We start from the raw sequence: 268,561 nt of genomic DNA, 5'->3' as shown, positions 1-268,561 counted from the left end.
GTACAGGTATTTAAAATAAAAACAGCACCAGCCCTTTCCTTATACATTGTGAAGTAGGCCCAACTGTATTCATCGGATTTCACACATTCTCATTGCCATAGACTCATTTATACTTTTCAACTTACTATAAGTATCCAGCTTGTTAATCAAAAGCCTGCCTGGTGCAGCTGATTGGAGCAAGTGTACATTGTCATGCACACTGATGTTCCAATAGGATTAATTTTTTTCCAAGATTTGTACCCAAGTGATTCTCAAAGTGGCTTACCAAAAAAGCAAACACATATATACAATTCAGCCCAGCAATGCTTTAATCCACTGGCTGATGTGTGCCCCGCTTCAGCTCTGCAGGTCAAAAATAATATTTTTAAAACATGGGCAACCCACACACAAAACAACCAGGAGCTACAGGGAAAAAATTGGAAAAGAAAATGTGGAAATCAATAGGGGGTGAGGGTGAATTGGGCTGTGTGAGCCCCTAACACCCATAGTATTCCAAAGGTTGCCTTGCAGGCTGGAACCCTGAACAGAATGTGGCTGTTAGGGGCTGAGGACATATTGCAGCAATTTGATGCATGTCCTGCTTTTAATGTATATTATTCAGTACAACAATCTTGGAAAAGAAGGTTGTTTTTTCCATTTTACAGATTTTAACTAGTTTTAACTAGGAAACCATGTGTTTTAAATGTACAGGCGTATGGAGGTAACAAATTGTCATGAATGCACAATATAAAGGACGTCTGGAGGGGCCCTTAGCAAAAGCCACGTTGTGCACCCAGGGCTAAGTTGGGATTTGGATGCAGATCTCCCATTTGGGACCATATTCATTAAAGACCACATCAGCTATTGCAAACAGAGATTTGGGGAAGAAAAGAAAAGAAACTTTCAGTGTGGCTGATACGGATTGAGGCCAAGCCAGTGCTCTGTTGCAAGGAACACATTAAGAACCTCTGAAACCTGATGCAGCTTGAAGGCAGTTTGGGTTGGATGACATGGAGCACAGCTGTGGGCTTGTCAGCCAAGGTCAACACAACTCTGTTGGCCCAGTGGGTGGGGGAACACAAAGGAGTGCCCATTCTCACACCTGGCTGGAGTCCACATGGTTTGTTTCTTGGTTAACCATACTTTCTCAGTCCCCACAAGGCATTTCTGCCTCTCCATAGCCTAGTCAGAAGTATCCTGTATCCCTGAGCGAGGACCCTTCAGGAAAAACACAAGAGCTTTTGTATTCCACTTTCTTGCATGTCTACCCAGAAGAAAAAATACATGGGCCTTTGGTTACCAAATTGAAATGAGGTCTCTCTCCCACCCCCTTCACCCAATTTCTGGAGGCTGTGCTTGGTATATCTTGCCAAAACCAAGAAACCCAACATTTGTATCTATGTGGAACATGCAGTAAATCTCTCCCATTCCCTCTGCTTGCATCTGCTTGAAACTTGGAGGGGGCCCTCCTCTTCATCTGTCCATAGGTGGCTGGAACAGGGTCAGAAAGACCAGACATTAAGCTTCCCCCCCTCTCGCCCCGCTACTGCAGGACCTGCCAATTGTCTAAGTGACCCAGCAACTTCAAAGACCAGTCATGCAACACCAGCCTAGTATGGTATCCCCATTTCCAGAGGACAGATTTACTACTCCTTCAGCCGACGCCCCTTCCTCAAGAGCCAGCACAAGCCTCATTAAGTCTGCAGAGCCCATTTCAGATTTGGAGGCTCCTTCATTTGCCTGCATGATTTATGAGCTTTCAGGAGTTTTTAAGGAATTGAGCGTCTTTAACTTGGGATTTGAATTTCATTGGAAAATATGAAAGTGATTAAAGGATAGCTCCTTGGAATGTGGCTTGTGTTCCAGCGCATGGAGAAAGCAGATGAGACAGATCAATTCCAAAACCAATGACATGCCTAAATTTCCTCATGAAACTCAAGAGAGACATGAACTGGGCACAACTGAAGCCACATGGGCAGATCTGTGTGCTGCCACAGTGTTAAAGGGCTATGGCAGCTTCCTGAGTTCAAAACCCAGCAGATATGATCGCCACCCTGCCTGTGGCATCTCAGAATAAGCCACAAAGGCCCATCTGCACTATATATTTAAAGAAGTATCATACCACTTTAAATAAGCTTGGCTTCCCCCAAATAATCCTTGGAACTATAGTCAGTTAAGGGCGCTGAGAATTGTTTGGAGACCCCTATTCCACCTTATGGAACTATAGTTCTCAAAATGGTTTGACAATCCCTCTCTTTTAGCCCTGTGAGTGGACAGGCCATTTGTAATATAGACAGCGTAGTTTTGGCTACATAATGAATCCAGCCGTCCTTTTTGTTATGCATTTGTGATGATTTGTGCTCACGATGCTGTCAGGGTGGATCTTTCAATGCTGTTTGGGCCTGCAAATGTTTCAAGGTGGCCATGCTGCTTTGCTTCCAATCTATGCTTATTCAATTGCTTTCTGATGAAATCCTGTAACTTTCCAGACCACAAATGTTCTGGAGGGGGGAGGATTGTCTTGCTTTTGCCCCTCCAGACTGCAATAATGTTGTAACACTGGGGCATCACAGAACAACTAATAAAGTTGAATGGTGTGTGGATGGTCCAGTATAAATCCACCACTAATGTGCTTTTATTGTGTCAATGACATATTGCAGAAGTGCACCCACAAAAAGGCCCTGTCCTGAGGGGCCTCTGACACTCAGAGAATGAGCTTGCTGCCTCACCATAGAAGGGTAGTTTTGTTGGGGAATTTTTGTTTTTATATAAGTGATTGTTTTGTTCTTTTGTTTTCTTCTTTTTTAATTAAATTGTTTTGTTTTGCTTCATATAGCAATACAGATGTCTGAGAGATACAGAAACTAACAATGGCTTGCCTGTTTTGACATCGTACAGTCCACAACTTAAGAAAGAAAATCATACAGAGTGAAGAAATTGTTATTTCAGAGGGATGAAAACAATGCTATGAATAATAAGAGCATGATTCCATGGAAGCACAGCAGAGTGGTCAATAATTAGTCCTGGAATACAATCAAAACTAGATAACACCATACTTTGCAGGAACTAGTTTTTTTAAAAAGACTGAAGGTTCTTTTTAAAAAACGAAACAAAACTTTGGATGGCCAGTTTGGGGCACAGGAAGAGCGAGCGGCCCAATTTTTCCCCCAACAGCACTTGTTATAAATCCTTGAAAACATTTGAGAGGCACTTAACAGCATGTATCTGTCCTTTAGTTTCAAATCAATTGGATCAATGTGCCGAGCATCATGAGGCCATATGGATTTGTGACACACACCCATAACCCTTGCAAACCAGGAATCAATTAATGACCATCTTCTGTCCATAAAGTTTCCTTCTTTTGAGACAGATAACATGTTGTGGATGTTCTCCAGATTCATAGAATCATAGAATTGTAGATATTTGCTTTCTGTCAGCAGAGCACAACATTCAAAATAGAGATAATGAAATAAATTATGGTAAATTGTCTATATTTCAGGTGGGTATCCTGCGACCCAGGAAACACATATTCCTCCCATCATCATCATCCTTGGTTCCTCCAAGCAGTCCAAAGTGGTCACATGGTTCCCCCAATCTCAATTTTTACCCTCACACCACCTCCTCAAGGTGGGCTTGATTGAGAGGCAGCAACTGACCCAAGGTCACCATTGACTGAATGAGGATTTGAACCCTAGGGCTGTATCCAATATTGGTCCTACTCAGAGTAGGCTTATTGAAATTAGTGGGCATGACTATCTCAATTCATGTATTGTTTCAGGAAGTGTGATTTAGGTAGGTTCACCTTTAAATCAGAACTGAATCAAATTTCTTCTCTAATAGAGGACACTCTCAACTCCTGCTGTATACTAAAAAAAAAGAGTAGTCATATGATGGATATGCTGCCTCCTGACTTCAGCCACAAATCCACAGACACACCTTGGTGGATCACCTGAATAAAACTAATGAATCAGATTCCTGTAAATATGCTAATATTACATTGATAGCAAAGCAAGATCAAGATCCAACTCAGGTTGGACTATAGACCCATTTCCTTGATCAACTGTGACTACAAACTGTAGTAATATTAGCTAGGAGACAAATTAGTTTTAAAGGATTAGATAAAGGTAAAGGTACCCCTGACCGTTAGGTCCAGTTGCGGACGACTCTGGGGTTGCGGCGCTCATCTCGCTCTATAGGCTGAGGGAGCCAGTGTTTGTCCGCAGACAGCTTCCGGGTCATGTGGCCAGCAGGACTAAACCGCTTCTGGCGAACCAGAGCAGCCCACAGAAACACCATTTCTGTGCTTTCAAACTGCTAGGTTGGTAGGAGCAGGGACTGAGCAACAGGAGCTCACCCCGTTGCGCGGATTTGAACTGCCGACCTACTGATTGGCAAGCCCTAGACTCTGTGGTTTAGACCACAGCGCCACCCGCGTCCCTTAAAGGATTAGATACATGAAGATAAAGCTGGATTTCTCCCAACAAGACCAATAAAGGACAATGTTATAACTATATTAGATACTGTAGAATATTTTGAAAAGAGAAGTGATAAGCAATTAGATGCAGAGAAGGTGTTCAATAATGTTTGGTGGTTGTTGTTTTTGGAGTTTTATGGGGAAAATATTGGATAGAATGGGCTGGGGGGATAAAATTGTAAGAGGGATAAAGGTAATATATAGAGAACAAATTGCAAGTACTGTATAATAGTAAATGGAGTGTTAACAGAAAAGTACACTATTGCAAAGGGCACAAGACAAGGTTGCCCACTATTACCATTATTGCTTATCTTGATACTAGAAGTGTTGTGCAGGGAGTTAAGGGGAAATAGTGAAATGCGAGGTATACAAGACTGTTGGATCTAGAAGGATATGGGAACAATTTTGGGTGGCATGCTTACCTGTGGTACGACAAAGTAAAAGGAAATAGAGATTTTTAGAATCATTGTATAAGGAGAAGCTTATATTGAGTTTGGACTAGATACAGAGATTTATTTGAAAGGAAAACTCCTTTATGGTTATCACCAATAGTAGCTGGTACATCAAAGAAATTAAATATGATGGAGAAGTGGGGTAAATATAGAGACATAGTGCGGAAATCTCTGTAAATTGAAAAAAGAATATGAAGACACAAGAGACTGAATATCAAATTGGTTACAATATCATCAAATTAATGAATATTTTTAAAAGATTTAGTAAAAGGTTTTACGGACCAAATATCTGATTTTTAAAAGACTCTGCTTGAAGAAAGAGAGAAACTGATTTCAAAAATGTATAAACTATTATTAGAATTGGAGACGAAAGTTGAAATGGTGAAATAGGTAATGATAAAATGGGCCAAAGATTTAGGACATAATATAGAAATAAACACGTGGGGAAAGTTGTGGACAGTAGATATGAACTTCACTGCTTGCTAAAAGAGAATTATATGAAAATGATGTATAGATGGTATTTAACACCAGATAAATTATCTAAAACGTATAAGAAGGTCTCCAATAACTGCTGGAAGTGTAAGCAAGCAGATGCTCCTTTTTCATATATGGTGGACTTGCAAAAAAGAGTATTTTGGAATAAGATATACAATGAGATAAAAAAGATGTTTAAAGTGAGTTTACAAAAAACAAACAAACCCTGAAGCTTTCCTGCTAGGGATTATAAGGACAGAAATTCCAAAAAAAGGATGGTTAATTTGTTTATGTATGTAACTATAGCAGCTAGGATTCATTATGCTCAGAAACGGAAAGATGAAGAAGTAGCTGCTAAAGAAGAATGGATACGCAAAGTAATAGACTGTGCTGAATCAGCAAAGCTAACAGCTATGATTACCTTTTTGAAGAATGGAATCCCTTTTCAGATTATTTGAAGAAATATTACTGCATAAAGAATCCACAACCAGGTTCTGAGCTATGAGCAACAGGAAAAAATAGAGACTACTGTATTGTGTTATGACTATGATTGAAAGAGAATGAAGACAGCAAAACAAGGACAAGGAAAACATCACAGAAAACGGGTTGGGAAGTGAGAAAAGAAATCTCTCTTTAAAACGTATTGGAATTTTATGTGTAAAAATTTCAGAAATTTAATAAAATATTTTTAAAAATGAAACTCATGAATCACTGGTGGTCCCCAGACCACAGTTTGGAACACCCTGCCCTAAAGACTGTAATAAATGCAAAGAGGTAAAACCAATATAACTCTCTAAAAACAACACCATTTGTTTCTCCAACTTGAAGGTGCAATCTTCACAACATTTACTTGATCCTGATCCTGAAATCTGTTGTAATTACTTTAGAGTAAGCAGGCATAGAATCAGGCTGCATGTGAATCTGTTTGTTGAATAAGGAGGCTTTGAATCCCCTTCATACCCTTTTTCTTCATTAATTACCATGTGTTTTACTTATTAAAGGAGTGGCACGCACCCCTTTTTAATCAGCTTCTAGGGTGATGAGGCAGAAGGAATTTTTAGTGGGGTTATCAAGCTGTTAATGAAGAATAGAACAGGTTGGGATTTTTGCCTTCCTTAAATAACAAAATAAGGCTAAATCTTATATGGGAAAGCCTGCCAAGAAAATTAGCTCCTTTGAGCCAATTATGGATCTGTGACTTAGGAGGAGAACAAAGCTGTTTACAGTTTAATGCAGTAAAAAGAAGTAAATACAGGTTGTGATTAAAAGGGGGGGGGAGTCTGAGAAACATAAAAAAATCATGTGAGGTAAATATATTGTAAATTTGTCCACCAGCTATGAAAAGCCCAGCATATGGTTGCAAGGTACTGTATATTGAACCTTTTCAGACCCAGGATCCGCTTTTAACCCAAGCATGCATTTGGGGACCCATTTCTTAATATTTTGTCATAAATTTGCATGGTGGTAGTGCTCCTGTTGTGACCAACCTTGGTCACTTGTTAAAGACCAGCAGTGATGTCATTCATGGTCCAGAGGGCTAGCAAAACTTGTGTCACCTTAAAGACTGAGACTGAGTACACATTGCCAGCTTAAAACACAGAGGTCATTCTGTTTTTCAATTCGGATCAAAGCTGGTTTGGGGGGGTAACATATCAAAATGCAGTATTCAAGACATGGTGATTTAGATACAGGACAGATACACATTTTTTTGTAAACTGCTTTTAGTTTTTTATTATTTCTTTCTTTAATAAAATAAATAGAAATGGCTAACATCTCCCGCGTCCACCGCTTCTCAAACCAGCAGTGGGAATACCCCAAAATGCAGAATAAATGGGAGAATGCACACAGCCTAACAGATTTACTATGCTTACTTACAAGTAAGCCCATTGAGTTCAATGGGATTTACTATGGGAATGGTGCATCCAAAATACTATGCAAAGGGCTGATGCTATTGAATAGAAGAATCCTGTGATGCTATACCACAGCAGGCAGTTTTTTTCTGTTATCAGCTGAAGAGAGGGAGTTTTAACGGTGGGAGCTGCAGGTGTTGTCTTTTGTGCCTCAGAAGCAGGATGTAAATATTAGTCAGTCTCAGATACAAATTCATATAAATATGTTTCAGTATACCAAGTAAAAGTCATGTGTTATTTTTAAACGGTGTATCGTACATAGTCTTTTCTATGAGAGAAAGAGAAATGACCCAGGGCAACTTCCACATAACTCTGTAAAGTATAATTACCACATGATGGCCATAAGCTGTTGAGCAAGAATCCACTTTAACAGATGCCTCTGAGGAATCTGTTGTATTTAAGGGGGTTGGACTAGATGACTTTTGGGAACCCTTCCAACTCTACAATACTAAGTTGCTAAAAGACTCTTGTTTTAATTCATAGCAACTCCATCCATTTCTCATTCCTGTTTGTGTATATCAGTGGAGTGTGATATCCCAGCTCTATAATTGGCATCTAGTACCAGACTAGGACCCAGCAGACCAGGGTTCAAATCTCCACTGGGTGACCTTGGGCAAGTTGCAGTCTCTCAGCCTAGCCTACCTCACAAGGTTGTGGGGAGGATAAAACAGAGAAGGGAACCGTGAACACCACCTTCAGCTTCTTGCAAGAAAGGTGAGATAATGCTGATGATAATGTTATAAAAGGTTAACGATGGGGTTCTGATGTCCTCTAAAAGCCAACAGGAAATAGTTCTTTTATGCAGGTAAAAATTATAGCCCATCCTCTTTGCACAAGCAACAAATATTGTTTTATAACATTTAAAAGTGTGTTACAATTTTACAAAATGAAGCATCTAGGTGCAAGGCAAGGGAATTCAATAATAACTATATATGTTAAAGAGTAGATTTAACAAAGTTGTTGTTATTCCTCCTACTACTATTATTTTCAATTTTTGCCTGGCCTTTCTCATAAGATTCCAGGTTCCAACAATTTATAGGAGTATCTGTTACTGGTTTGTTTTGTTCTTGTTTTTATTATGCATTTTGTGCTCTGAACTGCCCTGAGATAAATAATAAGCTTGGCCCTAAATTTTAGATTTCGGTGTAAAAGGATACAATAGATTTCCTGTATTAGATTTTATGCTTTGAATTTTGACAACCATGGCAGCACTTTGGATATGAATAATCTATATTAAATCTGGCTTGATGCAGATTAGATCCTGACATACAAAGGGAGTCTTTTATCACTTATGGCTAGTGTTTTAGGAGCTTATAACTGCAGTAAGGTAGAGATTATATCAGCATGATCCATAGTATCTGAACCATGACAAAATCTTTTTTGGTTGTTTAATGACCTCCAGTGCAAACTACTTGTGAGCCTGTGGCTTTGTCGCTTAAGCACCCTTTGTGAAGTACAGCATGGTATTGTAATGAACTTATAGTAAAAAGGAGTAATTAATTAGGGGAAGCACATTCTTATCCAGGATTATATCACTAAGATGTTGCAACAGTTTCTTCATTTAAAGCACATACCCCATTGGGAACTGCTCTGGGAACTGTAGTTTGCGATAACAGCACCCTTAACGCACTGCAGTTTCCAGGATTTGCAGGGGAGGTACTTGCTTTAAATGTATGGTGCATTACATTATCTCACTACAGGCAGGATGGAAGTGCCGTGATTTGATCAATTTGGAAGAAATGCCCATGTTTTAAAGAATACAGATGTTTATAAGGGCACAATGAACCAGTACTGGTGGCGGGTGGGTGTGTAACATTGAGATAGTAAAATCCAGTCTTGCACAGCTGTAGGGAGCCCCAGGAATACAGCCGCATACACAGAAAGTTATTTGCTTGTGACCAGGAACTGTTTTGTTAATGCTAATGAACGCCTGAAGAGGGAAGGCATAGGACAAAAGCAATAAGGCAAGGGTCTTAGGCGCTGCGTGCAGAGTGCTCCAGCTTTTGTATTGCTTGCAGGCTTCCTCAAACTCAGCCCTCCAGGTGTTTTGAGACTACAATTCCCATCACCCCTGACCACTGGTCCTGCCAGCTAGGTATCATGGGAGTTGTTAAAAATGCCAGCAGTACCATAAATTGTCTATCCATGCCAACTTCTTTCTGCAACCTTCCCACCTTTATCAGCACATTTTTATTGCAGAGCCCTACAGTGAATTGAAAGGATTCACCTGCTTAATCTTCCCAAAGCCAATAATGATTAAAGAATCCCAACCTGCTTTACCACACCACTGGATAATTTAAAAATGTACAGGCATCCTTTATTGTTACTTTGCAAATGATTATTTGGTGGCGAGGTGTGGGAAAAGATCTTATTTACTGGAGACTATTCCTATACTGCTTAACATATGCCAGGGAATTGGCAGCATTTGGACAGTAATCGTGAAATCCTTTTCAAGGATGGATAGAAAATATCAGGAAGCAGCTTTGATCACAACTGTCCCATGAGAATGGTTCAGTCTGGTTATACTTAGGCCAGTGGTAAGGGAAGCTCAGACCTTTGGCACTCTCCCGGCACTACACGCAACTCTGCCAGGACCACATCTCACCAAGCCTCCTTAAATGTTTTGAAGGGAATGGAATGTGTCCTTGAACTCAAGTAATGCCTCTTGGTTGCCCAGATGGAGAAGGGGGTGTGATCTCATTTTTTTTGACAGAATTACAAGCCTGGTAGATGAAGGGAATGCTGTGGATGTAGCCTATCTTGATTTCAGCAAGGCCTTTGACAAGGTGCCCCATGATATTCTTGTAAAGAAGCTGGTAAAATGCGGGCTAGACAATGCTACCATTCAGTGGATTTGTAACTGGCTGACTGACCGAACCCAAAGGGTGCTCATGAATGGCTCCTCTTCATCCTGGAGAGAAGTGACTAGTGGGGTGCCACAGGGTTCTGTCTTGGGCCCAGTCTTATTCAACATCTTCATCAATGACTTGGATGATGGGCTTGAGGGCATCCTGATCAAGTTTGCAGATGACACCAAATTGGGAGGGGTGGCTAATACCCCAGAGGACAGGATCACACTTCAAAATGACCTTAACAGATTAGAGAACTGGGTCAAAGCAAACAAGATGAATTTTAACAGGGAGAAATGTAAAGTACTACACTTGGGCAAAAAAATTGAAAGGCACAAATACTGGATGAGTGACACCTGGCTTGAGAGCAGTACATGTGAAAAGGATCTAGAAGTCTTGGTAGACCATAAACGTGACATGAGTCAACAGCAGCTAAAAAAGCCAATGCAATTCTGGGCTGCATCAATAGGAGTATAGCATCTAGATCAAGGGAAGTAATAGTACCACTATATTCTGCTCTGGTCAGACCTCACCTGGAATACTGTGTCCAGTTCTGGGCACCACAGTTCAAGAAGGATACTGACAAGCTGGAACGTGTCCAGAGGAGGGCAACCAAAATGGTCAAAGGCCTGGAAACAATGCCTTATGGGGAACGGCTTAGGGAGCTGGGTATGTTTAGCCTGGAGAAGAGAAGGTTAAGGGGTGATATGATAGTCATGTTCAAATATATCAAAGGATGTCTTATAGAGGAGGGAGAAAGGTTGTTTTCTGCTGCTCCAGAGAAGCGGACACGGGGCAATGGATTCAAACTTCAAGAAAGAAGATTCCACCTAAACATTAGGAAGAACTTCCTGACAGTAAGAGCTGTTCGACAGTGGAATTTGCTGCTAAGAAGTGTGGTGGAGTCTCCTTCTTTGGAGGTCTTTAAGCAGAGGCTTGACAGCCATCTGTCAGGAATGCTTTGATGGTGTTTCCTGCTTGGCAGGGGGCTGGACTGGATGGCCTTTGTGGTCTCTTCCAATTCTATGATTCTATGTGTGAGTGTATGTGAGTGTGTGTGAGAGGTGTGAGTGTATGTAGAAACACGCCTGCAGATGAAAGGTGAAACTCACATTTGTTGCTCCACCCATTTTGCCTCTAGCCCTGCCCAACACTCACATGTGGAAGGTTGTGCAAAACAAAATGTGATCCTCACTGCCGTAGTCCCATTGCCAAGCAACAGTGTGCAGAGCTTGTGGAGTGCGAGGCCAAACAAAAAGAAGGGTCTCTGAGATGCACTTTGCAGAGCCAGCATACAAAGTCATGTCCGTTCTGCAGCAAGGTAGGGTTGGAACCACAGGTGTCCTTTGCAGCATCTGACTGCTGCTGAGAGCTCTATGAAGGCTGAAGCCAGCTGGTTCTCATCAGTGCCTTCTCCGCCATGTCCTTGAGGGCTAATCAGCTGCAGATGGAGTCACTCCCTCTTCTCCCCCTTCAGGCTACTGTTCAGCAGGTGAAGCTGACCCCTGGCCCATGACACCTAGACTATAAAACATTCCCCATCACTCACCTGGCCCACAGTGCTCAAATATATGAGCCTGCTTTGGAAATGTACACCACAATTGCACTCTGTGCTTCTGGTAGACTGCTGATAGAAAGCATTTTCTGGCTTGCTACTAGTTAAATCTCTCACCCACCTCTTGAAGCACAGAGAGAAATTTTGCACTCTGAAACTGATGCAAGCCTCCATAGCAGCTTTTCCCAGCCTGGAGGCCTCCAGATGTTTTGGACTACAACTCCCATCTACCTCTGACAGTATGGGCAATGGCCAGGGATGCTGGGAGTTGTAGTCCAAAACAGTTGGAGGGCACCAGATTGTGGAAGACTGAGCCATGGCACAGCTAATTACTAGGCTCCTGATACTTGGAACTCAGCCTGCTTCCCTTTCCTTCTGGTGTAGGAGAAGGAAACAATACTCTTCCATGCCTGTGAGCAGGGGTGTCAACTTGAATAAAATATTGGGGGTGGCAGGTAAACCCCACACTGATTAATCGATCACATTATGTGGTGCGCACACACCATCTGAATGGCGATGTCCATCAACCTGGGGGAGCAGCCCCCTCAAATATTTTTGGAGGGGGAACAAAGGGACCTCAGCCCCTAGAAGTTGGCTCCTATTCCTGTGAGACGGCTCCCTTGCAGCCACAGCCCACCAAAGGCTCCTTCCTTGTCTGTGAAGAAATGCACATTTACCATGTCCTGTCCACAAGTGAGAACCCATAGAGCAAGAGGAGTAGCAGGTGGGTGGATCCAAACATACTATGTTTTCCAGCCACCAAGGAACCTTAACACCCTTTTCTTAAATCCCTGACCACACAGGAGTTGCCTAGGGCTGTCCCATTTAAGATGGCCAAAATCACAGAAATACAATAGTGACCCAGTGCTGAAATCACTATGCACTACCTGCATAGCCTGCAAAAGAGCATGGATGAGATGATTGGGATTTGCCTCCCGCATAAGACTGACCATATACTATATCAGATGTGGACTTCCCCCTGCAAAGCTGCCATTCTCATGCCCCCACCTTCAAGTAGTGACCAGGACATGGATGTACCCCAAAGTCCTGGGGAGTTCTGGGCCCTGGTGGTGCAGGTGATGAAGGTACCAGTCCTGGACCTCCGATCTCAGTGCGTCTCCTCCCAAGACAGAGGCCCTCAAGCCAGAACATTCAGAGGAGCCATTGCACTTGTCCCCAAGGATCTCCAACCCATACCTGGCACTAATGCCACTACACCATGCTTGAAGAAAGTGAACAGCAATGATACTTAAGGCTCCTGGTCTGTGCCTTTAAACCTCTCAACCCATCTCGGGGAGGGGGGAGGGTTGTGATAGGTAGCTGGGTCAGAAAAAGATGTAAGGCAGGGATGAGGAAAGTGTGGCCCTACAGATGTTGTTGGACTCCATCTCCATCTCCATCTCCATCTCCAGCCACAGCCACAGCCAGCAAGACCAATGATCAGGGGCTAGGAATTGCACTTCAGCAACATCTGGAGGCCCATTGGTTTCCCATTCCTGAAATAATTATCTGCTGGGTTCCTTCCATACCTTATTGGAGCAAGAGCAATTTGTCTTGGAGCTGTCCAAGGTGCTGCCACCCAAGATTGACCTTAGTTGGTAACTTGACTGTCTGTCTTGATCTGACTGCCACAGAACTTGGAAGTCGGCCTTTCTAGAAAAGATAGATCAAAAGCACACACTCTAAATTTATTGGGCCTCTCCCCTGCCTGTGGAAGGTGGCATCCTTAAGCAATTGATTGGGCTAGGGGAAATAGTTTTTGCAGTGCGAATTTACACAGAGAGAGTGGGTGAATTACTGAAGAATAATCATGTTGGGTTGCAGTTGTTCTTGTCAGTATCTGAAGCAGGACCAATTGTTATGCTGCCTTCTGTGGGAGTCTATCAGCTTCCAATAGGGCCTGCTTGTATATTCAAGTTATAAGTGGGGAGAGTGTCATTTTTGAAAGCTCTCCCGTGTAGAAAATGTCTTGGAAGTGAAAGTCTAGTCCATCAGGACTAAAGACTGCAAGCCCAGTCTCTCCCTGGTGTACTAGGTTTGTATACTTGCAGGGAGCTTTTTACACAAGAGAGCATTTACAAAGGTGACCTCCCACCTTTAGTGTGAAGTGGTACCACACTTGCAAAATGTTTATTTGGGGTCTGCTCATAGATTGCAAAGGGCCCAATCAACTGGTAAGTTACCTGGCACAAGTCCCTTTGAAATGAATAGGAGCCACACAAGAGCACAGTTTATTCATTCAAACTTTCTTTTGGATTGTCCCCAATGACAAACCGGCAACTGATTAAGTCCATTATAAAATTAAAATAAATGGAATGTAATTTATTATATACATTGTGAACTATCTGCAGGAAGATAGATCCTTGTGCAATAATAGTTCTGCTACTGTTGAAAAAATGTTATTAACTATTGTTTCCTCATTCAACTGTACTTATTGGGATTTTTTGTGTGGGAGGAGACTTTATTTCTCTCTGAAGGAGATTGTAATATTTCACTTGGCAAGAATGGCATCTCTTAAGACTCTGTGGCAGCAAAAAGAGTGTAGGTGTAAAGATACAAAAACAACAATTTTCATATGTTGTGGGACTGTGCACAGATACTGAAAATAGATAATTAATGAGATAATTGGATGCTGCCTCTTACCTCCTGTCCAATGGGATTATCTGATGGCTAATTATGGACAGATTGTGATTAATGTGATTATGGATGGGATATTAATCTGATTCTGGATTGATCTAGTTATGTTTTAGTCTGCTCCAAATGGTTAATTGGATCTTAGATAATAGAAACGCAGCTTGAAACAGGTTTTGCCACATCACTTGATGGAGGGGGGTTAACTGGTTGGGCTTGGGAGCGATACATTATTTACAAACATCAAGGAAGCTGTTCATTGAGAGAATATCATTGTTCATTTGCTTTCCAAGGTCCTCTGAAATGAAAATCAATAACTATTTTCAATGAAAGCAGTGCATATAGCACACAAACAAAAGGGAAGGGGTTAAAGAGTTGCCTGCCCACTGCCTGTGTTGCCTGACTGCGACAAAGTTCTCCAGCCAAGCAATGTATACCTTCAAAAGGCATATACTAGGACAAAGTGTGCATAAAATGCATTTATTGAAAATAACACACACTAGTGTATTGTATATTAAAGAAACTATTTTGCAAATATATCTATAATTTCCTATATTAGGAAAGGAAAAACTGCTGACAAAAACATGTATATTAGGGTGGGAATGCACCAAAATGCTGCTGAATTTTCATGACAACTTCTTTTTTAAAAATCACAAACTGATGTGGAAATGTAGAGAACTAAAGATTGGAGGGGACTCAGGTGGCGCTGTGGGTTAAACCACAGAGTCTAGGGCTTGCTGATCAGAAGGTCAGCGGTTTGAATCCCTGCCACTGGGTGAGCTTCCATTGCTCGGTCCCAGCTCCTGCCCACCTAGCAGTTCGAAATCACGTCAGAGTGCAAGTAGATAAGCGGGAAGGTAAACAGCGTTTCTGTGTGCTGCTCTGGTTCGCCAGAAGTGGCTTTGTCATGCTGGCCACATGACCCAGAAGCTGTCTGCAGACAAACGTCGGCTCCCTCGGCCTATAGAGCAAGATGAGCGCCGCAACCCCAGAGTCGGACACGACTGGACCTGATGGCCAGGGGTCCCTTTACCTTTTTAAAGACTGGAGAAACCAAAAACTGCCCGAAACCAAAATTAAAATATTCTCCCATCCATAGTTCCAGGCATGCAAAATTCAGAGGTCTTCTCACAAACTTCTCTCTATCCTCCTTCCTGGAAAGAGAGATTCATTATCACAGTTCAAGAAGGCACATTCCAGCAAGGCAAAAATATTTTTAAAAGGTGTGCCCTGTGGGAGGGTGTGTGCACTGGGGACACTCTTGAGGGCCAAATAGAGAGGCCTGGAGGGCCACATTTGATCTCTGGGCTCAAGAATCCCCATTCCTGATCTAGTCCAACTCCTTGCTCAATGCAGAAAATCTCCACCAGATTATTGCCCAGCTGCTGCTTGAGGAGACAGAGGGAGAGCCCAGCAATGCTCTCAGCAATGGTAGTTGGTTGATTGGCAACCTGCTAAAAGAATAAAGACATTTCTTGTAATGTTCAACCAAAATCTCCTCTCCTGTAACTTAAGTGCATGAGATCTTGGCCTGTGTCATCTGGGGCAGCAACAGAGAACAAGACATTGCCCTTTTCATGTGATAGCAGTGTATAAACTTATGCATGACACTTTTTTTCTTTTTTTTTCGGTATTACTATTTTACTGAAAAGGTTCCAGTTATAAAGAAATAAAGTGATACAAAAAAACAGAAAATAAAAATATTTACACCTTAATTTGTTTTGCAAATTTTTACACCTTAATTTGTTTTGCAAAAGTTAATCAAAACAAGTCCAGGGATTAATTTGAGGGTGCTGCTTTTTAAGATACAGTGGTATCTTGGTATAAGAACAGCTTAGTTTATGAACAACTTGGATTAAGAATGCAGCAAACCCGGAAGTAGGTGTTTTGGTTTGTGAACTTTGCCTTGGAATAAGAACATGTTTTGCTTCTTGTTGAGTGTGTTCCATTTGTAAATTGAGTCCCCCGCTGCTATGAGAAAGCATGCCTTGGTTTAAGAACGGACTTCCGGAACGGATTAAGTTCGTAAACCAAGGTACCACTGTAATCTCTATATTTTCCCCATTCCTTCTGAATTTTTTGTTTAGACTGACCACTAATTATATCTCTCATTCTAGCCAACTCAAGGTAATGAAATAATTTTTCTTGCCATTCTTTTTTGTTGGTGCTGACTCATTTTTCCAGTTTTTGGCAATTAGGATTCTCGCCGTCGATGTTGCATACAGGAATATTTTTGTGTTTTCCCTAGCGATATCGGAATCTAATATTCCCAATAGAAAAGCTTCTGGTTTTGTTTTGTTTTTTTACAAAAGTTTGTTTAAATATTTTCTTCAACTCTTTATATACCAAATCCCAGAAGCTCTTAATTTTATCACAGGTCCACCACATACGTAGTAGCGCCCCCTCTGCTTGATTGCACCTCCAACACAATTTAGATTTTGTTTTATAAATTTTTAATATTTTGCTTGGTGTTAAATACCATCTATAAAACTTATTTAACAAATTTTCCTTTATCGCCTCACAAGTGGAGCCCATCTCTTTGGTACAGGCCATGTCTGCCCCAGAATGGTTCTGACTGCCCTTAACAAATCCAAAGCCCTCCTCCCAATACCATAATCTCATCCATGCATTGCATTTTGGAAATGTCATTGATGGACTGGTCTCTTAATTTTATCACAGGTCCACCACATACGTAGTAGCGCCCCCTCTGCTTGATTGCTGTCTGTCTTGCCCTGAGTGTGAAACAAGCAGCATCTCAGAGAAAGCTACCTTTGAGATCCTGGTTTCCAGCACGCTAAATTTGGCTTCCAGGATCTTACAGCTACATTTCCCCATATAATTTGTGCACCAAAAGTACAATTGTCTCCTCCCCAGCACCAGGCTATGAGCAGAACCCACAATTAACCTAGTGGTCTTATGCCATTGCACAGAAACAAACAGCTATTTTCCTAACAATTGAATTTCCCGCTACCACCATCCTCCCACCCATAGAAGAGGTATCTTTGGCATGAGAAGATACATGGTCATCCGCCAATAAATGGGTCCCTTCCAAGGGAATGCCTCCCTTTATCTCAAGATGATCTCGTCCTTCCTCAATACCTTCCTTCTCCCTGACAGCAGGGGAGCTGTCATTGAGGGTGCGGGACCACATCCCTAAAGGCCTTCTCCACCACTCTCTTTGCCTTTCTTAAACTTTCCAGTTCCACCACCTTGGCCTCAGAGGGGGGAAAACCAAACATGTTCCCAGAGATCCAATAGCTCATTGCCTTTCATACATACCCACAACTTCTGCCCCATTAGGAGATGATCATACATATAGTAGGGGTGGGGGTAAACACTGGAAAGTCCCCGTGTCCCTGCTGGCTTTCTGCTTGCATGATTGTTCTTTGCTTGTCTTTGTTACCCAGTTAAGAATAACGGATTCTGTTGAGCAGAGTGGGATGTCCTGGCCTTCTTAGTTTGCTGCCAAACTCATGCATCTGCTGAATTTGCCTTGATGCTTTGGCAGCCAAGGCTCCGCCTCTAGCTTGTGGAGGGGGCTCCCTCACTAGCTGGTTCCAAAGTTATATTTTGCTGGCTAGCTCCTCCCAGCTGTTGTAGTAACCAACTGTTTATGGCAGATGCTCATGCATACAGGTGAAACTAAAAAAATTAGAATATCGTGGAAAGGTTCATTTATTTCAGAAATTCAACTTAAAAGTTTAATATATGAGATAGACTCATGACATGCAAAGCGAGATATGTCAAGCCTTTATTTGTTATAATTGTGATGATTATGGCGTACAGCTGATGAGAACCCCAAATTAACAATTTCAACTTTGGGGTTTTCATCAGCTGTACGCCATAATCATCACAATTATAACAAACAAAAGCTTGACATATCTCGCTTTGCATGTCATGAGTCTATCTCATATATTAAACTCCAGTAGCTAATGTAAACAATTGCTTACATAAATGGACTTTTCCATGATATTCTAATTTTTCGAGTTTCACCTGTAGATTAATTCAAAGAACAGTGGTTTTGTTTTTTAAAAAACTTTGTTCTCTGTTCAGCCTTTGAAAAATTGTGTTTGTAGACAATGGCAAATACAGACTATTAATTGTACTGAGTCCTGCCATCAGCTTGGTTAGTCTATTGCGTGACTATCAAAATGTTATAAAAACCCTGCATGAAAAACTGGTTTTGTGGTTGAAATGGATACCTCTTTTGGGGAAGGAAGGATTAGTTCTCAGTCCTGTTTCTGCCTCAGATTCTTAGGAAGAAACTTTCCCGTTGTCCTTGGGTAGGTTTCCACAGTACAGTGGTACTTCTGGTTATGTACTTAATTCGTTCCGGAGGTCTGTTTTTAACCTGAAACTGTTCTTAACCTGAAGCACCACTTTAGCTAATGGGACCTCCCGCTGCCGCCGCTGCCCGATTTCTGTTCTCATCCTGAAGCAAGGTACTATTTCTGGGTTAGCGGAGTCTGTAACCTGAAGCGTCTGTAACTTGAAGCGTCTGTAACCCGAGGTACCACTGTAACACTGTATGTCAAACATAGCAAGGCCCAGAGACCAGTCCATCAATGACATTTCCAAAATGCATGTAGTTGTAGACCTTTATTTTATGTGGGCAGCCAAAAAGGAACCTTTCCAGCACAGCCCACATGGAAAACATTTCAGCATTGCCAGCATTTCAAACTGTATCCAATATCAATCTACTGATTTTATATATGTATATACGTGGAAATTTATGTAGTGGTGTCTGTGTGTGTGTGTGTGTGTGTGTGTGTGTCTGTGGTTTGGAGGGGAAGAGGCTTGGCTTGGTAAAGACCTGGAATCTCAGAGCTAAGGGGATCTTGTGGAAGAAGAAATGGAAACACTGGATATTATATCAGGAAGTCTATCTTTTAGTGCCTATTAGCATACTGCAATCCATGTGCATGCCACAAAGAACTTCTTATTCCAGAGAGTCAGTATAGAGCGTAAGACATAAAGCAGGCTTCACGGAAACCATTATCTTTTGGGCTCAGTTACATTTCTGTATTAGGGGGATAACTAGGGAGATCTGCAGCAAAATATTGCATCACAGAGTCTCCTGTTCAGCGTTCTAGCCAGTCAGCATTCTGTGCTCCCTCAGAATGCTCCATTCTCGTTGTGCTGTTTTTGGCCCCACCTCTCGGCTTCCACCATCCCCCCTAAATAATTTTTGGTACTACAAATCTTGGGGTTCCCCAAACCTGCTGATTCCTCCCTCTGTAGCATGGAAGGTGACAGCTTGGCTGCATAAGCTTCTGTGGGTTGATGGTGATAATGATAATAATAATAATAATTAATAATAATTTATTTATACCCCGCCCATCTGGCTGGGTTTCCCGAGCCACTCTGGGCGGCTTCCAACAAAATATTAAAAATACAATAAAGCATCAAACATTAAAAACTTCCCTTAAACAAGGTTCTATGGAGAGTGTTTTGCTGAGTGTTGCAGCAATCTCTTTGAGATGGTGGGGGGGACTGAGGAACACACAGAACTCTTTTCACTCACAACATCTTCCCCATTCACTTCACTAGACCAGTTAATCAGGGACCACACTTTAATTTGGAAAGGAAGCTACAGTCGATTAACCATACTGATCCTGTAAAACTTAGAGCCATAATTAATCCAATGTTAACATTGCTAATATATCTTTCTAGGTGGATTCCTGGTTTGTTTGTTTGTTTGTTTGTTTGTTTGTTTGTTTGTTATAAGCACACACCCACTCCCTGCTCTATGGCCATGAAGCCATAACCTTTCCTGCAGGCTTAACACCTAAAAGATATGGCATAAAATAAAAAATGTACAGAGATGGAGGAGGAAAACAAGCAAATTTAGACATGATCATCTTACAATGACTGCCTAGAATGGAAACAGCCAAAATGAGCTGATCTCTTCACTAAGCCAGTCGAATAGATTCTGCATCCCATCTCTTGCTCTCTGCTGAAGCCAGATGAGACAAGAAGGACTAACCTGAAAAGTATTCCTTATTTAACAAATCTCAATGTGAAACCCTAACCAATTGAGTATACTGCATGTCCAAAATTATTTGGGATTCCAGCACAGTGCTGGAGAAATTCCATTAGGAATTTTGCATGCAGATGGTCCCAGGTTCAATGGCAGACACCTGCAAGTAGGAGTGGGAATACCCCTCCCCCATTTGAAACCCTGGAGAACCTCTGCCACTCAGTGTGCTCCGTTTGCTGAGCTAAATAAATCAATAATCTGACTGTGAAAAGGCAGATTCTTTTGCTCCTAGACAGAGTCTATCCAGAGCTCTTAATCATCACAGCTAGGAACAGAGCCTCCATCTGCAGAGGCAGTCTGTCTCTGAATACCAGTTGCTTGGGGCTGGGGAAAGAAATAAGGGGGGGGGGGTGTTGTTGCTCTGTTTGTGGCCTTCCTGAAAGCATCTAGCACACGTGTGGGCAGACTTTGGGCTTGTTGGATCTGCTTTGTTTCCTTGTTTTACTAGAACCTTAAGTGCTACCAACCAGAGTGGGATACAAAAGACACATTCAGTACTGAATAACAGGGTGCTTCTGAGTGCATTCTGAGCCCCTTCATTTGTTTTGCAGAATGGGAACTGAACTGAGTTCAACACAGCTGCTTTTGCACCAATGTCCACTTCATTTCCATCTCACTGAGGTGGGGACAAGTCATTTTGCTGTTATTCAACAGCTGGGAGCCACAGACCCAGTTTACTGTAGTGTTAAAAGTGTTGGACTACTAGGACAAGGGAGGCTACAGGTTCAAATCCCAGCTCTGCGCTGAAGCTAATTGGGCAGCCTTGATTGAGCCAGTCACTACCTCCCAGCTAAATCTACCTCACAGGGTTGTTGTGAGGAGAGGGATGAGAACGATTTATAAAAGTAATAACAATTATTGTTTTCATTTATATCCCAACTTTTTCTCCAAGGAGTTTGATTTGGTGTACATGGAACGCCCCCTCCCCAGTTAATCCCCACCACAACCCTGTGAGGTAGGGTGGCAGAACTGGAGGAACAGTCAATAGTCAAACAGTAAATAAGGGAAAGAAACACTAGATATATGGGAGATTAATGAGAAGGGGCAAAATACTCAAGAAATAATAAGAGATACAATGAAAGCGGTGATGAGGGAATTGGTATTAGGCAAGCCAGTAAATTGTAAAAACAACAAGAAGAGATGAAAATCAGTGATAATGATAAAATAAGTTATGCACAATTACAGGCAAAAAGGAATGAGAAAATAAAGATATGGAAAAAGTGCAGAGAGATTTGATATTCTTGAAAAGAGAATTTTTTGAACATAGTAATAAAAATTCTAAATTGCTGGCTAGAACTGTACAGTAAAAAAGTAAAGAATTCAATTAGCCTAATAAAAGATAAATTGGGTAATATTCACAATCTGATGAAAGATAAGTTGAGAGTATTTCAGGAGTTTTAGCAATTCAGCAGTTAACAATACTATGGGGAAGCTGAAAGAATATATCAAGAGACACTGGAAGATAAAGCTAGAAAGTAGGGATAGAGAGGTTATGGAACAACCAATTTCAGAAAAAGAAATAGAGGAAGTTATAGGGAAACTAAAAGGGGGTAAAGTCCCAGGAACAGATGGATTGGGAACAGAATATTATAAGGTATTAAAAATATATTGGTTCCTAAATTGAGGGAGTATATAATTCAGTAATCTCACCATTGTGGGAACAATCAATAATTAGCTTAATTCCAAAACCAGGGAAAAATTTGAAGGACCCAGGATTGTATAGGCCAATCTCTCTAATAAATCAAGATGCTAAAATATTGACCTAATAATGGCAAAAAGTATGAATAATTTCATGTATAAATATATAAATAAAAACCAATGTGGCTTTGTAGCAGGAAGACAGATGTCTAGTTTAATAGGAAGAATGTTGAATAAAACAGATATAAAAAGAAGAAATAAATTGAAAGCTGGTATAGTAGCACTGGATATCTAAGGCTTTTGACTGTATAGAATGGCTGGTATTAAAAATGATTATAGAAAGTTTAGGATTTGCAGAACTATTTAAAGGATTAATAAATCAATTATACTTGAGGAACAAGGCATATCTCATAGAATGATGGTATAACAGAACAAACAACACTAACACGAGACAAGGATGTCCCCTTTCCCCAATTTTATTTGTGTTGGTCATTGAGACTCTGGCCAATGTAATTAAAGAAGATGGAAATATAAAAGGAATAAGCAATAAAGAAAATGAGAAAATAAGCTTATTTTCAGATGACACCTTGCTAACAAAAAAAAAATCCATTGGAAAATATGCAGGTAATAGAAGCACATTTGGAATTTTTTAATATAAATAACAGCATTGTGAATTAATTGATTCAAATCAGAGATGATTATATTTAATTATGACGAAGATGAAAAATGAAAAATTTTGAAGGAAAAAAAGATATAAAACTAAGAAATGTAATAAAGTATTTGGGAATAAATACAAGAAACTTAGAAAATTTAGAACAAGAGAATTTTAACAAATTAAAGAGTGAAATTAAGGAAAAGCTGGAGGAATATAAGAAAATTAAGCTTTCATGGTTTGGAAGAATAGCAATAACTTAAATGAAAATTTTGTCTGGAACAATTTTTTTATTTAGAATGTTATAAATTAAGATACCTGACATAGAGCTAAAGGGTTGGCAAAATATGATGAATAGATTTTGTAACTGGGGTAATAAACCCAGAATTAATAAACCCCAGAAAATAGGTGGACTGGGTCTCCCCAACATAAAGTTATTTTATATAGCAAATCACTTAAGATATACAGAATTATAGATGGGATGACATAACAAGGAGAGTGAGAGTGGTACACAGGAAATGAAGGAGAAGTTAGTGAATATATTTTTTTATCAAACCAAATAGGCAATGGTGGCAGAATATTGAAAATCCCTTATTAAGAAACATTATTGAAATGTGGGTGAAATATAAAGGAAATGTGATACCAGTAAATTCCCCACTATGGTGGTGATGATAGAAGATTTCCCAGTAAATTTAAAAGAGGAAATTGAAAAAGTGAAAACGAAGAAATACTTAAAATAAAGGATTGGGTGGAGGAAATGTGCAGCAAAGAACAAATAAGATAAAGCACAGAAAGTAAAAGGAAGTATTGGTTTAACTATATACAACTGGAGCAATGGACAAAGAAGTAGTTAAGGGAAAACAAGAAATGCAAAGAATATACAAAATTCAAAAAAATGATTATAAAAAAGGGGAGATAAAGAAGAAAATATAGTTATAAAAGGGGAAACCAGTGAATTTTATAAAATATTAGTAGAAATGGAGGATCAACAAGATCAATTAAAAGAGGTGTGGGAAAAGGAGACAACAGGGAAGATGAACAGTCAAATCTGGGGGGAAATATGGCAGAAAGACACACTGAAGAAGTGTGCATGCACACGAAAGCTCATACCAAGAACAAACTTAGTTGGTCTCTAAGGTGCTACTGGAAGGATTTCTTTATTTCTTTATTTTGTTTTGACTATGGCAGACCAACACGGCTACCTACCTGTATCTGAAAATCTTGTCTAATGTACAAAAGAAAATTACCGGTACTACAAGTTAGTATGGAGATGGTACTTCACACCAGTAAATCAAATAAACAATGAATATTTGGTGTTATGTTGGAGGGGATGCCAGGAAACCGGGACTTACATTCACATGTGGTGGGGGTGTAAATACATACGAACATTTTGGCAAAGGGTAGTTAAGGAGATTTCTTAAGGAAATCAGCCCTGAGTACTCATTGGAAGTACAGATCCTGAAGCTGAGGCTCCAATACTTTGGCCACATCATGAGAAGAGAAGACTCCCTGGAAAAGACCCTGGTGTTGGGAAAGATGGAGGGCACAAGGAGAAGGGGACGACAGAGGATGAGATGGTTGGACAGTGTTCTCGAAGCTACCAACATGAGTCTGACCAAACTGCTGAAGGCAGTGGAAGACAGGAGTGCCTGGTGTGCTCTGGTCCATGGGGTCACGAAGAGTCGGACACGACTGAACGACTGAACAACAACAACAACAACATTTAAGGAGATAACAGAAATCACAGGGTTAAAGCTGACCGAAAGTCATCAGTTTACAATGTGGTGGAAGGTTCGCAGGCTATGAAGGACATGCTCACAAATGTATTGACAGCTGCATGAGTTATAGCTAGGAAGTGGAAGAAACAAGGTGAATATAAAATGGAAGAATGGTGTAAAGAGGTGTGGGATATAGCTATTAATGATAAATTAACATGTGCTATTAAGGTAAGATGGAGAAATGATTTTGAGGAGATATGGAAGGTGTTTGTTAGATAGTTATAATGGAATGGTCTCAGGGGTGGGGTGCACATTTTTATTTCTGTTTATTTTTTATTATTACTTTGTTTAATTATTATTATTATTATTATTATTATTAATTAATTAACAATAGAAGTAAAATTGTGAAAGCCTGTGTCTCTATTATTTATTGTAACCAATAAAGGTCATGGCCACTTTCAACCCTCCACCCCCCAAAAAACACCCTGTGAGGTAGGCTGGTAGAACTGGAAGAGGACAGACAGCTCATGGGCAGGAAATGTGAAGATGAGGGATCAAGAGTATTGTTAAACTGGTGGAAGGGATGAGGTACATAAATCACAGGTGATCTCCTATCCTTGCTTTTCTTGGGTAGGCTGAGAGGCAGCAACTAAAAATACTTGCCTTGAGCTCCTTGGAGGAAAGACGTGATATAAAGATGGGAAACAAAAAAGAAATGTCACTTGTAGGTCCTGATCCAGCTTTTGCCGACCCCTGGCCTGATTGGCTATTGTGGGAAACCGACAGGCCTCTCTTATGGGGCGCCAGTTTGGTGTAGTGGTTAGTGACGGACTAGGACCTGGGAAAGACCAGGGTTCAAATCTCCCCTCATACATCAAGCCCACGAGGTGACTTGGGCCACTCCACTCCCTGCCTCTCAGCCTGACCAGGATTGTTGCAGGGATTCAAATGAGGAGGGGAGGAAGAGAACCAGATATAAGCAAAAACCTTTTGCCGATACTGCAAATCAGCGAGAGAGCTACCTGTAGATCGCTGATTGAGCCCGATGTCCGAACATTCAATTCATTAATATCCGCCTTTTATCCTAAGGTTGCAGCAACTTAAGAATGCAAAGTGATGCAGCACCAGGTTAATCTCTGCTTAGTTTTGGGTTGTTTTGTTCCTCTCCTTCTCACTGCGCCCTCTGGGGCCAGGCCTGGCTTGCTCTTCCAGCCCGGCGCTCGGAGCTGCTCCTCCCGGCTCTGAATTATTCATCCTCGCCTTGTCGCGCCGGCGCGCGCGCCTCTTGCTTGGCAGATCCGCGGCTGCTTCACGCTTGGGGCGCGCGGACTCGGAGTCTGCCGCATCCGAGAAGCGAAGGGCAGGAGGGCAGAGGCTGCAGACAGGGAGGCAGCAGCCCCAAAAACGAACTGGGAGCTGGAAACTCGCCCAGGTTCCGACCGGGGGCGTCCACACGACCGGCACGAACCGGTCCCCTTGGCAGGGGAGAGGGCTAAACGATTGCCCTTGGCATCCTCTGAACTCGTGTGTGGTGGGGAGGGAGAGTAGGCGCCCGCAAAAAAAACCAAAAACAAACCCATAGTATATATATGTCGTGTGGCCTGAATATGCACACTGACTATTCCTAACTTTATGGATAATAGTAATATTAATTTATAATTTAAGATGTTTTGAAATCAGTAAATTATATGTGGGAGTTATGCCCTATTAAAATATAGGGTTGTCGATACCATTATGTGAAGAGGAGGGAGAAACAAACATTGTTTTTTTAAAAAAAAAACGTATTTCAAATCTTGATGCCTTCATATACCTGGGAGTAAGCTGCACTGATTTCAGATAAGCACACATAGGCATGCATAATACCAAACAAGTGTAATTCTATCCTAATATAACAATATAATGCTGTTCTATAAAACTAAAATTACTAAATATATACTAAATAATGTGGCTAGACCTTAAGGGATCCCCCTCCTTGAAGGGAAAGTCCACCAAGCAGTTCTGGGCAACAGTTTCGTTAATAGGGATCGAGCTGGTGTAGATTTTATTGAAACAATTGGTTTAAATGTTCAAACGTTTCACTAAATTTCTGGTTTGCCTAACGAAGATTTCTGTGTAATAATAAAACCTGCACGCGCTACCAACTAAAGACGATTTCTGCCACCAAATTTACTTTGTGTATATGACCATCGAAACAGCTTCTGAACTCGTGTGTGTATGCTAGAAAGTCCCTTTCCCACACGACACATCCCCATCATTTAAAAAAAAATGTGGGGAGAGAAAAAGATTTAAATATATGGAAAGGAGGTCATGGAATTACCTCTGTTAGGAGCCTTGTTTCTATTAATTTCTGGCGCCTCGCAAACCAGGAGATCCGAAAGGCTTCTGGTTCAAGGGAAGTGAACTAAAATCAGAAACCTTTCTTTTGAATAAAATTAGGGGTGAGTTGCATCCGGTTTAATTGTTAAAAAATAACATGCAAAACATTCCCAAGGTTTTCATTCCTGCAACTTTTAATTAACGGATTTAAAAAAAGAAACACAGAGGGTTTTTTTTTTAAAAAAAAAATCCAAACGAATGAACCTTCTCTTCGGAAACGTGTTTCCAAATTCAAGAAACGCTTGTTATTCACAAGTGGAGTTGCGGGTAGTTCTGTTTCTTATAAGGCTGGTCGGCTTACCGTGGGAGAAAGAAACAATAAACACATTTTCTAGGCGAATTGTTGCGGGTTTTCAGATTCCCGAGGCTGCAACATGACAGGAGTTCCATGGGTCAAGTAAGCAGCGGGGAGAAAGTTGTGATTTTAAAAACACAGTAAATGAACTGGGATAAAACACCAAGAAATATAGAAAATATGCCAGTATTTGTCTCGGGAAGGAAATGGGGAAGAGAAAATACGAAAGGAAAATCATGGACTTTTTCACGCTTTATAGTGCCATCCTTTGCATGCATATTCAAAAGCAGTCCCCACAATCTGAAACGTGTTCGCTAGAAAGTAGTCAGGGTTGCACAGCCTGCTTCATAGGGCTGGGACGGGTAAACGAGTGAGGGAATAAGTCAATCTGGACTTGATGGGACGTTTGCTTCTGGGTAAGGATGCTATGGGATTGCGCTGTTGTGCAGATTACGCCTGCAGTCCTGCCCGCTGTTACCGAAGAGTAAACGCCATCGGATAATGGGACACTTAAATTGGCGCCTGGGTCAGATCGTTGATCACTCTAGCTCAGTACTGCCTGCTCTGCCTGTCAGCAGGATTCCTCCAAGATTTCAGGCTAGGGACACCCGCAGCGCTGCCTGGAGATGCCCCTGGCTGGGGATGGACCATAGGAGCTCCTGTTCGCGGCCCCACGGCTGTCAGGACGAGAGCAGCACTCTTGCTAAGGAGTGAGGCCCCTTCCGTCCGGTGTAGTAGGAGGTGCCGTAGTAGGTGAAGCAGGGGTCAATTAAGCAGCCCCCTGGGTTTGGGGCTAAAGGCGGCGAGGGAATCTAGAAATAGCCTCAAGAAATCAGCGCCGATAAATTCGACGGGATTGTCAACAAGAAGCATCTTTTTGTTGATGGGTTCCTTGCTGCCCATTCTAGTTGCATTTTTTTAATTGCAGGAGAGAGAGAGAGAGAGAGAGAGAGAGAGAGAGAGAGAGAGAGAGAGAGAGAGAGAGAGAGGAATACCTTCCAGAAGGAAGGCGGAGGGCGAAACACTTTTTTATTCATACCCCCTTTCCAATGAATGAGATTTCAAGCAGAGCAGTTGTTCCCACGGGATCTTCTCACTGGTGGGGAACTGGGACTCCGAGGGGCCACCGCCATAGTCCGGCCGGGTCTGACCGGTCCCTGACCAGCAGGAAGGTGCGCGCGGGAGAGACTTTGCGCGAAAGCGCGCCGTGAGACCCCATCTGCGCGCCCTTCTCCTGCCGGTCGGCCACCACGTTCTGCGTCCCATTGTTCACTCGGGGCCAATCCGCGCTCGCCGTCTTCTTCTCGGCCAATCGCCTCCGGGGGCTGCTGGAGCAGCTTGGTGAGGTCACCGCTCTGCCTCCTCCTCCCCCTCCTCCAGGGCTGGTGGGTGGTCTATGGCGTGCTGACGTCATGCTGCGTATGGGACAGAGCAAGCTGCCCTCCCTGGTGCTCCAGGGTTGGAATAGTTAGTTAGGAACCAGCAGGCTCTGGGGCTAGGAAGCCTTTTTTTAACCCCCCGCCCACTTTCTGAATCATAGCACTTTCCCACATCTCCTTCTGCATGGTGGATATTATTTTTCCTTATTCTTTCCTGGGTGCTATGGGGGATCATTCCAAAAGTAAGTGGATCTTGTTCTTTCTCTCTCTCTTTGGTCGGGATGTTGTGCGTAAAGATTTGGGTGCATTGGAATGTGATTTCTTGCAAGGGGCTTTGCTTTTGCAAAACCCCTTTCAAGGAGGGCGGGGAGATGGCCAAAAATAACAAATATTGTAAAAGTGTTCTATCTATATATCTACGGCTATATATAGATATGCATTTATAAGCATAAATCCCCCCCCCCTCTCCTTTACGCCACCGCTTGCCTTTTCGTTGTTGGATTCTTATCAAAACCTGGCAGTTGCAGAATTTGCTGCTGGTTTATTTTTAAACGAGCATGTTTTATTCGGGGGTTTGTCGCCCAACACTTGAACGATGCTCCAGAAAATTGTAGGGAGAATTAGCAACAACTATAAAGATACCAATTATGATAATACAACGAAGTCATGGAAAGATTCCCAGATTCTCTTTCTCTTTTCATCATTTCTTCTGGGCGTATTAAATACGTGGCCGTTTGCTTTTATTTTCTGCGGTGCAATCGGAAAACAAACAAAGTTATACGGGAAAGTGCAAAGATGCAAAATTCCCCGGGTTCTTCCGTTCTTATTTGTATCCCCCTGCTTTGCTGGGGCGGGGGCGCTGATTTATAGAAGAGGTGCCGCCGCAGCACCCAAACCCCTTGTAGTCACCGGTGCCTGATTTAGGGTAAAATTCTACGGATTGGTTTGGTTTGGTTTTGGACTGATTGTTTTTTAAAAAAAGAAAACTTGTTTCCCGCCCCCCTTTCCAGAAAGTCCTGATGAGAGATTCTGTCCGTTCTTAGTGTCCTTTGCTCCTTTCCACCGGCAGAGAAACCCGGGATTGCCATGTGCGTGGGCTGCGGGAGCGAAATCCACGACCAGTACATCCTGAAGGTCTCCCCGGACCTGGAGTGGCACGCGGCGTGCCTGAAATGCGCGGATTGTAGCCAGTATTTGGACGAGACCTGCACTTGTTTTGTGAGAGATGGCAAAACGTACTGTAAAAGGGATTATATCAGGTGATGATGACCTCCTCTCCCCCTCTCGGAGCGGGACGCCCACCAAGCGGAAGGAAAAACACGCGTAGCAAACCCAGTGGCACCCACACTTCCCTTTCGTTTTCTTTCCTCCTCTTCGGAGCCTGTTTTGTTACACAACCCCCTTTTATTTATTCGATTAATTGTTTGCAAATGTTTGCTTTATTTTGGCAAATTTCTTCTCCCCCTACCCTCTCTTCTCTATGTTGTTGAAATCTTGCTTGCGGTTGGGGGGGGGGATTTCAGGCCACAGAGGATGGAGGGATGTCTTTTTGGTCTTTGAACTCCGGACGGCCGGAAGTTCAGAGAAAGACTCGCCTGTGGAAGCGTCAGTTTTCACAATCCTCTCTTGGTGGTTTCCCACCCGACAGATGCGATAAGAGCGAGACATTTCACATAGAGTTCGGAAGGAGGGAAAGCGGGGGATTTCATAGAATCATAGATTTGCAGAGTTGGAAAGGGGCCCAAGGGTCATCTAGTCCGCCCCCCATGGAGGAATCGACGACTATCCTAAGCGGTGCCGCTTATTTGGTTTTTTCCCCATTTCCGATCTACGCTGTGCCAAGCTTTGCCTGGGTCAGACATGCAGGCCAGACAAATTCCTGGGACCCTAAAGCAAACCCCAAAGCCAGCTTGGCAAGAAGGACGGCTAATAACCAGTGTGCCAATGGGAAGGCAGTACTGACTCTCCGTAACTGAGTCCGCGAGAGGCCGATTTTTATTATTTTATTAATCTTAATTTGGCACCACTCGTGTGCAATTTAGGTCTCTGTCTGAAGAGACTTGAAATCTAAATTGTTATCCATCATAGTGTACCATAAGAGCTGCGGAGCTGAAGTTGTCAGTTATTAAGTGCGCGCCTTTGGCAGCCTAGGTCCCCGCCTCGAGGAGCTTACAAATCTTCAAACGATGCATACCTTTACGGATAGCGTTAGAGTATCCCTAATAGCAGCCTTCCAAGAGGCCGCAGAAGAGGCCGCCAGGGCTGGTCCTTTCCTTATTATTGCTGCTTATGGTTAAATGAGCGGAGGGAAAAGCCAGGTTCCTGCCCGGAGGAGGTTGCGGTGGGAACTGCGATCCAGCCTCCATTGGCCGCCATGGGATTGTAGAATGGTGGGGCTGGGAGGGTCCCCAAGGGCCATCTAGTCCCTGCAAGGCAGGGATCACAGTCGTCCGCGGGGTGTGGGTGTTTGCGTGGGGGTGGCGGAGCCAGCGGTGCCCCTTTCCGTCCCGGGCCTGCCTCCCCCGCTGACGGCTGCCCCCTCTCCCTCCCTCCCGCCCCTGCAGGCTCTTCGGCATCAAGTGCGCCAAGTGCGCGGCCGGTTTCAGCAGCAGCGACTTAGTGATGCGCGCCCGGGACAACGTCTACCACCTGGAGTGCTTCCGTTGCTCGGTGTGCAGCCGGCAGCTCCTTCCGGGAGACGAGTTCTCGCTGCGGGACCACGAGTTGCTCTGCCGCGCCGACCACAGCCTTCTCATCGACCGGGCCGGGTCGGCTGAGAGCCCCCCGCGCAGCCCCGGACACCTCCAAGGCTCCAGGCTCGCAGGTAGGCGGGCACCCCCAGCAGACCCCGAAAGCGGCTGGCCGACCCCTTCATAGAACCGTAGAATTGTAGAGCTGGAAGGGACCCCGAGGGTCATCTAGTGTCCAACCCCCTGCAATGTAGAAACCTCAGCTAACGCTTTTCTTTCTTTCTTTCTTTCTTTCTTTCTTTCTTTCTTTCTTTCTTTCTTTCTTTCTTCTTTCTTTCCCCCCTCCCTTCTATCTTCCGTCCTGACTCCTTTCTCACTTTCCCCCTCCGTTCCCTCGTTTCTGATTCTCTCTTTTCTCTATATCCACATCTCCACCCGCACTCTGCATCTTCTAGCCTCCCCGCCCTCTCTTTTCCCAACCACCACAACAGCCGATGGAACGCTTTCTGTCCTAGGAGTCTTTCCAGACAGCAGACCTTTCCTGGACCACCCATGCACTCTACACACACGTGTATTGAGGCTCCTTCCAGACGAACAGATGGATTTAGCTTTAGGAGACCGAATGCAATCACTTCCGCTGTCATTAACAGGCCAGGAGAGGCGCAAAAGTACCCCAGAAGGCGAACCAAAGAGTGAAGATTCTTTGCCCCCATGCGCTTGCAAAATGGTGCAGGACAGAGAAAATAAAAGGAGGAAGCAAGGACCCCCCCCCTGCCGTTCCCCCAGTCTCTTGCCCTTTTCTGCTTGGTAGAGACCGTGCCAGCCAGGGAGGGGACTCCAAAACACCCCTGGGGGAATCGGGGAGAATCTTGCCACCTATCCAGAGTTAGGAAGGAGTGTATGTGTAGGGGTCCCAAACCTTTGATACTCTGCAGCTCTGGTCTGATGGGAGCCCCCCCCCCCCACACGCACTTGATCTCGCTTTGTTCAGCTTCTTTTAAACCTACAGAGAAGACATGCGGAGGTGATGGTGAACCCACTGACCCCCCCACCCCAAATCAAGACTTTGAAGAAAGTAGATTCTGCTCACTTCTAGGGAAAGTACTGTGAGTGCACGCGACACGTTTAAAGCACTCTTCTTAAAGAATCCAGGGAACTGTAGTTCAGTGCATCCAAGCACTGCAGTTCCCAGATCATTTGCGGGCTGTGTGTGTGTGCGCGCGCGCTTTAAATGGTGTGCACACAGACTTAGGAGTGCTGGGTGAATGGATTCTTTCTGAATCCCGTTTCTCCAGTCTCTCCCAGTGGCAAACTTGGTCCTAGCCCCCCCCCCCCTCAATTACACACATGAAGAACAATGTAGGCAGGGGAGGTCGAAAATACAGGCGGAGAACTTCCAGATTTTGCTGAAGGCGCTGGTTCTCGTACTGTGTTTAGACCTGCTTGGACAGCCCCATCTCCACAGCTGGGGGCTTTTTAGGAAAACCAGAGTGGGACCAGATCAATATCCCACTCCAGGCTTGGGCAGGGGGCTTCCCCTCTGAGTGACGTCTCTGCCAGCCTCGGAGTGGAGGCTTGGCGCTTGAGATTATTCTGAGGAGCCTTGTGAAGCTTTTTTGTGAATGCCTCTGGGCATGTGCAAAGTAACCCTCTCTGTTTCTCTCGCACACCCACTGAGGGAACGCATCCCTCGGCCACTCCATGAAGAAAAGGGTGTTGCGGAGGAGAGTGAACCTGCAGCCTGCAGCCAAGTTTCAAAGACCAAGCAGAGTTGATTCGAGTTGCCAGGCAGGCAAGTCCCACTGAATGGGACGGGGGACTTGCTTCTTCAGGAAACAGGATCGCGGTATAAACACAGAAAGTTGTGTCTTGCACTCAGTTAATTTATTAAATTTCAGATAACTCTATTGCTCCACGCGGGGCGGGGGAAATCCCACCTCAACAACACGAGAATTCCTTCCTTTGTGACTGTTGAATTAGTCATAATAAAGGCACTGATACCCCCACGGTTAATTTTCGGAATTAATGTATACCATACATCCGTACGCACACATATACCTCTCTTTTAGAATATTGGGATTTTAATTGCTTTTCACACGGGCTGCTTAAATTTATTGCTTCAATGTAATTTTTGCAAATTGTCCTAGGATCTTAAGTGATTAAGGGGAGGAGGCGGGGTTAGAAATAGACGAAAATATGTTTTTTTTTTTACTCTTCTCACCCTCAAAACATTGATGCTGTTCATTTACTCTCGATTTAATCAGAACCCATGTATCAGGCTTGAAACATAAATTCGCGTACAGCGCCAAACCAGATTTCTGTTCTGTTCATCTTTAAAACAACAAAAAACAATAACAAAAAAAGTTTTCAAAAGTTAGACATGGGAACTCCTTTTACTATTCTTACAGCCCAAACCTCCCCGGATTTACTTAGAACTAAAGCCCTCCCTTGACAGCGAGGCTGGCTTTGCAGCTGAACTGAGCAACACTCTGATGTGTACGCAGAAGGAAATTTCACTCTGCTCCATCTAGTAAGTGAATTGAACATTTCAGCCTCGAGTTCTCTGACGTTGGGTTCACTTACAAGGGAGCAAGCCAAATTCAATACAGTGAGGCTTACTCCCAGGTAGACGTATACATGCATAATACGTTTGTGCTGGCAATTCCTTAACACTGGGACAGTTCCTTCCTCCCCTCCTTCTCCTTATTTCCTTCCTTCCTTCTTCTCCAAACCACAGAAACTATATTAAGTTGTTGTAGTTTTTTATTATTATTTTATTATCATAATCATCTGTATGTGATGCATTGTACCTGTACGTTCCAAAGATGCGGGTTTAGAATAGTATAGCAATATAATAAACAGATAAATAGATAAATGATTTAGTTTTAAAAGCGTTGCGGTGGGATGATGATGATGACGACGACGACGACTCATTTTTAAATACGTACATCTCTTAACATTTGGCCGCAAAGCGTCTGTCTTTTGGAGCTGGTTCTTCGCCCGGAGGTCGCGGCTACCAGGGACGGAATGTGCAGGCAATTCCGTTTGTCTCGGCTTTCCTCTCCCGCCGCCCGGTCGGCCCCCCCCCCCCAGCCCCGACATCTGTTTTGTGTGACATCTGATGCGTCTCCTTTTAACGCCGGGCTGTCATCTGATTCCTTGTGGAGCTAAATCCCCCCCGCCCGACCCCCTCACACGAGCCCCCTTTTAAAAGGACATAAATATTAGAGGCCAACATTAGTTCGGGATTTGTTTAATAAAAAAATAGAATAATAGTAATAATTGCAACGATTGGATTTATTGGTCTAAACTCTCTCTTTGGCTACCTTGATTTTTGCGCAGTCTGATCGATATGTGTGTGTGTGTGTGTGTACAGAGACATACCTTGCGAAATTCAAGCCCAGCTTCTCCTGAGACTGCCCAGTCCCTCTCCAACCCTCGGCTTGTACGTTTGAAATGACATCTTTAACATTATTTGGAGAACCTGTGGAGTGGGGCGGGGGGGGGGGGGAAACAAGGCCGAAAATATTATTATTAATAATGTTACTACCACTACTACTACTATATTTTAATTTAAACATGTTTCTTTCAAGTTGGTCCTTTTCTGAGGAGATTCGTTGTTATTTGTTAGACTCGGAAATAATAATAATAATAATAATAATAATAATAATAATAATAATAATAATAATAATAATAATAATAATAGTGCAGGAATAGCAACTCCCTGTACAACCTGTTCTTTAATTATTATTTTGATCTTCAATGGGAAAGCTTTGCCAGATGTGCCAAGGAGGAGACGGGGCTCCCGGGCGGTGCTGGGGATCGGGTTCGCTGGCTCTTGGTGCTCGGCGGAGAGGCACCCTCTCCGTTTCCTGCCAGGAGTGGAGCTCAACCGGGCCGGAGCTGCGGGAACCGAGTGGCGGCTGGGAGACCGTGCAAACGCTGCCCGCCCCGGTGGTCTCCCTACACCTTGTTGTTCGTTTTCCTTTTTTAGGGGGGGGGCAATCCCTCCCAAAGACTTAGTTATGGGGTGTGCAAAACAAAATTAAAAATCAAAAAAATTCCTTCCAGTAGCACCTTAGAGACCAACTAAGTTTGTTCTTGGTTTAGAAGCTGCGTGTGTTGATATTGTTTTGTTTCACGCCGCGTTTGCCTTTCCGGCCACGAGTTGAGAGCCTCTTCCTAGACTGCGCCCGCCCTTTGGGGAACAGGGGGGGGGGGCGGCGCAGTAAAATTCCCCTGCTGTCTCTCAAGGGGGAGCTGCCAGTCCTGAGGTGCCAGCAGTGTCACTCCTCCCCTCCCCCCCCCGTCCGAGAAAGGGCTCAGTTTTGCATTGTTGTTGTTGTTGCTGCTGCTGCTGTTAATTTTTGGTACCAATGTGACCTTCTCAAAGTATAAGGCGGCAGGTTCACTAACTAATGATCTGCGAAGAACTAGGAAAAAATTGCTTTATTAATTATTTAGTTATTTATAAAAATATTTGTATATCGCTGTATCATATTATGAAACAGAAGTATACAAATATTTTAAGGTTCACAGGAATAAGAATATAAAACCATACAATAAGACCATTAAAATAAGTTATAAACATTAGCCAGAAATAGTTTTGAACGTCTTAAAGAGCTCTCTGAGGCAATAAAATTGTAAATAAAACACATCTAAAAACCACAAAGGGTAACCCTAGAGGGCTTCTCGTCTCCCTACTGCCAGACTTCTCAATCTGGGACATGGGGGTGGCTTGAGCCCCGGAATGCGCGCCGTTGAACTATCTGGGAGGGCGTCCCAAACTTTCCCCCTGGGGGGGGCGCATTCTTCACTCCCCCCCTCCTGATCGGTCTCTCTCTCTCTCACCCCCCGCCCGTGTGTGGCCCGCCATCTTCCCTCCCGCTCTCTTCCCCGCAGATTCCGTGCCCGGGCGCCAACCCTCCTTGCGTCCACACGTGCACAAGCAGGCGGAGAAGACGACGCGCGTGAGGACGGTGCTGAACGAGAAGCAGCTGCACACGCTGCGCACCTGCTACGCGGCCAACCCGCGACCAGACGCGCTCATGAAGGAGCAGCTGGTGGAGATGACCGGCCTGAGCCCGCGGGTGATCCGCGTCTGGTTCCAGAACAAGCGCTGCAAAGACAAGAAGAAATCCATCCTCATGAAGCAGCTCCAGCAGCAGCAGCACAGCGACAAAGCAGTAAGTGCGGGGGCGCAGAACAGGGCCCCCTTCCTTTACTCTGCATTTCTGAATAGCCGTCGCCCTCCTTGGGGCATAAACTCCGGTTCCGCATCTTTGGCGCATTGAAATAAATGGCTGGGTCTTTTCTAGGGGGTCGGGAGAGCCCCCCTCCATCTCGAGAGACCCAAGTCCCCAAGTTAAGGGGGAGGATTTCCTAGAGATTTCGGGGAGAGGATTTAAAGTGGCTTCTTGACAGGCCTGATCCACCAGCACGAACCCACGCTTTGCACCCACAGACGGTTTGAAATTGGCACAGTCTGCAATGAACATCTATGGATTAAGTGGCGAAGGGCTTCCCTCCCTCTCTCCAATCTCTCAGCTCGCTGGCACCTGAAGATGTAGGAGGATAAATGTTGTGTACGCGACCGTTGTAGAATCCATTGCTACATCCTTATATAATCTGGTCTAATCGGAGCGAAACTCAAACGTGTATGAAAAGTGGGGGACCACTGACTGTTTTAAAAGGCAAACTGTTTTTTTTTTCTTTTTGCATTTCACATCGCTAGGACCCATCTCCCCTCCTGCTTAACACACCTAGACGCGCACGCGCGCGCGCACGTGTGTTTGACAATGTTTTGGATTATGTTTCATGTAGATACCAGCGCGTTGGTCTTTAAGGTGCCACTAGACTCTTTCTCGGTTTTTGGTACAACAAACTAAATAAGGCCACCTTTCTGGAAGCTGGACTAGGAGGAGGTTTCAAGACACCAGATCTCTTAATATATCCCCAATACAATGTGTCTCTAGAGCGTCCCTGAAAATGTATTCGGGTGATTAATAATAATAATAATAATAATAATAATAATAATAAACGAAAGTTCTTCAAAAACGAAGTGTTTTCTGAGCAAAATCTATTACTAAATTAGTTTAGTTCCGATTAAATAAATTTGGCGCCCCATCGTAAAAATAGAACAACAATAATGTTTTTAATATATAATCTATTTTTCAAGGGGGCTTGAAACCCACAAAGGGGCACATTAACAGATCCGGTGTCACGAACAGTGTAATCCTAGCCGTGTGCACTGAGAAGAAAGTCCTGTTTAGTTCCGTGGGACTTATTCCCGAGTCCCTGGGAGTAAGCGCCGCTGAATTCGACTACACTTACATTTGAGTAGACATGGTTGAAATTGTGTTGTTACTGGCTAAAGCAATACCTCTATGAACACTTAATTGGGGTTTACTTCTGAGTAGCCGGGGATAGGATTGTGCTACTTCGATATGCGAGCTGGAAAAGTCTTTCTGCCCGCACCTCCGCGGCAAACCACTGTAATCTTACTTGAAATATAGGGAACAATATTACTGCCTCTATTTTACAGGGCTTTTGTAGAACAGAAATATTGTGACGGCTGTTGTTCAATGCCCAGCTATGTGGGAGCGTGTCCCATTGAAACGTCCGAGTAAACGTGCACAGACTGGTGCTGCACAGGACTCTATAACTACGAAGGTTACATAGTCCAAGAGTACTCTACAATTATATGATTCTCAGAAAGGTTCTCTGTGCATAAACTACATTTAAATGAATGGGAAAGATGCAATAACGCTCAATGTGTGGAATAATTACCCGGTGGATTTTATCACTCCATCGATACTGTTATGTGAAGCCGTCTAAATGCATTCATTTATTGTTAAAATGAAGTATAAAAAACACAGCCACCATTTCCCCGCTTTCCCCTTCTAGAACAACTGTCACTTTTCGGCTGTAGTGAAACTGGCGAGGAGAGGGATAAGGGAGAAAATATATGGCTGCACAGAAGGCAAGGTCCGTTGACTTCAATGGGCTTTGCCACGTACCTGTCTGGGAGTAAGGCCCCGCCCCCGTTGAACTCAAGGGCGCTTGCATCTTAACAGACGTGCAAACGGGGCTCCGTGAAACGGACGAGCTCGAGGTCACTCGCTGGAGAGGAGAGAGAGGCTGGCTCCGGGTCAGGGGGAAAGATTTCGGAACCTCGTGCACTTCGCTTTCGTTTTCGCGGGAGACGGTTGTCGGCATAGCAGGGAACACTTTGCTCCTGGAATGTTATCAATCATATTGTTTTTATTATTGATTAATTAATAATTACCCCGGTGGCATTAAATATTGCATTTTCCCTTGGTGGTTTACCCCCAGCCCCCAAATATTTTTAATTGGCTTCAAAACCAGGCTCATGGGCGTTGTAGAGAATGACAGCAGGAAGCTCCAGCCCTGAGGATAGACACTTCCTTAGGGATCTTGTCCGGCGGAGGGAACCCTCTTTTGATTGGGTTTCATGCCAAACTTCCAGGCAAGCTCAAGCAAATTAAAAAGAACGAGAAGATAATGCTAATTTAAACTGCTTCTTGGCTCCCCCCCCTCCAGAGCAATTGTTAGTGTCATCACCCATATAATTCCAATTAAGGGTCTGCATAGAAATACCAGCAGATAACGTCATCATAAATAAATTCTATTACTTTTAATAGATTAAATTAACATAATAAGATTATGTTTGAAAAATGAACCCAAATTTAGCCCCTTTTGTTTGCCTTTTAAACTCTGTTGAAAACTACTATACAGTATGATTGAGCCAGTGTGGCGTAGTGGTTACGCCTGGGAGATACTGGGGTTCAAATCCCCTGCTTGGTCATGAATCTCACTGGGTGGACTTGGGGGTCAACTGCTGCTTCTCAGCCCAACCTACCTTGCAGGGTTGGTTTGGGACATTAATAAGGAGGGGCAGAACCATGTGACCACCTTTAGCTCTTTGCAGCAACAAGTGGGATAGAAATGCCAATGAATAAACAAACTTTTTGCTCTTCCCTATAAATAACTGTGTGATCATATTTGATCTGGGTAAGGGGTTTGAGGTGGGGCAGGTGAAAGCTTTGAGAGGAGTGGGGTCAGGAAGGCGGGCAGGAGATGTATCTTGACCATCAGAGGTGGAAGTGTTGCTTAATTTCTCTAGAAACCAAATCATTTAATGTTCATTCCACTACTGCCACAGATCAAATTGAGAGAGGGTAGATCACTTCCTCTCCTCGTGGCAGGTGGAAAAACCAACTGCTGCCCTTCTGGAAAAATATGTTATTGATGGTGAAGCCAGTTTCGTTATTAGAAAGGATTTGGATTGGGGCAGGAGGAGAATACAGGGAAACTTTCTTTCACTCTCCTCTCTCCTTACTGCCAGATATTGTAGGCTAATCCAGCTTTAATTAATGATTAATTGCTGATTAGCCCCTCCCCCATTTGGATTCTTCCACTTCTGTTGGCCATTCTTCCTTGATTTGGAGCACTTTGGAAGAGAATTCTCCTTCCCCTAACCTCACACATCCCTTTTGCCGTCATGTTGTTGTTCAGTTGTTCAGTCGTGTCCGACTCTTCGTGACCCCATGGACCAGAGCACGCCAGGCACGCCTATCCTTCACTGCCTCTCGCAGTTTGGCCAAACTCATGTTAGTAGCTTCACTGTCCAACCATCTGGTCCTCTGTCGTCCCCTTCTCCTTGTGCCCTCCATCTTTCCCAACATCAGGGTCTTTTCTAGGGAGTCTTCTCTTCTCATGAGGTGGCCAAAGTACTGGGAAGTGACCCCCATAGATTGCTTTATCACTACATATGAGTCTTAGAAATTGTTTTGCTTCATTGTAAAGTATTGTGACGATATAATTTTAAAAAAGAACCAGGGGTGATTTGCTATTATTGATCTGTAGCGCATGGTTGGATGTGACATTGGGACATGATGATGCATCCAAGTCTTTTTTATCTATCCCTGCTGCCAGTTTCTTCCTCTGGGAACAGGTGGGTTTGGCTGAGTCTTTGCTGACTGTTCCTTTCTTTTCACTCCTCCACAAGAGCCTTCAGGGCCTGACTGGGACCCCACTGGTGGCCGGCAGCCCAATCCGCCATGACAGCGCTGTGCAGGGCAATGCAGTGGAGGTGCAAACCTATCAGCCCCCCTGGAAAGCACTCAGTGACTTCGCCTTGCAGAGCGACTTGGACCAGCCAGCCTTCCAGCAACTGGTAAGGGACCGGGAGAGGTGGGATCACACAGCCAGGAGGACCAGGTCTTCCTTTTTTGAACCAGCTTGGGAGCAGAGTGGGGGAAGGCCCACCTTCGTGGCTCAAGCCTAAGAAAAACATCACCACCCACTCCCAGGCTGTATGTGAACAGTTGATTCCTCCTTAAACGCTGTGCCCTCTACCACACGTGGGGACAGTCAGGTTGCTTTGGGGGCACAGGGAAGGCCATGTGGGGCACACAGCTCTGTACTGCAGCTTCCTGCACGCTGGCCCAGCATCTTCCACCTGAGCCAGCTTCCTCACTGTGCCTCGTGGCTCCGCTGGCCCTTCTCATTCCCTCGACACCCAGCTCACCTCCCTGACTGGGACACATCTTCTAAGCAAGCCTGCTTCAACCCAAATTCTCCTTGGTGTTGACTTAAACTTTTGGGGATCATAAGGAGGTTGGGAGGACGGTGTTTGACAGCTACAACACAAGAACCACCCGTGCTTTGTACTGCAGATTAAGCACTCTCGGACAATCACTACACTCTGTGTAAGATGAGGATCACTGTGAACATAAGTGGGAAGATGGAGAGGGCAAGAATTTAGACCCCTTTAGCACTTTCGCCTACTTTTGTGTGACGGGGAAAGAGCTCTTCAAATTGTGCTTCGTGGTAATCATTGTGTGTTAAGTGATCTTGAGTGCAATCTCACATGTGCTGAGATGTTTGAAGTATGTACTGCAGAATAGAAATTCAAACTGGCCCTCTGGGTGTATGTACGTATGTGAACAGGTACCTAAGTTTGGGTTCCCATTGCAACATCAGAGGATCCTTTAATGATTTGTTGGAGTACATGCAACATTAGTTAAAAAGGGGTTAGGATGGAGTTGTATCAAGAACCGCCCCAATGCAGCATCACCAAATGTGATCCTATGTAGGCATAATGAGCAGATGCTTAGGATTGTGGTGTAAGATGCACTTACCTGTACATTTGGTGCAGAGTCTTCAGACAAAACAGGGAAGGGGCACAGCCCAGCAGTAGGGCATGCAGAAGGTCCCAGGTTTAATCCCCAGCATCTCCAGGTAGAGCTGGGGGGAGACACCCTACCTGCAACCCTGGGCTGCTGCTGCCAGTCAGTGTAAACAGTACTGAACTAGGTGGACCAGTGGTATGAAAAAGGCAGCTTACTGTGCTCACAGAACTGTGTGATTAAGAAGTTGCTGGGATGTATTTGAAAGAAAAGCCTCATCCTCTACCTGAATACACCAGAATAAGGCCATGTTAATGCTTGAGGAAGAGGGATAATTTTGGAGGGAGAGAGTCCTAAATACAAAATGTCAACTCTGTGTTGGACTGAGGCTGCAGTTTTGTCAAATCCTTAGCACAGGCACACTGAAAACATAAAGGTTATTTCACTTCAACTTGCCTGTTGAGCAGGCATAAGCAAACTCAGCCCTCCAGATGTTTTGAGACTACAATTCCCATCATCCCTGACCACTAGTCCTGTTAGCAAGAGATGATGGGAGTTGTAGTCCCAAAACATCTGGAGGGCCGAGTTTGCCTGTGCCTGCTGTTGAGCATGCAGCTGCTTAACACCTTGCTAAACTATGCCTATTACTGGTGAGCTCAGGGTCCCAGGTTCAATCCTGGCATTTCCAGGTAGGGGTGGGAAGGATCTTTGCCTGAAGAGCCTCTGCCGTCAGTGTAGACGGTACTGTGCTGGATGGACCAGTGTTCTGATTTGGTATATATCAGCTTGCTATGAGTGAATTGGCCTCAGTTCATCAGCTGTGATGTTTTGCTGCAATGCCAAAACTGCGCCACGGGATTCCAGTTTCCGTTGTTAGGTGTGCCAGACTAATGGAAATGAACAGGCTTAAAATAGAGTTGTCCTCCTGCTAAATCATAGCTCAGAACTGCTGATGGGAAGCCCATGAAACTGTAACGTTAATCACAGAGGAATCCTGAGGAATGTGTGCACATCGAAGGGTTCTCCCCCTCCTAATGCATTCTTTCCTGTATCATGATTATGCTTTAGAGGATAATCAAAAATGAATCTGGTGCAATATTTAGTTAAGATAATGGAGAATTGAGACGGGTGAGCTGCCTGCATAATTAAATGGTCATTTGCTAGAAACGGAAGTGCCACTAAATGAAATATGGGTCCTATACATCAGTTTATGAAATATGGAGCCCGGCTCTGCATAGCTGCCAGTGGAGCATTGCCTAGCCCTAGACAGAGAGGAGTGTGCAGGAAGTCTGTCAAATTCCTTACAGAACAGTTTCCTCTTTGCAGGAGAAAGGCTCAAGGGGGCTCTGCAACTGGAGACCGTGAGTGAAAGCGTTATGACGCCACTTTAACAACCATGGCTTCTTCCCCAGAAACTGGGGACTGCAGTTTCTTAAGGGTGCAGAGAGTTGATAGAAGCCTCCCCTGTTCCCAAGAGCTACAATTTCCAGAGTTCAGTGGGAAGAGGGCTCAGCTGTTAAACTACTCTGAGAATTGTAGCTCTGTGGGGGAATAGGGATGATGTTGGGACAAAGGTGAAAGCCTCCCATTCTACCCTCACCTCACCTTCTGGTTTCCCAAGAGCCTTATGGAGGGAGAACTTCCTTACTCTAAAGTAAGTAAAGAAAGTGTTTTGTGCAGCCCAAGGGCCACATTCTCTTCTGGGGGCCACAAGCCAGTGCAATGCAATGCAAGAGGGAAAGGTGGCTGGGAAAAGGAGTATAAAATTTACCTTTGCAGAGGGTCCAGTTGCTATACATTCACACCCACCTCTCTATCCCCCCCCCCAAGTGGCAGGATCATGCTACAGTCAGGCAAGAGTAGAGCTGGGGTGCAAGGAACGTGGCCTGGAAATGGTCTTGAGGACCAAATAGAGATGTTTGGGGGGCTACATTGGGCCCCAGGCCAGAGGTTCCCTCCCCTTGTGATACAGTATGGCAAGTTATCTGAATGGGTTGGAGAGCACCCCAGATATCTAAATCAGTGGTACGTCTGCTTGATAAATCTAACCTGTTGAAATGGACTGAATCTATGTTGTTGGAAAAGAGAAGGGTGGGAGAGAAAGGCATTGCAGATAGATATCCTCAGTTGCTCTGCAAGCCTTCCACAAAACCACCTGTCCTGAACAAAGACTACCAGCAACCCACAGAACAAAGTTTGTGAACTTCTGACCCTACGTAATAGGTGTGTTTAAGGAACAGTGCTTGAATTAATCAGTTCAAATAATTTCAAGCAGTGCCCTTTAACTGCACCCATTATTTAGGTCCATTATTCATGGGTTTGGTGAGTGAGTGTGACCTGGCCACAACTGGTGAAGCTCAGATGGTGAGCCTCACGGATTTTGTTAACGGCCCCCTACTTTCCCCCCATAATTTGAGTCCTTTTAGGAAATATATAGTGGCACACCTCGCATTTCAATAATGAAGAGTTTGGGATCTTGGCAGTTTGGGAGAAGGTTCTGTCACTCACAATATTCCTTTGGGAGTCCTCCTGCACATGTTGCGTTGTGACCGGCACATAAGGACTCGCTCATGTTCAGTTCCTTTTCATTCCACTGGATTGTGCTCTAAAGCAGGCGCTCCTGCTTTTCATACCAAGTGCATGTAGGGATGTGAATAGACGTGTATAGATTTATTAGAGATTTTCCTTCCTTCCTTCCTTCCTCACATTTGTGAGTTCAGCAGAGCGCATCCCTTTGTAGCTTAAAAGCGAAGCTTAGATAGGTTAGCTTTAGCCTTTTAGTTTAAGTAATCCAGGATGCCTTAAGGCAGACTATGCCCCTGTCTGCATCTAATGCTCGTCAGAGGAGGGGAGGGCCAGGAGGTGCTCTCTGTTTTTTCCTCTCCCTTTACTAATTGCATTTCTATGGGCCTCTCAGCAATGCAGCTCCGTGATATTAGCGCCTTCTCATGCTAACTAGCAAGAAATGCATTTGTTAGGTTTGGTGGCTCATCCCCCATAGTCTGTTCTATAGCTCAGGTCACCCACCTTTGCACCTGCCAGCTCCCCTTCCCCAGTGGCATGTATCCCCCAGAAGGTTGCCTAGAAGGCAGCACGGCCCCCAGGCTGAAAAACGGTTCCCTGCTCACTCCTGCTGCAAGATTGGCATCACTTGACTAATCCCCAACCTTGTCCCCCTCTTTCTCCGCCCCCGCAGGTCTCCTTCTCAGAATCTGGCTCCTTGGGCAACTCATCTGGCAGCGACGTGACCTCCTTGTCCTCTCAACTCCCCGATACCCCCAACAGCATGGTCCCCAGCCCGGTGGAAACGTGAGAAGAGCCTCCTTTTACCACCCCACCTCCCCATGGACTTTCGCATGCTCCTGATCCCTGCATGAGATCTCCTGAGCTCCGAGCAAACTCAACTCTTTAAATTATTATCTTTTATTTAAAACCCAGCTCCCCGATCTTTCCAAAACCGTCATGGCTGTAAGCAGCACCCGCCTCTGGACTGCACCACCCTCTCCAGCACAGCGGCGGCGGCGGGTGGGGCAGAGCAAGACTCCTGAGGGATTCCGTGCCCCCACCTGCCGTGAATACCTCTGGATTGTACTAGAATGACTTTCCTGACTCATGTAATGGTAGCTTTGGAGTACGTTGTCTTTTTTTAAAAAACAAACAAACAAACAAACAAACAAACAAACAAACAAACAAACAAAACACACTTCATTTGGAAGAAGCAAACCTGATCGTCTTGGAATTGTGGTGCCATTTGCCACGCTATGCCAGGAGCCTGGACAAATCTTGAACTCCCTTATATATGTTTGCTGGCCCTGGAAAGGGGGGGATGTCTCTTTCTTTCTTTCTTTCTTTCTTTCTTTCTTTCTTTCTTTCTTTCTTTCTTTCTTTCTCTGTCTCTTTCTCCCTCCCCCCTCCAAGCCTGCATGATTGCTGGAAAACGATCTGCAAGACTTAAAGTATTCCCCCCACTTCTCTTGCCAATGTTAAATTATCTTCTGGATGGAGGTGAGGTTTGTTAGGCCATTGCAGACCAAAGTAAGTTATTGTTATTTATTGTTACGGCAGAAGGTAAAATGGTTGGGATTGATATTTTGACCTTAATAATAAAAACGAACAAATACCTGATGAGAAAGTGCTGCAAGTCTGTGTGAATCATTGCCACACAGGATCAGAAGGCTGGGATTAAGGATCATCACTGCCATCAGATATGGAGGCCACACGAACATTCCCTGTTTGTGTAATGAAGACATCTTGACACGGAAGGGTTTCCCCAGGTCAGACAGATTGGAACTATATGAAACCTGCTTATCCTTCAGCCGCACATCAGATTGGAAAATTATATAGGAGCTGGAGGCTCCACCGCCTTCCTGGCCCTGATCAGGCCCTGATCTGGGCAGGTGGGTCCATGTGTCTTCCCTGTCCTCCTCACCTCCCAGCGGAAGGTGAGGAGGCTCCAAGATCCAGCCAGGATCTCACGCAGGTGGTGTCAGAGGCTCCTGTGACAAGAGAGGAGCAAAGTGAGGGTGCTGGCTGAATTAGTGCAGCAACATGGACCCTCAGGCTCAGGAGCCAGATGTGGCCCACCTCGGCTCTCTATGTAGCCCTCAGGACTTTCCTGCTCCCCAGCCACACTCCCTTCTGAACCTCCTTTGCCCTTCATTGAACGTTTTTGTCTGGCTTGACTGTGCCCTTGATCATGCCTCTTGTTTGGATGAAATAGGTAATGGAGAGGGATGTGTGCAGGGATCAACCCACTGTGCAAAGGTAACTTTTAAATTCCTTGCTCCATGCATGTTTGCCTCTGGCCCCTTGTGCTGCTGACATGTGGTCCCTGGAAGCTTGCCAGAAGGGAATGTGGTGCTTGGGTTGAAAAAGGGTCCCCAGCCTTGAACTACTTACAAATTGGTTCATGCTTTGAAGTGCCTCTGAGAAAGCCTAGTGCCCATTTTTAGCAATGTGATGTGCTCAGAACCTGTCTTTTCCAGGGCTGGCTTCTACACAAGCTGATGTCTACCCACTCAGGATTTCAGTGGCACTTTCTGAATAGACGTATATGCACTTACTGGTTGGCTTTTGTGTCCATTTCCAGCTGCTCACTGCAGCAAGACATAGCCAGCTGCATGGGAAGCTGCTCTTTGGATGTTTCCTCTGTCTCTGAGCAGTGAAAGATTCTGGGGTTCTAGGCACTTACCCAGGGTTTGGTTTCCTTGGAATGAAGGTCAGTGGAGGCTATGGTCTTTATTTACACATACAGTGGTACCTCAGGTTACATACGCTTCAGGTTACGGACTCCGCTAACCCAGAAATAATGCTTCAGGTTAAGAACAGAAATTTTGCTCTGGTGGCGCAGCGACAGCGGGAGGTCACATTAGCTAAAGTGGTGCTTCAGGTTAATAACAGTTTCAGGTTAAGAACGGACCTCCGGAACAAATTAAGTACGTAACCACCACTGTATATGGAACCTCAGTGTGGGATGGAGGGACTCACTGCAGCCTGCATCACCGCTCCAAAAGATCTTGCTTCTCCATGAGTTACACCTTTGGCTCCAGCACAGAGCATGCAGGTCTCTGTGTCTCCAGTTTCCAGCCTGCTTCCAGCTTAGCTCCTACCTGGCAGCTAGGTGAGGGGGGTGGAGGAAGGCACCATCACTTAGTTGCAGCTATTGCAACTTGGTGGCTCCTTTTGGGATGCTGATGAGGACACTTAAGTGTTCAGCTAAGGTCATTGGCCTACAAATAAATTATCCGACTAGTTCCACTTCTATTAGATTCCAACCCTCACTGGGTGCAGGACCCCAAGAACTGGAAGGGGCTCAAGGCATCATCTCTGTCACAGCGCCAGTGCAAAGAAGCCTAAAGTCACCCCTGAAGCACTTAAAGCAGATTACTTGACACATCTGCAGTTCTGTGAGGAAGACTAAAGGTAAAGGTAAAGGTACCCCTGACTGTTAGGTCCAGTCGCGGACGACTCTGGGGTTGTGGTGCTCATCTCGCTTTACTGGCCGAGGGAGCCGGCATTTGTCTGCAGAAAGCTTCCGGGTCATGAGCTGCTTCTGGCGAACCAGAGCGGCGCACGGAAACGCCGTTTACCTTCCCGACGGAGCGGTACCTATTTATCTACTTGCACTTTGGGCGTGCTTTCGAACTGCTAGGTTGGCAGGAGCTGGGACCGAGCAATGGGAGCTCACCCCGTCGCGGGGATTCGAACCACCGACCTTCTGATCAGCAAGCCCTAGGCTCTGTGGTTTAGACCACAGCGTGACCCGCGTCCCTGTGAGGAAGACTAAGGCTTCCTTATTAACAACCTCACAAAGGCCAGCAATCACAATAGTTCTTTGGAGGAAGTCATGACAGACCAAGCAGCTTAAAATTGTATTCTGTATAGCAAATGGAGAGTTTTTAATTTTAGTTTACAAAAATTTATAGGCCGTTTGGTTGTAACAAAATGGGGTTTTAATGGTCTTGTAGGAAGACCAGAAGCTGCCAGATATGGAGTCCAACCTTTGGCCTATCTCTCTCCTGTCTACGCTCTGGCTCTCCAAAGCTTCAGCAAGGAGCTTTTCCCAGCCCTATTGGAAGGGTATCAGTAGAGGCTGTAAGTCTATGGGGTGGATTTATTACATTACAAATATTCCACCTTTTCCTGCCACTTGGAGAAGGACAGAAAGAGCACCAAGAAAGTTAGTGAAGCAAAGGCAGAGTAGAGAGAGAGTGTCTGTTCAATGACCATTATTTGACATGCAATTATTTCTTTTCTTGCTATGTAGTCTTTATTGTCTGTGGAGTTTTCTTGGCAGGGATACTGGAGTGGATTGCCGGTTCCTCCTCCAGGTGGATCACGTTTAGTCAAAACTCTCCACTATGACCTGTCCATCTTAGGTGGCCCTGCACGGCATAGCTTCCCCGAGTTATTCAAGCCCCTTCGCCACGACAAGGCAGTGATCCATGAAGGAGAGGAATTAAGATGGAATTAAGATTGCTGGAAGAAATATCAACAACCTCAGATATGCTGATGGCACAACCTTGATGGCAGAAAGCGAGGAGGAATTAAAGAACCTTTTAATGAGGGTGAAAGAGGAGAGCGCAAAATATGGTCTGAAGCTCAACATAAAAAAAACTAAGATCATGGCCACTGGTCCCATCACCTCCTGGCAAATAGAAGGGGAAGAAATGGAGGCAGTGAGAGATTTCACTTTCTTGGGTTCCATGATCACTGCAGATGGTGACAGCAGTCAGGAAATTAAAAGACGCCTGCTTCTTGGGAGGAAAGCAATGACAAACCTAGACAGCATCTTCAAAAGCAGAGACATCACCTTGCCGACAAAGGTCCGTATAATTAAAGCTATGGTTTTTCCAGTAGTGATGTATGGAAGTGAGAGCTGGACCATAAAGAAGGCTGATCGCCGAAGAATGGATGCTTTTGAATTACCGGTATGGTGCTGGAGGAGACTCTTGAGAGTCCCATGGCCTGCAAGAAGATCAAACCTATCCATTCTGAAGGAAATCAGCCCTGAGTGCTCACTGGAAGGACTGATCCTGAAGCTGAGGCTCCAATACTTTGGCCACCTCATGAGAAGAGAAGACTCCCTGGAAAAGACCCTGATGTTGGGAAAGATGGAGGGCACACGGAGAAGGGGACGACAGAGGAAGAGATGGTGGGACAGTGTTCTCGAGGCTACCAACATGAGTCTGACCAAACTGCAGGAGGCAGTAGAAGACAGGAGTGCCTGGCGTGCTCTGGTCCATGGAGTCACCAAGAGTTGGACACGCCTAAACAACTAAACAACAACAACAAATTATTTATTTTCTAGCAGAATTGTTTGATTTTGGGGGATGGGATACAGAACTGAGGACAGCTGACATGCTGTTTCATTCGAAATGTACCTGTTTAAATAAAATAAAGTTTTTATTTGTTCTCTTTTTAAAATATAATATCCATTCTCCCCCTCCCTATTTCCCAGGCCAGCCTTATTCAACCTGGCACCCTTTAGACATTTTAGACTACAATACCCATAGAGCCATTGTGGGGTAGCATTTAGTGTGTTGGACTAGGACCTGTGTGAGACCAGGGTTTGAATTCCCTGCTTGGCAATAAATCTCACCTTGGGGGCCACTCCCTGCCTCTCAGGGTTGTTATGGGGATTAAATGGGGAAGAGAACTATGTACTGCACATTGAGCTCCTTGGTGGAAAGGTGGGATATGAATGCATGAATGCATGAATGCAATAAAATAAAATAAAATAAAATAAAATAAAATAAAATAAAATAAAACAGGCCATATACAGTACAGCCAATAGCTGTTGCTTGACTTCTCATCCATGGGTTCCAGAAGGGACGTCTGTTACAGCACAATCCTGAACATGTTTACTCAGAAATTAGTCTCACTAAGCTCAATGGAATTTACTCCCTAGCAAGTATGTTTGGGGTTGTGCTGTTCACTTGTGGCAACATGTGTGACTGAGAGCCTTCTGACCACTCCTTAAAGTGTGTGCATGGGATGTGCATGAGGGCAGGGCCTTGTTTCTAGAAAGAAAGCTGCTGGTACTCACCAGGTTCATGGCAATTGGCCTTTTGCCTTCGCTGCCACCCATTTCACAGGGGGCGCAGTGCGGGACCCCCCAAAATGTCTGCTGCTCAATAAGCCAGCTGCCCCTCTGTCCTGCCCCCTTACAGTGGCCGGACTGCACTGCGCCTGCACCCCCACAAGAGGGTCAAGACTGGGGAAGAAAAAAGGTACCGCTGCTGAGTACCATTGAGGGGGGAACACTGCATGGGGGGGGAATGTGTGGCAGCATCTGGACAGCCACTCCTGATCCATATACGCTTAAATATTCTCCATAAGGAGTTGACAGAGAGGGGTGCATAGCAAGGCTGACAATCTTGCGCCCCATCCCAAAGTTGATGGACTATAAGACCCATCAGCTCCAGCCATCATGGTCACTAGTCGGGGGTGATGGGAGTCGTAGCTCAGCAGCACTGGCTGGGCCACACGTCCCCCAGCTTCCCTTAAAGACTGACGTGTGATATCGACTGCAACTTAAGTGCTTGTGGGGCAGGGTCCACTCCATCAGACACACTAAAATGTTCGCTCTCAGTTGGCAGATGTGCGCATATAGCAAAAAATAAAAATCGTACACATTGAGGCCAAAAGCCCATGAAATGCAAGAGGCCCTGCCTGTGACCTTTTCCAGGCAGAGCTCAAATGTATTCCAGATAAGCAGAGCCATCGGCCCACCAAGCCAGTGGACATTTCTACACCCCGGGGGTAATGAATTTCATAAGCTAATAAGCTTAATTGTGCTTAACAGAATTTGCTGAGCAAATTGCTCTAAATTGGTAGCTTAGTTAAACCCAGCCAACCACTCCAGGCCCCCCTCCTTCCCACCCTAATAAGGTGGAGGAAGAAACACTTTCTGAGTCAAGAATGGCCAAAGGCAAAGGGGTGGGTAGGCAGAGGGTTATGCACCAAACTCTGCCAAGGGATCCCCCTTTGGTGAGAACTGCAATAACAGGGCTATATTCCTCCCCTGCCGGCCCCCCAACTAGGAGCAGCATTGCCCCTTTACATGACAGCAGGCCTGGCATCGTCACCAGGCACACTGCAAGGCAATGCTAGGGCCACCAGAGCTGACATCTGCTCCAGACATCTGCTCCTGAAACAAGGAGCAACAAGGTCTGCAAATCTCTGTTTTAATTCTCCCAGAACAGTGGAGTGACAATATTGGGCGATGTTGCAATGCAAGTGGCAAAGAAAGGCTGATTGGAAGACCCAGACAGTGTTATGGGAGAGAAGAGTTCTGGTGTTGCTTCAGCAGCCGCAGCAGCACTGCGCCCTTTGCCAGTGTCTGGGCTGTGGCGCCAAGGGTGAACAAAACTCACTGCGTCAGTCCAGCTCCCCCCCCCCCCGGTGGGACCAGGGGCATGGAGGGTTCACAGGGCTGCTCTGTGCTGCCTGCCTGTACACACAGTGGGAAGCCCGGCCAGCCAATGTGGGCCTTGGTGACCATTCAGTGAGGGGGCTGGGAGCGCAACGACAAGGCTAGGCTAGGCTCTGGGTCCCAGAGATCCTGGCAGCAGATAGGGCAGGAAAGGGAGCCCTGCATAGCAGCACCAGGTTTAAGCCCCTCAAAATCATGCGCCCAGGGCTATCCCACCCCCCATGCTATGTCCCTGAGCAGCAGCCAGCCTTGGATGGAGCCCTTCGGAGAAGCAGCAGTTCTTTACTGCTACTGCTACTATTTTATCATTATTAATAAAATAAACCAAAGATAAAGGGCATAAAGAAATACTGTCAAAGTAGGTTGAAAGCAGCATAAGGTTGGATGTCATCATTGAACTTGTTGTTCCAAAGCTTTACAAAAAGAAAAAAAAAACCCATTTCCACATAAACTTCTTAAAAAGGTAAAGGGACCCCTGACCATTAGATCCAGTCGCAAACGACTCTGGGGTTGCGTTGCTCATCTCGTGTTACTGGCCGAGGTAGGGAGCCGGCGTACAGCTTCCGGGTCATGTGGCCAGCATGACTAAACCACTTCTGGCGAACCAGAGCAGCGCACAGAAATGCCGTTTACCTTCCCGCCGGAGTGGTACCTATTTATCTACTTGCACTTTGATGTGCTTTCGAACTGCTAGGTGGGCAGGAGCTGGGACCGAGTAATGGGAGCTTACCCCATCGTGGGGATATTTTGAACCGCTGACCTTCTGATCAGCAAGCCCTAGGCTCAGTGGTTTAACCCACAGTGCCACCCACATAAATAAAGGCTGGCTTTATTCTTTTGTAATAATAATAAAGTTAGCTTAATCATAGTTACTATGGGCCAAATTTTCTCTGTCCACTCAAATATAACAAAATAAAATAAAAAATTCTTTCCAGTAGCACCTTAGAGACCAACTAAGTTTGTTCTTGGTATGAGCTTTTGTGTGCATGCACATTTCTTCAGATACACTGTGCATGCACACGAAAGCTCATACCAAGAACAAACTTAGTTGGTCTCTAAGGTGCTACTGGAAAGAATTTTTTATTTTATTTTGTTTTGACTATGGCAGACCAACACGGCTACCCACCTGTCACTCAAATATAGTAAGATATATGCTCCCTCACCCAATATTTAGCTATTATTAGCAGCAGTTATAAGATTAAACACTATTTCCCAATCTTTTCTGGAATAACAACTTTTAGATAGCCATGCAGTTCTGCCTCGTGAGCTCCAGCAGCCTATGACTCCGACGTGCTTCTGCGATCTAGTCCTCTGTTTCCGAGGAGGCCAGCAGTGTGACATCCTCAGGCAGGAGCGCCCACTGGCCCCCAGACTCACCCTGCATCTGGCTGTGGTCAAGAATGATAGTCCAACGGCGTCTGGCAGACTACAGGTCCCCTTGCTATAAAATATACTGTTGTGTGTGTTGTATTTAATACACCTAATCCTTTTTTTAAAAAATGTTGGCTGCACAATAGTGATTAAGAAGAAAAGAAAAAGGGGCTGCTAAGAGGACAACAGGACTGTGGCCTTAGCTCTGAGTCAACTTGTATATGACCAGGCTGTGCATCCCATGAGTTTCACCTGCAAATGCCTGGCCAGGAGAAATCCTCTCCCCACCCCATCTGTCTAGCCAATTTCACAACTCAGTTAGTAGAAAACGTGTCTGCTGGATTTTCTCTGCTCTTTAGGAAAAGAAAAGTCTCGATAGCCCCCATCCAACCAATTTAAATCACGCAGCAGCAGCAGCAGCAGCAGCAGCAGCAGCAGCAGCAGCAGCAGCAGCAGCAGCAGCAAACAATTGCCTTTAATTGTTAAAGACAAATCTGCAGAATTTTTTTAGAAGAAGAAGAAGAAGAGTTTGGATTTGATATCCCGCTTTATCACTACCCAAAGGAGTCTCAAAGCGGCTCACATTCTCCTTTCCCTTCCTCCCCCACAACAAACACTCTGTGAGGTGAGTGGGGCTGAGAGACTTCAAAGAAGTGTGACTAGCCCAAGGTCACCCAGAAGCTGCATGTGGAGGAGCAGAGACACGAACCCGGTTCCCCAGATTACGAATCTACCGCTCTTAACCACTACACCATACTGGCTGACCATACTGACTCAGAGCTAAGGCCATTTTTACTTTTTCATTGCTTATTCCTAAGAAACAAAACAAATAGCTGCCCAGGGATTGAGTACAAATTGTTCCAGGAGAGGAAGTAATTAATTAAGGAATTTAAGTCTGCAATGTTGCCAAGCAGGGAGCAAAGATTAAAACGTCCCTCCTGGTGTCTGATTCCCTGGAGTTTACATTTTCCAGTGTTTCATTGCTCTCAAACATGGAATCTATATTATTCCTCTCCCCTCTTCAATTTTCTTTGTCCAGCAACCTGCAAGGATAACTCTGTGTTCAGGTTTAACCCCCTCTGTTCCAAAACTCACACAGACAACATAACTATTTATTCAAATTCAATTCCTGGAAGAGAGTTTTCAAATACGTAAGACCAGTGCAGACACACTATTGGACAGTGAAGTATGACACCACGTGAAGAACAAGACTCCCTTCCTACAGATGTTAAATGTCAAAAATTGGCTGGGGGAGGAAGTTGGGGAGAAAGATACTCAACTTGTTCTGCAAGATGAAGGATACTCCTGCCAATAACAGCAATAATATCACACTGCTGGCTCACTTGGCATGGCCAGCCAAAGTAAAATGCAATAACTCAAAGAAGTTGGCATAAAACTAGTCTGATAAATCCCAGAGAAAGGGTCAGAAATAAGGGTACCAGCACATCACCAGGGATGCATCATTAGAAGGCAAGAAGCAACAATACTGGTTAAAAAAACCTAAAAGGAGCTGGCCTAGGTTGACATTTTCATTGACTCTAAGATTTTTTGGGGGGTTTCCCCCAACAGCTTAGCCCCCAGAAGGCATAGATGTGAATGGGCATCACTCTGCAATTGCTTATGTTGTATTGCATTTCCTATTATAATGCCCATTCAGCCAGTTTGGAGATATCCCAGGGGAGTTCCCTGCAATCCCTTCTTGTTCTTACCTTGAAAAATGTGGTGTCCTTGGGACACTTGGCCACCTCATTGCTCACCCCTGACTTAAAAAGCATAGTTCCCATTCTTGATCCTTGGAGGAACCCACTTCTCAGATCTGTGCATTTATTTCTCCTCTCCCCTAAAGGTGGGGGATGTTTCAAAGCCTAAGCACAGAATGTGGGCTGGATCTTACCTAGAAACATGCTTATTGACACACTCAAAGAACTCTAGTGGTTGGGGATGTTTTATCCCATGCTGATGGCCTGGTTGCCTGCTGGAATGTGGAGTTAACCAGGACTATTGACTGTCTGGCTCTGAAGCGCCCTCTCCAATTGCATGGAGTCCAGACAGCCCTGTGGTTTTCCCTGGAGCTGAGGGTGATGAAACAGTCGCTGAGATGGCTAGAGCGCTGGTGGCGGAAAACTCATTCTGAATCAGACCAGACACGGGCTAGAGCTCAACTTCGAGCCTTCCAAGTGGCAATGGCGACGGCGAAGAGGACCTTCTTCACTGTTTCTATTGCATCTGCAGAAAACAGCAGCAGGAGACTCTTCCAGGTGGTTCGCAATCTATCAGAACCACCTTCGTCATTGGGGCCTGGTAGGAATCCCAATATCTCCTGCAATGCTTTTGCAAAGTTTTTTTGCAGATAAAGTAGCTCAGATTTGGAAGGAGGTAGACTCCACCGTGGGGCGGGAGAGTGCTAGAGCCCTGTCTAGCCATGTTTCATGGGATCAATTCCAATCCATTACCCCTGAGGATGTGGACAGGCTGCTTGGACGCGTGAAACCAACCACCTGTCTCCTTGATCCTTGCCCATCCTGCCCTAATAAAAGCAAGCTGGGAAGGGCTGGGCGATGGGCTCCACGGGGTGGTGAATGCTTCCCTCTGTGAGGGAGCCTTCCCAGACCCACTGAAAGAGGCGGTCATTAAACCGCTTCTTAAAAAAAATATCTTTAGACCCGACCATTATGGCCAACTATCGCTCAGTCTCAAATCTTCCATTCTTGGGCAAGGTGATTGAGTGGGTGATTGCTGAACAACTCCAAGCATGATTGGAGAATGTGGACCATTTGGATCCCTTCTAATCGGGACTGAAACTGCCTTGGTCGCGCTGGTTGATGATCTCTGGTGGGCTAGGGACAAAGGTGAGAGCTGTTTCCTAGTTCTGCTGGATCTCTCAGCGGCCTTTGATACAATCGACCACAACATCCTTCTGGACCGTCTAGAGGAGCTGGGAGCTGGAGGCACTGTTATACAGTGGTTCCGCTCCTTCCTCTTGGGCTGTGTCCAGAATGTGGTGTTGGGGGATGAGTGTTCAGACCCCTGGGCTCTCACTTGTGGGGTGCCTCAGGGTTCTGTCCTCTCCCCCATGCTTTTTAACATCTATATGAAGCCGCTGGGAGAGACCATCAGGGGGGTTGGGCTGGGTGTCCATCAATATGTGGACGATACCCAGCTCTACCTCTCTTTTAAATCGGAAACAGTGAAGGCAGTGAAGGTCCTGTGTGAGTGCTTGAGGTGGTTGGAGGATGGATGGCGGTTAATGGATTGAGGTTGAATCCTGACAAGACAGAAGTACTGTTCTTGGGGGACAGGGGGCGGGCTGGTGTGGAGGACTCCCTGGTCCTGAATGGAGTAACTGTGCCCCTGAAGGACCAGGTGCGCAGCCTGGGAGTCATTTTCTACTCACAGCTGTCCATGGAGGTGCAGGTCAATTCTGTATCCAGGGCAGCTGTCTACCAGCTCCATCTGGTACGCAGGCTAAGACCCTACCTGCCCACGGACTGTCCCGCCAGTGTGGTGCATGCTCTAGTTATCTCCCACTTGGACTACTGCAATGAGCTCTACGTGGGACTACCTATGAAGGTGACCCAGAAACTACAACTAATCCAGAATGTGGCAGCTAGACTGGTGACTGGGGGCGGCCACTGAGACCATATAGCACTGGTCCTGAAAGACCTTCATTGGCTCCCAGTACATTTCTGAGCACAATTCAAAGTGTTGGTGTTGACTTTAAAAGCCCTAAATGGCCTCGGTCCAGTATACCTGAAGGAGCGTCTCCACCCTCATCATTCAGCCCGGACACTGAGATCCAGCGCCGAGGGCCTTCTGGCGGTTCCCTCACTGTGAGAAGCAAAGCTACAGGGAACCAGGCAGAGGGCCTTCTCGGTAGTGGTACCCGCCCTGTGGAACGCCCTCCCATCTCATGTCAAAGAGATAAACTACTACCTTACTTACTGTTCAGGGAAGTTTTTAATGTGTGATATTTTCATGTATTTTAATCTCTGTTGGAAGCCACCCAGAGTGGCTGGGGAAACCCAGCCAGATGGGCGGGGTACAAATAATACATTATTATTATTATTATTATTATTATTATTATTATTATTATTATTGGACTCATTCTTATGGAAGCCAGGTTGGTCCTTCTCCAGCAATACTTCTTCTTCTTTGTGCTTGGTAAATCTGTCTCTAATCATGCTTTCCACTGGTATTCCTAGAACAGACATTAAGCTATCTAGCCTGTAATTTCCTGGAACCTTCCTGGACCCTTTTTAAAATTGATGTCACACTGGTCACTTTCCAGTTCTTGGGTATGGAGGCTGTTCTTAGGGGCAATATAGATATATCTGTTAGATGACCATCTGTTTAAGAACTTTCAGATGGATGCCATCTACACCTGGTGATCTGCTTGCTTTCTAGGCCTTGTCACTAAAGGCCTAGAACTTTGTCTCTTGTCATGACTACTTGTCTCAGAACCTCAGACCATGGGCTTAGCCGGGGGGGAGGGTCAGGGGGGGCATCTGCCCCCCTAGATCAAGTAAAAAAAAGGAAAGAAATACTTAACTAATTGACCAATCACATTGGTTCTGCCCCCCCCCAACAAAAGTCCTGCCCCCCCCCAAAAAAAATCCTGGCTATGCCCATGCCTCAGACTCCCTTCTTGAGAAATAGCATCTATGGAAGAGCTATTCTGCATGCATTGGTCATCTGATGGCAGTGAAAAGTTGTCACTCATGCTTCAGTCCCTGGCACCTTGAGGGTTGTCTGGGAAAGACTTCTGCTAGACTCCTTGGAGAGCCACTGCCAGTGAGATAGCTGGACTTGGCCCTGACTTGGCATGATGCAGGATGCCTCTGAACACCTGTTGCTGAGAATCACAAGCAGGGAGAATGAGGTTACACTCCGGTCCTTCTTGCAGGCTTCCCATGGGGGGGGGCACCTGACTGGCCACTGTGAGAACAAGATGCTGGACTAGTTGGGTTGTTGGCCTTGATCCAGCACCCAGGCTCTTCTTAGGTTTCTGCTTAATACAGAACCCTTTATTCAGAAGCACGAGGACTGGAATCTTAATTGGTTTTTTGAAGTCCAGTAGTGTAGTGGCTTTGGGAATTGACTTCCCCAGTTCCATACCTGGGATTGCATGGCAGGTCTATGAAAGAGCCCTCTCTGAAGCCACAGAGAGAACTGCTGCTGTCCATCAGTGTCTATAGAGCTGGCTGAACCAGTTGACTGACTTGTCATAAGTCGCATGATATCTCTAAAACACACACATAGGAAGCATCCTGAGGCTGTGAGGGCCCAGTTCAAGGGAAGAACATCTGCTTTGCATGCAGAATGTCCCAGGTTCAATCCCTGGCCTCTCTGGGCAAGATTCCCATCAGAAACCTGGAGAAGAAGAGTTTGGATTTGATATCCCGCTTTTCACTACCCGAAGGAGTCTCAAAGCGGCTAACATTCTCCTTTCCCTTCCTCCCCCACAACAAACACTCTGTGAGGTGAGTGGGGCTGAGAGACTTCAGAGAAGTGTGACTAGCCCAAGGTCACCCAGCAGCTGCATGTGGAGGAGTGGAGACGCGAACCCGGTTCCCCAGATAACGAGTCTGCCGCTCTTAACCACTACACCACACTGGCTCTCAACTGTTGCCAGCCAGTGTATGCCACACAGAGCTAGATTGACCTCTAACACAGCAGCAATCAGCCTTTTATTTCTATGTTATTTATAAAAAAAATAGTTCTATACCCAGGCCCAAACAGGGGGGGGGGGTCATATGGGCCACTTGGCCCGGGCCTCCGATTCCAAAGGGGGCCTCGGTCAGCATATTCACAATCGCTCACCATTATTTAAATGTAAATACTTAAAATAATCCTTTTCCCTATGTATTTTTAAAAAGCACTATTGTATATATATATTTTCCATTTTGTCTTTATATGCAGATATGGTTCAAGTTTGAAATAAAATTATTTGTCAGCATAACTTTTGTGAAAATTATTTATATACTTATTTATAAGATTTCGGAGATCCCCAGGGTAAAAAAAGGGGGGGGGGCACATTATGTACCTGGCCCAGGCCTCTGCCTGGCTCTGCAAGTGCCTGTCTATACCACCATATCATACAGATTTATCACAATTGCAACAACATGAACCCATGAAACCAAAAGAAGTTAAGAATAAGTTAAAAGCGAAAGAGTCTGAAAGCAAACACCAGGAGACGGGGCGTGCGCTCTTGGTTGTTGCTGGCATCTTTGGAGATGCTTTTGGGCATTTGCAGGCAGAGCCAGCCAAGAGCCGCTGCCGGCCAGTGCCTGGCGCGAAGCCGTTTCTGCGGGGCAGGAGCAAGAGGCCCCAGGTGGGCGCGCCTCGGGGCTCGTGCCCGCCTCCGCAGCGGCCGGCTTGCAGCAGCGCCACGTCGGGGAGGCGGCTGCCGGAGCGAGGCGCGGCGCGCTTGGGCTGCGCGTCCCCGGGGCGTATGGAGGCCGCGATCAATCTGGCGGCGCTTATTAAGGCTCCTGTCTAGACGGCGGAGGGGCCGGCGGCTCCTTATCTGCGCCTGGCATCACCTGCAAAGCGATCCTGCGGCCGGAGGGGGGGCGGCGGGGGGGAGCGAGGCCGGGAGGCCCCTGTGACTCGGCTGCTGCGTCTCCCGGGAAGAAGCGCCCCGTGGCTTCTCCGTGTCTCGCTGTGGTCGCGCATTGTTTGTAAACCGCTTGGGGATTCCTTGGAAGGAGCAGCGCCATAGCATAGAAATACAATTCGTCAGTCAATCTCCTGGCGGCATTTCAAAGTGTTCAGCCAGGACAGGATCCCTTCCCTGCGCGGAGAACATTTATAAAACATTGATTTGGGCTGGGAAAGGGAACGTCAGGCAGGCCCAGGGGTCAAAAGGAGTTCCTCTCCCTCGGCCACATCTCTGTGAGCGCTTTTGTCCTTGAGCTCTGGAATGGCGCACGACGCTTATGATATACAACATACATACCAAGATAGAATGCAATTTCAGAGACCCCATCCCATCCCACTAGGCTTCTCCCTGAGGACACCACCCTCGCATTGGCATTCTAACCTTGCAGGTCTCCTGGCACACACTGAACTGCCTCCAAGTTTGTCCATACTCATCAGTTTTGAGGGAAGCCTCTTGCGACCAGCACCAGCCTTGGAGAACACTTGGAGGGTAGGCAAAACAGGAGAGGTCTCTCCCCGCCCCCATTCCCCCCCCCCCACTTCGGGACCCAGGCACCAGAGCTCTGAATTTGGCATCCTGGTCGCTGGCCCAGTTTAACATTTCTTATTTTTAATTATTTTTAATTTTTATCTCTTTTAACCACCTTAACCAAACAACTTAACACTTTTGCAGTGGTGTAGGCCTATAGGTGAACTTTGCAAAACCAGAGTCTATGTGCTTCAACACCCCCCTAATTAAATTAAAAAAATTACTGACATCACAAAGATAAAACTTTGCTGAACCAAATTAAGATACATAGGGGTACAAATTACTGTACCAGAAACCTCAAGCTATACCTTCAAAACTATTCCCCTTTCTGGTGGGAAATCAACAAATACCTGAGAAGATGGAGTAGAACCAATGTCACTATCTCAAACTAGCCGTGATCAAAATAACCCTCCCAAAATTAACCTACATATTCCGAACCCCCCCACTTTGGAGCCCCTCAACCCAACTCCATAAGTGGCAGAAAAAACTACACTCATTTATCTTCTCATACAAAAAGCCACTTTCCCTCCTCAAAAGAAAAAGATAGGGAATTCCCATTATAGAACTAGACTGCAACGCCAACCAAGTGCACCAAATAATCTCATGCATCTTAGAAAACAAAATGAAACAATGGAGATAGGTAAATTGGAAACACCTCCCCACCTCACTGTACCAATTTCTCCAAAAACAAAGAAAATCCCCATGACACATAACAGGTTCACACAGACCATGCTTAAAGCATGGAAAGAAAAAGTAGGAACATTGTCCTCAGCCCTAGCCCTGCTAATCCCCCCCCCCCCCCGGTTTACCACCCTCGGTTCCACATAGCTTTCAAAGAAGGATATGGCAAGCCAAAGGCTTACACCACCTAACAGACTTCTACAAAAATGGCAACCCCATACAAAAACACAGAATGAACTAGGAGACACCCAAATATCCTGGCTGACCCACCACCAACTACATGCCTTCTTAAACCACCCAGAAACAAAGGCAGCAGATAACTAGTGACACTGAATGTGCTTTTGTTACTTATGGGAAATCTTTTAATAAACACACACACACAAACACATACAACAATTTCAGAAGCTGCTTTGACCAAACTCCTTTTGTCTAATGGTAGGAACTCCATGGACCTGTGTGGAAAGATTCTGACTTCAGGCTCTATTGCACACAAAGATGGGAGTCCCCTTGAGCCCCAGAGGGATGGACTGAGTAAACGTGCTTAAGATTGTTCTGTAAACTACTAATCCTGAATCCACTTACTAAGGTGTTTACACCATTACACCACTGGGCTCAGCGGGGCTTAATTCCAGATAAACACACCTATGAATGGGTTATTGACGTGCCAGCATTTCCCAGCCTGGTGCTTTCCAGATTCTTCAATCTAGCAACTCCCATCATGTCAGCATGCCTGTGATGGGGGTTATAGTCCCAAACATCTGGAAGGGCAGATGTACCCTCCTCTTCCAAGGGGGGCAGGGAGGGGCAGCTGCTCTCCCAAGTCAATAAAAATCAATAAAAATACATAGCAAACTGAGGTTCTCTCCCCCCCCCCCCCGTGTCCCCCTCATGTTTCCATCAAGCAATGAGACTTGAGGAAAAGTTGCAATCCTGGCATGGTTTCTTGGGAGGCTAATCACAGCCATCTTATGGCTTTTTAGCAAACCTATCCTGATCAGAAGTATTTCCAGAGTTTGTCTCAGACCACATCTTGCAGGAAAATGCCACCAGCAGAGAATTCTTGCTGTTATCTGGGTGATCCCCCTTTAAACAAGCCCAACGGTGGAAGGAAACTTCTTTGCACAGCTTTGCCTTTTTTTCAAAACCAAGCCCAACCTCATGGTGCTGTGAGCAATTAGATGGGCTTAATGAGCTATCTTTTCCTGGTACAGGATTAAGAACACCTGCGAGCATCTGTCAAGGAGCCGAAAGGAATTGTCTAAATCCCACTTGTCAGTACTAACACAGATGCCTCCAGTCCCTTCCTTTTTGGTCTATTCTTGCAGGAAACCATATCCTGGATTCTTCATTCTACCAGGACACTTAACTCCATTTCGTTGCTCATTGTGGCTTTCTGAAGTCATTTCCTGATAGCCAGAGCCCAAGCTGAAATTTATAGGCATTAAATCAGACATTTTGGGATGGAAGGGCAACAGTATTAAAAGCAAAGCAGAGACTTGAGAGGAGGAATGATGACAATTTGCTAGAGCACATGGGTAACTGACAGACCTTCCTTGCTCTGGCAACTGAACGAGGCTTTCATGTTTATGATAGATTAGCATAGAAAGAGAATGGAAATAATAAAGCAAAGGCTCAATAATACTTTCCTTTTCTTTGAGGAGTTTTTTAAATTTCAGACCAGCACAGAGCCAGTAAACTTCTGGTCTATGAGCCCAACTAGGTCTTGCGCAGTTCCCAGTTTGGCCTACAAAGTTTTCCTCAAACCATACCCACAGCCTTACAACTGACAAAAGTTACATCAGGTGTGGAGCAAGTAAGACCCGGCTGCAAAGGAAAAACCAGGAGCCTGAAAGTGCACTCCGTCCGGATGGTTTCTTGGCAAGCAAAGGGGGGGAGGGGGGGAGAGCAAGCCCCGTTGTTACTGGCTGAGCACTGCAGAGTTTGCTGTAATAACTTGTTTGCAGCAAGTCTTGCTGGGATGGCACTGACTCTAAGTCCCAAAGAGTCATGCCCACAAATATTTTTCTAATGTTGATTCACCTGGCATTGTGATGTCAGGTGACTGACAGGTGGGTGGGGGCAGGCTTGTCAGAAATGTCCACAGGGCACGGTGTTCAGGAGTTTAAAACTTCTTTCCAGGGTAGTTTGTATTTCTAATTAAAAACCAAAAGTTGCATTTCAGAGGGTCCAACTTTTTAAAAAGTTGACTGCATTTTACAATTTGAACCTACACAGTTAGACGTGCCACCAAAATCAATGGAGCGTCTCCCCAGGAAACTCTAGCACAGGATCACTCTCTTAATCAATGCACTGCTTCTCTTTGATATCTGTGCGCCTGCAGATATGCAATGCATCAACGTGGCTGCATGGGGGGGGGGCGCACTCTCTATGGCTGCTAGCTCCTTCACTTCAGAATTTACCTCTGTGATACTGCTGCTTCCTGCAGTGCTATTTTGGAAAGATGCCCCCTGGTTCTTGCCCCCTACATCTGTTCTGACACAGCTGTGATTTCCTATGAGAACATTTTTGCCTTTAAAAAAGAGTGCGAGATGGACCCTTTCCCCAACCAGTGTGAAACATATGTGAAAATGGAAGGAAGTGCTAGTGGGTTGCATAACTGAGATATTTTAATCCTTGGAAATACTTATCAATTCATTCAACAAATACAATGGAAGGGAGGATGGTGATTGTGGAAGTGGGAGAGAGGGTCAGAAATAAGGACTCTCTGGTCAGCTGCTGTTTTGTGTTTGCTGACGTGGTTGTTTCTTTTCCAACCACCCTTCTTCAAGGAACTCAGGAGGTGCACAATTTCCTCCCTGCTCCCATTTTATCCTCACAATAACCCTGTGGGGGAGATTAGGCCAAGTTGTGGTGATGGGTTCAAGGTCATCCAGTGAGCTTCATGGCTGAACAGGCTATACAGTAGAAGTTAACATTTTTTCAGGGGCCAGGCATGTTTGAACTAAAGGAAAGAGCATCTGCTTTGCACACAGAAGGTTCCAGGTTCAACCCCTGACGTCTCCAGGTAGGGTTGGGAGTGACTCCTGTCTGAAAATCTGTAGAGCTGCTGCCAGTCTGTGTAGATAATATGGAGCTAGATGGACCAGAGGACCAGAGGTCAGGCTCAGTATAAGGCAGCTCTCTATGGTCCTACGACGGTCATATTTCGAATGCTGAGTTTCCTGCAAGGTAGATAACGATAACAACAACAACAACCTCAACAGTTGTGATATTGCTTTTAATAAGTTTAGTGAAAACTCTTGCCACATACAGACAATTCAGAACAATTGCTGTGACTGTACACATTCTTCTGCAACGTTCCCACAAAATGTAAAGTAAACTGGAAACAAAGCCCAGGAGTCTTAAATGGCTTTGCCAAGCATTTGGGTTAAATTTCCATAGCTTATTTATCTAAATTTAGGATTTTGTGCTTTCTAAATAACTGAATACACCAGGAGCATTGTATAAAAAGTTATACAAAACAGACAGTGAAACAGAATAAATTATTTTATTACAAGTTATACAGAACGCAACCATGGGTATATTCCACTGGGAAATTCTCCTGGCACAAAAGCCCACAGAAATGAACGGGAGCAAGCGAGTGTTAGAACTCTCTAGCACAGTCCCCATTCAGTGCAATGGGACTCCTTGATCCATTGTGCCCATTGCCAATATTTAGACACAAATATCAGCAGCTTTACAGACATGCTACACCACAGAGTACATGGTACAAGGATCCTTGATGTGGCACATATTAAGGGGGGGGGGAATCACCTTATTTTCAAAAAGGCCATAAACAGAATTTTAAAGTATGTACAGTTCTTCTGACTGAAATAGTGCAAATTATATTTTTCTATATAACTATCTACAGTATACGCATTTTTAGTATAAAAGGATCTTTAAAAAAACCTTTTTAAAGAGAACAACAAATTACTTAATAACGGGAAAAGGTAAGATGCTTTCAAAGTTTAAACACACACACACCACTTATTTTTTCTCTTTCTTCAAGAAGAACTGTCGTGCCTCTTCCCAAGTCTGGCGAGGGAACCGGTTAGAGAGCTCAAGGTAATCTTGAGAACTGAAGATCTTTTCTATCAAACAATGAACAAAGAACGTCATCATAACTATTCTGTTGTAAAATGAAAAAACAGGAGGGTAAAAACGCTTGCGTATATTTTGTTTCTGGATAGTAAAATGGCTGGGCATGACTGTTTTTCTGTCAGGAAATTAAATTTTCATCCCCATTATATGTTGGAGAACAGGTCAACATTTCAGAAGAAGAAACTGAAGAGAACAGAGGTGCACCTAGGTGTGGGTAACATTCAAGTAAGTCCACAGTCCTGTAGTCAGTTACCAGATTTTATTAAGGAAACCGATTGCATTCTTTTGGCCTGCATGCATAGATTTTGCACATAGGAGAGACATAATATCTAAAATTTTGAAAAACAGATGCACCATCCCTGTGGGTGGTACAAAAATCAATAGGAAGGAAGGAAGCTTCTAATAAATAAATTATGGATTGCATCCAATGAAGTTGTCCCATTGAATCACAGAACTGTAGAGTTGGAAGGTACCCCAAGGGTCATCTAGTCCAACCCCTTGCAAAGCAAGAATAAATTGGTGCAAGGACTTCTGCTTGTTGCAAGACTACAACACCTATCATCCATTACCTCAGCCATGCTGGCTGGGGCTGATGACAGCTGGAGTCCATTGCCATCTGCAGGGCCACAGGTTTCCCCACAGCTGCTTTGAAAATTACAGCATGAGCACCATAGGCTGGCTCAGGGGTAGGTAGCCAACATTGTGCCCTCTAGATGTTGTGGACTGCCCTAAGACCCAGACAACACAGCCAATGATCAGCGATGTTACGAGTTGGGAATCTGCAACATCTTGACTATCACTGGGCCGAGACTACTCCATAAGAAATTCTGTTAAGTCCATGAAAGATTATGCCAGTAACAAATCTGTTAGTCTTCAAGGCACCCCACAACTCTTTATTCCTTCTGCTGTGGGCCAGTCCTTTTCCACACAATGCCATCAACATTCAAATACCACCTGGTAACTCTCTGGCTACACAGTGTTGCTATGTTTTATTTGGCTGACCACCCCTTTACGATGAGTTCTCCCAGGTTCTTTCCGAAGGCAATGACTTTCCCTCAAGGACAGAGGCTACATGATCCATGATGAGCAGGATGCAATCAACACTTTGGTCTGTTTGCCTCCTAAAAGCTACAAGGCACAATTGCTATGCAACTCCTAATGGGCCATAGTATACTTACCCCTTTGCTGGGAAGACTGGTTATCTGTCTGGCTTGAACTTTGCGTGAAATCCTACAGAAACAAAACCCAACAATGTTCAGTACCACAGATGGAAGATCAAACAATTACGCAATTTAAAAAATGAGTGATGTCCTCACAGGGGCCAAGCAAATGCCCAAGGGAAGCCTGCAAGCAAGACCTGAGTGCAACAGCGCTCTTGTAATTCCCAGCAGCTGATGATCAGAGGAGTGCAGCCTCCAGCACTGAAGGCAGGATGGAAAGTCATCATGCTGGAGGACATCCAACTAAGTCCACTGATTTCAGCGGGTATGACAAACATTGGCTATTACCAAGGTACACCGTACAAAAGTGATTCTCCTGGCTGGTGTACAATGCAGTGGGCGTGAATCACAAAGAGAAGTTCTACTGTAAGACTTCTCAGGCAATGCAATGCAACTCTGTTGCTGAACACAATTTACCAAAACAACTGGAACCGTCTCCCTCGGGAGGTGGAGGTTGTTAAGCAGAGCTTGGATTGCCATCTGCCAGGGATGCTTCCACTGAGATTCATGCATTGCAGGGGTTGGACTAGAGGACCTTATGAGTCAATGTATTTGTGGAGTGACTGAAAAGGTCTCAGTGGTGCTGCAGGAAACAAGAGCTTGGAAAGAGATAATCAACAAACAGCTTTGAAATGTTTGCAGTGGTAGCTGAGGTGGTTTTTTTGACCCAGGCATACGTTGCTGCTGTATACACAGTCAGACCACTGGTCCACCTAGTGCAGGGTTGGCAACACTGACTGGCAGCCATTCACCAGAGTTTCTGATCAATTAATATCAGTAACAGCAGCAGCAGCAGCAGCAACTGATAGCAGGTCACTTTCCTGGCTCATAACCATTCTCCTCGTATGGGGCACTGCTGGTAATACCACATGCCCCAGTGGTCGGGTCTGGCATGTACTAGAGACCAGGTGCCTAAGTGTTGCAGCTCTAGTCATCTGGAATTAGTTACCAACTTAAATTAGATGAGCTCCTACTGTCTTGATATTTCAGTGGATATTGAAGACTTTTAAAAAGGCTTTACCTGTAGTGTGACCCAGTCATATTAGGAAATATTAATTGTACAACTGGAGAAATGCTAATATTGCTTTTAGTTTAATGTGTCTGTAATATTTTGTATTTTTTTGTGCACTACTTTGTTAGCTTTTGGTTGTGAATTCATTTATAAACCTCCAAACAAATAAACAGCAACAAAAATGATTAAGAGAATCGCAAAGTGTCTTATACAACTGAGAACAAATGGCAGTGCTTACTGTCCTGAGGGGTTTAAAGATTGAACTGCTGTGTTAAGGCTATTATGGACTGAAAAATGAATCATTTCTCTACATGACACAAATCTTTGAATATATTAATGTGTTTCCACTGTTTGCACAAGTGGATTTTTAAAAAATGGTTGATGTTCTTACTGTGAAATCGCTTTGAGATATTTTATGGGAATTCTTAAATGGAACCCGACCCAACAAATTAGCTCAGTGCAGGAAATCCTGGCACAAAGAGTGCTTCCTTGAGATGGGGTGGTATAACTATGGCACACTGTGCTTTTGCCCTATTTCTGTCCCCATGTTCACAGGAGTCAACAGGAGAAGCACAATTCTGGGCTTTTAATGCTTAGATTATGTACCCTATGAAGTGTAACTAAGAGAGAATGATTCCCTAGGCAGCAGGTGAAAGCTGAATTCAAACATTCTTGCTAAAGGAATACCATCTTCTATTTTAATATAAGTAGTTTTAGAAACAATAAGGAAAAAAGGCTGTTGTCATAGACAATGAGAGGAAAGACGCCATACAGCAGCAAGGTTGTAAGGGTGATGTTTTACTAATAATAAGACATTTATACATTTTCTGTATTTTACTGCATGTTTATACAGCCCCAGATGCATGCAACCAGACCATTTTTTCCTCCCCTATTTCTTCCATATGGAAAACATTTATTTTCCAATCCTGGGGTCAGCTATCTCACATTCCCCCACAGAGGGAGGACTCTCCCTGCTGAAATAAATAGGATATTTGCCTCAGGAAGGCGCACAGATTGTGTCTCCCCATGATAGCAAGTTGAAATTTAAGAACAAATGCATGCCTGTTTTTCATTCACAGTATCTGGGGTGGGGGAGGGTTTTTTTTGCATTTTCTACAGCCTGTTTGTTTGTTTGTTTAATATTACTATATTAGAGTTTTGTTTCTGATGGCCCCAAAGCCTGGGAGAAACAAACATATCTTCAGGCTGTTGAGCTGGATATGTTCATGCAGACCAGAAATCAAAATGCTGAAGTACCTAAATAAATGCTCAGTAAAATTAAGCTTGATTTTATTTATGATATACCTTCCAAATCAAACAGTTGACTGTCAGCTGCTTATTTGGGAAAGCAAAGAACTCCTTATCCACATAAGGACCAGCACTCCTAGGTGAGGTTTTCTTCTTGCAGCATCAGCTTCTGAACAGTACTATCAGAAGCATTTAAAAAAACAACAACACCATTTTGCAAGCTGTTGCTGTTTTGTGCATTAAAAAACGTTTCAGGAGCTAAAAGGTTTCAGTTATGTATGCCTATGTTACAACAATTTTCTACATTCCTAATATCTTGAGCAGTAAAACTATGAAGCTACCTAAAAGCTGACGAAGCATTTATCCTTCAGGCATTTAGCCAGTTTGGATCAATTAACAAACAAGCTTAATTTTCTTCATTTGGCTGCAGTTGTCCAGGCACAACCCCTAAAGTTCAGCTTCCTTGCAAGCACCGCTGAGGTGGAGAGAAGCGGCATGAGCAGAGAGCTTGGTGGATGGCATAGATAGATATGCCAGCAGCTATTAATTCCAACAATTCTAAAACATGGCACATTCAGAAATTAGAAAAAAGAGTAATTCTATAATATAAGTGTGTAGCACCTGATTTTTAAATAAAATTATAGGATGCAGAATGATATTGCAAACATGCACAGTACAAGTAAGCAGAAATGGCTGCTTTCATAAATTTGAGTTTTAAAACTTTGAATATTTTGCATAGTTGGTATACATTGTTGCCAACCCTATCAATACTCAAAGTCTGTGATAAAAAGCATTGTTTCTCTATGTATATAGGTACTTCCATTTATCTTTACATTTGAGTCTTATTATATAAAAATGTACACTTATAGGATTTCAGGCTTTAAGAACTTGCCCATCTGTTATTAAATATAAGTTCCTCAACATTTCACTAGTCCTGCTAATTTTAAATAAAAATGGAACATAATATTAACATGAATCCAAATTACTCTGCATATGTTTGCTCCTTAAGGGGAAAAACTCTTGGACACATGTTAGATCTTTCATTTTGGAGAGAGAAGAAAAGACACCCTGGTTTTATTGTAAGTTAATGCATAGTTATTTCACAGGCACAGAAATGGCAAAGCAAAGATACACAACCCAATCATGTACCTGGATGAATGTGGCGAGTAACACGCAACTCATCTCCTGCTCCAGGATCATCTTGTTCTGGGGGTTGTTGTAACAAGCGGCTATTAGTGTCGGAAAGAGCACTTTGATCAGGCGAGGGTCGCTGAAGTACTGGAAAGGCAGCTGGCAGAGCTTTTGGAGAACGGTGGGATGGCGGCCCGACTGCACAATCACCTGGAAGATGGAGACAGCAGCACAACGTTAGAGGGACAGGGGCAGATTTCCTAGATCAGCTGGAAGGAGGAAGCTATAGCAAAATAAGGCACAAGGGTGATAGAAAAATGTTAACAGAGAGAAAACCAAGCTGAACATTTTGATTAAAAACAAAACAAAAACCTTTCAGCTCAAAATGTTGTCCTCACAATTTCCTTTCATATACAGTAACTGCACAGGAGAAACTCATTTTATCTTTCCCCCGATTATATTTTATTAAATTTTCATAAAGTTCACATATACACTTCAATACATAATTTTTTTTATTTTGTTTTGTCAACTTTCCACCGTTTTTTTTTTATTTCTCCCTCTTGCTGCACCCTATCTTCTCTCCCTTATACCATAATAACACAACAATAATCCTGAAACTAATTTTAGATAATACATGACATGCTAAAGCAACGATGAAAACCTTACACTTTTCACTCAAGGTGTCATAAACGAGACAGAAATATTGCAAAGAGGTGATGAATACCTGCAGGCTGGCAAAGCAAGCTGTTGGAGGGCAGGAGCAGGATTCAAAGATGGTCAGAGAATGGGAGCTGCTACTATAAAATGCCTCTCCAGATGTGTGTGGTGGTGGGGGGATGAGAGAAGCCCGTGAGTGACACAGAACCAAAAAGGGAAGGAGACTGTATGCTGTACTGCAGTGGGACTCAGTACGCACAGAGTCAGAAAGATCCTCCCATTTGCTCTTTTATCTGAGTTTCTATCAGTGCCATAGGGAAATTGTTTAGATAAATGGAACTGTTGTCATGTGAGTAGGTTTTATAACAGTACACATCTTGAGCCACAGAGTGATGCCGCTAATGGCATCTTCCAGAGAAACTCTTAAGTTACTAGCTTCTTCCATAATGTCTTAGCGAGAATCATCAACATCAGAGCTAGACAAGGGAAACTTGATAAGCTGATGATGAGGATAATAATAATAATAATAATAATAATAATAATAATAATAATAATAATAATAATAAATATTTTATTATATATTATATAATAATATAAAAGAGCTGCTTGACCCAAATTTGGCTTTTTGGTATCAGAGGAATCTATTATAATTTTAGGCCTGCTGTAAAACCCTATGGTTGCAACCATAAATTGTACTTTGAAAAACCAGCATTTTACAGGTATGCACACTTGGACAGAACAGTACTCAAATTAAAAACAGAAGGGAAAAAAGAAGAGGTGGAGACCAGAGGAACATAAATTTCAGGGATTTACAAGTTTTCAAAGAACTTTTAACAATTCACTAAGAACACATTCTCAGTTCGTAATGCAGTTCAGGTCAAGAACAAGATCAACAAAGTAATAGTTCACATTTTTTAGTTCAATAGGCAGAATGAAATTGAAAACCCTTCAATGAACACAGATAGGAACCCCTTAATTCTCCTAAATCCAAATGGAATTTTAAAGACAGCCAAAAATGTGAGCATGATGTACACTGCATTTAAGGCATCGCTCTTCTGACATCCTTAAGGGACCCCATTGAAGCAGAAGTCTTATTAAAATACTAAGAGTGTTATCTTGAAACAATATTTTGACCAATGTTGCACATTTCATTTTGTATTTTAAATCGTTGTTTTGGATTTGATTTTTCATTTCCTTATAAATGTGTAGTTTTAGGGGAGAAAATAACTATTCCCATGGTTAAAAAATGCATCTTGATTTACAACACTGCAGCAACTGTAAGTGATGAGCACAAAAAGTCCCTCCCAATGCCCAAAATTTCTCCTTTTGTGAATCCTGAACTCCATTACATGACCTACATGCCTGATTTGTAACATTTCCCTAAAACAAGCTCACAGACAACCTGAAAACATGTTTTTATCTTCCCCTCTGTCTCATATTTAAGCCTGGGTTAATGTGACAGTATTGTTACTTGGAGTTAATGTTCAAGAAGGCGTTGATTTTTGTTGGTCTGGTGTTTTATTGCACCAACTGGTGTTCATATTATTCAGCATGGCTACTAAAACTGTTACAACTCAAAGCATTCAATGGGACAATAACCTTCTTAACAAAGAAATGGAAACAGCGACTCCTCCTCATTCCATGCCAGAGTGGGGGGAAAGTAGCATTTGGTCCAAACCACCTTGCCTCTGACGCAAGAGTACCTTGAGTTACAGTTCACATTATGGCCCAAATTCTCACTTTCTACTGTAGGGATTCAGATGAAACTAGAAGGACCAAGCAATGTATACCTTTCAAGATGAAAATAAGGATATGTGTGTGTTAACACCTCTGTTTTCAGAAGAAGAACCACACTAATATACACCACTGGAGGCTTTTTTCTGGCTTCTGCAAGCTTTTTAAATGCACCTCTCTTTCGGGTGTGTGTTTGTTTTCAGATGAGCACTCTCATCCACTTCAAGCGTGTCTCAATGGGTTGTGTGGGCACGTGATCCCAGCCCTTGCTGCCAACGCACCCGCCAGACAGCCCTTCCCCTGGCCGCATGTTTGGGAACCGTGAAAGAGGATGTCCACATGCTGCTCTCTTCTGCATGAAGATTCACAATTTCCTCCTGGCATGGGGCTGTTGAACCTGTCACCAGTGGATGGGGTGTGGCTGGCCCTCAGAGCCCCAAACTCTCTAATGTGTAGCTCTAACAGATGAGGGGGTTCGGCCAAATCTGCCTTCAGAGTTTTGAGTCTGAAAGACCCTGGAGAGGGAAGCCTGAAGAACAGCAGCAACAGCAACTCACTTCAATATTAAAACATTAAAAAGGCAGCTCCACACAGTTAAAAAAAACCCCACAATAGCAAGGGAAGGATGGTGATTTACCAGGGAACAGATGATGGTATGATAGATTAGATAGACAGATAAAATCAAGATTGTTTCTGGAAAAGAGGGAGCATACGAGAGAAGAGAATCTGAGATACATCCCCCTTTCCCTTGAATGCACTTATTATTTCACCAGCCATTAAGCATTATTTATCTGTATTTTTTTGCAAAAATTCTTGGCAAAGAGCAATGTGGTGTCAGGAAGCAAAAGACTGATACTGTGATAGGAAGTCAAGTGACAGGGAATTTGTTTATTATATTTATATCCCACTCTTCTTCCCAAAGGGCAGCAAACAAGCGATGAAACAATCACTCTATCGTAAAAAAACAATTCCAATAAAGACATGGAATGAGAAAGATATCAACTTAAAAGGCTGGTTGGAAGAGGAAGGTATGCAGTAGTTGCCAAAAAGAAAACAGAGATGGTGCCTGTCTAATACTCAGAGGAAGGGGATTCCGAAGGGCAGGTGGCATGGTGCTAAAGGTCCAATTCTTACATTGTGTGAATGGACCTCTCCTGCAGAACACCGTCTGTCAGGCATCCTGGTCCCCAGCTGCATAGGGCTTTACACTCCAAACCCAGCATCTTGAACTTAGCCCAGTAGCCACTTGGCAGCCAGTTCATTGGGGATCTGGAATCCTTTGCATGATTTGAAATACCTCCACTTACTGTGAAGTATTAATGTTTGCCTTTTCTCACTAGAAGTTAAACCTACTGGTTTCAGTGGTGAGATTTAAAGCATGTGTACAACTCTCATGAGCTGGCTGAGTTACACCCAATGAGAAAAAAGCAAAGTTCAATCACTTCCTCGTGGTAGGGGCAAATGCCTATGTTGCAACGGGTGCTTTAGGGAGAGCCACAGGGTCCCAAGAAAGCTGAATTACTCTGACTGATTCCTCTCGCTTTTCAAGAATTGTGGATGCTTAATGAATTTGCATATTATTATTGAACAAGGACCATGCTAGTTTCTGCTTCATCCCATTGTGAACATTTGTGTTAGCAATTCAAGCACTTTACACCAGAAACTACTTAAAGTTGAAAACGAAGATTAAACTTTTAAAATATTTTGCCTTTGTGGGGGTGGGGTGGGGACCTGTAAATATAAATACAAAGTGAGAACTGGTGTAACATGCGCAACCTGAATCCAGAAACTGACTCAGCAGTTAGTATCACAGTTTCAAACTTTGTTCTTACAAGCCCATGGGATCTAAGGGCATGCCTACAAATTATCATTTCCTAAGAAAGGGTTGAGTAGTGTCCTGTGTCAGGGAGTGTCTTTAAAATTATAAATCAACGCTGCACCCATGACCTAGAGCTCTCACTGGTGCATCTTGGATACTGATGGTACCAGAGGGATGGCATCATTCAGAGGCCTGCATCACAGTAGAGGGAGCAGCCAAACTGGAGAGTCAGATATACCCTACAACATCAGTGTCAATGGGTCATGATGGATGTTTCTGCATAACTGCAAGTTATATTCTTTTCATGTCACTTGTTAAAGTATATTTACACAGTCCTTTGGGAATGACAGGGTTAAAAGAATAGCCTGTATAACATCAATTTATCAACGATACACTTTGCAGTAGTTGCACCAGGGTTAGCAATCCCTCCTCTTCTTTGTTTTCCGGGATCACTTACGACCCTGTTCTTAAACAATTATTGTACATGTATCCACCCACACTCCACTAGATTACACGGCCCCATATGGCTTGCAGTTCCATTACCTAAAATCTAGAATCAACATCCTCCTCCCTTCATGTATTCTATGGTTTTCTTTGTTCCTCTGCCACCAATTTCTGTTCAAAGCACTGCATCTCTGTTTCCATTTTCCACCTCTGCCATTTCTCTTTGGCTGCTCTCCCTTGACATCCAATGGGCTCCCGCAATGGTATTTAAGCCTTATCTTGCTTCCCAGACCTTTCCGGAATTATCTTTGCCCTTCATCCGTGTCCCTTCCCTTCCCCATTCCTTTTGCTTCTTGTCCTTAGACTGGAAGCATGTAAGAAGGGATGGAAGAGAAATTCTTAGAATTAACCAGAGGCGGATTTAGGGCAGCACAACACTGTGGCATGCAGCAGAGGAGGGTGCCTTCTTAAAGTGCTTACCAGGGTTTGGAAAGGAGGTGGGAGGGCTCTAGGACCCTGCCAGAGTCTCGCACCTCCTTCCCCAAACCCAGGTTAATTGGCACAGCAAGGGCTGGGGGAAGGGTGTCAAAAGTTGGCCTCACACAGGGTTGCATATTACCAAGGTCCGCCCCTGAATGAACCAACTTAATTCACCAGTCCCAGACTTCCATGTGAAGCCAGAATGCAGATGTCAATTGGATTACATATTTCTTTGAATTTTGAAATGCCATTTTGGTTCAAAATATGCTGACAAAAACGCACATTTTACAGGAAAATAAAATGAAAAGCATACACAATGCATTGTCTAGAGAAAGAATGCATATAAAAATTCATAATGTATGTATAATTTAAATGCTTTCCCCCCCTTTCTGTGCCAAAATTGGGATGAAATGGGCCCTTGGTTGAGTGCATTTGAAACTGATATGAAATATAAATCGGTTCATTTGCCCATCCTTATTCATAAACAAGAGTCCATGTACAATGTGTTTTTGGATAGCACTGAGCTGGTTTGCAGGTGTTAAACTGATCAATACTAAGCTGGACAAAGCTGCATAGTAACTTTTGAATGTTTTAAATGAAAAAAAAACATAAATGCATAAACAGTTACATATTAGCCATAGTCACACACGCCTTGGTAAAGGTAAAGGTAAAGGGACCCCTGACCATCAGGTCCAGTCGTGTCCGACTCTGGGGTTGCGGCGCTCATCTCGCTCTATAGGCCGAGGGAGCCGGCGTTTGTCCGCAGACAGCTTCCGGGTCATGTGGCCAGCATGACAAAGCCGCTTCTGGTGAACCAGAGCAGCGCACGGAAACGCCGTTTACCTTCCCGCCGGAGCGGTCCCTATTTATCTACTTGCACTTTGACGTGCTTTTGAACTGCTAGGTGGGCAGGAGCTGGGACCGAGCAACGGGAGCTCACCCCGTGGCAGGGATTCGAACCGCCGACCTTCTGATCAGCTAGCCCTAGACTCTGTGGTTTAACCCACAGCGCCACCTGGGTCCACAATTCATTTAGAAACCCAGCCAGATGGGCAGGCTAGAAATAGTAAAATAATAATAATAAAATTTGAACACATGCAAAACACTCCTCTTTCAGGCACTCCCTCTCCATTAATGTTTGAGCATTTTGTTCTGTTCTACTGGACCTACAGCTTGCAGAGCCTCTTACAAATGTCTTCCCTTCTTGGTTTTGCTATTGGCACATCATTATTACTTTGGGTTTATTATTATTCATAATGGTAAAAATAATTCAATTCTTGCAGCTAATGCTGTTTGGTGAAATTTGTTATAATCTCTGAGGCTTTCCTTTAATTTGTTTACTAATTTATAACTTACTGTTTTATGCATGTTTCATAGCCAATAATGCAGAATGCACAAAAAAAACTATTCCTCCCTCAAAAAAACAAAAATAATTACTATTACTCCTCTGTGTGGCTCACTTTTATTTTGGTTGACTAAAATTAAAACACCCCACCAAATATGGCTTGTTAGCCACCCTGGTGGGACTGGGAAGCTGAGAATGCTTAATTCAATCTCTCTCTCTCTTTCCTCCATTTAGCCCTGAGTGTTTCATCTCAATCCTGGAGAGATACCCAATAACCCTCCCTCGCTTCAGCCTTTAGTAGATAGCTATGATACAACAACCAGCTGGTTCTATCAGAGTATCTTGTACTCGGCCCATCTGAGAAAGACTAAAGTGCAGAAGGGATAGGTAGCATGAGAAGGTTCTCTCACTCACCAGATCTGAGCAGGATGAAAAAGTGAGTGAGAATAATCTCTAGCTGTGTTCTTTCTAGAAAATCTACTTGCAAATTAAGGCCAGTGAAGTGACAATCTTCTTTGGGTGCAGTGATTAGTTACAGGGCAAAGGTCCTACTTGGTGGGAGCACTCCGATGGTGGAATACTCCTTCCAGGTCACCTGGATGTCATTTTGGCGCTAGGCAAAGGCCATTTTATTTTCCCAGGTTTTTTTTAGTCCTCTGTATTTTGTCTTTATGGTGTTTTGAGTTCTACATGTTTTATGTTTTTATTCTACTGTAATTTTAAACATTTTGTAAGATGCCATGGGATAAGGTCTAAAGCACAAATAAACAAATCAAGCGCCTGTTTATCCTATCTCTGCCTCCTTTCTCTTTTCCTGTTGCCTTTCCTGTATTGAAATTCTAAGTCTAAGCTGCTTGGGGCAGGAATCTGTCTTCTTGTACTTTGTGAAGTGCCTCACACATTAATGGCACATATAAATCAACTATCAGGTAAGGTGCAATTGAGAGCCAGTGTGGTGTAGTGGTTAAGAGTGGTAGACTTGTAATCTGGTGAACCGGGTTCGCGTCTCTGCTCCTCCACATGCAGCTGCTGGGTGACCTTGGGCTAGTCACACTTCTCTGAAGTCTCTCAGCCCCACTCACCTCACAGAGTGTTTGTTGTGGGGGAGGAAGGGAAAGGAGATTGTTAGCCGCTTTGAGACTCCTTCGGGTAGTGATAAAGCGGGATATCAAATCCAAACTCCTCCTCCTCCTCCTCCTCCTCTTCTATATACACTTTCTCAATTCATAGAATTATAGAATCAAGGAATTGTAGAGTTGGAAGGGACCCCGGCGATCATCCAGTCCAACCCCCTGCAAGGCAGGAATATGCAGCTGTCTCATATGGGGTTTCTCGAAGCTACAAACATGAGTCTGGCCAAACTGCGGGAGGCAGTGGAAGACAGGAGTGCCTGGCATGCTCTGGTCCATGGGGTCACAAAGAGTCGGACACGACTGAACGACTAAACAACAACATATGGCGATTGAACCTGCAACCTTGGCATTATCAGCACCACACTCTAACCAACTGACCTGTCCAGACTGATTTAGGTAAAGGTAAAAGGTGAAGGACCCCTGGACGGTTAAGTCCAGTTGAAGGCAACTATGGGAAACGGCACTCATTTCACTTTTCAGTCCGAGGGAGCTGGCGTTTGTCCACAGACAGCTTTTCTGGGTCATGTGGCCAGCAGGACTAAACCATTTCTGGCACAACGGGACACCATGATGGAAGCCAGAGCGCACGGAAACGCATTTACCTTCCCGCCGCAGCACTACCTATTCATCTACCTGTACTTGCACTGGTGTGCTTTCAAACTGCTAGGTTGGCAGGAGCTGGGACAGAGCAACGGGAGATCACCTTCTGATCGGCAAGCCCAAGGTTTAGACCACAACACCACCCGCGCGTCTCCACTGAGCTTAAAGACACTTACTTCTGAGTAGGCATACTAAGGATTATGCTAGTGAGCTGTACTTTATAAGAAGAAAGCAAGTAATTATGCTTAGGGATTGTAGCATGAATTTTTTTAATGCCCTATCCTTCTGGAAAAAGTGGTGAAGACCACAAGATTATTTATCTTTATAACTCTTCTGCTAGCATTTTTGCACACATGCATCAATGAGATATGAATGATGTGATGAAGGCGAAGAGCTGCAGACAAGGGCACACTTTTTTCAGTCACCTTTCTCTGAGGCTGGAGATTTTTAAGAGAGTCAAAAGTGGCCTTATTTTTTAAGAAAATTGACCTAATTCACATCTCCCTGATTGATTGATTGATTGATTGATTGATTAATTAATACATAGAAAATATGGATTTTGTATTCAAATTTTGGAAGACATTTCTCAGTTTAAAAAACTAATCAAAGTGTATAAAAATAGGGTATTTTAGGATAAAATGCAGTTCGAAAAGTGCATATATAGACAAAAATATGGATTTACATGCTACTTTGAGATAAATTTCCTAATTATGAATTTAGATACACATTTAAATGTGAACTTCCACACAGTTTTACCACACCCACACCCACATAAATGCTGAAATGGGATGGAATAGGCTTATGAATGAACACATGCAGAACTGTTATGGAGAATCCATAACATGCAGAATCCATTCCGAGTATATCTGCTGTCTTCTGATTCCTGAAAAAGCACCTGCAGAGTTGCAATGTGTATATTAATTGAAATGTAATAATTAGCCGTCAAAAGCCAGATGATCTATGAAAAAAAGTATTTCAACAGTTGGCAGCAGCAACAGTCTGGTGTCAGAAGAGGAAGCACAAAAAACATTAATTTAATCTAATGTCAATACAGGGCACAGCATGAAACTTCAAGTATGAAATCACCAATAGCAATTCTATTGCCTCTGGTGGATCCAGACAAAAAAACCCCCACCACACATACATTGGAAGATCTGTTGTGGTTGAGTCCAGTAATCTGTAATACGGACAGGGCTGAGAGTTAAGGTACAGGTAATTGTTGGAGCTGTACATCCTCAAATGCAGATGGCAGAGCATATAGGTTGGTTCTGTCTGTGACTGTCATTTCTCTTTTGTTACTTGGATTTTTATCCATGTTCAAAAATGATGGCACTGGGAGCTGTACAACAATGTAAGCTTGTATTTGTTGGGAGGAGGTTATCACTACAGATACAATGGACTGACTTCCGTTAGGTTCAGGTTTGTATAAGATGTGGATTATAAATCTGATTCTCACTGCTGGGATGGAGATCTCTAGTAAAAAGAAATACAGACAGTGGACTAAAGATGAGCGTTGGACACTCTTTCTAACTAAACATACATTCTGTACTTGGTAAGGTTCAAAGGGCATTTTGAGAATGAGAATTTGTTTTCTCTTCAAACAGACGATAGAAAAATGTTCCCACTGTTATTTCAATATTCTCAAAATCTTTTGTAGTTATCAATTAAATAGCTACAGCAGAGTAATTCACAGAGGACACCACATGATGTTAAAAGCGTGAGTGAATTGGGTGGACTTCGCTGGGTGCCTAAAAGTTATAAATGGTGGTGCTGGTCGAATTTGCTGAAGGAAATAATTCCACAATGGGGTGCCTTCACAGAAAAGGCATCTCTCTGGTATTCATCCACCTAACTCTTGAAGGAGGGGCACCTGGAGGAGGTCATTTGAAGAATTTAATGGATGGGCAGCTTTGTGGTCTTTCAGTAGATGAAACTGGTTCCGTCTGCTGTATGTTTTTCTAATTTTTATATTCAAAAAGGAAAGTCCCTGCTGGAGACATCGAACATTTCTATACCAGCAGTTTCAGCTTATTTCATGTGCTATAGCTGTTGATTCTTGGGGGGATTGAACTAAATGCTGCAGAAACATATTCTTTGCACCGGAGTTGAATTCTATGTTGAGTAAAGTGCCAGAACACGCTCTCTTCTACTCGACTGTGCTCTTTTGTAGCTATTTATTCCCTATCCAGATGCTAGTCTCTTAGGGATGCTCAGGCTAAAAAGCTAATGGATCTAAAAGGCCACTGGCTGCCACTCTCAAATCCTGCCATAGAAATGGGAACACGACCATTAGGAACAGTTCAGCTCAGCTGCTGAACTCCCAGTGAGGAGTTTGGGGATTCTGACTATTTCCTTTTCCACATACTGGCTGAATAAAGGAGTGTATATATATATATATAGAGAGAGAGAGAGAGAGAGAGAATGAATTTGCAGCAATTGCCAGCCACTGCAATTTGTGCAGAGCACAGACACATAAACACAATTATAAAACTGCAAAACTATTTTTTAATAAAAAAAAGAAAACTCATAATCATGGCCATTATTTTTATGGTAGTCACTATAAATTCTGTGGTCTTTGCTGTCACCAGCTTATCTTGACCATAAGGGGAAAGTCACATCATAATCAGCTGAACACCCTGGATGAGATAACAATAATGGGTAGATTAACTCCTTAGCCCAGGCTTCCTCAACCTCGGCCCTCCAGATGTTTTGAGACTACAATTCCCATCATCCCTGACCACTGGTCCTGCTAGCTAGGGATCATGGGAGTTGTAGGCCAAAAACATCTATCTGGAGGGCCCAGGTTGAGGAATGCTGCCTTAGCCTGTGCCAAAAGCAATGTTTTAGCATGACCATCATGCCAACATATACCATTCTGAAGCACTACTGAAGAAAGTTCTTCTATATTTTAGAATCCTTAGATCCTGTAGACAATATGCCATTGTATCAGGAGGACTATTTCAAAGACAGTCATACTAGGGAGTGTAAGAGTTTCAAAGCAACGGGATCTGAACTTCAGCAGTATATGGTTTCTAATGGCACAAAATTCCATTTAACAATTAAAATGCTAGAGTCTACGGGAGACTATTTATAACTATAAAAGAAGTTGTTTCTTGAGTATGTCCCTCTCAAGTCAGATCTGCCTTATTTCTTTGCTACTCTATAAACAAATCCCAGACTGTAAATGTTTAATCAGAAGGGCATGTCACTGCTTAGGTCAATCTCTGTACCTTCCCATTTCTCTAGCTCCACCATTCGGAAAGCTCTGATTTTCCGGGCAGGGGGCATTCTTAGTTTTCATCTACTATTTATCTTGTCCCCCCCTCCCCCCATGGTGAGTTTCACAGAACTGGCAATTGTACTATTTCAGGAGTTTAAAAGATCATTTAAAAAACTGAATGCTGGTTTACCCCCCCCCCCTCATTCAGTATTTTGAAAAAGGCAAGACTTCAAATTGAATGCCGCTGAGACAGCATGCAGTTGAAAAGTTAAGCTTATCTTCAAACTTAAATCCACCTTCCAAAATAAATTATATTACCATATTGGCTCAAATATAAGCCACACTTTCCCCCCAAATTCCGACGCTGAAAAGTTAAAGTGCAGCTTATATTCGTGACCTTAGAGTATGCAGCCAGGAGTGCAGGGTAAACAGCACCAGGAGTGCAGCAAAGTGGTGCCCGCCCCGTGCGCAGTCCCCCGGGAAGGGGGAGAGTGAGGAAGGGGAAAGGCTGCCGGCAACGCAGCACGCCCCCCCCCCCCCGTATGCAGCCAGGAGCAGCGAGGAAGGGAGCAGCTTATATTCGGGTATTTTTTCTTTTCCCCTTCCAATTTTAAAGGTGTGTCTTATATTCGGGTGCGGCTTATATTCGGGCCAATACGGTAAGTCACAAAAAAGAAATAGCTATCTATATATACACTGAAATGCACATAAAAATCTTTTTGCTCATCTAACCTGCAGGCTCTGTGCACTGAAAGCAGTATCCTAAGCACGCCTACAAGAAAAAACAAACTAATATCAGTAATATTTTTTATAATAATTGGACTAGCCCATAGCACCAGGAGGAAGAGGATGAATCCTTATTCCTGTATCACTATTCCCATTAAATTTGTGTACATTACCCCCAGTCACTGTTTGGCCCCTAAGAGGAAGGTTGGCAGGTACATGGGCACCCATACACCCCTCTTCAGGGCTAAATACAAGCGTTGTGCGTATGTGTGCAATTTTAACTAGGAAAGCAGCATGAGGGAAAAGGAATAAGCCTCCCTTCCTTTGTGCTGCAATCCTGATCCAATTCATCCCCACTCCATGACTGGTATTGTACTTTTTCCATTTAAAAATGAGGACTATCATAATAACAGATCTCTCCTGCTGCCACAGTGAGTAATATTGATTTATTTACCACTTCCACATTTAAAAAAAACCATTGTAAAAACAAACAAAGAAAGAAAGCCAGTATTGAAAGGACCAAATGAATTTCTGTAGAACTTGGCATTCCAAGTGAATGTGTTTGGGACTCCAGTTAAAGGTCACAATCCTGCATGCAACAATATGTGCAGGTTGTTTGTGTACAAGTAGGTGTTCCTAAATTTCACTGACTTCAAAGGGCTTTAACAGGAGTGGGATTGCAACCTAAGCCTGTAAAACAAAGAAAACTGTGACACCTTTTAAACATTGTTTAGATAGCCATCTTAATAAAATTAAAAGGATAAACAGCCCTGCATTTAAAACAGATAAACTAGTTCTAAGAAAAATGGTATATAGATAAGTAACAGATGTAAGAAAATACACAGCCAAAGGGGGAAGGGAGGGAAGGAAGGAGAAAAAAGCTTGGAAATGGACATACACACAGAGAGAAATATCCCCCCCGCCCAGGTTCTCTGGTTATAAATGTGGGCAAGTGTCTGTGCCTTCACAGGCTGCTCTGCAGACGTCCTGCTATCCTAGTTCTTGTGTGAATGCCATGGGAAAAAGCAGAAGGACTACAGAGACAATTAGGATGAATTATTTTCTGGCATTAGCCTATCTGTAATTGTACCATGTGGTCACACAGCATATTCCTTCTGTGAGCTGCTTAAACATGAGTGAGCCGAGTTTTCAGTGCCCTAGTGATTTCACTAGTGAAATAGATTCCAGTTTTCTTTTTTGTTGGAATTGTCTGCATTTGGGCCTTCAATATTTTGAAAGTCCCATCCACCTTGGACTCCCTTCTCTTTGAGTATTTCTGAACATGGGATCTCACCCAGTAGCTCCTTAAGCTTTTTAAAGTCAGACAGCAGTTGTAATAAAAATATACAATTTAAAAATACATGTCATGCAAACAAAGAGACTATTTTTAAAAAACAGAACAGAGTGTGGATAGGAAAATGAGCAATTCCAAGAACCGTTCTTTCACAGGGTCACAAAAGGATCGGGTGGAATGGACACCACAGGTTTGGGAGGGGAGGGTCAAAATGGCAACTGGCCCCAACCAGGTCAATTGAGAAGGCCTCAGTGTCTCACTTCTGCTTCTGATTTAGCCATGAAGAATGGCATGAATGGAGACAACTCTGGAAAGGGAGGAGCCAAATGGTTCTAGCTAGGTTGAAGACCACCTCACTTAGCCTCTAACCACATAGGAATTAATGAGAGCTAGATAAATATCCAGTGAATGTGGACGGACATCACCATCAGAAAAAAATCCCCAAATGGTGGATACGTCCATCCATTGTCCCTGAAAATTCATAATATAGCTTTCTGCAATGCTATATTTCTAGAATAAATAACCACGAACGCCTCCCTTGTTCTCTTAGAATGGCAATGGCGCCCATCTGAGAGGTGCTGGAACTGAGTTCCAGTGAGCTCTGGCTGGAAAAAATCCCTGGCTTTCTGAGATCTGTTGGATCAGAATATCCTAAACACAGAGCAAGTCACTGTTTTTCTGCCTTGCTGAATCCACTATACTCAGAGAGAAAGCTGAAGATTTACAGCCTATAAAGCTGTCGCATGGGTCAGAACAGACGGCGGCTCTCATCATCATGTCAGGGCTGACTTTTTAAAAAATTATGGGAAAGGAATGACAGGCTTGGTTACAGGCCTAGCAAGTAAAGGCAGGATTATGGACTCCAAACCTTTGAAAATTCTGATATCTCTATGGTAGTTTTTGTTATGTGAATGGTGCCACTGTCCCCTGGGTGGGCTGTGCAGATTCCCTGGGGTCCACAGACCACCAAATGGGAACCACTGCCTTAATCTATTTAGTTGTAAAAACTCTAGTGTTTAAGGCTTATCATATTTCCTCACAAGAAATGACATATTCAATGGAATTACAGTGGTACCTCAGTTTAAGAACAGTCCGCTTTTAGAATGATTTGGTTTACAAATTCCGCAAAACCAGAAGTAGTGTCCCAGATTGAGAACTTTACCTCAGTCTAAGAACGGATCCGAATGGTGGAAGGGCCCTGGTGACGGAGGCCTCATTAGGGAAAGCGCGCCTTGCTTTAAGAACGGTTTCAGTTTAAGAATGGACTTCTAGAATGGATTAAGTTCGTAAACCGAGGTACCACTGTATGCCTAAAAAAGACTGGTTTTTGATACTGCCTAACTGTCGCTATTGGCAATCACCACTTTCTTCTGAAAGGCTACTAGGAGGCCAGAGTGATTATTACCGGTAGTTATATCCTGCAGAATAAGACTACAGCTAATGGAAGAAAATATGATCCAATGAAGGTATGAGTTTACACCACCACCTCCACCATTAAAGTTATTTATGCACCAGCTGATTTTAATGTTTGTTTGTTTGTCTGTTTAAAGAAACAAGAGTATGCCCATTTCACATAAAATTCAATTTTCAGTTACTTAGTACCTTGTAAAAGTCTAAAATGCAACCAAAATGCATCCTGTTCTGTGAGCATCTTTTACAACAGTAGTGTAAACACAGGAGGTTGGATCCCAAGAAAGTAACTTTAGGATCCCACCCAGTTTTGGGTATAAATGAGATATGAAGAAGAGGTCTCTCTTAACGAAATGCTTCCATCAGACGTGGTGGTGATGCCCAAAGTGCTCCATTGCAGTTCTGCACTGAACTGCTCATTAAATCTAACAGCAAATGATTCTGAATATTTATTCACATTCTTCTCAAAATATTATTGTATTTCAATCAACATTTTAAATTTAGAGGAATCTAGTTAAAAACCTTTTCCCAAGCCACTACCATAATTCTAAGTCAGCCTGTATCAAATCCACAATTCAGAACAATAACATTTCTGCAATGCATTTCCAGAGTCTTGGAGCTGTAAGGCTGACAAAAAAGAGTAAAACACAAGCCTGATGTTTTATGTTGAAGGACTATGTTGTCAGATTTATGATTTGGGGCATTGTGGGACAAATGAACCGTGCCAACCACATTTGCATCCTGTCATGCAAGTTCATGTGTCCAAGTACTTCAATCTGCAAAGATTTGCCCAATTACAAAATATTTGTAATGGATATGCAAAGGTTTATTTCTTTTAAAATTCCCAGTACAGTAATGTGGGGGAAGCCTGCTCATCTGTCATTCATGTTAATTTAATTATCAGACCACATTCAATACAAAATGCAAATGAGTTCAACAGTTGATAACACATACTAATTGTGTTCATTAATTATATCAGATAGCAAGGAGAAAACCAAAAGTGCCACAAGTTGCAAGGGGGTTGTTAATTAAAGACAACATTTTGAATTAGAAACTGTAATCCCACAGTAAGCCCCTGATTGGCTTACCCAAAGGCAGGAGCATTACTCTTATTACTCCGGTTTCACTTGTACACCCATCCATGGTATCGTGGGACCTGTTAAGCCAACAGAATTAATGGTGGCGAATAAAGTGTGGGGATTCTGCCAGATTTGCAGGTGGCAGTGTGAAGAATGTGGAGGAAATCCTGACCACCAAACAGCTGACTTGGGGGCAAACAGAGGCTGAACCTCCCCTTTCTCTCTGAAACAACTATGTGTGCATCAGTGAGTGTGTGCGCGCGTGCACAAACGTGCATAGTTCTGGGGCTCAGAATCTGCTATGAGCTGCCCTCCATAGTTAGAGCAGGACGGGGGGATAGAACATGTTTCGCATGCAGAAGGTCCCAGGATAGTCTCTGGCATCTCCAGGCAGGACCGAGAAAGGCCTCTGTCTGAAACTTTGGAGAGCTGTGGGCCATCAGGGGAGCTAATCCTGAGCCAGCTGGCCCAGTGGCATGGCTTGCTATAAGGCAGCTTCCTATGTTCCACTTTGGAGGGGGAGGACTTGGTCTTCTGACCCCTTTACGGTGATGAGTGGGGAAGAAGGGGAGGGGGATGTTCAGAGTCCTTTTCAGAGCCTTGGCCAAAAAAAGGAGAAAGGATTGGCACTCTAAAAATGAAAGCGCTGCTAAAATCCCCCCTCCCAAGTCTGCCTTCCCGCTCTGAAATGTACTCAAGGCTACTGAGGAAACAATCAAATCCAGACCTCTATTAATAAATATATATGGAACTACACATCTACCTGGAAAATGTGATCCTCTGATTAAGAGCTGTACATAAATAAATAAAAATAATTAAAATAAAACAACAAAAATCTCTGCAAAGGGGGCATAGTTTTCCAAAACATGACAACATATGTCCATGCAGCTCTTATAACCAACCATAGATGGAGCCACCAAGTGATTGTTTTAGATCTGCATCTTGCCCTTATTGCCCCAATGCTGCTGGGACATCAGAAAAGAGGAGGTTCCCATCCAGACACTAGCAAGGCCCAGATCTGTTTAGCTTCTTAAATGGAGCTATGAAGCACCTAAGGATCTATTTTATTTAACCACAACTTTCCTTCAAGGTGCTCAAGGTGGCGTCTGTGGTCCTCCCCCTCCTCATTCAATCCCCCCATCGACCCTGTGAGGTAAGTTACGCAGAGACTGCAAGTGGCCCAAGGTCACCCCGTGACCTTCATGGCTAAGTGTGGTCTCCCAGGCCTTTACATCACACTGGCTCATGGTCTCAGCCCCTCGTGCTATACAGACTGCAAAGCCTTGCAGCTATACAGCCTCTAGCACTCTGAGACGAAACACAGCCTCAGACTCTGCCTCTTGGCTGCACTCACAAAGGCCATCTGCCATGGTGGCACAATGCCTACTCACAAGGTGGTCAGACCTTTGCCTGGGGCACAAGTGTCAGCAGTGATGGGCACAGAATGGACTTGTCTTGGGAATCTCTGTTGTCTGCTGTTCCTGGCACGCTCACACGGCCCAGCCCTTTCTAATGAGCCACATCTGTCGCTAAATTTCTGCCAAAAATAAAATAAAAAAGTTAACCTGTAAGAGGAATTTTGGCACTTCTGTATGCCAACCAGGCCACTTTTATTTTGCAATGGGAATTCAAAGAGTGCAGTCCTGCCTCTTGGGAATTCAGCACGAATGCATAACTAAAATACAGTCAGAAGGGCGTGTGGAAGGAGCGGCAGAGGCCTGTTTCTGGACCCCTGCTTCCCTGGAGTTAAATGATGCTCCACATTCCAAAATGCTGCTTTTAGCCCTGGAGTCAGCATTCTGAAGGACTGGTGCCAGAGAAGGCAAAGAGTCTCAACTTCTAGTTATTGTCATGCTAATAGGATGGGCTATAGACCTTGAGCTGGGTGAAAGATGTGTTTGGCAAGCAGGAGTCCCCAGGTACATTCCTCCACATTCCCAGGTATTATTTATTTATTTGTTGAATTTATATACTGCCCTTCATCTGAAGGTCACAGGGTGGTTTACAATATAAAAGCGCAAAATGCATATAATAACAGTAATAATAATGCCACCTCCCGATATACATTTAAAATGCCATTGATTATTTAACAGCCCACGACTTGGTTGAAAAGGAATATTTTCCCCTGGTGCCTAAAGATATGTGGTGCCCAGAGAGCCTCCCTGGGGAGATCATTCCACCAATAGGGAACCACTGCGGAAAAGGCGCCTTCTTGTGTTGCCACCTTCTGGACCTCTTGTGGAAGGGGCACACGAAGGAGGGCCTAACATTATGATCACAGAATCTGGGTGGGTTCCTTTTTTTTTTTTTAACAAGAATTTATTAGTTTTAGAACAAATACAGCCAAATAACAACACATAATAACAATAACCACAACAACCAAAAACAAACACTACAAACAACATCAACAAAAAATAAAAAGAAAACAAATACATACCTTACACACCTAAACACTGGATCTATCAAATCAAATCTTGTTCAAATCCTAATTAAGGAGGGACTTCCCCCAATCTCTCTCTTGCTTTCAGTTCGAAATTTAACTTTAGTAACTTATCTAGTTATGTTAAACAATTCATTCACCATCATTCTTTTTCTTTTTCTTAAATTCAGACATCATTTAAATTCTACATAAAAATAAAATATCATTTCATATTACAAATCTTAATTTCTTTTTTTTTAAAAATATAAACTTTATTCTTTTAAAAAACACTCAGACGTATAACAAATATCACAACATTAAGAACTAAATACAACAAAACATAACATAAAAGAAGAAGAAAAAAAAGAAAAGAGAGAAAGAAGGATATAAATGAAGAAAGAAGAAAGAAAAGGAAAATTAATAGAAAGGAAAAATGAAATTATTTACATTATTACCAGAAAGAATAATCCAATACAAACATCAAAAACGAAAATTGTAACATAATTTCCACAAATTAAAACATTTCGATGTTAAATAAAAAGACTTCCAATTAAACTCGCTGTTTCTGCTATTCATTGTCTATGTTTATCGCACAGTTATAGGTTTTTCTTTTTGTTCCTCTTTATCTCCTTATTAACTCTTACTTGATTTATCATCTGGTTCAGTCTATTTCTGCTATAAAGGAGCTTCTAATACCATTATTCTCCAGGTATTCCTTAAATAACTTCCATTCAATGTGGACTTTTTGTTTGGTCTGCTCTCTTAACCTTCCAGTGTATATCGCTAGCTGAAGATACTCTAACATCAAATTTTGCCAATCAGTCATATTTGGTAAAGTCCTGTTCTTCCAATTTCTGGCTACTAATATTCTGGCCGCTGTTATTCCATACAATACTAATGTTCTTTTTGGTTTTTTTAACTCATCTGGCACTATACTTAGTAAAAATAATTCCGGTTTTTTCTTAAATGTACATTTCAGTAATTTTTTCAGTTCTTCATAAACATCATTCCAGAATATACTAACCTCTTGGCAATTCCACCACATGTGCATATAAGACCCACATTCTTTACCGCATCTCCAACATAAAGGTGATCTATTTTTATACATTTTGGCTAGTTTTTCTTATAATCTTTACCTTTCTTATTTCCATAAAACTGCTGCTTTATTACTTCTAGTTCAAACCTTATAAACCAATGTTAAACCTCAAAGCCTATGTATTACTTCTCTAATCTAAAACCATTTTCGCTCTCTGACGTCAGGGTACCGTGATGAGCCTTCCTAGCAATCATATACATTTTTTCACCCTACCCCTCTTCTCGCCATCTTCTCTCCTTCCACAACCATCTCCCACCGGGCTTCCCCACAACCTTTTCCAAAACTATTGATCAGAATGTCCCCTTTTCCATAATGCCAGGGATCCAGAGAATTGTCCCAAAATGTCTTTGCAGGTCTCTTCAAAGGATGCATCTCCAATTCACTCTTCAAATCAAATTGTGTTTGTAGTTTCCAAAACTGTTGTTTCTGTAATTCTGGGCTCCCACCCCAGAACACAGTTCTAATGTCCCAAAGTCCTTTCCTGGACCTCTCACGTCGACAGAAAGGTTCTTGTTCTTTTTGGAGTTGCGTCTTCTCTTCTTCAGGAAATCTTGCAATACTTCTCTCTCTAAATACTTCTTTTAATTCTCTGATTTCCTTGGCCAAATCCTTAAAATCCGATCCAATCTCAGTGACATTCTGTTGCAAAAGTTCTAGTTTCAAAAGTATTTCCCTTTGTCCTGAAGTCATTGTTAAGTCCGGAGACATGGTAAAAGCGAAACCAGAAGGGCAGGCAAAGAATAACAAAGACCAGTACTTTTCCACCTTCCAGTGTCAGATTACAGCCACCATTTTCCCCTACTCGGAGAGCAAAAATTCTTCGATTTATAACCCACAGTCAGAAGGAATACCTCAAAGTTCTTAAATCGCCCCTTAACGGGGTTTCTTTGCAAATCCACCAGATCAAAGACTTTTGTATCAGTTAAAAATAGCAACAGCCAGAATCAATGTTACAGTTCTTTGTCGGACAGGAGAGAAACGGACTCCCTTTTTCAAGCTTCTCCCCGAAAGCCGAATTAGCTACTTTAAAGTCCAATTATACCCCGTACTTACAGCTTACGGGTTTCTTCATGTTTTCAAGCCAATTAAGGAAGAACGTGAGCGCTCAAAAGCCAGTGACGGCCGCCGCTGTGTTTTCCCGGTTGGGGACAGCCTCCACAGCCCCGCGCTATTACCCATTCACTCGAACCCCTCTTTTGCAAGAGGGGCTCGAGAATGGGGTGACGCAAAGGGGCCCGCTGGAGAGCCCAAACCGCGGGACGCCCCTCCCGCGGCTCACCGGAGCCCGCAGCGCGGTTGCGGGTCTCCCAGCCCCCGGGAAAACCGGAGCTGTCTCGGAACGAAGACAGCTCCCAGCCACCGGCTATGGCACCCTCGCCGGAAGTGAATCTGGGTGGGTTCCTATGGGGAGGAGCGGCGATCCTTGAAGTATTGCAGTCCTGAGCCATTTAAAGCTTTATAAATTAAAAAACAGCACTTTGAATTGGGCCCAGAAACTAACTGGCATCCAGTGCAGTCAGAGTGCAGGTAGGGCTGGCAGAAACTATGTAGAGCTGCTGCCAGTCAGCGTAGCTGAGCTAAATGGGTCTTGACTCAGTCTATTGCAGTTTTCTATGTTCCTACACAAACTGCACCCGTTGCTCCACAATGGGCTAAAGGTATTGCAGCACCAAAGCAGTTCTCAGGAATTCTGTAGTAAGGTTCACAAGTGGAAAAATTCACTTGTTTCAATGTTTCAAAGGCAAACCATGCATTTAGTATAAAAGCATTCAGGTGCTGAGGAACTAATGTAAATGAATGGGAGAGGAGAGGAGCACAGAAAAATATTGGCTAACTAAATGCCCAAATACTTCAAAACCAAAACCAAAAACCATATTCTGCTCTGAGTTAATACAGTAATAAATTTCTTTTTTAACATGGGAACTATCTATCATATTCTTTGTCCCAGCAGCTCAAGTGAAGGTGCAACCAGAGATCTGCACAGCAGCTTGTAGAGTCTGATCCAATTAACAGTGCAGCACTACATGTGTCTACGAAGTCTGAAATCTCTTCTTACCCTTCATTTTAACATTAAGTGCCAACAATGTGGTTTCAACATCAAGTCAACTTTTCCTCACTTACCCTCCCTATCTTGCTTACCTTTCTGTAGACTCAAATTTCATTGACACTTTGGTTTACATTATTTATTTACTTGAAAATTATACACCACGTTTCAGTCCTCATAAAGATATTGCCCAATTTCAGGTCCCCTGACCACTCGGGAACCAAGATATTGGTAGGTTTACAAAGTAGAACAGAATCTTTGGACTAATTCCAAAAATACATTAAATCTTGCAGTTTCCTTCCAATAATGCAAAAAGCATGGAATCCAGTATAAGCCGCAGTTACAAGAAAGTGAAAGTGAATTCCTAGTCTGTCACACAAAGCGTTTAATTCAAGTGATATTTAGGTGCAGGTTTGGGGGCGGCCTGCAGAAGAAGGAATCCCTCTAAGTGCCATTCTTTGATGTAAGAAAAATAACACGGCATCGTTAGCAATGATATTGACAAAAACTGGGATCAAATTTATGACTGAGAGCCACCACTAAATTAAATCCCAAATGCCCAGTCCTATTGAATGCAATTTGCACCAATACCTGTACTGTTGGTACTAGCATCTTCTACCCTTTGGGAAACAGTTTAACAACTACGGTAAATTCTAACCAGGTCTACTTCTAATACATTCTGTTGATTTTTCTGGGGCTTACCAAGTAAGTAAGGGTGTTCTCACTAGCACCCTAAAGAAAAGGTGATGCTATGCTGTGGCCTCTCTGGGACAAGCCTTCTCTGCGCTATTTTGCTCTGAAAAAGGCAAAAGGGCCTCCTCTGAGTGGCAACCTCAGTTGAGCTGTAATCTGCAAATGGATGGCCTTACCTGATTATCTGGGTGATTTACAGTGAAGTAGCCAACGCACACAATGACTTCGTGCAAGAGGGCTTCACAGGTGTGCTGGGAACAGTGCCACAGCAAAGAACTTATAATGTGTCGGAATGCAAGGGACAGTCCTTCAGCGCCCACGATAGACTGAAAAACAAACAAAGAAAAATTATACCTTTTTGCAGGTCCCCAATAAAACCAAAGAGATGTGTTGCTACAAATCACATGACTTTGCAACCTGGCCATTGGCTTGTGCCTATTGACTTCCGGAAGAACCTTGCATCCCAAACCCTGCAGTGTAGGAGGTTGGACTAGATCAGGGGTTGGCCATGGGCCGGATCAATCCCACAGAGGTCGTCCGTGGGCTGGACTGGCGCAGCGCAATGTCAGAAATTGCGTCTGCACATGTCCGAGGCGCCAGAAATCGCTTCTGCGCATGCCCAGCCGCCAAAAATTGCACCTGTGCAGAAGTGATTTTCGGCGTCTGGACATGCGCAGACGCGGTTTCTGGTATCTGCGCGTGCACTGATGCCATTTCCGGCACCACTCGGCGAGTCCCCGTGCCGTGTGCGGGGGACTTGCCGAGTGGGCAGCTTGGTTTGCGGGCGGCTCGTGGGCCGGTAAAACAGTCTTCATGGGCCACATCCGGCCCATGGGCTGGAGGTTGCCAACCTCTGGACTAGATGACCCTTGGGGTTCCTTCCAACTCAACATTCTATGAAAAAGCACATTTTGTTACCTCAGAATTTGTAATATGCTCAGGATGTAAAAATTTGATAAATCAGTCATACAGTGCTTTAGTGTTTTTTGGTTAAACGAACCAAAGAGTATTCTCTCAATTTATGTCTCACTCCTCCCCCCTGCATGATATTCCTAATATGCACTACTGTAAATAGTGAATTTTAATTTTAAAAGGGCAGAGATGACTTTGCTGGCACTCTCTTAGCATTAAAAACCCAATTTAATCAGGCCAATTTAACAATGTATCTTTCAAGAAAGCATAATTCTAATAAAAAAATTCAGTAAAAAAGTAAAAGAAGAATTTTTTTATTTTACTAATGCTGTAAAATATATGCTTAATTACTAATTTGTGAGTGTGCTGAACAGCCACCCTCATATCACATATAAACATTATTACTATTTGTTAAATAGCTATACTGCCCTTCATCCGAAGGTCAGAGTGGTTTACAACATAAAAACACAAAAATACATGAAACAATAACTCCCCAAATTCAGCGGAAATTGCAGCTTATACTGGCTTCTCCTGAATTGGCTAGGGGTTTGCTGTGTGTCAAAGTTGGCTGCATGTTAAAAATATGGCTTAGTCAAGAGAATGGTCCAAGAAGGTAAGAGGAGATCATCACTCCTCACAAACAAGAAGCAGGAAACCAAAGGATAGTGAAGGCACTGAATGTTCCAAGAGACACCATTGGAAGCAAAAAGATAGTACTTTTAAATAATTGTTTGGTAAGGTATAATCAAAAGAATAAGATCCTTGTTAGCTTGGTTGTGTGTGTGTGTGTGTGTGTGTGTGAAATGATGGTTGGCTGAGGGAGAAGAAAAGGGGCTCTCTGCTTATTCTGGGGAGGACTCTGGAGAAGCCCACTTTATCTGCACAGCCCCCAGCCTCTATTTAATAAACATGTCAGCCAGAAAAAGCGACACAAGGTCAAAGGGGGAACATGATGTATGAGGAAAGAACATCAAAGTCTACTAGCTTGAATGGAACAAACCTATAGGCCTGTGGGAAAATATCTGCCATCTACAGTTCTTAGCTCCCTGTCTTGGAGTTTGCATAAAATAGATGAGTTTAACTTACATGGCAGAGTGGACACATGCCAGCCCAAAATTCAGCACAAAGCTGGGGTCTTCTCCCTTCCCTCCTTCCCTCCCCCAACAGCCATATTTGCTTCAACAAGGAAGACACACCTTCCATCACCCAAATTACAGCAATATGCCATGACAGAACATTTCCTAGTGCAATTTCACAAGAACTTAAGCTCTGCTGGATCAGACAACAGTCTCACCTAATTCAATATTCAGCTAGATGTCCCCAACAAGCTCAAAAACTGGGCATGAAGTTCAACAGCCTGCCTCCCTTGTTGGCCCACAGCAACTGGCATTCAGAGAAACATTTCCTCAGAAACTGGCGGTCCCAATCAGGGCCATCCTTACCATTAGGCAAAATGAGGAACCCTGTACTGGGTATTATGAAAGAACAGCAAATGGCTAATTATTTAATGCGGTATTACTGTTGTATTTTTGGTAGCAAAACAGCTTGAGTGGCCCTGAGTGGGATGAGGCTTGACTTTGAAGTAAGGCCCATTGAGTTCAACAGGTATAGCCATCAAAATGATTTGGAGAAACAAAGTTGCATGTTTGACAATTTTATTAAGCCCTTCCCCTCAAATGACTGGGTCATTTCACTAAATCTCTTCCAAGTCCTAATACAAGACAGTTGGCAACCTTGCTTGCTTGACCACCACTGGACCCTGAGAGGGCTACCGTACATGTACTTTCAAAAAGTGGCAGGTGTAGCTCTGAATTCCAGAGCCATGTCTTATAGCATGATTTCCACGACAAGGTTCCAGGCTGCAGGTATCCTTGCGCAGCAGCTTGACCACTGACTTTCTGGATTTGGCTTCAGGCAGAGGCATCTTGAGGTCTCTCCTGCCGGTTGTTTCTGGCTGTGCTCATCAACCCCTTAAACATCATGGCACTTGAGAGAATGGTCAGACATAAAAGTTGACCACCCGGCAGCCTAAACAAGTTTGAGGGCCAACCCCCCTGTGACCCAGCACCAGGACGCCATTGGTCACCAGTCTAAGAAGCACGTGAAAGATGGAAGAGAGAGGCCTTGTGTTCTGCTTCTGCCCATCCTTCTGTAAGGGTAGGGCATGGCCGCTGAGTCCACGTCTAGCTAGACTGCAGCAAGAAAAGCTTTTCTGGCATTCATTTAACTGGTCCTTGCATTGATGTCCCCGTAAGATTGCCTCAGAGTAATTTACTACAGCGTATTACGTGCTGACATCTTCTTGGGTTTAGTCTGTTTTCACCAACACAGGTTCCCGTATGTTCTAGTGGTCCATGTTTAACCTTCTCTGATAACAACAGACCAGAGGGCACCAGAGTTTGTATATAAATGTTAAAAGTCATTTTTCAAGGAAACAATGTATTTCCTCTTTAACCAGTTTTAATAGCAGTTGAGAATCCTGCACTGCTTCTCCCTGACGCCTTCCAATTGTTTAGACTCTGAAGATAAATGGAAAATGTACCTATGAACTTGGGGATTATTTGTGCTTATCTGAATCTTCGTGCTGCCCATAGTCCTGCACTTGGGCTCATCACCTTTTGAGAAAAAAGAGCTGCTTTCCCAAATTTCTTAGCCAGCACTACCTTAAAAAAAGAAGGGGAACCACAGTACACATGACTCTGCCCCCCCCCCAACTTCCAGGAGCTTTTCAAGGATGCACATGTCTGGCAGCAAAGGGGAGTTGGGTGTCAGGAAGTCCTGCTTCCAGTTCTATGGATTTTGTATAAACACATACACATAACAAGGGGAAGTCTAATATTCCTCAAGCATTTGGGTGGGGGGTGGGGGTTCAGGCTGAATGCCAAGTGAAGGGTGGGCTGCATTATGTCAATGAGCAGTCCGGAGCCTTGGGCTCCTGTGCTCCCCCCCTGCCATCCAACCCGTTTCCAATCCTGGATGGCAAGGCAGGTGGAAACCATAATTTACCATCTTAGGTAGGATTGAAGGTACATAGTGTGCTTACTTAAGGTTCCTTGCTACTCATCCATTTCATGCCATGCCATGGGTGGGTGGTGGTGTCTGAACCACCTCAGTGTGTGCATACATTGAGGAGTGGTGGAGAATATTACCTGGAAAGCTGTTAGATCAAGAACTGCAAAACTGTTGAAGAAACGCAAACTCTTGAGAGCCACTTGAACAGTGTTCTCCGCATAGCTCTCTTTCGGGCTAGTCGTGCTCAGGTCTGCAATTGTGCCGTGAAAAAGAATGCAGTATAACATGTGCAGCACCCCAACCAGGTCTGTAGTCTCAAGAGCAGTTGTTAGCCCTGTGGGATCCTGATGAGCACCATCAAATATGCTCGAAGACCTGCTGAAGAAAGCAACAAAGGGTCTTCTTGTAAATCAGCAATGTGAGCTAGCATTATTTATATCAGGCTTTTCTATAAAAAATTTTTTGCAGTGCCTTCATAAGCTAGGCTTTAAGAACACAAAAATATATAAATAGAAATATGACATATTTTACAGCATAAAAGATTCCTTCCAGTATCACCTTAGAGACCAACTAAGTTTGTTCTTGGTATGAGCTTTCGTGTGCATGCACACTTCTTCAGAAACACTGAAACAGAAGTCACCAGGGTGGGGAGGGGTATTTTACAGCGTTTGACAGGCAAAACCAAGGATATACTAGCAAGCCCTCCCATCATTTTTATTGTAAGAATGGCTTTGATAACCCCCCCACCCCTTCCCATCATGCATTGCTAAAAGCTCAACCATTTGAATTACAACGTCCACTTGGTGGATGTGCTTTCTTCTCAGGTGCTGATCTCTCTCTGCAAACCTAAAGAAATAAAAGACAAAGTGGGAAGGAACGACATTCTTCCCACCTCCTCTCTCAAATCTCTCTAGCATTCCAGGCAAGAGATCATCCCTGCCTCACTTTCAAAGGTGAGAGAGGTGGAAGAGTGTTGAGGGAATGAGGTCTTCATGGGTGCCATGTTGGGGATACCGCCTGTTGGGGGTGAGATACCAAATTCAGTGCAGCCAGTTTGGCAATCCATGGACCACACAGAAATCTTTGCCAGAAGAAGCTGTGGATTAGCATAGTTGATAGAAGTAAGAGGAAAGTGACAGCACTTGACATGCTTAAATCCCATGGATTCCAGTCCCGTCTAGTCAAGTTGCATGGGATTAATTCCAATCTGTTGTCTCTGAGGATGTGCACAGGCTGCTTGGAAGAGTGAAATCAACCACCTGTCTCCTTGATCCTTGCCCATCCTGGCTCATAGAAGTGAGCTGGGCTGGGCGATGGGCTCTGTGGGGTGGTGAATGCTTCCTTTTGTGAGGGAGCCTTCCCAGACCCACTTAAAGAAGTGGTTATTAAACTGCTTCTTAAAAAACCATCTTTGGACCCAGCCAATATGGCTAACTATCATCCAGTGTCAAATCTTGCATTCTTAGGCAAGGTGATGGAGTGGGTGGTTGCTGAACAACTCCAGGCATGCCTGGAGGATGCAGACCATTTGGATCCCTTCGAATCGGGATTCAGGCCTCATCATGGGACTGAAACTGCCTTGGTCGCGCTGGCTGATGATCTCTGGCGGGCTAGGGACAAAGGTGAAATCTGTTTCCTAGTTCTGCTGGATCTCTCAGCGGCCTTTGATTGGACTGTCTAGAGAGGCTGGGAGCTGGGGGCACTGTTATGCAGTGGTTCCGCTGCTTCCTCCTGGGCTGTGTTCAGAAAGTGGTGTTGGGGGATGAGTGTTCAGACCTCTGGGCCCTCACTTGTGGGGTGCCGCAGGGTTCCTTCCTCTCCCCCATGCTTTTTAACATCTATAATAATAAAGCTTCTCTCTGCATTGTGCCCAATACTAAAAGTAGTGAAACTGTGCACTCCACTTATCTTCCTAATACAAATAACTAATATCAGAAAGATCATTGAGTATGTCCAAAATGCCTTTGGCCACTTTTCATGAACCGGGGGTATTTCTGACACAATGCTAAACTCGGATGGTGTGGCTTACATAAATATGATGCTCCTCTGGAGCAAAGGAGCACATCCAAAAGGAAGCAAGAGTTCATGGGCATAATAATAATAATAATAATAATAATAATAATAATAATAATAATAATAATAATAATTTATTTGTACCCCACCCATCTGGCCAGGTCCCCCCAGCTACTCTGGGCGGCTTCCAACAAATATTAAAATACATTAAAATATCACAGATTAAAAACTTCCCTAAACAGGGCTGCCTTCAGGTATTTTCTGAATGTCAAGTAGTTGCTTATGTCTTTGACCTCTGATGGGAGGGCATTCCACAGGGCAGGCGCCACTGCCGAGAAGGCCCTCTGCCTGGTTCCCTGTAGTTTTGCTTCTCGCAGAGAGGGAACCGCCAGAAGGCCCTCGGTGCTGGATCTCAGTGTCCGGGCTGAATGATGGGGGTGGAGACGCTCCTTCAGGTGTACTGGGCCGAGGCCATTTAGGGCTTTAAAGGTCAGCACCAACACTTTGAATTGTGGTCGGAAACGTACTGGGAGCCAATGTAGATCTCTCAGGACCAGTGTTATGTGGTCCCGGCAGCCACTCCCAGTCACCAGTCTAGCTGCCGCATTCTGGATTAATTGCAGTTTCCGGGTCACCTTCAAAGGTAGCCCCACGTAGAGCGCATTGCAGTAGTCCAAGCGGGAGATAACCAGAGCATGTACCACTCTGGCGAGACAGTCTGCGGGCAGGTAGGGTCTCAGCCTGCGTACCAGATGAAGCTGGTAGACAGCCGCGCAGCTGGTCCTTCAGGGGCACAGTTACCCCATTCAGTTGCCTATTTCCCTTCTAAATAAGCTCGATTAATTCTTGCCTGTAGTCCTTAGCATTTGGTGAATATGCTGTTTGCCGGCAACGAAAGGCAGAACAACTAGTTATCAAGAAAAACTGCATATATTTTATTTGTCACCCAGCAGCCAAAACAGACATTATCTTAATTACTGAAATAAAACACAAGACAAAGGCAGCCCGTATCCCTTTGATCTTTTTGACCTGAACTTTGATTATTATTATTTTAAAAAACAACACAAAAAATTATTAGCACATTCTGGGGACACAGAGCCTCTAGGTTAATGAGCTGCTAGCAAGGATTCCATGTGCTGCCCGTTCATTACAAAATGCAGCACAGTAAGAACAAAAGAAGAATAACTGTGCTCACTCTTAAAGGGCAGGTGGATGTGCAGATATACTATTTGGAGATGTTTTGTATGCATGTGATTAGTTGGGAGTTTTTATTCTGCACCAACAAGCTCTTCCAGTGAAATGCCTCTGAAATGTCCCTGTTTTATAGACATTGGCACACCGATCTTAGGAGGCTTCATGAGAAGCTTGCTAATGCCTCTGGAACAATCCCCACTAACTTCAGTGAACTTTGGAGTGGGCCCAAACAATGCTACAGCCTTTAACACTTGTGTCTGTTACAGAATTAAACATCTTCATCCAGGGCCACTAACTTTTTACTTAAGAGGTTCTCACAAGTTTAAGAAAAAGAAAAGAAAAGAAAAGAAAAGAAAAGAAAAGAAAAGAAAAGAAAAGAAAAGAAAAGAAAAGAAAAAGGTCTGCATTCTCAAAAGTGGTATGGCAAGCAGCCCCCATGCCTTCAAAATATATGGGTGAGAAGCCACCAGGGAACTAGACAAGGAAGATTAATTGCTCCCTACGCCTTTCCAAAAAGAGGAAGCAAACTCTCTGCTTCCTCTCACACCTAGAAATTTGGAGTAATAAAGAGGTTAAGGACGTATGAGAAGATGCGGAAATGATCTTTCTGAAGGTGGATTCTCATACTACAGTGCATACATGCTGCTCCACACTTGTGTATTATTTATCTATTAGAGCATTATTCCAGCCTTCTTTGACCTGGGGTCCCCAAGTGCTGTTGGAGTACAACTCCCGCCACCCTGACCACTGGCTAAACTGGCTGGGGATGATGGGAGTTGTAGTCCAGCAACATCTAGAGACCCAGCATTGAAAAACTCTCCCTTCCTCCAAGGAGATCAGGGCAGCACATGATTCCTTCCCCCCATTTTTCCCTCACAACAACCCTGTGAAGTAACTTAGGGTATATGTGACTGGGCCAAGGTAGGGATGGACGATTCTGCCAATGACACTTACTTTCAGTTTTTCCATTAAAATCCATGTAGCCCCAGTTCTGTATCAGTTGGCAATTTAATTTTTTTGCACAAAACGTCATGCACATTTTCATGTCCATTCCTCCTAATATAAATATACATTTTTTCTTAATCTAGGCATTTTTCAAGCAATTTCCCTTGCTATTACACATTTTTGTCTGCACTGTCCCCCAGTGCATGCATCTTTTTGGTTGGACAACTTCACTGCAAAATTAAGAGATGCATGGATTTCAAAGAATAGTTGCATTTTGGTTTGTGTTACTGTGACCCGAGAGAGTGGGGACTGGAAGCCTCGCCTTCTTGGTCCAAGTCCAAAACTCTACCCATTACACCATCCTCACTCTTGGGACAGAACATAGGCTACTAGCATACCAAACAACGAAAACCGAAGCATTAATATACCAACGAACAAATGGAGGCACAGTCCTCTTCAGAAGCATAAAAGGTTTATCAGCAAGTTAGAGCTTAGGAGGAGGATCAGTTTTTAAAAAAACAGTACAGGATGCCAACTTGAATGATTAGACTCTTTTGAACTGTTCATTTTTAGTATTTGAAGTCTGCAGTAGACCAGGCCGATATTTTCCACCTTTAGTGGAATTGTTATTAGCTGCTAGAATATTGGCTAGAATTCTTGGGAATAACAGATCAAATAGCCACAATTTGATTTGGACTCTTTTGTTGTAACGTTTTGAATGACAGAATTCAATCCTCTTTAAAACTGCTAGGAAACCTTCTGAACACTGCAAAAGTTGTATTTGCTAGATACTAGAAAACTCTGGCAATCCCAACAGTTGAGAAATGGCAAATTGAGGTTCTTGAAATTGCCAAAGTGGATCAGCAAGAAATGGGCTTGCCGTGTCCCTCTCAGTCAGCAGTGGCATTTTTGGGTGAGGTGGATCTGCCCTCTCAACTGTGCTGGGGCCCCTTCACCCCACGCCTGCTCCTGTAGGAAGCAGCACCACTCCAGCCTCTGCTACTGATCTCAGCACTGCATTACAACATACTGGAATATACCTTGTCATTTTCTTTTCATTGATCAGACCTTCATTTTTGTAAATAAGTTGGGTGTATATAACAAAACAATGAATAGATAAAAATCAACTCCATTTCATTTCATAGCAGACTCCATTTTTGTTTGTTTGAAAAATGCCAGGCAGTGGCAACCTGGCAGTCAGCACCACAAGCTGGAGATTTCCCCCAGAAAATCTCATGCTAACACAGAACAGATTTGATAAATCAACTTTTCTTTTTTTACAAATAACATACCCTTAAGACTTTAATTGTCTTTTTAAAAAATCCTCACATTTATTATTAGTTACTACAAAAACCACCTTGAAAGGCAGTATCAATTCCATTGTTAATCAATTTTAAGACTCTGCCAATAAAAGGGGGAAAAGTAGCTATATTTCATTATAAATACATAAGTATTGTCCAGTTGTGAATCACTTCATTTCAAGAGCAAAACTTTTATAGTCTTAGAAGACTATGAATTTATACGGATAGATCAGGTTGGATGTCCTTTTCTGTATCTAATGATACAATCATCATTTTTAAAAGTTGCCATGGGAGTTCAATCATAGACTTTAGTTTGAATGTACTGAATCTAAAGTGGTACTGGGCACCCCGAGTTAACACCTACTGTGAGCCATATAATGCAATTGTTACATTACACTTCTGCTTCACTCTAGAATTTGCTAAAAGTGCCTGCTCATAAGGAAGTCCTATTGGAACCTTCTCTCAGGTAAGTGTGAAAATAACTGCAGTCTAAATTCCATGAAAATTATATTAAATCAATTCTAGTTTCTGAGTTGTGTTAGCTTAGACAGCACTCAGATAAGTAAACTCCAATTTGTGAAAAGAACCTTTTTTGTAATGGTGTGGTTAGAGTCTTGTTATGTACAAGTCTCACCTTATCTGGATTTGGCCTTGGATAAATAACTCTCGGTCTCAGGACAGAAATCAGTTGCATGTACCTACAGCTACTGTTAAGAACGTAAGAAGAGCTGGAGGATCCTGTCCTCATGCCTGAAAGCAGGACTGGAGCACAAGAGCAACTCTCTTCCTCTCCAGGGGTTTCCAGCAACTGGTATTCAGAAGCATTGCTGCTTCCAATACCATGGAGACAGAGCACAGCCAGTTGTTCTTCAAGATAGTCTCTGAGCACGCACAGATCACAACTGTGGGACTACACAGAGGCCACAAGGTAAACTGAAGGTTACAAAAGGTATGGGGCTGAAGTCAAAAAAGGGCACCCTAGTGCCTAGTTTCTTCCTCATTCCCCCATGCCATATAGCGAAAATCACTGTGTTCTTGTGTCATACAGTAAGCCTTCTCAGACTTGTGTAGGTGGAAGAACACATACTCTAGTGGGATCACATCAGACAATGAGGCTGCAGATTAGCAGGCCTGTGTCCCTATGACAAATGAGTTGATTTGATGTTACAGGGGATCCAGGAAGAATTAGATGCAAGGGTGCCATTTTGTGTGGTGGCCCATGTAGCTCCACCCTTATTATCTCTGAATGGAACATTAACATTAGCCATGGCCTCTCTCCATTTTTGAGGATGACACAGACGAAGGATTGAAAAGAAAAGAAGAAATGGAAAGAAACTACTGGATTCTAGGGAAGTAATTATTATCAGACCTGTTAATTGGACTCAACAGGGATGCATTTTGCTAGACTTTAAAGTGCTGTATTTAAGTGTTAGTTCTAATATTGCTTCGCATGCTTAATTTCACTGATATGATGTTTGTGGTCGCAAAACATATTTTACTCCATCCCACCACCCTGCACAAAAGTTTCAATTGGGTAGGACAGAGGTTTTCAACCTTTCTGAGTCACGGCTCCCTTGACCAACTACATTCTTTCTGCGGCTCCACTTTGGCCTCTGAGGCAGAAGGGGGGTTGGGGTTGGGAGTTCCTGCCAGGTGCGCTTTGCAGGTGATGCAGCCCTAGCTTTCACCATGCGCGGCCACTTCTATTAATATAATCTGCCCAATCTATCTATTAAAAGGAGGGACAGAGGCTGGTGCTGTCCGTGACTGCCCCACCATCATTCAAGGCGTGCCATGGCACATTGGTTGAGGAAACCATTGTACTATGGGGATGGGAAAAGAAATGGATCCAAATTCAAATATTTCACCACATTAAGTCTCCTAGATATAAATGGTGTTCCTTCCAACACAAATGATTTGAGAATTAGACTGAAATGACTGAAAACTACCAGGCACACAAACAAACAAACAAACAGCAGCCACTTACCTGCCATTGACAGCAAAACACAGTTGGCACATCCCATGCAGTACTGCTGTAGTATTCTGCAAGAAAGTGGCTATTTTGGGGTTTTCATCAATTGGGCCTTGGACGGAGAGGAAACAGCAGCACAGCTTTTCAATTAATCCCATATTTACCACATAGCTAGCAAAGGAAAGAGAAGGGGGGGTGCATTAAAGCAGGTCATGGTGCCCCAATTGTGATATTCCCAAGGAGTATGGCAATTTCCCCCCAGTGTGGAAGCACTATGCAACGCAGTGCCTTCCCAGTGGCAGCAGCATATCTAGGGAACTCCCTCTTAGTATATATCTGACTGTCCTTCATGCAGTATTTATTCAAGCATGATCTTAAGACCAACTTATTTTTGTTGGCCTTCAGAGTATAGTGAGGGAGGCCCTAGTTGTCTAATTTGTCTAAATTCAACACATTTATTTCGTCTTGAATACCACTGATTGTCATAGGTTACTGTAACTGGATTTTATTGTAAACTGTGGTTTTTATTTTGTTTTTATGCTGATTTTTAAATTAATGTTAATAGCTGTCCTGAGCTTTGTATGAGGGTGGGATAATAATAATTCTGTGTCGATCACATATATTTGGCCATTATCAAGCTTCAAGATTAATGGACGTCTTTGTTTTTATATCTGAATAAGTGATTCACAATTGCTTTTATATTTAAGCAATAGTTTAGAATGAGAAAAATCAACTAAACACACAAGACACAATATGATCACAACACAGTCTTCCCCAAGTCTAGTTTCTACATTCTCTATCTTTTTAGCTGACAACAAATGATGAACTTCTTTGTTGTTCAAAGAAATATCCTTTCCCCACAGATAAAAGTAGACATTTCAATCACCCCTAAGGCATGGTCTCATCAGTTGGAACATAACCTTTACTAAAAACTGACTCCTGAACCTTTTCCTGCTAACTTTTTGCTGCTGTTGGGCAGTATTGTCCCTCTTCCTGACAATTCAAATTTGGGAGCATCCAGACTGTCGCTATTTATGGGTTGGCTTCAATCACATGCTGGTAAATTCAGGTTGCAGAAGTAAAGTTGATGGGGAAAACCTGTGCAACAAACCTGCTTCCTAAAAGACTGGAAAGTTTGTGATATGGAAAGTGACAGGAAAAGGCACTGGAAAGTATAGGATAACCCACACTTAACACAACACAGTCTAACTGTCCCACAAACAAAAAACCTCCCTGCAAACAAATCAGAGTGAATGCTTAACAAACAGCTTGTCTGGAAGCAGCCACCATCTCCCTAAATGGTTCTGATCACTAGAAGACAGAACCAATGTGGGGTCTGAGAGGTGGAGTCTTTTTGCAGGAAAGGACTGTGGAGAAATCAGGTAGATGCAAATTACCTTGCAATAAAGATGTAAGAGGATCGAAAGTCAAGAGTAAACCGGGAGGAAGTGCCAGCTTAGAATCAATTTGCCCTTCAGAAACATGTGGAAACAGCTGGCAACATCAAAGGCCCCCAATGTGCTTTAGTGACCAAGTCACACTACTCAAGAGATTATCTCAGGCTGTGGCAACAGGATTTCAGAAAGGCAGATTTAGATACACCTTAAAATCCTGATGCTCCAAATATTTCACCAGGTTAAGTCTCCTATATATAAATGGTGCTCCTACCAATACAAATGATTTGAGAATTAGACTGCCTGATGCTGAGGGGAATTTATCTGCACTGGACTGCAAGAATTAACCTAATGAGAAAATATCGCATAAAATGCATTTTTTAAAATCTGCCTTGCCCCTCCTGTGCTCTCTAGACAACTCATTAAAATACAGTAACAAGGAAAAAAACTGAACAGAAAAGAACAAACAGATTAAAAATAGTGCAAAGACTATTCAGTGGCTCAACTGTCTACAACCCTTCTGGAATGCCAGCAAAGGCACACCGAGGGGGTTTAGTTTGAGGTGCTAAGCCACAATCCTGGGAGTAGCCACCAAGAGAGCCCTGCTTCTAGCTGACATCATTACTTACCCCCTTCATTGGTTGAGCATGAAGCAGGGCATTTAACAAAGGGTTTGATGTGGGAGGGAGGCACCTATGGGGAAAATGATGGCACTGAGAAGGCTCCATTAGCTTCCCACAAACTTTTTAGTCATCTCTTGAAGTGATGTGCTACAGTCATTTTGATAATGCTCTTCATAGGGGTGCAGTAGCGCAGGAAAATAGTAGCTACAATTTCTCTAAAGAGTAAAGGAGTTGTTGCAGTGTGATGGTTACAGTGTTGGACTAGGACCAGAAAGACCAGGCCCACTTCCTCACTTAGGCCAATCGCCACCTCTCAGACTAATCCTCCACGTAGGATTGTTGTGAGGAGAAAAGGGTGGTGGGAGAACCACATAGGCTGCTGGCCTGTGGAGGAAGGCTGGGAGGCAAATAATGGCAGAAATCATGTGTGTGAATGGGTCCCCATTCTCATATTCCCCATTTATATATTTACTTTTATTTATTTACTAGGATCTTTATGAGGAAAGAGAGACTAGAAAAATCTGTAAGAAGTGATTAATAAACACATTCATGCCCTATTTCCCTGCTGATACACTTGTCAGGCTTTCTCCTCTTTATGAGTCCTGCTTATGTGGTGTGTGCAAATTCTCCATGGAGGAGCAATGAACACACGGTGATGTGTGATGTGTAAGAGGAGAATAGCTGCTGTTCATAATACCATCCTGCCTGTTTGAGATTCCTTCCCGTTGTCCTGTTGCCTTTCATTCCCCTGTTAGAATCAGATCCCTCTTAAAATATCTTTGGTGAAAGACTTGGCTTGCTTCTCAGGCATCACCTGAGCTTGTGGGGAGCTGGTGGCACATGCAAGCACTCAGCCTAGTCAGTGCCAGGTGTCAGCAGGGTAAAAGTATCCATAAGCAGACCTCCTAGTTGGAGACTGCAAGAGCCTGAAATGTCACACTCTTTGAAAAACCCATTTGGAAAGGGAGCATTGATACATATACACAGGTAGCAGAAAGGAACTAGGGTCCACAGCAGCCACTGGCTTTGCCTTCCTCCTGCAGCTTTCCTCTTCAGCTCAAATCAGCCTTCTTTTATGGCTAATCTCAACGTTATTTAAATGCACTAATTTTAAACTGGATGACAAACGTGCTTTAATAACAATTGTTCTAAAATGCACCATCCTTTTCTGATCTGCACTGATATGAAAATCACCCATTGCTTCAGCAACAGCAGAATCTCTGTGCCCTAGGAACTGTGTGTACTGAGCATTTCCTGCCGAGTTTAAGGAGCAGCCCTTGCTTGTGAATCCTGGCATATTCCATCAGTGGACCTCAGTCATCAACCACATGAACACAGGCCCTTTGGGGGTCTTGTGTTAAAACACTAGCCTGGCAGGCACTGGCAACTAGGAATTCCATGCAATCAAGTGAATGAAATCCCATGCAGGTGAGTAAGGGAGCTGTAGGAGAGGGGATGGATCACCTGCACTGCTAACGGGGCTGCAGAAGAAGGGGCTTCCACTCCTGCACGGCCAGCATAGAAATGCAAGCTACTAGCCTCTTTGAGGGCTAGTAAAAATAAAACAAAACTGCTAGCTAATAATGTCTGTGGACTTAATTACAAGGCTAGGCAATCCAATAAAGATCTGTGATTGAATGGCCCGTCGCTTTATATTTTTGTAAAAAAGCAGCCACTCTCTCTCCCTCATCGTATCAGCATTGCAGTGCTTGTGGGTTTAACCTCCCTGCAATGCCATTAACCCAATGAACCCCAGGCCCAAACTATTTGCCCAATTGGAAAAAATGCAAGTGTACCTATTCATTCCCCTGAGTAAAGAGCAGCTTCAGAAGGATGGTATTCATTGAGGAAGTGATGTGGGAGAGTCATTAATTCCCTCCCCAAGACCTGCAGCCCCAGCCCCAGCTGGGGTGAGAACATAAGATGGCCCACCTAGTCCAGCATCCTGTTCCACAGTCAACCACATGTCTGTGGAAAACCAGAGCAAGAGCACTCCCCGCTCCTGTGGTTTCCAGCAACTGGGCAGAGCAGAGCCGTCATGGCTGCTGGCCCCTGGTAGCCTTATTCTCCACGTATCTGTCTAATCCTCTTTTAAAGCCATCCAATCGTGGCCTTCACGGCCTCCTAAAAGAGCGGGTTCTATAGTCCCCAGCAGCTGCTTTTGACAAAAATGTAACAATTGCCTCAAGAATCCCCACTTTGGCCCTCAGTTGCCTCCCCTCGCTATGCAATTACCCCGTCAGTGGTGGCTAAACTGTGGCCTCCCAGATGCTGATGGACTACAACTGCCATTAACTCTGCTCATGGTGGCTGGGGTGATGGGAGTTCAAGTCCGGCAACATCTGGGCAGCCAGAGGTTGGGCACCCTTGGGCTGGACATTCACCAGAGTCCAACCTGAGAACCTTTCAAAAGCACTGTAAAATCTGTTGGTTGGAACAGGATTTCAGGGTTAAGTCTATAACAGCAAGATGATGAACTTAATGATAGATAGATAATTTATTACGGCCGGAGACCAGCATAAACTTAATGATATTTTAATGTGATGTTCTGTTTTGCCTGTTTTTGTTTGTTTCAGTTATCTCCTTGGGAGCCTAAAGGATAGGGTGGGCCCAAGAGCTATATAAACAGCCAACAACAACATTTCTAGGATGTCCAAGAGCTGTTGTTGTTGTTGTTCAGTCGTTCAGTCGTGTCCGACTCTTCGTGACCCCATGGACCAGAGCACACCAGGCACGCCTATCCTTCACTGTCCAAGAGCAGGGGTCAGCAAATTTTGTCAGCAGGGGGCCGGTCCACTGTCCCTCAGTCCTAGTGGGGGGCCCGGACTATATTTTTTTGGGGGGGAAATGATGCAAGAGCACCACGAGCCCCGGTGGCTGCTTACCTGTCTTGCGAGTGACGGGCTGGCAGTGGCGGCAGCAGGACGATGAGCGACACGCGAAAGGGCTCCGGAGAGGGGCTGCTTAAAATGGCGGCCACTAGAGCGCTGCTGCTGCTGGCACCAACAAAGCTCAGCCCCCTTCCTCCTCTAGGCAGGGCGGGGAGAAGCCAGGAGGAGGGAGGGAGGGAGGGAGGGAGGGAGGGAGGGAGGAGGCGCCACCACCGCCGTGTGAGGGAGAGGGAAAGAACGTGCACGCTGGCGATCCATGCGGTGATTCCCGGACCGTCCGCAGGCCGGATCCAGAAGGCAATTGGGCCTGATCCAGCCCGTGGACCTTAGTTTGCCGACCCATGTCCAAGAGACTCAAGGTGCTGTGCACAAATCAACCTGGTTCTAGTGCTGGGTGCCAATTTTATGAAGGACAAATCCAGTACACTTGGTTCAGGAGGCTGTTAAGTGAGCAAGTTCTCTGCATATGTTTCTTGTGACAAGTCTTGCTAGGTGTGGATGTATCATGGAATCTAATTTAATAAATCTGTAAAAGATAACCACTTTCTAAAATGGAAATCTTCACGTTGTCAGTGACATATAAAAGCTGAATGCCTTTCAGTGCCCTAATCCTAAATGAGGAAAGTCACCCTCATAATTTTAATGGGGTAATTTAAAATTCAATATAACATTTTAGTGTTTTCTATTTAAGAGATGGTTAGAAACCTTGAGAAAGGGAAGAGTTAGAAATGTAACAAATAATGTGGAACAATGGGTAACACAGTACCGGTACTTTAAAGTGTGGTTTTAAAATGTATAAAATATTAATTAATTAATTATACATGATCTAGCTGTGTATCATAAGGGCTATGATTCCTGGTTTCTTTGCCTAATTGTTCATTTTATTTCTCTACTCAGTTCAGACATTTCTCCAAGTCATGTTTTGCATTAACCACCATTTAGAATTGAAATCATGTTTTGAACTATGGTTTACAGCTGCTTGCTTCTTTTGGCTTTTCAACTGCTTGGCACTCCCATCTCAAGAGCTCCAGCGTCTTCTGGCACCACGGTAAAGGCCATAACCATGGACTGTCACTTCAGACATCATGCTAAATCATGGTTAGCACAAACCATGGTTTGCAAACCCACTTCAAACTACAATGTCTGAATCCCTGATTTACTGGCCAATCCCATGAAAAATGGCTTATCATCAGACATCACATTGAACTACAGCTAATGGTTTTATAATAATTAAAGTGAGCTCCCAATTGCTTCTTGGCTAGCGGGGCTTGCTGACAGGGCTCATCAACTAACTGGCACTGATAGCAAGCCCTGCTAGGATCAGCTGCACTAGGGAGCTGGCGACCAGGAACTCTCTAGTGCAGCTGAGATGGCTTGCTATCAGGGCAACCTGTTGATCTGCACTGTCAGCGAACCCCTTTGAAGGCATGCTTCCATTGACAGTGCACCTTCACAGGGGTCTGCCGTGAGTCTATTTGCTGGCACAGTTTGAATCCAAACCACACCTGCAAACAAACTTCAAAAGGACTCACTGTAATAACCGAACAGGTAACTTGGTCATTTAAAGATTTGTGCAAATGCGGGTGGGAGAAATAAAGATTCAGGTTTAATATGATGTATGAATTATAATCTTCTCAAAGACTTCACAGATATTTTAATAGCGGGTGTGAAGGGGAAATTTCATAAGCAACAGCGACTACCGCTTAAGGAAATCTGCATTAGAAAGGCACTCCACATGCACCAAGAGGTGGCAAAAATGCCAATTTAAATAAAAATGGTATAGCACATAAGAAAGGGTGTAGATAAAATACAGAAAGATAAAGAGCTGTGCATTCAAGTGCAGTTCCTGCCATCTAGAAATTAATGTATTGAGAAAGGAATTTCAAGTGCATCTAGTGCAAGAGGTCAGAGCAAAAGGAAGGCCAGGGTCAGTGCAAGGGGCACAGTGGGGTTGAAGACATGGCAAAAGGTAATTTATTAAGAGAAGAGGGAGATCTCCTTGAAAAATTAAATGTATCCTTTATCACATCTTCCAGAGAAGGTGGAAGACAGATGACAAAGACAAAAGAAAGACAAATATTCGGGTGGGGTTGGGAGCCCTCCCCCAGAATCCTATTCAGAGAGGAAACAGACAAAAGATGATGTGCAGGATGCTCCCATCATCCAACCCATGCACCAGACAACTTATCTCCCTTCCCTTTTAGTCTCATGCCTACCTAATATGTCATGTCTTCAGGGGCTGCCAACCTCTCTGGGCCTATTTGGAATTTTGAGAAAAGGTCTGTGTAAAATTTGGATCCAGCAGAATTGGAATGGATCCTCCTGAATCTGCATAATTTCACATGGGTTCACAAAAAATTACCATCAAATAAAAGCTTACATGCTGCACAACAAAAATCAGCACAATAAAAACCAGCACCACAAGAATACTGGCACGGATCCTCATGGATCTTCAGGTTTCTGGAATGATCTCCTTTGAGATGCACCTGGCACCACCATTATTAACTTTAGTCAGTGGCCAAGTATGCACATCCTTACTCAGGCCTTTGAAGATGGATGACATTATTGGCCCATAATGCTATACTGATTTTGTTTAACATGTATTTTGCTAACATGTATTTTGTTTATATTGTATTTTTAATGTTGGGTTTTAATAGATGATATTTTATTTTGTTATGTATCTTTGGGATCTAGGCAGGGGCGGAGCAAGGGAGCGGGGGGGGGCCGCCCCGGGTACCGCCCTGGGGAGGGTGACACTCTGGGGGCAGGCCCCACCCCCGCGATTGATGGCGCGGCAACTTTTAAAAGGCTGCAACGCACGAACAGCAGCACAGCATCTGTGCTGCTGTTCACGCTCTGCAGCCTTAAAGGTTGCCGCATCGCACGGAAAGGGTGCCGGCTGATCGCGCCCGCCATCTTGGGTGGACTGCGCATGTCCACACATGCGCAGTCCACCCAGGAGGCTGCGCACGCGTCGTGACATCACGACGCACGCGCGGGGAGGGGTGCCTTGATGTTTGCCACCCCGGGCGGCAGATTGGCTCGCTCCGCCCTTGGATCTAGGGACATACAGTGGTACCTCAGTTTACAGATGCTTCAGGTTACAGACTCCGCTAACCCAGAAATAACGCTTCAGGTTAAGAACTTTGCTTCAGGATAAAAACAGAAATCGTGCTCTGGCGGCACAGTGCTTCAGGTTAAGAACAGTTTCAGGTTAAGAACGGACCTCCAGAACAAATTAAGTTCTTAACCTGAGGTACCACTGTATAGGGAAGGAAGGATATACATTTGATAAACAAAGAGATGGCTTCAATATTTATTTATTTACTATATCAGCCAATGCACTCAAGATGGTTCACCATTAACATGATACAAAAGAGGAAAGAGGAAGGGAAGGAACAGGACAACAAACCTGCTCAGGCACCAAGTCCACTGCAGGAGGTAGTTCTGGGAGGGGAGGTGTCAAAGGACTCCTAGTCACAGCTCAGCCAAGAGAGGGGCCCTGCTGCCGTCACCTCTCCCTTGGATGCAGGATGGAGGGGAAACTGTGGGTGGAGACTAATATGGAAGAGGAGGAGCCAAATGGCAGTTCACTCCAGGTTGATGGAGAGGACTTGATCTTTCATTTTCCCCTATGAAGAGTTTAAAGACATCCAGTTGTTTTCTTACCTAATGAGATCTTGCATCCTGCTGTTAAAGGCTTCAGCTTGTGTGGCCTTGTTCTTTGGTTCTTGAATTAATTTTGGCACACAGATCTGTTTGTTCCCATACGGTATACTGGAGATCAGGCACCCGAACACCACAGCTATGATTCTCAGAACTCCGGTGGTTACACCTTCAAACACTTGCTTGTTGGCAGTTCTTCCTAAGGTAGCATTATGGTCATCTGGAATGTAAACCTGCACACATATATCAAAGCAAAATAAATTATTAAAAAGCAGAACCCCGCTCCATTTTCTGAATTATTTGTTTCAATTCTTTCAACAGTTCCTCACAGGACTTCATTCCCAGAGCCCTCACCATCCTGGTCGCCTGCCTCTGGATGCACTCCAGTTGGTGAGGTGATGCACTTCACCGAGTCACCCCAAGGTCTTTAAGGAGTGCATTAGTAATAATAAGGATGAAGATAAACAGAAGGAGATGTGTCTTAAGTGGCAGACTTTCAACACTGTCCAGAGCTGGGTATCATTCTAGGAAGAAAAAGGTTGCCTCCAGGGAACTTTGGAATGAATACCAAAACAAATGAGGCTGCTTTCTAAACTCAGAAATTAATGATAACTCCAAATTGATTTCACTTTAAAAAAAAAGGTATTTACACTTTATTGTACAATAGTGGAATCATAAAGTGCAGTTGCCCCATAGCTGAGTGCTGTATCTCTCTCCGTGGGAATATGGTAACACATGGCAATAAAGAACATGCACATTTTTTTATTATTCATCAGCTCTGTGCCTTGAGTTGGTACTTAAAATCCGTTGTAATAGTCTGTTCCTGGTAACGAGCCAAGCTAGGAAGTGAGAAGACTTCAGCTACTTATTCAAGTTCAGTTGAAGAAAGAATATTGTGTTGCATCAGTAATTTACACAGCCTGGAGTAATTCACGCCTGGTGATTTTGATCCTCTACCTAAGTAGATGGATTGTATTTAAAACATGTGTGCCTATTTAATTAGCAAGTAAGATGCTACAATTTGGAAGTCATTAGCACAGCAAGCATTCTCTGTACAGTGGTACCTTGGTTCTCAAACGCCTTGGTACTCAAACGTGCTGATTCCCAAACGCCAAAAACCTGGAAGTAAGTGTTCCGGTTTGCAAACGTTTTTCAGAAGCTGAACGTCCGATGAAGCTGTTGGCTATTGTTTCCAGGGTGCCTGCACCAATCAGAAGCTGCATATTGGTTGTCAAACTGACTTCTGGAACGGATTAAGTATGGTGCTTTTGTTTTTGCTATTTATTTTGTGTTTTTGTTTTTGAGGCTTTTTTGGTTATTTTGTTTTTGTGACTGTGTGGAGCCCAGTTCAGCTACTGATTGATTTATTGATTGTGTGACTGCAGAAATGGTTAAAAGCCCCCCATCCAAACAATGACTACCATCAATGTAGGTAAGAATTTTTTTTTAATTTTTATCATCTACAATACTGTCTTATTTATTTTATAGTACAGTACTTTGATTATTGCTTTCATTTTATGGATCCATGGTCTTGTTAGATTGTATAATGTCAAATGGCGGTTTTAGGGGTTGTTTTTAAAAGTCTGGAACAGATGAATTCATTTTGCATGACTTTCTATGGGAAAGTGTGCCTTGGTTTAGGAACGCTTTGGTTTAGGAACGGACTTCCGGAATGGATTAAGTTTGAGAACCAAGGTACCACTGTACAACTTAAGGTATTCCATTCTGTTCCCCTTAAACATGCCTGGCTCAAACTACACACAACACTGGATGATCTGTGATCAATTTGGAGCCTTTTAAAAATGGAAATGCAGCCAGGCAGCGTTGTGTGTGTGTGAGGGGGGAAAGGGCTGCGAAGGACACAGCCGAGTACCTGCATTTACAGGTAGGAAACCAAAGAGTCACAGTGATTACAAAAAGCTGCCAATAGGGAAAAGGTAAATTGTGCTGCTCTTCTAGCACATGAGCACTCACTTCTGTGCCTTTCAGGTCCTTCCACATCTATCTGCATGATTAAAACACCACAGATGTGTGGCAGGCAGATATAAGAGATCAGGGCCCTTTCAATCCAGACACCCAAAATCTGAAATGGCTGGCCAAAAGAGGCCTGCCTGGTCCCACTGCAAGGATGGTTTTATTTCAGCCGGTGTTTTGGGATAATGCTTTGAAATGAGATCTGAATGCTGCTGATTCTGACTTTTTTGTTTTTGTATTGTTGCTTTTGGACTATTCTAGCCTTTTAAAATATAGCATTATATGTATATATTAAAGTGTTTATTTGGTTTTGCCAGGTGCTTCTGTTATTTGTTATAGGAAGGTAGGGCACAAATACTGGGAATAATAAAGCAAAACAAATGTTTTAAAATAAATCAATGAACAAACCTCTGTGTGGGTTGCACTCCCAAACTAGCGTTAGTAGGACTAGGACACGGGGCTTTGAACAGAGGTGGATAATTTATACACCGTGATCATTACTTCTATCAGCAGCTGCATGCACAAGGCCAGTTATGGTGGCAAGTCCAGCGGGGGCAAGGGCTACCAGAAACAGCAATCTTTCCTGCTCCCCACCCTCCTTACCAAGTAGGCTGCAGCCCTTAGGGAAAGAGCACCCGCTATGCATGCAACAGGTCCGAGGTTTCATCCCCAGTATCTCCAGGCAGGACTGAGAGAAACTCCCTGCCTGAAACCCTAGTGAGCTGCTGCCACTCAGTGCAGATCATACTGAGCTAAACAGACTGGTGGTCTCACTAAGAAAGTTTCCTATCTTCCTAGTGCTGCTTAATATAAGGTTACCAGATATTTTTCAATGAATCCTTTTCAACTTCCTACTAATAGTCCGGGCAAACTACAGAAAAAAAAGCTGGAACCTGGGTAAAATTGCAACATAAACGTTATTAATGGCATTTTTATGAGAATTGGGTGTAGAATAACATATTAAAAATTTGACAAAATTAAATGACAGGAACACTGTGAAATCGTGATTTCAAAATGGCCGACCTGCTGTATCAATTGTATTGTATTTCGATTAGTTTTCTAAACTTAATTGTGTGTATCCTATGTTTTTTAATTGTTGATATATTAGAAAATGTTGAAAACAGTCACGTTCTTCTAGCTGCTGACAATATTGATCACAATATTGGTGAGAACACATTCCATGGTATGGGGATGATAGCAGCAATAACCCCAGCAAAAACCTTTTCTCGTTGTATTCCAAGAAAGAATATATTGAGCTGTGACTTAAAAGCTGCTGCATCTATCAACATTCATGAATATCGATTTGCATCCAGTACTCTCAGAGGCATTAAGTTTAAAATATTGCCTGATATCTATCCCACAAATGTCAAAGTAGATCTGCTGTGGAAACTGTCAAGGAACTTTGAACAACCAATGCCTGGCTGGTCTGGAATGATGCACTTAATACATAATAACCAAAACAACCAGAAAGTTGAGAAATCATCAGTACTTTTCCTACCTATCATTGATATGAAGCCCACTGAAATGACTTGCATCCTGTCTACCTTAACATACCTACGAGATTTAGCTCTTAAGCACAATATACCAACTATCATAACATTTGATCAGCCACTCTTTTGGAAAGCATCACAAATAGTTCATTCATCATGTGATGGTAGTGCTCTCAAGGACATCATTCTATTGCTTGGTTCCTTTCATACTCTCATGAATCATCTTGGGGCCATTGGTACACTCATGGCAGGATCAGGCCTTAAAGAAATCCTCGAATAGATTTATGGGGAAAATACAGTAGTGCATATGTTAAATGGGAAATCAGTATCAAGAGCTTTTCGTGGACATTTGATTCTCGATTCATGCTTAAGTGCTGAAATAATGTTGCAGATAATTGAAGATCATTCAGAATTCCCCCAGGTCTTAAAAGAAGCTTTGCACTGTATGATTCACTAGTGTCCTGTAACAAAACTATAGAAGAAGTGGATTCTTCACAGACTATGATACACATAAGCTGTGCATTGGATGCAAAGAAGAGCAAACTGAAAGCAAACTCAGCAACAAGTAAACTATGGCTTAAGTATCAAAATATGGTTGATCTTGCTAGAAAACTCATCACAACAGATAGAACTGGTTCATGGAAAATGCATATTGATGCCATACATCAGTGTCTACCCATTTTCGCAGCTGCGGGTCACCATAATTACTTGAAATCAGCATACCTATATTTGCAGAATATAATTCTGTTGCCAACAACAAATGCCACTGTTTCTGCAACGTTTGAAAAAGGATTTCATGTGATATGCAGAAGTGAATGGTATTGGGCAGGATTGGGTTCTGACTTAGTAATCGAACAATGTCTGATGCGCTCTCTTAAAACTACAGGGGGGTTGACCAGAGGAAGTGGATTGACTGGCGTTCAGAGAGCAGTTTGGTCTTTATCATTGCCTGTATCGTCAGGGTATAATCTAGCTATGCAGGAGTTTACCAGTGTGTCATATTCATCAAGTGAACAACACAAGGAACTATCTAGTGCAAGGCTGATTAGAGACAAAAGTGATTCACAACTGGTATTGAGCAAGTTGCAAGCATTCTCGCCATTTACACCCGAGTCAAGTCTGCATAATATTGTAACAGGTGTAACTGCAGATTTGGCAAATGTTAATATGCATGAATTGCAAGAAGTTGGTAAGGTCATTGTAGCTAAACTTATTGACCAAGAAGTTTTTGCATATAAATGTAAGCGTTCTGACAAAGTTAAAACATTAGCGTTCTCTGCTGCACTGAAAATTCCTGGAGATGATGAAAGTGTTGTAATTCCCATTCCACCTTAATAACAGACTGAGGATGGGAGCTTGTCACATGTCTGTATAGTGTTCCAGTGTGCTGCTGGGAACTTCCGTTCCTCAGTCTGTACTTTCTCTTTCGTTTTTCCGAACATGGAGGTGACTGCACGTGTGCTTTCTTTTGTCCTCATGTTCGCCTAATAAATGCTTAACTATAATGCTCATGCCAGCCTCTGTGGTGCATCTTCTGCTGCTAAATGGACAGAAAGAGTGCCTGGCTTTCTGAAGCAAGGTCTCTGGTTTCTGCTGCTGTTCCAGGGCTTTGAAGTTCAACCGGCAGTTCGGCCGGAGGTTTTGGGCCAGCAGGGAGCATGCCCGTTGTTCCTGTTTCCCTGGACAAATTACAACACAAAGAACGATTGACCCAGCATTGCTGTTTCAAAGGCTATTGGACATTGTTAACACAGGTGAACTAAATTTTGAAGAAGTGCTGCAGTATGAATTGTGCTCATACCCACCTTGATTGTTCAAATCATGCTCTATACCCAGGAAGGCTGACAAGCCACAGATAGTACATGTTATCAAAAAATATGTGATGCAGAAACAGAATAGTTGTAGTACCGAATACGTTCCAAGAAGTGATCAATTCGTGTTAGATGGTGGTCCGCTCTGCATTGCCTTAAATGGAAGAAGCATGAAACGTAGGATGACATTTGTTGTTGTTCAGTCGTTCAGTCGTGTCCGACTCTTCGTGACCCCATGGACCAGAGCACGCCAGGCACCCCTTTCCTCCACTGCCTCCCGCAGTTTGGTCAGACTCATGTTGGTAGCTGTGAGAACACTGTCCAACCATCTCATCCTCTGTCGTCCCCTTCTCCTTGTGCCCTCCATCTTTCCCAACATCAGGGTCTTTTCCAGGGAGTCTTCTCTTCTCATGAGGTGGCCAAAGTACTGGAGCCTCAGCTTCAGGATCTGTCCTTCCAGTGGAACATTATGACATCGCATACTAGTGGACAAAGTAACATCAGCAAACTCTTTCGTTGCACCAGAACGTCTACCACCAACTACATCTGCAACAAAATTCCATAGTTTTCGATCATATTACCAGATAATGGAATGGTCATGCCACAAAGAGGGTTTACGACCTAATGACTGGGGTTGGATGATAAAGGAGGACAACCAGCTTCACCCTGTGGTGTCAGACATGGCCCCTGCACCTGAAAGTCTTTTGAAAGTTATCCACTGTAACTGCACCACTGGTTGTTGTACATTCCGTTGCACGTGCAAAAAAAAAAAAATAGTTTTCCATGTTCAATAGCTTGTGGTCAGTGCCAGACCATTGGTTGTGAAAATGTGTTGTTGATTGAACATTGTTCTGATATAGAAGATGATATGGATGACTGATGTCTGCTTTCGTTATTTGTAATATATAATAAAAGTTCTGGTTTAAGTGCCTTATTGTGACCTTGTTTCAATGTACCATTGCTTTCACTTTGTTGTTTTTAGCAAACATTTAAATACAGAAATTATGTAGCCTAATAACTAGATCAATGACAACTTTGTATTATTTTCCCTGACGTTTGGTAACAACAGTTAAAAAACATAGGATACACACAATTAAGTTTAGAAAACTAATCGAAATACAATACAATTGATACAGCAGGTCGGCCATTTTGAAATCACGATTTCACAGTGTTCCTGTCATTTAATTTTGTCAAATTTTTAATATGTTATTCTACACCCAATTCTCATAAAAATGCCATTAATAGCGTTTATGTTGCAATTTTGCCCAGGTCATTTTGTATATTGACCGGACTATAAATACAGTGGTACTTCGGGTTACACACACTTCAGGTTACAGACTCCGCTAACCCAGAAATAACGCTTCAGGTTAAGAACTTTGCTTCAAGATAAGAACAGAAATTGTGCTCTGGCGCGCAGAGGCAGCGAGAGGTCCCATTAGCTAAAGTGGTGCTTCAGGTTAAGAACAGTTTCAGGTTAAGAATGGACCTCCGGAACGAATTAAGTTCTTAACCCGAGGTACCACTGTAGATGGATTTTGTCAGGGGACTGATTTGTAAATCCGGGGACTGTCCCCGGGAAACGGGGATGTCTTGTAATTTTAGCACAGACCTGCCCTTTTCTTTACTCCACCTCCTCTGCCCCAACGCATGATGTGCAATAAAACTAACACATATCCTGTAAACAAAGCAGAAGCCAGGCATGGGAAAGAAAAGATATACACCGGCTAACTGAACTGATGGCTCTTCCCATTTGTTTTCAGCATGCTCTTATTGACTGACCCACAGGGCTAGGAGCTTTGCTCCATTCTAATGCACAGTCCTAAAGACATCCAAGAAGGTCCTGCAGGTAAGCGCTAAAAAGGTGGGAGGCCTCATCCTCTTTGATGGGCTTAGTGCTTCCTGTGTAAATTTTGCGGAACATTCTTAGCATGTTCTATCCACAGCTGAGAATCACGGACAGCAGCAACCATCAAGGCAGGATGACTCTGGGCAACAACTGTGCTCTTTGCACAAACAATTCTTCTCAGCAGTGGCAGGAACAGTTTTGCCTATAATATTTTATTGTTTCTCTCATAGGTTTGACATTTTTCATTGCTGAATTTTGAAGTCGTAATACAGTACCTGCTTACAAATAATAATAATAATAATAATAATAATAATAATAATAATAATGAGAAACTGCAGCAGAACAGAAGAGATAACCTGTTCTCTTGGTTTTTGTGTACCTGGCTGGTGGCAACTAGCCCCTGAGCATAAAGTTTGCTTGAGCAGGTGCTGAGGAGAAACAGTTTTGCAGTGCTTGAAGGGAGCCTGCAATAAAGACAGCCACACAACTGCTATTGTAGGCTGGAAGGAGCAGCTTTGGGGAGAGCAGCTGTTTGCGCTTGGGGGAACCAATCCTGTTTTAAAGGATAGTATTCTTTAAAATGCTACTGATTCCCACACAGGTAGTAGTACTAAAACAAAAGAGCACACCAATACTCTTCACCACTGTCCCATTAGATGCTGTTCTTTGAACGTCATCCTACGTGGGAAGTGGACAGTACAAAACAATCTAAAGTGAAACCCAAGGGAATATAAAGTTGAGATACACATTGTTTTGGAATTAGCATGAGTCAACTTTGTGAGGAAGCACTTTGCAAAACAAAAACAAAAAACCACCATTTTAATTTTTCTGTTTGAATTGTTGATGTCCCTGTTGCTGTTTTTTGATCAAGATGCAGCTTCAATGTTCATAGTTTTCCCTATGAATCTGCAATCCTACTGCAAAGCAAGGACAGGGAATTTTGTTCAGTCTGCATTTTTAATCAACCTGACCCAATTCACACCTCCTGAACGAATATGTGAATCAGAATTTAATTATCCTTATGTTAATGTATTTCCTTCTTTATTTATTAATAAAATTAAAGAAAAAATCTGAATCCTCTGATACAGTTCTTGGCCCAAAAAGCAAGCTAAAATGTTCACAAACACCCTGACACAGTCATCAAAGTATCAAAATGGAAACCCCCCCCCCGACTCTGTTTACATCTTAAAGCAGTAAGGGGGGGGATGAGAGCGGTTCTAAGATGAAGCATCTGACCTTACTTTTATTATTAGCTTAAATCTAAGCATGTTATCAATGAATAATTTAGAGAATGTATAAGCTGCCTTTTGAGCATAAGCTCTCAGGGAAGCATACAGTTTAAAGAACAGAACAATACAATAAAGTTCTATAGTCAGAATGAAAACACACAAAAAACGGAGTGTTCATTTATTAAACCATCAAACACTCAGTGTGCTAGAATGCCCAGGGGCACAAAAATAACTCTTCACCTGACATTAAAAACGCAGTAGAGTGGGAACCAGGTCAACAGAGGACATTTTAAATATGAGGAGCCATCACCGAGTAGGCTCTCTAATCTAAGATGATGGTGGGACTTGGAGGAAGAGACTCCAATTTGTTTGTAGTTAAATAAACAAAATTAAGGAAAAAATTTTGGAGTGGGAGACTCAGGCCCAAGTCACAGTTCACACTTGCCTTCTAGCTTTTGCTAGCAAAACCTCTACAACTGACAAAACGCATTCCAGAAGCTCAGTACAAATTAAAAGCTTTTGCCAACGATTTGGTTTTGACTCTACAAGAACCAGAGACCATTGCTGTTAAAGCACTGGACCTCATTCAAGAATTTGGGCAGTTGGCTGGTTTTAAGCTAAATAAGAGCAAAACTAAAGTTGTAGGTAAAAACATTAAAAATGAAGAGTTAACCAGATTGGAAGCAGCCACTGGCTTGAGTTTTGTGAAAAAGGTGAAATACCTGGTTGTAAACCTGAATGCTAAAAATTTGAATTTATATAAAGATAATTATGAAAAGTTGTGGAATGAAATTAAGAAGGATTTAGATATATGGTCAAACCTGAAATTATCTCTGATGGGCCGGATCTCAACAGTTAAGATGAATGTGCTACCAAGAATGCTATTTTTATTCCAAGTGATCCCTATAACAGACAAGATGAAATGTTTCAGCGAATGGAAGAAGTTACTATCTAGGTTTATCTGGCAGGGGAAGAAGCCAAGAATTAAATATTAATTGTTAACGGATATAAAAGAGAGAGGTAGGTTCTCCCTGCCAGATCTAAAAATTTATTATGAAGCTGCAGCATTTTGCAGGTTGAAAGACGGGTTTGCTTTGGAAGATTCAGATCTCTTGGAGTTAGAAGGTTTTGATAATGTGTTTGGTTGGCATGCTTATCTTTGGTATGATAAGATAAAGGCCCACAGAGGTTTTAAAAATCATATAATTAGAAAATGGTTGTTCAATGTTTGGATTAGATACAAAGATTTGTTAGAAAGAAAAACACCTTTGTGGATTTCACCGTTGGAGGCTAAGGCCCATAGAAGGTTGAGTACGGAGGCCAAATGACTAAAATATAGAGACGTCCTGATAGAACTAGAAGATAAATATATATTAAAGCCATATGTACAGCTTAAAGACAAGTTAAATGATTGGCTACAATATCATCAGATTAATGAAGTATTTAAAATGGACATGAAAAATGTTGGTTTTTCATTTGAAAAGTCACGTTTGGAAACAGAGTTGCTTGATACAAAATCAAAAATTTATCTAAAATGTATAATTTGTTGCTGGAGTGGCACACGAAAGATGAGCAAGTGAAGTCAGTGATGATTGATTGGGCAAAATATGTTGGGCATAATATTATGTTGAATGATTGGGAGAGACTGTGGAAAAAAGGTATGAAATTTACTGCTTGTAATCTATTGAAAGAGAATATGCTGAAAATGATGAATAGATGGTATTTAACACCGGTGAAATTGGCAAAAATGCATCATGTATAATAAGTGTTGGAAATGTAAGGAAAAAGAAGGTACCTTATACCACATGTGGTAGACTTGCCCCAAGATAAAAGACTTCTGGGGGAAAAAATTATAATGAACTGAAAAAGGTGTTTAAAAATACCTTTATTAAAAACCAGAAGCCTTTTTGCTTGGAATTGTAGGAGATGAGATCCCAAAGAAAGATTATACATTCTTTTTGTATGCCACAACAGCAGCTAGGCTATTAATAGCCAAACACTGGAAAATGCAAGAGATGCCTACAATAAATGACTGGCAGATAAAGATGTTTGAATACATGGAACTTGCCAAGATGACTGGAAGGATCTGCAATCAGAAAGAGAAGGTGAAAGAAGACTGGAAGAAATTTAGAGAGTATCTGAAGAAGTATTGTAATATATAATGTACCAGTATCCTTATGGAAGTGCAGATAGGTTTTCGGTAATATATATGATTTAATTTTTGGACAGAATTGACTGGTTTTCTTTTTATTAAAATTTAAGATCTGAGAAGAGGAACCTGCTACAGGAGATAATTGGACAATGCAGCTCAGAGAGGGGGACTGAGGGAGGTCCCCAGACAGTGGAAAATAGCAATGTGATGGATTGTGAAATTTTTGTGTTTTGTTTGTATGTTGTGTTTTGTTTGTTGTTGTTGTTTTAAAATGCAATAATTTTTTTTTTAAAAAAATGCATGCCAGAAGAACTCCCCTCCCCAAAGCAACACACAAACTCCCAATTTACTGCTTACATAAATCCCTTCTCTATACTCTCCCAAGTTACAGCCTTCAGCTTCAAACAGCAAGTGAAGAAGCTACATCTAAAACTTAAAAAGATGAAACAAATATGGGACAAGTAGGCAACCTATACTGAAACATTCAAATCATCTATCTATCAATCTCACCCACTATTAAGCCTTACACCTACAATCTACTGCAGACCCATGGAAAGAGCAAAAATGTTGCTGTTGGTTTTAATTTCCCCCAAACATTCCCCAGGTTGACCGTAAGGATCTCTTGACTGACGCCACAGGATAATATTTTGTGGCTGCCCTTCCTCTCCAAAGCAGAATCTGTCTTTCCGTGGCTGCCCTCGGGGGACATGTACCAAGGGGTGTTGTACACCTTGTCCTGCTATCTCTGATCGCGGCATTCCTGGTGTGTCTGAACCCCGTTCTCAACATCAGCAGTGGTGCTGAGGTTTCTGCAGACTTTAAAACACCTCTGGGCTTGCCTGAACAGAAGCGTTTGGAGGAAAGAGGCACTTCTGGAAAGTATTTGCAGTAAATACTACTGACGTTCTCTCTCTTGTCCCTTACAAAACCGAACAATTAAGCTATGGAGCGACTGGCGCTGCTTCCTAAGGTGGGTGGTCTGCGAGGTCAGAGTGGAGGCCAATTGCAGGGCGGTGGAAGGGAAGATAAAGCTGACTGGTGTTACCTGGCTGGGGACTAAACAAAGCTTTTAGCTCCTGACAGCTCCAGTCCTTCAGCCTCCAGACAGACAACAAGAAGAAATAACCCAGAGGAGGACAAAAGCCTAGTAAGCCTCAATATTAAAGCAAGTCCCTCTGTTGCAGAGTCAAACATGCAAGTGCCATTACTTGGCTGATAAAAGCTCCTTCCTTGTAAGAGTGTACATTTTGCTCCATAATTTATTCAAATCTGAAATATGACATAAGCATCTCCATTCAAGTAATTTCAGCTACAAAATGCAGTGGCAATAAGAGAATCCACCTTCCTTTAGCTATAAGGCCACTCAAAAAAGCAAAAGCAAAAGCAAAAATAATAATAATATCAGATGCTCCTTAGAGTTTATAGAGAGATACTTAAAACAAGAAACAACTACTAGCAATCAACTCATTTTATTTACTATTGTTAATATTTTATTCATATCTGACACTTTGAACTATAAAGGATCACCAAGATAGCTCTCAAATTTGAAATTCAAATTATCCCAGACTGTGACTGGGTATAGTTGAAGAAAGTTGTGTCCCAAGAGAAAGCTTGTGTGGTATCATGGCTAAGGATGTCACGTTAGGACTGGGAAGGTCCACTGACCTTGGGCTTGCCACTTTCAGGCTGACCTCCTTTGTAGGGTTATTGTGAGGATAAAATGAAAGGAGGGGACAAAGAGGAGTGAAAACGGTGGATGCTGTCCTGAGCGTCTTTGAGGAATGGGAGGATACATTGGCACCCTGGGCTCCTTTGGGAGGAAGGGCCAGATATAAAGTGAATCAAATCCATCAATAAATAATGGAATGCATTATTTCATAGTGAATAAAAAGAAGGAAAGTCCAATCTTGCAGGAACTGTTCTAAATAATTAAGATTCCTAGATTAATGCAATCCAAGGTAAAATGTATGCTAGTCACGCATGGTTTTGTCAATAATTTGGATATCAGGAATAGGTACTGTACATAAGAGGCAGTGGAAGCAAGAATCTGGTGCTTAGTAAATGTGGTGGGAACATTTAACCCACGGTGGGCAGTGACACTTCTGAAAGGAAAGCAACTAACTGAATGAACAAAAGCACCTAAGACCAGGTTCAAGGTAAGCTCAGATTGCTTGCTAACTTGCTCAGCTTGTTATTTCCAAAGACATTTGGAAATGCTCATTAGATCTATCTGAGAGCACTTGATTAATAAATTAATCCGACCTGCCCCACAGAGGCTATTTTTTAAAACACAAAAGCATTTGTATTGAAATACATCACCACCACCTCTCCCCAACTTAAGACACTGCTAAAAATATTCAGTTTTTAGGTTTCATCATGCAATGCACACGTGTCTTTCTAGGGAAAATGTCAAAAAGTAACTATAAATTTTATAGGATGCAACTGCTTGTTGTAAATTAACAATTCAAGTTTACTGCTCAAACAGAACAAGTGAGCCTCTCTTACAACAGTATTTGATTCTTTCACTAGAGAAAAAAACGCGCCTTGACACCACTCTCCCAATGCTGGTTTTCTTTGCAATAATCTGTATTAAAAAATGTGGGACACTCAGTGGCTCAATTCATGCAAACAATGGGACTTTCACTAATTTGTTTCACTAAACTTTCCCTTCAGTAACCAGGCATAAGTTCGCAAAAACCCTACAGCCATTCATTCCGGCGGACACTTTTGTCTCAGTGGATAAAGGTGCAATCCAATATACATTTACTGGGGCATAAGACCTACTGAACACAGAAAGGCTTGCTTCTGAGTAAATGTGTTTGGGACTGCATTGCAAGTCTCTGATATAGCAATTGTCAGCATTCAAGTGATTAGACGAAAAGAGGACTGTTGAGTCAAGGATAACAATGAGCCAGCAGATAACTGGATGCTGCTCCAAGTATCAGAAGTCTATTGTCTATTTTGGAGATGGTCCACAGGATCTGCTGCTCTGATGTAAGCAAAACTGTGGAAGCTCCCTGGTCTAGGCCCATCTGGGGAAAAGGTTATGGCCATTGAGGCTGATTCTTGATGAAGGAACTGGCATGAGTTCGTTTTTGAGTGGAAGACTTTTGCCTCTTCATCTAAACAAAGGGTCTGAACACCTATTCCAAGAAAGGACAGACTTCAGGCTTATGGGAACTATGTGCCTTTTACTGGGACCCCAGATCCACCAACCCAAGCCAGATGCAAAAGAGAAACAATTACAATGAATGAAATCTGAGCCCAGAAATAAGCCTTTGACATCAAACCATATTAACTGCTGGTGGATTTCTTTTATACTTCAGTCGTTCAAACTAGTATATTGTGCATTCAGCAGAGGACGTACAACCATACAGTGGCTTCCTACGTACAACACAGAGAGCTAAGTGGAAGCAACCTCAAACTGTATACTTCAGTTCTTCAAGGAAAGAGCTGGAGGAAGGCAAATGTGCATGTGACGCATGAAAAACAGAATTTACAAGTTGTGTTCAGTTTCCTTTTGTCAACAATGAGGGCTTCCTCTTAAGTGTTTGTCAACTGTCCTATGGTGTGTTGGTTCTAACTGTGCAATGTAAATTATTCAAGGCACATACATAACTTTTCAATTAACAAACTGCTTGGCTCATGAAAACATATACACACCATTTATAAGTAGCAGTCCTAGACTAAATATCTCATGATGAGGAGGTTACTATGAATTAAAAATGAGTTTCTAATAAAATATTTAATGACATCTGAAATTAAGTGAAAGTTAAAAGTTTCCCCATTAAAATGTATCTGTCTTTCTCTTCCACCCCCCCCCTTTGATTTGCAAAACCTGTTAAGATGCAGAATAAGTGAGACATTTTCATGTATTAAAAACAGAATGCAGAATAGCCCATGTGAATTCCAAGACTTGAACTACGTGAGAGGGCAACAAACCTAAGTCTACTCCCAACATGTACAAAGCGGACGTCAGCTTTCTTTCAGGCAAATGCGCCCCTGCCCCTAAACATTTGTCTCCTTACAGAGTGTCTCCTTTTGCCACTTATCCCCAAACTCAGCCCTTCAGCTGTTTTAGGACTACAATTCCCATCATCCCTGACCACTGGTCCTGTTGGCTAGGGATGATGGGAGTTGTAGTCCAACAACAGCTGGAGGGCTGGGTTTGGGGATGCCTGCCCTAGCTGGAACAAGTGGAAGCAGTTAGAGGGAAGTTATGCGGAAGCAAGCAGTGAACGTGATTTGGCTTCACCCCCTGACCACAGTGGTGGCCCCTGTCAGTGGAATGCTCTCCCCAGGGAAACATGCCTAGTGCCATCCTTGACAGCCTTTAGGCACCAGGCTAGGACTTTTATTGTATACCCAGACTAATTTATGTTGTTTCCTATGGTGGTGCTCATCTATTGTGGGGTGGGTACGAATTATTCCTATTAATATGTTGTTGGGTGAGCATTTTACACATCTTGTATTGTTCATTGGTATAAACTGCTTTATATGATGTATTTTACCTTGTCATGTTGCTTTGAGAACTTTTACTGTATAAACCAACTGATAAATGTAATTACAGTGTTATTATTAATAAGAATAATAGTAAGTCCCTTCACTCAAATGTCCTTTTTTTCCAAAATGTTGACTCCTACTTTACAGATGATGGGGTTGTGGTTTGAGCCCCTCCTTCCCTTTGCTGCCCTCCTCAAACTTGCAAGCTCCTGATCCTGCTTCTTTTTACGTGTCAGAGGAAGATACAAATGTCGGCACATCACATCATAGCTGTCAACCTTCCCCTTTTTTGCGGGAAATTCCCCTGTCAGTACTATACTATAGATTATAGTACTGATAGGGGAATTTCCCGCAAAAAAGGGAAGGTTGGCAGCTAAGCATCACATTGGTAAAATCAAGTAAACACAACATCCATGATGTAAGTGGTCCAGTTATACTGTATCAGGTATTTCTAGTCACCACTATGACACTAACAGTTAATTCAAAGTTAAAGCATTACATACCATTAACTGGTGCATCAAGAGGTCCATTAAAAATGTAATCTTGTTGCTGAACAAAACATAGGTGCAGTTTTCCACACAGTTACTGCAGGCCAGGTGATAAGCGTTTATTGTACTGCAGAGTGACCTAAGAGATAAAGTGAAATTTTAATCATCTTAAGGGAAAATTGCCAATCAATGTGCTATGAATCAATGGCTCTGTGGGACATCTTTTGAGCTTGACTTTTATGCCAACAGCAGACCACAGCCAAAGGACAAAGCAAATTCTGAATATGGAACACAACAGGAGGAAAGAAAGAACCCATAAAATAAAAAAATGAATTTCCAGATAAAAAGACCAAGTGAAATGTGGTCCTCAAAGGTCTAGCAAATTACTTAAAATACTTTGGTAAGATTCAGTTACAGGTAGGTAGCCGTGTTGGTCTGCCATAGTCATCATGCGGCTCAATGTGGTGCCTTCCATAGTTCCAGTTTCATTGGTAAGATTCTTAGGTAAATCTCCAAAGGGAGAGAGTTCCATGATTATTGGGCTGCTTCTCCACAGGTCCAGCCTGATGATGATGTGAATAATAAGAGCACTGTCCCCACAGCCAGGAGTCGCTGCTCAGCAGCCGAAGGTCTTCTGCAAGGGGTGGAGGCAAGCTGTACTTGCGGCTCTTGCTTTCTCACCTGTCCCTCAGATGCAGCCTATTTAAATGGGGTAATTGTTTGCAATGCACACAACATCCTAAAATTTGAGAGTGCAAACCTTTATTCTTTAAGACGATCACATGAAGCGTGATCCCTATGTTCATAGAGCAATGTGGGCTCATTTTAGAACAGTGTGGTTCTTTCTATGAAAAGTTACCACTCAGAGGACATCATTATTTGGGCAGTATACACATAAATAAATATTCTGCCTGTCCATGGCAGTCTCAGCAGCTGCCCCGTGGCCAAAATTTAAGCATAAAACTAAAACTCTGAAAGCTAAGATTCATTAAAGGTTCAGCCTCTTTGTACAGGTCACAACAAGGTAAAGGGTGAAACACATGTGGCTCCATATGTATACAAAAGCCCTTAAAGTCATACATGTTTTACAAATCCTTAATAAAAGAGCATCTGCAAATGATCACGGCAGACATTTCTAGCATTTTGCCATTGTCATGTAACCATTTTTTACAATAAATGTAGCATTAGGGAAGAGTCAATCAATGGTCAATTTTGTTGAAAAATCATCAGTGACAAGGGTACATGAGCACCATCTTCCTGTCTAACTGACAGTGCTCAGTTGGGACCAGTTCATAGAGGCATCACCTGGGAAGTGGTGCAATGTGACAAAAGAGGAAACAGGGAAACAAAACAAAAACCAGAACCTCGCCAATGCACCTGAATGACTTTTGAGAATGCAAAAGGTCATAACCAATCACCTTACAGACAACTGGGACTTATTCCACAGTTTAGGGAGCCATTTACACCTCTTAAGAGTGTGGAAGGAACACAAAGGCAGCTATTTTGTACTAAGCTGCATACAGTTATAAATGACTACACTAGATGTCAGACAGCAGTGAAGCAGAATAAACTGCTATATTGTCAACCATTTAGGCCTTCTGAAAACTTTTTTTCTTTTTTTGTGGCAACATGCTCTTTCTGGCACTTTGGGCACAGCTAATGCAGTAATTTGCAAAGGTCGCAGCGGTTCCTTCAGTTAGTTAAAAGGCAAACGTGATGTACATGAAGGCAGAGGTTGGCAAATTGACTTTGGGGAGTTTGTGCCCCTGACTTTTGTGGCTCTGACCCCACCTGCCTCCTCCAAGTTGTTGACAAAGCTGGGCAGGAAGAGGAGAGACCAAGGAGAGGATAGACCTTCTTATTGTCACCCTCCAGTTTTATCTTTTCTCTCCTGTGAACAGGAACCCAAATCTTTCTATCATGTTTCTGCCGTGCTATGTAGTGCCAGGAGGTCAGGTTGGGAGGCAATTGCCACCCCTGAACCTGAGCATATTCTAGCAATTCTTTATGAAAGAGCAGATAAAAGAGCAGACATATCCCTGTCAAACAGGAGTATCAGGAATCATTTGTTGACAGAAGAAGAAGAAGAAGAAGAAGAAGAAGAAGAAGAAGAAGAAGAAGAAGAAGAATTAAAATCCATGGCCAAGTTTCTGTTTGTGCTATGGCTTCTTGTAGCCAAAAGGAAAGCAGTGTCGGAATTGTTTTACTTTAACCTTCCATAGTTCCAGTTACAGGTAGGTAGCTGTGTTGGTCTGACATAGTCAAAACAAAATAAAATAAATTCCTTCCAGTAGCACCTTAGAGACCAACTAAATTTGTTCTTGGTATGAGCTTTTGTGTGCATGCACACTTCTTCAGATACATGAAAGCTCATACCAAAAACAAACTTAATAAAAAATTTAAAAAATCCCTCCAGTAGCACCTTAGAGACCAACTAAGTTTGTTCTTGGTGTGAGCTTTCGTGTGCATGCACACTTCTTCAGATACGCATGCACACGAAAGCTCATACCAAGAACAAACTTAGTTGGTCTCTAAGATGCTACTGGAAGGAATTTTTTATTTTGTTTTGTTTTTACTTTAACCTTGTTAGGATTAGTAAACCTTTGCTTTGTTCATAGGTTTTCAAGATGTTGCAACCCATCCAGAGCCTTCAAGTTAGGGAAGGGTACATGGGTGAAGCCAGAATTTATGTCGGGGGGGGGGGCAGAACCTCAGTTCTGGGATTGTACTGATTTACTTGATGGGGGGCAGCTGTCCCTCCTTGTCTACACCCATGGAAGGCTAGTTAAAGCAAATCTTACATCTACAGTGACCACTAGACATTTGAGCAAGTGCGAGGTATATACTTGCTTGTCAGTAGGGTCTGTAATTGGATTATTTGTCAAGATTCCTATAGGAAAGGTTATGTCCTTGCTTTGCCCAGTTGCCTTTCTTCTGCCAGACCTGCCCAATTCCTGACAACTTCAGAGTGGGTCTCATTCTGTGTGCCCTGGTTGTCAACCAGAGATAACGTCTTGCAACTCAATCCTCTGATTTACCAGGTGACTATGCCATTTGGAAAAACAGCTGCCCTGAAAGTGCCCACAGATGCCACCTGACCTTGGCCTCCCTTAACCCCCCCCCCCCGCAAAATCCGGGGACTACAAGCAGTGCCAAAAATCTGGATCTAGCCACTCTTTTCATTTCCCATAATGGAGTCAATACTGTTCTGGAGCATTATGGGAAATAAAAAGGGTGTCCAGGGACAGCCACTCAGCACTGCCTAGAGTGCTGCTGACACAGCAAGGTAAGTCCATCATGCCCAGACTGGGCCTGCGCAAACCTGGAGCCAGCTTTCACATTTGGATATTAGGTTAAACGAAAATTCCACAGATGTTTAAGGATATTTAATTATTCCCACTTCTGTGTGGATTACTGCCTACCATTATTAAAGTAGCCAGCTTCCATTTTTAACAACATACTATTAAGTTAGCATTTTATTTCTGCACAACCTTAGAAATCTCATGCTCAAAAGGCAGGAGAGAAATATTTCATAGAAAGTAAATTTGTGAAACAAAAAACAAGGCATTGTTCCAATAGTAACTCAGCAGTGTGGTTATCCAACAGTTTATTTGAATCTGGGTGAGTCAGCTGCACATCAACATATCCTGCCTATAAAGGATAATAGGTAGTTTGTTCTTAAAAATCATTCAAGGCCATCAATCAAGATTTGTCATTTATTAATAACCTCTTCTATGTTTTTGCTTAACACAAAAAATAAATTTAAAACACATACAGTTGGAAAAATAAATGTATTTGAAAATGTTTTTAATTGTTTATCTTGAATTAAAGTCCACACATTGGCTGTTTTACTGCAACATTTCTAAAGCCAACTCACACACGCATCCATTTCCCAACTGGTAAAACTTCAGGAACTTCAAAATCACTCTTATCATGTTGCGGTTGTTAGACCAACAACCCCCATTCATGGTTTCCCACAGAAATCCTTCTGTGAAGGGTGGGGTGGGGGAACTAAAGTGCCAAAGAGAAAAAACAAAGTTCATTTGAACCAAGGCGGCAAAGGCAAATCCTGTCATTTATTCTATGCTACAACATGGAGGCAGAAAACAAGCAGTATAAGCTTGTTAACCTCAGACAGCAATAATTAGAATATATTCAGAAATGTCGTCAGCTCAGGTTCAGAGATACAATTTTTAAATTCAGAATGCAAAGTGTTGGCAGCAGAGCAGGTCCCAGGTGGTTTACAGGGTTAAATGGCAGATTAAAGTCGGCAAACTAATTTCTTAATTTTAATCTTATTAAGGAAACGACAGCTGTCTAGTGTTACCATTTCTGTACAAGGTCCCTGAGATGAACATGAAATGGTTTATGAATTCAAACAAGACACACACCCCCGCACTTAAACACAAAGGTTTGCAAAATCCCACTTTCCGTGTATGTTGTTCATAGAATTATAAAAATGTAGAGTTGGAAGGGACCCCAAGGATCATCTAGTCCAATGCCCTGCAATGCAGGGATCTCAACATGCAGTTCCCCATCTAATTTGAAGCCATACCGGACCCTGCAGAGGTTTGCAAATATGCTAGCAGTTTTACCGCTGCACCAATGGGGTTATGATTTATTCAATTGATATACCACCCTTTATTAAAAGATCCCAGGGTGCAGTACAACATTAAAAACACATTACAGAACATCAATGATAAAACCATAGTAAAAAGCATACAGACAGCCTAATAATAAAATAGTCCTCATAATAATAGCCCCCCCCCTTTCACAGGCCATAGAATATTTAATAGCCATAGGCCTGGGTAAAGAAGAATGTTTTTGCCTGGTGCCTAAAGACATGTAACGATGGTGCAAGGCGAGTCTCTCTGGGGAGAGCATTCCACAATCAAGGCACCACAGAAAAGGCCTGTTCTCTTGCTGCCACCCTCTGAAACTCTCAGGGAGAAGGCACACAAAGGAAGGCCACAGATGACAAGCGCAGGGTCTTGACTGGTTTGTATGGGGAGAGGCAGTCCTTAAGGTATTGAGGTCCTGATCTCTGTAAGGTCAACACCAGCACTCTGAATTGGGGCCAGAAGCTAATCAGCAGCCAGTGCAATTGTGCCAGGATTGGTGTTATATGCTCAAACCAGCTTGTTCTGGTGAGCGATCTGGCCACTGCATTTTGTAATGGCAGCCCCACGCATAATGCATTGCAGCAATACAACTTTGAGGTTGCCAGAGTGTAGGCCCTGTCCAGAGAGGGATGCAGCTGCGCCACCAGCTGAAGCTGACAGAAGGCCACCTGAGCCTCAAACAGCAGCAGTGGATACAGCAGCACTCCCAAGCTACATACCTGCTCCTTAAGAGGGAGGGAAACCCTTATCAAGAGCAGGCAATCTTCCACCTATCTGGTCTAGGGAACCATCTGCTAACATTGCCTCCGTCTTATCTGGACTGAGTTTCAGTTTATTGGATTTAGTGAATTGGGGCATTTCTTATTTTCCCCTCCCAGAATCACACACCTCAAAGCAAATCCAGCATACAAAGAACTTATTATAATAGTTGAATGTAATATGATTGGTGGCTGCTTTGTCTTAGGTTCCCTAAATCAGCTTGAACCCTACAATCTGTCTACCTCTGATGCATGGTTGTGCTTTTCTAGTAAATCCCTCCTATTTTTCATAAGATTTGGCTGCAAGAAACTATTTACAACTTGATTCACAGCATGTTTACATGTGGTAGGAACTGGGCGCATTGTACACTGGGCTGCACCCGAGCTCCATGGCAGAGCACATGCTTTTCAGGCAGAGGGTTCCCTGGCTGATCCCGGGCACCTTCCCCCATAAGGACCAGGCTGCAGGCCATGGGGAAGGATTTCTGTCTGAGACTATGGGAAGGACAACCCTGGGAAGGACAGATGAACAGTCTGACCTGGCTTATGACAGTTTCCTATGATATTTTAAAAGAAAGATTTATAATGAAATTATAACTTGATGTCTGGCAGAACAAGATGTTCTTCTCTACTTGCCAAGCACAGAGTAGCACTGCTGAAGCTACATCAGTGCAAACTCCTTTACATGCCACAGGTGATGGCCCAGACACATGGATAGGCTACTGTTTTCCACGTGCTTCGGATCAGCAACTTGTGTGAAGCCCAACACATTTATCATCTGCTTATTTTCTCAGGTCAAAGGAAAAGGGGGAAGGAAAAAAAATTTAGAATTGGAAACCTCATAGAATTTACTATGGTTGTGCAAATTTTAAGTCTGGCTATGGCCCTGTTTGCACATCATGGCAAACCATAGTTAATGGTTTACTGTGAACATGGAGGTTTGCACTTTCCCTAGCATGAGCAACAAATCATGATCCTTAGCTTAGTGTTAGGCCAAAACCATGGATCATTGTTCGTTTTGCTCCAACTACAACTGCTAAGTCAAGAACAAGACTTCGAAACACACCATGATTTGCAGTGAATCAAGCAACTATCCTCAGTTTGGAGATAATGCTAGGCAGTGATTATGGTTTGTCACTCCTGCTCATGCCAGGGGAGGAGGGAAGTGGATGCAACATGTGTTCATGGTAAACCATCAACTATGGCTTACTGTAACATGTGAATGCACCCAATAGCTCCAAAACGCAAAATCATGAAAATGTTTTAGGGATTTGTAGCCAATCTCCCTACAAAATCTTAAATTAGGTAATAAATGCAAGTATTCCATTCCTTAAAAGTGAATTTCCAAGCCATGCAGCTACAGAGAAAAGCTTTGAATCTTTAGTACTGTACCTTGAAAACAATAAAAAACAATAGAGTGCTTCTGTTTGCCCATACTTGCATGCATGTGCACACTCATACACACTCTCTCAAACCTCAGATTTAATTGGCTAACATTATATATAATAGAAATCTGTATGATTTATATGAAGGTTGATTATATTTCCCAACTTCCAATGAAAATGAAATATTTGGAGGTAATGAAGTGATTAAGCACTCTAGCAAGTTGAAATATTTCCATAGCTTAACTACCCTAATCTGTCATTTTATTAGTTATATAGACATAGGCCAGGATCCAAATAATTACTAGTTTGTGTGTCCAATTAGGATGTGGACCTGCATTGTTTCATACAGTTGTAGCCACACATGGCAACCTCTTACTTGGGTTTTCAAAAGCAGTTGGGGATGCAGCACATTGGCTTAATGTTCAAAGGGGGAAAGAAGCCCTTTGGGGCATCTAAAGAAGCTGGCTCTCTGGGTGACAGCCATTTTTCCTACAGCAAACACTATCGATTATAAATCTGTGTATGAGTTGTCTGAACCACCTGACTTTTGTGTTTTTAGCAGGAAACGCCACAAGTCTTTCTTGCAGCTGTTTCTCTCTCTCTCTCTCTCTCTGAGAGAGAGAGAGAGAGAGAGAGAGAGAGAGAGAGAGAGAGAAATATATATGTTGCCTGGAACTAAATGGCAGAAAGGTAGCCTATAAATGCAGTAAGTAAATAAACTGCATCCACTTCTCTTTGCTCTGTTGTTTCCCCTGTGTTGAATTTTAGATTGTAAACTCCTTGAGGCAAAGACCTGTCTTTCTGCTTACATTAAATTGCTATAAGCCACCCTGAGTAATGCATAGGCACTAGAAGCGCAGGATAAAATGTCTATCTAAATATATTACTCCTAGCCAAATCACAATTCTGCACCAGATATCTCAACGTTTATCGTTTATCACACAAACACGCGTCAAGCACACTCGGCAGCAGCTATGTGAATCCTCTTCTTACATTCATTTGTAGGTTTTGATATGCAGCTCTTGTTGACTTTCTGCACATGCCTCAAATAAAACTGTTCATCTCTATGGCTCATAATAGCATAGTATTAAACGTATCCTCTATTTTATAAGGCTGAATGTTTTATCAGAGGGCAGTAAGGGAACCAACCCTCATCTTTCATGAACAAATGCAACCTTTTTCATAGCACTGTCTATCCTGCTGATCTAATAATACCAGCAAATCCAAAACAAAAGGCATATCGTTAAACCTTTGCTAAAATAAAGCTTTATCTTGTAGACATTGGATTAAGGTTCTGAGCTGCCCCATGCTGCCAGGATTTTGGGGAAAGAGATGAGGATAACAGTGCATATAATCTCCTCACATCCACTCCTAAGGGAGACATAAACAGGTATACAGTCGTACCTCGTGTTGCGTTTGCTGCGGGTTGCGAACGGCACGGGTTACGAACGCGCCGAACCCGGAAGTACCGGAACAGGTTACTTCCAGGTTCGGCGGGTGGCGCATGCATGTCAAATGATGTCATGCGCATGTGCAGATGCGCCGAATCGCAACCCACGGGTGTGCAGAAGTGGCGCTGCAGGTTGCGGACTGCTCAGGATGCGAACGGGGCTCCGAAACGGATCCCGTTCGCATCTACAGGTACCACTGTATTATTAAAATACCACTGGAGCCTTTTATTTTCTCTTTTTTAAAGGATAATGTGTAACAACAACAACAACAACAAAACCCAATTGAAACAAAAAGAAACAACTAATATCAGGAAAGATTGTATGGGATACATCAAAGGGAACAGACACTGCTGGGAAATGCAGAATTGAGTTGGCCCTGCATGCCGATTCTCCAGCAGAGGTGTTGCTCAGGCAAAAAGTTTGCTTCACTTTCCTCCCTCCAGAGCAGATTTCTCTTGAGAAATCCCTCTGCCTTCTTTTCTCCTTCTTGGCCCTCCAGCCACCCGCCTCCAGAGGCCTGGCAGGACTAGCAGTATGAAGACCCCTTCAGATGTAAGAGTTGCTTAGAAGCAGTAATTTCACAAGGAGCGGCACCAGGCTGAGGTGGGAGGAATACCTTTTAGTGGGATAGATTTGGGAAGCGAGGGACCTCTGCCATACAATCCCACACTACGCCAAGTTCCATTGCCTGTTATCCCTCTCCTACCAACACCTGACAGCCTCCCTGGCTCCCAAGCCATGCCTGCAAGTTGCCTGGAGCTCTCATTCTGTCTTGGTCCTTTCCTTTCTTCAGCTCCACGCAAGGGGCGCTGGGGGTTCACGTGTCACCACCAGCAGCACGAGAACCCCCTTCCCTGAGGCTCCCCATATGCTAAGGGAACAATTTGTGGCAGGCTTCCATTACCTCGGAAGGGTTCCTCAGCACCCAAACGCTGCCCTCATATAACCTGACAGTTCTTTCTCCATGGCACGTCACAGTATCTCTAAACTGGTGTTTTTAAATCATTGCGTAAACTGCATAAGCATATCATCTCTATCATATTTTCTTGGAACGTCAATGTAATTTATGACTGAAAAGTTTCTCTGAAGGGCCTCATCTAGGGTTTTTATTCTAAGTCGTTTGCTTTAAAAGGGTTTATAAATCTGCCAGTTCTGTGTTATACTTGGCAGACAAGAGCTTACCCTCACTTATATAACAACGTGGACAAGATGTTTGGCATGTGCCTATTGCTCTTGGTATCCATATTGGAAATACCTCTGATGATTTTTAGAAAGTTGTGTAATGGAAACTCCTCTGTACAACAATCTACAAAGCTACAGCAGACAATGTGGAAAAGACTAACCTTAACTAATACTGGCCTAGTTCACCTGCAGTGCTAAGACAAACCATGGCAGAGAGAGAGAGAGAGAGAGAGAGCGCTTGTGGGTATGCTGATTCCCTCCTACTCCAGCCCCAGCTCCACTGCATTATCTGGAGCTATGTCATGGTTTGGTTTAGTGTTATGTGTCAACTTGGGCTCATGTTTTGTCTCCCCGAAGCAAATTGCAAGCAGAAGATGAACAACCAACCTCAGTTACAGCTTGCAAGACAAACGAACAAGGCTGGGTTTGTAAATACTGTAAGTCTAAGCCAAACCATGGCTTAGCTCCAGGCAGCACAGCTGGAGGAGAGAGCAGGGAGTGTAGCAACCACAATTTTTGCTCTGGGTACCCCCACACTAACATATGCTCATTGAGCCATAGTTTTGCTTCAGTTTGTGTGCAAACTGAGCACTAGTCACAAAGGAGTTTTTCCATTCACACTACCATTTGTTCCTCCTAAAGTATTAGGCTGTTTTCTCTTCCTGACATGAGCACAACACACACCCAGAGCACTTCTCTGTTGCAATGGAAGGGAAAAGATAGGTAGGAAATTGCTGCCCCGTACCTTTACAAACTATTTGAATTTTCAGGTACGTCTGAAATAACCTCTGGTGCCTCATGACCGCTGAAATCTAGAGGATCATCGTATATAATCATGGTGACCCTGAAAATCAGTAACTGCAATGACTGTGAGATATATAGCGTTCTGCCCATGTAGGCTTCTACTGGAATTACATAGGATCCTTCCTTTTAAGATTAGTTCTTTTGAAGCCCTGAAATTAGTCTTTGCCAAGGTTTATCCATGATTAACTGTATGCTTGCCCTGAACCTGCACTTGGAATCACTGCCAAAGGCACCATAGAAATCCAGCCTCCCTCACAAAAGGCTCTATTCACACAACTTGGAAAGAAGTTCAGCATTCATTAGGAACTTCCTTCTTTTAAGTTCCACATTTCTCTCAGGTGCCTCCCCTCCCCCTTTTGCTGCTCATTTTCTACATACCCTCAGCCTAGATGCCAGTTTTCCCCATCAGTAGAAATGGGAGGAAAACTTGCCTCCACAGTTTGCATGTGTCCTCCCTCTTTTCTTCCTACTTCAATGGAAGGGAGAGGAGGATGAGGTAGCACTAGAAGGGGGTACGGCTGGGGAATGCAGTGGGGTGAAATGAGACTTGCATATACACAACAATCTGGTAGACTGGAGGGAACCAAAAATAATTTGCAAAGGTATTCAAAACCTGTAGGGTTTCAAAACCATTGCCCAACACAAAATTATTTCAATGAGTCCTCTAGTTTCAACAAGAATCGTTTCAAAATTACAGATCACAAGTACACAAAGCTTCTGCAACAGATCCCACCAACATAAATAATAAAAGTCAAAAGGAAAGCCTGCCCATGGTGGCTTCTCAGTTCCAGGGGAGGGGGACACACATGATGGCAGAACAGTTTTTCGGCCGGTGCTGAGGAAGGCTGGGGCAAAAGGAAGTCGCTTCAGCTGCCAAGTGGTTCCATGTGGGCACAAAATGGAACCTATGGCAAGCTGACACCTACCATAGATTTGGGGCAGCATCTTCCTATGCTCTTGACTGACAAGATAACTTTCTTTGTACAAATACGCAACAACTGCAAGTCCAAGCGTGTGAAAATATACTCAAAGCCATCTAAAATAATTTTAATATTTTAGTAATTTTAGAAGGGTTGCCTGTGTCTAGTCTCATCTAGTATTTTATCTATCAGCAGTTTCATTGTATTTCTGTGTTTTCATTGTAAGCCGCATTGAAAGAGTCTCAAAAGGTGACATATAGACATTTTAAATAAATGCATAGCTTGAAATAAATACATAGCTTAAAAACTTGCCCTGCCTTGCACACAAGATTTCAAAAGCAGGACACAGCCGTATAAAACCCTCTGCAAACCAACTATAATTTACAGATCAATAAACAGGAAGGCCAGATAGAACAAGAGCCAGAAAAATAATTCTAGCCACCAATGATGCTGTTAATTTATTGACCACGAAAAAAGGCAAGTGAAAAAACATCCTACTCACTTCAGAGGGATTCGTGAAACTGTGTTCACATTGGCCGAAGTTGTCACAACTTGAAGGACTTGTTCCAGGGCTGTAAATCCCCCTGCCACATGAAATGCAACCTGATCTGCTGTATTCTGCATTGAAAACATAAAAAGTAAGAGTAATGAGTCCAAGTATTTTACTGAATTATCAGGCAATGTTTTGTCTGCACAAGTTTACTGTTCAGTGCTATATAGAACTCTTGTACATATTTGAATGCAGCAACCCCTTGAGAAACTAGACATGAACTCCCCTCAAGGATGTAAGAAGAGCTAGCTGCTGGATCAGGCCAAAAGAGGCCTATCCAGTCCAGCATCCTGCTCCCACTGTGGCCACCCAGATGCCCCTGTGGAAGCAGGACCAGAGCACAAGAGCCCTCTCCCCTCCTGTGCTTTCCAGCATCCCTCTCCTCCTCCGTGAATCTGTTTAATTCTCTTTCTTGGTTGGTGGCCATCATTGCCTTCCGTGAGATCATGTTTCTTCAATGCCTGGTCATGATGCATGTGTGCCTGATTAAAATGTTGACTACAAATTGTTCGGCCAAGCACCAAGCTTTCCACTGAGCTAGTGGGGTTCTTTGACTTCCAGGTATTGGATCCTCCATGCCACTGAAGTCCTTTCCATTTCAAAAGAAGTTTGCCAAGACATATGAGGCAGCTATCTGAGCAAGGTAAACCAATCCCATGGGTGTGCAGAACCAGTCACAAAGTTCTTTGGATCTTAGCCAGATAACCGGGGGAAAGAAAAAGAAACACCTCTTGCTTTGACTCTATTTTGGAGAAACCTTGGCAACCACTAGTGGGAACTACCTATAGTCAATTCTCTTGTGAATGAGCAAACACACGAACCAAGCCATGCAAAGCAAAAGGACCTTATTACTACCCGCCACCCGCCCCCGCCTCACTTCTTACGATGATTCATGCTCCTCGCTTTAGGGATTGTTTGCTTTTGGTTATGCCAAGTCTGCACACAGAATGTATGAACTTAGGTGACATTTGGGCAATTTGACCAGGACACAGAGAACTACACAACCAGTTCCACCAGCTCAAAGTGAGGAGGGACCACAGGGGAGGTGCCGCATGCTTTGTGTGCAGAAGGTCACAAGTTCAATTCCTGACATCTCCAGCTAAAGAGAAAAGAGATCCATGTGAAAAAGACCTATGCATCCAACTATTGCCACAGCTGGAACAGGCAGCAGCTGTTCCATTCTTGCCCAAAGACAGAAGTTGGTGTTCATGGAGACATGGGCTTGCAAGCAAGATGAGGAGAGCTGTTTAGCTAGGGGGAAAGGCGAGAGCACTGGAGCCTAAGACAGGATTACTGGCATAGCAGAAGAACTATCTGAAAGACAGACAAGGCAAGCAACAGGAAGCACTAGCCTGACAGCAAGAGAGTTATTAGGGTAGACCTTTCAACCTCAGCTTCCTTCTAAACCAGAAGTCCTGATCCTGAAAGCACTTAGGTTGGAGTCTCTGTCAGGAGCAGAGCTGGGGGGAGAAAGGCTTCACCCTGCAATAAAAGCACCTTTGAGTTCGCCACTGTCCAAGGTGTGACCACAGGCAGAAATGGCCATGTGGCACCAATCTCTGGATTCAAGGGGGTCTCATTGTTTCTTCCTCCTCTGGAGGGTGGGACCCGAACCAATGGCTTCAAGTTACCAGAAAGGAGATTCCAACTAAACATCAGGAAGAACTTTCTGTAAGTAAGAGCCGTTAGACAGTGCGACTCTCCTCCTTGTAAGTTTTTTAAGCAGAGATTGGATGGGCATCTGTTATGGATGCTTTATTATTATTATTTTTTATAAAGAATTTATTGGTATTTTCCATAACAAATAATACCATCACCCACCCACATTTATACAAAACAAAAACAGACATAACCACGATTCTTCTTCTTTTTTACACACATACAGAAAAAAATTCTAGTTTCGAATCTTTACAGTTGACTTCCCCTGCCTTCTCTCCTTCGGTTCCCAAACCAAATTCTATTTTAATAACTTCATCTCTCAAAAAATTAAATTCATTTTAAAAAGAAATTCAAATCTAAACAATCATCTTAAATGAATAAATCATCTTAATCCATAATAATTAATAACATAACTTTGTATCTTAACAAATTGTTCTTATATCAGATCTAAGCTATTCTTCTTTCCCTTAAACTGCTGCTAATAACAAAAAAATAATAATATCCCTTTTCTTGTTAAAAATTAAAATAAAACTTAATGTCTTAACCCTCCGATTTCAGATTACCATAACAAAGCATTAATATTCTGCACTTAACACACTTCACCCTATCCCCCCTCTATCCAACTGTTATGGATGCTTTAGCTGAGATTCCTGCATTTCAGGGGGTTGGACTAGATGACCCTTGGGGTCCCTTCCAACTACAATTATATTATTTTATTATTCTAATTGCCATTTTGTTCATCCCCTCTCAGATCTGGCTCCATCAATGTGCACCCCCATGATTAGTCTGACCAAAGGCCATGTGGCTCTTCCTCTGCCAGAACTGAGGCTGTAATATCTGAATTTGCTTATTTTCCTTTTCCCTACTTGTGCTCTTTCCTCTTTTGTATTTTTAAAAAATTGAATTGCTCCCTGTTTTTTTAAACTGTGAAACGCTATGAGTGTTTTTGCAGATAGGAAATATGTACCGTATATACCCGAGTATAAGCCGACCCGAATATAAATCGAGGCACCTAATTTTCCTACAAAAACCTGGGAAAGCTTATTGACTCAAGTATAAGCTGATTCACCTTTGCCGCTGAGGAGGAGGAGGAACGAGCAGCCCGAAAGCAGCCCTTTCGGCTGCTCCTTCCTCTTCCTCCTTTGCCAAGTTTGCATTTATGCAAGCAGTTCAGGAATGGAACAAGCTGCCTGGGGAGAGTAAAGAACCGCTGTTCTTGTACGCTTCTTAAGGAATGGTTGACTGGGGTGAGCGGGCAGCAGTGGCACGAGTGGAGAGAAAGGGCTTCTTTCTTGCTGCCCCCACCGCCCGCCTCACTTGAGTATAAGCCGAGGGCAGCTTTTTCAGCACAAAAAATGCGCTGGAAAACTAGGCTTATACTCAAGTATATACAGTATATGGAAGGAAAGAAAATAGCAGGCCCAAACAGACAAAGCTCTTTGCATTCATATATGTATGCTGTATTAAAAACACCCTTAGAAAACTATTTTGTTCAGATTTGATTAGACACAGAAGAAAGCCTGGCCCTTGACTGCGTGTGGCTTCTTTGTTTCTCTACCTGACACAACACCTTAATGGATCTGAATCTGCTCTGACTTTAGTGGCAGCTGATAGGATTACAGGCTCCCTTCCAATACTACAGCTCTGCTACATGCCAGCAAAAAATGACAGCCTAAACCTGAATTACACAGACTGGGAAGCCATCCAATTATTAACTAAAGTAACTGTTATTACCTAACCTAATCAAAGGAGAAGCAGCTGTTAATCTTTGGTGGCCCATAGAGCATTGGCGGTCAGGCTGGATGAACTGTCTTTGTACTTGACTCTCCCGCAGACAATAATTACGTCCTTTGTGATCAAGGCCCAGGTGGGGGTGGGGAGAAGAGATTCCTTGTGCTGTAGGCAAAGGCAGCAGATGGGGAACAAGGCTCTGCACATTCATTTACAAGGCAGAGGTGGGTGTCTGGGTCTGGAATCTGTAGGATTGGAAAAGCTGGAAATCAGCTGGCTAACTACTTCGTTATTTTAAAAATCCTTATGCTTCCTTTAAAAATGTTTCGCAGATTCTTCTGCAGCCAAATTACAAACGTCAGGTGCCTTTACCAATCTGTTAAAGCTCATAAATGGTTTTAACTGGTTTATTATCATCATAATCACCACCACCAGGCTTTAAACTTTTATAATCATATGTGTAGACCCCTGCCCTCTGAAAGGCACCCATCTGTGCCTGCCACCTGTGGGCAGTGGCTCAGGCTGAGAGAAAGGCAGCCTGGAGGGGGATGATTAGAGGACCCCCTCCCAGTCCAGGCTCAGGAGTTTAAGCAGAACCTCCATGTAGAAGGTTAGGGTGAGTTTAATACAAGCACACCTAAAATTCTAAGTGGTGAGGACCAACTTGGGAGAAGAGACTTTGCCTCCTGTTGAAACAGAAAGTCAATAGGTAACGCATGTTATCTGAAAGAGAGGAAGCTATGCCTTCTGCTTGCAAAGAACTATTTTAACTCGTATGCAAATTTAACTGATTGGTCAACTAAAAATCATAGGGTGTTGACCTATCTATTAAATATGTAGGCAGATTGAAATTAAGTACTTGCAAGCAAAAAAAGGGGGAGGCAGCAGGCGAACCGTTTGGGCTGCGCAGAGCCTGCAGGCGCCCGACCCACCGCACCACTCCCAGGAGAGATGCGTGGCTTGGGCGCACTGCAGGCCCCGCGATGAGTGCCTCCCGGCATTTTGTCACCCCCCTCAGTGGGTACACACGGGGCAGACCACCCCCACTGCACCCCCTTCCTCCACCGCTGTTTACAACCACAAGCAATGTGTGTATTTGTCAGAACTGTGTCAAAGATATTTGGTGAAGAAAACACTGGCATGCTCCTCAATTTGATAGGCATAGAGACATTCCTCCTGAGCAGCCCACCACTTACCTAAATAGCCTTTAATCCAAAACTTGGGTGAGTGGGGGTGGGGATAGAAACTGGGTGAAATCCTATTGGTCCTTCTAGCACCACTGTGCTGGTGAGTCTGCCTGCTTGAAGAGGTGGACAGGAAGAGGCATTTATGATTTCCCCTCTGCCATGTAATCACTACAGTTTCCCAAAAACCTGTTTGAAGGTTAGAGAATGCTTTTTCTTGGGGGGAGGGTTTACTGGTGGGAGGAGTAAATTGGCAAAAATTGTCTCCCCCACCTTTAATCATCCGTTAGCAGACACCTCTGATTGGATCAAAAAAAACCTTGATCTTCGAAATGGCAGCAATTGCCTACAAATCACAGAAAGGCTCAAACTGCAAAACTGAAAGCAATTTGAACCCAGCTTCAAAATGTTTACTAAACAATGAAGGTATAAATTGCTTTACACTGAGAGAAAGTACTCAGGTTGTTCTTATCAGCTCTGCATTTATGAAAGTGCTGAAGTCACATTCAAGGGAGGATTTGTGGCTCTACACAGCAGAATGTCCCAGATCCATCCCACCAGCAACTCCGGGCAGGGCTGGGAAAGTCTCCTTTTGGGAACCAGAGAACTGCTCGTGCAGATGGACCAATGGTCTAACTTGGTACAAGTGTCACAGTTTAATTGTTTAAAAAGTTGCCCTTCTTGGTAAACGCCATTGGCCAACTAAGACACTAAAACGGATGCATATTCCAAGCTGCATCTTAAGCCTGTTTCTGTATCTGAGTCAGTTTGTGAGGACCTCATTTTCACTGAAAAGGTAAAAAAAAAGTGTCTTGGCATAGGCCATGATATGAAAGGTCACACCATGAAAATCAATGCATAAAATGGCCCAAAATAACTTTTATTAACAACTTGGGTCTTATTAAGAGCCTAAAAGAAATGACTGAATAGTACCCTTGTAGAAACAGTGGGAACCTGTTGCTACTTTCAAAACACAGTAAAGAAAATATTTAATTGCAGTGACACAATTTCCCAAATCCATAAAATCAATACATTTGAAAAAAGCTAATACCGATTTGTTCATTAGTAATCTTCAGTATAAACTACATTAGATTTATAGCAATAAGTACAATCAAATCTACTTGGCTTCTTCATAAAGTTTTCCAGCAATGCCTGTCTTCCTGCCACTTGATCCAAAAGGCAGCTCCTTAAACTCCTTGGGTGGCAGATTCCTTCATGGGTCCCTTTGGATCCAATCTCCTGTGTATTTCGAAATCTATGCACTTATGAACTCATTGGGTGTGAATACCTTCAGCCACTTCGGAACACAATAAATTACTATCTGAAATCTACCCCCTATCCTCAAGGTGGTATAAAACCTCAAAGTGTTTAAAGCCACAATGTATTGATAACTCTCATAGGAAGCAACCTTGTTTTATTTTATAAATTTTATATCACACCTCTTTTCCAAGGAATTCAAGGTGGCAAACCTTCCTCCCCATTTTATCTTCATAACAACCCTGTGAAGTAAATTAGGCTGAGAGAGTATGGTTCTCTCATCAAGGTCACCAGATGAGTTTAATGATTGAGCAGGAATTTCAACCCTGGTCTCTCAAGGAGTATAGAAATATTGGGATATTCTAGGTTCCTTACAAAGTTCCCCTCTTCCTCTAGCATAGAGAAAAGGTAAGGTAAAGGATCCCTGGATGGTTAGGTCCAGTCAAAGGCGACTATGGGGTGCAGTACTCATTCGCTTTCAGGCTGCGGGAGCCGGTGTTTGTCCGCAGACAGCTTTCTGGGTCATGTGGCGAGCATGACTACACCGATATGGAGAGCTACAAATTCCCTCTCTCTCTCCCTCATCCCTCCCGCATTTCTTTCAGAAAGGAGTTTGATTACCATGCAAGCTATTCCAGTAGAAATTGCAACCTCATTTAGAACCCAGTAACAGTTCCTAGGACACGGGTGGTGCTGTGGGTTAAACCACAGAGCCTAGGGCTTGCCGATCAGCAGGTCGGCGGTTCAAATCCCCGCGACGGGGTGAGCCCCCGTTGCTCAGGCCCATCTCCTGCCCACCTAGCAGTTTGAAAGCACATCAAAGTGCAAGTAGATAAATAGGTACCACTCCGGTGGGAAGGTAAACGGCATTTCCGTGCGCTGCTGTGGTTCGCCGGAAGCGGCTTAGTCATGCTGGCCACATGACCTGGAAGCTGTACGCCGGTTCCCTTGGCTACTAAAGCGAGATGAGCGCCGCAACCACAGAGTCGGACACGACTGGACCTAATGGTCAGGGGTCCTTTTACCTTTACCAGTTCCTTAGTGTAACAGTGACTGGAAAGAAAGTTTAACATGCATATATCTAGCCTGTGGGACGTTTGCTAAGGCAGGTAGAAGCTACTGGCAAGGAGAGTTTAGCCTGGGTGTGAAAACCCTACCCAGTCCTTACTTAATACGGTAGGTAGTAGGAGGTGCTGTGGTCATACTGGGGATAAATGGGTTCAAAGTCTAATTTACTGGTTTAGGGTATATGGGAATCTTTTGAATCTATATTGAGGTTTATACAGAGTAATTATGCTCTCTTACCTGTGACTACAAAGTTACTATTTTAATAGGGATGCGATTTTTATTCATTGAGGGTTGTTTTAAAGTGGTTTACTATGAGAAATAGTAGTTTTAACTTGCATTTGTATTTTTAGCTTACTTTTTATATTAGTTAAGTTATTTTGTTTTAGGGGGGGGGAGAGAACAGGGCTGACTGGGAGTGGGTACCAGCCAACAGAATGGCTGGGGCAGGATGCACGGGGGTGTGTGTGTGTGTGTGTGTTTTAGTGAGCACAGTAAGGCACATACTAAACACAGGTTTCCCTGCCAGAACTGCAAGATGTACACCACTGCTGACCTAAAAGCACAAGAAAGGTTGGCTCCAATATGCTCAAAATCCTATAAATAAGACACAGAAGTTTTGGGATTCTGTTCTGTAGAGGGATGAAACAAAATTGGAACTTTTTGGAGCCATGGATCAGCGCTAGGTCTGGAGGAAGAAGGATGAAGCATATGCTGAAAAGAACACTCTGCCTACAGTGAAGCATGGTGGTGGCTCAGTGATGCTCTGGGGCTGCTTTGGCGCTGGAAACTTGCAGCGTGTGGAAGGCAGGATGGATTCACTGAAGTATCCGGAAATGCTAGGAGGAAATGTCATGCAGTTTGCAAGGAAGCTAAAGCTTGGGCGTCATTGGACCTTCCAAGAGGACAATGATCCCAAGCATCCCTTGGTGGAGCCTTCCACCAAGGCTCGGTTGCAGAAGAAGTCCCGGAAGGCTCTACAGTGGCCATCACAGTCACCTGATGGGATTTGAAGAAGGCGGCTGCAGCATGCAAATAATATTACTGAACTGGAGGTCATTGCTCAGGAGGAATGGGCTCAGATTCCTCAGGAACGCTGCCAGAAGCTGTTGTCTGGCTATGCATCTCGTTTGCAGCAGCTCATAGCAGCAAAAGGCTGCTCTACTAAGTACTAAAGATGCTTGGCATGAAGGGGTTGAATAATAGTGAGACTCAGGGCCGCCTTAAGTAAATCCGGCACCCTGGCACAAAGATCCTTCCGGCGCCCCTTGCACTCCGCTGGGCAGGGCCAGGCGCAGTGGGCAACAGGAGGGTGCGAAGGGGCGGGTGGGGACACTGCCAGCTGTGCTCCATCTCCACCTGCTCGGCTATAGCGGCGGTGTGGCGCTGCCATCCAGGGAGCCCTGGCTGCGGCATCCGCAGCCTGAGAAGAAGTGGGTGAGAGCGGCGCTGCTGGCAGGGCTGAAGGGCGCAGGCGCCCTCCTCAGGCCATGGCGCCATGGCACCTTGTGCCAGTAGCCTCAATGGCTAAGACGTCCCTGGTGAGACTGGAGAAGCCACCAGAAGTTGCAATTTCAGCTGAATTTGGGGGAAACCACCTGAAGCATCTGTTGTGTTGAGCTATTTCAATTGCTTTTGTTTGATTTGCTCATTGCAAACAGCTGAAAGTCAGTAAATTTTGATAATAAACCTGATTTGCAATGGGGACTGAATAATTTCGATTGCAGCTATATATATATTCCTATGGTGTGAAGGCTCTGGGATTATTCTTGGCAGGGATCCTAGACTAGCAGCATTCTAAAGAAAACCACCCCCCATCACCACATGCACACAAGACTAATTATTCAGTTTCTGTGCCAAGAAAAAACTAAAATTCTCTGCAAAAAACAAATGACGTAAACTGGTGTATATTCAGAGATGCTTATTTTTTTAAAAAAAATAAAGAAAGGTCAATTGGCAAACTTTTTTGCTGAAATTATTTAAATCTTGGCAGAATTTGCAATTCATTCCTACTGCCCACTGTCCAGAGTGTTATTTTTTTATTCATTCAAACATTTATACTTTCCCCTTTAGCCAGAAAGGCTCTCAAAGTAGCTTAGAAGCAATGAAAGCAGCAGCACCCTCCCCCTCCCCCCAAAATCAGGCTTACATTCTAAAAATACCTGACATGAAAGGGGAAAGGGAGGGGAGGGGAGGAAAGGGGAAGCAAACTCAGGCACCCAATTATCAATATTAATTACTGATTTCTTAACATGAATTACTACAAATGAAGGAGCCATTTCATCAGGGAAAGAGATGGGACACTAAGGCCTCTCCAACTGTTCTCCCTAAAAACTCTCTTCCAGATGGTCATCACAAGAATGGAAAAAATAGTGCAATCAGAGGAATTTCAGCAGAAGCCTTTGAGGATGTCCAGGTGTTTGTCTCCTGTACTGTTTGCCCATTTTTCAAATGCAAGCCTGCTTAATAAAGTGGGCCTTACTTATGAATAAAGATATACCGGTATAAAGGATTAATCTTCACTGAAGTTGCTGGAACTTTTTTTCCAGTAAAAGTATGCCCAGGAATAGACTAAAAAGCCCACTTTTTAATTCCTACTTTACACTGAATACTGAGCACACAGAAGACCCCAATTTTCAGCCGTTGTGATTTCAAGACCAGCCAAAGAGAGCACCATATTCCTGCCAGCGCTGCTCCCTCTAGTGGCCACGTTGAGGGGTGTGTGTGTGTTTAAAGGAAAACAAACAAACAGCAGGACATTTATGCACCAATACAGTTTTACAACAGAGCTTCTTCCTGGAGAAAAAGAGTTTCAACCTCCCCATAAATAAAAACCAAATTGGTGCTCAGATTCATGCCATGGAAGAGGCACGCTGATAGCTGCATGGCAAGATCTATGATGCCACAAAATGCATGCTGGGTCAGTTTGCTGGGTCTTCTGATGTGGGGTGTGGGGGCTGTACAATGAAAGCTACTGGTTTACATAAGTAAGGCCATGTCCCCCACCCCGAAAACAGGCACTGAATTACACCCAACATTTTTTTGGGGGGGGGGTTTGACATCACGCATGGGTGTTGCATGCGTGACATTCGCCTGTCAGGCTGATGCTGCGCAGTCTGGGGCGGCATTCCTCCAGGCCTCCTTGCCCCATCCTTGTGGACATGGGGGTGCTGTAGAGGTTTCAGCCCCATGGAGATGGTGCCCTGAACTGTTTCCCTACTGACACACAAAGCAGAAGAGGAAGATTCTTCCTCCCAATAAACATGGAAGGAGATAGAGGAAAGAAGAAGCGACAACACGAACCCACTAAGTATTTGTGCAAAAAAACTCAGGACAAAGCAGCGTTAATGAATATTGGTGCCCTCCAGATGCTAGGGATCATTAGGAAAGGAACTGAATATAAAACTGCTAATCTCATCATGCCATTTTACAATTCTATGGTGCAACCACATTTGGACTTCTGTGTAGTTTTGGTAGAGTTGGAAAAGGTTCAGAAAAGAGAAACCAAAATGTTCAAGTAGATCAAGTGACTCCCTTATGAAGAAAGCTTTTTATAGTTTAGAGAAGTGGCAAGTAAGGGTGACATGATAGAAGTTTATAAAACTTCTGGAGAGAGGGGACAGAGACAGGTTTTTCTCCCTCTTCAAAGGTAAAGGGACCCGTGACCATTAGGTCCAGTCGTGTCCGACTCTGGGGTTGCAGCGCTCATCTCGCGTTACTGGCCAAGGGAGCCGGCATACAGCTTCCGGGTCATGTGGCCAGCATGACTAAACCACTTCTGGTGAACCAGTGCAGTGCACGGAAATGACGTTTACCTTCCTGCTGGAGCAGTACCTATTTATCTACTTGCACTTTGAGGTGCTTTCAAACTGCTAGGTGGGCAGGAGTGGGACCGAGCAACGGGAGCTCACCCCGTCACGGGGATTCAAACCGCCGACCTTCTGATTGGCAAGACCTAGGCTCTGTGGTTTAACCCACAGCGCCACCCGCATCCCTCTTTAGAACTTGGGAAATCCAATGAAGCCGAATGTTGGAAAGACAGATAAAAAAATACTTCTTCAAACAGCATACAGTTGAACTATGGAACTCACCACCACAGGAGACAGTGATGGCCTCCAACTTGGGAGGTTTTAAAAGAGGACTGGACAAATTCACCTATCAATGATGACTTATCAATGGCTACTAGCCATGATGGCTATGCTCTGGTTCCATAGTCCAAGTCAACAATGCCTCTGGATGTCAGTTGCTGGAGGCCACAGGAGAGGGCTTTTGTGTTTGAATCCTGCTTGCAGGTTCCCTACAGGTATCTGGTTGGTCCCTGGGAGAACAGGTTGCTGGGTTAGATGAGAAATGGGTCTGGCCCAGCAGGCTTTTCTTATGTTCTTTCAGTAGCTCAGAGGTTCTTGAGGCTTGGACCTTCTGCCGCTCCCAGCAGGCACCTCATCGCCCGCTGTCACTGCAAAGAGGTGCAGTTCCAAAGCTTTCCGCCCTTGTGTATCTTTTTGACCCCCATCCTGTTCCCAGTTTTGAAATTGTTGCTAGCAGATGTTAATTTTTTATGTGTATATCAGGGGTGGAAACTTCTGGACTGCCAACTGTTTGACGAAAACTCCCCTAATCCCTCCCTCGCCACTGGGCATGCTTGCTTGGGCTCATGGGACTTGAAGTCCAACAACATTTGAAGTGCCACATGTTCCCCATCCTAGATCTAAAGAACTTATAATCCGCCCACCATTCACTGCAGTGTACCTACCAAAAAATAAGAGAGAAATAAATAAAAACAAAACACAATGTTAAAAAATCACAATCCATTAAAACAATGCTAATTTCATCTGTAAAACCAAAAGAAAGAATGCTACCCCATTTCACACTTAGTATAAAAAAGAAAATATATCTCTAAAGAAATTGCAGGAACTCCTAAGAGTTCCAGATAATACAAAAATCTACTGATATGGGGATTTTGCTTCGACTCTTAGATTTATATTTTTAAAAGAAACTTTCAGTGTATCCCCCTTCGCCTCAAAGCTTCAGATGGGACAGCCATGGCAGCAATGAGCCACTTGCTACGGTCCTGACAATGTGCAGATTCTAGAGTAAATAACCAAGCCGGACTCTGCACCGCTGAGGCCAACCATTCCCGACTGTCTCTCCACTGTGATAAACACTGTCTGCCCACAGTCCCTTGTATTTGAAAGTTACGACAAACATTGGACTGAAATGTAAATATCTGACATCATGACTGGTGAAGCAATGGACGGCAAATTTATCAAAAAAACAGAATGAAACCCCAAAATGTTGTTTGACACCTTGTTTTCTTTTAAAAAGCCAACCTTAGTGGTCACAAAGGGAGCACTTGGAGGAGGTCAGGAGTGTTGTGCTTTGTTCTTAAAAAAATACACACAGCAAGTGAAGTCGCTTAATGGTATAGACTAACGACATTTTAAAGCTAAAGAAGCGAGAACTCCTATAGCAATGCTGAAGTCAAGATATGGTATTAAAAAGGCATCATGTTTCTCTGCCAAATGAGAATTGCCATGGAAGTGGGAAAGGAGAAAACAAAACTGTCCACTTTTGATCCATGCTGCGTTCATATGGGTTCACCCGTCAATTGCACCATCTTGTTTCTGCATCCATCTTCTTAAAAAAAAGAAATATTCACTGATAAAACTCCATATGAAGTATTATTTCAATTTATTTTCTCTTAAAATATGCATTGAGTGAATGTGTTCTCCCTCAAATATTGCACCTTTAAACATACTTTGATATTTATTTGTGTTTTTGAACTGAGAAAGGAGTTTGATATGTCTGGGAAATGCAAAAGCCAGAGAATAAGCAAGTTCCAATCTGCAAATTAGTCCAGGAGGCTCAGATCAGGTCAGTTTGTATTATATTTTGCAAAGCTCAAATCCAACAAGCAGCCCCAGGTGGAAGAGGTAAGCACTCTAAACTATTTTTGCAGGGATCGAGAGCTGTTGGACTCCAACTCCCATCATCCCTAAAAACCACCAGGCCATGCTGGCTGGGGCTGATGGGAGCTAAAGTCCAACAGGGTCAAGAGAGCCAAAGGTTCCTCATTCCTGGTCTACAGACAACAGTAAAAGGTAAAGGTAAAGGGACCCCTGACCATTAGGTCCAGTCATGTCCAACTCTGGGATTGTGGCGCTCATCTCGCTTTACTGGGTGAGGGAGCCGGCATACAGCTTCCAGGTCATGTGGCCAGCATGACAGAGCCGCTTCTGCCGAACCAGAGCAGCGCACAGAAATGCCGTTTACCTTCCTGCCGGAGCGGTACCTATTTATCTACTTGCACTTTTGACGTGCTTTCGAACTGCTAGGTGGGCAGGAGCTGGGACTGAGCAACGGGAGCTCACCCCATCGTGGGGATTCGAACCACCAACCTTCTGATCAGCAAGCCCTAGGCTCTGTGGTTTAACCCACGTCCCTACACAGACAACAGTAGACACATACAAACCTTTATTTTTGTAATACAAAGTGTCTTCTAGAGGATAAATACTAACATTTGGCAGCGTCGTACAAGTACAACCACTTGTCTTTTTATCAAAAGGATACTCAAAGCAGCTAACAAAACTAAAACCCAACAATCGAAAAAGCCATGTCATCAAAGCTTAGCACATCAACACATTAAGCATAAGACAGCAGCCAACTGAAATCTCTCCATCCGTAAGAGGGACAAGATTAAACACTGAAGGCCAAATATTTCCTAAATATTCTGCTTGGCTGCAAAAGGACAAGAAAGAGGCGAGTGAGTCTCTTCAGGAAGGAAGCTCCATTGTTGGGTGCAGCCACTGAGAAGGCTCTCTCATGTCCCAGCCAAACAGGTACAACGGGGAAGAGGACTTCTTTGAAATATCTCAAAATCTGGACAAGCTCAAACAGACGAAGACGGCCCAATATTTCCATTTTTTTTAATGCCCCCAAAACGAGTTCTCTGCTTTTCAGGATTTGAATGCAGGCCTTACAGGCAGAAGTGCTGCATCCTGTCCATGTGGGAAGAATGTTTCATTCATAAAGGCCATTTTCCACATTATGCAGAAACACAAACCAGGTCGTACTCCAGTCTCAGGCCTGTAGCCAGAAATGTTACAGTTAGGGGGATTAGGGGAGGGGAATCGTGGCAGAGCCAGAACATAAATACGAGTAGTCTCATTTGTTTTAAGCTATTTTTAAGTAACTTTAATACTGCTTGTGTGTTATCTCTTATAACTCCACAAGTAAAAGGGCCACAAGTTTGAAAGACTTTTAGTAAGTGCGAAGGAGCAACTGTGGTGAACTCTGTTCTCCCTTTGGGCAATGCTTCATCCAGGCCCAGCCATTAGCAATGTTAAATCAATGTAAGCAGTTCCCTCATGGTGACAGCTTGTGTTGTTTCCACCCCTCCTTCCTCCTTACCGCACAGTATTAGGGTCTCTTTCTTTCTATGTTCCCCTGGGAAATTCAATTAACAGTGTCAAGTCTCCTCCTCTCAGTTAATGAGTGACACTATCAAGATCTTTTTCACCACCCCTGACAAGCAAGATGTGTCCACTGATTTCTTGACTTGCAAGTTAACAAGAGAATTACTGCCCACTTCTATAAATGACTATATATGATCTGTGTCATAAACAGCGTGACAGCTGCCAAAATCAATCTTCCGTGACCCTATTGATTAGGACACTCAGAAATAATGAGACTTCACTAGTGGCAGAATAATGCTTGGGTGGGGAAAGGAGGGAGGAATGTATCTGTTCTTACAAATGCCGCCGTATTCACCTTTCCTTTGCCCTTTTCTCACCGTACAATCTATGAGCAACGGAACAAGATTATAAAGGCAGCAATCAATGTTTCCCCTCCATTTCATGATGAATGTGACTTTTTCAAAATCAGGAAAGTATAAGAATCATACAGTTGGAAGGGACCCCAAGAGTCATCTAGTTCAACCCCCTGAAATGGAGGAATCTCAACTAAAGCACCCATAATAGATGGCCACCCAATGTCTGCTTAAAAACCTCCAAGGAAGGACAGTCCACAACCTTCCCAGAGAGTTCATTCCACCGTCAAACAGCTCTTGCTGTCAGAAAGGTTTTCCTGATGTTCAGTCAGAATCTCCTTTCTTGTAACTTGATGCCACTGGTCCAAGTCCTACCTTCCGGAGCAGAAAACAGCCTTTGAGATATTTGAAGATGGCCATCATATCTTGTCTCAGTCTCTTGTTTTCCAGGCTAAACACACCCAGCTCCTTCAATCGTTCCAGACCCTTGATCATCTTGGTTGCCCTCCTGCACACGTTCCAGCTTGTCAACATCCTTCTTAAATTGAGGTGTCCAGAACTGGACACAGTATTTTAGGTGTGGTCTGACCAAGGCAGAAGAGAGTGGTGTAAGTCAGTGTAGAAAACACTTGATTAGATGGATAAATGGTCTGACTCAGTATAAGGCAGCTTCTTCTCATGTTTCTATGCTGATAGAATGCCTCAGTGGGGCTTTATGCTAGGAACACATGGCAGTCTAATAACAGGTGACCAGCCGTTCAAACTATGCCTCTGCAGCTGCAGTTAGTGAAATGGCAGGCTGGGCAATGTACAACACCTTAAGGTTTATGCGCAAGCACTTGGTGATGTGTCTGCTCCCCATTCTGAATTTTAACCAGGCTCCTGGGAAGGGAGCTGAACCACGAAATGCAAAAATCCTAGCGGCTCACATTAAACTTTTTAACAAGGCACCTCTAGAAGGACAAGGTTAGAACAGTGATTTATCAGAGGTAGGGATCAGAAAACACAGGCTGTTCTGACAAGCAGGGAAAGATAGAGCCAATGAGATCTCAAATTAACATGGGAGCAATCATACTAACAACTACTGGCACCTCTTCAGTTTTTTAAGCACTTTGAATGCAACATGGTTGCTTAAATTCTGCCCAAGAGCAGCGTTTAAAGGGTACTTTCATTTTCCTACTCATATTGAAATACTGCCCCTCAATGAAGCCAAACTTAGATTCACAAAATGTTTATGGGTATGCGTACCCCTACGGCCCCCCAGAAAAAAAAGCACTGCCCAAGCGTATGCAATAGCAAGATGCACACTGGTACAATTCTTTTCACAAAAGTCAACTAAAATTCTCAGAAACTTAAAGCTCTTGGTTGCCTGCTGATTATGCAATGTTGAAGGAAGATGGATGTCATTTTGGGGGAACTGCATTTATATTATTGACAGTTTATTTCCTTTCTTGTTACACTAAAGTGGTCGGTTTTGGCAGTGTCAGTAAATGCAAGAAAAATATCATTTTCACAAAATGTGAAGCACCACCTTAACTTTATTCATAAGGAGAGGAAGTTCAGCCATCAATCACTAGTGTATCCTTAAACTATGTCAATTGTTAAGGGAGTTTGCAATACCAAGGAATACTAAAAGCGTCCTTTCTGTCTTTAGAAAACAGCCCTGAGTAGGCATTCTAACATGCCAGATTATTGAATCCTGCTTATCTCACATTTCTGTGAGCACTACTGCCCAAGCAGCAACAATGAACTAGCTATCCATCAGGTTTTTTTTTTTTTAAAGAAGGCAAGTTATTTTGTCCTTGATTTTTTAGCCGTGGGACCAGCAACTATCAAGCAATTGATAAAGGTAAAGGTAAAGGACCCCTGGACGGTTAAGTCCAGTCAAAGGCGACTATGGGGCTGTGCCGCTCATCTCGCTTTCAGGCCAAGGGAGCTGGCATTTGTCTGCAGACAGCTTTTCTGGGTCATGTGGCCAGCATGAGTAAATCGCTTCTGGCACAACAGAACACCATGATGGAAGCCAGAGCGCATGGAAATGGCGTTTACCTTCCCACTGCAGCAGTACCTATATATCTACTTGCACTGGTGTGCTTTGGAACTGCTAGGTTGGCAGGAGCTGGGACAGAGCAATGGGAGCTCACCCCATCATGGGGATTCAAACCGCCAACCTTCTGACTGGCAAGCCCAAGAGGCTCAGTGGTTTAGACCACAGCACCACCCATGTCCCACCAATTGATAAGAGCTCTTTGACAGTGGAACAGCCTCCCTCGGGAGGTTGTGGACTCTCCTTCCTTGGAGGTTTTCCAGCAAAGGTTGGATGGTCACCTGTCATGGATGCTTTAGCTGAGACTCCTGCATTGCAGGGGGTTGGAATAGATTGCCCTTGGGATCCCTTCCAACTCTACATTTCTATCATTCTATGAATTTATAGGTATTAATTAATTGCCTAACGCAGGGCAGTCTCTAAGTGACTTACAATCAAATTAAAAGAATGAAAATTCCACCAAGCCCCCAGCTGAAGAGGAAAGGCTCAGCCTGATGCAGAGCATGCCACAACCAAAGAGGCCCATTCCCTTGTTGCCATTTCTTCTTTGCACAGCCCAAGCACACACCACGCTGCATCCAATGTGCGCCCTATTATGTGTACACTGAGCATGCCATGGCTTCAGGAACCAACAGCAGCCAGAAACATCTTGCCTCTCTGTTGTTTCTGCTCCTAGGAAGTAAAAGAAGCCCCCTCTGACACCAGGTCACCCACTTCCAGGCTATCAGTGGAGAGAGGCTTGTTCCTGGGGTGTAGAGGAAGATAGCAGATGATAGCAGATAGTGGGCATTGGAAGAGACTTTGGCGAGAGGAAGGGCTAATTCATGTTAACATTTAAATTACTTGTTCTGAGCCAACATGGAGACTGGAATGATAGAAAAGCAACTCAAATAGCTAACTCACACAACTTAAATAACTAACCACAAAGATGTCACCGGATTAAATCAGAATGTTCACTAGTAGCAGCTGGTGCCAAGAACACATGAAACAGCTTTGGAAACAAAAAGGGGTGCTTACCCTTATTCTGAACCACCCACGTCTAGCTATAAATGGAAATTAAATTATGGTGTAAGTAGATTGAATATTTGGATGCCATTCCTCATGTGTTCTCACTCTGTTCAACAACTGAGATCCTGTTCCAGGTGCCCCCACCAACCAAAGCCTAGCACAACTCTGCCAGGAGCAGGGCCTTCTCAATGCCCTCCCCAAGGGGCCAAGGGAGGCCAGGAGGCCTGCCCAACCTCATCACAAATGGGTGGGTGGGGCCCCCTAAGCTATGGCCCTCCAGTTGTTGTTGGATTCCCAACCAACACTGCCAACTGTCAGGAATGAGAGGGTGAAGTCTCACAACATCGGGAAGACAACAGCTTCCCTACACCTTCAGGTGCCAGGAGGGGGACTGGTGTTGTTTTGGGGGTGTTAGTTGTTTTGCACTGCAGAATCACTATTTTCTATGCTTATTTCTGCTGTCAAAGTGTGGGTTTCTGTTTCATTTTTCACTTATTCTGTTATTGTTAATTTGTTAAATTGGTTATAATCTATAAATGTTTTGAGTATATTTATAGAGAAATGTAGGGTCTAATTTTTCAAAATAAATAAGTAAAGACAAATAAAGTTTCACAGTGCTATCTTGTGTATACACACACCTATAAACAGAACCACTTCTGTGCCACTCTTTTAAAAAATAAATAAATAAAAATTACTGCCTGTACTACCTACAAAACAGTCTCTGTAGTAAAACGACTCGTGAAGAATTTGTGAGGAAAATTCAATAACGTTTGTTTAGGTTACTGCATTACGCTACAATTAGCAATGGTATGATTATAGACAGCATCAGAAATACAACCCGCACTGCTTACAAATCTGCCACCGAAGAGAGATACCTACTTGCGATAGGGGGGAAATACTTGTTTGATTAAACTGCAGGCTTGTTTTTAAAAACATTTTAAGTTCATGTGTACAATAGTTCCTGAGAAGAGTTAGACCTATTATGCTATTAGCTGATGGATATCAATGCTAGCAACAAGAATCAATGTTTTCCTGTTAAAATATATACACACCCTTGGCTCAAATGGATCAATTAAGAACAGATATTCATAATACTGTACATATGTTCATTTTTTCCTTATCCGCCCTGAGGTCTAAAGAACAGTTTGCCATCTGTGTAAGATTTAAATTACTTATAGTAAAATGGTGTCCCATTATAGGGGCAGATCTACTGCAATAAACCTTTGGAGTTAGGGAAGTGTTACAAACTATTCAACTTTTTTTTTCAAATATCCTCCCCAATTTATTTATTTATTGATGACATTTCTGTGCCACCTTCATAACATGATGTTTGTATGGCAGCTTTGAATAAATAAGTGAAAAAATTAATGAAATTCAAATAAAACTATTAAAAACAAGAATACAAAACCCCACACTTGCTGCATTCCTAGAATTAAAACAAATTATAAAACAGAGGCCCAACCTATTATTTAAAAGGCCTGGGTGACTAGAAACATCTTTACCAGGTGCTGAAATGACCAGAAACCCGGTGTCAGGTGTGCCTTTGGGGGGAGACTATTCCATAACTTGAAAAGGCCTGCCTCATTTCATTCAGCTGGGAATACAGAGCAGGACCTCCTAGGAGGACATCAATGTTTGAGGATGAGAGAAGGCAGTCTTTCAGGTAAGCTTGGTCTTATTCAAGGAAACTGTATCTTTTAACTGTTTATGTAATTAATGTATTTTAAATCCTTCTCTTTGAGGCCCCTTACAAATGCATATCCTTTCCCTCTCAATCCCTCTTTCCCTTTTAGGTCATGTCTTTTAGCCTGAGAGAAGGCTTGTCTGTCTGTCTGTCTGTCTGTCTGTCTGTCTGTCTGTCTGTCTGTCTCTCTCTCTCTCTCTCTCTCTCTCTGTGTGTGTGTGTTAGTGTTATTATCATCACCTATTTGGCAGCCTTCTGTAACCAGAAAGGACATGTCTAAGCTTGCTCCAAGCTCAGACTGCATGCTCAAAACTATATTTCTGTATTTTGTACCCAAGAGAAGTGGAACCTGTGTTCTCCTTGCTGCTGAAAGTAATAGTGCATAAATCAGACCTTTGGATTTTGTAAGCAAACCTTTTTTAAAAACCTACTTAAGAGTGGTCTGTTCATTGAGAGGGGGGAAGAAAAGGAGAAGCACTGCAAGCAAACTAATCAGGATACATACAAAGGTCTAACAGCCCATTACTCCCATGTTATATTGCTTCTTGACTCTGTGACCATTTTAAACTCTGCTGGGGGCTCACTCCCGCTGGAGAGTGTGTTAAGCACCATGCTTTGAATCTAGGCATCCAGCCAATTCTTTTAATTAAAAGTAAAGGACCCCTGGATGGTTAAGTCCAGTCAAAGGCGACTATGGGGTATGGGTAATTACCCACACGTGGGTCATGTATATGATTTCCCCCCATAAAAGCCCTCTCTCCTGTCACTACCCACCTAATCTCAGACTGAAAGGAGACTTTGGGCTCCAAAGATTATTGTAATGGTCGGGCAGGCTGATGGAAGAGGTAAGGTAAGAGGGAATTTGAAACTGGGTCCTCCCCAATTCAAGTCCAAACTCCAACCAGGGGTAGCCAAAGAGGAGCTCTCTATCCCTGACCATAGCTGTCAACTTTCCCCCCTTTTTAAGGGAAATTACCTTATTCCAAATAGGATTCCTCGCAAGAAAAGGGAAAAGTTGACAGCCAGGTCCCTGACCATTCACCCAAATGGTATTAATGGGTACAAATGGAACTTGTTAGCCTTTACTCCAGAACAAATTAATAACCCCTTTCAGATCAGCTTTTCACATGTTGAGAATTGGAACACACATCTTTAGTCAAGAGTCAATATGGTGTAATGCAGGGGTCAGCAAACTTTTTCAGCAGGGGGCCAGTCCACTGTCCCTCAGACCTTGGGGGGGGGGGCGACTATATTTTGAAAAAAAATATGAATGAATTCCTATGCCCCACAAATAACCCAGAGATGCATTTTAAATAAAAGGACACATTCTACTCATATAAAAACACGCTGATTCCCGGACCGTCCGCAGGCCGTATTTAGAAAGCGATTGGGCCATATCCAGCCACCGGGCCTTAGTTTGGGGACCCATGGTGTAATGGTTAGAGCAGGTGTAGCCAATGTAGTTCCATCCAGAGGTTGTTCTCAGACACAGTCAGCATGATCAATGGTCAGGGATGATGGGAGTTGGAGTACAAACAACTGGAGGGCTACATGCTAGTCACTCCCTGCTGTCATCTAACCTGGAAGTTACCAAGGCATGAATAACTGTGTAGTAGACCCCAGGGTACATTTTCTCACATGTACATCTCCTATGTTGAATGCACAAATTGCACTCTCCTAGGAGAATAGTTCAGTTGTGCTATGCTACGAGTGCTGACATGTAGAACAGGCATTGCACAGTACAGATCTCCCATTTTCAAGCAGATACTTCTACAGCCCATATTTATTTTTCTTCCATTGCTTGCGGTATTTGGATTTCAATGAACCCAAACCAAAGCAGAGTTTGCCAGAATCTGATATTGCACCGCATTACACTCGGCGACATGGGTCAGGGAATATTTTGCCTTCTAACTTCCACCAGCTTATAAACTTTGGCAGATATGAACTTACTTAGTAACGTCTGTGTGACATGCTGCCAGCTTTAAGCAGCAGTCTGGCTGTATTCTTAAAAACAAGATTGGTAATTTTTTGTGGGGGGATCCATGTCAATTCCATCCATTTAAATTCTGTTTACTTGTAGTAATGGCACACACATGTCTGAAAAGCTGCTGATAAGCCACACAAAGCTTATGTTACTCTGTCGCTATTCAAAGCCTGAAGTTAAATTCATCTTTAACCAATAACCAGAGAAATGGTTTTACATGAGACTGAATCGAGATGCAGTGATTTTCCATTTTGTTTAGTTAAAGCATTAAGGATTTTCACAACGTTAGATGAAATGGGAGAAACACACACTTTGGGAACAGTAAATTAGTTGTAGGAAAAACACTGTAGGAAATGCCTTCTCCCGTTTGGCTCCTTCTCTGTGCTCCAGAACTTAGATTCTGTAAGCAAGGCCTTGCTCTATATTCCATCATGCTGTATGGCAGCAAAAGGGAAGCTGTGGTCCTCCAGATGTTGCTGAACTCCAACTAGCATGGCCAATGGCCGGACATGATGGGAGTTTTAATCTGGAGTGCAACAGGTCCCCATTCTTGCTGTAAGGCATGAGGACAAGGAGAAGAGGGCCTGTTGAGCTGCGACATCACAACTGACATGGTGGCTGCAAAAAAGCTTACCTGCTCCCAGTTCTATTTTTCTAGAAGATGTGCTGGAACTCACCATGAACACCTCCCTTTTCTTATAATGGCAATGGCACCCACCTGAGAGGTGCTGGAACTGAGTTCCGGCTGAAAAAAAGCCCTGCCCATGTTGTTGTTGTTCAGTCGTGTCCGACTCTTCGTGACCCCATGGACCAGAGCACGCCAGGCACGCCTATCCTCCACTGCCTCCCGCAGTTTGGCCAAACTCATGCCAGTCGTTTCGAGAACACTGTCCAACCACCTCATCCTCTGTCGTCCCCTTCTCCTTGTGCCCTCCATCTTTCCCAACATCAGGGTCTTTTCCAGGGAGTCTTCTCTTCTCATGAGGTGGCCAAAGTACTGGAGCCTCAACTTCAGGATCTGTCCTTCCAGTGAGCACTCCAGGCTGATTTCTTTAAGGATGGATAAGTTTGATCTTTTTGCAGTCCATGGGACTCTCAAGAGTCTCCTCCAGCACCATAATTCAAAAGCATCAATTCTTCAGCGATCTGTCTTCTTTATGGTCCAGCTCTCACTTCCATACATCAATACTGGGAAAACCATAGCTTTAACTATACGGACCTTTGTCGGCAAGGTGATGTCTCTGCTTTTGAAGATGCTGTCTAGGTTTGTCATTGCTTTTCTCCCAAGAAGCAGGCGTCTTCTAATTTCGTGACTGCTGTCACCATCTGCAGTGATCATGGAGCCCAAGAAAGTAAAATCTCTCACTGCCTCCATTTCTTCCCCCTCTATTTGCCAGGAGGTGATGGGACCAGTGGCCATGATCTTTGTTTTTTTTGATGTTGAGCACTGCCTCCTTCATGGATCACTGCCTTGTCGTGGCGAAGGGGCTTGAATAACTCAGGGAAGCTATGAGCTATGCCATGCAGGGCCACCCAAGATGGACAGGTCATAGTGGAGAGTTTAGACTAAATGTGATCCACCTGGAGGAGGAAGTGGCAAGCCATTCCAGTATCCCTGCCAAGAAAACTCCATGGACAAAGACAACAGCCCTGCCCATAGGATGCCCAATTTGTTGTGAAATGTATTTTTCTTCTCTTGTTTCAGAACACTAAGTATATATGCATATGCACTGTTCTCTGATGGTGTAGTAGATTTCTGAGATTTAATGTTGGAGATTTAGTGATATTTAATAAATGATTGGTTTTTATTTTTTCTATATTTATGATAAAAATATTTGAAAAGAACATTTAAAAACAATTAAATCAACTCAAAAGGATGCAGCAGCTCAGGGTGGCATTTTCAACTAGTTTTTCTGTTTTCGATATATTGATAGTTCAACTTTCACCTACTAGCTGTAGAATATAACACATAATCATAAAATCTCTCATTTACACCTGTTGGGGTTGCAACCAACTACATTTTATTCAGAGCAGACCCATTGAAATTAATGGGAGTAAGTTAGTAATGCCCATCAATTTCAATGATTTTTGTCTAAGTAAAACTAGTTGGATGTAACCTTTGTTTATACAACACTTTCAAAAGTCACATGAACAAAACATACTGGGACTTGCTTGTGAATAAACATGCATGGAATTTCATGGTCAGTCAATATCACAAATGCCACCGATTGATTAATCCACATACACACATATCTATACAGTGGTACCTCGGGTTACATACGCTGCTAACCCAGAAATAACGCTTCAGGTTAAGAACTTTCCTTCAGGATAAGAATAGAAATCGTGCTCTGGCGACACAGTGGCAGCGGGAGGTCCCATTAGCTAAAGTGGTGCTTCAGGTTAAGAACAGTTTCAGGTTAAGAATGGACCTCCAGAACGAATTAAGTACGTAACCAGAGGTACCACTGTACTAACACAAACGTGTGCATGAGAGGGAGGGAGGGAGGGAGAGAGTGCCTGTGTATCTAAGTCAGGGGTCAGCAACCTTTTTCAGCTGTAGGCCGGTCCACTGTACCTCAGACCATGTGGTGGACCCGACTATTTTTTTGGGGGGGGGCATGAATGAATTCCTATGCCCCACAAATAACCCAGAGATGCCTTTTAAATAAAAGGACACATTCTACTCATGTAAAAACACGCTGATTCCCAGACCATCCGTGGGCCGGATTGAGAAGGCGACTGGGCCACATCTGGCCCATGGGCCTTAGGTTGCCTACCCCTGATCTCAGTAACCAAATAATGGCATCTGCAGTGAGTCCTGCAGGGGAATGGTGAGTTGAGCAACAAGAGTTATGATACCTCTTTTTCCAGGATACGTGAAATCTCTCCCAATATCCTATCCAGAGCTGAGACTTTGTTGCTGTCTTGAATTTGAAGTTGCTTTAGTAGGTCTTTTACTAATCGCTGCAGCCTTCCATGCAAATGGGGGGGGGGGGGAGAAAGATAAAAATAAGAATTGGGAAAATGTCATTCCTGCAATATATCACTGAGATTTGATTAATCATAGAATGCTAGAGAGAGAAACATTGTGAGCCTAGGCACTCCTTCTCACAAGTAAGCTCCACCAAGTTCAATGGACCCCCCCCCCGTAAGTGTGTAAGTAACTGCCATCCAAATGCATGCTTTTATTACAGTGGCATCCAATGTTGGAGACATGCTGTTAGCGGATTGCCTTCTGGAATTCGGAAGCCTCTCTCACTATCCACCTTCTCCTCTAGCACTTTGAATGCTGACATTAACAAATAGATAGGGTAGGAGGGTTGGGGGGGGGGAATATCACAACTGGAGAGAGACCTGTTGGAATGTAATGTAAAAGTGCTGTCTAAAATGTATAAAATATTACTGGAATAGGAGACAAAGGATGAGCAGGTAAAATCCTCAATGATACGTAGGGCAACAGATACTAAGAGAAAATTATATGAAAATGATATATCGATGGTATCTAACACTGAGTAAACCGGCAAAAATGTATAAATCTAAATCAATTAAGTGTTGGAAATGTAAAGAGAAAGAAGGTTCTTTTTATCATATGTGGTTAGTCTTGTAGTAAGGCTAAAGCTTACCGGGAAATGATGTATAGTGAATTGAAAAGGATGGTTAAAACCGCCCCCCCCCCCCAGCTTTCCTTTTGGGAATTATAGGGACAGAACTACCTAAACTGTATAGAAACTTATTCATGTATGCTATTACAGTGGCAAGAATGTTACTTGCCCCAAAATGGAAAGAAGCAGAAGTCCCAGCAAAATAAGAATGGTTACAAAAAAACTTATGGAATATGCAGAAATGGCAAAACTTACTAGAAGAATAAGAAATCAAGATAACAAACTTTTAATAAAAGAATGGAAATGGTTTATTGAATATTTACAGATAAATTATAAACAGATAAGAACATTGGCAGGATTACTGCAATAACCTGCAGTTTCTAAGAGTATATATTTTAAGTAGATGAATAAATGAGCAAACTAAGTTAATTTGGATATGCAGAAGATATTAAAAATAAATTTAAGGGACCGCAGAAAGAGGGGGAAGGAAGTCAAATGTTAAAATGGTTTAGGGAAGTTTTTAATGTGTGATATTTTATTCTGTTTTTAATCTGTGGGCAGCCGCCCAGAGTGGCTGGGGAAACCCAGCCGGATGGGCAGGGTATAAATAATAAATTATTCTTATTCTTATTATTAGAAAATGACTGTAAAACTAGTGAAATGTATAAATCTGAAAAGCATAATTTTTTTTAAAGATAAAAATTGGACACTAGTCAGTTATTAGATTGACCAGGACTAGATAAAGTCAAGAAGGGAGATGGCTCATTGGCGCAGTGCATGATGAGCATGCAAAAGGTTCCAGGTTTTTCCCAGTTGGGCAAAACTCGCCTGCGACCCTGGAGAACGGCGGACAGCCAGCGTTATGAGCAAGGACAGAGGATCTCAAACTGTGGTCGCCCCATGAGTCAGTGGTATCTATACTTGCACCACACAGCTGGTTTTTTTTCTGAGGCCATTTTGACAAGACCCTTCACTAAAAAATACTGGGTTGTATCCAGCTAAGCTGCATTCAGAGCAGACCCATTGAAATGAATGGACCTAAGCCACATCCATCTATTTCAATGGGACTACTCTTGAGTGCAGCTTAGTTGGCTACATTAAGTTTCCCGTTTTTCCTGTAGCTTAAATAGAAACACAGTCCCTTCTTCTCCTTGTGGGTGACCTATGTGCCTGCTCAGTCTGCTATCCAGGTGCTAAATGCTGACGGGTAACATCAAGGCTCATCTGCCCTTCCTTCCTTCCTTCCTTCCTTCCTTCCTTCTGATTCTTTATCTTTAAACAGGCCCTGGACTGGTCAGCCTGCAAATAGGAGGCTCCTTAATAAGAGGACTGTCATCTATAAAGTAGTACATGTGGCTAGGTTGTATCTCCCCCCCCCACATGCCACTCCCAGATGTTTGCCTGGCCCTGTCACTCCTATTTTCTGTTCTACTGTCAAACCTTTCTATTCTGGAGGGGCTTAGTTGTGTATTAAGTCCCAGCTAGCTGATTTGTGATGTCTCCTCACTACTGTGGATTCTGCTGTGATTATAATTTTGTTGACAGCAGCTGTTTATTTTGTATTTTTAACTCTTTCTTTTTCAGATGTTTAGTGAGCATAATAATTTGTAACATCTCCTTCTTAGCAATATTTTAACGTATTTTGAGGTTTTGATGGTAAAGCAGCATATAAACCCAATAAAAAAAATCAGAAGAAATCTCCATCTAAACTGATGTATTTAAAAGGTCTCTCAAAGTGGACATAGTAAAAATGGCCTCAATTCAGGAAACAGTTATGAGTGTGTTCTATTGACACCAAATTACTTGCTACTCATATGTTTACTTGGAATAAAATCAGTGTGTTTGTGATTATAGCCAGTGCTTTTTTTCTGGGGGGACGCATACCCCTAAACATTTTGTGAATCTTTGTACTTTTGTCCATTTACTATACAGTATTTATTTTTCCTGATTTGAATTATAAAATGGTGATTTTCTTGAGTCAAAATGAGAGTACCCCTAAACAATTTTTTTAAAGAAAAAAGCACTGATTACAGCCATTGTCATGATTACCTTAAACTGGCTTTTTAAAGCCGGAGCATTTTTTAAAAGACCGTAGATCCCTGCTATTAGTTTTCTTTTTATCAGCCGGGTATCGGATTGGGGGCTCTCACTCAACTACTGTGTGTTATGGCTTGACAGATACATTTGAAAATAGTCCTCCTCCTCCCGAAAACAAACCACAGATATAGTCCTAATTGTGCTGCATTCCTTCTGTTTTTCCAGTTATAGTTAAGTCAAAGGGGAGCCCTATGTTTGGCCTTACAATATTTCCATAATTCTTCAAGCCCTATCTACCGAGACTCGTGTTTCTGCATCCCTAAAGGATTTTTTTCTCTCATTTCCCCTCATATTGCAGAATATACAGTTACCTTCTCTTAAATAACTCTGATTGTTACAGATTTACTTAACTTCTAGAAGAACTATGGATTGAGCAGTCTGTTGACTCAAGGAAAGTAATCATATTCCTTTCTTTCTAAATGCTCATCTAGATCCCCCTATTGATATTGTAGGGTCTGAGGATCTGTCAAATTTAAGACTATGCTGGATTGTGTAGGAAGTTCATTCTTAAATCAGTCACTATCAAAAAACCTAGAGGAGGGGGATTTAATTGTGGTTTACTTTAGCTTTCCCCAACATCATACTCTCAACACTGCTGCATTTCAGCTCCTCTCATGCCCCATGACTGGCCATACTGGCTGGGGCTCAGGTTGCTCTGTCGTTCAACAGGTTTTGTACAAAAGACTGCTATCACCAGGCCTCTCACCCCTGGTAAGTGGAGAGCTCTCCTTCTTTTCTTTTCTTTTCTTTTTTAAATCTAGAGAAGCATCAAGAACTAGCTTTTGGTGATCTGTTTTGTGGGAAAGTCAGAGGAAGCAAGCCGAACTATTTTAAATTTATTTCACAAAATTTATACACCACTTGATTATAAAAGGTAAAAAAGGTAAAGGACCCCTGACAGGTAAGTCCAGTCGCGAACGACTCTGGGGTTGTGGTGCTCATCTCGCTTTACTGGCCGAGGGAGCTGGCGTACAGCTTCCGGGTCATGTGGCCAGCATCAATAAGCCACTTCTGGCGAAACCAGAGCAGTGCACAGAAACACTATTTACCTTCCTGCTGGAGTGGTACCTATTTATCTACTTACACTTTTTGGCTTGCTTTCGAACTGCTAGGTTGGCAGGAGCTGGGACTGAACAATGGGAGCTCACCCTGTCGTGGGGATTCGAACCGCCGACCTTCCAATCAGCAAGCCCTAGGCTCTGTGGTTTACACCACAGTGCCACCGGCGTCCCTGCTTGATTATAACAAAGCAGATTAACGGAGGATATGGGTGGGGATAAAACCTCCACCCACCTTGTAACAGTGGTTTGTGGTGCTTGTTTTGTCCCACAAATGCTTGGCAAAAGTTCCCATGGTGGCCTAATAGGCAGGGTCCCTAGAGGTTCTTGAGTTTCTGTTCATGCAAGAAACTGTACATGCTCTTCCACCCCAGCTTGAACAATGAGGGGACCATGTTAGATACAGGCTCACTTTTCTTAAGCTTTTCTTTAGCACAAGGTGCCTGAGTGGGAAATGCCTTATGCATGGGGAAAGGGATTCACCCAGGGATTCACAGCTGAACCTAAGGATTAGGGTGGGTCATAAAAAATAATAATTTGAAAATGTTTCCTCCCTTGATCTTATCTCAGGCGTATGGTATAAACATAGAGACCAACTGAACAAGAACAAACTCAGTTGGTCTCTAAGGTGCTACTGGAAAGAATTTTTTTTTTGTTTCGACTATGGCAGACCAACACGGCTACCCACCTGTAACTGGTATAAACATAGTTAAATTTCAAATTTGGGACAAATCGGTTAATATTTAGACCCTGCTCCTACAAAATGAAATTTTGCCTCACCACGAGTGATAAAAATATAGGAATTTGAATCATTTAATTCTCAGTATGTTAAATTGTGAACTAATAAGCATAAATTTTAGGTTTTATGTAGAGCAATAATAGTTGCATACTATTATTTTCTACAATATTTATTTATTTAAGATAAAACATGTTGATAATTTACATGAAAAACCAATGGTTTTGAAAAAATTATATGGAACAATTAAGCAAACGGCTTATGTTTATACCATATGCCTGAGATAAGATCAAGGGAGGAAACATTTTCAAAAAATTTTTTTTATGACCCACCCTACTAAGGATAGTCCTACTCAGAGCAGACCCATTAACTTAATGAACCTAAGACAGTCATGATCATTAACTTCCATGGCTCAACTCAGAGGAGGATTAGCACTGGATACAGCCCCTGCCTCATTGCCTCTGCATATTCTAGTTGCCCTTTCTGACTCCCTAAACCCCTCCCCCTCTACTTGTCCCAGTATTTGGATCGTAAGCCTTCAGGCAAAGCTAGCTTTTTAATAGCCCACCATCCCATGCAGTCCTTCATTTATTTTAAGCACTATAATAGCAGCAGCAACAATCCAGAAAAGAATATTTACATTTGGAATTGATTGAAACACTACCTTTATCAGCACCAAAATCATTTTGTGCATTCTATACTGTGATTATAGATTCAAACTTTTTTAACTTCTCCCACTATGGATTTTGGGGAAATTCCCCCTCCCCACTCCAAAGTAACTTTTTGCATGTCTTTTTTATTATTATTAAAGATTTTATTGGTTTACAGAAGTGTGTGTAATGTCTCTCGTATTTTTCCATATAACATTTTTACAGATCAATTTTGGTTGTTGAGACATTAGGGAGAGAAGGGGGAAGGAGGTGGTTGGGATGGGGGAGGGTGGGGTGGGGAGATGATGTTTCTATTTTCCTTAATATATGTAGGATTTGGTGTCAGCATCGTTTGTGTTGGTTCTCTGTTGCTTGCTTGTGTTTCTTTGGCGGTGAGAGGTCGGGATTGGCGTGGGGTGTGATTGTTCATTTGTGGTTGGCTGTGGTGATCTTTCGTTTCCTGTGTGAGTGGGGTGGGTGGGTGCTTTGGATCAGGTTAGCCATATTGATTTGTATGCTGTCGGTAGATTTTTGTCATTGTCTTGTTGGGCTGTGTGTGTGATGAAGGGGAACCATACCGGGGTGAAGGTGTCTTCTTCTGTTTGTCCCCGTGCTAGTTTTAGGTTGCTGGTTAATTTTTCTAGTAGGGCTGTTTCCCATACTACTTGGTACCATTGGTCCATGCATACTCCTGACAGGTCTCTCCAGTGTCTGGTTATGATGTTTCTGGCTGCTGAGAGTAGATAGATTATGAGTTCCTTGTGTTGTAAGTGGGGATTATTGTCTTGGAAGATGTTTAGTAAAGCCAGTTCTGGGGTGGTTTCTAGCACTTGTTTGGTTATTTTGCTCTCATTCACAAGATGTCGGAGAGTCTCTCAAAATAGAGAGTGGAACCCATCACTCCTTTTAACAGCCAATTAAGGTGGCCAGTGCCACCAAGACTTTAGGTAAAGTGGAACCCCTTAGAAGGAAGAGGTTTGCAGAAGGACTCTTGGACGATAAGAAGCCTAGAGCAGCGATGTGCAACACGATTGGGGAAGGGGGCGGCTGCCAGAGATGGAGGGAGGCGGAGCCTTGTGGGAAGGCTCCCTTTGACGGGGGGGGGGGAGAGAAAGGGCTGACTTGTGGGGGGGAGAGAAGTCCACTGTCTCCTCAGAGAGAGAACTTTCGCCTCCCTTTCCTCCCCCCCAACTCCAGTCAGCCACCTCCTTCCACGCATGCACCCGTGTGCACTCCTTGTCCCTCCAATGACAATGGGTGGATCACTGCCAATTTTTTTTATACTGGGTGGTAGATCACAGCCTATCTGAAGTTGGACATGCCTGGCCTAGAGCATCAACAAAACATGGGGCTGGGGAGCAGAATGCCCTGTGAAATGCATCTTTCTTCTTTTAAATAACTCCTCTAGGAAAAATAAGAGACAGTGATTTCAGTTTTTCTAATTGCATATATGCAATGTGAATCTTGGGTTCCATGATCACTGCAGATGGTGACAGCAGTCACGAAATTAGAAGACGCCTGCTTCTTGGGAGAAAAGCAATGACAAACCTAGACAGCATCTTAAAAAGCAAAGACATCACCTTGCCGACAAAGGTCCGTATAGTTAAAGCTATGGTTTTCCCAGTAGTAATGTACGGAAGTGAGAGCTGGACCATCAAGAAGGCTGATCGCCGAAGAATTGATGCTTTTGAATTATGGTGCTGGAGGAGACTCTTGAGAGTCCCATGGACTGCAAGAAGGTCAAACCTATCCATTCTCAAGGAAATCGGCCCTGAGTGCTCACTAGAAGGACAGATCCTGAAGTTGAGGCTCCAGTACTTTGGCCACCTCATGAGAAGAGAAGACTCCCTAGAAAAGACCCTGATGTTGGGAAAGATTGAGGGCACAAGGAGAAGGGGACGACAGAGGATGAGATGGTTGGACAGTATTCTCGAAGCTACTAACATGAGTTTGAAGAAGAAGAAGAAGAGTTTGGATTTGATATCCCGCTTTTCACTACCCGAAGGAGTCTCAAAGCGGCTAACATTCTCCTTTCCCTTCCTCCCCCACAACAAACACTCTGTGAGGTGAGTGGGGCTGAGAGACTTCAGAGAAGTGTGACTAGCCCAAGGTCACCCAGCAGCTGCATGTGGAGGAGTGGAGACACGAACCCGGTTCCCCAGATAACGAGTCTACCGCTCTTAACCACTACACCACACTGCACATTGGCCAAACTGCGGGAGGCAGTGAAGGATAGGCGTGCCTGGCGTGCTCTGGTCCATGGGGTCACGAAGAGTCGGACACGACTGAACGACTGAACAACAAAAATGTGAATCTCGGGGATTGTTATTGGGTAGGGGGATTCTTCTCCCCCCCCCCTTTGTCTTATTGGCTGTAATCTCCCTTTTTTCATTATAGATTTCAATAAACATATTTTTAAAAAGAAGAATAGAGAACACACCATGTTATGGTTTCCAGTTGTACCAAATCATTGACAAACCTTTCATGGGAAAGGAAGAAAAAAAAAAATCTGCTCACAATTTCTCTGATTCCCATTTGTTACAAACCAGCAACACAATAAAAAGCTTAGCTATCGAGAGTCATATTAGCAGCAAACAGCTACCCAAAATAGTGAAAACACCTGGCAGACCCACTATTTTTGTTAGATGAAATGGATTAAAAGAAAATACTCAATTTCCTGAAATGATCTTACTAGGAAACTCAGATGTCTCATGGCTGGAACTGAGAAGGAAGCTTCTAAACAATAAGGGGCAAGGGAACTGCAAGCTCAAGCTGTCTCACACAAGACCAATTAAATATTCCGATGGAACCAGTTTTATGAATCAAGAAGAGTTACCTTTTATCTTTTTCTGTTTGTTTTTTAAACAAATAATTGATTTTTTATTTACTGCTAGCTGCTAGGATGGTTATTTTAAGAAAACAGAAATATTTAGGGGTGGGTTAAATAAAGATTAGGAACACAGGTGGCGCTGTGGACTAAGCCACTGAGCCTAGGGCTTGCTGATCGGAAGGTCGGCGGTTTGAATCCCTGCGACAGGGTGAGCTCCTGCCAACCTAGCAATTTGAAAGCACATAAAGTGCAAGTAGATAAATAGGTACCACTCTGGCAGGAAGGTAAACAGCGTTTCCGTGCGCTGCTCTGGTTTCTCCAGAAGCGGCTTAGTCATGCTAGCCACATGACCCGGAAGCTGTCTGCGGACAAACGCCGTCTCCCTTGGCCAGTAAAGCGAGATGAGCTCCGCAACCCCAGAGTCATTCGTGACTGGACTTAACTGTCAGGGGTCCTTTAGATTACCTTTACCTTTTTAAATAAAGATTAAAGGTATAATCTGCATCCATTGCTATTGCTGAAAAATGAACTCAGAAATTAAGGTATAGTAGAGGGTAAAAAACCCCAACACAAACAATTATTTTATGTATTGACAACAACAACAACAACAACTTGTATACTGTCCTTCATCCGAAGATCCCATGGCGGTTCACAACAGAAAAATACAAATAAATAAATAAAACAAAAACAAACCAATAACCACTCTCCCACAAACCCATTAAAAAACCCACAAAATCAGCCAAATGCCTGGTTGAAGAGAAACATTTTTGCCTAGAGCCTAAACATATGTAATGAAGGTGCCAGGTGAGCCACCCTGGGGAGGGCATTCCACAAACAGGGAGCCACCACAGAAAAGTCCCGCTATTGTGTTGCTACTCTTTGGACCTCTCATAGAGGAGGCACATGAAGGAAGGCCTCAGAGGATGATTGCAGGAATGTTCAAACATCTCCAATGTAAGCCTTTAGCCTCAAGGGAAAATATCCTAAGACCTTGAGGACTACATCCTGATCCTGTCAAATAGATAGCTATGTTATTACCCTCCAATATCAATAATACATCCATTCAAAAGCAGACAGGATGCTGCAAGTATACTGTATACTTTTTGGAGGCTCTTGAAATATGGGTGGAAGACACAACACACTGGTGCAGAGGTGGTAGAAAACAGAACTCCACAGACACTGCAACAGCAGCACAGAATTCAGATTTTACTTCTTCCTCTTCCTCAACATTCTGCGCTTTCCCACTAATGTATTTAAAAAGACTGCATGGGAGAAAGGCTTGTTCTTCCATTTGTATATACTGGCAAAACTCCAGAGAACTTAAGTCAAGCTAGAGAGATTTATACTAGCTGAGGTTCTGAACTAGGGTAGATTTGCCAGTAGAAGGAAATTGTGAAATACTGTTAAAACTCTATTAAAAAGTTCTCTCTCTGCTTAGCTTTAAATTATAGTATAAACTACATTCAGCCCATTGATAAATAAAACCGTCCTATCCCCTCACTTCTTCCTTCAATACACCAAATGGGCTTCATGATAAAAAGTGGGTACTTTAAGCTCCACCTGGCCATAGGAAATAAGTAGCGGGGGGCTTGGAGGAGAAGGGCCAGGAGTAGGTTTTCATGCCCCTGCCTTGCAGGTCCTCAGGGTCCCTCTATGAGCCCCATATACCACCACGAGCAGCATATGCTCCAGATACAGGCAAAGTCCCCTCAAATTCTCATTTTTCAATCTCGGGAACCAGAGGATTTTCACACGTAAAACCACTAGTAGAACTGAAGTTTTGTTATGAAGACTCATCTGAAAAATAATACCACCACCCGTATTCATAGGATGGTCAATTGACACATTAGCTATGTATGTGTGTATGTGTACAAATATTCACCCACATCCACACTTCTCTGTGAAGCCTTTGGCACAACTTCCTAGTCTCCATTTCTTATTGCAGAGGCAGGGAACCTCAGACTTTGTGCCAAAGGAGGCATTCCAGGACTCTCTATGTGGCCCTTGGGACAATACCTAGGTGCCACCCAGAGAGGCCTTTCTTCAGTGCTGCTCGGAGTCCTTCATGACTGATCTCCCCTGGCTGCAATGTGTTCGTGGCTGCAATAATGCCTCTTGCTTGCCTGAATAGAGGGTAGAGGAGTGTGAGTGTGCAGGCATGTATACACCTCTGATTTTTGCATGCTAAATGTTGCCTACTGAACAAATGTAAGAGTCACATCCATTGTTCTGTTCCATTTTTTGCCTCTGGCTCCAGCCACTTGGAAGGTTGCCCAGGGGGGGAATGAAGCCCTCAGGCCGACAAAACAAGGCAAGGATGGGGGACATTTAAGTAAGGCCTAAGTACATGTAACTGAAATGACCAGAGATTTGTCCCTTGCCTCCTCTGCTCTATTTGTCTCCTCTTCTCACGTTACATCCACAGTATGTTTTCTGTCGCTCCTTCTTTGCAATGCACCACATCAGTATGGTATATTTAAGACTAACCACAAAATGGCTTTTTATCTGTGGGAAATAGCATTTCCCCCTTTTTAAACTTGCATTTATGCAGCTTAGCTTTCAAACTATGCCCACAGAATATCTGCCCAGTAATTGCTTTAACAGGCCAACAAATGACTGTCTTTATGTGCATGGATCAAGTGAGATCAAAGATGCTGTGCATTGTCCTTTATACTATTCACCCAAGGGATAGATTTCTTTATTCAATCTATTAATTTCTAGAAGGTCATTCAGAGGGTTTCAAAATTAGATGGTTGCCGACCTAGGTGGGCAAGTTAGTTATCTATAAGGTAGCTTTATATGTACCAGCATTGAAAGTGTTACAGGCTGTTTTTTAAAAATCCAAAACAGTGCTGGCTGCAAAATACCGGTAGTTTTTTTAAAATTTAAATGATTTTGGGAACTTTACCATTTTACAATGTGCAGTTCTGATAAGTCAACTTACTCCTAATGGTTTGCTTTTTGTGATTTAATGGCTGACAAGAACGAATAATGGCTGACCATATTACATGGATTGAACATCAACATCTTCATCTTCCAGTAACACAATTTTATCTAAGTGCTACATATCAAATTTAAAACAAGGTCTAAATGCTTACTTTGCTTTGTAAGGCGAGTCACAAGAGCCGTTTTTTGCTTCCATTATACTTTCATATTCCTTTGCCCTAAGGAGGAAAACATTTTAAAATATTAGTTATAACTCACACAAGGCACCTTGTAGACTTCCTTACCATTTTACTCCTCCCTTTCTTTCATAGCAATGAAAGAATAGAAGTTTGGAAGACGCTTCAGGAGCTTCAGCTGGTGCAGAATTCAGCGGCCAGGTTGCTCACTGGAGCAAGACAGTGTGAGCATATTACACCGATCCTGGTCTGACTGCACCGGCTACCAATTAGTTTCCAGGCCAATTCAATGTTCTGGTTTTGACCTATAAAGCCTTAAAGTGTTCAGGACTGCAATACCTCAAGAACCGCCTCTTTCCATATGAACTTACTCAGACCCTGAGATCATCTTCTGAGGCCCTCCTTCGTATGCCTCCTCCTTGAGAGCTTCGGAGGGTGGCAACACGAGAACAGGGCCTTCTCTGCATGCTCTCCCCAAGGAAGTTCACCTGGCGCCTTCATTATACACTTTTAGGCGCCAGGCAAAAACATTCCATTTTAACCAAGCCTTTGGTTGATTTGATTGACACCCTATGCCCTTTTCAGTTCAGTTCAGTTTTATTACAGCAAGGGCCAGCAATACAAAACAACACAACTCCAAACAAAAGATGAACAACACCATCACAGGAGGGCAAAATCCAAAGGGCCAGAGAGAAAATAGCACTAAAAGAATTTATAGTATATTATTCAATAGAAGAGATTTATGTTTTCTAATAGCTAGGGTGCAGAATTTGGCCACAGCATAGGATACTGAGCTCGAAGAGTCTTCTAAAAGGAATTTACGTAAAATTTTGGGAGAAAATTCCAAATAGTATTGCAAGGGTATAAATTTTGATAAAAGGGGTAGTATAAGTCGAGATCGCTCTTCACTATAAAGTTCGCAAAATAGAAGAATGTAAGTAACAGATTCCACCTTATTGGACATGCATGGACAAAGGCGCTCATAAATTGGTGCCCAGAAGAATTTGCCGTGCAATACAGCTGTAGGCATCGCCTCAAATTGGGCTCTAGAGAAAGCCCATCTATATGATTCATAAGTCATATTGGATAAATAAGGGGCAGCTGCAAAGTTAGGCCAAGATTTTAGGCACCTGTAATTCTCAGGGAGAGAGGCATCTTCTTTTTGCAATTCGATGTCAAAAAGTCTCTGGGTAATAATTGTTTTTGCCTTATTCAGAGTTCCATTAAAAAGGTCTTCAGGATTTAGGCCAATTTGTTTGATCTTGTTAACAATTTGTGTAAGCCAAGGTGGATAAGGGGGCTGCAGCCAGGAATGAGATAACATTCCCTTTGGTTTATAATGAATTTTCAACCAGAGGGATATTGCTTGTTCCCAGACTTTTAATTCAACTCTGGGAAGTCCTGCCTCTTGTCTTAGTATTACATTAGGTGTACTCATAGGGGTACCAAATAAAGATCTAAGGAATTTTGATTGGACTGTTTCGAGAATCTTAAGATTGACCTATGCCCTTTTAAAATGTGGTTTTTGGGGGGAGGGGTTGTTTTTATTTTGATTATATATTTTGTGTTTTTATATTTATATTACTAAACTAATAGAAATTAGCAAGCATCCTGGAAAACTAGACTAATTTTAAGACCATTTCCCCCATCAACAACACTAGCTTCAGGATACTTGGAGAAGACACTGTTCCCGTTTTAGTAACTGTCTGATGAAACATATATAATCTATAATTATCATAAGCATTAACTACAAGAGGAGAAAACACACTTCTAGCATTAAAAAGGTATGTCTTCCAATTGAAAACAGAATTATTAATTGGTATTGACAGTGTTTTAATCTCTTGGGTTTCATTAATGTTTTGTGGCAGAATAACAATTGATGCAATTACATGAGCCCCTGCCCACAGGAAAGCCCTGTATGAATGGCTGTTTCACTTAAGAGAAATGTAAGCAGGAGTCAGCAGTACAAACCTGTTCAGACAATTAAAAGTATTCAGGTTTATGTTGGCGAAATGCCAACACGCTGGAGACAGAGGCAAATGCTCCTTTTGACACAGCTTAACTCTGTTCAATCTGGCTTGGGACAAGATGTGATTCACCAGCCCAGCCAACGACTCAAACAAAGCCTTGGCAAAATTAAATTCAGAATATACTTTGATGATTTAGGAACGTTTAAATTCTCAGCTCCTGCAAACAAAGCCCAGAGGTGAAACAAATAAGCTAAAGGGTAGTAGTATTTCATTGGAAAAAATGTACACCAAAAAGGCTAAAAAGGAAAAGCAGAAAAGCAAACAAACCAGCAATTGCACGTGTTATAGTCACGAAAGCAAGTTTTGTAGAACCCTTAGTTGCAAACATGACCCTATTTACTAGCAACCATTCTCAATTCTGTGGCATTATTTTTGGTAAGGGCTGCTGCTCCCTGTGTTGCTGATCATTGTTCGCTTTTGAGTTTCTGCAGACTGACTGTATCTCTCTGGTCAGGGTTCACATTTGTTCTGATCTTTAGTGTTCACTTGACATGTATTGCTTTTATTACTTTTGTCATTACCCACTTATAAGAAAAGTGGGGTGTACATTTTTGCAATGAATAAGCAAACAAAGGAATTATTGCAACACTTAACTGTGACTGAAATGAATTTGCATTTACTTAGTTTTCTCTTGGTTACATTATTATTTTGCCCTTCCTCCAAGGAGCTCAGGGAAGCTTACGTGTTTTCCCCATTTCTACCCTCACAACAAGCATTTGACTGAAAGTGAGGCTGATGCGCAGTCAGGCATGGATTTAAACCCAGGTCTCTTCCTCTCCAATACTAACCACGACACCAGAGTGGCTTTCTGCCCAGAAAGGATGCACCAATCCTATAGCTCACTCACAGTTACTTAACTTGGGTAAACAAGCTATGTCTGCACTGCCTTTATGTTCGGCTGATTTTGTGGCTTTTTAAATGTGTTTGTGGGAAAGGGGTTATTGGTTTGTTTTTGTTTCATTTTTTGTATTTTTCTGTTGTGAACCACCCTGGGATCTTCAGATGATGATGATGATGATGATGATGATATTAATAATAGTAATAAGTAATCAATGTAAACAGAGCCAAAACTGCTACATTTTCAAATTAAATTACACATCCAATACAGCAGTTGCATTACTAAACTTAGATATTACTTTCTATCAAATACCATGGGGCGGCCATCCATCATGGATGCTTTAGTTGAGATTCCTGCCTTGCAGGGGGGTTGGGCTAGATGACTCTTGGGGGTCCCTTCCAACTCTACGATTCCATGATTCTAAATCCAACTAAGTCATACTCACAATAGAGGTAAGTTACTTATCCATTGTTTGGCATGTGTTGGTGCTGAGCATCACTGGTGTTAGACAGCCACCAGGGAGACCTTGACAAAACGCATCTGGTCTAAGGCTATGGCTTTAAAATACATACATTCATAGTCATCAGTGCCCATTAAAGATATCCCCCTTTGATGTTGTGGAGGAGGAAAAAACCATGTAATTGCACTTATTATTTACTCTCTCTTTCTAGTCATCTCCCAAACCTGTGAGATTCTATCAGCAAATTGGGTGTACCAGACAGACAGGCATGGGTGGGTAAGTAAGTAGGGAGAGGCAGAAATATGAAAAGCTCTTAAGTCAAGGATGAAAAGCTTGACCTTTATCTAGCAGGAGAAAGGAAGGATTCGGAGAGAGACATGACATGATTAGAGTGACAAGCTAGGAAGTTGATTTTCAAGTTTGCACAAAGTCAGCGAGAAGTAGCTTTTGTATGTTCTGCAAATATTTATCTTCACTAAACTCTTGCCCTGGGCTATCCTTTGCCCCTTAATTATCTTCCTTGATTAGTTCATGGTTTCCCTGTTGCTGGCTGGCAAGTGATTTTTTATTTCTTTGGCTAACTCAAGATGCTAAGCACCATTTTTCAGTCCAACAGCAGGATTAATTTCAAATTTGCTTTGCTATTTTTTCACATTTGCTCAGAAGGGCACTATTTCCTGTTTTCCTTCAGTTCATGTTTTACTTCTAAAGGTGAGTACATTTTAGAATGTTATTTCTAAATACTGGTAAAAGCTGCTTAACTAGTAAATGACATCATGAAGTTAGTTTCTTCATCTAACCAAGGTAAAGGACCATTAGATCCAGTCGTGTCCAACTCGGGTTGCAGTGCTCATCTCGCGTTACAGCCGGCGTACAGCTTCTGGGTCATGTGGCCAGCATGACAAAGCCGCTTCTGGCAAACCAGAGCAGTGCACGGAAATGCCGTTTACCTTCCCGCTGGAGCGGTACTTATTTATCTACAGTACTTGCACTTTTGACGTGCTTTCGAACTGCTAGGTGGGCAGGAGCAGGGACCGAGCAACGGGAGCTCACCCCATTGCGGGGATTCGAACTGCCGACCTTCTGATCAGCAAGCCCTAGGCTCTGTGGTTTAACCCACAGCGCCACCCACATCCCTGGGCCACCCACATTATCACCACCCGCTATCAAAACCTTGGGAAAGTAGAAAGTTTTACATGCAATCTGCAAGAGAAAACCACAGGCAAATCACATCAATTGACTTCATTAATGCCATGCCATTTGCCCACAATTTAGAATTTAGTTAGTCAGTCACCAATTTGCTGTGTGCATCTTGAAGCACTATTTTGATAGTGTCACATACACGTTAATATGGAATAATTTACTTTGCTATATATCAGCAGTAACAGCACCTGCTTAATGGCTTCAGGTTATAAATATTATTAATAAGACCAAGAAAACTTCTTAAGAGAATAGATATCTCATTGATCAAGGGCTGTCCCTTCATTCACCTCTGCCATTATGGGTAGTTGCATATTCTGGTTTTGATTTAAGATCTAACAACTGGGTGCACTTACTTGCTTGTCCTCAATTTTTAATATGTTATGATTTTTTAAATGTTACCATTTCCTTAATTTCTGAAGTGTGCTTAACATGACAAGTTCTTAAACCGGGCAGGGTTTGCTTTATGATGTTTCTTACAATAAAGGTTACAGAACAGCTACAAATGCACACTTAAATGAATGATGTGGGCAGCTCACCTCCAAGCCTATGTTGTAGATGGATTAAGAGCAGGTCTTGCTCTTCAACCTTTTACTTGCCCCTAGCTAATTAATTTCTTTAAATTTGAAACCTAATCAAGTTCCATTTTAACAATCTCCAACTATTTCTTCACCTAACAATTCTGCTTACAACACAGCCCTATGCATGTTTACACAAAAGCAAGTCCCACTTGGTTCCGAGGAGCTTACTTCCTAGTAAACTGTGTTTAGACTTAAGCACTTCAAAGCAAGAAAAAGAATCTTCTCACATTCCACTGATTATAACCTCTTTAATTTACGAGCCATGAACAATCTCCTCCTTAATATGCACAGTATTTACCATTGCTGCTAATGTGCCAAGTAGTAAGCTAAAAGTAGAGCAAGAGATGTGTAATTAAACTTAAATGTACATACATTTAAACCTCCAATCCTAAGGATACACACACACACACACACACATTTTTAAGAGTTAGTTTAAGCCTACTCTTTCGGTTTTACTAGATTCTCAAAGTACGGTACAACTGAAATATTTTCGCACCAAACAGGCTCACGTGGCAGCAGCCAGCAGCCTTGAGGATGGCAAGATTGCTAGCAGGTTCTTATCCCCAGATTTTAGTGACTGGGAGGGGATTTTTGGAAAACAAACTTAAAAGAAATAAGTGTCCTTAGGCTCAACAGGGCTTAATTCCAGTTCAGCTACAAATTATTGTATAGGCTACATTTGCTGCTCAAAGAACAAAAAATAATAACCTTACTGGTCAGAGAAACTAAAAACAAGCCATGTTATTGTACAGCTGATGGTATAGAGAGAGAATATATTTTCAGTAATTCCCCTTCCCTCCTGCAGCATCCCGTGCCTGTCTCTCTGTTCTGGGGGCTTCAGTGGGAGGGGAAATTGCCAAATATTGCTTCCCTCCCCATTTTTACTGATGAAAGACTCACCATTAGTGGAGTGACACCATTGGCTACAATCCCAAAGGCTTAGCACTATGGTCTAAACCACCTGTCCCTGCTCCATAGCAGCCTTTGACAACCTTGTGTCCTTCAGATGTTTTGGACTATGGCTGTGCTACCTGGAGCTCATGGGACTTGTAATGCAGAACATCTGGAGGGCACCAGGTTGGCAAAGGCACTCAAGACTATTAACTGCAGAGTCCTACTGAATGTAACATGCAAAATTACACCACTGTAAATATCGCACTTTAACAGTCAATAGTTGCGAAGATGCTAACTTATCTAAAAGATTTCTGTGCTAAATGATAAGCCTATTCAATGACGTTGGCCACTGAGTTAAAAAAAGAAGAAAATCCTGACATCAGAAGAGCAGCTATATGAATACAAAACATTTTTATTACCATGTAATAAAACAGACAACAAAGCTGCTGAACAGATTCACACTGTCCTTTTGACAATTAAGAAGAGCTGTGCCAATACTTCATTGCTTATGATTGATTCCAACCAAGGGAAAGGAATCTTTTAAAGAGGAGGATATTTAATGAAATTAACAATATCAATTGTGTGTGTGTGTTAGAGCGGAGATGACCCTCAGATAGGGACACTGTGGCAGCACCGCAGCTCATGACAGAACAATGCCTCTCATTCCATCCTGAAACGCAGATGTCACATTTTAGGCCAATGACAAAGGGCAGGTCTGACAACTCACTTTCCATTTTAAGATATTTCTAACTTTTCCTTGTTGTGGCAGGCAACAAAATGGATTAAACCCAGCCTGGGGATTTGACACTCCAGCCGACAGGCTTCTATTTGTTGATTACTATTGATTTTCTTTGATACTTCATTTTAAAAATCAATAGCCAGGAAGAAAAATAGTCATAGTTTACACATACTTAAACATACTATTGTATGCTGGAAGAGGCTACAGTTTTGGCAGGGCTCTAGCATCCAATTACGAGGAAAGCTCTTAACAGGTGAAAGAAAGGGCTCTAGATCGATATTCAGTTTTCTTCTTCAATCAGAGAAAGTGGCCATAAATTAGGCTCATCAGTGTTATTTTCAAGATGTTCCTGAAACAAATAACTTCAAAAGGTTTTTTAAAAAATATTTTATAGCATTTTTTTTGAAGGACGAAAGAAAAAACAAGCTTTACATATGGCAAAGCTAGATGAATCTCCCCCAATACCTTGAGTTCATCCGTGCCTTCAGTTTCTTAGCCTTCCTTTTGCATTTCTGTCTCTCTTCACCATCTTTTAAGGGCTCTGCTGGGATTGAACTTTCCACTATAATGTCCACAATGTACTTCTTCAATGACAAATGCTCCTGGTGGAAATAAGGAAGCAGTGTTTAACAGAGAAAATATTGGGGGGGGGGGGGGGTTATTTTAAAAAGCAATAAAATATTATTTCCACTGCATCAAAAAGGGACCATTTTAAAATGTTAAAAAAAACTACATACTTAAAGAAAATGTGCAAGATAATGATGAAAAATGATGGAAGCATTGCAGGCTCAAGGCCAGTTCACAAATTCAGTTTTGCTCCCAGGCCATGCTTGGCAGATGAAGGCATGAATTGTGTTCTCCAGTACCCACCATCGCTGTAGCTGAACCATGCACCACCATGATCATGGGAAATGGACAAGAAGTGGGTTATGTAACATTTCCACATGAAAATCTAAACAGTAACAGTATTGCAAACTAATGGGTATTATGCCCGTTAAATTAACAGGCGCTAGGACACCGCGTCACGCTCGGCTGCACGATCTTGAGCCGTGGGCGGGGCTGCGAGAAGCGAGCGGCGCTGTTGCTGGGGAGGGGGAGGCGACGTTGATACTCTCAGCCCGGTCTCTTCCGCGCACGCGCCCAGCCTCGCAGACACGCCCCCTCGCTCTTGTCCCCGCCCCTTCCCGCTCTCATGTCCAGGCATTCCCTGGCTGGCTTGCCGCCTCCTCGCTTACTGACAGCCAGCCGGCCCCGCCCTTCCTCCCTCCCTCCCTCCCACCTTCTCCTCGCGCAGACCTTTCCCGAAGTGTCTCTGCGTTCCAAGTCCCAACGGCTGTCCATGGGGCACATGCGCAGTAGCGCAATCCCACGGACACAGGGACTGGACGCAGAGACACTTGCACTTTATTAGTGTAGATACCTTTATTAGGAATAACTAATCTATTACAAAGCAATGACCTAGCTCTCAAGTTAACAAACTCTTTCCTTAAGGTTTGAGGTCAGGAATCTGTTGAATGGATTCAAGTACTCATGTTGAATAGATCAAAAGGTACTTCCTCCCAAACGTACATTTATTTATATTATTTTTAAAGATTTATAAACCACTTAAATCACATACATGGTGTACAACAGGAGCACGGAACTGTTTTCACCCTGAGCCTACTACCAGGCGCTGGATACCAGCGATGAGTGTGGGCAGAAGCAAAAGCCGTCAGAGCAACAGATGTGATGCTGGCTTTTGGAGAGGAGGCCACACTCAAGTCATGCAAATTCAGAGGTTTCCACACACACCTCTCTCCATCTGGGCAAGGAAGAGGCATCATCACAGGCCGAAGGCACTCAAAGAGGGGGAGGGACTGCAGGCAAGCAGGTGATCAAGCAAGCCCGTTGTGTGCCCCAAGTCAAAAATTGGTCTGGTTCAGCACCTGACTGGAGTAAGCAGCTTTCTGGGAATGGGTGGAACTCAACTGGTCCCTCATGTCACCTGTTCCCTGCTGCACTGTTAGCTGCAATACCAACCACTGCCATCTGCAGTGATGGTGCTCCAAGCCAGAAGCTCCCTGTTCCTGCCCCCCAGACATGGTAGAGCAGAGAGTAAATAGTGGCTGGACTTTGCTGGTTTGATGCCCCTGGTGTCCTACTGACAGCTAGAAACAAAAATGTTGTCAACCTGTAATTAAGCTCCCTGGCATTACTACCTATTTATTTTAGTTTCTTCTGAAAGCAGAAGGAAGGAAATGTTAATCCCCTTCTCTGAAACATATACCTTCACATGTGGGTCACCACTAAATCTAAGGTGACATTACCTGCCCTCCTGCCCCCCGGTATGCTCAGCAATAACTGATAAACACTCTGCCTGTTAGGTGGAAATTATGAATGAGGTATGACCTCCTCTAACTCCTCAAGTGTCTTTCCTGATCTAATCTGAGACCCAACAGACATCTCTATCCGAACGATAAGAATACAGCACACACATTCATTCATCTTAACGGGTGCCTGAACAAAAATGGGTTTCCCAGAGTTCTCAGCTTTCAGCAGCAGCAGCTCAAATTAATCTCAAACTTCATCTTTCTAAATCAGAAGCAGAATAATAACACGTTGCATCACATCCAACTGTCACTTCTTCAAGAAGCAGATCAAAGTGGGGGATTATCAGCAGGGCCAGATCTAATATCTAAAGTGTGGGGGGGGGGGGGAGAGAAAAGGACATCCAACCAGAAGCTCAAAAAGTATCAAATATCAACGGCAGATTGTGAATCTCGGAGCTGCCATGCAGTGCTATGCTTCACTGGCTATCACGTCCAGCTAAATTCACGGAAATCTACCTTGTGCACACTTCACTTATTGGAAACTTAGCAAAGTTCAACACAGAAAAAGATGGTGTCTGCATATGCAAAGTAATTGGAGGTCCTATAGTGGTATGACATTCAATAAATGATGCTAATCTTCCTCAAGCTTTTACTTAAGGAGAAATACAGCTTGCAAGGAAGTCTCATGCACAGACTCTGTCCCAGATAAGATAGGAGTCGAGAACCAAACAGAATTCATCTTGTCCAGTTTTTTTCTTTTTGTAGAGCAAATCAACAGGCCATACCACCAACACTTTTGAAAGTCCCACTGGTTTCAAAATTAGTTTGCCATGCAGAACTGGGAGCAAGAAAGGGCAGTTTGGTTTGAGAAGTCCCACAGGCCCCATGGACACACAGGTCTGGCCTTGCTGTTCTTGCAATCCTGGGCATCTTTGTTTAATTGTTTAATTTATCACCAACCGCACTTATGTATGTAATTTTTGGAAGTAAAAAGTAAGTGTCACTGGATACTGCTCTACCCGTTCATATTATCATAGCTGTTGACATGCAGCTTGTCTGGTTCTGCAATACATGGGTCGCCTGCTAGTATAAAAAGAAAGAATGCCCCAACCTCCCACTGAAATCAGGAAGCCGCCAAGCCTTTATCAATCCCCCATGGGCACAAGCCGAGCAAAGTGAAACACTTTTAAGTTAAACTTCTGCTTAAATTTCCCATCAAAGTCAAATGTGCTTAAAAGACTCATTCAATGGGAAGGTTATCCTTTCTAGATATATAATGGTCTTAAAGGGAAAGGGAGCGCCGACCATTAGGTTCAGTCATGTCCGACTCTGGGGTTGTGGCGCTCATCTCGCGTTTATGGCCGAGGGAGCTGGCATACAGCTTCATGTGGCCAGCATGACTAAGCCGCTTCTGGTGAACCAGAGCAGCACACGGAAATGCCGTTTACCTTCCTGCCAGAGCAGTACCTATTTATCTACTTGCACTTTGACGTGCTAGGTGGGCAGGAGCTGGGCCTGAGCAACGGGAGCTCACCCCGTCACGGGGATTCAAACCGCCAACCTTCTGATCAGCAAGCCCTAGGCTCTGTGGTTTAACCCACAACACCACCTGCATCCCTAATGGTCTTAGCCCACACTAAAGGAAAGCCATTAAATCTAGGTTGATTTTAACTATATTTCATAACATTCTTCTTTCTTTGTCACTTGACAAAGAGAATCATCCATCTTTTGTTTAGTTTATAAATATTTACTTTTTATAAATATCTACTTCCAGAAAAACATCTACTTCTGCTTCATTGACTACACAAAAGCATTTGACTGTGTCGACCACAGCAAACTATGGCAAGTTCTTAAAGAAATGGGAGTGCCGGATCACCTCATCCGTCTCCTGAGAAATCTCTATGTGGGACAAGAAGCTACAGTTAGAACTGGATATGGAACAACTGATTGGTTCAAAATTGGGAAAGGAGTACGACAAGGCTGTATATTGTCTTCCTGCTTATTTAACTTATATGCAGAATTCATCATGCGAAAGGCTGGACTGGATGAATCCCAAACCGGAATTAAGATTGCCGGAAAAAATATCAACAACCTCAGATATGCTGATGATACTACCTTGATGGCAGAAAGTGAGGAGGAATTAAAGAACCTTTTAATGAGGGTGAAAGAGGAAAGCGCAAAATATGGTCTGAAGCTCAACATCAAAAAAACTAAGATCATGGCCACTGGTCCCATCACCTCCTGGCAAATAGAAGGGGAAGAAATGGAGGCAGTGAGAGACTTCATTTTCTTGGGTTCCATGATCACTGCAGATGGTGACAGCAGTCACGAAATTAGAAGACGCCTGCTTCTTGGGAGAAAAGCAATGACAAACCTAGACAGCATCTTAAAAAGCAAAGACATCACCATGCCGACAAAGGTCCGTATAATTAAAGCTATGGTTTTCCCAGCAGTGATGTACGGAAGTGAGAGCTGGACCATAAAGAAGGCTGATCGCCAAAGAATTGATGCTTTTGAATTATGGTGCTGGAGGAGACTCTTGAGAGTCCCATGGACTGCAAGAAGATTAAACCTATCCATTCTCAAAGAAATCAGCCCTGAGTGCTCACTAGAAGGACAGATCCTGAAGTTGAGGCTCCAGTACTTTGGCCACCTCATGAGAAGAGAAGACTCCCTAGAAAAGACCCTGATGTTGGGAAAGATGGAGGGCACAAGGAGAAGGGGACGACAGAGGATGAGATGGTTGGACAGTGTTCTCGAAGCTACTAACATGAGTTTGGCCAAACTGCGAGAGGCAGTGAAGGATAGGTGTGCCTGGCGTGCTCTGGTCCATGGGGTCACGAAGAGTCGGACACGACTGAACGACTGAACAACAACAACAACAACAACAACAACAACAACAACAACAACAACATAAATATTTGCAGAAATACTTCTTGATGCCCTCTTGTAGACATCAGGAAATATACTGCAAAATGTCAGGTTCTATTTCCTAAAGCATTACTTAACATTTATCAAACACCTAATAGACTACTAGGCACAAAAGTTAACTGTAATAGTCGCTCATCCAAAGGCTTACCCTTTAAGACATGCACAGGGATCATGTAACATTTACTATTTTTAATAGTTTTAACTGTTAACTTTTTCACCTGGCATGTTTTGTTGTATATTTCAATTATGGATCTTTTTAATGCTTTGATGGAGTTGTTTTACTGTGAATTTTAATTATGTATGGATGTTATGGTTGATTTTATTCTTGTAAACAGCATAGAAGCCATATTTCCATGTAAGTAATATATTAATTAATAATTTTAAATTTCAATAGCAGAAGATAGGGAAGAAAAACCTAGTGCACTCTGTTTCAAGTGTGAGTACACTAACACTTTCTGAAGCAGTATTTCCATAATATTCAGGTAAGCAAAGGCAACCCTTACCATATTTTTCGCTCCATAAGACGCACTTTCCCCCTCCTAAAAAGGAAGGGGAAATGTTGGTGTGTCTTATGGAGCGGGGAGCGAAACCTGTTTTTGCGAACGGAGGCTGCGGGGTGGATCCAGCAACATCCGCTTCGCTCCCTGCTGCCTCCTCCCACCCCTCACCGCATTCGGCGGGAGGTGGGGGAGCGGCAGCGGAAATGTTGCTGGATCCTCCCTGCACCTCCGTTCGCAGAAACAGGCTTGTTTCTGCAAACGGAGGCTGCGGGGAGGATCCAGAAGTTCCTCCTCCACGCTGCCCGTGGGGTGGTGGAGGAAGCGGCAGCATCCCAGCTGCTTCCTCCACCACTCCGCACCCCGCACGCCGACCCCCAAAGCAGGTGGTGGAGAAAGCAGCGTTCACCCCTCGTCCCCAGCTCCCTTTAAAGCAAGCAGGGGTGAGCTGCTCTGAAGGGGGCTCATCCCTGCTTGCTTTAAAGGGAGCTGGGGACGAGGGGTGAACCGGAGCGTTCACCCCTTCTCCCCAGCTGTCTTTAATTCTTTAAACCTCCCCCGACACTGGCGAAAGGGGGGGGGAGAAACAGGAAGCCCTACAGCATCGCTACCGGGCTTCCCCTTTCTCCGCCCCTTTCGCCAGTGTCAGCAGGGCGGGGGAGGCCCGTAGCATGTGCCTCTCCCAGTCCCTCCACCGCTGCTGCCTCCTCCCCTCCCCCTCCCAGCCTTTTAGAAAAGGAAAACCAGAAAAAAAATTCCTGGTTTCCCCCCTTTAAAAAATAGGTGCATCTTATGGACCAAAAAATATGGTAGAATTGTAAGCTCTGGAAACACCAGAGGATAAACTCTGGTGTAAATACTTCTTACAACCATCAGTGATCACTTTTATGATTACACCTTTATCATAAAAGGGAAACATGACTGAATCCCATTTGAAAGCCCCACAAGGTATTGCTATGAAGCTAGAAGAGATTCTGAATGGCTTATAGGAAGTGAAAAATGACACAGAGAGAGAGAGAGAGAGAGAGAGAGAAAATAAATGGAAGGTGCTGAATATTGTTTTGGTTCTTTATATTCTGCTAAGGACAAAAAAAAATACTGATGTGCATAAATACTTTTATGAATGATATATAAACTCAGATTTATGTAAACTTCATTATTCTAATGCATTTATAATCATCTGAATGCATTTGAATAGAAAAGTTAAACTTTCCACTTCAGATCAAGTTTACAAATAGATTATAGCTTGGCATATTAAAAAAGCATTTCAAACAAAGAAATGATAATTTCACTGAAAATGCATGTCAGCTGTCTTATTAACAAACTTTCCCAAGAATGCAATTTACTGCAGGGCAGGCATAAGCAGCCATGTTCTCACCAAACAGTTTAAAATTCAGCCAACTACCTGCAAACTACGAGAAAAATATCAGGATTGTAACTTCCACTGCAGACTCCAAGCATGGAAGGTGCTGCTTTACAAACAAATAAAAATACACTTTAATTTGTTGTAATAGTTAAATGAAGAATGTGTCTTTATCCTCTCCAAATAACTAAGTTGCTATCTTTCGGTTATGCCTTTGTAGGTTACTGACCTGTCGTCTCTGCCTTTGAACAGAACTTGGAAGCTTCTGCTCTGCTACTGCAGAGTGACACTAGCCAGAGTGTAGACTATATGGTTTTTGAAATAACTTCATTAACTTCCAGTTTGCCTCCAGGCACAACAACTGCCTTCTCTAATGGGAACCTTCTCAGAGGCCCGGCTCTTTATTCCATCACCACAGCAGCTCAAATGAGTGGTTACAGGGTCGTTTTGGTGATGGTACCAAAACTTTGGAATACCCTTCCTGTAGATATTTATTGGGCTAATAAAAAATTCCTTCCAGTAGCACCTTCGTTTCCCCCCCCCCCCCGTTTTTTTATTTTTTATTTTGTTTCGACTACGGCAGACCAACACGGCTACCTACCTGTAACTAGAACTATTGGGCTAATATTAGACTCAAGAGGAGCAACAGGGGGAGAAGGTAACTACTTTCATGTCCTCCTTCAGGGCTTCCTAGAGACAAATGGATGTCCACTGGAAGAAAACGTATGCAGGATTAGAATATAAGCTGCTGGGACTTCCAGTGAGGCAGTATGTTGGGTGCCATGGCAATGCGGGCCTCCTGAGGACAGCCAGCCTCAACTGCGCTGCCTGGCTGGTCCCTGAGCTGCCCAAACTGCTCTGCCACCTCCACCGGAGGTGAGCTGGGGGGGGGGGTGTCCAGTGTGTCAGCCAGGAACACCGCCCAGAACCCCCAGCCCCCCCAGCAACCTCGGCCACGCCAGGATCGGGAGCTCCCAACCGAGCTCCGGGGCCTCAAGGCAGAAAACAAAACAAAAGAGCAAAAAGGAGCCCCCCTCCAGCCGAGCACCAGCTTACCACCACTGCCACTCCAGCTGACACCAAAAGGAGAGAGGTATTAAAATTAAAAAGGGGGGAAAATAATTATATATACTTCCACTGTATATATAATTATTTTTTCCCCTTTTTAATTTTTTCATTAAAAAGTCTGCTTTCTCACTATCACTACATCTTATTTCTACATCTTATATTTTAGATTCCAACACCTCAACATTTTTAATATTAATTTAAACTTTTTAAAGTCCCTACATTTTCATCCCCCTCTCCCGCTTTTTTAAATCACCTGTTATTACATTCTTCTTTTCCATTTTTCTCTCCCTCTAAATACACAAAAAATAAAAAGATCATATATACATATACTTCCCGAACCATTTTCAATAGTGCTCTCTCTTTTCTTGTCTTTTATCTCATGCTCCTCCATTATTTCCAACTCCACCCATCCACCCCAACAACCCATCCCCCCAACCACATGACTATACACAAAAAATAAGCATACAAAAAAAGAGCTCACCTGCACCCCAACATCTCCATCCCCCTCCTCACCACATGAATAAACAAACAAAATGTGCAGGTTAAAAAAAAAGGAAAACAGAAAAAGGCAAACTCATACTAACTAAAACAACACCCCCACCCCAATAAAACAATCAGCATACAGGCTAAAATCCGACAAATATCTAACATAACGGTGGCACCAGTGCCTAACCACAATCCAACTGGCTAGGGAGAGTCTCTTGAAAACTCTCCAACTTCGGCTAACATCATCAACTACATGCCTTCTTAAACAATCCAACAGTAAAATCAGCAGCCACTAGGCTGCTCCAAAATCCCACAAACCCCCTTGATGCAATCAAAGAACAATGGGTGCACAACATAGGCTATGAAATTAACCCCACCCAATGGACTAGAATGTGGTCTAACCCTCCCTTTAAGTCCATATCAGCCAAAAGAAGGGAACTCACTCTGAAACTCACCTACAGGTGGTACTTAACACCACAGAAACTGGCACTGATACGCCCAGGAACCTCACCAAGATGCTGGAGAGGCTGCACCTCCACAGGCACATACCTCCACATGTGGTGGGAATGCCCTAAAATCCAACCCTTCTGGACAGCAGTCCTATAAGAGATATGCAAAATAACTAAATAGGTGCAGTATTAGAACTCACCCAGGAATTAGCCCTATTGAACATCTTCCAAGATCATAATGACTACTCACATTATAGAGAGCTTATAACCCACCTACTCTCAGCAACCAGAAGCCTCATAGCCAGACACTGGAGAGACCTGCCAGGAGTAAACATGAACCAATGGAATCAAATTGTATGGGAAACGGCCTTGCTAGAAAAGCTAACCAACAAACTGAAACTGACATGGGGACAAATAGAAGAGGACACCTTCACCCCAGTATGGCTCCCCTTTATCCCATACACAGCCAAGAAGACAACGACAAGAACCCAACAACAACATACAAATCAATCTGGCTTACCTGACCCAACAAGCCCCCCCCCAAGGCAAACAAACCTCACTGCAGCCAACCTCGGCCAACTAACCGCACCCTGCCCCCTAATACATCTCACTACCAAGGAAATGTAATAAACGAATAGCAAGAGAACCTACCCAGTTGACGCTGACATAAAACCCTACACGTACACTATACAAGAGAATATAAGCCTCACCACCCCACCCCTCCTCTCCCCCCTCTTCTTCCCAAACCTTATACTGTACTCAACACTAATGTCTCACCACAATAATATAATATAAGCTGCTCTTATACAGTGGAACCTCGGTTGCTGAATGTAATCTGTTCCGGAAGACCCTTTGACTTCCAAAACGTTCGACAACCGAGGCGCAAAGAGCGGCCAACAAAATCCATTGAGAAAAATGGAGAAATGCGCCTGGGAAGCCGTTCGACTTTTGAGGCGCGTTCGAAAACAGAAGCATTCACTTCCGGGTTATTGGCATTTGAAAGTCAAAACGTTCGACTTCCGAAGCGTTCAACCCCTAAAAGGGGTACACTTTACGTTTTGTACTCTGGTACTATACCTTCCAAAATGTCTCAGATAAAAATACAGTGGTACTTCCAGTTGCAGACAGGATCTGTTCTGGAGGTTGCAACTGGAGAGACCGCTTCTGCGCACACTGCAGTAGAGCGCTTCTGTGCATGTGTGCGCAGCAAAAACCCGGAAATATACTTCCGGGTTTGCCGCTTATGTATCCCAAAGTATACTTAACCGAAGGGATATGTAAGTGGAGGTACGACTATAATGGCATTCAACACTTCATAAGCCTCATCCTCTTTGCTACTATACAGGACTGAAATTTCTGCCTCTCTCCAAAGGATGCTGCAATGGAGTGCAACAGCCAGGAAGACTGATGCAGTAACCATATTACAGAAAAACATAAAACTGTCCCACAATGTGTTATTAACAGTTGTAGTGTGTAAAGCAGCAGGTTGCACCCTGCCTGCATGGGACCTTCATGTTCATGCATGCACACTGACAAGTATGCGCATTAGAGAAAAGTTGCACCCAGCTCCCAATCTCCATAAACTGTGTAAGGAGCTGAACCCTGAATAATGCACTGGGGATGTAATGTGAGACAGCCACACAGAGAAAGTTGCCCCCAGTTCCAGTCAATACACAGAGGTCCAAATAGTTTATTGCTGCAGAAAATAACACCTTCAGTAACACAGTTCCAGACACTTACAGACTTTGCAGATACAGATATAGACTAAGTACAAAATATTCCTGTTGCTCCAGCAATTCAAGACGTACCACAGACTGACTGACTAATGAGCTGGCATGCCTTATTCACTTATATTGCAAGCACAGTGCCGTAACCATATCAACTGGCTTGGCTGACCTTGCACCTCATCCAAGGGGTGATTTAGGCCCATGAAGGGAACAAACCCCTTCCTCCCTGTCTAGTTCCTGCAGCAGAATGGCAACACTGACACCAATGGCTTAATATGGCATTTTCAACAGGCAGGGTTGGCAGGGACAAGCCCCTGCCAAGGGCCCATATGCCAGCAGGGTGCCCCCTGAGAGGAGACCCCCTCTGACCTGTTCCTCCTCTTCACCACTGCAGCCTGCTTGCTCACCTGCCTCTCACTCTGGCCCAGACAACAGTGGCAGTAAAGAGAAGCAGCAGGCGCACTGCTCCTTTCTGCTCTGCCTGGCAAGCAAGCAGGTGGTAGCGATGAGGAGAAGAAAAGGAGCAGCAGCAGGAGCAACAGCTAGTGATAATGGCAGGGAGGAGGGCCATGGCAAAGCCTTGAGCCAGGCAAGAACATCCCAGAAAACAGTGACAGTTGCAACATATTCAGGTACCCAAAATCTGGTCCTCTGAAGCTTTATATATCATCTTCTATCTAGTGAAATCATTACAGAAGAGTTTTCCTTGGGACACTGTAACAAAAAAATCCTGCTTTCATAAAGCCACAACAGGAAAAAAACCCCGTGTCAGCTGACTGGGCCTCTTACTCCTAGTGTAATTCCAGCTTAGATCAGAGTTCATGTGTTCAGAATTGATTTAAAATCAAGACAAATTGTATCACCAAGCCTCTATTTAAATCAATTACTTTAATCAACCTCTCCATTAGTAGTTCATTTTTTAAAGAAAGCACATTCTCATTTGTTCAGTCAAACACTGATTTACAACCAAACAGAACTTCTGCATGACATGAAGTAGAATTTTGTACTATGAATGAGGCTCCTGCTTCCACTTTTTATGTGTAATCATTGTGCTGGATGCTTGCAAATTTTTATACTATTAAGATGGTTTAAGAAGATTAAACATAATATTGATTGTGTATGGGCAATCCAGAGTAACACGTGTTACCACTGCCCTCTGCTGGGTCCTATGCCAGGATGCCCTCCATTTCAGATCCAATTTATTTCTGACTTCCTTAAGGAACATGAAATCATAGAATTGTAGAGTTCGAAGGGATCCCAAGCGTCATCTACTCCAACCCTCTGCAATGCACATGTAGGATGAAATGTGGCTCAAAGCACAGAAAAGGTAAAGAGATACCATATTGCATCAGCATCAGTTGAAACATGGTCAGAAAGGAAGGTTAAAGGGATCAAGTAGCAGGTGATAGGAAATAGCCTTGCCTGAGACCCTGGAGAGCTGCTGCCAGTCATGGCGGACAATATAGGGCTAGGTGGAGAAATAAGTCTTGCCTAGTATGTGGCAGGCAAGACTATTTCTCCACCTGGCCCTAGTATGTGGCAGCTCCTTCATGGATCACTGCCTTGTTGTGGCGAAGGGGCTTGAATAACTCGGGGAAGCTATGAGCTATGCCATGCAGGGCCACCCAAGATGGACAGGTCATAGTGGAGAGTTTAGACTAAATGTGATCCACCTGGAGAAGGAACTGGCAAGCCGCTCCAGTATCCCTGCCAAGAAAACTCCATGGACAAAGACAACAGGCATATAAAAGTTATGACGCTGGAAGATGAGCCCCTCAGGTCGGAAGGCGTCCAACATGCTACTGGGGAAGAGCGGAGGACAAGTACAAGTAGATTCAGAGCTGATGAAGCGGCTGGGCGCTCAGTTGTGGACATGCCTGGAAGCGGAAGGAAAGTCCAATGCTGTAAAGAAAAGTATTGCATAGGAACCTGGAATGTAAGAACCATGAACCTTGGCAAGCTGGATGTGGTCAAAAATGAGATGGCAAGAATAAACATTGACATCCTAGGCATCAGTGAACTGAAATGGACGGGAATGGGCGAATTCAGTTCAGATGACTATCATATCTACTACAGCGGGCAGGAATCCCGTAAAAGAAATGGAGTGGCCCTCATAGTCAACAAAAGAGTGGCGAAAGCTGTACTGGGATGCAATTTCAAAAATGATAGATTGATCTCGATACGAATCCAAGGCAGTCCTTTTAACATCACAGTAATCCAAGTTTATGCACCAACTACCAGTGCTGAAGAAACTGAAATTGACCAATTCTTACAACACCTTATAGAAATGACACCAAAGAAGGATGTTCTTCTCATTATAGGGGATTGGAATGCTAAAGTAGGGAGTCAAGAGATAAAAGGAACAACTGGCAAGTTTGGCGTTCAAAACGAAGCAGGGCAAAGGCTAATAGAGTTCTGTCAAGAGAACAAGCTGGTCATCACAAACACTCTTTTCCAACAACACAAGAGACGACTCTACACATGGACATCACCAGATGGGCAGCATCGAAATCAGATTGATTATATTCTCTGCAGCCAAAGATGGAGAAGCTCTATACAGTCAGCAAAAACAAGATCTGGAGCTGACTGTGGCTCAGACCATCAGCTTCTTATAGCAAAATTCCAGCTTAAACTGAAGAAAGTAGGAAAAACCACTGGGCCAGTAAGATACAATCTAAATCAAATCCTTTATGAATACACAGTGGAAAGCAAAGTGGCTGTCCCATGAGGCCTTACAAATAGCAGGGGAGCGCAAAATGTGAGGGAGATAGTGAAAGATACAGGAAACTGAATGCAGATTTCCAAAAAATAGCAATGAAAGACAAGAGGGCCTTCTTAAACGAGCAATGCAAAGAAATAGAGGAAACCAACAGAATGGGAAAAACCAGAGATCTGTTCAAGAAAATTGGAGATATGAAAGGAACATTTCGTCCAAAGATTACCATAATAAAGGACAAAAGTGGGAAGGACCTAACAGAAGCAGAAGACATCAAGAAGAGGTGGCAAGAATACACAGAGGAATTATACCAGAAAGATATGGAGGTCTCATACACCCCAGGTAGTGTGGTTGCTGACCCTGAGCCAGACATCCTGGAGAGTGAAGTCAAATGGGCCTTAGAAAACACTGCTAATAACAAGGCCAGTGGAAGTGATGATATTCCAGCTGAATTATTTAAAATTTTAAAGGATGATGCTGTTCAAGGTGCACTCAATATGCCAGCAAGTTTGGAAAACTCAGCAGTGGCCAGAGGACTGGAGAAGATCAGTCTACATCCCAATCCCAAAGAAGGGCAGTGCCAAAGAATGCTCCAAATACCACACAATTGTGCTCACTTCACACGCTAGCAAGGTTATGCTTAAAATTCTACAAGGCAGGATTAAGCAGTATGTGGACCGAGAACTCCCAGAAGTGCAAGCTAGATTTCGAAGGGGCAGAGGAACTGGAGACCAAATTGCTAACATGCGCTGGATTATGGAGAAAGCTAGAGAGTTCCAGAAAAACATCTACTTCTGCTTCATTGACCACAGCAAACTATGGCAAGTTCTTAAAGAAATGGGAGTACCTGATCACCTCATTTGTCTCCTGAGAAATATCTATGTGGGACAAGAAGCTAATAATAATAGTAATAATAATAAATTTTTATTTATACCCCGCCCTTCCCAGCCAAAAACCGGGCTCAGGGCGGCTAACACTAATTAAAATCACAGCAAAAACATAAACACAATCAATTTAAAATAACAGATTAAAATACAAATTTAAAAATTCAATATTAAAACTGCAGTCTCAATTTTCAAATAACCCACCAATAAAAGAATGAAGCATAAGTATCACACAGAAACCAACCCAAAGGCCAGGTGGAACAGCTCCGTCTTGCAGGCCCTGCGGAAAGATGCCAAATCCCGCAGCTACAGTTAGAACTGGATATGGAACAAATGATTGGTTCAAAATTGGGAAAGGAGTAAGACAAGGCTGTATATTGTCTCCCTGCTTATTTAACTTATATGCAGAATTCATCATGCGAAAGGCTGGGCTGGATGAATCCCAAACCGGAATTAAGATTGCCGGAAGAAATATCAACAACCTCAGATATGCTGATGACACAACCTTGATGGCAGAAAGTGAGGAGGAATTAAAGAACCTTTTAATGAGGGTGAAAGAGGAGAGCGCAAAACATGGTCTGAAGCTCAACATCAAAAAAACTAAGATCATGGCCACTGGTCCCATCACCTCCTGGCAAATAGAAGGGGAAGAAATGGAGGCAGTGAGAGATTTCACTCTCTTGGGTTCCATGACCACTGCAGATGGTGACAGCAGTCACGAAATTAGAAGACGCCTGCTTCTTGGGAGAAAAGCAATGACAAACCTAGACAGCATCTTCAAAAGCAGAGACATCACCTTGCCGACAAAGGTCCGTATAATTAAAGCTATGGTTTTTCCAGCAGTCATGTATGGAAGTGAGAGCTGGACCATCAAGAAGGCTGATCGCCGAAGAATTGATGCTTTTGAATTATGGTGCTGGAGGAGACTCTTGAGAGTCCCATGGACTGCGAAAAGATCAAACTTATCCATCCTTAAAGAAATCAGCCCTGAGTGCTCACTGGAAGGACAGATCCTGAAGTTGAGGCTCCAGTACTTTGGCCACCTCATGAGAAGAAAAGACTCCCTAGAAAAGACCCTGGTGTTGGGAAAGATGGAGGGAACAAGGAGAAGGGGACGACAGAGGATGAGATGGTTGGACCAGTGTTCTCGAAGCTACTAACATGAGTCTGACCAAACTGCGGGAGACAGTGCAAACAGGAGTGCCTGGTGTGCTCTGGTCCATGGGGTCATGAAGAGTCGGACACGACTGAACGACTGAACAACAACAACAACAACAAAGTATGTGGCAGCTTGCTGTGTCCCATAAAACTCAAACATACTACAGATTACATCAAAAGAAGAAAATAAAGTTCCAAGGAGCACAAGCTACAATAATACGATAACTGAGTTTAGGAGAAGGATTCTTAACTGTCACAATTTTTACGCCTCTTTTATATGGGCTGGCTTTCAGCCAGCCAGGAATACAAGTGATCCAAAACTAATCTAAAGAACAAAATCAGCAATCCCGTCCCCCTGCCCTGGATGAAAATCTACAGAACAGATCATGACAATCCTCAAATGGCATTGCTGTATGATTGCCAATGAAACAACTTTAAAAATCGGCCAGCTCTTTGTGAGTAGATTTTCTCTTGAGCAAGATAAACACTACATAATCTGCTGGCTCTTTTGGTAGCTCAGGGAACTCTAAGGAAGCTCCCCAATGAGCTTTGTATCCAACAAAGTGACTTTTGCTTCTCAGCAGGCAGCTATTATGCGTACAGGGCTTAAAACAAAAATGTGTCAAAGATCAACTGTATGTTACCTGAAGTGTCAAGTGCACAAGGTGAAAGGTGAAATTTCATTAGGTCAGAGGTGGTATAAATAAAAATCTTATATGCCAAAGAAGAAAGGTCATTTAATATGAAGGCATTGGAGATGACAAGCAATAACTTTAAGTAGGAATAGTGTGTTCCTACCTTCATTGATTAAAAATAAAATGGGAAGCACTGACAACAAAGCATACCCACAAACACATTATTTACCCCTGTCCTTTGAAATCTTACCCCAAGTCATCATCATTTCATTTGTATGCAACCTATCCTCAAATTCATGATAACAAAACATCCCAAAATCAACGACTGCAAGAACAGTTTCATAAGAGGAATGATAAAAAGCAACAGAGAACAAAAGCAACAGCACTCAAAACAACAACATTTCAATACAATATACATCTCTTGGTGGTAACAAAAACAAGGGAGTTTGAAATCGAATCAATTTATTTTGGTCACCAACCAGAATGCAACATATACAACAGCAGAGAGAACACAAACATAAATAGATTAAAATTAAGCTCTATGAGCTAATACACAATAAATAAGATATAAAACAGCTAAGATATAAGTTGAAACCCTAATCACTAATTTAAAACATATTAAGACATCAGCTGTTAGATTCATTCAAAGCTCGTCTCCTAAATTTTATAGCAGCAGCACAGAATTTAGCAACTTTTAAGGTAATCTCCTGTCTTCTATTAAGCATTTTAATTAATAACCATCAGTTCTGCTTGGCGTTTGCTGCATGACTGGAGTGATAAATACAGAGCATATAGACAATGTAATATGGCATGAGTAGCAGTTTCAACTTCCTTCAAACCACATAGGCATGTTTGCTCTGAATATGGTTTGCCTTCAAATCTGCCCTGCAGTAATGCTGATGAAAGGACATTAAATTTCGCAAGGGTAAAACCTCTTCTAAATTTGGGTCAGCTGCTTTGTGCTTCATTTCAGAAGTAAAAGTGATACACAAATATAATCCTTGGATGTGTAAATTCTAGCTAGAAATAGTCCCCATTCCCATAGACTCTCAAACCACCCATATCTATCTATCTATCTATCTATCTATCTATCTATCTATCTATCTATCTATCTATCATCTAGTATTTCTGACCTAAAATTGTTTTACCACCTATTAATTTGGGGGAGATTAGTAAGATTTCTAGAGAAAATATGAACATTTAAGATGACCTTAAAGAGGCAAAAAGAAAAAGGACGAAGACCTACCACTTCTTCGTCTGAAAGCTCCCGTCCTTGGATGCTGCTGTTTTCTCTCACTGCTTGTTGATGCTTTTTACCTTTAATATGGCTAAAGAGATAGACCTCTGAGGAAATCTGAAAAGGGGTTAAAAAAAGAATCTGAGTAAAAGTACAGTGCAAAGAGGAGTCCTGCATTAAACTAGGCAGCAGTGTATGTGTCCTCCTTTTCTCTCACACAAGAGGGAGCTGTCCAACATGCCTTCCATTATAAACACATATAATATCTAAAAATGAAAAACACTCCCATAGGCAAAATTGATTACTCAATCATAAATAATGTTATTAATGAGTTGTGTGTGTGTTTTTATTAAAAAAAATCAAGTTGTATTGCTAGTGGAAATATTACACGAAAAACAAAAACACAAAACAACCTTAGAACAATTCTGTAACGTAGGCTAGTATCACTGTATTATTATTGCCACCTTGCAGGTGACCTGTCTGTGCGTGTGCACACCTCCACTTGTGAGGTGAGAGGAACCAGGAGTGGAGAATATAGTGGCTTGCCTAAGGACCAACTGAGGTGAAATCGAAACAGGGGACCTTCCTGTCTCACAAAACACTTCAGAACTAAGCTACTCTTCTACAACAGTTTCAGCTGTTGCATGGTAATTTATTTATTTAATTCCATTTACGGATTTCTCCCCTCCAAAATATCTCAAAGTGATTTCCCAATAAAAACATCTGCAATAAAACCAATTTCATATAGCAATAAAAATAGTGGGGTCAATTCAACTAAGTTATACTCCAGAGTAGGTGGACTGAAACTAATGGCTCTAACTTAGTCAACCTGCTCATTAATTTCAGTGGGTATATTCAAAGTAGGACTGCTATTGGATACAACCCAATTAAAAGCACTTTCATATGTAAAAACAATTTCAAATACAATATATACACTGACTGGGATAAATATCTCCACTCAAAAGGTTTGTTGAAAAAGGAAGGAGCAGATCATGCACAGCAGTCTGCACATACTCAAGAGAATTATAACCTCACCAAGACATTGCACAGTGAGCACTGCTTCTTCCGCTCATACGGTGTAAGCTTAGGGGCATAGTCCGTATTTGCATGTCTTCCGCTGCTCAGCTCTGCTGCTTTTTCTTTCCTCTGCTCTATTTGCTCCATGTGCCTCCGAATGCTCTCATCATGCTGAGCAAAATCAGAAGTAGAAAACAGTGACACCAAAATGGTCAAAAACACAGCTAAAGGGCTTGACATCAAATCAGTGTAAAACAGTGGTACTACTGGCAACAGTAAGTTAATTTAGAAAATCCTAAACATAAACAAACAGTTTGGGGGAATGGAGATGCAATTTTTCTCAATGCCACACACCTTCCAATAAATTAATGGTAGAGTTAAACTTTATTTTAGGTTAGTTTTGGCCTTATTTATTCCATCCTGCCTGTCTCTCCCCACTTTGCAATCCTTTTGAATGCTTCCTGTTAGTCCCACCTTCTAGGGCTCTGTTTGCTGTGATCTGCTTCCCATCCTCATCTTCTGTCTCCATACTGAATCACTGTTGCTTAATGCGACTTAAGTACAGAATCATTATGATGCTTACAACAATACTGTACTTGCTTTTAAGGCAGACAAATTGGTGCTTGACTATCTTCTAGCAACACACGTGGTGGCTGTGCCCAAAAGCCTAGTGTGCCAACACTGGGAAGCAGGTTCTCATGACTCGCTGACCTGTGGACCAAAGACCTTCAAGATTTGACAGTAATGGGAGAACTAACTTTTCACAAGAAGGAGAAGTCCAGAGAAGTTTGACCAAAACCAGAAAACCAGAGAGGGAGCTAACATGTTTGGCATGTTCTGCAGGCAGCTTTCTTCTGCCACACAACTGCTTTCTTCTACTCGGTCCTGATATCACTTTGTTAAACAAAAAATGCCAGAGATAAAGACAGGAACTGCACAAATAGCAACTAATTTTCAGGCTCTACCTTCAGCTGGATCTTTTTCTGCAGTTCTTCCATAGCTTCCTGTTGAGCTGCTGTCAGAGCAGCTAGCCTCTCTTCTCGATCTCTATGCAAATAAGAGGGTGCAGATATAAACATTTTAAAAGATACAAAGAATTCACCCCATACGTTGTAATATATAGGTATAGATATAGATCTCAAAGTGATTTACAATCAAGCAGTGCAAAAAGCTTATGAAATAACTAAGTAAGTAAGTAAGTAAGTAAGAATGCCAGTGGGGCAAAACACACAGCTGGGTTAAAAGCTGGCTGCAGCTTTTATTGACACACTTCTAAACAGTTAGGCAAATAGAAAGCCGCACCCAACAGCATCAGCAACAGGGCAGCAGATGGTATTAGGCAAAGGCTGACACAGATCAACACCCTTAGCTTCCACCCTTATGCTTCAGGATTTGTTTGGGGACCTAAAGGACCCAAGGCGCCAAAAGAAATGCCTCCCTTGAGGTTTAAAAGGATGCCTAACCTGCTTACTCTTTCTATGCAGGGTTCCTGACCACTGTAAATAACACCAGCTGTGACAATGAATATTCCCAGCAGCAGATTACCAGGTCAACCCTCAAGAGCTCAGAAATGGATCCAATAACTGAGAAAGACTGTTCCTTTTATTGTTTGAGAATTCAAAGACAAAAACCTACTGGACATCTGAAGCTGAGGAAAAACACACACGGAAACCTCTGGTTTCAATAAAAAGTAATATATAAACAACTACTTTAGAGAAAACAAGGCTGGAAACATTAACCCCCACTGTGTGGAAATCTTGACCTGTCCATAGCTTCCCTGAGTAATTCAAGCCCCTTCGCCACGACAAGGCAGTGATCCTTGGAGATGGCTGCAGTGCCTTGAGACAGAGGAGCAATGACCACTGTGAGGAGCACCGAGAGAAGAAAAGCCATGGTGCATCTGCAGCAGCACAACCGGACACCTTCATCTGCCCCAGCTGCAACAAAACATGTCTCTCCCATACCGGTCTCTACAGCTACAGCAGGCACTGTAACTCTCCATTGGTTTGACTTCAGCCCCAAAGGCACACACCTCCAGCGTTTCCTGAGACAGGCGGATGCCAAAAACAACAACTATAGAGCACCTACATTGATCTCACAAACATTTATTAGTGTTGTTGCATGAATTGAATTGATGGGACTAGTATTCTTCAACTTCTTTGACATCTAAAATGTTCAGAAACCTTCCTGATAATCAATTCAATGCAAGATGTAGGCAGGGGGAATCCATGCTGGCAGGTGAGCAGAACAAGACTCCTTCCACAACAGGGCCTTAATTTCCACTATTGATGTGTGAACTCGTCCCTGATATTTCTGCCCCACTGAACAGAGAGGAAGATTGTTTAGGACATTTTTTTTGCAAAAGCAGATGTGCAAATATTGCAAGGGCAAGTTTCCCAAATAATCTGTTCTTATTGCAGCACATGAATGAATCACAGAATCATAGAGTTGGAAGAGGCCACAAGGGCCATCCAGTCCAACCCCCTGCCAAGCAGGAAACACCATCAAAGCATTCCTGACAGATGGCTGTCAAGCCTCCGCTTAAAGACCTCCAAAGAAGGAGACTCCGCCACACTCCTTGGTAGCAAATTCCACTGTCAAACAGCTCTTACTATCAGGAAGTTCTTCCTAATGTTTAGGTGGAATCTTCTTTCTTGTAGTTTGAATCCATTGCTCCGTGACCGCTTCTCTGGAGCAGCAGAAAACAACCTTTCTCCCTCCTCAGTATGACATCCTTTTATATATTTGAACATGGCTATCATATCACCCCTTAACCTTCTCTTCTCCAGGCTAAACATACCCAGCTCCCTAAGCCGTTCCCCATAAGGCATCGTTTCCAGGCCTTTGACCATTTTGGTTGCCCTCCTCTGGACACGTTCCAGCTTGTCAGTCTCCTTCTTGAACTGTGGTGCCCAGAACTGGACACAGTACTCCAGGTGAGGTCTTACCAGAGCGGAATACAGTGGTACTATTACTTCCCTTGATCTAGATGCTATACTCCTATTGATGCAGCCCAGAATTGCATTGGCTTTTTTTAGCTGCTGCATCACACTGTTGACTCATGTCAGGTTTATGGCCTACCAAGACTCCTAGATCCTTTTCACATGTACTGCTCTCAAGCCAGGTGTCACTTATCCTGTATATGTGCTTTTCATTTTTTTTGCCCAAGTGTAGTACTTTACCTTTCTCCCTGTTAAAATTCATCTTGTTTGCTTTGGCCCAGTTCTCTAATCTGTTAAGGTCATTTTGGTGTGATCCTGTCCGCTGGAGTATTAGCCACCCCTCCCAATTTGGTGTCATCTGCAAACTTGATCAGGATACCCTCAAGCCCATCATCCAAGTCATTGATGAAGATGTTGAATAAGACTGGGCCCAAGACAGAACCCTGTGGCACCCCACTAGTCACTTCTCTCCAGGATGAAGAGGAGCCATTAATGAGTACCCTTTGGGTTCGGTCAGTCAGCCAGTTACAAATCCACTGAATGGTAGCATTGTCTAGCCCACATTTTACCAGCTTCTTTACAAGAATATCATGGGGCACCTTGTCAAAGGCCTTGCTGAAATCAAGATAGGCTACATCCACAGCGTTCCCTTTATCTACCAGGCTTGTAATTCTGTCAAAAAATGAGATCAAGATTGGTCTGACATGACTTATTTTTCAGAAACCCATGCTGACTTTTAGTGATCACAGCGATCCTTTCTAGGTGCTCACAGACCGTTTGCTTAATGATCTGCTCTAGAATCTTTCCTGGTATTGATGTCAGGCTGACTGGGCGGTAATTGTTTGGGTCCTCTCTTTCCCCCCTTTTGAAAATAGGGACAACATGTGCCCTCCTCCAGTCTGCATTGTGTCCTGTTTGAAGCCCTGTGTGGCATCTGATTGCCCACAAATCTGGGCTGTGCTTATCACCATTCCTTGTCTAATGGATTTACTTAGGGCTGTCCCCACAGGTTTGGTGTGGTGTATGGTGAGAAGCAATGACTCAAAATATTGGACTACTGCACAAACCATTTCACATTGTCTGCAACTGGCTAGATAAACCCAGCATATGCCAGTCACCATTTCTTCTTCTCTTCTGCTTCTAGAACCTGTCACTTTATTCTGGACACATAGCTGTGACTTTTCCTTTAGTGAATGAAAACCACATATGTCCATTGCATTTCTGCCACCAAGTGCCTAGGAGATATTTGCGGGAATTTCTCCACCCCCCCATCCCAATAGATCAAGACAGAGAGGTGTCAATTTGACTGGAAGAAGAGAACTGCGATATGTACCTGTCTCCCCATGTCATGAGATCAATCCAAGTGCATCCAGATGTTGTTGGCCTATCAGATATTCCCCCTCCCTCACAGGGAAGACAGCAACTGGAGGGCCTTTTTAATTAGAAAAGTTTCACAGCTTTGTAAAGAAAATGGTTTGCCTCTTACAATAAGGTTGTGTGTGGTTGTAATTTAGCCTACTGCACAAATACGCAGCCACATCTGTTACTCTGCAGCAGACTGCACAGCAGGGACGTCTTAGCCATTGAGGTTACTGGCGCAAGGCGCCACGGCCTGAGGAGGGCGCCTGCGCCCTCCAGCCCCCCCCCCGCTCTCGCCCACCTCTTCTCAGGCTGCGGATGCGGGGAGGCCATTGGCGAGCCTCCCGGCGGCGCTGCAGCCAGTGCTCCCTGGATGGCAGTGCCGTGCTGCCGCTTCAGCCAAGCAGACGGAGGCGGAGGTGGAGCACAGCTGGCAGCGTCCCCACCCGCCCCTCCGTGTCCTCCGGCTGCCCACCGTGCCTGGCCCTGCCCGGTGGAGCACAAGGGGCACTGGAGGGATCTTTGTGCCAGGGCGCCGGATTTACTTAAGACGGCCCTGCTGCACAGACACCGTGAAGATGACTAAACTTAAAGACTCAACTCACGACTTCATCATAAAGAGTCAAGCTGACATAGCTTGTCTGTGACACCAGCATTGTGTCCTACTTTGTGATGTCTCAAAGGATCTGGGCACTTTGGATAATGATAATCACCACCACTATTAATTTAAATACCACCATCTATGGACACAGTACCTTATGAAGAAGAAGAGGAAAATTCCCTGCTCCGAGGGGCTTACAATCTACATATCAAGACAACAGAAGCAACAGCAGAAGGGGAGGGGAGCTTCCAGGTAACTCTCATTTCATGGGAGTCCTTTCATCTCCATTTATTAAAAGATTTACCTTTTATTTTCAAATTCTACACCGCACTTTCATTTTATGTTTCCGAAAGCATCCTGTGTGACAATGGGGGTGACCAAGATAATCAAAGGTCTGGAAACAAAGCCTTATGATGAATGATTGAGAGAGTTGGGTATGTTTAGCCTGGATAAGAGGAGATATTACAGCTATCTTCAAGTATCTCAAGGGCTGCCACATGGAAGAGGGAACAAGCTTGTTTTCTCCTGTTCTGGAGGGCAGGACTTGAACCAAGGGCTTCAAGTTACAAGAAAGGAAATTTTGACTAAACACCAGGGAAAACTTTCTGACAGTAAGAGCTGTTTGATAATAGAATGGACTCCCTCGGGGGATATGGGGTGGACTCTCCTTCTTTGGAGGTTTCTAAGCAGAGGTTGGGTGGCCATCTGTCATGCCTGCTTTAGTTGAGATTCCTGCATTGAAGGGGGTTGGACTAAATGACCCTTGGGGTCCCTTCCAACTTTACAATTCTATGATTCTATGAGTCCATGATTCCAGAAAAGTAAATAATAATCCACAAAGGACATTCAAAAAAGGCATGTTGTCCACTGATGATATTAACATTAAAATGTTAGTCTAAACAGAAGTGGGCTGGTAAAACTTGGAAGAACTATGATTATTAGTTCAATGTAAAAACATTTTATCTTGCTCTCTAGCCAAAAAGGATCTCAGAGCAGCTTTAAAAAATGGGTAGTAAGACAGTTTCTGCCCTCAGGCTTACAATCTAAAAACAATGTACAAACGTACTCAGCAAGTGCAACAAGCAAGCAATCATATTTTAAAGTAAGATAATATGGCACCAAAATTCTATGTATTTCCTATGTGGAAGCCCTTTGAACGTCTGAGCAAATTCCAATCAAGTACAGATGGCTTATATATTTATCACAATGCATATGTCACATAAAACATGCTATTGTGCATGAGCTTCTCCTTAGGCTGTTTTATATTGTCCCAAAAGCATGACATACAAAGGTTTGCAATCAGTGTGCTCCATTATACTTTTAGTGATCTTGTTGTACATATGTTTTCATTTTCTTTCTTTCTTTGTTGCCTGTATTTTTAATATTATTTCAAAATAAAATTGAATGGGGGGGAATTAAAAGGCAAAAAAGTTGGTTTTTTAATCAGGAAGAATGAAAGTAAATTTAGCATTCACAAAAGCCCCCTAAAGCAGGGGTGGGTGACCCCTGACCCTTGGAAGATCCTCTGCTTAATATCATATTGTCGATTTCAAATGCCCTCTGCAAGCAACTGGTTAAGACCGCTGGCAAAAGCAACCTGTCCTTCCCACAACTGCCTGTTAGAAGGGGGATGCTCCACCACTGAGACCTTCCCCAAGCATTAAGCACTGCAACATACAAAGGTCTAATATTTTGATCAGGAATGAATATTATATAGACAGAACTTCATTAATGAAGAACAGACACATGAACTAGAACAAAATGCCTGCCACTATTTCTTAGATAAATGGGCTCCATAATCTTCTCCTGACAGGTAAAACATGATTAACAACCTCGACTCTGGGGTTGTGCGCTCAAGTTTACAAGCTAGCAAAATAATGGCCATTATTTGTGTGTGTGTGTGAGTGACACATAAAACAACCACTTTCTGACTTCCACCTCTCTAGCCGGATTACTCACAGGGCAGTTTCAAATCAAAACTTAATGTTACATTGGATAGTTCAGGAAGAGGCTGTGAAAGAAAATTTCAGTTTCTATGTCAACTAGAACCTTTAAAATACCTTCTTGTACATTATGTTCTATTTCTCCTCTAAAAAAGGGGCCACATTCAGATTCTATAGTAGAGCATGTCCTGACTTTATAGTAGTAATGTTGCAAGTGAAATTCGACTCTAGATCAGAATGTTAATAGCTAGCCTTGTCAAAGCTGAAGCACATCATTTATTTGGGCAATCTGATATTGATAGTAAAGAACTTCAAGTCAACCTGTGTGAGAGACAGCATCCACAAAATGTCAGAAACATGGCTGCTCACAAATGATGTTTTGCTTAGATGGCCCTCCATCCAAGGAGAAAGGGGTGGCCATGGCCACTCTTGGATCTGGCCCCTTCCGCTGCTGGCTTTGCACCTCACCACTGACAGTACGCTGCCCTGACATGGCCCTGAGGAGATGCAACCTCTTGACAGAAAAAAAGGTTGACCATCTTAACAAAAACCCATAAAAAGTGCTGAGGATAGCAAAGTTTAAGAGAACCAAGGTTTCTACCTGGCCCTTTCACGAGCTGCATCTTCCCGGGCTCTCTCCTTCTCCTGCCGCTGGTGTTCAATCCGAGCTTCCTGCTCTTTTCTTTTCGTTAGCAACTCTTCAACCCGGGCTTGGCGTTCTGCTTCCAAAACCCTTTTACGTTCCTGGAGAGCAAGCATCTCAGGTTAAAAATCTCAGAAGATGAGCACAAGAAGAAAGCAGCTTTTAATAGGCCCATTTTCAAAAACTTCTGGATGAGCGCAGGGACAGATAGTTCAGGCAACTTCAGCCCAAGGGGGCAGAAGCAGAAGTTGTGGCCCTATTTTTATGCACTGTTATACTGCTTGAAAGTATCACATCAGTAAAACAAATGAAACTGCTAAAAGCAATTTTATACTGACTCTGTTATTACAGGTTGCATTTGTAAAGTCCAGCAATACCTGCACAGCTTCGTCGCGTGCTTGTTTCTCCTCCTGCCTTCGCTGACGCTCTTCCTGCAACTCGTTCAGCCTTTGCTCATACTCTTTTAGCTTAGACAAAACATCATGGCGCTTATTCTGGGCTTCTAATGTGTTTATAAATGCTATCTCATTTACCTGCAATTAAAGCAAAGTTTAAATATGAGTGATGAAGAAGTCTTTAAAAATTGGGTAAGAGCAGTATATAAAACATCACAAAGACTCTGGACCAGTGTTTTTCAACCTTTTTTGGGCAAAGGCACACTTGTTTCATGAAAAAAATCACGAGGCACACCACCATTAGAAAATGTTAAAAAATTTAACTCTGTGCCTATATTGACTATATATAAAGTAATTCTCTTGAATTTTTCAATTTTTCCCACGGCACACCAGGCAACATCTCGCGGCACACTAGTGTGCCGCGGAACAGTGGTTGAAAAACACTGCTCTGGACAATGAACAGCAACCTGAAACCAAATCACTCCTTCCTGTTGAAGGTTGTGGCCCAGGATGAGAGAGGAAAGTACTGGAAGGAAACCACCGGCTGAGCAGGTTGGCTTCTTAGAACACGGTCTCGGCTGAAGGCAAGAGATGTGTTGCACCCCATAGCAGTTGGCAAAAATGTGTTTGCTAAGAGTTTTGCGAAACTGATGAGGACAGCTTTAAACTAAATCCTGAGGGAGATGGAGACAATGTTACAAAGGATAATAGCCTCACTGAGGCACAGAAAACTGACAAGGTGCTCCATAAAGCTGCTAACTGACTGGCAGTGAAATCCAAGGGTTTCAGACAGGGCTCTTTCCTAACCTTGCCTGGAGATGACAGAGATTGGACCTTCTGCATGCAAAGCATGTGCTCCACCCGACAGCTATGGCCCTTTCCCTACAGAGCACTCTGCTCCTTAGCTGCCTAGGATCATTACTAATCATCAGCCTGCCCCAAAGAACTACTCTTGTCTCTTGGATCTGGCAGTCATCTTGTTTTATGACAGGCCCCCACAGCGGCCATTTTCTGACGCCCACTGCACTTTCTCAAAATTCCAAATGTGCCCACTGGCCAAAAAGGTTAGACAGCCCTGGTTTTGAGGATATCAGCACCTGAGAAATTCCACCAGTAATTTGATGATCTGCATCGAACCCAACTGAACCAGTTCACACAACTAGTTCACTTTCTGATATGACTTTTCAAGGGCCATATCAAAACCAACCAACCAACCAAGAAAATGGTTGGGGCTTAAGCACTACGACACGTGTTGCAAAAAAAAAAGGTCACTGTTTCCAAATCTGACTTTAACATTGTTAGCAAAAGTTTGATGTTTTCAAATAAATACTTTCCATGTTGCTGACTAATTTCTGTAACTCCGAATTTCAGAAGCCTCAACTGATGTGTCAGCAGCCATTTCAGATATTTTAAACTTTGGGAACAGGCCTGGTGCATGAGCTGGGAAAGCCTCCAACTCTTGGAACAGTCAAAGAGAATAATGGGGTTATGTGACTCTAATTTGGCAAGCAACAGCAAAAGATTAATTAAATTGCTTACAAGGAGTTCTGATCAACTCTACAAATATAAGGAAAGCCATCATTTTCCTAATGCCAAGTTATCTGAGTCAGTGTTGGAGTGGATTTAAGCTGTAAGATGCTTATATACAGAAGTTCCTATGTGTGTTGTAAGTCTAGGGTGTGTTGTCCTTTTTCTGCTATGTCCCCTTTCCTGATAAGTTTCCAATAAGCAAACTTCCTCCTTGTGCTCACCCTGACGCCAGAGAGATATAGCCCCATATAGTGTGCCCTGACATATGAGTTGTGCTCCTCTTGCATGAAGTTTCAATGCTACTTCTGGTAAGCTGCGTTTGGTTGTTAAGCAGCGCAATATCCTGTGCTCTGTTGTGGCAACATGGGTGGGGTGGTTGTCCACATAAGGCAAGCTAATTTTAATTGGGTGAGATGCCCCCAGTAGGGCTCCCTCCTCCTTGCCTCTGTCACCATTGCAAATTATAGAAATTCCTAAACCCAACCTGGATCACTGCACAGAAGTAGGTGCATCCACCTAAATTCTGCCCAAAGTAGACCCATCAAAATTAATGGACCTACCATGTCATTTAATTTCAACAGGCCTTCTCTGAATAGGAAGCAGCAGTATATCTGAATAAAAGTTACTGGAAACCACAGGAGAGGAGAGGGCTCTTGTGCTCAGATCCTGCTTCCTGGTTTCCCACAGACACCTGGTTGGCTGCTGTGAGAACAGGAGGCTGGATTGATGGGCCATGGTCCTGATCCAGCAGGCTCTTCTTATGTTCTTATGAGTAACAGTGGATACAACCCAAAGAGTGTGGGAAGCTATTTGAGGCTACTGCTTCATCACTTCACTCTTGTCACTGTTTGCATGCTCAGGGAAAGCAGGTTTGAGAGCTCAGACCAAAGTCATGAGGCTCTTTGGGTTTGCAGGGGGCCCAGCAGGAGTAGGATCTCAGCAGATGTCCCGTGCTGTCCAGCACTGACGCTGCTGATCATTCAAGCAAACCATTTTATATAGAAGGTAGAGAAGGAAGCCTTTTTATGTAATAGGAACAGAAGTATTTCATTAAAAGGTAAAATTATTGCAGTGAAAACATTATTACAGCACCATTGCATCTCTTTTACTGTGTGCGCGCATGCATATGAAAGACCTTTGTCTACAGGGATACTAAATGGCCAAACAAAAGACAGGTTTTCTGCTTTGTTTACTGAGAGGAACACATTTACAGAATGGATTTTGCAGCTCAGTGAGCAGCCATCAATGGGAATTTAAGAGACAAAAGAGGTGGCAGCAGAAGTCCTAGCTTTCTTTCTCTACTTCCTCTCAACTAGTAATTCTGACCCAATTAATCTTGATCTTCAAGAGCAAAGGGACAACAGATATTGCACAGCTTAACATATGTAACACTTTTCACACATCTGTTTAGTTGAGAATTACATTACATTATTTAGTTAATTTGATTACAGAAGTCACACGGGCTTAATGAAACAAGGATGAAGGTAAATCCAGTTAGAAATCCATTCTCAACTAAGAGATGGAAACAGCTGTTACGCTAATAGAAGAAGCCAATGGTGCTTTTCCTTGGAGCTTCAACCACAAGGGCTCTCTCCAAAGATTACATAAAGCAGCCTACTCCAACCTGTTCCTCACAAGATATTTTGGACTCTGTGATGGCTGTACATGTACAAACCGTTTTTCAAATTTTTCTTCTCCTCTCTTCTTTCTTTATGCCTCCATTGCCTCCTAATTTTTATTCAATGCCCCCTGCATTGCACCCAAGGCTACTACTGCCCCTCTGGATCGTTCCAGCACCCCCCAGGGGGTGGTATCACCCACTTTGGGAAACACTGGTTTATACAATTACCATACTTCATAATTGTCCATCTGCCATGATACAGCATCAATTTGCAGTTACCAGCCAGGCAAACAAAGTAACTGTTGGGCTGTATCCAAACATTCTGCTGCTCCAACAGAACTACTCCTTCCATCAGAGGAAGGGAATCTTTGGTATTTAATTGTCCTTGAACTTTCTATGGAAATGCTCAGGATGATTAACAACAAAAATCCACAATAAAACAAGTGGTCAAGTAAGCAACAGACCACTGGATGAGCATCAGCCCACAAGAAACTGAGGCAAGGGAGGAAGAGTCGTGCTTTATCTCTGTGCTAATTACAATGCCTAAGGCAGGGTTGGGGAATCTGTGACTCTTCTGAGGCTACAGGTAGGTAGCCGTGTTGGTCTGCCATAGTAAAAATAAATAAATAAAAATTCCTTCCAGTAGCACCTTAGAGACCAACTAAGTTGGTTCTTGGTATGAGCTTTCTTGGTATCTGAAGAAGTGTGCATGCAAATGAAAGCTCATACCAAGAACAAACTTAGTTGGCCTCTAAGGTGCTACTGGAAGGAAATTTTTTATTTTTTATTTTCTTCTGAGGCTGTTGGACCACACCTCCCAGCAGTCCCAGACAGCATGGCAATTGGTCTGGGGTAACGGGAGTCGGCATGCAACAACATAAGCAGGGTCTCAGATTCCCGAACCCTGGTTGAAGGGCTCCCACGTGGACAGTGGATGTTCTGGAACTGAGAGACAGAAATAGGACTAAAGGCAACTAAGGCCTCCTCAAAACAGACCCTAAGTTAGTTATGCCATTAATTTCAATGGGTTTGTCTGAGTAGGACATAGTTGGATACACCCTTCATTTAATAACCAAAGCTCTGATATCATCTCTTTCACCAGGCCATTCACAACCATCTTAAGAGAAATAAAAATATTGAGCAGAATCCAGAATAAAGTTCTCTCCTGTGCAAGAGCCACTGAAATGAACAGGAGCTCCACAAAAGCTTCCCCAAATTCATGAGGCTCACCTTGGCTTCTTCCTCTTGTGCTTTTTTCACTATTGCTTGCAATTGCACTTCACGCTTAAATTCAGCATGGAGTAATTTTTCCTCCATCATCCTCCGCCTCTGATCTAGCAATTCCTCCTTCCACTTTCGTACATCTTTTTCCTACAAAAGTTGGCAAATGGTAAGTAAAGCAACAGATCCCTTGATATCTTTCATTCTGCAACTTTTGACGACATTAACAGCCACATACACACAACGTATGTTGTTCACACATCAGAGTAAATCCTAGTTAATGGTTTTATTAGAGCAGTGTTTTTCAACCACTGTTCCGCGGCACACTAGTGTGCCGCGAGATGTTGCCTGGTGTGCCGTGGGAAAAAATGAAAAATTACTTTATATATAGTCAATATAGGCACAGAGTTAATTTTTTTAACATTTTCTAATGGTGGTGTGCCTCGTGATTTTTTTCATGAAACAAGTGTGCCTTTGCCCAAAAAAGGTTGAAAAACACTGTATTAGAGGCTTTTAAGCAGAGGTTGGGTGGCCATCTGTCATGGATGCTTTAGCTGACATGCCGGCATTACAGGGGAGGGGGGGTGGACTAGAGGACCTTTGGGTTTTATGGTTCTATACTGTGAATGGGTAATTCTGGGCTGTTTGTTTCCTATATCCCTGGCTTAGCAAGTACAATCAAACTGAGGATTGAAACCATGATTAGTAAGCTAAAAATAAACTTAGGCTACAGAATGTAACTTAATGAGAATGAAGAAACCCAGAATCTCAGGTTTGGACATAATGCTAAGTCGGGATCATGGCTTATTTCCTCCCTACATGAGTCAGCAGCAATGAAGTAGACAAGATTTGATTAAGCACAGTAAATCATGATTTATGGCTTGCTATAGGTCTATATTGTGTTAAATTCTCAGGATATTTTTATTCCACTTTTCTGCCAACAATTCAATAAATATAACCATTTAAGTGCCATTAGAAATACTGCTTAGAGTAATCTTGGAGCAATGTCAGCCTAACTCAAAACTGAATAGTGAAGATATTGTGAAGTCTTTCAATCAAGGTTAGCATTTATGGCACCAACCATGAGGAAAATGGAGTTAAGGAAAGATGTCATAAATCTCATATTTCATGAGTTGGCAATCATTCCAAGTTTAATGCATGTCAACATTTTAAAAGGTCTAACATAACGCCATACACAACCTGACAAAAGCTCTCACTTCACTTAACGTAAGAGAAGCAAATGAACCTTGAAACCTCAGGTAATATTTACCAGCATCAATCCCATGCTACGGAAAATATTTGCATGACAGACAAAGATCAGGAAAATATAATTTTACAGGATGTCATCGCTTAAGTATCTGAGTAATTTATAGTCTAAATGCTTTAAGGAGGGTTGGAAGAACAGAAACAGACATTGAAGGTGGAGCTGTTTCTCACCATCAGGTACATTAAAATGCTCCTCTAAATCATATTACACGGGGTAGGAAACTAGTCTCAGGTTTGTGTATTACCTCCTCTCTTTCTGTTGTGCGCCCCAATTTTCCCCTTCCTAGTTTGCACAAAACATAGTTTGCCTAATTTGGACATGAGGCCAAATCATGGTTACCACAAACCAGGAAGGGAGGGAGCAAATCAGAGCTCCCAAGAGGGGAAGGAAGCATGCGGGTTTGGGGTCTACAAAGTACAGTGTTCTGTACAGTGGTGCCTTGGTTCTCAAATGCCAAAAACCCGGAAGTAAGTGTTCCAGTTTTCGAACATTTTTCGGAAGCTGAACATCCGATGCAGCTGTCGGCTACTGTTTCCAGGGGGCCTGCACCAATCAGAACCTGCACCTTGGTTTTTGAACATTTCGGAAGTCAAATGGACTTCCAGAACGGATTAAGTTTGGCGCTTTTGTTTTTGCCATTTATTTTGCATTTTTGTTTTTGAGGCTTTTTTGGTTAATTTGTTTTTGAGGCTTTTTTGGTTAATTTGTTTTTGTGACTGTATGGAAGCCAGTTCAGCTACTGATTGATTGCGTGACTGCAGAAATGGATATAAACCCCACCTTCAAACAATGACTATCATCAGTGCAGGTAAGAAAAAAAAATTTCAATTTTTATCATCTACAATACTGTCTTATTTATTTTATCCCCAGAGTTGGACACGACTGGACCTAATGGTCAGGGGTCCCTTTACCTTTACCTTTTTACATTGATTATTGCTTTTATTTTATGGATCAGTGGTCTAGTAAAATTCATGTTAAATTGCTGTTTTAGGAGTTGTCTTTAAAAGTCTGGAACGGATTAATCCAGTTTGCATTACCTTCTATGGGAAAGTGTGCCTTGTTTTTGGAATGCTTTGGTTTAGGAACGGACTTCCGGAACAGATTAAGTTTGAGAACCAAGGCACCACTGTACTACTGAAATATTCAGTATGCTTCTGAATACCAATTACTGGGAATCACAAGTAGGGAGGGGCTGTTACCCTCAGGTTCTGCCTAGCTCAGTGTTTCTCAACCTTGGGTCCCCAGCTCTTGTTGGACTACAATTCCCATCATCCCTAGCTAGCAAGACCAGTAGTCAAGAGTGATGGGAGATGTAGGTCCAACAACAGCTGGGGACCCTAAGTTGAGAAACACTGGCCTAGCTTCTCACAGGCATCTGGATGCCACTGTGAGAACACAATGCTGGACTATTTAAGGCATTGGTCTGATTCAGCAAGGCAAGAGCCGTAGAAGGACAAACTGGATCCAGCCCGCTGTATTCAGAACACCTTCAAGCTGAAAGGACTTGAACAATACACTGAGCTCCTATTCACAGACACACCCACCTTAGTACATTGTGGATGAGCAGATAATAATCACATCCACATAGAAGGGAGGCCAATGATTTCCATCCTCATCACACATTGTTCCCTGAGGGTCCCCTGCAACTCAGGAAAATCTTTTCAGGGAATATGAGGGGTTAAAGCGAGAAAGGGCTTCTGAAATCCCCAGCTGCCGTGTCAAACACTATATGTGGACCTCTGCAATCCAACTGTAAGGGTTCGTGGTGCTCCTCACGAGTAAGAGGCGATGACTCAGGATCTGTATATTTACATCAGTTTTATTATACAGATATGTACAAGACAGAGCTCCAAATTTCCATGACTGCCTTAGTCACTCTCAGATTCCGGAAGTGGCGCTTTCCGATGGTGCCTCCAACAAAAAATCCTGGGGACCCCCAGTCTCCTCCTTTCCTCTTTCCGTTTGAGCCCCCTGCGTAATTGGGGCGACGGAACTACCGTTTCCCCCTCGGTCCCTGAACTGCTGAATTGGTGTTGGGACCCTGCAGCGTCTGACTGCCCTTCCACCACGGAACTCTCTCCCTACCTATCGCTCCCACGGGAAGTCTCTGGGCTCCTCGGGCGGACTTGGGTACTCTCAGCATCCCAGGTGCCTCCCTCCACCCCAGCCGGCTCTCTGCTGCCTTTGGAGGCTCCCGACACCAACCATCATATTTTTGGAGAATGCTCTTCCGAATGTGCATTGACCAGTTGTTCCCAAAGGCATGAATGTGGCCCAAAGATCTAACAAAAGGTATGATTATGAGTCACAATGGAGCATGAAAAGCTAAACTACAGCAAACTTACCCGTTCTATTAATTTCTGAAGCTTTAGCGTTTTCTCTTCACGCAGTTTCTCTCTCAGCTGTTGAGCTTTCATCTGCTTTTCTTCATGTTTCTTTTTAGATTCTGCTATCGTCCTTTTGAAATAAATATTTGAAAAGGCCAATGGGACAATGAACCAAAATAAAGGTACATGGGGATAACTGAAACTTATGTTACTGGGCAACAATTGAAGAAATCTCTCACAAATATCTAGTTCAGGCACTGAACATAATTTTGGAATAGTATACCCAAGGAAATGCTACTCAGAGTAGGCCCATTTAAATTAATGAATTGAATTTAGTTGAGTCCATCAATTTAGCAAGGATTATCACTGAAACAAACCTCAAAACTTTCTATTCACCATGGAAGCACATGGAAGGGCTTTCTTCTACCCTCAAAAATATATTTGGATCTGAAGAAAGACTGGGTGGTGGACAGAAAAGCCCTGCTGCATGTGTCCTGTGCAGGCCCTTTGGGATCACAACTGAAGTGATTTACCACATGGTCAAGCAACAACAGGGGTGACGTTCAGGGTGGCAATGTGCAGCGCCAAAAACCCTCTGGAAATTACCGTATTTTTCCGTGTATAAGACTAGGCTTTTTTCCTAAAAAATAATGTCAAAAATTAGGAGGCATCTTATACATGGTGCCATCTCCCCCTATTTTCTTAAATATGAGTCCCCCCAAATACATAGGGGCATCTTATAGACAAAAAAATACGGTAATCAAGATTCAACTCTCAGATATGTTAAGCTCTAAGGTACCATTCAACCTAGTGTTCTTTCTGTTCAACTATACATATGATTTAGCAGGGCTTTTTTCCAGCCAGAACTCACTAGACCTCAGTTCTGGCACCTCTCAGGTGGGCGCAAGGAAGGTGTTCATGGTCAGTTCTGGCACCTCTTTTTCTAGAAAAATAGCACCTTGGTTTAGTGATAAAGGACCATAAGGAACCGCTATCACATATGGGGTCTGAAGTAATTAGTGGAGAGTTTGCCTCAATGGCCATCTCATTATGTTGGGAGTTAAAAAGAAACGATAAAGACAAGATAAATTTGGTGAGCTTCTCTGGTGGTGGCAGCAGCACTCTGAGCAGCTCCTCTGCCTGAGACCCTGAAGAAACACTGCCAGTCAGAATAGGGAAGGCTGGGTTAGATGGACAAACAAACAAACAAACAAATAGTATGACTTCATAAAAGGCAGCTTCCTATGCTCTAATAATTAATATATAATTCAACTATGGAATTTGATCCTGTTGAGCTTATTCTATACCAAAAGTTTAAAAATATTAAAGACCTCTTGCGAGATGGTGAGGAGAGTTTCTCGTGCATGTGTATTCCATGGCCGGGTGGACGAGCTGGTTCTTCTTCTACAATGTCGCCCCAAGTGTTATTTTGACGCCATGATTCACGAGCTGCACAAAAGCAGGATCCCTTTTTAAAGTAAAAGCTAGCATATGGGAAGCAAAATATCCTTAATATTGTCTAATATATACTCTGGTACATGATCCTACTCCCAATTGGCCATGCCACTCTCAACGAGTACATTCTAAAATTGTTGACTGTTGTAGCACTTGTGCCGTAACGTTGGTGACTTTGGTCTTGTTCACACATCATAGTCAATCATAGTTAATGGTTTACCCTGAACCAAATGACCTTGGATGCTGCTCCTCCCCTCTGATGCACGGGAGAAACAAATCATGATCCCTGGCTTATGGTTTGAAGTTTGTTTCACTCAAACAAACCATGTTCTGTAATCTAAGAACAAACCTTGGCTACAGACTGTAGTTTATCTGGAGTGGAAAAAACCAAAACCCTTGATTTGGACATAATGCTAAGCCAGGGCTTGTGGTTTGTTTCTCTTGGATGCTAGTGGGAAGCTGCAACTGATATGTTTGTGGCAAACCATGGTTTAATGTGATGTTCAAACTTGCCCTTCGTTATCAAAAATACAATAAAGTTTTAAAAACAAATCAAAGGAATAGTGCATGTACAGAATTTGTTCCATTCTGGAATGTAATCAGAATAGAAATGACCAAAGAGAGAACTCTGGAACAATAGTGAAACTGTTCCCTTCTATTATTCCATAGGTTGTTGCTTTTTAATTAAACAATTGCATTAATATCAAAACCACTTGCCTGATAATATTTGCATGGTACACCAAACTTTGGCGATGGTTATCACTCTCACAAATTTATTGTGATTAAAAAGCAAGGGGAATAAAGGAGTGGGTGAGAGAATGAAAGCCTTAAGACATGCGCTCTGATATTGTTAATTCACATTTCTGGACAAGGAAGTTTACCTTCATAGTCTGCCAGGACATCATTCCAGTCCATGGAAATTCCACAGAAAGATGTGCTTCCACTGACCATGCCAGCCTAAAATTCCATAGTGCAAAACAGAAAACAGAAACCGAACTTTCTATTTGGAAAAGAAACCTTTCTTACACTCACGATTCCATGCAAACTATATATAAATGCAAAAATAAATCAAATGTTCAAGAGCACCTTTCTTCCAGTCTCCTTTAAAATAGCAGACAAACACAAAAGGCAGCTGTTGCCGCTATTGTGGCCCACTTCAGACATAATAGGAAACCAATGTTTTTGCTGTGAGAAAAAGCAGGATGGGCCTCACACATTCTTCCTGCCCTCCTTTCACACCTGTGAGGTATAGCTTTCCATTTTAACCTAACCTCAGTTCTGTTAGGACCAAACTTGGGAACTGAAGGTTTTTAAAACTATGGTTTGAGAACAAGGCAGGATCTGAAAGTATGATTTGATCCTGGCTTGTTCTCACTAACCATAGTTTAAAGCAGGAGTGGCTAACTCAGGGCCCTCCAGATGTTGCCAGATGCCAACTCTCATCAACCCCAGCAGGCATAGCTCATGGTCAGGGATAATGGGAGCAGAAGTTCAGCACCTCCAGAAGTCTATAGATTATTTATCATTCACTGCATTTTTGAACACCTTTTCTATTAAGGCACCTAAGGCATTTACAATTTAAAATACAAACACACACAAATGATACAGTATCATCTCAGGGCAACAGCAGTAGCTGATGGCATTAGCTTCTTGGATTGGGCATCCTGGCTTCAGAAGACAACTTGGGCAGGTCTATATGGGAAGTAGCATTCCTGAGCCATATAGGGCTTTTAAGGTCAAGAAAGGTGCTTTCTTTAAAACATGTATTTTTACAATGTCCTATACTTACTAAGTTTTGGGGGAAAGCAATGGATTATATAAAATATCACTGTATGGAAAAAGCTAAAAATTTCAGAGGATTATATTCTGAGAACGGAAATGGATTCTCCGTGCCGTTACTATGGCCAAAAGACTGATATTGTTGCATTTACACTGGAAAGATAAATATAGGGCTCCATTTACCGGTATTCAATGGAATGAAGATCTGTTTACACTTGCCACCTATGAGTTTACGCCACGGATGGCTTATAAACTTGACTTTGCATGGACAAGTATAATGAAAATTGGATCTCAGTGATAAAAATTGTGATAAAAACTCAGTAGGTTAAAAATTGAAATTGTTAATTGTTAACAATTGCTATAGTGATATATATATTTCTTTTTTCTCCTTTTTTCTTTTCTTCACTTCAAAAAACAAATACCTTATATGCAAATATGATAACAACAATAACAATGATGATGAACAGCACCTTAAATTGAGCCTGGAAACTAATTCCAGTCATGCTAGAACCCGTGTAAAGACAGTTACTTTGCTACATTGAAAACTATACAAATATGTTAAACTATTGTCAAATTCTAGCCTGTCTTGGGAACCTGATCCACTATAAATTATTTCAACACATGCAGAAAACTCACGGAGAAATCACTGTCATTGTCTGTTTCAATGTTTATGTAATTGTTCTCCTCGGCTTCGATTTCTCTGGTTAACTGTTCTTCTTCTGCAATGGCACTTGCAATGGCCTCTTCATTGGCCTTTTCCAGTCGATCTGCTAGCTCCTCTTTTTTAGCAAGAACTTCAGCCATGGACTAGAGATGCAAAACCAAAATCAGAATTCAGCTGGAAGCCTGAAAATGCTTTACTGCTATGTAAATGATTCTCCCATGCCAAGTGTCAACCTGATGGTATTTCACCCCCATCATTCATATATCCAGCTATCTGACTTTCCATTCCTCCCTTTCCCTCAGAGGTGGTATATAACTGGAGTAGGTAAGGTAAAGGACCCCTGAATGGTTAAGTTCAGTCAAATTTGACTATGGGGTGGGGCGCTCATCTCTGCTTTCAGGCCGAGGGAGCCAGCGTTTGTCCACAGCAGCTGTTCCAGGTCATGTGGCCAGCATGATTAAACCGCTTCTGGCACACGGAATACCATGTCGACTGCCAGAGCGCAGGGAAACACCATTTACCTTCCTGCCACAGCAGTACCTATTTATCTACTCACACTGGTATGCTTTCGAACTGCTAGGAGTAGGTAACTGCTTTCCTACATTTATACGTAGGCAGCATTTGTATTGGGCGCCCCTTCTGGACCTTAAAAACAAACAAACAAGATTCACCACTGGACCTGCTAAAAATCAGCCAAACAGCTCTTCCTCTAGTTTCACTCCCAGGCCCTGTCAGAAGTGCCACAACTGTTGCCATTAGATGCTTGCAGATGCACTGATGGCTCTGCTACCATCTTGGAGATGCTAGGGGATTGAACCTGTGACCTTCTACCAGGCATTACCACTGCATTATATCCCCTCATACTTGACTAATACAGCTGTGTTAAAGAAGGGGAAGGTGGTAACTATTTACTGCATGCCATTAAATTTGGGGACTTGTTTTTAGAACAGATCATCTTGCCCATCTGCAAGCGCTCACATTTGAAATATCTGCAGGGTCCATTTCGCTTTCAATCTTATTTTTTTCTGTTTGACTCCCTCCATCGCTCCTGGAATCAGTAGAGATTATTTCTTCCACCTGAAGACTTTTTGAAGTATGTTCAGCCTCTATGAGAACCACAGGCACTTCAGAAGATGGAAGCAGAGAACTGTTGCTCTTCTCAGAGATCTTGATGTCCTCAAGGACACGGGCTGTGAACTAATATGCAAGATAGACAGAGATAGGTATTGAGCTTCCAAACACAACCACACACATACATTTGACCAAGAGCAAATTCTGCTTGAGGGATTTTGTCATTTCTACCCTACATAAGAGTTCATTGCTTAGTGTAAGGTCCGCTGGGTGGTTGCTCGTGAGTAAACAGCCAAAACTCCGTCTTGTCTTTTAACAGTTTTATTGTGCATACTATTTACAGTGCAGAGCTACAAGTTCATGTCTGTATCAGTCACTCGCAGAATCCGGGAGTGGCCCCTTCCAGCTGTGACCCCAACCTAAGAGTTTCGGTATACGAAATCTCCGCCTCCCCTCCTTACGTTTCACCCCTCTGCGCACTTGGGGTGACGGAAATGGCGTGTCTCCCCCCTCGCCCATGGGGCGAGGGGAATGCAAGGTCTCTCCAACATCCCCAGAGCCTCTGCTCTCCAGCCTCTGAGCTGCCTGTCTCTCCCCACTGGAGACCTCGCTGCTTCCTCTGCTGAAGGAGGAGGTGCTGCTGGTCAGGTGGGGTCATCCCAAAAGCCCTTCCACCACCTTGCGCTGAGCCAGGGACAGTTCCCTGACACTTAGCATAGCTTGAAATACTTTACACACTTGTAATAATTAAAATTGAGGGTTTGTTTGTTTGTTTGTTTTTACAAATACTGAATTTACTAAAAGCTGTTGGAGATGCTGGTCTTTCAAGGAACATTAATTTCTTAATCTCCAGCATTAATTTTCTTTTTATAGTGAGTAAGGTAAAGGTAAAAGGAACCCTGACCATTGGGTCCAGTCATGTCCAACTCTGGGGTTGCGGCGCTCATCTCGCGTTACTGGCCGAGGTAGGGAGCCGGCATACAGCTTCCGGGTCATGTGGCCAGCATGACTAAGCCGCTTCTGGCAAACCAGAGCAGCGCACGGAAACGCCGTTTACCTTCCCACCGGAGCGGTACCTATTTATCTACTTGCACTTTGACGTGCTTTCGAACTGCTACCGGTAGGTGGGCAGGAGCTGGGACCAAGCAACGGGAGCTCACCCCATTGCGGGGATTCGAACCGCCAACCTTCTGATCAGCAAGCCCCAGGCTCTGTGGTTTAACCCATAGCGCCACCCGCCAGTACCTAATGCTTAATAATTTTACTTGCAATAGTTAGCTCAAAATATTCTTTTTTTTTGGGGGGGAGAGTATAACCAAGAAACAACTGCATGTACCTGAGTCCTTTCAGCAAGGGGGTGCTCATACAGACAGCAAGAATCTTTGGGGGCAGGTTCTACAGTTTTAGATAGACTCTCTTCATTTAGCAAGGCCTTCTGTTTATTCCCTGATGGACGAAGAGCTACATTTTCTTTGTCGCTGTCATCCTTGAACCGTGATAACTCTGTACATGAAGTTGGTTTTGTGGCCAAAGCAGAAGACTTGGATCTCACAGGTCTTCCACGATGGACTGTTTCCCATCCTTCAGCATCCCTCTGCTCTACATTGCACCATTAAAAAGCAAAGCAATAAATTAAAAGCAAGATTGAGTACAAATATCTGGGCACACATAAATCAGGAAGGACGAGCAGGTTAGTCTGTTTGTGTCATGGAATCATAGAATTGTGGGGGTTTTAGGTACCCCCAAAGGTCAGATGGCCATCCAAACTCTGCTTAAAAACCTTCATGGGAGGAGAGTCTACAACCTCCTGAGTCTTTATGCCTAAATCAGTTCTGTTCCACTTCCTCATAATTAAAAAAATAAATAAAAATAAAAACTGCAGAAAAGCCGGTATTTCAATTTTTCTAAAACACGTATACCTTATCTTATAATATGCATTTTTTATTTTTTATTTTTTATCTGAAAACTGCATTGCGAAATCCAAAGAATAGCTATGGCTACTTAAATAGTCTTGTGGCCTTTTACTGTTTTGGTTTGTTACTGTGCTGTGCTTTTTTGTGTTTTTACATTATAAACCACCCTGTAATCCTCAGATGAAGGGCAGTATAGAATATTTATAGTATATAAATAAAACAAAATTATGTTCCAATCTGTGCCTTGATTAGGTCTACCCATATTGAAATTCACAAAGAACTAATTCCTCAAATATTCCTGTCAGGAGGACGTTTTCTGGCAAAGGGATGTGTGTATCAAATACCTTAACTAGTTGACTTTCCTGCTCTGATTCTGCAAATGGAGCCACACAGCACTTAAATTTGCATAGGCGCTATGAATTTTTAAAAGCAACAGAGAGAGGCCTGTGGCATCTTAAAGACTAAAAGAACTTTTACAGGGTAAATTTGCATGGATAGAGCCAAGTGTGTCCGATATGTAAGAAGGGCCTCAGCTAAGTGGTAGAGGACACGCCTTGCATGCAGAACGCCCTGAGCTCAGTTCCCAGCAACAGGCAGCAGAGCTGGGCAAGATCTTTCCATGATGGAGACACTGGAGATTTGCTTCCAGAGTGGTGCATTCCAGCCAGCTGCTGCTGAACGAAAACTCCTGTCACCCCTGAACGTTGGCCATTCTGGCTGGAGCTGATAGGAATTGGAGTCCAGCAGAACATGGGGGGGCACCAAGTTGGCTACCCTGAGGTAGACACGCTTGGGCTAGATTTGGCCCATGGTCTAACTTAATAGGAGGCAATGTGTGATTCTGAGCACTGCATATTAAAGGGGGGGGGAATGATTTAGCAATTCTAAATGCACCAACAGAAGCTGACTTAAATTAAATTTAAAAGTAACATGGGTTTTATAAACAAATCTTTATCTCCAGGGGAATTTTACTCTTTAGGACGAGCATGGTTTGTGTGACCTGGGGTGGAGGCACTTAAAGAGTATAGAGCACTATTTGAAAAGAAATGCTGTTTAAAAACTGGAACTCATCCATTAGGCAAGGATACTGCCAACACAAACATTAGAAAGTTATAAAATATAAAAACAATAAAAGAAAAATGGTCATAAGAGGCAAATTCAAATCAAAATTTAGTACCCAAAGAAAGCAAGATGTTGATTATGAATATTTGTTAATGCAACTTTTATATCTAAAAGGTTTTAAAGAAGCATTTCAATAAGAAATGAGAAGGATCTATAAAGAATAGCTATTCAGGCAGAATAACAAATCACACACAGGAAACTGATAAAAACCTTGTTGTCCTGATTTGCAAGCAAAGGCCACTATAACATATAGAGTTTGAGATATATAATCATTACTGTACACTAAGTTTTCTCAAGGCTCCTCATGACCACAGAGAGATGCAAAGTCAAGTCAAAAAGCACTGAGAAGAAATATTATCTGTAGCAAACTGCTCAAACATGGGGGCAGATGGGAAGGGGCAAAGTGGAAAAGATTCGCCTGAAGGAAGAATTAAGAGAAGTAGTAAAGAACAGTCACCAAATTGAGGGGGTAAAGGAGCGGCCTTTAATGACAACCCCAAGCCCCATGCCCTGACTTCCCACCCTCTCATTTTTAACCAAATCATGTCCAGGGTAGCCTTCTAAAAACAGAGGCTATCAGGAAAGATGGAACCAGGGCCCCTCTGGACTCTATCCTGGTAAAGATGGAGCTGTGTCATGGTCCAGGCTCCGCTTCAGAGAGAGGGACTGAACACCCAGAAGACAGAGGAGTAGGTTGTTGAACCACCCCGAGGCACAGTCCGTAAAGCGGCAGAGAAAGAGGAGACCCAAGGGACAGTGAGTCTGGGAGGCAGGTCTGCTTCCCTCCTCCAATTCCACCCCAGAGGGCCTCCCTCCACTGCCAAGCCAAGCACAGTTGTCACTGGAGCAAACAATCACACCCCCTCAAGGCAGGCAGGACATCAAAGATCCATCTTGATCCAGGGCTACGTACACTTACAATATTGTACTCTAAGTAAAGCCAATGGCCCATCTAGTCCAGCATCCTGTTATCACAGTGGCTAAACAGATGGATTAGAGAAACCAGCATGCAGGGCCCGCCAAGAGAGCCTGGAACATAGCTATCATTTGGAGTTTACAATGCAGTTCTCAGATATATATATATATTAAAAACCAGTGCCCTCCAGGCATTGTTGGATTGCAACACCCATCATCTGCAGTTAGCATGGTCAATGGTCAGGGCCGATGGGAACTGCAGATCACAACATCTGGAGGGCAGCATAAATAGGAAATATGCCTTTTAAAAATGGTGCTTTACATTACATGACTTAACAGGGCGTGCTGTCGGTGCCATTAATACCAGACATACACTTTGAGGTTGGATGGGAGTGTCCATACTAAGACCACAAACTGAAACTAGAAAGGAGAAGGTTTTTGTTTTAGTTAAGTGTGGGGCACTTTATGGGCAAGCCCACACTGGGTATCACAAGCTGGATTGTGTTACATGCCCAGTTTTGTCAATGAATAATTCATTGGGGTATTCTGACCATTTTCTAGTCACATCTGAGCTTCCCACTCTCAGCTTCTTCTTGTATTACACTGAAGTGACAAACCATCTGTTATTGCAAGCCCCCACCACCCCCACCTCCCAAAGCCACTTAGGTGTTATGCCTCCAACATTACTGCATCTGGAAGAACTGTCCTGCAACCCTATTAACAAGACTAGTAAGAAAAGGGCCCCTTTGCACTATGGTAAGCTTTCGGTTCCTGATATTAAAACATCTCTTTCAAAGAGATCTGTCACACAGTGTTGTCTTCTACCATTAGTTAGCTCACACTCATTGAGAATATTTTACTAGAACAAAGATAGCCAACATGGTGCTCACCAGATATTGTGGACTCACTCTCCTCAGCCCTGACTACTGGTGATGCTGGTTGGGGCTGAGGACAGGTGGAGTTTAACATCTGGAGGATACAACATTGGCTACCCTGATCTAAAGGATCTGCTTCACAACCTTATCCAGCAGCCGGTAATTGCAAAAGGGAAACAGACTCATTTCCTGCGCTTCAGCCCACTCTAATAGGAGTTGGAGGTAGAACAAATAGCTCTCAACCAACTTGACCACCTAGGGCAAGTGCTCTCTTACTACCCTAGTAGAGTTCTTTGAGTGTCAACAAACATCAGACAGCGGTTTACTTGGACTTTCAAAAGTCTTTCTACAAAGTGTCTCATCCAAGATTCCCAAGTAAGCTTAGGAGTCAAGGAATCGAGAGGAATAAGAGGACAAGTCCTATTGTGGATCAGAAACAGGTCCACACAAGGGCAGGATCCCAAATTCAGCAAGAGTTAAATACACAGGTTCTCAAAATGAGTTGGTTCCAAACAGTCTATACTGTATCTCAGTGAATCTTATATTGCTCCTAAATCCTAAACTGCTGCCTTCTGTTCATGTGAGGGTTTTCTGGGGTCCAGTGTGACTCCTGTGCCCTGCTTCCTGATTAATTAAGTCCCTCCTCAGAGAGGAGTGTGAGCCAAGGAACCAGCTGCCTGGATGCATGTGCAAACACTACCCCAGGGCTTCTGATCCCAGCCAATAGGCTGTGATGTTCAAATCCCAAAACCCATGTTCTAGCTTGTTGTTATTTATTGTTTGTAAGATGCTTTGTGATTCATTTGAATGAAAAGTGGCATAGAAATATAATGAATCACTCACTCAATATCTGGTTCACTGTTATTAAATTTTAAGTAGTACTTTTATGATTACTTAAATGAATGACTTTTTTAAATGAATGGTGCTACATTTTTATTTTTTATCAATAGCACCCAAAGAACCACAAGTTTTCCACCCTGTATGTAGAGTGTTGATATTAAAATCAATAGAATTACTACTGAGTAGATATTGAATTATTAGGTCACTAATAGAACACAAATAAGGAATTAACCTGTTAAGGAACTCCAGGCTCTCAGTATAAAATCCAGACAAACTTTTAAAGCAAGAGAAACTACAGCCAGATAGGATTCGATCTGTACTCAAATAACATGTCATCCATTATCTCTTTTAACATTGTGTACAGGCACACGGTCTACCTATCAGCTTTTTCTTGAAAATATTAGCCAAACGCTGCTCTTGTGGGGCCACTTGTCTAACTAAACCTGTGAAACGCAACACTTTTTGGTTTTTTTTTTAAATAGTGGTCCCTGGTGCCCATGATGATGTATAAAGAGTCTATGAGAATTTTAAAACAAAGAAGAAGAAAATACAGTACGTTTTAATTATGTAAGAAAAAAGCCCTTAATATTCTAATTCTTTACATTTAGTTTAGTAGTCAGCAATGAATGCAGGAAGGAAGCTTGTGACACCTTAAAAACGAACAGTTTTATTGTGGCACAAAATTGCACACACCAGCGTTCACGCCAAAATAAATCTGTCAGTCTTTTAAGACTCTTACAGCAAAAACAAACTAACAAGCCTACCCCTCTGAAATAGTCAGATGGATTACTAAGCTATATCTTTTTAACTTGTCCAAACAAAAGAAATACTTAGTTTTTAATGGATAAACATCAACAGTAACTCTTGGCACAAACACGGAGCAATGCAGCTCCAACTGTTGCTTCTTACAGGGCCAGCCTTGTATTTTCTTGTACCTGTCCCTGATAAATCTCTATTTCCATTTTTGTATTTGGACAGTGTCTAGTTTACCATATATTCCGGCGTATAAGACGACTGGGCATATAAGATGACCCCCAACTTTTCCAGTTAAAATATAGAGTTTGAGGTATACTCGACTGCAGATTCTCCACCCGGCGTATAAGACGACCCCCGACTTTTGAGAAGATTTTCCTGGATTAAAAAGTAGTCTTATACGCCAGAATATACGGTATGTATGATCTTTGTCTACACTGCCCAATTAACCAAGTTTTTCCAGTGATTGAAATTATTTTTTGAAAAAAATGAAACAAAATCAATAAATACAAACTAAACTAATAATAAAAATTATCAATACTAAACCAGTCTTCACCAATCTATGATTTCATGTTGAGGCTAACGAGAGCTGAAGTGCAAAACACCTGGAAGGCATCAGGGTGGGGGAAGGCTGGACTTAAGTAACACACAAACAGCCTAAAGCCATTATGAAGCAGCATAAAATCAATATGAAAATAGCACTTAACAGCACTTGTTAGCATGAGTTTCTAAAGCTGTCATTTCTCCAAGTTTGTCAGCTTCCACAGTATCTCTAGAACAGGGGTTCCCAAAATGTGGTGCGTGGACTGTCTGTGGCATGCTCAAATTAAATATTCATAGTTTTTTAATTGTAATTTTAATGCTTCTTTAATATATTACAATTTGAATTCTATGTAATGTGCATATATATATATATATACACACACACACACACACACAACAATTATTCAACCATAACTTTAACATTTCCAACTTCAAAATGCTAATTGTAATACAATGAAAGAAATAAAAGCAGCAATAAAAATACAGTGAAGAATCACAGAGCATCTAGCACAGTGCATTGCAATTGCTATGTCAGGCAGGAAAATCATTAAATGGTCCACCAAGACCATCTGCAACTTTCAAGTGGTTCATGAGGGGGAAAAGTTTGGAGACCACTGCTCTAGAAGTTCAATACCTAAGAAGTCGCATCTTGCACATGCATATAAATCTATGCACATGGCCATTAGGCACATTACTAATCAGGTCACTTATAGACACTTGCCATTCCTCCGTGAAGTTTTCTGCACTGGTGTTGGTATGCATTTTTGTGTTGTTGCCATCTCTGAACTGGTGACCGTTGCTATATGGTTTGCTTTCACTTTGTCTGCCCAACTTACACCCACTGGAGCCAGACGATTAGAAGTCACTGTTGCAGATGGTGTCCTAAGCAAAGAAAAAAGTCACACATCTAGCATTTTCATTAAGGACAGCTTGATACCTTCTATGTATTCTTGCTCTTTCACTTTTTCAGTTCCTCATGGTTTCTATTGGCTCAACCTAATCATTAATTATCCAAAACACAAAATTTTTCTGTGATTGCACTACTTAACACCACTAATTTAAAACCTGAACATATAAAGATGCAGTCACATGTCTATTCCACCCCAATAGCTTGATTTTATCAAAGTGCCCAGAATCTGGGATCCACAGAGAACCATACAGAATACGTTTGTGGGAAATGGTCTAGAAACATGGCAAAACAAAATGTTGAGGTTTGCCAAACGTATGTACAATATGCTAACTTTCACTCGTGTTGCGTCTTCCCATGAACTGCTTTTCCATCTAGTTCTCCACTGCAAAATGACAGCAAAGAGAGGCAAACTTCCTCTATTTCTTACACTGGAGCAAATTTCACATTTGGAACTTGCATCCCCAAAGGCTCTAGCTTCATGTTCAGCTGTGTGCATGAAGACAGTGATATTTATTTTTAATTTTAATCATTCCCTCTCATAGCAAACACAGATGGTGAATGCTGAGAGAATGCTCAGGGGAACTTCAAGGTTTGCAGAGCAATAACTACTACTACAACAATCATTTCAAAATGGGGGGGGGGCAAGCAGCCCAACAATGATTTAAACATAGTAGCTAAGCTGGAAAAGAAAAATAGAAAACTGGTGCAAGTTAAGTTTAGTAATAAAAGCTACAGTGAGAAATCTATGCCACTGAACAGATCTTTTCAAAACATCTCTGTTTTCACTCTTGAAATAGGGAAGTGTTTCAGTTTCCATACCCAAAGTTCAGACTTCTTCGAGCGTTTGATGTTGCACTTATTCTGTCAGTTGACGGGCTTGGAATTACATGGCGTCCCGGAGACATCTTCTTTACTTCCCATGCTAGTGAAGTAGGCCTGCAAGTTCAACATGGAACACTAAGTAAAAACTAGGCACTGGTATCCCTACTTGTTTGCAGTTAAAGCCACAATGTTGGGTGCTGTAGAAGTGCACAATGCACAGCCTGCAGACTGCGTCTAGTCTCCATGGAAGTGCTCTCAGACACCCTCCTTGGTGCATGAGTTTATCCCTGATACCTGCCACATATGGAGAGTTCAGGGGTGGACTAGATGAGCTTCGTGGTCCCTTCCTATACTATGATTCAGTCTGTCTAATCCATGCTCCTGCTTAGAGCAGTAAAAGCCAGATGCTTGTGGGAAATCTCATCAGCAGAACATAAAGGCAATGAAGATGCCTGTTGTTTGCCCCTCCAGCAGCTGGAATGAGGATTATGAAATCTGGATGTTTCATTCAGCTAATGTTGCCAGAGGCCAATGACAGAACTATCCTCCATGAACTACAGTGGTACCTCAGGTTAAGTACTTAATTCGTTCTGGAGGTCCGTTCTTAACCTGAAGACCACTTTAGCTAATGGGACCTCCTGCTGCCACTGCGCCGCCAGAGCATGATTTCTGTTCTTATCCTGAAGCAAAGTTCTTAACCTGAAGCGTTATTTCTGGGTTAGCGGAGTCTATAACCTGAAGCGTCTGTAACCTGAGGTACCACTGTAATTGAATCCCCTTGGTTGAGCCAGGAGACAAATGGTTAATTAAAATTTTAGAAGCATATTAATTAAATACACACAAGGCATAGCCTCAATTTGAATGAATGAATGAGAAAAACTCCTTTAAAACTGAACCCTGCTGGAATGAAATAGCTATATATAGGGGAAATGTTTCTTTTAGATGATGTTCTCAAATTCAAACATTCATATGGCTGATGCTTCTTTCTGTCAAATAGTAATTTTGATCTAGAATCTACATGATACAGGTGATAAAGCTGCATGAGCAAGAGCCTCAGATGAATTTGGGAAGGGGTCGGGTGGAGATCACAGGACTCCATTGTACAGACCCATCATAACATTAGCATTAAAAATGGCCAGAGAGAAATGGTTTACACAATCCTGGCTTACAAACCACAATACATCTGCACACAGCTCCTTTACTCCACACTTCACATAAACAGGAAAATAAACCAGGAACCCACAGTTAACCATAACTGTGCACAGAGTTTGGTTCAGATATAACAGCCAAACCATGGTTTGGGTTTCAGGGGAGTGCCTTGAAGTGCTATGCTCCATCTTCCCCACCTGAACTGAGTTGCATCTCCCTCATTTCTGGTTCAACGTAACAATAGGTTTGCAATAACCTCAGATCAGACAAACTGAGTGAGAACAAACTGCAGCTTGCCTCCAGATGTAGTTCAAATATGCCTTCCCATTCTAGTTTAGATGCAAACTACGGTTTACAATAATAATTGTTTACCTGATTTCAAACTACAGCTATTACAAATGAGGAAGGGAATTGAAGCACACACAGAGAGAGGAGTGCACAAGACTGATGGCCAAAGTCTGGTTTGGCCACAACGTGCTAGCATTTGGGACACTATCTGAAACAAAGTGCCTGCCATATAGAGAACAAGCATAATAAAAACAGTTGTTGTTGTTGTTGTTGTTGTTGTTGTTGTTATACCCCCACCCATCTGGCTGGGTTGCCCAAGCACTCTGGGAGGCTCCCAGCAAAAATATAAAAAACATAATAAAGTGTCAAATATTAAAAACTTCCCTGAACAGGGCTGCCTTCAGATGTCTTCTAAATGTTGTTGTTTTTTATATCTCCTTGACATCTGATGGGAGGGCATTCCATTAGGGGGGTGCTACTGCCGAGAAGGCCCTCTGCCTGGTTCCCTGTAACTTCACTTCCCACAGTGAGGGAACCACCAGAAGACCCTCGGAGGAGGACCCCCGTGTCCAGGCTAAATGAAGGGGGTGGAGATGTTCCTTCAGGAGTAAAGGGCCGGGGCTGTTTAGGGCTTTAAAGGTCAGCACCAACACTTTGAATTGTGCTTGGAAACATACTGGGAGCCAGTAAAGAGCCTTTAGGACCAGTGTTATGTGGAAAGTTACATGGAAATATTTTCCCAATTACCTGCTCTGGGCATCAGCCTTCTCCAGCTTTTCTTGAAGCTGTATCCAATCAATTAAAGCCTTGAAATCACGTACATAGTTGTCTAGCATCATTAACACCTCCTACAACATAAATTTATCAAAGGAACATATCATATACAAACCAATAACAGCAATGAAATAGAACAAACAAGGATCAACCCAGCAGCAAATAATTATGAGAAAAAAACTGTTTCTAAAACAGTACTTATTCTATATAATATTTCATCAGCTGCATCTAGATTAGCAGAACACACCTGATTTCCATTGTTTTGCAGCCTTTGGGGACAAGGCATTTATTGAAGTTAAGAGAACAATGACAGTATTTTGGAGTTGATGAAGTAATTCTTCAAATAATTCTCAGGAAGATGCAACAACAATAAGGAATAGTAGAAGGTGCAACAGCAGCAGGGCTGGTTGTGGTGGTGGTGTAAAGGTCACCAATCCCCTCCCCCATGCAGGCATGGACTTTAGCAAATGCTCATCAATGCTGATTCCCTGACTCCAGTTCTTACTACACACCTAGGAAGCTGCCTTATACTGGTCCATCTGGCAGAGTACAATTACCACAGATTGACAGCAGTTCTCCAAGGTTTCAAACAGGGTTTCTCCCAGCCCTCCTGGTAGCTGCTGGGGATTGGACCTGGGACATTGGGCCTTCATGTGCTCTACTGCTGAGCTAGAGCCCTTCCCAAAGATTAATGGGTTTAGCGACCCTTGACTCTGAAACAAGTGGCGATGGTACAGAAAATAAGACAGTTCAACAACAACAACAATAATACTGTAATAACAGAATAGCCATAATGCATTACAATGAAGTTTAGATGCATACAAAATATACTCAATAGGTCAATTAACAGCATCCAATGACATCATTATTATGCCCAGCTTAAGCAATCCATTCTGTAGTTCATACTAAGAGACCTAATTTGCCTAAGTCAACAGAGCAGAAAAAGAGGAATGAGTTTTAAAAAACTGAATTCCCTTAACAGCAGAATCCAAGCAAGCCAGACTGCTATACCACTATATCAAAAATACAGCCAAAAATGTCCAACTGAAAGCCCCATTTTTGCTACAGGAAGGTCTGCTATGGGAAATAAAGTTCAATTTAAAGGCTGTAATTTACACTATTAAGAGGGAGCAGGAGAAAAGTTCTGCCAGAATTATGCTAATTCACATGTTCTGAAGAGTGCCATTTCATATCCGTGTGTGTTCTTCTTCCTATGGAAAAAAGGGGGCTCACAAAAGGGAAAGGAAGTACAATAGCCCTGGAGCTGCCATATTAATTTCACCTTCCATGGAGACCAATGAGAGGCAAAATCTGAAAGAAACAAAAATCTGAAAAACCAGACTATGGGCCTATGGAAGAAGCAAATAAGGTGTGGAAAAATGCTTCCCCCAATCCCCCACCCTTTCTACTTTGCCAGCATGAGCCCAGATGACTTGGGATTTGGTGATTTCACCACCCTAGGGTTACCATGTGCTCTGATCTGCACAGGAAAGTCCTCTACAGTGGACGCTCGGGTTGCAAACATGATCTGTGCGGGAGGCACGTTCGCAACCCGCACCATTCACAACCCGCAGTGCCGCTTCTGCACAAGCGCCAAAACCCAGAAATAACCCGTTCCGGTAGTTCCTGGTTCAGCGCGAGCGCAACCTGAAAAAACGTAACCCGCAGTGTTTGCAACCTGAGGTATGACTGTATTTGAAGAGACACTCTATTTGAGGGATGTCAAGAAATCATGAAGAAAGGAGGGGTGGTGGGCCTCGAAGTTGCCTACCAACACTTAGCAGCACCTGGTCAGCAGAGTTTGCAGGCATCTCCACCATGGCAAGATGTACTATATTTTATTTAAATTATAGTTATTATTTCCAAATTTGTGTCTATGCATATGTTACTATATGCAGTTTTAATGCAAATTAACGTAAACTTTTATCCTCTGCTTTGCTGATGCAAGTCTTTGTTGGTAACATGCAACTGGCCATGGCCACCCTCTCTTTAGCTTAATTATGAAGAGAGGTGCTGAGAGTTTAGGTCACACTTCATTATTCTGAAGAAACTGTATCCATTCTGCCAAGATGGTGTAACAGGGAATAAAAAGAAAGACTATTAAAGATGGCCTTCCCTGCCAAAAACTGAGTGGCAGTTTTTGTTTATTAAATTGTAAAACACCTCCAGCCTCCCTTCCATGTCTAAAAAAAGTACATAGAATTAAATTTATGGGATCCATTGCCACAACATCACAATCCGATTTCCAACTCCCTTTCTATTTAAAGGTGCTGAATCCTGGACAGTAGCGTAAAGGAGATCAGCTTTACGTTAATTTAAAAGGCAACCAGATATAAATACATGGAGGATCTATCAAATGGCTGCTATCCATTACGTTAAAATTGACATCTGGGGTGCTTATGTGAACTCGCATTTAATTTTAGAAGGAAGTATGATTGTATTTTCAGTTACAGGTAGGTAGCTGTGTTGGTCTGCCGTAGTCAAAACAAAATTTTAAAAATCCTTCCAGTAGCACCTTAGAGATCAACGTAAGTTTGTTCTTGGTATGAGCTTTCGTGTGCATGCACACTTCTTCAGATACACTGAAACAGAGTTCACCAGACCCTTATTTGTATTTTCAGTGTAAGTTGACAGTCTGTGTTGTGTTGTTGCCTCTCCTTTTTGAAGAAAAAAACTTGGTTTTGTGTGTGTTTTCCTTCTTAAATTTGAAACATAACAAGAAAAATGGATTCCTGGTGTTTGCAAGCAGTATGCCACTGAATATCAGCTGCTGGGAAGTGTCAATCTGCCTGGGAGGGCTATTACCACCATGCCCTTGCTTGAGGGCCTCTGATTGGCCACTGCACAAAGCAGGAGGATGGACCCAGAACGTCTCTTTTTAAGTAGATATTAATATTAAATAAAAGTACATTTGCACCAATTATTTGTTTTAAAAAAGAGATGATTAATACACTAAATCTTTAAATCAGCTGCAAGAACTAGCTCTAATAAGAACTTTTCCTTTTCCTTTTTAAAGGGAAAGGTGGACACAATAGATAGTTGTCTGCAGTGCCAAGTCAGCAGGTAGTAAGACATGTTCCACAAAATGAAATATTAGAGCTGGCATTCAGTCGCAACCTTGCCAATGGCAGATCAAGCCTTCTTCTCTTTCAGGTGGCCATAGATGGGAGTGCAGGGCACAAGAAGCAACTTGCCCAGAGAACATGGCTGAGAAATGAACTCTCAACCTGAGGATTTGCCTGTTCCTAAACATCCAGTCAACTTGAAAACATCACATTTTGTTTCAATAGATGCCTGGCATGCAGAAATTACAGTTAATGGCTTAAAGGAGCCTATTTCAAGAAAAGCCGTTATCCAAAATTATCAGAGCAAGTACCATGCAGCTGTAATCTGAATCCTGTTTTACGAACAAGGGAATACAAACAAGACAAGCAGCTGGAGCGGCCCCATATCCACTGATGCACATCTTTCTCCCTAAAGCTATGAAGGCCATTTTGTCCATCAGGAGGCAGCCGAACAAAAGTGGCTCTGAAAGCGTTGTTACAGGCAGGCACCCAGATAACTACATATAGATGTACAGCTAAAATTACCAATTAGTTTACCAATTGGCTGCAACGGATTCGATTGGTTTGTAATTAATTCTAGTTACTGGCGCACACAGCAGGATGGTTGGCGCCATCCCTTTGTCCTACTGACACACAATCCTTGCGCGCAGGGCCCTGGGGTCTTGGCCATCAATACAGCTCTCCAGTTCACCCACAGTCCTGAGTGCAGCAGATATACCCTACAGTGCTGAAGCAGTGGAAATATGTACCACTTGAAAAGGTGCTGACGAAAAAGGAACCTTTATGGGCAGTCTGTTTCTGTGCTATAGTCATGATAGTTTAAAAATCCCATTTTTTTCAAGGGCAAGTGCATCCCTACAGCAATTTTTAGGGGAAGAAAACCTGATTTATAGGAGCTGAGATGGGGTTGTATTTATGAAGCTGACTATTAACAGTACAACTCCATGCATGTATGCCCAGAAGTCAGCCCCACAAAGCTCAATGGGGCTCACTCCCAAGTAAACAGCTAAACAATGGTTTCATGTTACAAGGACAAGCCTGGGTGAACTTTGGGCTTTTGAGATCCCCTTTCCCTTCTCCTCATCCAACAGGAACACAGGAAAACTTGGAAGCTTCTACTTTCACTTTTGATTAACCATCACTGATTAATCACAGCTTAGTGTAATGCTCAACCTAAAGGGTGCTTAATCTTAGCTAAGAAAACAAGCCAGCTTCATAAACCACAATTTTACCGGATGAATATGTCTGTAAGCTGCAGTTAGTTTACAAAGGAAGAAAAGGTTTTGGACCTTTCCTTGTGGCCATGCCAGATGAGAGAGGGAAGCACACAAGCCCAAGGCCTACACAGACATGTTCTTGTAACATTAAGCCATGTTTTAGTGGTACATACAAATACAGCCAGAGGGTTGAATCCAACTTGTGCAATGCAACTTCCTCCTGCAGCCTTCCCCAATGTATGCTCAAAATCTGCTACAGAGGGTTGGGTGACCAGACCAGGGTAGGGAAAGAAGAGGAAGGGAAAGTTCTGCTGCATGAGTAGAACTCCACATTATAAGGTTGCCATATGCCCTCTTTTTCCAGGACTGATCCTCCTTTTCATGGACAGAGTCGTCATACTGATCCATGGTTAAAAGTAAAAGTCACCAAATGTGTCCTCTTTTTTGCTCCTCAAAATATGGCAGCCCTAGTTCTGCACTTAGGCAGAAAGAACAAATACACAAATATAAGAAGGGGGACACCTGCCTATTAGCAATCCATGGGAAAAGGATCTAGGGTATGGTTACCAGATTTTTTTCAAGGAATCCGGGGACACTTTTTTGGAACTTCATGCTTTATTTTAGGAAAGGGTTGCCCAGAGTTCTTGACATTTTGGGGGGGGAACCCCAAAGTTGTCAGGCGTGCACCTCGACACATGGCAGGCGGAGAAGCCCATCTACAAACACACAAACACCAAAAAAAGAGGTCGGAGGGGGATTGAGATCAAGTAAAGGTGCTCGCTGGTCTTGGGAAAACATGCATTAAAACACACACACAAGGCACAGGCTTCCCATAGCCGAGAGGCTGCTGGAGGGCAAGTGCCGTGTCTATGGAGATTTAACTGGCGGTGGTGGTGCCTCGTTACCAGAGGTGGACAAACAGCGGACTCGCACACAGCCCTCCTCACAAGAGAGGCTGCTGGTGCTGGAGGAGGTGTGGAGGGAACGTTTCAACCCCCACCCCCACCCTTATTATTACACCTTCAGAAAGCCCATGGGCAGCCCCTATAATGCTTTTGGACAAGCCCGATGGATCGGTACGCTTTTGTTTGGATTTCAGAAAACTGAACCATGTTACCAAAGCAGATGCGTATCCCATGCCACAATTGGATGATCTGATAGAGACCATTGGGCGATGTCATTACATCACGTGTTTAGATTTAACCAAAGGATATTATCAGGTTAAAATGTATCCTAGGGACCAAGAGAAAACAGCATTTAGAAGTCCCTTTGGGCTCTATGAGTTCAAAGTTATGGCATTTGGGTTAAAAATGCGCCCACTACGTTCCAAAGATTAGTGGACAAGATTCTAACTGGACTGAGCAGGTGCACAGTCGCCTACTTAGATGATATTGCAGTGTTCAGTGCGACCTGGGAGGAGCATAAAGTACATTTAAGACTAGTTTTACAGCGACTTAAGGAGGCCAGGTTGACTATCAAAGCAAACAAATGCCAGATAGGTGGTGCGACTATACAGTATCTAAGACATATGGTCGGAGGAGGGGTAATTAAACCAGTAGAGGCAAAGGTTGAGGCCATTTCCACCTGGCATACCCCTACTTCCAAACGGAAGGTACGGACTTTTTTAGGACTAGCAGGGTACTATAGGAAGTTTATTCCAAACGTCAGTGAACTAGCAGCACCGTTATCCGACCTCACGTGCAAGAAGGAGCCAGACCAAGTCAAGTGGACATCAGCCTGTCAGCAGTCCTTTGACACACAGAAAGGAGCCTTGGTGTCAGGACCCGTTCTTGCAGCGCCAGAAGAACATAAATCCGGGGACATTAATTAAATTCCGGGGACATTCCAGGGACAGATTTTGTCTGGGGACAGATTGGTGAATCCGTGGACTGTCCCCGGGAACCGGGGACGTTTGGTAACCCTAATCTAGGGGTCTCAGTGGACCACAAGCTTAATATAAGTCAACAGTGTGATGCAGCAGGGAAAAAATCTAATGCTATTCTAGGCTGCATCAACAGCAGTATAGTGTCCAGATCAAGGGAAGATATAGTACCACTCTATTCTGCCTTTGTCAGACCACACCTGGAATACTGTGTCCAATTCTGGGCACCACAAATTAGATGGATGTTGACAAGCTGGAACATGTGCAGAGAAAGGTGACCAATATGATCAAGGGTCTGGAAACCAAGCCTTCTGAGGAACGGTTGATGGAGCTGGGTATGTTTAGCCATGCCCAGATATGATAGCCATCTTCAAATATCTCAAGGCGTGTCACATGGAAGAGGAAGCAAGCTGGTTTTCTCTTGCTCTGGGGGATAGAAATCAAACCAATGACTTCAAGTTACAAGAAAGTAGATTCAGACTAAGCACCAGGAAGAACTTTCTGACAGTATGAGCTGTTCGACAGTGGAATGGTCTTCCTTGGGAGGTTGTGGACTCTCCTTTCTTGGAGGTTTTTGAGTAGAGGCTGGATGGCCACCTGTCCTGGATGCTTTAGTTGAAATTCCTGCATTGTAGAGGGTTGGACTACATGTCCCTTGGGGTCCATACCAACTCTACAATTTTATGATATGTTAGCCATCTTCAATATCTAATGCACTGTCACATGGAAGATGGAGCAATCTGGATTTATTCTGCTCCAGAGGGAAGGTCCTGTTCCAATGGATTGAAGTCATAAGAAAGGAGATTCTGACTAAACATCAGGAAGAGCTTTCTGGTGGAAAGAGCTGTTTAACAGTAGAAGGGACTCCCTCGGAAGGTGGTGGACTCTCCTTCCTTGGAAGGTTTTAAGCAGAGATTGGATGGCCATCTATCGTGGATGCTTTAGTTGAGCTTTCTGTATTGCAGGGGGTTGGAATAGATTACTCTGGAGATCCCTTACAATTCTACGATTCTGTGAGTCTGATTTTTGAGCTTCAAAGTTTCATACAGTATTTTCACAACAGTTCTACAGATTAAAAGGTAAAGGTAACGGAAACGGTAAAGGACCCCTGGACGGTTAAGTCTAGTCAAAGGCGACATGGGGTTGTGGCGCTTATCTCGCTTTCAGGCCGAGGGAGCCGGCATGTGGCCAGCAGGACTAAACTGCTTCTGGCACAACAGAACACTGTGACGGAAACCAGAGCACACAGAAACGCCGTTTACCTTCCCACCGCAGCAGTACCTATTTATCTACTTGCACTGGCATGCTTTTGAACTGCTAGGTTGGCAAGAGCTGGGACAGAGCAATGGGAACTCACCCCGTTGCGGGGATTCAAACTGCCGACCTTCTGATCAGCAAGCCCAAGAGGCTCAGTGGTTTAGACCACAGCACCACCCACTATCTACTTGAGTAGAATACCTCCATTTGCTAGTTTCTCTAGTACGGCTTCTGCGTAGTTTATAAAATATGTATGATTGCTCTGTAAAACTGCTAGAGACTTAAGCCACATTTGGGGGGGGGGCAAAAATGTCTACTGCTAAAAAGAGCATTGATGTGGAATGCCACCAATATAAAGTAACTTGGGAGAAGCCCTGAACAAATCTCATGTATTTTGTCTCCCTATCCCACTCATCTGCCTCAGACACCTCAACAAATGCAGGAGAAGAAACAAGGCTGTTATTTAAGGCTGCAACTCTGTACACAACCATTCCTGTTTAAGTCTATGGAGGTTGGATAGTGAGAGAAAGCTCAGATCCCCTAAGAACTTAGTAATTTGATTCTTGTCTCTTTGCTGAAATATTCATTCATTCAGTTCTGTGTGGGCTAGCACTGAAAAAGCAATGCTGGTGTCTAGGAATAACTCACCAAAGGCTCCTGAATAAGTTTAGAAGTCATGAAATAAGAGGAGAGGTCCTCATATGTATCAATCACTAGCTAAAAAACAGGAAGCAGAGAGTAGGAATAAAGGGACAGTTTCCCCACTGATACAAAGTGGATTTCTTCCACAGATCAGTATTAGGACTTGTGCTTTTAAACTTGTCCATTAATCATCTAGAGTTAGGGGTGAACAGTGTGCTAGCCAAATTTGATTATGCTACCAAATTGTTCAAGGTGGTTAAAACAAAAAGGGATTCACAGAGCTCCAAAATACTCAAAATTGGTTAACAGACAGTAAAAGCAAATGCAATTCAATGTTAGCAAATGTACACTGCTGCACATTGGGGCAATTAAAAAAAAGAAAACAGATGGTCAGGGAACTGTCCCCGGCACAGCGCAGGGTGGTGGAAGGGCTCTCAGGATGTTACAGAGAGCCCTGGCCCCACCTGACCACCAGCACCTCCTCTTCCAGAGGAGGGAGCAGCAAGGTCTCCAGCGGGGAGGGGCAGGCAGTTCCGTGCCTTTGGAGCAGAGGCTCTGGGGATGCTGGAGAGACCCTGCACTCCCCTCGCTCAGCAGGCGAGGAGGGAGACACGTCACTTCCGGTGTCCCAAGTGCGCAGAGGGGTGAAACGCAAGGAGGGGAGGCGGAGATTTGGGATACCGAAACTCTTATATTGGGGTCACAGCCGGAAGGGGCCACTCCCAGTGACTGATACAGACATGAACTTGTAGCTCTGCACTGTAAATAGCATGCACAATAAACCTGCTAAAAAACAGTTTGGAGCCTTGCCTGGTTACTCACGAGCAACTACCCCACAGACCCTACAAGATGCTAAATGGAATCTGAAACACAGGTAACTGAAGTGTTGACTTAGAGTGCAGTAGCTGTGAAAAAGGTGAATCCCACAATCCCATGCTAGGAATAATTAGGAAAGGGACTGAGCCCCAAACAGACAATACAGTAACATAATGACAGTATACACAAAATCTATGGTAAAGACACACTTGGAATACTGGTTACAGTATTCAGAAAAGAGACTATGAATAATAATAATAATAAACTTTATTACGGTCATAGACCAGCAGAAGAGAAAATAAAACGATAGTACATAATATAAATATTTCTTAAATATCGTCTTTTAACAACACTATTTCAGATCCCATGTTAGATTAAAATTAAGCTAAAATTTAATGGGAGATAATTCCATTTAAGTATTATCTGCTATGGCTTGGTGGACGGCTTTATCGCTGTTGTCAGTTGATATCATGACGCGTCTCAGTCTTGCCGTATGATAGCAAAATTTAGCTACAGTCATAGTTCGCTCTGGGTTGGTGTCCTCAATTAAGTATCTAGTCAGCATTTCAATTGAACGGCCTGGTAGATTTTTTAACAGGGGTTCGATTAACTCCTTCCTCAAATCTCGATACAGAGTGCAGTATAGGAGAACGTGGCTAATAGATTCAATTTCCTTGAGATCGCAAGGACATAGCCTCTGTTCTATTGGGATCCGAAGATATCTACCAGTTAGTAACGCCGAGGGTAATGCATTAAAACGGTGTCTCGGGTTTTCTAACGTCTTTAGATAGATAGCTGGGTGGTTTGGGCGGTGCTCATACAGTTGTCTGTACGTTGAGGGAAGACGAGTTAAGGTGTTTTGGCGGTCGATATCTGCGATTCTTTCCCTAATAATCTTTTTCGCCCTTTCGCTTCCCATAGTTAGAGTAGTCGCCACCGGCAGTCCATACGAGGCTAATTTCTTTTGAATAGTCTGCTCCCAAGTGGATTGAAAACTATCAGTATTGATTAAGGGGAGAAGACCAATTGGGGACGTTTTCACTCTTATCCAATACTGTAGAGCTGATTGCCATACTTTAGTTTCTACTTCCTGCACTCCAGCTTCCAGTCATAAAGCTGCATTAGGAATACATTTAGGGGAGCTGTATCTTTTTGAGAAAAGGTTGAGAAAAGTGCATAAAACATGATGCCTATTGCCTATGTTCTACTGCCCCTGCTGGAAGCAAGGAGCCTCTGAACATGAGTTGCTGGGATTCATATGTGCGAAGAATTCTGCTGCATTTGTGACTTCTGTTTCAGTGTATCTGAAGAAGTGTGCATGCACATGAAAGCTCATACCAATAACAAACTTAGTTGGTCTCTAAGGTGCTACTGGAAGGAATTTTTTTATTTTGTTTCGAGTACGGCAGCCCAACACAGCTAACTAACTGCAATTAGAATTATCCTGTTAGAATAATCACTGCACAGAAATAAAGCTCCTTAAAATGAAAATGTATCGAACCCCTCAAAACCTTGATAAATCCAGAATGCAACTTTGAACATACTTGGAAATTCCAATGATTTCAATGACATATCTCCACCATATATATTTGCTTTTCCCTGGATTTGCAGACTTCATTTCATTAATCGCCAAAACACACAACTGCTGGAGACAGCCTGCTTTAACTATTTGTTCCTGTATTCCAAGCCATGAAGAAATGGCATGTGCATATTGCAGCTTAAGAAGAGCTACTATGATTGCAACCCTAAACACAAGAAAGCAAGTCCCACTGAATACAACACTTACTTCCAAGTAAATGTGCATAGGTTTGAGCTGTAAAATACAACTGTCCTTAAGGCAAACTCCAAAGCTTGGAAAGATTACCAACAGCGATTTTCTCACAAGCCTGTTTGCATCTCCACCACAACCCTTCCGTCTGCAGTTTCAACCGCAAATAGTCACCAGAGCCCTGTCTCATTCAAATACAATAAACATTATCCTCAACAACACTGTAAATCAATAATCTGGCCCACTCCCTCATTGCACTGCACACAGACATTCCAATTCCTATTATGTAAAGACTCAAATGTAATGATTGCTCTTTCTTCATTTAAAATGAATGCAGGGGGTATTTTTTTAGGAAGGCAATAAATTGCGTTAGGAATATAATAAATATTACTTGTTGTGTTTGAATAAATATCATTTCAAATTCCAAAAATGCAAACAAACTTGACCAGATATTCCATAGATGAACATACAATTGTACTTTCTGATATTACTTTAAGAAAAATGATAAAATCCTTCAGTTGCAGCAGAAAAATTAAAAACAATTAACAGTTTAAATGGATTTTGTATCATTATTTTCATTCAGTAACGATTTATAGTACTGTACACTGAGAAGCCTCAAATGGACTTCAAGTAAATTTATGTGCTTGGCTCTCCATCTTTCCTTACAGGGATGAAAACCTAAATGCTGACATACTATTTGCAAAGGGAAAAATATTATTGCAAATACTATTTGCAAGGCAAAATTGGGCCCCTTTCACACACTTGCATGACAGCACATGTGCACTTCACATTGGATCATAAGCATAGCCAAGATTTTTGTTAGGGGCGGCAGAACCTCAGTTGCTATGTATTTTAATTTTTAATTTTTTTTATTTGGGGGGAGGCAGCTGCCCCTCCCTGCCCCCCTTGGCTACACCCATGTATTGGATGCATTTACATATAATGACAATCCAATGCTGTTGGGGCATCCATCTTGATCGCTCCTGCTTCAGTCCTCCTGTGGAATGAGGAGGAAAAACAAACCCAGTAAGCCACCATTGAGCATGGCATGCCTGTGACATCTGAACCCAGGATCCAAGTTTGTTCCTCTCCTAACGAGTCAGGATTTCTGTTGTTGTTGTTGTTGTTCAGTCGTTCAGTCGTGTCCGACTCTTTGTGACCCCATGGACCAGAGCACGCCAGGCACGCCTATCCTTCACTGCCTCTCGCAGTTTGGCCAAACTCATGTTAGTAGCTTCGAGAACACTGTCCAACCATCTCATTCTCTGTCGTCCCCTTCTCCTTGTGCCTTCCATCTTTCCCAACATCAGGGTCTTTTCTAGGGAGTCCAAAGAACCACCTGCGAGGCTCTGGATGGGGGGGGGGGTCCCTTCAGCATCTCACTCCTCCACTCCTCCTCGATCCATCCTCACCCCAGCCAGGAATCGAGGCTCCTGCTTCTTCCTTCTCCCTCTCTTTGTCTAGGGAGGAGTGGAAGGAGTTCGCCCTCCAAACGCAAGAGCTCGCCTCAGTTGCCCGCCCACTTGCCTGCCTCTCCATGGCTGCTTCTTCAGTCAACCCGCACACCCAATCTCCATGCCCACATTACATAGCTCCATCCTTATTTCAGACATTGTGATATACCAGTATATCACAATGTTCAGCTGGTGATACATTGCGATGTTGGAAACCAACCATCACCCAGTCCTACTTATTTGCAGATATCAGAAAGAGATGGAACTTGTATATATGGAAGCTCAAGCCTGCCACTGTAGCCTCAGTCAAAGTCACATCAAAAACTGAGATCACTGCATGGTGTAAATTAGAGAAGGTTGGTGCTAAAGACAGGTGAAGCAGAATTACCATACTTCCATCCAGATGAAGCCAACATCACAGTGCAGTGTCACAGTAACCATCATTATTTTCACTTCAAAAAGAAAGCTATACTTTCTTTTGCAGTGGAATATTCCCCACCCTAACTAGGTAACAGGTAAAAGGTAAAGGACCCCTGGATGGTTAAGTCCAGTCAAAGGTGACTATGGGGTGCGGTACTCATCTCGCTTCAGGCCGAGGAAGCCAGCATTTGTCCACTGACAGCTTTTCCGGGTCATGTGGTCAGCAGGACTAAATTGCTTCTGGCACAACAGAACATTGTGACGGAAACCAGAGCACACAGAAACGCAATTTACCTTCCTGCCACAGCAGTACCTATTCATCTACTTGCACTGGTACGCTTTCAAACTGCTAGGTTGCCAGAAGCTGGGACAGAGCAATGGGAGCTCACTGAGTCATGCGGATTCGAGCCGCCAACCTTCTGACTGACAGACCCAAGAGGCTCAGTGGTTTAGACCACAGTGCCACCCGCTCCCACCCCAACTAACACATAGCTATAAGCATTTTACAGGGTACAAACATGTACACAACCCACACAATAAAGCAAATAGAGATAATCACTCCTGCTAATATTGAAATCAGTGGCCCTGTGCCAACAGAACTAAAGGCAAAATTATTATTTTCACACCTTTTTGCCACAGCAACCCAAAGTGACTTACAATATTTTTAGCAAAAGAATAAATACATATATACATTAAACAAGGTCAGGTAAGAAACAAGAGGGAAATTAGCATCCTCAGACGTACACAAACACCTCTTCTCCCCCCCCCCTCCACAAAAAAGAATATATGGCTCTCCAAGAGCCACAGAATATGGAGTGTCAAAAAAGAAAGATGGGAGTTGGAGACACATACTTTTGGATACCCCCGTGTATAAGCCCCCCCCCCAATTTTGAGAGACTCAATTTTGAGATAATGAGGGGAGATGGCCCAAAGTTGTTGAGCCTCTCCCCCAACGCAGCTGCGGGCAAGAAACACTCCCCGCATCATTTCCCACGTGCAGGTAGGGAATGCTTACCGCACGCAGCAGCATCAGAGGAAGCCGACTGCCGCCAGCCAGCACCCCAGACAGGGGCATACGAAGGGGGGTGGTTCGCCCCGGGTACTAGTCACAGTTAGTATGGTAGCCGCTCGTGCAGCATCCGTACAGGCGACCGTAAGGGCTGCCGCGTGTGCGCAGTCCGTATGGACGCTGCATGTGCGCCGCCGAGCAGTTCACCCTACCCCTCGGCGTCCCGCCCCGTGTGCCGGAGAGGGTTCCTCCACCACTGCCCCCGATCACTCCCCGCTCACTGCGGCACCACTAGCCAGCGCCCCCAGATCGCTCCCTGCGCGCAGCGGCATCTCCCCCCCCCCCATGCCACTATCCGTGTATTGGACGACCCCAGTTTTTTTACATGATTTTCGTGTCAAAAAAACCTTGTCCGATACATGGAAAAATACAGTACTTTGTTTGCCTGAGGCTGTAACAGCAGTACCTCAGAGGAAAGTGTGGTTGCCTGACTAGAAGCCTTAAGAAGGACACTCCTGTTCGGCCTTAAGTATATACTGCAATATTTTGCTGCAGGTCCCATTCGTACATTCTAGAACGTAAATGTCGTAACTGAAGTGGCCACAGATTGTCACCAATGCATAAGACTGAACTAAAGCTCCAGTGGCACAATAAAATAGACCTTTTTATTTTTTGAAAGGCAGGAATTCTATACAGTTTTCTAATGTTTAGGGTTTGTATACAAATTATTCATTGGATAATTACACTGCTATCACTTAACAACCTTAACTCTTGTGTAAAATGAATGTTTGGGGGATTTTTTGTTTTAGTTTTAAAGAGGTTTTGGATATATAATATTTCCTTCCCAACCTAGCATGAATGGTATGACCGGAATTCTGAATGCAGTTTTCGATCTATGGAGATGTCATACAAATAAACTACTGTTCTTTCAGCCACAAAAGTTTAGAAAATCATAATCTGATTACACTGCAGGGAGTATCAGGTCTCTTTAAAGTGGGTGGGTGGGGGATCTTTGGGGAAATTTCCTGAGCAGGAAGACAGTTCAGTTTATTTCAGTGTTTTGTTTTTTGTGTGTGGTGGGGGGAGTTAAATTGTGTTAAACCAACAGACAGCTTGGAAACCTCAAGCCACTGTTTGGTTTCAGAATTTGCTTTCTTCCAGCTCTATTTGTACACTAACCCTAGAGTCAATTTGGTCATCTTTCGTTTCAGCAGAAAACTAAATATTCATGACCAGGTGAAAGTTCTCTTTACATGTCATGGGCTAGCAATAATAATGGTTTCCAGAATGTGGTGAATATTCTCAATCAAAGTTCATAGGAAAGTAATTTGGATACCCTCAACAGTTTCATAATATTAAACTTCTCTCTCTTGCTCGCCATGTATTTCTTGGGTGTGTATGTATATATTCAAATTGTTTTACTTATTATAAAACTCCAAGGAGTAAATTTGATGTTATAAAGAAGGAAGCCAGCTTCCTTTCAGTTGAGCTGGCGAAAAATAGACTGGGTGATGTGTCTGTTTTCCATCTAAAATTATATGGGGAAAGCCAGCTTATGACTATGACCCACCCAGACATTGTTTATACTGAGCCATCAATCTTCCATAATTACCACCAGCAAGTCAATGAGAGGAGCGATAGCTATCTCTGGAGAAAGGGAACAATGTGTAATTAAGATATTAAACAGGAAACGAAAGAATGTGAATTCAGACTGAATCTCAATAGTGCCACCTACAGGATTGATTACTGAAATATTGGGGGACATGCAGGTAAATCAATTACAATATATTCATATACAGTCTACTGTGTGTTAATCTCACTGCAATGGGGGAATCATATAAATATTAAATATTGTTTGATGAATAATTTATTTCAGAGTTATTCCTTAATTAGAACCCTTTAAGATTTCTTATTTTACAGCTTCCTCTGTTTTGAGAGCTTCTGGTTTTATTGGATTTCAGTGGTTTACACTGGTATAATATTCTTGTTTTCAAAGCAGTTTTGACCATATAGGGTATAAATAAAATAAAATTATGATTAATCTTCTGCAAACAAACAAGATTAGAGAGTTTTAAACAGTCAATTTAAAAAATGACAACTGCTCAAAGGGTTAGTTAAGTTAGCCTGTTACTGTCACTACAAAGAGCAAACTGGAATCTGAAGGCAACTTAAAGAATAAGGAAACTATCCTAAGCTCTCAGGAAGGGTGGTTTAAGGTTCATGTGGATCCTGCAGATTTGTTATTTCATTTCAGTTTTTAAGCAATTTACAAAAATAACATATACTATAGATAAACAATCAAACCAAAAACCTGTAATACCAAATAAAACAATAAACTTTTCTGAAAAGCAAAAACACTGAATATTTTGAAAAGTTTTTCAGAGTCAGGGATCCCTTCCGTCTCATCCTCCCTTCTTGCCCAAGCAGACCCTGATTTACTATACGTCTAACAAGTCCACCTTACACACAAACACACCATCCACCCAATTGCTCCAACACCTCCCTTTCAACCACTATCATCCACTCCATTGAAAACTTACTGCAAAAGACAGCAGGAGACCATGAAGCCACCCACCAACAGAACCATATAAAAATACATTGCAGCTGATCAAGCTCCCACTCAGTGTGCTGAGAAGAAGGCCTGCAGCCACAGGCCTTGCCCAATGTGGCTGTGGAAATGAGTGCGGCTGCCACTGACCCGCTGGTGCTGCCTTGAAAGCAGTGGGTCCAGGGAGGCTATGGATCTACAAACAGGCCCTGGAGTCAATGATTTAATTTTCCTCTCAATGCTGTCAAGGGGAAATACAGTATTGGGGGGCAAAGGAAGACAAAAATAGAAAAAGCCACTCCAATCACACCCTCAACTCTAGCCACAGCTCACCAGCAAGGCCCTGAATGGGGCAGTGGTTTCACCACAGATCCCAACCCCAATGGAAGTCTGAATGTTCTGTAGCACGTAAGCGTTCAGAACCTAAAGTCTGGAGTGGCAGATGACAAAGTGGGCTCTAGTCTATGAAAGCTTAGACCACAGTATATCTGCCTACTCAGAGCAACAAGATTCAAGAGTCCTGCAGTACTTTGAGGATTATAAGGAACAACCAAGCATCATCCATGCATGTACTGCACTACCAGAAGAGCTTACCTTGCATTCTACTACACTCTGATCTGATTCACAGGTGACATAGATTTCATCAACCGCACGTCTTAAGTTGTCGAAAAGGAAGGCCCAGTACCGTGCTCGCAGATCCACTTTCCGAGGCTGTCTTGTTTTAGTTGGGCTTTTATCAAAGTTTTTTTCTCCAGCTGCTGATGTTATTTTGCAGTCTGATGTGGTGCTCTGCAAACAAGGGGCACAACTTGAAATGCAAAATCCAGCAAGTCTGGTCAACGGTTGGTGATTCACAGGACATGCATTTTACTTCAGCCCAAACACTTTTAAAACAAAGCACTAAAAGTATCCAAATATAATCAGTGCTTTTTTCTTAAAAAAATGTTTAGGGGTACTCTCATTTTGACTCAAGAAAATCACCATTTTATAGTTCAAATCGGGAACAATAAATATAGTAAATGGACAAAAGTACAAAGATTCACAAAATGTTTAGGGGTATGCGTCCCCCTGCGTCCCCCCAGAGAAAAGCACTGAATATAATGTTTCCAAGACTCCACACTATGGTTCAGATAAGCTTCCTGCTGTATTCCAGCCGCCATCACCCCATCCATTGGCCATAATGTCAGTGGTGGGAGGGCCTGGAATCCAACAACAAGTGTTTGAAGGATGGGGAGGAAGCCCTATGCTCATGCACTCCCTTGGTCGCATAACTTTTTGGCTTGATCAGCTAGGAGCAAATTACCCCCTTTTCTCCCCCCCTACCTCTCCTCCCCCCTTATACTGTATACAGCATCCAAGTCTCATATCAAATATAAATGATCTGTAAAAAGAACTCTGTGATCTGAAAACAGAGGTGATGTTTGCACTTTTACAACCCAAGAAAATCTTCAATAAAAACCATTTAAAAAAAACACTAGGAGTAAATTATGGTTTACAATCCTAGTCTGGAGTGCTCCCTCAGATAATAGTTTGCTAATTTGATCAAAGCAGCAAAGTACAGTTTGATCAAAGCAGGAAGTTATCCACTGAGCCACACTCATGGGACAGAAAAAGGGAGCATATCAAGCACAATGAAGGAACTTTTTAGTTGGTTCTCACAGACATTGTGATAATGGCAAAAATTAACATTCACAGGTAGAATCTACAAAGGACTTACACACATATTATCCAATAGAACTACAGTAATACTCTTTAAGGACTCTAGCTAGAGAATTCAATATATACCTACGAGGCATGTTCAGTTCTCTTGTCGTATAATGTGCCCTCTCCTATACTTGCGCAGCTTCCCATCCACTCCCACAAAAAAGCCCTCTGTGCACAGAACTGCACAGAACTGCCAAGCATTTTCCTGTAGTATCTACAAGCACAGCCTAGGAATCCAGGGCAGCACAGGAGACACTCTCCTCCATTCTTTGGCTAACATTCCTTCTTCCATGTTTGCTGGCCACCAAAGCTGCTCCTAAAATAGGGATGGAGAAGCTCTCTTCCTCCAGGTGCTGCTAGACAATAACTTTCACCATCCCTGGCCACTGGCTGTGCAAGCTGTGCCCCATGGGAACTGAGGAACCACAGGTTTCCCATCCCTGTCCTGCAGAGTAGGTCAACCAGCGCACCGGGGCACCCTGGGGAGACGAGGAATGTTAAGGGGAGCCCTGGGGAGCTGACCTTTCATTCACTTTCAGCCAATATCTTCCTGTATCATCTCTCATTCTCTCCAAGGAACATTCAGGGGATCTGGCAGGGACAGAACGGGGCGGGGCGGAGCGGGGGAATCCCCACTTACGCACATCCTGTACCAAAACCCCAGGATGAGCTGGAACCCACAGGGGAGCCACAGAAATAAAGTGGTTGGTCAAGGGAGCGGTGGACTCAAAAAGGTTGAAAACCACTGATGTATAGTGTCAGGGCTGCAATCCTAAACACACTTACTAAGGGAGTAATCCTATTGAGCACAGTGGGACTTGCTTCTGGGCATGAATGCATTAGGACTGCTCTGTGAAATACCTTTAAATGAACTGTATAAGAGTTGTTGCTTTTAATATAAAACCTATGGAAATTAATCTTGCCTTTGCCAGTCAGCTCTGGTGTCAAAGTGACCGAACAGCCCCAAGAGAGAAAGTATTAAGTTTCCATTAGTGATATCTGACTATCATTTTACATCTATGCTTCTCCATTTTGTGTTTCATAAAGCCTCATTATTGAAGTGGAACAGTTGGGTATTTGTGTTAGTGTTGCCCTTTTTAATCTCCAGGCGGTTTGAAATATCAGTGTAATTTGCTGTCTCCCCCAGAGAGTGAGACAGACATTCATCACGTCTGGATGTTAGTTTCACCCTCCACTTGCTCTGACCAGAAAAATTTTCTAATTGCTGAGCATCTAAAATATATTTATTGTTAGCTCTTCAGCAATATTTTAGCATATCTGGTACAAAAACAGAATTGAAATGAAATGTGGCTATACTTATGGATTTTCTCTTTCTTTCTTTTTCTTTTTTAAAAGAAGTCTGTGGGAAACCAGACCTGCAAAATAAACCCTTAAAGCTCAGGCTACAGATTGTCAGCAGGATAAATGCAATGTGTATGTTCTTGATATTTTTACAATATGGAAAAGAAAATTAAAACTTCACTCAGTAGTCATCAGATAAAGTGCCTGCCCTAAAATAAAAGTTGGAGACAATTTAGGTTCATTAATTTCAATGTGTCTACTCTGAGTAGGAGTTAGACAAATACAACCCTTAGTTTTTATCATTTTAACCATCAATGAAAAATAGGGTCATGACCACGTATAACTGCCCCACTTGGTTAGCTACATTACACTCACCATAGATGACACATACAAGGGATCTGACCAACACACGTGGCAACTGAGATGCACAGACAGGAGACATGTCCCAACTCAAACAGAGCTCCAGGAAGTTATCAAAGACTTGCAAAATTTGGGGTTGCAGACAATATCTTCGGTTTCTTTCATGTGTTCATATCAAGCAGCTAGTAAGTGGGACTGCAGACTAAGATTAAATGCAGAACTGGGGGCTGGGAGGTTAAGGAAAAGTTCATTTTAAATCCCCCACTATGTATCTGAAGAAGTGTGCATGCACACGAAAGCTCATACCAAGAACAAACTTAGTTGGTCTCTAAGGTGCTACTGGAAGGAATTTTTTTATTTTTTTATTTTGTTTTCCCCCCAGTATGAGTCATTCTCAAAATGTTTGTCTAAATTCATCAAGGTTTACCATTAGCCACTCAAGAAGATAAGTTTTTAGAAAGAAACATTGTACCAACTGGTGGCATTTCACTTCCAAGTTCAGCTTGAAAAGGCTCACAAGGAAGAGGCTGATAACCTACTTGGACTGGTGACAAGTGTTTAAATCCAACATTTGGCTTTAGAAGCTATGACAATGTGCATTCACAATGACTGCCTATGGGCCATTAACATACACCTCCACTAAAAGCAATGTTTGTGGGTAGGACATGACTTGTCTGGGATGCTGTTTCCACCTTCTGTGATGCAAAGCTCCTCATCTCCCAAGTCTATCACTTAGGAACTTCTGAAAAACTGGCCTCAAGGAGACACACAGGTCAAAAGGAGGTATCGCCTCCAAACCCCAGTGATCTCTTAGACAATGATGAGAGAAGAGCTGTTACTGAAGGCAGCATTGAGCCTGAGGCCTGCTCCGTGGTTGGCATCCCAGGAGCCTGTTAACATGTGCAGCACACACTTGTCTCTGTAAGCCTTGAGCAGTTGCTCAGCAGGCACGAACCCACCACACAGGATTAAGGGAAGAATAAATGGGAGATAAGGAACACAGAGAACATTTAGCATAGCAGGTGCTAAAAACTATTTTTAGAAAATTAAGGGGTTGGGTTTCAAGATGATCATTGATGCATGCCTCTTTTCCCCACCCAAGGAGAACATCCATAATTTCACAAAGTAACCATGGTAGAATCAAGAGAACACTGGGCACTCAGTGACCATATTTCACAGAAAGGACTATTTCTCACAAATGACAGATGAGACAACAATCCTATGTGAATACAGTGAAGGGAGGTCACATGATTAAATATTCTTCAATACCTCTGGTCACATGAATTATTTATTTATTCATTCCATTCCATTCCATTCCATTCCATTCCATTCCATTCCATTCCATTTATCTCAAGGTGGAATATATGGTTCTCTCCCTCCTTCTTTAAACTCTGTGAGACTGAGAGGCAGTGACTAGGCTAGGGTCACCTAGTAAGGCCAAGTGGGAATTTGAACCCTGGTCTTCCAGGTCCTAGTCCAACACTCTAACCACTATGCCACGTTTCTTGTTCCACACCTCTTAACTGCAGCTTTCTGGTTTGGGTAAAATGGAATAATAATAAAAAGAATTTAAACCCCATCCTGGTTTGTCTGATGGCTCATGTGAGGAGGCTGCATGCAGATCCATAAAGCTTCTTCATACCTCAGCTTAATAAATTGGCATTTGATCACCCTAACACAATGGCAGCAAACCAAACACTGAAATAAAACTGCTCTATGGAAGGATGGGAATGGCTTAAGATATATTTTATCTCCAGTACAGTTGAATAATACATTCCAAATGAAGCATATTACAGTGGTACCTCTGGTTACGTACTTAATTCGTTCCAGAGGTCCGTTCTTAACCTGAAACTGTTCTTAACCTGAAGCAGCACCACTTTAGCTAATGGAACCTCCCGATGCCACTGCGCCGCCAGAGCACAATTTTTGTTCTTACCCTGAAGCAAAGTTCTTAACCTGAAGCGTTATTTCTGGAACAAAATAGGAAATTCTTTCCAGTAGCACCTTAGAGACCAACTGAGTTTGTTCTTGGTATGAGCTTTCGTGTGCATGCACACTTCTTCGTATCTGAAGAAGTGTGCATGCACACGAAAGCTCATACCAAGAACAAACTCAGTTGGTCTCTAAGGTGCTACTGGAAAGAATTTCCTATTTTGTTTCGACTATGGCAGACCAACACGGCTACCCACCTGTAACCGTTATTTCTGGGTTAGCAGAGTATGTAACCTGAAGCGTCTGTAACCTGAAGCATCTGTAACCTGAGGTACCACTGTAGTTTTGTTTCAGAACACATTACTTTTCTAGTGTGGTATGAAAAGCAACCCAATAAGAAAACTTGCATGTACCTGTTTAGCAGTTTTATGAGTTCCCTGAGTTATTCTCTTGGATTTCCCTCCTACTTGCCATTTTGGTTTTCCTGTGAAGAGAAAACAGCATTTGAAACAAGAAATAATTCCGTAATGCTTACATTGGATATGGTAAACCTGTGGGCCTCCAGATGTTGCTTGACTTTTTAAACTCCATCAGCCCCAAACAGAATGGGCAGTGGTTAGTTAGGGTGCTGGAAATCAACATCCAACTTCATTGGCATTTATATGACCTTTTCATAAATCTAACAACTCTTGAGTTCCTTCATGCCTAGCAGGTGGGTTGCATTTTTATCGGATTTTGGCAAAAAATTAAAGGAGAAGAGGTTGGGGGGGACTTAACGGTATGCATAGCCCACAACCCGAGGCCCTCCCCAATCTTAGTAAAATCACACTCTGTAAAAAATGGCAACTACGTAAGACATGTCAGATGTCAAGGAGCACACTCCACTCCATAATTAGAGCACGAATTTGGGGGTAGACAGTTTTGCTGGTGCTCAACCTTTTCTTGATTTTATAGTTCTAGCTGCATGCCTTATGGGGGGGACTGACAGGTATAATAAGAATGTAGTACAAGCCCTGCTGGAGCAGACCAAAGGTCCATCTAGTTCAGTGGTTTCCAACTGGTGGTCCGCAGACCCAAGAGGATCTGCATAACCCACCCAGGCAGTTCATGGCACCATTCACATAACCAAAACTACGATAGAGATATAAACATTTTCAAAAGTAGGGGGTCCATGGCTTGGCTTTTGTGAAACACAGGGGCCGCAGTATTTAGCTAATTGGGAACCACTGGTCTAGTCCATTATTATCCTGTGTGACAGTGGCCACTCTCCAGATACATCAGAAGCAAGACGTGAATGTGACAACCGTCTTCTGCTGATGCCTGCCATGCCCAGCAACTGGTGTCCAGAGGCTTGCGACCTCTGAACATGGAAATAGTATACAGCCATTGATAGATTTTTCCTCCATGACTTTATCTAATCCCACTTTAAGCCATCTAAAACAATGACCATAACTAAATCACCTGATGGCGAATTCCATTAAGTTAAAGTACACCACATTTGAACTTTCCTTTGCCTGTCCTGAACAGAATGCCAATCTGTCTCACTGGCATAATTATTTGCTGAACATAAATATGATCCATGGTTAATGCATACCATCATCCTCTTTGCTTTCCAAGGGCACACTCCATGCAATCAGGTTCCTTGCTGTGCGACCCTCTTCAGCCACAATTTTTCTGACCTTGTCATGACTATTTGAACGCTGGAAGGAAGCCTGAAAAGAGAGGGAAATTGTTTCACTAACAGCACAATAATCCTATCCATACTACACCTTGTTCAATGAGAATTACTCTATAGGGCATAGGACTGCAGTCATTGGATTGGGTTGGTTCCAATTCAATGCTAAACCATGGTTTGAGCTAACCTTCCTTTATCCAAGTGGTGATTCATGTTCCAGCTGTACAAGAAAAATATGGTATATGCATTCCCTAAGAATACCTAGATGCTATCCTAAACTGCAGCCTCCATGGGCTGAGCAATGTCCCAAGGCATGGTTTGTCAGTTAAGACACTTTATCAAAAACCACAATGTGCCCAAACTGGGGTTTGCAAATTAGCTTTAAAGCATTATTTTATATCCTGATTTAGCAGCCATTGGCAAATTATAGTTTACTGTTACTTCTGAACCATCTCTTAAGGCACTAATATATTTTTTTCTGATCAATAAAAAAACCACACATAAAAGGTTTTATAACTGTTATTTTATACACCAACCACAACCTTAAAGGTCTACAATGGGTGGCTAGCCTGTGGCCCTACAGATGTTACTAGACTCCAATTCTAATCCAGCCAGCATAGCCAATGGTCAGAGAAGCTATGAGAGCTATAGTCTAATATCTGGAAAGTCACCAGACATGATCTTTAAAAAATAAATAAAAATGTGATGTTTTCTCTTCTTTTCCAAAAACTTCATACTGAAAACCTAATATCAGTCTTGAAAGCAATCAAAGAGGGCCTTTATAGCTATCCAGCGGCCATTTTGCGCTGGTATCTGAAAACTGTTCCAGTTATTTAACAAGTTAATAATTAAGGCTCAAGCAAATACATTCAGATACGTGTAATGAAGCAGTTGCACATATAAATCCCCTCAGCAAGAGACTTTTCCAAGCAATAATGGATGGGGTGAAATGCAGAATACGAAGAGGACATACTGTGCTATGTTGATAATTTTTATATTTTATTTCACCTCCAATCATTTTCTCGTGTCTTGATTTCAAAGCCACAGTGTGCCATCTAGTGTCATGCAGAAGAACTCAAACAGGCATCTCTGAGCTGCTTCTTTCGCAATGTTTTGCTTTCCCAAATGTCTGCAAACAGTGGAACTGTCACTATTCACAATTCTGCACATTTTAGATATGCTTCTCAAGTTCCTTAATATGAACTGAACCATCTCCATCCAGTATTTCTCCCCCAGAAGGGACAGCATTGAATAATTTGACAGTACTCTAAACACCAGGCATCCTTGTTGCCCAAATAAAGAACATTACATAAATGCATTTGGTTGTGAAAGCAAAATAGGCACAAATAGGTTAGTGCAGTGCGACTGCTGGCTCCCAACAAACCATAGTTTGTAAACAAGGAGCCAGTGTTAAAAATATGTGAACCCTCTCCTCTGTTATCTTCTTTCCAGTGCTAACTATGGTGTCATGCTATGAGTGCAACCTGACAAAAACATGGTTAACATAAGCCAATTCTCTTATAACCATGTTTCACAAACCCATTTCAAATAACTGGTGTCAATCTTTGGTTTGCAAGGAAACCATGGTTTGCCTTGGCACATAAGAGACAAGTACATTAAACTTGGCACATTAAATACCAGTATGGAAAGGACAGAAATGAAACTGCATATATCAAGACCATCTCCTTAATTGAAAACTATGGTTTGTCAGGACCCAACATTAAATCTGTACCAGGTGAAATGATTCTGCAAAAGAATCAAAATCCTTAATGCAAGCTCAAGGTGGGAGCTGGAAAGGCATTCACATGCTACTCAAACCATGCTGGAACACTGCAGTTTGCTATATTGAAATTATAACTTATAAATCATACTCTTCTTTAAAAAGATAAAAGGGACATTCTAGACTTTACACAATACAGTTGTGCAATATTAACCATTAATATTAGGGTTTTTCTGAGACACCTAAAAACAACACACTGTATGATATGTAACAAACTTGACAATGTAGAAACTGCTCCCAGGCTTACCATCTAGGCAAACACAGAAATAAAGGAGGAGGTAAGGAAAGACAACTGAAGAAGCAAGTAGAATTGACTTGGAAATTCTCAGGTGAGAACTTTCAGCTTGAAATTTCTGGGGAGGAAGAGAGTGGATTTGTTTGTTTTTTGGAAGGATAGAACTAGGGCAAGATTTGACAGGACAGGGTTTTTTAAAAACTGCTTGACTGAGGCAAGGGCAGCTGCCCACTTCTAAGCCAAGCTGTCTAAAGAAGCAGAGGGAGGAACAAGCTGTATTGGTGCCTCGACAATGCAGCTCGTTTCTCCCTCTTTGCTGGTATGAGGACTGAGTGGGATGGCGGCTTCACTCGGCAGTATGTTGTGGGTGAAACCGCCTCCAGCACTTGGCTGCAGCTTGTTTCTCCCTTGGTGTGCTGGGAGCTGGTGACAGAGGGACTCAGGAGAGGTGGCGGTTTCACCCGTGACATACTGCCAAGTGAAGCCGTCATCGCAGTCTGCCCCTCATACTGGTCCTGGGTGATATATCAATACATTGTCCAGACCTACTTGCTACTGTGTTGGTAGTCGTTATGGGTCATAGAATCAACTTATTTTTATTTTAACACTATTTTTGCTGTGCAGGGTGGAAGGAACAGAGAGCCTCTCAGTCACTGCTAACTATAACACCACCACCCAGAACACCCCAGACATATTCTGGAACGATAAAGACGGCTGCCACAAAAAAGCCAGCTGCTGCTGCTATAGGCTGCCATCTCCCCACTCTTTCCTGAATGCCCTGGCATTACACAAGGGGCATTTGGGGTGGGGGTGGATGGGACAGAAAATGCTGATTGCAAGTTGGCAGCACGACTGTGAGTTGTGCTGCTATCTCCACTGATACTGCAATCAGCAGCCAAAAAGTGGGAGGAGGAATAAAAGATCCAGCGCCGCTACCACCTTGGCTGTAGGCCCTCCAAACAATACCAAAAAAAGAAAAAAAGCTGATCACTTGGCACACTACCCATCTCAGTTAAAATCTCAGTGAATTAGAGAAGGGGTGGTAAAACAGATATGTCCAGGTCACATTTCCTCAACCTGGTGCCCTACATGTTTTTCTGGGCTCCAACTCCACCTCATCTCTGACCACTGACCACCAGGGATTATTGGGGTTGGAGTGCAGCAACAACTGTAGGGCACCAGGTGAAGAAAGACTGCTTTAGTCACTCCTGAAGGAAGTTGAGGGACTGAAGAATTGAATATTTGGTGGCAAGGATTTCCACAAATAAACGGAGGTCAAAGAAAACAGACAGGCACGAGGCAGCAGATGACCATGCATAGTGAGTCACACAAGGAGTCCTGAACCAGCTCAACACATGAACCAGGCACTTGAGAATAGAGCAGGCAATAATTCCAATGATCAGCATAGGAACTGAGGCAAAGTTTGTCTGCTCTTTGCCTAACTTTGCCCACATCAGACTCATGGATAGTTTGCACTGAAGAAAAACATATTGTGTGAACTAGCTGCAATTTCTATCTGAAACAGGGAGTGGTTGTCTTCCAGAGACTGCTGAGCTTGATGGGTAAGGACTTTGCCTTGATCTCCCCATCACTTTGTTGATAAAAGACAGGTCTGTGAGGGACTGGAAAGGATCCATTCTTCACAATGCTTTCAAAAAGGCTTTCAAATATAAACAGTGTGATTCCTGTTGTTTATAAAACTGTGGCAAATGGCCGCACCAGATTTGAAGATGCATTAAAATACTTGTTGTGACATGTTCTTCATTATGTATTTTGTATTCTCATTTCGTATTTTTCTGTTGTGAACTGGCCTGGGATCTTTGGATGAAGGGTGGTATACAAATTTAAATAAATAAATAAAGGCAATTTCTTAGGCAAACGTTGGTTCTCTTTTCATAAATAGCAATTTTCAAAATCTCTATGGCAATATATACATGTTTTTGTCATAAGAAAAACACTTTCCTCACCAGAGACCCGGCTACAGCACTTTCAAACAGAACGTCTCATGAATAAAAACAATTTATTATGTTTAAAAGTTACTAGACCACTAACTGCATTTGAAGACTTATGTGAAGAGGTTAATTCAGTGAGGAGGGCACTGTTTTTGCAGCTAACAACATCCAAAAATGCAATAAAACCATCACGAACAGTTTAAAACTAGAAAGGTTCACAGTATATATGTGTGTAGAGCAGCTAAACATTGCCCAGCCCTAAAAGAAAGGACATAATACGCAAATTTGATGAAGAAGTTTTAGGATTTGGTACAAGCTAGCATAAAAGATATAAAATTCAAGTTTTGACCTTTTAACAACACAACTAGGTTATAGCAATGCTTCTATAAGAAATAAATTCTGAATTTGTTTAACAGCTGCCTGATTACCAATAGTCCAAAACGCAAAAATCCATCAAAACATAGAAAGGGACTGGGTTAGAAAGAAAGAAAAAGGATTAACAGTGATCAGTTAACACAGCAAAGAGGGATTCAGCAGCAGGAGAAGAAATCAAATTACTGAATCACAGAAACATAGAATAGTATAGTTTGAAGGCACCTCAAGGGTCATCTAGTCCAACCTACTTCAATGCAGGAATCACAACTAAAGAATTCCTGGTAGAAGGCCATCCAACCTCTGCTTAAAAACCTTCAGTGAATGACAGTCCACCACCTTCCAGTTTCATGGAAGACTGGTAACTACTACCCACATTTGTGGAAACTGTGAACTGGGACAAGCCAAACAAGTTAAGATCCTAAAATACAGCCATAGTAGACATACAACTTACCATCATGTTATAACTGTCTTCTACATCAACCGGTTCATTTATCACATTTTTTGCTGACCCCATGAAGTCATCATAGCTGTTTAATATAAAAGAGAAACATTTAATATTCAAGTCACAAGCATCAGGAATTCCTGAAGTTGCAGTCAACTAACATTTACACCCAGGCACCAAATTCAATTATACTGCTAGTGGACCACAGTTTGCTGGCCTAGCAGATAATTCGTTAGACTAGTCACACTGACCGCCATGCTAGCAAGACTATGGTATTAGACTAACAATGATGGGGCACTACGCTGCTGTTACAGAGACAAACATGTATGAACGATGCATTTTATTCATTAACAACCAGAGTAATCACCACTAGAAAACTACAACTTGGGGAAGCATAGATATAAGAAGATTGCAAACAAATAAGCATCATGTTTCAATTCTTACATTTAAAATATCCATGACAACTTCCCACGTTCATGACACTGCCCTAAGCCACCTTTAAACCAGGATTAATACTGTCGTGTCTTGAGAACGGTGGGTGGGGTGAGTAAAATAGGTGGCTTTAGCAAACCACTCTATTCTTTTCACTACATTTTAGTTGCTTCTATAACTGAACAGGATTTTAAAATATTTCTCCTTGCACGGTATGATTTTATCAGAAGAAACTCCTAATATGCAAGGATAAATCAAGAGGTGGTAGCTATCTGTATGAAAGGTGAGAGGAGGACCTTCAATTCTACTAATGGAAAAACATAATCAATTGTGGTGGTGCTGAGTACAACATACCTAACAAACTAGTCACCTCAACTCTTTATTATAATCATTATTTTGCTTTACATCTTATTGTTTTTATTTTCCCCATCCTCATGACATTAGGCCTAAATCATCCCTTCTGGAATAATTGGGATTTACCAAACATTTCCATCTCTTTTCTCTTAGGGACTGTTGCTGATTCCAGAATGGATACAACATAGAGATCTACTTTATTGTTAAATTTAATTTATGCTAGTTTACATTTCTGAAAACTTAATGTATAAGAAAACAACATGGGTCGATGTGGGCCAGGGATGCTGCTAAAACTTTAGGTTTTCAAAACTGCAACTGCAATAAGCACTGGGTTGTGTACAAAAATCCTACACCAAATGTAAATTGCTGTTTTGCTTTGACTACCATTATTTCCTTGTCACACTCCAAAACAGTAAGATTGCTTTATCTTGGACTTTTCTTGGTGCACAAACACACAACAAAATGGAAAGCAAAACACTAAATCCTAGTTCCACAGAAGCAACAAAACTCCTCATTTTGCTCAGGAGGTATATATTTGAATCATTCAACTTGGTGCAACAGACTGAACCATACAAGCAAACACAAATTTGGCCTTAATTTGTTTTCATTTTTCCTCCAATGAACCGAAGAGGACACACAGCTGCTCAATTCACAACGTGCATCAGACGAAACAGGTTTTTGCCTATGAAAGCACATGCCATGGAGCAGGAGAAGCCCACTGGGGAGGGGGCAGCTAAGAATGAGAGCATGTCCAGAATTTGACACACTGATTGCAGCCTTCACAGCTTTATCCCATTATCCCTCCTCTGGTGGAAAGGAACTAAGGTGGCACTATTACCTGAGAGCACCACACTAGAGAACCCGCATCAACTTTCAGGCTCTTTTCGGCCAACAGTCTTCAATACTAGCATCACAGTGCCAATCTACAATAAAACAGCAACTCAAAAAGGATATTGTTGAGCTGAAAAGCACTGAGAAAGGGGCAGCCAAAATAACCAAGGAGCTAGAACAACTCCCCTATGCGGAAAGGTTACTACTGGGGCATTTTAGCTGAGAGAAAAGGCCAGTTAGTCCTTTTTCACACAGCACAGTTTAACTATGGAATCACTACCACAGGATAAAGTGTTGGCCACAAACTTTGATGGCTTTAAGATGCGGTTTACGTCCTCGTTCTCCTAACATTCTTAAGATGCTGTCAGACTCTCAGATTAGCCAGGGTCTTTGAAAAGAATTGGTTAATCTAGGAAGCTGTAGAAGCACCTCCCAGGATAATCTTCCACCAGACGACAGAAGAGAGAGTGGCAATGCAGGTGCATCATGTGGAGGGCTGAGCTGCGGAAGGTGACAAGGCATGGGAGCAAGTAGACAGTGCTTGTGACCACTGCTAAAAACATGCAAGGAGCAAGGGCAGGGGCTGACGGGGTGGGTGGCGGAAGAGGCTGACCAGGATGTATGAGGGAGGGTGCCGTGCAACAAAACATCTAATGCCTCCCTAGTCATGCCATGATGAACTAAGACAAACTTTTAAGTGCCACAGCACTCTGTCTATAGAAGGAAGAGGAAAAGTGCTGTTCATACCATGAAAGGCAAAGTTATGTCCGTTATGGGACTTTTAGTCCGGATAAAGTGTGCAGCCACTTTTGGAAAAAGGAAGAAAATATATACATATAAAGTTATGGAATGAAAACATTTAGTGTGTGTCCCCACCTCAGGTAGGCATTGCTTATGTGCAAAGAATCAGCAGTGCCTCAATAACAATAACAAAGGTATTAGCATTTTTTAAAAAAAGAAAGGGGAGCGTGCAGAACAGTATTCCTCAGCAACTCAGTTATCATGGCTTCAACCACCACCTTCAGCACCTTTCCTCGAGCAGCAACTGAGTCTGAAAAGTACCAGAGGCTGCTGGAAGAATCAGTCCAAAAATCACACAACCATTTTCAAGCACTTTAATGATCACTCTGGACTCTCCTACTTCAGTTAATGCACATTTATCACAATTCACAAATTACACTTCCCCCATTTTAGCTGGAGAGGTTGTGGTGACATGTAATGCAAGGAAACAGTTCCATACTTGTCTACCTAGAATGATGTACATACTGTTCTGCAGCTGCTAAGAGATGCAATCCCATGACATGTTTGTGTAACAGGGCATAAGCTCCTTTTCTGTTACCTACTCTCCCTCCAGTTGCTTCACCATTCCTCTTTTCTAATCTCCAGTAAAATTGGCAGGCAGGACTGCGGGGGGAGGAGATGTACCTTTTATCAGTGCAGGTTTCCCTTCTGGAGGAAATTTACAAAAGCCTTACCAATTTCACCCAATGCCTCAAGAGTGTTTCTTTTGAAAACACTGTTTATTAAGGGTACAACTATATGGACCAGAAATGGAAGCGTGTATACACTTTTTTTTGATTAAAAAGAATGACATGGTTTTCACTCAGCTGTGACCACAGAATGTGGTAAGGTGAATGAAACGCTTGTTCACATACACTCTGGATCATAGCAAAGCAGGATGAACTGGGTAAGCATAGCTGTCAACTTTTCCCTTTTTTAAATGGAAATTCCCTTATTCCAAATAGGATTCCTAGCTAGAAAAGGGAAAAGTTGACAGCTATGGATAAGGGAGGCATGTCATGGCTATCAACCGGAAGCAAAGTCCTATGGTTCCTCGGTCACTCTTGCTTCCACAGACTAACAAGGCTGCCCCTCTGAAATATATGCCCCCATTGCTTATGGCACCCCCGGCATTCATCCAAGAAGCCCACTGCGCCTTAGAAGCACGACGTGCCTGTCATGTCTTCGCCGTCCACAACTGGATAGACCATGACATCCACAATGCTCTTTGGTTCGTGTTTAAGGTGCCAGAGGGCGAACTCTCCTCCTGGCATCGACAACTGCGCTTCAGCCTCTTTTGCTCGTGCACACAACAAGCAGAGGCGAAGGGGCTCCACGGCCTCTCCGGGAGGCGGCGCGGAGTCCGGCCTCTGGAGTTGGGTTGGGCTGCGACGACAATTCCTTCTTAGTTTTTTAAAAGGGAGACAGGGAACAGGGGCTGCCTCAGCCCCGATGAAGGCAAGGCAGGAGACCTCCTCCTCCTCCTCCTCCGACACCTGTCAGAAGACCCGCCCGCCGCTGAGCCTCAGCTGCCTGGCTGCGAGGAGGCGGGCGAGGCCCCTCGGCGCAGCCCTCCCAGGGCGGCCCGGCAGAGGGACCGGCGCGCCGCCATCTTGCTTCCCGGCCCCTCCGACTCCGCCCTCCCCTGCGGCGCCGCGGGGCCACTTACACTCGCCTCCTCGCCGCGCCGTTCCTCCTGCGTGCGTCCCGCCGCTGTGACGTCATCTCGTCCCGCCGGTTGCCGGTGCGGCGACGAAAGGCGCTCGCTGGGCAAGCTCCTGCCCCTCCCCCCCCCGCTCGAGGGGAGCCGACTGAGCGTGCGCGGCGAGCTCTGCGCGTGCTCCGTGGTGGCTGCCGAAGCCGCCTCGGACTTTTCTTTCCCGCTTTCCTTTTCTCACTTCTGCCCTCACAGAGCGTGCGCGGCTGGTTTTCGGGGCATGCGTGGTAGCGTCGACTGAAGGCGCGAGCCCTCCACTTCGCCTCCCTCTGCTCGCTGCACGAGGGAGGAGGAGGCGCGGAGGATCAGGCTGCTTACCGTCTGAAAAGCGCACGAGAAGCGATCCTTGTTCCCTCTCGCCCTGCTGGCTCCTCCTGCTCAGGTGGCCACGTCTTGCGCCGGCCCCGCGCTTGCCTACTCGACGGGGCGACGGGCGCCTGGTGCTGCCTGGAGGAGCGCCAGAAGAGCCCGCGGCGGCAGGATGAGGCCCAGGCCCCGCCGGCCTCTCTCTCCGCAGCGGGAGGCCAGCAAGCAGGATTCCTCCCTCGCGGGACCTCCATCCACGGGCATTCAGAGGCATGGCTGCCACCGTGGCCAGTAGCCAGACATGCCTCTCCTCCTCCTCCTCCTCCATGAACTTGGCCAGTCCTCTTTTAAAGCCATCTAGCTTGGCGGCCATCCCAGCCTCTTAGTTCCCATAGCTTGTGCTGCGTGAATCGGGGGTCTCTGCCCTTAACAGAGTGCTCTTACCTGGAAGGCCAGAAGGAGGGGCAGCTGGTGCTTCTCTTCGCCGCTGCTTCATCAATCTCTACAGCTGATTGCCCCTCGTGCAGGAAGTGTGGCAGGACGAGTGGCTGGGGGTCGGAGATCACGCTCTGGAGCGACAGCCATTTGACTTTGGGACCCGTGGCAGAAGGAATGGTGGCATGAAGTGGAAAGGGGAGGGGGCAATGGGTTACCATGGGGAAAACGGAGTGGGGTGGGCGAGTGCTGCAAGCAGGGGACAGTCTCTACTATACCCGTGTTTGTAATGTGATCAGAGGGGTCAGAAGGAAAGGAAATGCAAGAAGGACAGATAGTGGCAATTATAGCTAGAAGAATGTGTGCAAAATAAGTAGTGTCTCTTACAAAAGCAGTAATCAATGACAAACATGGGCGTCGCGAGGAGGGGCAGTGGGGGCGGTCCGTCCCGCGTTCCAGGGGAGGGGGGTGACACTTGGGCCAGCCCCGCCCCGCTGGCGGACCCGAGCAAGCTGCGGAGCGAAGCCCAGCAGCCCGTCCAGGGTCCGCCTGCCAGCGCCGCTATGGGTTCCAGGGGAGGAGGGTGACACTTGGGCCAGCCCCGCCCCGCCGGCAGGCCCCGAGCAAGCCGCGGAGCGAAGCCGCTCCGCCCCGCGGCCCGTCTGGGGTCCGCCCACCGGTGCCGCTATGGGGCTGCCCCACGCAATCAGGATGGGGAAGCCCCAGGAGCCCGCGCTCGCTCAGCAGGTTGCCGCTGGAGCAGCAGCACTGGCGGGATGGACTGCGTAGTCCATCTCAGCCGGCGCTGCTGCTCCAGCGGTGACCGAGCACCAGCTCCTGGGGCTTCCCCCTCGCAGCACGGCCGGGGAAGCCCCAGGAGCCAGCACTCACTCAGCGGGTCACCACTGGAACAGCAGTGCCGGCGGGATGGACTGCGCACGCTCAGATTTCCACGCATGCGCAGTCTGTCCTGACATGCGTCGTGGCGTCAATCATGACGCATGCGTCAGGTCGCTCCGCCCCCAGGACGTGCCTCTGCATGGCAACGCCGCCCCGGGCACCCGAGAGGCTTCCTATGCCTCTGGTGACAAAACAATCAACTTGGCATCTTAAAAAGGCATTTCCTCTTCATTCTTAACACAGGAGGGACTGCTTCTTCCAAATGGCACCTCCAGTTTCATTAAGCAACCAAATTTCTTTAATTAGCTGAGAGCTCTAAAGAGTAGGTTTTCTGTTTATCACAAACAAGGCAACCCTTCTTATAGCTAGGATAAGTGCTTTTTATGGGGGGGATGCAGGGGTACACATCCCCCTAAACATTTTGTGAATCTTTGTACTTTTGTCCATTTACTGTATTTTTCCCAATTTGAACTATAAAATGGTGATTTTCTTGAGTCAAAATGACAGTAGCCCTAAACATTTTGAAAGAAAAAAAGCACTGACTAAGACCACTTTTCAAATTCGGTTTTGTCATTTGCTGACATTTTCCTCTGACACATAAATCTTGTGCCTCATTGTTCTCACCCATCTGACTCCTACCAGTACTTCATGCATTCCCACTCATGTTAGTGTCAAAAGAACCAGGAAAAGCATGAGCTCTAGAAAATTCAATAAAGTGTTAAGAGAACAACAAATGAGCATTGTAGCCTTGTAAGATCATTGGACTATTTTAGAATTTATGAATGCTAACATGTTAAAAATTCACAAAACAGATCTTGGCTTACCTGCTAAGGATGCCTGTGAAGAGGAAAGTTGGTTTTGTTGCTAAGGAGATCTTGTTGAGCTGTGAGTAAACAGAGACAGCTTGAAAAGGCATTCAGTGTGAAAACACTGCTTGCATCTTCTGACTTTTCTTGGCTTAAAACTAGTTTTGTGCTACCTGATTTTGCTATCCACCTTTCAACCGATGGGTGAAGTACAAATTCTAATGCAAATGGTACATAAAAGTATTTATTGTCATCCTTGGAAGGGCTGCAGCTCAGTAGAAGAACATCTATTTTGCATGCAGAAGGTTCCAGATTGTTAAGAGTTTGGATTTGATATCCCGCTTTTTACTACCCGAAGGAGTCTCAAAGCGGCTCACATTCTCCTTACCCTTCCTCCCCCACAACAAACGCTCTGTGAGGTGAGTGGGGCTGAGAGACTTCAGAGAAGTGTGACTAGCCCAAGGTCACCCAGCAGCTGCATGGGGAGGAGCAGAGACGCAAACCCGGTTCCCCAGATTACGAGTCTACCGCTCTTAACCACTACACCACACTGGCTAATTGTTAATTGTTGCTAATTAAATTTGAAGATTCAGGTTCAACTTCCAGCATCTGTTGCTGCTCACTGTAGACAGTACTGAGCTAGATGGGCCAATGGTCTAACTCAGGACGGGGGCGGGGATTTAAAGGGGTGGGCATCCAGGAAGAAAGGTCAGCAATGCCACCCACCATTGGACTCACCTTGGGAGAGCACTTGCAGGTGCAGGGATAACGTTCAGCAGCCTTGGGAGAGTGAATACATTGGTGGGGGGCACATTTGGAGGTGCAGGGAGAGTGTGTTTTGACTCTACAGTGGTACCTCAGTTTTCAAACAATCCGTTCTGGAAGACTTCAAGTTCCGAAATGGTCAAAAACTCAAAACGGAAACTGCGTTTCCTGTTCGACTTCTGAGGTGTGTTCAAACACCGAAGCATTTACTTCCTTCCAGGTTTTCAGCGTTCGAGTTCAGAAATGTTTATCAATGGAGACGTTCGAAAACCAAGGTACCACTGTACATGGTTTTGGCTTTATGTGCTATCCTTGGAACATAACCATGGCATACGTTGAGAGTCAACTTGTAAGGTCCTCGGTTAGTTGCTCATGAGTAAGCAGGCAAAACTCTGAGTTTTCCTTTAGTAATTTTGTTGTGCATACTATGTACAGTGCAGAGCTAACAAGTTCATGTCTTTATCAAGCGCCGGCAGAATCCGGGAATGTTTCCTTCTGGTTCTGACCCCAACAAAAGAGTTTCAGTATACGAAAACCCCGCCTTCCATCTTTTCGTTTCTCCCCTCGACGCCTTTGGGGCGACGGAAATTGCGTGCCTCCTTCATTGCCCCTTGGGCTAGGGGAGTGCAGGGTCTCTCTGCCATCCCCAGAGCCTCGACCCTCCGGCCCCTGAAACCCATGCCCCTCCCCACTAGAAGCCTCGCTGCTCCCTCTGCTGCCAGAGTGGGGCTGGGGCTCTGTAGCATCCCGAGAGCCCTTCCACCACCTTGCGCTGCGCCGGGGACAGTTCCCTGACACAACTCTAACAATTACTTAATCACTAAAATACTTTGATTCAAGTCATTCTTTATGACTTTAGATGACAATATCAAAATCAAAAAAGTAACTCCTGTGCTGTCCGTACTGCTGACTCAAGGCCGAAGCTGAAGTGGCAGGGTTTTTGTTTTTTTAAATCCTCTGTGAGGTGCGTTCAGTTGAGAGGTCCTAGAGCATGTTTCATAAAAATTTGAACCTGGGATCACATCCCCAGCATGCATTGCATGTCACTGAACACCTGTTCTGTAGAGGAGCATACCACTCTGACATGACTAGTTTGCAGACCAGAAATATGTCTTCTAGGCTTTGTATTAGGAAGCCAGTTGCTCCCATGATGTAAAAGAGGCATTGAGATCCAGAACTGCTTTAGCCTTCAAAGTGTAGGCAATGTTTTCCCTAAAAACAGTCCTTTCACAGAACATTTATTTCTTCATTCAAAACCATCACCCTCCAACTGATCCATCTAAGGCTATACTGAGTTGCAAAGGCTGCCCAGATGCTGAAGGGACAGACTGCCCAAGATGGGACACATTGGAAAACATTGACCACATGGTAATAGACTGGAGAAAAAAGCTCTCTGCCTTTGTGAGGCTGACTCCTTTATCTGCTGGTTATTAACAGGAAAAGCTTGGAACCCTGTGAAGATGAAATTACTCCCCCCCCCCCCCGCACGTGCGCAATATAACACTGCATGCCTGTCAAACTGCTTAAGCAGTTTGGAACCAATGAATTTTGAGGCAAAAAAGGTGAGGCTGTGAACAGCATTAGGTACTGCAGACATTACTGCTGGTTCCTGCCAAAATCACTTGTTCCCTTGTGCCTGGCATTTCCCTCTCAACCCTGAATGCCAACAACAGCAGGTAAAGTAGGTGCAGGGATCTCGATCAAATTTTTATTAAGTTTCTCCATAAATGCCTCCTGTGAGTGCTGAATTGGGAAAATGCACAGAGTAAACACACAGGGAAGAGACAACTGGGGAGTACCCACATTACAGTACACAAGTCTGCTCTGTGTCATGACAGGAAGTGGGCAGGGCAGGAGAGACAGTGTGGCGCAGTGGTAAGAGAGTTGAACTAAGACCTGGGAGACCAGCATTTGAATCCCCTCTCAGCCATGAAGCTCATCGGATGAGGCCTGTCACTCTCAGCCTAGCGTACCTCGCAGGGTTGTCAAGTGTGGATTAAATGAAGAGGGCACGGACCATGTATGCCACCTTGGAGAAAATGGTGGACTCTAAATGCAATAAATAAACACAACAATACAGTATAAACAAAAGAGGGGGTGGTGGAAGAAAATAATGGACAAAGGTGTGTCTGTGTTGCGCAAATCTCTTTTAAAAAATAAATAAATTCTTTGTTGATTAAAATCACACAAAATGAACATATACATCACATATATATACATATTCTAGTATAATTGTTTACATGCATAACTACTATCAACAGTTACACACACACATTCTCGTAGTTCCAATTATCCTCATTGTATTTTGTATTATATTGATATAGTGTACAGTTATAATTTCCATTTATTATTCATATTTTTTTCTCTTTTTATTTCTATTTGCTTACTTAAAGGTTCAGTCTACATCTGCCATTAGGATTCCCTTTATACCATTATTCATTATTCTTTAAATATCCTCCATTCTTTCCATACTTCTTGTGTCATCTGTCCTCTTATTTTACCCGTTGTTTTAGCAAGTACTCTATCAATAAATTTTGCCA

At 43.1% G+C, this 268,561-nt stretch overlaps 2 protein-coding genes across 4 annotated transcripts; one reads left to right on the top strand and one right to left on the bottom strand.

The window, feature by feature from the left end:
- The first annotated feature begins 28,565 nt into the window (after positions 1-28,565).
- On the top strand, positions 28,566-44,771 carry ISL2 (ISL LIM homeobox 2). Its single transcript, XM_033161082.1, has 6 exons — positions 28,566-28,664; positions 29,492-29,681; positions 30,987-31,246; positions 36,015-36,298; positions 40,144-40,311; positions 44,463-44,771. The coding sequence occupies exons 1-6, from the start codon at positions 28,607-28,609 to the stop codon at positions 44,577-44,579; spliced, it is 1,077 nt and encodes a 358-aa protein (XP_033016973.1). The 5' UTR covers positions 28,566-28,606; the 3' UTR covers positions 44,580-44,771.
- Positions 44,772-63,663: 18,892 nt separating this feature from the next.
- On the bottom strand, positions 63,664-262,913 carry SCAPER (S-phase cyclin A associated protein in the ER). Of its 3 annotated transcripts, XM_033160918.1 has the most exons (33): positions 262,762-262,878; positions 261,060-261,118; positions 258,705-258,780; positions 253,831-253,948; positions 252,650-252,720; positions 247,533-247,727; positions 230,834-230,934; positions 228,647-228,763; positions 227,639-227,799; positions 221,293-221,555; positions 219,864-220,082; positions 218,858-219,028; positions 217,324-217,399; positions 216,319-216,436; positions 215,006-215,117; positions 211,403-211,543; positions 207,004-207,159; positions 206,585-206,727; positions 200,104-200,185; positions 199,157-199,309; positions 198,131-198,238; positions 181,127-181,263; positions 173,896-173,961; positions 162,684-162,795; positions 138,390-138,505; positions 126,781-126,904; positions 111,276-111,505; positions 102,714-102,869; positions 95,411-95,651; positions 91,526-91,675; positions 69,175-69,366; positions 65,724-65,775; positions 63,664-64,535 (listed from the first exon to the last, which is right to left on the bottom strand). In XM_033160918.1, exons 3-33 carry the CDS (start codon positions 258,765-258,767, stop codon positions 64,432-64,434), a joined length of 4,248 nt encoding a protein of 1,415 aa, XP_033016809.1. In that variant the 5' UTR covers positions 258,768-258,780; positions 261,060-261,118; positions 262,762-262,878; the 3' UTR covers positions 63,664-64,431. The 3 variants fall into 3 exon arrangements, with proteins under 3 accessions (XP_033016809.1, XP_033016808.1, XP_033016807.1); XM_033160917.1 differs by lacking the exon at positions 261,060-261,118 and having other exon boundaries at positions 262,762-262,913; XM_033160916.1 differs by lacking the exons at positions 261,060-261,118; positions 262,762-262,878 and having other exon boundaries at positions 95,411-95,648.
- Positions 262,914-268,561: the final 5,648 nt, after the last annotated feature.

This window comes from Lacerta agilis, chromosome 9 (assembly GCF_009819535.1).
Source record: "Lacerta agilis isolate rLacAgi1 chromosome 9, rLacAgi1.pri, whole genome shotgun sequence".
In the NCBI taxonomy this organism is placed as follows: Eukaryota; Metazoa; Chordata; class Lepidosauria; order Squamata; family Lacertidae; genus Lacerta; species Lacerta agilis.
This window is presented reverse-complemented; position numbering and strand designations above follow the sequence as displayed.

Excerpts from the sequence above, each read along its gene's own strand:
- ISL2 (XM_033161082.1), top strand. The coding sequence starts at position 28,607 with ATGGTGGATATTATTTTTCCTTATTCTTTCCTGGGTGCTATGGGGGAT. Across the intron at positions 29,682-30,986 it reads TGTAAAAGGGATTATATCAG|GCTCTTCGGCATCAAGTGCG; the intron begins GTGATGATGACC and ends CCGCCCCTGCAG. Across the intron at positions 31,247-36,014 it reads CCAAGGCTCCAGGCTCGCAG|ATTCCGTGCCCGGGCGCCAA; the intron begins GTAGGCGGGCAC and ends TCTTCCCCGCAG.
- SCAPER (XM_033160917.1), bottom strand. The coding sequence starts at position 262,817 with ATGACGTCACAGCGGCGGGACGCACGCAGGAGGAACGGCGCGGCGAGG. Across the intron at positions 252,721-253,830 it reads GGAAAGCAAAGAGGATGATG|GAAAACCAAAATGGCAAGTA; the intron begins GTATGCATTAAC and ends TTCTCTTCACAG. Across the intron at positions 173,962-181,126 it reads AAGGCACGGATGAACTCAAG|GGCAAAGGAATATGAAAGTA; the intron begins GTATTGGGGGAG and ends TTTCCTCCTTAG.